At 45.5% G+C, this 288,358-nt stretch overlaps 1 protein-coding gene across 3 annotated transcripts; it reads left to right on the top strand.

The window, feature by feature from the left end:
• Positions 1-97,909: 97,909 nt before the first annotated feature.
• Positions 97,910-269,626, top strand: LOC144755269 (uncharacterized). 3 transcript variants are annotated; one of them, XM_078644035.1, is made up of 10 exons: positions 97,910-98,092; positions 105,437-105,503; positions 125,386-125,512; positions 133,918-134,028; positions 160,710-160,823; positions 161,281-161,394; positions 161,851-161,964; positions 170,196-170,324; positions 193,605-193,709; positions 261,285-269,626. In XM_078644035.1, exons 3-10 carry the CDS (start codon positions 125,479-125,481, stop codon positions 262,040-262,042), a joined length of 1,479 nt encoding a protein of 492 aa, XP_078500161.1. In that variant the 5' UTR covers positions 97,910-98,092; positions 105,437-105,503; positions 125,386-125,478; the 3' UTR covers positions 262,043-269,626. The 3 variants fall into 3 exon arrangements, with proteins under 3 accessions (XP_078500161.1, XP_078500160.1, XP_078500159.1); XM_078644034.1 differs by lacking the exon at positions 105,437-105,503 and having other exon boundaries at positions 170,199-170,324; XM_078644033.1 differs by lacking the exon at positions 105,437-105,503.
• The last annotated feature ends 18,732 nt before the right edge of the window (positions 269,627-288,358 follow it).

Genomic DNA, 288,358 nt, shown 5'->3' with positions numbered 1-288,358 from the left:
AGTGTCTTTAATATATGATGGCACAGCAACTACCAATTCCTGCAGATGAAAGTCCACGTATTCTGAGATTATTTCTAAGACTCCTCCTCTTGCGTTGATTATAGGTCTCCCCGGTACATGCATAGTTTTCTTGTGTATTTTTGGTATAAAATACATTATGGGAGTTGTTGGAAATTCAGTTCGCAAGTAGTTGAATTCGTCATTGGTAATCAAGTTGTCTCGTTTCCATTTGTATAGTTGTTTGAGACACAGAGCATTCAGTGTTGATAGTTGTTGTGTGTTGGATTTTGCATAGCAATGAATGTATGTTAGATGTTTTTCCACCTCCTTCACATAGTCTTCTCTGGGCCACAACACTATATTGCCCTCTTTATCCGATTGTTTGATAATCACCTTGTTGTGTTCTTGCAGTTTTTTGATTAAGTCCTGATATTTTTTTAAGTTAAAATGCATCCCACCTTTCCGCCTCTTCATAGCACGGTGAAGTTTCTTGATTTCTTCAATGATGATATCTTGATAGATATCTATTACATCACGCAGCATGATTGGAACGAAGGTTGATTTTGGCTTGAAGGGGGATTGAGTTCTACCAAACACACTAGCGCCCATTTCTGATATCAACTCTTGCGTGGAGCCTGTGGAATCCTCCTTATTAGTGTTTGTCAAATCGCCCATGACCAAAAGAGTGGGAATATCTGATGATAATAGATTCGAAACTGGCTCTCCATCAACTAGATCTGGGCATTCTGCACTTTTTTTCGAGTTTTTTATAGCAAAGTACTTTTTTAATTTCATTTTTCGGATGAACTTATAAATGTCTACTCGTGTTTGAACATAGTTTACACTGCTTTCCGGTCAGAATGATAACCCTAATGCCAGTAATTGGGTTTCCGCCTGGTTTAATTGAATCAAAGATAAGTTCACACTGTGTTGGAATTGGACTCAATTTTTTTCCATTTCTTTTTTTGTTGCTGCCCGTTTCTTGCATTGCCGGACTTTCCTTCTGGCTTTCCTTCTTTTGTTGTGTCTTGTTGCCAACTCCAAGCGTGTTTCCTTAGTCTTAGCGTTTGACAACGCGCCCGCTGCACAAAATCCAGTTCCTCTCCTGAGGTGAGGGCACCAATCCTCCCTTCCTTGGAATCTAACAATACCACTGCCATCCGAGTCAACGTCGCTGATGGTTGAGTTTGATTCGGACCTGGATTCAACTTCTGGCTCTTGACTGATGATGCCTTGTGCCCCACTTGTCACACCAGAAGGAGTTAATTTCTTTTTTAAGCCCTCATATTTTTTTGAGAATGTAAAAATATATCCGGTTTCATAGTCCTGTTTATCCTGTGCGTACTTTCTCATTTTTAGAATATCTTCCTGTTGCTTTAAACGTACATCAATCCCAGATATGGTTTTGTCAATCAATTCTTTAAATTAAATTACATTTTAGCCAAACTATCATTGATTGCTTGGATATCATTTAATATTGAATCCCGCTCAAATTTGCCATATTTAATGAATATATGGACTATTCTCATGGATGCCTCCAGGTTCCTACTAGCCCATTCATTCAGCATTTCGGGATTTGGGTTCTCAAAACTTGGGGCAAGCAGAATCCGCAATCCACGTGGCACCCTGTTCACCTCTGCATACTTCTCCAGTGATTTCTGTTCCCACCACTTTGTCATTTCTGACCTCATCAATTTCTCCAATTTCTTTAGTAGTGTTCGTACTTCACCCTCAGGTTGAATATTCATTGTCGTTTTGTTCCGTCCATTACTTTGGACTATCGGTAGATTTTCAAACAGATCAGCAGCAGTAGCTTTGTGCTCTCTTGTTGTCTCGTCAGCCATGCCGCAAGCTTGTTATCGCTTATTTATATAAATGAAACCAGGATCCCAAAGCACAACCAGAGTGGGCCAAGCAAGGGCACAGACTCCAGTTTAAGATATAATGTATTGATTTATTGCCTTAGCATGTCAGGATGACGTGTTTCGACTACCAGCCTGTAGACTTGATCAAATTATTTTTTAGTGAAAAAAACCCATAGGTTTCAGGGACCTCAGGAGTGATGTAATATGTGACATCATCAGCAGTGCATTGCGGGCATGAGAGTTATAGTTAGCTCAACTAACTATATCAGGCAAATTTCTCTGGTTTTATATGAGTCAAATGTTCAACTAACTATAACGTCCCTGAAACCTTTGTTTTTTTTTGTGAATGTCTAAGGTTTTTTAAATGCTAATTCCTAACTATAACGACTGTAAAACCTATGGTTTTTTCAGTGAATTTCAAAGGTTTTTTAAATATTAATTTCATATTTTAATGTACATAAAACCTAGATTTTTTTCTTTTTTTTAAAAAAAATATTTTGGAACTGTATTATACTTTATTTTAACTTTAAAAATTATGTAATGTTATATATCTTCCCCCAAAAATATTTTTTTTTGTTGTTGAACAAACTGCACTCCCATACCGGTAGTGTACCAAGCTGCATCACCACGCGAATCCGATCCACCATATTGCTAAACTCTTAAATGATGCGCATTTGGTATCTGACGAGTTCGTGGCACAGCGTCCCGCGTACCATCATATACGCATGAAGTCGCCCCAGCTGCTACTTTGGTGTCCGACGGGTAGGCAGTACCAAGCCATGCGCTACATCATGAACGTATGGGGTGCGCCCACTGCGCGTTGCGTACGCGGCGAGTACACGCTGCCAGGCCCTGTGTTATAGTGTTGCGCCGAGTATGCCAGTCCCTCGTTTTTTTTTTCTCAAAAGTATATCTAAATACCTTTAAACAGTATATGATATGAGAGTAAGCGATAATCTAAAATATTTTAAACATTTATATATTTCTAATTGTAATAAACTTATATTATGATAAATATATTTTGTCAAAATCACGTTGGGTGCGGCCTCCTTGCGCACTCGGTGCACGATTGCCATGTGACCTTAAAAAAAACATTTGATTGCTTCATAACATTTCCCATTGTAACAGGTGGCGGACCCCACCCATTTTAGTCATTCTCTCTACAGCGTTTGATGAGAGACACCTCTTCTGCTTAGAGAGCTTTTTTGAAACGTTTTTTCCTGTATACACATATCTTATACTACACACAACATGCAACGATCATCTTGATCAATATTCATAGTCTGTAAATTAGTCTTCCATGTGTGATGGCCATGCATCTCAAACGTTACATCAAACAAAAAATGTGTGTTACACGATGCCCCTGGAAGTATCAGAAGCCATGGGCAGAGTGCATATCCTAGATCACATGTGACAAACAGTAAACAGCAATGTGTAGATTTCTTTTGCTGTACGCTATGTTGTCAGGCTTTACCAGTATAGTAGTGTGTCATATTTGAGACTTTCAGATTCACGTTCGCCATGCATTGTTTGACTGTAATGAGCGTTATCACGGTGTATGACGTAGCCTCACTGCTGATCCTCCCTCCTTCCGAGCACATTCACATGTGTACGCTTCACGATACCAACGCTTTCAATAATACCGCACACCATTGACATGCGTGTCTGCACACATCCACAACCTTGACGACATGTGATGTTCGCCATTCAATCTTTTCGAACAGCATATCATTAGCGATAGTTGCCGCGCTCCCGACACATCTTACATTAATGTAAATTGCGCATTCTGCGAAGTCAGAACTACATAAGAAACACAAATCAGTACACTTCCAGGCCAGGCAGGAACTGAACAACGCCCAGGTCCCCGGAATAATTATTCACACCCCTACGCTGGTCCTGCGTACGCAGGCCCAGCCCACTTTGCGTACGTATAAATAGGATAACGATGCCACCACATGTCTCACTTCTTCCACACTGCCTCAGTGATATGGGTGCATCCACCTCGCATATCACAATGCGCAATAAAAAAAGGGATCCATAAGGTGTACACCATCCTGCAATCAACACTGCATCTCAATTTTGAAACCTCCAGCCTGTTGTGTTTCCAAAGGGATCCATGAGGTGTACACCATCCTGCAATGAACACTCCATCTGAATTGTGAGCACTGCTGCCAGTAGTGTTTGCACACGCAACAATGACAGCAGGTGAGCAGTGGGGCCTGGGTGCACAGGGGCTCCAATTGAAGGCGGTGCGGCGGGAGGGATGGAGTGCATCAGCCTGAGTACGCACATGCGATTAAGCGATGTTGCCGTGCGTAATGATGTGATCTCTGACCTCATTCATTCTGTCTCATTTTAAGGACCTGCTGCCCTACAGACATGTGGCGTTGGCTTTTAGGGCACTATAGTGAGCTCGTTACTAAGTGTACATGCACACAGCCTTCCGCCACTGCATTACCCGCACACATTATGCTTCTACCATGCACTCTGTTCCTTTGTATGTGAACCTTCGTATAACATATTATTATTTAACCTTGTGTATTCTCGTGCACTCCAACTCTTCTTTGAACCACGATTACCACCAGTTGGTAGATCGTACTTCAAAAACGAAGGATGCACTCAACTGCTGTTTTCTATTAAGCTTGAAATAATCCTTCATTTACCTCCAGACGTTTCTACCATTAAATTATTTTTCCCTTTCCAGACACTGAATTGATGGACCCAAAATGGCAGGAGCGGGAGCTCACCCCGCATTGATGCCCTGGGCATTCTAACGCCTTCCATCGTGGTATCAAGACACTGTCCCTGACCGGAGACCTGCTCTCCTACCCTACAAACATACCCCGGACTCGGAGCTTGCACCAACACGTCGTTGGACACACTGATGGTGACAGGTGAGCAGTGAAGCCTCGGTGCACAGGACCTACAATTGAGCACAGTGTGGGGGAAGGGGCTGGGGTGCAGCACACTGGGTGCCCAGGTGCAGGCAAGTCATTTTCCCATAGCTAATAATGTAATCTCTGGCCTCATTCATATGTTTCATTTCAAGGACTTGCTGGACCACACTCTTTCTCACGGACCCCAGCGTCCTAAACAAACGGGTGATGGGAGGGTAAACACTGAGGGCTGGGTACAGTAGGCCGACGCTATGTCTCCTCCTCCCTCTGTTCTTTTGACTCTCCCTCCCCTTGTCCCTTCCACCCACTCCCTCTCCCTCCAATTCTCACTATCGTCCTTTCATTCGGACTACCTTTCTTTACCTCTTCCACATGGCACACATACTTATGTTTCATTTTTGTCTTGCAGGTTCTGAACGCTGCTTCCAAAGGAGGCCAACCCACGTATATTATTTGATACTGTTGTTTGTTCTAATAAACTTACGTTTCCATTTTTTTGTGTTTTACTAAAGGTTATTTTTTTCCAATAAATAACTGAGTGCATATGTCTTCTTTTTCTGACAACACTTATCTATAGTTTACTGTGAATATCGTATGTTTATAGGAGATTATGAGGGAAAACATTTGAAATTTAGCGGTGCACCTACCAAACATTATCCAACTGACTATTACACAAATTAAGCCTGGGTAATTCTACACCTGCAAGGGTTCTATGAGTGTATCACTTTATAACACCATGAGTACTACCCGTGTGATTACAGAACCAATAAGGCACTGCCTAGGACCACTGAGGCTTCAGAGACTGCCGAGGCCCACCCTGCATATTTAAGTAAAGCCCCGGAGGGTGGCGATCCCCGGACTTCAGTTGGCCTGGAACCCCCCCGAACAACTAGTAAACAATGCCCGGGAAGGTGACGGTCCCATAGGTTGCGAAATGTCTCTGTGCCCTCCTGTGCCTAATTGAAATGTAACATTAAGATCCCCAGTCCTACAGAGACCCCGAAATAGAATAACAGGATTGGCCACGGAACATTACCCACCAGGAGCCTCATTTAAATGAACGGGTGATACTCCGCTTTTTTTTTCACCTCTCTCCCATTTTTACCATCCGGATCCGTTCTATTAAAGCGATACAAGGTTTTCCTCCTCTCGCTTCAACTAGTCAAACAAGGATTTGCTATCACAGGGTGGAAGCCATGGACCGGCCCTCTAATAGCAAACACACATGTCCCAAGGAAGCACACCCCGGGCATTGTATGAGCTGTGCCTGGGAAGTCGCGATCCCTAGGACAATGATGCATTGGGTAGTATAAACGCATACTAACACTACTTACACACGTGTAGTACAGCAGCCAGGGTGTAGTGAAAAGGCAGAGGAAGCGCAAAATCTAAAAAATGTAATCCTACCTGAGATCGGATGACATAGTTCAATGAGCCGACGACCCTGGGATGAGTAGAAACAGCTACATGGAGAAAACGGGTCTTCAGCACAAGGCAAGCAATTTTGAAATATTGGTGAGTGCTGCCTTCTTTTTCCCTTCTCCTGCTTGTCACCAAATTTATGTAGTGAAGAGGCAGACAGCAGTGGATCCGATAAGTAGATTTATTAAAGGAAAGCAAGACACCTTAAACAGCCACCAACAGGAGCAAACAGCAAGGCAACCATCTTCTCCAGCACCGTGTACAAACTCCCCAAGGTTCCCCTCATGACAGCCTTACATTCTAACATTACATACTTACATTCTAGTAGAATTACATACTAACATTCTACTATGACTTACATTGGAATACTACACATAGCACATGACTTTACAGCAATGAGTCACGATTTAGGCTCACAGTTTAATCCCCGAGTCTTCAGACCAGTAGGGGTGACTACTTCGCTTCCCACACCCTATATCCTATAAACGCATACTAACACTACTTACACAGTTATACTACAGTGGCTAGTATCCTACAGCACCCAGAGCCCATCACTTTACAACAATCAGCTCAGTTTCATCCCCGACTCTTCACACCGGTAGGCGTGAGTACTTCGCTTCCCGCTTCCGCTATACTATAAACGCATGGTAGCGGTCAGTAGTTCGCTTCCACTCCCTGTATGGTATAAATGCCTACTAACACTACTTGCACATGTATACTACAGTGCCCAGAGTCCATCCCTTTACACCAATCACCTCAGTCTCATCCCCAAGTCTTCACACTGGTAGGCGTGAGTACTTCACTTCCCGCTTACGGTATAGTATAAACGCATGATAGCGGTCAGTAGTTCGCTTCCCACTCCCTGTATAGTATAAACTCCTACTAACACTACTTGCACACGTATGCTACAAAGATCAGACCACATCACTTTACAGCAATAAGCTCACGGTTTAGGCTCTCGGTTTCGTACCCAAGTGTAGCACCATATCATATCAGCATCATGTCACTCTGAGCAACACCGCACTTTCAGCCCGGTAAGAGTGACTACTTCGCTTCGCACTCCCCCACAGAGATTACAGTGCTCCTACCCTCCTTTCCAACTTTTTTTGCCCTTTTTTCCCCTTACTTCAACGGAGTCACAAAATGGCGGCCAACACTGTAGGAGAGTAGGGTCTGCAATCCTATGATCACCCAGATTTTTGCTTTTTGCTTCACTGGTTTACGACTTTCCCTGGCTGTGGGCCTGCTAATCAGACCCACAGCCTAGCTTTTCTCTCTATTCCAAATTGTACCCAGGTACTGAATTGGCACTGGGCCCTCTCTGAGTCCCTGTACCCAGGGCTGAGGTGCACCCAGGAGTCTCCCAGGGGCTGCAGCATGTATTATGCCACCCCTGGGCTGACTAACTAAACAGACACAACTGGCTGCTTGACAGCTGGGAGCAAGGTGGTGTAATCACCCTTTGCTTTAGATATAGTATACCTATATCTAAACCTAAATGGGCACACAGATCTCCTATCAGTCACTCCTATGGCAGGCCTTAACAATCCTGAAGGCAGAGTGCTTGGAATCGTGTGAGATAGTGCTCTGGCATGAGCTGAGCCTGTCTGCGGCTTTCGGGATCTATCCCTTAGCCGTTTCCATGATAGCGTCAGACCATATACTCTTAAGTGCCTTATAATCCTTGCGGTTATGGTAACTTTGGACTGACATTATCTAAACATGTCGTGTAAGGTGTCATACGCTTTGGAATACTACCCCCTCGCCAGTTCTGGCGACGGGGGTAGCATTCCACCCCTCTAGAGGGAGAAGACATGTTGGTAACCTGTAACCCCGGTTAAAGTCAGACATAGCCTCAGCTCCACAAGATGGATGCTGCCACCGAGACACAAGTCTGCCCTCCTGCTGCTGGGAGTCCTCCCAGCGCGGGAGGCAAGGACAAAGGGTTTCCTGCCAGGGGCGGTGCCAGCACCGTCCCAGACAGGATTTTGTGTATCCCAGGTAGGCAGGGCTTTAGAGGAAGGTGACTGCAAGTGGCACCCCGGTGCTCACTGTGCATATGCCGGCTAGAACCAGTTCCAGGGGCACACCAGCCCCTGAGCTTGGGAAAGCCCGGCATGGGAGAGGGGTGTAACCACCCCCTCCTAGTCCCACCCATAGGGCAGGACTTAGTCGCGTGCCAGCCCCCTTTTTCAGGATAAAGGTAGGAGCAGGCCCCCTTCCAAATTAGATCATCTTTGAATCCTGAACTGACTTTCTACGAAAGGAACTCAAGACTCTTCCTAAGATTTCTCCCTTGTGACTAAGGAGTAGTCACCCTGCAGCAGCAGGCTCCATCCAAGCATCGCGGTCTGCTGTAAGTCTCTCCTCCGGATCAAGACTGCCCAGCTCGACGAGAACCGGCTTCCCTGGCACCTCTGACCTCTACCTGCATCTTCAGCCCAGCTGAGACCCGTGGGTGTGACGAGACCTCGAGGGACCGGCCATCTTCAAGACTGCACGACGCTTGCCCAGCACGACCACCGAGTGACCCTCGACTGAGTGCTTTGGAGTAAGAGAAGCCCCGACCCTGAGCAGCTCCAGCACCGAAGTTCAGCCCCCTTGCATCCACGAGATCTGCGTGGGGCCCTTCTGCTCTTTGCTGCTCACCGCGTTGTCCAGGTCACTTGCCCGTTGGCTAGTGGCCCTCTGACGAGGAACTTTGACGACAAACACCGCTGGTCTGGTTGCTCCAGACTGGCCCTTGCTCCCCTCCAACAGAGGAGCACCCCGGACCCTCCTGGTCCACTCCAGACGCCATTTTAAGTCCACCGCGTGGGCTTGCATTTGCCAAGACTTGTTGCCCCAATCCTGGGTCCAGCGACGTCGACAGCAGATACCTTCGTGGGACAGCTCGCACCTCCATCCTGGTCGCCGACAACGCCTCCTGGTCCGAGAGACTGCAGAGCCCAGCAGCGCCCACTCACCTGGTCGAGGTGACTTCGTCCGGTGCCACTCTGGTGCCCACCTAAATCACTGGCTAGTGATTCAGAACTTGGTCCCCTCTGCTTACAGGTCTTCCTCTTCCCCGATCCAGGCTTGGATCCCCACGAACTTCTTCACTGGTCGCCTGCCAGCAACTTCTTCCTTCAGGCTCCTGGTTCATCAACGAAGAAACCCGACGACATTTGAACCCTATGCAGCCGCAGTCCCTGGGCTAGGTAAACCGAGTACTCCGGTGCTCCAGCGTAGACCAACTCTCTAAGTGTCTAGATCCACTTTCGTTTTTGACCTACCTAGTCGGGTTCGCCCGAAAACACTAACTTTTGCATTTACTAGGATCCATAGACTTTGTCCCGCCTTACGCGTGAGAGTTCCCACTCTGCACACGACGTCCCTGGGCCTCCTGCTTCTAATCTAAGGGTTCAGCATTGTAGGCCTAGCGTTTCCACAGTCTATGAGAGTAGTACTTACCTGCTAGTAATTTCGCATTCCACTTGTATAGTATATGGTTTTTCGTGCCCCTCGGGCATTTGTGTAAATTGTGCGACTAAGTATTTCTTTAAGAGTTTTGTTGTGTGCTTAGCTCCCTGTCTCATAAAGAGCCAGGGTACTCTTGTTATAAATAAATATACGTTTATTTTCATAACAACTTGTGTGGTGTCCTTTCACTTGGTGTTCAAGGGGTATATGTGATGGTAAAACAGCTGGCTTAACACGCCCTCTAGAGTTTAGCCTAAAGACTGCACATGTCCATGCTACTAGGATAGCTGGTCTATCAGGTTGACTTACAACCAAACATCAATAAGGGTTGTTGGAATGATACATAGTGATCACTAGAATAGTGAGCACTGCATATCATGCCAACTTCTCACATTGGTGAGCAGCGGTTGGGATTTGAGCTTGCTGTTGTTTTACCACACGTATCCTAAGAATATCATTTGAAAGATCACATAAGTACTACGGTACATATAACATAGCTTAGAATACTCTGAGTTCTACTGAACCAGCTGTTGTAGCTCCTAGGACCTAGCACACCCTAAACTGCAACTCTAGCAAGGGATCAGTAGGTAAACAAATAGTGTAGGTAAGTGCACCACTTACACCTCACTAGAAAAGCATGTCTACCCATGGAGAGTCTACTGAGACTCCCCTTGTGGCTATTGACCCTCCACAGGTCAAATCAAGATATGCAGCTCTCAGTTTCCAGGAGATGAGACAAGTGTGTACCTCCAGGAAACTGAAACAGGGGTCTAACCCCACCATTCCCTTTCTGATAGGTCTCTTAGAGACATATGATGCTAGGAAAGCCTCTCATGTAGATGGGAATATGCCAGCCTTAGAGGGTACCAGTGGTGATCCAGACCTCCTTGACACTGAAAATGCAGTTGAGGAGGAGGATCAAGAGGAACTCTCTGGGGATGAGGCAGACAAGGGTCCTGAGTTAGTCAGCAGACTCACTAGGGCCAACTTAGAACTACTTAGGGAAGGATCTGGGGGACCCCCAGTACTGACCCTAATTAGGCCTAACCTTGGAGTTAGAAGAGATAGATCTCCTTCTAGGGACTCCAATAGATCTCTGCACTCTAATGCCTCTCCCCAGAGGAGATTTACTTCCCCTCAGAGAATAGAGCATGAAGCAAGGATGAGACAGGCTAATCTGAGGATTGAAAGGGAAGAACTTGCCCTGGCCAAAGAGAAGCTTGCCTTTGCTAGAGAGCAGCAGATGAGTGGGATAGTTCCCACTGGTGGCAGCAATCTCCCAAGAGATAAGGAAAGGGGTTTAGATACTAAACACCTGACTAAGATAGTGCCCCCCTTTAAACAAGGGGATGACATCCAGAAATGGATGGCTGCTTTGGAGAGGGCCTGCACTGTCCAGTGCATCCCCCAAAGTCAGTGGGCAGCTATACTGTGGCTCTCCTTTGAAGGCAAAGGTAGAGATAAGCTCCTTGCTACTAGAGTTGAGGATGCTAACAATTACCAGGTCCTGAAAAATACACTGGTTGATGGGTTTGGCTTAACCACTGAACAGTACAGGTTGCTGTTCAGAGACACCCAGAAAACTCAGTCTCAGGACTGGTCTGACTTTGTGGATTGTGCCACTAAGGCTTTGGAAGGCTGGTTGCTGGGTAGCAAGGTTACTGATTACACAGGGATGTATAATCTTATGATGAGAGAACAGATTTTAAATAACCGTCAGAACCAGTTGTTGCACCAGCACCTTGTTGATTCAGATCTGACCTCTCCCCAAGAATTGGGAAAGAAGGCAGACAAATGGGTCAGAACAAGAATCAAGCAAAACCAGACTCAGAACCAGGGTGGTCAGAAGAAAGCAGACCAAAAGGGTAGTAACAAGAGTGAACAAAATGACCAGAAGTCTTCAACAGGTCCCCAACAAACCAAAGAGGGTGGGGGTCAGGCTTCACAGCAGAAAAAGAAGACTCAAGAAGGCCAGTCAAAAAGGTGGTGCCAGTATTGTAAAAGTAAGTCTCACTGGTTTAGTGAGTGCACCAAAAGAGGAGGGCAAACTCCTACCACTACAGCCCCTAAGGCAACTGCACCCCCTAGTACAGTCAGTAGTGGTAGTGCCCCTCCCAAGGGATTAGTTGGGTTAACCTTGGGAACTGAGGGGTCTGACAACTTAGTTGGCACACTCACTCAGGCTGTCCTTGTCTGTACAGGGGATATAGATATATCCCCTGATGCAAGTCCCAATACTTTGGGCAAATACAGGCAGACACCTTTAATTAATGGAAAGATGGCTCAGGCCTACAGGGACACTTGTGCCAGTGTCACCATGGTGACACCTAACTTTGTGGACCCTGGACAGATCATGCTAGGTCCAGAGTACCTAGTGACCAATGCCAGCAATGTCACTACCCACCATAGTATGGCAATTGTTGATTTCTCCTGGGGAGGGGTAAGTGGCCCAAAGAAGGTTGTGGTTAGTTCAGACCTCCCAGTAGAATGTCTGTTGGGCAATGTTTTGGAAACATCCCTATGGTCAGAAGTGGAGCAGAGGACTCACATGGAAATGTTAGGCTTGCCAGCACATGTGCTTGCTGTGACTAGGTCACAGGCCAAAAGATGCCCCACTGAACAGGTGCTGGATCCTGGAACAATGGACCAGACACCTCCCAAGAAAAGGAGCAGTAGGGTTAAGGCATTGCCTTCCCCCTTGCCCCAGGTTGTGGATCAAGTCTCTGAGGAGGCTGATCTCAAGGAACTGAGGGAAACTGAGCCTAAAGAGCTTGAACCTGATCAGGTTGAGTTTCTGGGCTCAGGGGGACCCTCCAGGGAAGACCTGGGAAAGGCACAGTTGGACTGCCCCTCACTTGAACCCCTCAGACAGCAGGCTGCTGCTGAGGCTGCTGGGAATGCCACAGGTACCCACAAGGTATACTGGGATGATGGACTCCTCTACTCTGAGTCAAGAGACCCCAAGCCTGGCACGACCAGGAGGCTGGTCATCCCCTTGTCTCAGAGAGGTTTCCTTCTTACCTTGGCCCATGAAATTCCCCTTGCAGGTCACTTAGGCCAGAACAAGACGTGGGACAGGCTTGTCACACACTTTCACTGGCCTCACATGAGTGAAGATACCAAGGAGTTTTGTCGCTCCTGTGTAACCTGCCAAGCCAGTGGCAAATCAGGTGGCACAACAAAGGCCCCCCTCATACCACTACCTGTGGTGGGGGTACCCTTTGAGAGAGTGGGGATTGACATTGTTGGTCCAATGGAACCCCAGACAGCATCAGGGCACAAGTTTATACTGGTGGTGGTGGATCATGCCACCCGATATCCTGAAGCTATACCACTTAGGACCACTACAGCACCTGTTGTGGCAAGAGCCCTAATTGGAGTGTTCTCCAGAGTGGGCTTCCCTAAGGAGGTTGTCTCTGACAGAGGTGCAAACTTCATGTCAGGATATCTGACTGCCATGTGGAAGGAATGTGGTGTCAACTATAAGTTCACCACATCCTATCATCCACAGTGCAATGGGCTTGTTGAGAGATTCAACAGGACCCTCAAAGGGATGATTCATGGGCTACCTGAACCTCTTAGGAGAAGATGGGATGTCCTGATACCCTGCCTCTTGTTTGCTTACAGAGAGGTCCCACAGAAGGGGGTTGGCTACAGCCCTTTTGAGCTTCTGTTTGGGCATCCTGTAAGAGGACCCCTTTGTTTGGTAAAGGAAGGATGGGAGAGACCTCTCAAAAAGCCTGGAACAAACATTGTGGACTATGTACTTGGTCTCCGCTCCAGGATGGCTGAATATATGGAAAAGGCATCTAAAAACCTTGAGGCAAGCCAAGAACTCCAAAAAGCTTGGCATGACCAAAAGGCTGTCCTGACTCTGTACAAGCCTGGACAGAAGGTGTGGGTGCTGGAGCCAGTGGCCCCAGCAGCACTCAAAGACAAATGGTCTGGGCCCCACACAATCATTGAGCAAAAGGGAGAGGTCACCTACCTGGTGGACCTTGGAACTCCCAGGAGCCCCCTCAGGGTGCTCCATGTAAACAGGCTCAAGGCATATGTCGACAGGAAGGACATGGGCTTGCTCATGGCCACAGATGAGGGACAGGAGGAAGAGAGTGACCCTCTCCCAGACCTGCTCACTCAGAATCCTGATGATGGATCAGTAGATGATGTTGTCTTTTGTGGCAGCCTCTCTGAACATCAGCAACAGGATTGTAGACAAGTTCTGCAATCCTTTAGACATATGTTCTCTCTGACCCCCAGTCAAACTGATTGGTGTACCCATGAAGTTGACACTGGAGACAGTCTGCCTGTCAAGAGTAAAATCTACAGACAGCCTGATCATGTCAGAGACTGCATCAAGACAGAAGTGCAGAAAATGTTGGAGCTGGGAGTCATTGAGCCCTCAGATAGCCCTTGGGCTAGCCCAGTAGTTCTAGTGCCAAAGCCTCACACCCAGGGTGGTAAGAAAGAGATGAGGTTCTGCGTAGACTACAGAGGACTCAATGCAGTCACTAAGACTGATGCCCACCCAATACCAAGAGCAGATGAACTTATAGATAGATTGGCTTCTGCCAACTACTTAAGTACATTTGACCTGACAGCTGGGTATTGGCAAATCAGGTTAGCTGAGGAGGCCAAGCCCAAGACAGCATTTTCTACCCCTGGTGGGCATTATCAATTTGTGGTAATGCCCTTTGGTTTGAAAAATGCACCTGCCACCTTCCAAAGGCTGGTGAATCAAGTCCTCACTGGGTTGGATGACTTCTGTGCAGCATATCTTGATGATATAGCTGTCTTTAGTTCCACCTGGGAGGATCACCTGGTCCACCTGAGGAAAGTGTTAGAGGCACTGCAAAAGGCAGGCCTCACTATCAAGGCCACCAAGTGCCACATAGGGCAGACACAGGTTGTATACCTGGGCCACCTTGTAGGTGGAGGCCAGGTTCAACCCTTGGAGAGCAAGATACAGGCCATCAAGGACTGGGCTCCTCCAACCACCCAGACTCAGGTTCGAGCTTTCTTGGGCCAGACTGGTTACTATAGAAAATGTGTCAAGAATTATGGGTCCATTGTGACACCACTTAATGACCTGACAAGTAAGAAGATGCCAAAGAAAGTTCAGTGGACAGCAAGCTGTCAGAAAGCATTTGATGACCTAAAGCAGGCCATGTGCACAGCACCTATCCTAAAGAGTCCAGACTACTCCAAGACCTTCATTGTCCAACAGATGCTTCTGAGTTGGGTGTGGGAGCTGTTCTATCTCAGCTGAATTTTGATGGTAACGACCAGCCCATTGCTTTTATTAGCAGAAGGCTGACCCCCAGAGAGAAAAATTGGTCAGCTATTGAGAGGGAGGCCTTTGCTGTGGTGTGGGCCCTGAAAAAGTTGAGGTCATACTTGTTTGGCACTCACTTTAAGATTCAGACCGACCATAAGCCCCTCTTATGGCTAAATCAGATGAAGGGTGAAAACCCCAAACTACTTAGGTGGTCCATTTCCCTACAGGGGATGGATTTTACAGTGGAGCATAGACCTGGTACTGATCATGGCAATGCTGATGGGCTCTCCAGGTATTTCCACTTAGAGCAAGAAGACTCACCTGGTCAAGGTTAGCTTATTGTCCCAAAGTTTGGGGGGGGGGGGTCATGTAGGAGAGTAGGGTATGCAATCCTATGATCACCCAGATTTTTGCTTTTTGCTTCACTGGTTTACGACTTTCCCTGGCTGTGGGCCTGCTAATCAGACCCACAGCCTAGCTGTTCTCTCTATTCCAAATTGTACCCAGGTACTGAATTGGCACTGGGCCCTCTCTGAGTCCCTGTACCCAGGGCTGAGGTGCACCCAGGAGTCTCCCAGGGGCTGCAGCATGTATTATGCCACCCCTGGGCTGACTAACTAAACAGACACAACTGGCTGCTTGACAGCTGGGAGCAAGGTGGTGTAATCACCCTTTGCTTTAGATATAGTATACCTATATCTAAACCTAAATGGGCACACAGATCTCCTATCAGTCACTCCTATGGCAGGCCTTAACAATCCTGAAGGCAGAGTGCTTGGAATCGTGTGAGATAGTGCTCTGGCATGAGCTGAGCCTGTCTGCGGCTTTCGGGATCTATCCCTTAGCCGTTTCCATGATAGCGTCAGACCATATACTCTTAAGTGCCTTATAATCCTCGCGGTTATGGTAACTTTGGACTGACATTATCTAAACATGTCGTGTAAGGTGTCATACGCTTTGGAATACTACCCCCTCGCCAGTTCTGGCGATGGGGGTAGCATTCCACCCCTCTAGAGGGAGAAGACATGTTGGTAACCTGTAACCCCGGTTAAAGTCAGACATAGCCTCAGCTCCACAAGATGGATGCTGCCACCGAGACACAAGTCTGCCCTCCTGCTGCTGGGAGTCCTCCCAGCGCGGGAGGCAAGGACAAAGGGTTTCCTGCCAGGGGCGGTGCCAGCACCGTCCCAGACAGGATTTTGTGTATCCCAGGTAGGCAGGGCTTTAGAGGAAGGTGACTGCAAGTGGCACCCCGGTGCTCACTGTGCATATGCCGGCTAGAACCAGTTCCAGGGGCACACCAGCCCCTGAGCTTGGGAAAGCCCGGCATGGGAGAGGGGTGTAACCACCCCCCTCCTAGTCCCACCCATAGGGCAGGACTTAGTCGCGTGCCAGCCCCCTTTTTCAGGATAAAGGTAGGAGCAGGCCCCCTTCCAAATTAGATCATCTTTGAATCCTGAACCGACTTTCTACGCAAGGAACTCAAGACTCTTCCTAAGATTTCTCCCTTGTGACTAAGGAGTAGTCACCCTGCAGCAGCAGGCACCATCCAAGCATCGCGGTCTGCTGTAAGTCTCTCCTCCGGATCAAGACTGCCCAGCTCGACGAGAACCGGCTTCCCTGGCACCTCTGACCTCTACCTGCATCTTCAGCCCAGCTGAGACCCGTGGGTGTGACGAGACCTCGAGGGACCGGCCATCTTCAAGACTGCACAACGCTTGCCCAGCACGACCACCGAGTGACCCTCGACTGAGTGCTTTGGGGTAAGAGAAGCCCCGACCCTGAGCAGCTCCAGCACCGAAGTTCAGCCCCCTTGCATCCACGAGATCTGCGTGGGGCCCTTCTGCTCTTTGCTGCTCACCGCGTTGTCCAGGTCACTTGCCCGTTGGCTAGTGGCCCTCTGACGACGAACTTCGACTACACACACCGCTGGTCTGGTTGCTCCAGACTGGCCCTTGCTCCCCTCCAACAGAGGAGCACCCCGGACCCTCCTGGTCCACTCCAGACGCCATTTTAAGTCCACCGCGTGGGCTTGCATTTGCCAAGACTTATTGCCCCAATCCTGGGTCCAGAGACGTCGACAGCAGATACCTTCGTGGGACAGCTCGCACCCCCATCCTGGTCGCCGACAACGCCTCCTGGTCCGAGAGACTGCAGAGCCCAGCAGCGCCCACTCACCTGGTCGAGGTGACTTCGTCCGGTGCCACTCTGGTGCCCACCTAAATCACTGGCTAGTGATTCAGAACTTGGTCCCCTCTGCTTACAGGTCTTCCTCTTCCCCGATCCAGGCTTGGATCCCCACGAACTTCTTCACTGGTCGCCTGCCAGCAACTTCTTCCTTCAGGCTCCTGGTTCATCAACGAAGAAACCCGACGACATTTGAACCCTATGCAGCCGCAGCCCCTGGGCTAGGTAAACCGAGTACTCCGGTGCTCCAGCGTAGACCAACTCTCTAAGTGTCTAGATCCACTTTCGTTTTTGACCTACCTAGTCGGGTTCGCCCGAAAACACTAACTTTTGCATTTACTAGGATCCATAGACTTTGTCCCGCCTTACGAGTGAGAGTTCCCACTCTGCACATGACGTCCCTGGGCCTCCTGCTTCTAATCTAAGGGTTCAGCATTGTAGGCCTAGCGTTTCCACAGTCTATGAGAGTAGTACTTACCTGCTAGTAATTTCGCATTCCACTTATATAGTATATGGTTTTTCGTGCCCCTCGGGCATTTGTGTAAATTGTGCGACTTTAAGTATTTCTTTAAGAGTTTTGTTGTGTGCTTAGCTCCCTGTCTCATAAAGAGCCAGGGTAGTCTTGTTATAAATAAATATACGTTTATTTTCATAACAACTTGTGTGGTGTCCTTTCACTTGGTGTTCAAGGGATATATGTGATGGTAAAACAGCTGGCTTAACACGCTCTCTAGAGTTTAGCCTAAAGACTGCACGTGTCCATGCTACTAGGATAGCTGGTCTATCAGGTTGACTTACAACCAAACATCAATAAGGGTTATTGGAATGATACATAGTGATCACTAGAATAGTGAGCACTGCATATCAGGCCAACTTCTCACAAACACTTCCTAGTTGCAACCGCTCGCAGCCAATAAGCAGCAAGCTTGGGCTTATAACGCCTCAGCCAATCAGATGGCAGAATTCCCAAATATCGATATCTGTAAATTTAAATATTCTCAAAAACTACTGAACAGATTTCCACCAAATAAACAAAAGTGTGCTTTCTAGACCAAGACCCTTCTCCCTGCCAAATTAGGGGTAATTTCGTTCACCCGTTCGTCCTGTAGCCTTGTCTAAAGTTTCCTATAGAAATTAATATAAAGAAAACATGTTTTGGGACTCCCTTTTTTCTTGGCCCCCCCTTGACGAATCACCCCCAAACTTTCAACATAGGAGCTGATATGAACAGATAATTTGTTTTAAAAATTTCATAAAGTTTCATCAAACAACGCCAAAGTTATAAGCAAAACAAAAAAAGTTATTTCTATGGAAAATATGTCCTTACTATAACTACCTACATATGCAAAGCGCCAACAATTGAGGTGCCACTCACAGCGTGTTGAATGCCTTCTTTATTGGTGAGTAGCAATGAAAACAGCTTCGCCCCCACAGCAGTTAACTCCAAACATGTTTCGGGCATCCTCACTGGTTTCTCCAGAATGCACAGCTACAATGTTTCGCGCCGCACACGCGGCTTCTAAAGTATGTCCCGCTCGAAACGCGTTTGGCTCGAGACATTTGCAAAAGAAGCAGCTGGTCTGTTTGTCCTGCATTTCATGAATAAAAGGATTAACTTGCCGTAGTTGTGGCTTCATCTTGGAGGCAACTTTGCTCTGTGTTAAGAGGCATGCCCTGCCGCGATGGAGCCCCACTGCTATCATGGCTGGCCTACAGCGACAAGAATCAAAGACGCTGTGGGGGCGGTGAGTCCGCTTATTGGATGGTGTATGGGCAGGATGAAATTCCAGACGACTTCAATGCAGCCCACTTGGGTATTTATTTTTGAACATTTCGGGGCAAGGCATGAAACCCACTTGGGACAATATTCTGTTATGCACCACAACTACCAGCATTCCTAGTGCAGACGCCCACTGAGGCGGGACATTTAAGTTGCGCTGTTGGTGCGTAAGCTGCCTTTCCCTTCTGCCAGTGAACAATAGCAGTGTTACGCTCGAAACGCGTTTGGCTCGAGACATTTGCAAAAGAAGCAGCTGGTCTGTTTCTCCTGCATTTCACGAATAAAAGGATTAACTTTCCGTGGTTGTGGCTTCATCTTGGAGGCAACTTCTTTGTTTTATATGGTATTGTGGGACTTTGGTATTGCAGCAAAAGCAGTGTCTTCATGTTTCCAAGCAACCCACATGGGTAAGAGAATTTGCAAGCATGGCAGCACCCACTGGGGGTATAATGGGGGACTTCAAGTACCAAGAGGCAATGCGGTATACGCCCACTGGGGCGGGACTGTGTGTAAACCTATATCAGTGTTCCCAAAATGGCAGCCAGTGAACAAGGAAACAGTGCTTTCCGAAACGCGTTTGGCGGTGTCCTGCAATTGGGATAATGAGAGCTAATGTTGCTGCAGCCCACTACTAAATGCAGTAAACCTCTCCTGTGTGTGGCGTTTTCTACAGGGCAACTTGTTATTGATGGATATAAATATATATATACTAGCAGCCTGTCCCGACCTTGTCCGGGAGCTTTCAGGCTTCCCCGCCTTCTCCTGGCCTGAGTTAATGGAGGTGTTAGTCCCCGTCCCCCGCCTTCCCCGACCCCCGCCTGCCCCGACATTGCCTTTTGTAACTCCCCATCCCCCGCCTGGCCCGACACCCACCTGCTTACCTCAGCCGCCGCTCCTGAGTTGACAGCTCCTCGCCGCTCTGCTCCTCACCGCCTGTCCGCCGCCACTCCTCCCCCGCGCCATACCACCTCTCCGCTGGTCGCACCGCCGCTGGCCTGTCCGCTGCTCCTCACGTGACCACTCCTCCCCCGGGCCATTTCTGCCGCTCCTCTGACGCCGCTCCTCGACGTGAGCATGCACGTCGCGGCCGGCGCTACTTTGGGGGACTACTTTTTTTTTTAAATACATTTTTTAAATAAGGTTTATTTTTAAACTTTATATAGCCTATAACCATCTACACACCTTGACGATTTCTACGGTGTATCGGGTGTGTAGAGTGGCGCAGTGGTTCGGGAGTTTACCCGCCTCAAAGCCTGAAAGTTTCTCCTTTATTATAGTAGTATAGATATATATATATATGTATATATATATATATATGTGTATATATATATATATCTATATATATATATATTCACTGAAAAAACCATAGGTTATAGACCATATATAGTTAGGAATTAGCATTTACAAAACCTTGAAAATTCACTGAAAAAACCATAGGTTATAGACCATATATAGTTAGGAATTAGCATTTACAAAACCTTGAAAATTCACTGCAAAAACCATAGGTTAGAGACCATATATAGTTAGCTGGACATTTTATTGACATAAAACCAATGAAATTCCATATATAGTTAGTTGCACTAACTATATATCGCGCACCCGCAATCCACTGCTGATGATGTCACATATTACATCATTCATGACATGGTCAGTGACATCACTGATGACATCACTGATGACATCTCAAATGACATCACTGATGACATCACTGATGACATCATCCAGTGACTGTGTGTTTCTGTAAAGTTTAAATATGTTTTATATATTGAAGAATGAGTAGATGTAGAAGTGTCTGGATGAAGGATTTAGTAGGTGCGTGACTGACTGTATGAGTGAGTGATTAAATGTGTCTCACTGAGTGCATGGGTTAGTGACTAAACTGTCTTAATTTGTGCATCATTATGTCTGTTGTTCTGTAAACTGCTGCATGTGTTGATCAGTAGCTATATGAGTAACTATATGGGTTATTGATTGATTGCCCAAGTATTTGTATGGGAGACTGAGTGTGTGTGTGGCTGGCTGGGAGGTGTGTGACTCTGTGCAGATCAATGTGTACTTGTATCAATGATTGTATAAGAGAGTAATTATGTGTTAGTATATGTTTCAAAATGTAAGGTGCTCTATGTTTAACTGTATAGATTAGAAAATGGAAGTGTGATTGATTCTTTACAGGACTGACTAGGTGTGTGAGTAACTCCATGGATGAGTGACAGAGTGTGAGAGTCTGTATAGGTGTATGAGTGCATATGATAGTGTTGTAAAGATGAGTGATTGTATGTATGAATGATTGTATGGGTAAATGAGTGAATGTGTGTGTAAACATAGGAATCACTGAGTGCGTATGTAGTAACTAGTATTGGTGTGTCAATGGTTTCAAAAATTATACTCTGTATTTAACACTGGGTGTAACAGAGGTTATATTAAAGTGTGAGGAGATGCATTGTATTGTCACATGAATGATATCATCAGTGATGTGGTCATTGATGTCAAATGAGATGTCATCAGTGATGTCATCAGTGATGTCATTTGAGATGTCATCAGTGATGTCATCAGTGATGTCACTGACCATGTCATGAATGATGTAATATGTGACATCATCAGCAGTGGATTGCGGGTGCGCGATATATAGTTAGTGCAACTAACTATATATGGAATTTCATTGGTTTTATGTCAATAAAATGTCCAGCTAACTATATATGGTCTCTAACCTATGGTTTTTGCAGTGAATTTTCAAGGTTTTGTAAATGCTAATTCCTAACTATATATGGTCTATAACCTATGGTTTTTTCAGTGAATTTTCAAGGTTTTGTAAATGCTAATTCCTAACTATATATGGTCTATAACCTATGGTTTTTTCAGTGAATTTTCAAGGTTTTGTAAATGCTAATTCCTAACTATATATGGTCTATAACCTATGGTTTTTTCAGTGAATTTCAATGGTTTTTTAATAGCAAATATCATAAGCTGTCGAATGTCAAGTACGTGGTAAGTAAAAACATTTTTGTGTTTATGCACACTGATCTGCTTTGATTGCTGCCCCCCACCCCTCATTTCTATTAGGAGTACTCCCTCTTTGCAGATAGTGAAGGGTAGTTAACGCAGCCCTTTGCCCCCTTTGTAATCCGTCGTGCCTGCTTCTCTCTCCATTTGATTGATTGTTCTCTTTGGTTCATTCTCTATTTACAAACAAGCACAGAGTCGCAATACTCTGTTTAGTCTTTGCAGATAGCGAAAAATCGTGTAAAAAAACAAAAGGAATCGAGCAAAATCAGTAGGCCACTAATGGGATCTCTTTTGACCTCGCTAAAATAGAAACATTAGGAACAACCTGTTGAAAATAGCAATGCGTATGTATATAAGCGGCGTTCATTTGTGTTCACAGTACCCCTTGTTGATTGTTTCAATCGAGCATTGAATTGTTCGAAGTTAATTCTCTTAAGGATCTTCTCTACCTGCAAACGAGGAAGAATAGGAATATTCTATCTCCCTTTGCAGATAGTGAAGGGTAGGTAACGCAAGCCTTTAACACGTCGTACCTATTTCATTCCTCATTGATTGATTGATTGTCCGAACCACCGATCCTTTCCTTTGCCCTTTTAACGGAACTTTGGACTGCCTCCCCCTCTTTTACATTTTCTAGAGAAAACAAAACATTAACCACTACATTAGCATAGCAGTTGACACCAGAACTGTTTTCAAATTGAAAACCAACAACATCTTCAACAGAATCCTTTTTGTTTCTGCTGTGACCCTGCTACAGCACAGGCATTGTCCCCAGCAGTAATTCTGCAATGCCGGTAAGAATAGCTGTGGTGCCTACTGGACTCACTCACCCCCGCGGCGCCCCACGCCGTTTTTTGCTGGGCGGCAACTTACTAGACATCACTTTCGTGCCATCTAGATTTCAGCGCGTTCTGCTGCCTTGGAACTATTCGCACAACAGACCGCTACTGACAAGAATATTTCATTATTGGTGCTGTCAATTTCAATAAATCTATTGGATAATTAAAAAGAAATTGCCACGGTCTCTTCGTTGTTTAAATGTTTTTACTGTTTTTGTTTTGTTGTATATATTTATATGTTATTAAAGTTTTATATTCCTACTACTTTGTTGGAGTGCTATATATTTTTAATGTGACACATAATTGTAAAAACTTTGATGTACAAAGAGTCATTCCTGGAATCTTCCGCTTCAGGCTCGGTCCCCTCCCCAATCACAATACAGGATGGTTTTCAGATAGTAGGAACACGTGTGGTGTGACGGATCTCATCGGGTGTGGGCCTTGATCTACTATAACTCCTTTGAAGAGGGGTGATTCTTTACAGCTGGGGCCATAAACTACATCTGCAGGGCTAGCTGATAGCCTGGACAATCGGACACAGAGAAAGAGGAGTGTCAGAGGGTGCGGTAGTGAATAGGGCGAAAGGGAGGTGTCGGGCGGGCACAGAGTGTGATTCTCAGGGAAGAGCAGCGCAGATGGGGGGAGGTTTATTGCCCATGCATAAGACAGAGAGCGGTGGTGACCAGTGGCTAGGGAAGATGCTTGCGTGGGTGAGGAGCCATGCTACGAATCGACAGCGTGCAGAGAGTGGGTCTGGTCAAGACATCTAAAATGGCTGCCGTGCACGACAAAAGTGTGGCATTTCAAAAAAGGCAAGATGGCGCAGACAATGTTTTTCAACACTTCCTCATTTCCTTCGAATCGAACGTTAACAGACGTTGGGGCATATTACCAAAGTTAAGCGATATTTATCGCTAACGATGCTTACCAACCAATTTTTTACCACTAAGCATCGTCAGAAATTATCGAAGATAAACCTTACTATTATCAAGGTTTATCGCAAATGCGATAATAAACGGCCGCAATGCATGAATATCGCTAAAAACTCAGCGATATTCATGCATTACCGAGCTAATGCTCTTAGCCATGTTATCCACCTCCCATTGGATAACATGGCTAAGAACTGCTCAGGGCAGGTGTTACTTTTTGGAGATATTCGCGCTTAGCGCGAATATCTCCAAAAGTTGGTAATAGGAGATAGATATCTTGCATGTTGTAATGCAAGTTATTGTGGTATATGGAACTCATACCATAATCTCTCAGGAAAGCAGAAACTGATCCTTTTGGGACCGCCTAAAAAGGCCTAGGGGGTGAGGAGTACTCTACTTTGCCCCCTTTTCACGTTCCGAACTATTTTATTTTACTCTCTTCTGTAATTACACAAAATAGCAGCGATAAGATGCATCGGAGACACACAGTGAGAGAAAGGAGGCCGGAGATGAAGAAGAGATGTCAAATACACATTGGAGATAATATAGTGGCAGAAGGGAAGTAAATATGAGTAAACTTACCATGTAACATAAAAATGTTGCACTCTATACTATAAGTCTCATTTTATACTACAATCACTTCGCTACAACCTCATAAATTAAAAATAAAAATGAATAATGTCTCAAACAATTTTTGAATTCTAAATATAAATTTATTCTTCAGAATTTTCTAAATTTGAAAGAACTAGTAACATGTCCTCATCAGCAATGTCCTCATTAAAAGTCTCCAATGATGATTCTTGTAACTCTATGGTCTCCAAACACTCGATAAATTCGCCATCAAGAGATTGATCAAAAAAATCATTCAAGTCATCTCCTCCTTGTGACAATATTTCATTATTGGTGCTGTCAATTTCAATCAATGTAGTGGAATCATTCAAGTCATCTCCTCGTGACAATATTTCATTATTGGTGCTCTCAATTTCAATCAATGTAGTGGAATCATTCAAGTCATCTCCTCCTTGTGACAATATTTCATTATTGGTGCTGTCCATTTCAATCAATCTAATGGAATCATACAAGCCATCTCCTCCTTGTGACAATATTTCATTATTGGTGCTCTCAATTTCAATCAATGTAGTGGAATCATTCAAGTCATCTCCTTGTGACAATATTTCATTCTTGGTGCTCTCAATTTCAATCAATGTGTTGGACAATTCAAAAGAAATTGCCACGGTCTCTTCATTGTGAGCCATTTTATTTTGAAATTGCTTGCTGTAAATTGCAGAAAAAAATAATCACTTTCATTTATCGTTTTTAGTAATACATAATATAAAACTAACTTTATCAAGTATTTAGTATAACAGAAGGACTGCAAATAAATAACAGAAAACATTTTTCAAATTATCTTCAAGTGTACAACATAGTTCCCCTTACAAATTAACAACTCACCTTTTTAAAAGTAGCAGAAGTGTTAGTACTGTGTAAATCAAACACCAGAAATTCACCACCAAAAATTCCTCACAAATGTACCTCAGACAGTAGTATCACAAAATGGCTGTGGTTTCCTCTCATTTGACATATATACATAACCAATTAACTTTCATCACACACAAATACAAAACCAAAGTAACATTTTAATTGGTTCTAAATTTCAACACTTTCAAATGTGTTTTCCCCATGCAATTTTCCATAGGACATTTACATACGTCTACAGCCTGAATGGCTGAACGGAATTACACCAAACTTGGCAAAATGGTACATCAAACCTAAGAGGTCAGGAAGGATCTACTATGCCCCCTTATGGTCATTTCCCCCTTCGCTTTGGCCTCCTCTTGTCTCTCAATCCTACCGAGGGACAAGATGGCGGCCGCTACGGACTGTTTGGAATGTTGACAGACGCCGGAGAACCAATCAGCTTCGCAAAGCTCCGTAACGCGAAAAGTAGGCGAAGCGGAGCGCTGTTACAGATATATATCTTTTTTTGAACGTTAATTTCTCAAAATCCACTGGAGCACATATATTGAGACCTAGCAAAGGCACATCGGGCTACCAGTCCCTAATATTTTGCCAAGTTTCGTGCAAATCCATTCAGCCGTTCGATTATTATTATTTTGGTTTTTTTTTGCCCCGCGGGGCCCTTTTAAAACCTCCACATCAAACCTAGGGGGTCAGCGAGGATCTACTATGCCCCCTTATAGTTATTTCCCCCTTTGTTTTGACCTCCTCTTGTCTCTCGATCCTACCGAGAGACAAGATGGCGGCCGCTACGGACTGTTTGGAATGTTGACAGACGCCGGAGAACCAATCAGCTTCGCTTCACAAAGCTCCGTTGCGCGAAAAGTCCGCGAACCAGAGCGCTGCCCGGTCCGCTGTTACAGATATATATCTTTTTTTAAACGTTAATTTCTCAAAATCCACTGGAGCACATATATTGAGACCTACAAAAGGCACATCGGGCTACCAGTCCCTACAATTTTGCCAAGTTTCGTGCAAATCCATTCAGCCGTTCGGGCTAAAAGTGAGGCCAACCGCCCTATGGAAAACTCAATGTTAAAAACACGTTTTGGGACCCCCCTTTTTTCTCGGCCCCCCCTTGACGAACCCCCCCCAAATTTTCAAGGGCTGCTCAGAAACAAAATGTGCCATTTTCCTGAAAATTTCAGCCAATTCCGTCCACAAACGCCAAAGTTATTAGACATAGAATTTTCAAAAAACCCATAGAGAAAAAATCCTAACTATATATACCTACTGGCGACCGCCAGTAGGTAATATATATATATATATAGATATATATATATATCTATATATAAACCAATAACATAAAATCTAATAAAAGAAACATCCCATTAAAGTGAGTGCAACAGTAGTGTTGGATAGCGGAGGAGTAAAAATTACTATTCCCACTCCAATAAGTGCAAGAGTAGGGAAAGTGTTGGATATCGAAGGGGTAAAAATTACCATTACCACTCCAGTGAGTGCAACAATAGGGAAAGTGTTGGATAGCGGAGGGAAAACATTTACTAATCCCACTCCAGTCAGTGCAACAGTAGGGAAATTGTTGGATAGCAGAGGGGTAAAAATTACTATTCTCACTTTAGTGAGTGCAACAATAGGAAAAGTGTTGGATAGCGGAGGGGTAAAAATGTAATATTCCCACTCGAGTCAATTCAAAAATTAAAAACAAACAAAATATAAAAATTAAAAAAAGGGAAATATAAATATGTTAAAATGTCAATACAAATATATTTAATATGAATAAAAAAACATATATTAATGTTAAATACATATGGCAAATACCTACCAATATTTAGAAACAAAAACATTAATTATTACATACATTTAGTTTTTTTATTTCCTACCTTATAACACCACATAATTCACAACTCACTTCTAAATTATTTTTTAAATGTAGTTCCATAATTAACATAATTAATTACCAATGAATATTATTAATTAAAAAATAATTAACTTCCCACACTTTATCCCTATAATCTCCACAACCCACAGCTAAAATTAAACTGTAAACATATTAATTATACAATTAAAACGTATTTTCAATTAAAAACCTAATAGTATTTAACAACTAATTATAAATTAAGTAAAATTAATTTACTTCCTACCCACAAACCCACATACACAAACATAAACAATTACCCAAATTAATTATCAATTAAGATTATTGATCAACTAATTATTCATTATTTAAACATACATTTCTTCCCACCCTTCACCCCTATGAACCCCACAACCTGCACCTAAAATTAATTACACAATTACCATAATTAATTGTCAAGTAATAAATGTTAATTAACAACTAATTATTAATTAAATAAAAATAAATTACTTGCCACCTTTACCCCTATAAGCCCCACAACATGCACCTAAAATGTACCCCAAAAATGTAAAAACACAATTAACATTATACAATCTCAATTAAATAGATAATAATACATTGAAAATATTCATTATTGTATTATAATTAAATTACTCCCTACCGTATTCCTGTATACACCTGCAACGGAACTAAAAAACACAAAAGTTAATAAAAATAAAATTAATAAATGCAATAAATTTGACTTATTCAAAAACATACACAATACTTATAGCAAAAATACATCACATACATTTAAAATATATACTAAAATACACAACACTAATAAAAATATCCATATTTTAAACAACTATATTTTTGCAAATTATATTATTAACTTATATTTTTAAGATCGATATTACTTACCTTTAAATCAATATTCTTGACAAAGATATTCTTGCACTCAATATTTCCATTCCACAATATTTTAACTCGATATTATGGTAGGTCGGATTTTTTACCCTCAATATTCTGTCTCATTACTGTCACTGACCTTCTAGCAAACTCTCAGGCTTCCTCTGGTTCTCAAAAATGGACCTGAGGTCCAGCTACCATCAGATCCTCCTGGCACCCAATTCCCATCATGTAACAACAGTCTCCTCCCACGTCCGACTGAGACGATACAAGTGTCTCAACTTCGGCCTCTCTAGCGCTGCCGGAGTGATCCAGGATTGGCCTGACTCCAGGGAGTCCTAAATGCCAGTGATAACATCTTGGTTCATGCGCCCACCCTTGGGGAACCTCCACAGACTGAGAGCTGTATTCATCCACCTCCAGGACTGCAGGCTCACCCTGAATCAAAGGGAATATGAGTTTGTCAAAGCAGAGAGGTGCTTCTTCGGCTACCACTTCTTCACCAAAGGGGTAATTGCTGACCCAGCCAATATACACAACATCTAGTCTGCACCATTGTTGACTACCGTCACTAGTGTCAGGCATTTTGTAGGCATGGTCACCTACAAAATGTTTCATGCCGAACCTCACCCTGCCCAAGGGTCGCTCTGTGAGCTCAAAAAAATGTCGACCCCCTGGCAATGGCGTGATGTGCAAGAACAATCCTTTCAGGCCGCTGTCAGAGAATGCCACCCTTGCATATTTTGATCCGAGCTGAGACACTGAGTTATCAGTAGATGCCAGTCCCACTGGCCTAGGGGCTGTTCTGTCCCAGAAGCAGCAATGTGGGGAGTGGGCCCCCATTGCCTACGCTAGCCGCGCACTAACCCCTAGCGAGCAAAGATACTTCCAAATCAAAAAAGAGTCCTTTGCAATGCATTGGGTTTGTTGCACTTTCCACAACTACCTGTACGGATAGCCGTTCACATTAAAACACCAACCACAAACCACTGATCCCACTGTTCAAGGGGTCTGCATCAAAGCTTCCATCCCGAATTAAAAAGTGGATCCTCTAGCTACAAGAATACCACTGCAACATCCCCCCATGCAGTCCCCAAGTCCATGGGGAAGTCGAGAGGTTCATGAGGACCATCACTAATGCAATGCAGAAAGGCAAAAACTCCAAACATCTTTGTAGGGTAGTGGGTGCTGGTAAAGGACCAGCACCCCGAGAGCCATCCGGGACACGGTAACCCGAGTCCCGCGGATGAGCACTAGCATCAGAACTTCAATAGCCCAGATGAAGATACCAAGGTACCATTCTTTCATCTAGGGAGCTCGGAAGCCTCCTAGTGCTCCAGTTCTGGTCCCGGGCTTCCAACACAGACGTTCACTGCAGAAGCCGAAAGGGGAAAAGAAGGGACACCAGGCAAAAGGAGCCACCAGGGACCCCTCACACCCGCAGTAGGGTTGCGGACGTGGCCTACCCAGGTATAATCTACAGAGGAACCCCACTCTGTACCTGAAATTCCAGGACCATCTGATGGACCCGTTATATAAGAAAACAGATTGAAGCTCCCAACAATGTTACAGCCAGTATCCTTTGTCCTAGATGGGCATGTATATCATTTGCATCTTAATGTTTGTATTACAGTTTTTATTTTGCTCTGGGTAAAAAGAGTAATGTAATGTTGCAGGCTGAGGAGTGTTCCTATTTGTAACCTCAGCCTCAGAGCAAGTTGAGCCTAGGTCATGCTACCAGAGGGTTTAAATAAATGGGATGCACAGTTTATCAGCAGTAAATGACGAGAATGTATGCATGGCCCTTCTTCCTGTGCTCCACTCCTGCGCACATTGTCCAAGCATGGGCTACAGGCACTGCCGCACCCTTGGACAAACAAGTGCCACCTGACTTGTATTTTAATGGAACTGTCAGTAACTACACATTGCTAGCTGGTACTAAGTATTATTCACTGTTCTCTCCTAGGCAGAGTCAGTTTCACCCAGTACTCACCTTTAAACCCAACCCTGGTGTCAAGGCTGTCTGGCACTGTATGCTGTACAATTGAGGTCATGTCTAGAGGCAGGACCCGGGAGGAGCTGCACCATATGATTGACAGGGAAGGACTCTATGACAACAGTGCATCAAGGTGAGTGCAGATGGAGGGCTTGAAGTTCATGGAGCACAGCCAGGCAAGCAAATTGCTCATGCTGCCCATGCATAGTACACACATACTGTTACGAGGTTGTGCCAACTTAGGGGAGAGGGGATGGTTCTACGGAAGGTGGTGTACAAAAGGCCAGCATTTCACCCCAATTGAGGCACCTGAATACCTTGCAGTTATATACATGCCAACGTTTAAAAAATGCAAAGAGAGAGACTTTGACAAAATAGGGGGAATGTATTATCTCCATAACGCTGTACTGAAGCAGAAACAATTTTAGGCGGGAGACAGCTAAAACAAAGCCATTTTCAGCTTCAAAAATCCAAATGGGACTCTCTTGCCTGCATCTGTTTTGTTGGCATGTATGCAGTTATCCTCAGCATTTACCTTTATTTCCTGCTGCTCTTAATTAAGTCAGAAATTTGCATTTTCCACTTTGTAGTGTATCACACATCTGACACAGTCAACAAACCTCACCTTTTTTGCCCAGTATGTTTCTCAATTCATAACTGTAAACATTGGCTCTATTTTATTGTTTACAATTTGTCACGATGACATGGCGCTGAATTTGTAGTTGATTTTCATAACTCTTTGATTGCTTTCAATCTGAACAATGAACTGCAGGAGATTCAGGGAGAGGTGAGCCTGCTGGAGGGAAAGGGGATAAACAATACAAATAAGGAGAGCAGTGCTTAGTTTGAAAAATAATAATGTTAATAATAATAGGTGCAGAAACGTATAGGATCTCACCGCCAGTGCTGCCGAATGCTGGGGTTGCCACTTTACTAAGACTGGCTAGTCTGAACTTCCCACTTTCTTCCACCATCCTACACCACTTGTCTCTTTAACTCATTTATGCAGGTTCTTTTCAAAGCCGACTTTCTCCTTTTATTGCTGTTTTTCTATCTTTCTGTTCCTCCCTCTTTTTCGCTGCTCTGCATTTTTCACTCTACATCAAAATGTGATGATGAAAAATAAATCCTGGTGTCAAATAAATAATAAGCTGTACAGAGGAGAATTCCTGGAAAGTCAGAAAGTACGGATGGAGAGGGGAAAAGAAAGAGGGAACAAAATAACAAACACGGAAAGGTAGTAAGAGAAAAGATATTAGAAAGAAGAAGGACAGGAGAAGATTGAGAGAAGATAGAAAGGAGGAGGTGCGTAAACAAGAAAGAAACAAGTATTGGCACAACCAATAGGTCTCACCTTTTGAATGCCAATGCAGACATACTAGTTTTGCCATTGTTTTTTTGCCGCACCGGGTTACTATGGTAGGGGCCAACATGTAAGAAGTACACCTGGTTGTATATATGGAGTCTGCAGACTATGAGAGTTTTTAACAATTGTTAATTACACAACTTTCTGGGTAAATCATTTAATCTCCCTGTGCGCTCATGGAAAGAGCTTGAATACCTTCGGGTCTAGATCGTGCTATATAATGATGTGGGCTCGACTCTTGGCATCGGCTCAACATTCTGAGCAAATCATTTAATCTCTCAGTGCGCTTGTGTAAAGCACTTGAATATCCTCAGGTCGAGGTTATGCTAAATAATGATGTGTTTGAGTCTTGACCACAGTTCAACAGTCTGGACGAATCATTGAATCTCCCTATGTGCTCATGTAAAGCGATCAATTGAATATCTTTGGGTCGAGATTGTGCTATATTATGATGTGGCCACAATGGTGACTCATGAAAGCGGGCACCATGGATAAAGCACTGAAAAGATTGAATGCTCATTTGAATGCTCATTTGCAGTGCTCTTGGACAATGGAAAAATGTGTCCCTTTAGCAATTGCTAAAATGGGACAAGTGGACGAGTACAAGTACTAGGGTGCTGCTCTGTGGGAGTAATCAATTGAGGAAAAGGTGGGAGAAAGAGGAAAGATTAACCACTCAGAACCATGGATCTTTAAAGTATACTGACATGAATAAATGAAAAGCAGTGGGCGGGCTGTAAGGTCACAAAGTATATACAGCATGTCTTGGAGCAACAGTGCAAGCGATGTCTAGGCTTGACCTAACAACTAGGTGGGGAGAAAAAGAAAACAGGAGATGGGATAGAATAGAGGAAAGTAAAGCCAAAACACAGGAGAAAACACAGATAGGATGTGACGTGTTAGGTGAGTGAACATTTGGAAATAGACAACACAACTGGGAGAAAGGAAACATTAGATGAGCTGGAGAATGCGAGAGTGTAAAATACTAATTCATACTTTAAATGTGTTTATACCAAATATAACACTTTGCTAGCATTTTTGAAAAACAATGATAGAATGCACTACGATGCAAACAATGGTAGCGACCCTACATCGAGAACAGAAAAAGAGAGCCCTGCTGGAACCTGCCACACCACGCATTTACTTTCATATCTCCATAATCAACAACACTTTCATGGAGACAGGACTATAGAGGACAGAGCAATGCAATCCTGGCATGTTGCCTGTAAATTAGGGATGAATGCTAACACTTTAACTGAATCAGTGTTATGATGCACTTATTTGCTATGCACCCAGTGTTTATATCTGATACACAATTTTCTAAAGGGCACATACTTGATTTGGTGTGAAGAAAGAGTGCAGGAACAATAACTCTGCCAGACACAGTGCATTTCTTCCACAGATAAATGCTCCTAAGCTGCCCATTTAACATTTTGGTCTTCTCATCTATGTTTTACTAAACTTCACTTTTTCATGAGCCAACTAACATTTAAAGGCAGAGACTCAAAATTAATCTAGAAAGAACATGATCGCAACACTCACTTTTAAGCAATTACAAAAAGGTTTAAAAGGATCAATGGTTTAGCTACAATGCTAATAGATCAATACAAAGAATATAACAATATAGACGGCCTTTGGAAGTGCAGATATAATACAAGTAAATACGATTATTGACAACTGTGATTTTACTGCATTTCCATATTTACAAGGTAAGAAAGACAAATGCAGAAACGTACCCATATAAGTAGAGACCTCAAAGTATCTCTTATTGCGTGTTAGTAGAACATCAAGTTAAGATTCATACTTTGCTTTCTGGGATTTGAAGTTCTGTATGTCTTATTGAAAAATTGAAAAAGAAAAACTGAACTGGATTTGCAACTCAAATTGTTCTGAATCACGGTCCAAAAAATCAACATTTGCATTTGCTGGAAAAACAATTTTTTCAGTGTTCTAAACAAAAGATGCCTAAGTTACAAAGAAGTAGGTTAATGATTTCAAATTGAGTTCAATTTGAGTTGTCCAGATGTTCAAGTTAGGAGTGAGTAGTTTATCCAGTCATTTATATTCCTACACATTCTTATATATTTTGAAGTTATTATTATAAACATAAACATTCATGTCCATGAATAAAAAATAAAGAAAATCACATGTGATTTCAGCATTCTTCACTTTTAAGCTTGACAATTAAGTGTCATTCAAAGTAACACAGATGGTCCATACAAAGAAACTCTGTAACTTGCACACACAGAAGTGGCATACATATGCATATTGAAAACCTGGAAAGTATGTGCTTTTCTTAGTCAATGACACATGGGTCTGTCATTATGGACAAACTCTTTCAAACTTCACCAGCTACCACACGTCTGTGTTTAGGAGTCTGGGAGGACATAATAGTGAGCAACTTCCCTTTCAATGAACACCACCACAAGGTAAGAGCTCAAACACACAACCTTCCTCCTTCCTGCTGAGAGCGAAGACGGTCTATCTGGTAATGAACTGTGCACGCTTAAGGAAGGCTGAAAAGACAATGCCAGCCATGGAAAGGCTGGCTGAGAATAGATTGACTTTGGGTGCCGGTTGAGGGCCCCCCTGTGCAGGAGCACTTTTGTTTTGCACATTTTCCTGCACCATGTGGCAGGCACTCCGTGGTGCCTGACACGTAGTACAGGGAAAAGCAAAACCTGCCTTTTTAACATTGCGGCGGGTGCTGCAGCCAGCAGCACCCACCGCAATGTTAAATGTGCACTATGCGGCCGCCGTGGTGGCGGCCGCATTGTAATCTCAATAGCAGGAACGCCGCCTTATAGGCAGCCGGTCTTAATCCCCGGGACGATGGCCGAGGGACTTCATCGTAATGACTCCTTAATTCATGAATTTGTTATGGTTGTACAGTGTTAGGTGTGTTTGGCAGAAATATGTTGCAAATAAGTGTACAAAAATTAAATTAAGAGATAACTATAACTGTAGAATTTCTAATGTTCATGGAGCTTAATTTGGGTTTTTATACTGAACCTAAAGAAAGTTTTCCTAACTATAACTGACATCAAACCTTTGAGCTTTTTGTGGATTTCACTGGTTTTTACAATGTTAGAAACAATTGTGTAACATTTTTCCACTTTATTTTAGTGGAGTAGCGTGTTATTAAGTTGCGTGTTGTACAAAAAAAGTGGTGGAGAGTGTTGTAAAATGTACTCTGGTACATTAGATTGTGGTACAGTGAAGTGGAGTAAAGTGGAATAAGATACTGGAGTAATGTGTAGTGGAATGCCATACAGCAGAGTGGCGGAGAGAAAAAGTTGCATACAGTGGAGTGGCATAGAAGGAAGTTGGATACAATAGAGTGGCGTATTGGAGTGGCATAGACTTTAGTGGTGTACAGTGCACTGGTATGCAGTGAGATAGCATAAAGTGGAGTGTGATAAATTGGACTGATGTCCTGTAATAAATGTACAGTGTATTTGCCTATACTGTGATGGCGTAGAGTGTAGTGCTATGCCTTGGAGTGTTGTATAGTTTAGAGGCCTATTGTTAGGATATTGTGTACTGAAATAGCAAACAGTGAAGTGGCGTACAGTAGAGTGTGGTACAGTGGAATGGTGTAAACTGAAATAGCGTACACTGGAGTGGGGTATACTGGAGTACTATAGAGTGGAGTAAAGTTTAGTGGTGTTCAGAGGGCTTAAGTAAAGTGGAGTGTGGTACAGTTAGTGTTGTAAAGTCTAATTGCGTACAATGGGGTGGCATATTAGAGTGCTGTACAGTGCAGTTGTGCAGAGCAGTATACTGTAGACTACTATGTGGTAGAGTTGAATACAGCACAGTGCAATTTTGTATATAGGAGTAGCACAAACTAGGGTGAGATTTAATGAAGTACCATTGAATGTATTAAGTGTTTACTGTAATAAAGTTGAATTTAGTAGTGTTAACTGTTTAGATGTAGAGTGGATCGCTATATAGTGGCATGGCGAACAGTACAGTGCCGTCCACCTCAATTGGGTTATTTATACAAGTGTACAGTGAAATGTGTTTCAGTGGAGTTCTGCAGAATGTAATCTTGTAAAGTGAAATAGCACACAGTTGATTGTGTTACAGTGCAGTGGCGAATAGTATGGTTCAGTACAATGCAGTGGCGTAAAGTATATTCCAGTAGTTTACCATCAAGTGGGCCATTCTGTTAGAATTCAAGTTCAAATAATCTTTATTCGGTCAGCAGCATAACCATAAAAGCACATGTTAAAAAGAAGTACAACAGATCACAGAAATCTGTATCAGGCCCCCGAGGCTCAATGAGCATTAGGAGGAGGGACCTTGTGCCCCCTACTTTTTTTTTTAATGACCCCAGAATCTGGCCCACCGGGGGGCCCTTTTGAAAACAAGCGCGGGAGCCTGCACTTGTTTGTTTGTTGTTTTTTTACCGCAAATTCAAGAATTTGGTGCAAATTTGGTTTCTTTAAAAATGCTTTTATGCCGTGGCGAAGTTCCAGGGGAACCCAAATACCAGGGCTTAGGTGTCAAGACATTAAGGGCCAGATGTAGGTAAAACTTATTTACCGATTCTTAATTACCGAATTTTACCGATTCGGTAATTAAGAATCGGTAAATAAGAAGTGGGGGTATGTAGGAACATCCAGATGTTCCATTTACCGAATCGTTAAGAATCGGTATTTACCGATTCGGTAAATACCGACCGGTAATGCTCCATTCATTCCTATGGGCTTTGAAGCCCATAGGAATGAATGGGGCATTACCGGTCGGTATTTACCGATTCGGTAAATACCGATTTTGACAAGGGTGCAGGGGGTGTCACTTTGACACCCTCTAGCACCCCCACAAAAGGTTCAGGGGCCATATGGCAGGCATACCTGCCCTAAGGGCAGGTCTGCCTGTCATATGGCACAGGTGTGCATGCACACATGTGCATGCACACCTGAATCGGTATTTTAACATCAAATACAATTTGATGGTAAAATACCGATTTAGTAGGCCTTGTGGGACTCAGAAGAGTCCCACCTACATATCAATTTTACCGATTCTGTAAATATACCGGTCGGTAAATTTACCGACCGGTATATTTACCGAATCGGTAAAATTACCGATTTTCCCTGTTTACCTGCCCCTACATATCAAATGCCAAATACCGGTCGGTAACGGCCGAATTCGGCCGTTACCGACCGGTAAAACCCTACCTACATCTGGCCCCAATTCCTTGCTCCCTTATCTTTAGTGTTTTTGTGGAACTCGGCTTCCTGGTTGAAGAGTTTAGGAGTATGGGAGGACATTAAGATCTCCATTTTCCTGCATGAGCTTGTTATTGGCCACAGATATCACTATCCTGAGTTTCTTAAATTTCTCAGCAACTACTGAACAGATTTTCACCAAATAACTGAGTGTGATCTACGTAGCCCAATCGACCTTTCTGACAAATTTGGTGTAATTCCATCTAGTGCTGCGGGCTGCAGGTTCGACTAAGGTTCATATGGGAATTAACATGAGTTTTTTGACCCTCCCCCTGTTTCTTGGCCTCCCACTTCACAGATCAGTATGAAACTTTCCATGCAGAACGAGATTCACCAGGGCACTTTTGTGGGTAATTTTCATGAAGATTCGGCAAACGGTATCAAAGATATAGGCAAGTCAAAAAACGCATTTCCTATGAAAACATGGTCTTAACTATAACTACCTCCTGGAGTCGCCAGTAGGTAATATAAAACAAAGGTTAAAGTAACTTTATATTTAGGTGAACATTTCATAACATCATCCTTTAGTAACCATTTATAGGTTACTGAGCTGACTATAACCAGTACCACCGCCAGCACTGCTTAGGACCTCACATATCATATCCTCATCACAGCTGGTTTTGAAAAGGTTTTCAACTACAACATTTTTAACATGGTCAGCAGAGGCAGGATTTCTTCATTGAGCAAGCCTCCTTTGATCCCCAATTCAGGGGTTTGCCAAGGAAAAGAGGCCAGTGGGGTGACTAAAAGCAATAACCGAGAAAAAGATCTTATAGCAATGTTGACTAACTACATGGTCCACTTATTAAAAATATTAATTGTATATAATGACCGTATTACACATGACCAGAGGCAATTTGAATGTTGGGAGTGGTAAACTCCAACTCCCAGTTAGAGAGAGGGGTATGTCTTTACTTGCCCCTATTGGTTAGCCAGGGTTGGTATAACTCAGGCCAGGTAGGCAAGAAGTTAAGATATGATAAGATAACATAGTATTTGTAAAGCGCACTATACCCGAAGGTGTCCAGGTGCTAAGCAGACACAGTAAAGGAGAGAAGAGCAACAGCAGATTAAGAGGAGAATAACCATGTTTTCAGGAGTTTCTTGAAAGCAGGAAGAGAGTCTGCATTGGTAATGGTTGGGGGGCGTGAGTTCCAGAGCTTGGCAGCGGCCACCAAAAAGGAGCAGCCGCCCTATCTAGATCTGCGAAATCTGAGCAAAACCAGTTTATACTGTGTGGATGATCTCAAAGTACTCCCTGGAGTATACCGCTGAAACAACGATTTGAGTTGGGACGGGCCATTGCTATGCACAGCCTTATATACTGTACTTGTGGCCTTGAATGAAATACGCTCCCTGATAGGGAGCCAGTGTAAAGAACGGATCCCTTCTCTGACAGACTGATGTTTGAGAATGTTTAAAATCAGTCTTGCTGCTGCATTCTGTACCATCTGGAGCTTGTTCAGAGATGCAGCTGTGATATAAGGTATAGGGTGTTACAGTAGTCAAGATGAGAGGTAATCAAAGCGATTATAGTGGAATGATGTGGTTCAGAGGGAATGAGTGGAAGCGCCTTCCTGAGGGTTCTTAGAATATAAAAACATGTGCTAACTGTATGATTGACTTGGGCATCAAAAGTCAGACCCTCATCAAAGATTACCCCTAGATTTTTATCTGTTTTTACTGGGGCTGGAAGAGGCCCGCATTCTGAGTCAAAAAACGAATACCTCGGTCTTGTCTGTATCAATCTTAAGAGGATTGCCCTTCATCCAGCAAATGATGTTTGACTTACATGTATTCAAATTTTCTGCAACAAGATGCAGGTCGTTGGTAATAGAAACAATGATTTGTGTGTTGTCCACGTAGGAGAGCACCTTAAATCCATAGTATCTCACCAGTTAAGCCAGAGGGGTCACATATAAGTTAAAAAGAGTAGGGCTGAGCGAAGAGCCCTGAGGTACCCCACATGGGAGAGCAAAAGCTTTTGATCTGAAGCCTTCACAACTAACTGTGTGCCTTCTGTCAGTAAGGAAGGACTGGAGAAGCTGCCAGGCTTTTCCCCTGACCCCCACTTCCTGCAAGCATTGGACCATGTGCACTGGGGAGTTGAATGCTGCCGATAAATCGAGCAGTATCAACACTGCCGAGCCCCCTTGGTCTACCTGCATCCAAATGCAGTCGGTAGCTGTAATGAGAGCAGATTCTGTACTGTGACCGGCGCAGAATCCATTCTAGGAGCAATTGAAGATTTCCTGTGAGTGAATATATATCATCAGCTCAGTGTTAATGGATTTCTCCCGGATTTTTGCCGGGGCAGGAAGGAGGGGAATAGGACAGAAGTTCTTTAGCTCCAAGGGATCAGCATTTGGTTTCTTAAGGAGCAGGAGAACAATTGCTTCCTTCCAGATAGCTGGATAGCAACCGGACGCGAGTATTCCATTGTATACCTCACACTTGAAATAAGCTGCTAGATCCGGTGCCAGTTTAAGACTGGAGGGCATGCGAGGATCAGAGGGCACTCTGGATTTAAGGTTAAGGAGGAGATCTTTAATTTGTTGATAAAAAGGACCTGAAGGGGAGACTCGCAAAGTAGCGGGTTTGCAGAGAGTTTTATTTCTGACATGAGCCGAGTTGTTTGAAGTGGGGCCTACGTGTGCACCTGGTTTTGCGCTGAAACAAATCAAACCAGGGTAAAGCAACTGGTGATGAAGGTGGTCGTAGCCACACCACCCACAACAGTTGTTGCTGCTTCTCAGCAGTAGTGCTTCGCTGCTTCGGTCTGGCAATACTGGTCAGTGCTGAGTGGGTGAGCCTAAGTGGTGATGTCCCGCTCTTGAGGGCCGGTCCTTGCCACCTGCTGTCTGCTGTGAGGAGAGCCTGCTCTGGCTCTCCTCCCCTGAGTTGCCTGTATTCAGCCCACGGTGACTCAGAGGTGTTCCATGCTAAGGCTCCTACAACCTACCTTGTCTCCTTCATTGAGGCTCCACCCGCCAGTGCACTCCAAAAGTAGCTGTGTCAGCCCTCTACCATTGTGAAGACTGCCACATGTGGGAATCACATACTGTGACCTTGACGCTGCTTAAATTTGTAGGGCCTACCGTACACAAGGGCGGAGCGAAGTTGGCCTTGAAGACTGTATCCAGGTTGTTAGCAGCTGCTCTGCTAGAAGAGCGCAAGGACTGTGATTTATTTGTCTGCATCACCACGGGGGACTGTTTGGTGTAGCATATACAAGTAGGCCTTTCAGCCATGGTGACAGTCCCAGCCCTGCAACCATTTGTGCGTGACGGCTTTCCTTGGCTTAGGCAGTAAATCGGAAGGCATGAGTGGGATGGTTGGAAAAATATTTTGCAGCAGTGGGAATGGAGAATGACAGAAAATTTCCCATGCTTCTCCACCAGGCAGGTGCCGAAACCATAAGATATCTATGAATGTTGTTGAAGGCAGTCTGCCAATCACTTGCAACATGTTGAAGGGAGTACTTCGAGCTTTTGGCAAACCCAGATTGTGAGCGGTTCCTACTTGCGTCCAGAGGAGTCTGTTGACGTATTCTACACACATTTGAAGAACCTTGCCAGCATGTGTACCCAACATGATGTTGATGATGAGATATGGCACAGTTTGTTCAAGTTTATTCAAGGATGTTTATTGGCTAAAGTGCGGGAGCAGAAACTGCAAATTTCAGGTATCACCATGGCCAACTTTCTGTCCCCTTGGTGCTCTAAATAACCGTCCAAAATATGAGCCACTCACATGGAAGCTGTGCTCCAAAGCTCAGTTAAGGCGGAGGCTGTCAATCAGATATCAAGCCAGAGAACCACCACCCCAGATCCCAAGAAGGCCTCCAGAGAGCATCTTCCATTCCCAAAACGTGCTGCTGGTGTGGAGGACTGTAGTGTAGTTTCTATATTCCCAATAGGCTCTGCGCATTGGAATAATATATCCTATAGATTTGACGTAGGACTTATGTCTACTAGGTCTCGATCGAATATATTAAACTTAATTGTGAGTGCCAGCTAGCTCAGAGGTCACTAGAAACTTTCTCGAATTCACGAAAAGGATTAGTTTCTGACAACCGCATGAACATGACAACTTTGTTTCCCCAAGAATACACGTATCTTCAGAGTTGTGGAAACAATAGATAGATATTTTACTCAGTCAATCGTGCATGCTTCGTTTCATCAGAGGTGCAGAGAAAATAGAGAGACGGTCGTTTTCAATAAAAAAGGTTTTATTGAACAGTCTTCTTTCTTCTCATTCAAGAGAGGTGAACTGCTACAATCGTAATGCAGACTGCAAAGTATAATGCGTACAGTGAGGATAGTATTAGAAAATAATACTGTAAAAGCATTGTATGGTTTCTAAGCCATAAAAATACATACATAAATAACAATGACTAAAAGTAATCAACTGGTGCTTCTAAAATACGCCTACCCCAATGTACCTAACCTGAGTCTAGTACGTGGGAAGAAGTAAGTGTAGTGTAGCATAGGTTTAGTTTCTTTGCCAAGAATCTATCCAAGATTTCTCTTAGGGTCTAATCAGTTCCATACCTTAGTTTAGAATGAAGGAGGTCTGGTATCTCTGTCTCGGGACTCTATTTCCCAACACCCCACAAGGGGAGCTTGGAAACACTGGAGCTGGATTCTCAGCAAGAGAAAGGACAGCTTCTCGGTCAGTGCTTCAGCTGGAGGGTCGATTTCCGTCAGCACTTGCTGTAGCAAGCTGTGTCGGGCAAGTAGATAGTCGAACTGCTCCGAACCACCGTGTCCTTGCTAGAGCAAGTGAAGGCATATTTATACCTTGAAGGTGCCTAGTTTGACGTAAAGTCAGGCATAATAACGTCAGTAAAGAACCCCAAGGGAATGGTAGTTCTTTGTAAACTCCATGAGTTCTTGGACAAATCAATATTCAAGCAAGGGGATGTCCCTGACTACTTAAGCCGATTTTCCAAGAAATCGTTGTGACTTTTTGGTACGGGTGGAAGTAGCCATGCCTGTATTTGGACTGCATGGGCTATGTCTAAATATGGATATGATTTCTATGCCTATATTAGGGCAATGTGAATTGTACCTATATAAGGGCATGAATCAGGAACATTCACTCAGTGCCTAAAATGCCACACAACACCCACTCCACTTTATTATGTACGACATTACTAAGTTCTAAACACATAAAACATATCTAAACATGATGTGTTGAAAACCCACCCCAAAATACATTAAAATGCATTGATTTTGGTTGTACACGAAAAAAAGGTCATTTGTGCTGTACGCATTTAAAAGCAATGTTTCATTCAAAGCATATAGATGACATTTGAAAAATGCTATCTGAATGAATCACGAAAATACATTTATGAAATGGCTCAAAAATACAGAAGAAAAAGTCGAGACCATTCCATGGCAAAATATATAAAATGTTTAGGTTGTGGACAAGGTCAAACATTATCTCTTGTAAGTTTTCACGGAATTCTTGTTCTCTATGAATAGTTCTACTTTAAGCACTTTCTCTGTGCCAAAAAAAGTTCAATTTTGGAAAAAGGTCAAATCGTAGAAAAATAGAGTTCTAAAGTTAGAAGTTTTGTTTTGAAAAGTGAAGGTCGAATACAGAGTCCCATAGAAGGCTGTGTGCTAATTTCAAAAGTCAGTCTCATTGTTTGGAGAAAACATCAAATCTTCTAAGCTGGTAAAGAATTTGTCTACCACAGTAGGTGAAAGTTGGACCACTTCATTAAGTAGACCGATTGCACAAAAATGTGCAGCATCGCCGTCAGCGTTAGCCGCATTAGCAATGTTCGAAGGAGATGGAGATGGTACCTGTGTGCCTGTCGATCCACGTATCTCACCGTCAGCAGTTTGCGTCTCTGAGACCTCATTGAATGCCGTCATCAGGATTGGTAGCCGATGGGGACAACACAATGCATAGGCCATTACCAAACCAAGCAAAGTATCAACATCCGTTGGCAGGACTGATGGGAGTGTCAGACAGATGTCCAACACACATTCTTCTCCACATAGCAGGCATCGTAGAACAGGTAAGATGCAATCTTGCCAGACTGGTCAGAATGATAGAAACCACGTGGTATTCAGATCTCTTAAACGAGCCAAGCCCAGAATCTGTATCATGCGCTCACGACACTATATTGCCAGGAGAGTGTTCTCTAAGGTAATCTGAGTGTCGCTGGTGACTGGACTTGCCATATCGGAGCAGAAGGTACAAGAATAATATTCCTGCTACGAGCCCCAAAATGAGAGGCAGGCGGCTCAACACAGAGTGCACGAAGTTTGGAAATATGCTGAGGACTGCTTCAAAGGGTGCTAACAGTCCCAAAAAAACTGTCTTAAATACATGTACAATACCACTGGTATCAGACATGTTTAAGATACGAACTAACATTTCTGCAAAATATATAGGGCAGTTTGTGGATAAAAGGGCATGTATCTCTGCAGAAGACCTTGCAACTTGTAGTTCATACGTCTCTTTGGACGAGGTCAGTGGCACAGTTTTTTGTAAAAGAATGGCTTTCATTATGCTTAAAGTATCAATTTGTATAGAAGAGATGTTCAGTGAAGGCCATAACGGCGACTCCCCGTCTGTCTTAGTTTTAGGAAACAATACTTGCAAGTGAACCTGGCTGACACAGTTACGAGATAGGCTATTCCTGGCAACATGCCACAGCAGCTGTGATCATTCAACATAATATAGCTTCCGTTAGAAAGCTGCCTAAAAATTGGATCTATCACTGCAGCTGGAGAACTTTGCAGGTGGCAGGAAAAGTTGGTCGAAGAACCGTCACAGGCTCCGTGTAAGTTAATACCCTTACATAAAAGTATACCGCTTAGTGCGCTTTCGCAGTTTGTACCACTAAGAAATACTTCTTTTCCCCCACTCCAACATCTATGTGTATATGGTAAATCCCAGGTTGACTTGATGTATTCTTTACCCAACCTTTCATATACGCCAGTTGGTATATGTTTCACACAATATTGAAAATGAAAAATTGTGACAGGCAGAGTGATTGTCCTGTGTATTAGCCATTCTGTTGCAGGTTTTTCCAAAACAATTAATGGTAATTTTTCCAGTTTTTCAATGCTCAGCACTGTATAGTCTGCTCCTCTTTGTACCAAAGTGATTTGTTTATCTGTAAGGTTAAATACAGAAAACAATGACGTGGTGTTGATTAGACGCCATGGCACATATCCTAAACGAAGATTTTGTAATGTCCAGCCTAAAAGCATTATAGAACGTAATTGTGACTGTCCATGCTGTAGCATGAGCAAGTCCTGTTCCATTATGTCCATGGCAGAGGATACTATGCTGTCCAAAGAATAAATTCTGGATGACATAGTCGTTAACCCATTGTCAACTACAGAGAGAGATTTCTCTAAATTAATACGATCAATTTCTCGTTTTCGTTCTGCAGTCTCTGCTTGTGTCGCTTTCCAAGCTTAATTATAAATGGCATATATACCAGGGTATATAAAACGTTTATGACGCGGTTTAGGAGGCCCTTGTAAGAAGTTCCTCAAATCAACGCCATCTTTAAGTAAAGATGAGTGTTGTTTTACCTCTGTTAATGTCCTCTGTTAATGTGAACTTATGTAGCCACTCAAGGCACAGATTTCCTACACTGTATATTGTTACTATCCCTGGATGTTATCTCTGGACATATCTTGGATCTGGCCTATTGAATGTAATCCCTTGTGTTTTATTCAGGAATCTATTTTGACAGTTGTTTGTGTCTGTGGGCCAGATTAACCATTTCTTCCAATCAGGATCAGTTCTGTTTTTAAGTAAAATTGTTTTTACGTCGACCCCTCCTTCGGTAGTATTTTTACTAATAGTAGTAGGTGTACGTATGGGCGGTTTGTTTAAATTTTTTATCTTGGCTAGGCCAAGACAGCATGTCTGTTGGACAGTGTCGTTCAAAAACATTATTTGTTCAGGGATAATTCAGGCTCAAAATAAAGCTTCTATTCCCTGCAACTGCCAGTCTTTTGTGCCCCAGACAGTTTTTGTCTCAATGTTGTCTTTCCAAAAGTCTAGACCTAATGTAGACAGCTGAGCATAAAAGGCCGCAGAATAAAATTGCTTAGTATTAGTCAACATACTCTTCATTCCTATCTTATTAACATTTTTAAAGTAAAATGTTTCTGGATTTGAGAAATTAAAACCTGAGAAGTATGGACATTTTTCATAGAATGTTTTTGAGCTACCCTTTGGTGGCGTTGGACAATGTTCCCATTGATTGAAAGTATAAACATTTCTAGGGTTTGCAGATCTTTGCAAAAAATGATGACCATAGTGATTATAACAGTACATTTGTTCATAATCTGATGAACCTTCTAAGTATTCATGTTTTGTAAATTCTGAAGACATCCCTAAGTCTGACATCATATTATTAACAGTCTCAAAGACCTCAATAATCAGAAAATGTGCTGGGTGAAACAAAGTCACTCAAGGAAACCTTGAATTGGTGTGGAATCTTCAACAGCTCTGCAGGACCAAGGATGTCATAATCAGTTCTGTCCCAAACTATACCACCAGGTATAGGAACGGCTGTGATGTTCACTGATGTCAAGTCTCTTTGTTCACGATGAGATGATTTGTGTGGCTTGAGGAGTAAGTTGATGTTCTTACTTGCTGTGTCCATTTTACTATATCTTCTATTTATCAGCATTCCCAAAGTTAATACAAGAATTAGCTAAAGTAGAAGAAAAAGAACGCCCAGAACAACCCATGGTGAAACCAGATAAGTTTCTTCAAGTTGATGAAAAAGTTCTGTTACTTGTTCTTTAAAAGTTTTATTTGTTGGTGTCGTTTCAGGCTCACTGGGATCCTCGGAAAATGTATCAAAGTTAATGAAATAGCCAGAGGCAGTTCTGTCAATGGTAGGTATTGCATCAGGATTACTTGAAATCGCTGGAGGTACTTGAACACTTGTCATATCAGTAGAGTCAGATGCTTTTTCATTGTAGACAGGCGTTTCTTGACGAACTGTTATTTGGGTCTCAAGAGGTACAAGTTTCATGGCTTTGTTGCATAGTCCTTCTTTTCGCACTGCAGATTCAGCAAAGGTGATGAGTCTCTCAGTTTGAACTAGGCCTGGGCATAGTGCACATAGTCGCGCTACGCGAAGTTGCGCAAAGCTACGCGAAGATGTTCTTGCACTACGCGAGCTTCGCGTAGCTTTGGAAGTGTGCGTAGTTGCTTGTCACGCCTGCTCGCGATGTGTTTTTCTTTCTCGTGAGCGCTTTGTGCGTGTTCGGTGCACTGTTTGTGTGCTCGGGGGATACCAGCTCGCGAACTTACCGAATGCGGTCGCCTATGGGCGCGGCCATCTTGTTTTTTCAATTGTCCCACCCGCTCGCAATGTGCATGTCATGTTCAGGAATGCTATCTACTTGTTCGCGACGACTAGTGCGTGCTCGGGAGAAATATCGCGCCAACTTACCCACGCGGTCGCGATGGGTACAGCCATCTTGTTTATTCACTCTATGCTATGGTTCTGTGCCTAGTTTTCTATCCACCTTTAATCTTTGCGATCCATAGTTTTTTTCACAGTGTTTCTTGCATTTATTTCTACTTTTACTGTGTTTATTTTACTTCTTTCTTTAAGCTCCTACTTCTTCCCCCTAACTTTATTTTTTCCTTCTTTTCTTTTCCGCCTCCACCCCAGAACCATGGCGAAGGGCAGCAGTACCGGCTCCAAGGGCAAGGCGCCTGCGCCCAAGAGCTGGCTGCCTTGCAGCAGAATGCGCCCTGCAGGGGTGCAGGCCCGTCTGCTTTTCGGGAAGGCGGAGGTGGCCGCCCTTGTTTTTTTCATCCAGCGAAACCTCCCCTTGACCTTGGCAGCAGGCGGCAGGCCAGGCTCCGGGTACCTTAGCTAGCAGCGTCACTGCCGGTGGGTGAAGGTGCGCCGGGCAGTGTTTCGCTGCTCCAGGATCCAGCGCACCCACAACCAGCTGGCCCACCGGTGGTCAGACATTCTGGACCGGGAGCAGGACCTGTTGGACCTGCTAGGTGTCGAGGTCGTGGGGCTTGGTGAGTAGCTAATGTATAGTAGTATAAGTATTGTGTATAATTTTTGGACGAATAATAACACGATTACTGGAGCGCTTAGTTACATTGCAGGTCAATAACGTTTCAAAATCTTCTGTTATTGTAGGACACAGGTGATGCTGGACACTACTGTTACTTGTTTGCAACTTTGCGGTAGCTTGGGCTGATTAATGATGTAAGAATTTACTTTAGAGAACTGAAGTTACTTTAATGCTATTGCTAGAGAGTCCAGTCCGTCCATTGTCCTTCTGTGAAATAGGTGTTCGATGGATAATAGGTTTACTTAGTATTAGTTCATATTTTTTTCACGGTCTGCGTGACGCCTCCTCTGTCACTGAATGCTGCTTACCCCAGTCCTCCCTAGAACCTTTTGTAGTTTGTTTACTGAGTGGTAGGCTTAGATTTGTCAGTCAGTAGCAAAACAACAGATGACACAACCAACCAACAATTTGGTGTATGCACAAATTTATGCATGTGTCCTCCATTTCATCTATGCATTTTTGAAGGCAAAAATAAAATGGAAATGCAGACTTACTGAACAATTGGCCCGTCTGGAATAGGTGGTGTAGGTCAGGTGGTACTTAGGCTTCGTTAGTATTCTGGAATCAGAATGATTATGTTACATTGGATTAGTGTTCATAATAAGTATACGGTCCGTGAATCCTGCAAGCCAGTACTCGTTTTGATTAGATAGGTCAATTTTATTGCAATTGCTGTTTCCTAAAAAGTTTTTTGAGCGTTTTTTTTTTAATGATTTATTTGTTTCACAGCACTCATTAATGTTTGTCTCTTTATTATTTCTTACATGATCAGCACCCAGGGGCAAGAAGACGGGGTCCGAGCCGGCAGGACAACCACCAGAGGACCGCTCCTCTACCGAGGATCCTGCTGCTGGCCCCAGTAAGTCCTCCAGTGGTTATATGAACAATTATATTTCCCTAACTTTTAACGCACCTTCTTTTTTCCGAACTATTAATTACCGTTCCACTTCCTAATTCAATTTTTTACAAAAGCTTCTTTGACCTTGACTATCTGTTTCCAAATTATGGTTATCCCTGCCTTTAAGTTCCTTATAACTTCCTCTGCTATGACTCTCTGTACTACTACTATTAGTCTGTTGGTAGCTAAGCCTGCCCAGTTGGCCATTCTTTATTTAAGGTTTTCTTTTGAATAAAGCTCAGATAGACCAATAGCTCTAGCCACTCGTTCCACTCCTGTCCTTTGGGTTGTCCTCTTTAATCTCGAGGCTTTGACAATGCACACCAACAAAATGCCCAACAAGATGTTTGACTAGTATTTTTGTTAGGATAGTAGTACATACTACTGCTATTGTGGGGATTCCACACAGTCACATGCAAAACTATGCACAAGAAAATAGAATGTTGGTGATGGGAGGTTGGACCTTACTCACACCTCAGTCAGAACTCAGAACCCACAATCCCCTCACCGACTACATATAGTGTCTCATTAGGTCCCAAACCCCCACACGAAGATACACAATGATTACACAACCCAGAACATAACACCCTTTAGCTCACTCACTTGTGTAAGTCCACAACGCCACACCAAATTAATGTGTAAGTTCAAAAGGTTTATTTATTTTCAAACAACAAGCTTTGTACGTTGTTCTATGCAATTACTACAGCCAGCTCCAACATGCAAAAATGCATAAGATTTAAAACAGTAAACATTTGTTACAACAAGTGCATGATAGGAGAAGACAAAGAAAAGATCTGTGTGAATTCTGGGAGACCCCTCACTGTTGAACGTAGAAATACTGGTTACATGCATCGTCGCGTAAGATCTGCAAATGTATGGTTTACTTTGTAGAAGGGAATCTTCTGGCTATTATGAGAAAAATGGTGGACGTTAGACAGTATAATGCAATTATGCAAGCATTGCGCAGTCATGCCAAAAAGATTAACATTTTGGCTAAGCAATAGGGACTAACCAAACCCCATAAAAAAGTGGATTGTTTTTCGACCTTTTCACTTGTACGCAATATTCATGTGGCCTCAAAGGCGTCTTACTGCACAACAAGCTGCAAGGTAACATGCGCAAAAGAGTTGACATGAATCGAAAATGGTTACATGGCTCAGGCTAACTTTCCAAAGAGTAGAGAAGGAGTAGAGATGACCCTAGGGACCATAATACTACTAATGTCTGTGTACTGACTATACTCTGGTACACAATTTGGACTACTGATGATGTATGTTGTACTTTAACTGTTGTTTCAATCTTCCTAGAAAACGAATAAAATAGGGGGAGGTGTACAGGCATCTAAAAATGTGTATTTTTTTTCTAGGCATACTACCAACCACCAGTGCCGGCGGGGCCAGCAGCGATGGTGATGCTGCAATTCCGGAGGGGGCAGGAGATGCAGCACCTGCAGGAGCTCCAGGGGGGGAGCCAGCAGCAGTGGTCGGCGTTGGTAAGTTATATTCATTACTTATTGGCATTACTACTAGCTGGAAGGGGAACACTCCACTCACTGTACTGTGAGACTTATTAATAAAGTATGAACTTGAAGTTGTAGTGAACAATATACAACGGTTGAAGAAGACACCCTTTACTTAGCATTACCAATGCATTAGCAATAGCATAACCAGCGTGAGTTGAGTAACCAATGGCCTCTTCTATCTGACTCAAACGCAGCTGTGAAAGGTTTTGGAGAAGACTAAAAGTCAGATCAGATGACCTTGATGGATGTGTTGAACAAAAAGGGAAAGAAGGGTTGAAGGAGGAAGGACGGGTGTGATGTGGTACCACTAGCAGAGAAGGATACTTTAGAAGCAGCATGCAGGTGGCTGATAGGAATCAGATGCATGGGTTGTTGAAGGATGGGTGGGAGGTGAAATAAGATGGCTGCCTGCGTGGGCGACACAGTATGGGTGGATAGTGGATAGCAAGAATCATCAGCGGTGTTTGTGTCAAACTCAAAGCCAAGGCAAGGAAGGAAGGAGTGGACGCATAGGTGGTTGTTGGTGAAACCAGCTAAGGTTTGTTAAGAGATATATAACAAAAGAATGATAGACATTTACTTAATGGATGGATGCCTGGATGTATTCATCATAGATAGCATGGGTGGAGACTGTCACTTGATGCAGACTAGAGTCTTACTTTGAAGAGAATGTAAAAGAAACTGCGCCAGAGTAGCAAAGCAGACGGTAATATTTTTATAAAAGTAGGATTTTATTTCAGAATACAGTTGATGACTCAGTAGTTTGCAAGCACATCATATATATATTATCAAGCACCTTCCTCTGACTCCAAGGACCACTTCCTACCTATGTTATTTTTTTTTGCTTGTGTCAGCCAGCCTACAAAGGGTGGCCTATCTGTTGGTTACACAAACAATGAACAAAGTATCTTATGCAGTAGTGGTCGGAGGTGGGAGTGCTGGCAGGCGGTGATGTAGGGAGGGGGAGGGGCAGAGTGGGGTGTAGTAAACTATGGATTATGAATGCAGTGCGCGCAACTAAATTTGTTTTATTTATTTAAATGTTTACTTACCAGTAATTGTCCGCAATTCATAGTTTGCTCCCGCCACCCCACCCCTCCCCTTCCCCCCGTTACCGCCCACCAGCACTCCTCCCACCGACCGCTACTGGACTGATATGTCGTTGTTCCATATAAGCAACGATCATTGGATCAGAAATACATGATAATAATCTGCCTTTTTGTAGTAGCCAGGGTACAGTTAAGGTGAAATTGAGCAATTGCCCTTCATGTAACAGAGAGCGTATGGCCAGTGCCACCCGTAATCGAAAAATACGAGCTTCCCCACCTGCAGAGTAGTAAATAAAAGTAACACGAGTCTGCGTATTGACTCGTATGTTGGTCTTTGACGCAAGCTTAGCTGACTGAGCTTGCATGCCGGCTTCAACAAGGTTATGTAATTTAGCTAAACTAGAGATAAGAAAAAGACTGTTTTTCTGTGTACTGGAGTCCATCCATAGTACTAGGGCAAGTATAAAGCCGGAAAAAAACTCCAACAAATGTTACAAGCTGAGGAAGCGGGACGATAGATACCAAAAATGTTATGTACTGCGCTTGTTAGTGCTACTGCGCCACTGTGTTGAATTAATTTTGTGTTACTGTTTTGCTAAGAATATTGGTTACAATCCTGTTTCTTTCTTTATAGATACTCCTTCCCAAAAACCAATGCGGAAGGAGCTGGCAGCCAGGGCCCGGCCCTGGAAATTGGAGGCCATCCGCGAAGAATACAGCCGGCTGGTGGCTCAGGCAGAGGAGGAGGAGGAGGAGGAGGAGGAGGTGGCAGCAGCTGCAGCCTCTTCCAATGCCCCGGGCCCCGCCCACCGCCGGCCTTTTTCAACAACTGCTGCCCCCCCCCCCTCACATGGATGCAAATGTAAGTGCCGGGCATTTCCCCAGAAACTTCTCCTCTGGATGGCACAGCTCGAGGACCACTTAGAAGAGCGAGTCAAAATCCTGGTGGACAAACACCTGAAAGCCCGCCGACTATAGATGGACCCTGTTAATCTGTCCCTTTTTTAGTACTTTTGTTGGTGGGTGGGAATTAGGTGTTGGGGTTTCTTATTTTTTGGACATTGGTTGGACTTGGACATTGGTTGGGGTTAGTGAGAGGGATGGGTGAGGTGTGGGATAGTTTATTTATGTTAGGGAAATAAATGTTATTTATTTATACCTACACATACAATGTTAATGTTTTATGGGGTGTTACTGTTTCACGAATTTATGTACATCACAAGGTTTCTTTCTGATGCAGGGCAGCAGCCAGTGTTGGATTTAAATAATCTGCCAATTTTGTAACATGCAAACAGATAGATGCGGTACCCCGCACTGAGTTATTTTTGTCCTACTAGTACTGCCAGTCGCTCCTCCTAGTCCATTATACCTCCCAGCAAACTTATCTTACCTGTGATTGATGAGGATTAAGTTCAGCACAGCAATGGCTGCATGGTTTCCCAAGAGAATGGAGAAGATGCCATGGTTGTGGTGGTAGTAGTAGACACTGGCACTAGCATTTGTAAACAAAAAAAAAAGAGACAGTCCCTTGCCTGAGAGAGACGGTGGGAGTAGTAGAAAATGACAGTACATAAGAAGACTGCCAAACAATATTGCAACTGCTAAAGTAAGAGAAAACATAATGGTGGCTGGGGCAGCCTAGTACAAGAAGCTAAGAAGTTAAACTGTAGTTGTGTCGAAGGAGTGAATTAACACAATCGTAATTCGTAAACTTTAATGCTGTGAATCCAATCAATGCCGGCAATTAATTATGAGGTATTAGGTGGGTCCCTTTGGAGAAAAAGATTGGCTTGTACATAGACTGAGCATGGGTGGGCAAGCAGAAGAAGATCCTTGCCCTGAAATTGAATTACTGTTGCTTTCGCCACATCTGCCCCAGCAAGCGTGTGATCAACTGTTGGTGTACATTAAATGTAGTCACATCACACCTCAATATAAATCACACATCCCGGGGGAAGAGGGTTAGGGTTTGATGAATGGATGGGAAGGGGGGTTTGGGGAAAGGTTTGACAAAGAAAAACAGTACGCGTGGAGACAACAAAAGCAAAACAATATTTGAAGACGACGATGATCCACTATCCAATAAATCTATAAAGGGAGAAAAAGGAAATGCATGCATGATGAAGATAACTTGATGGTTAATGAGTAGTACTTAACTACTACTACACAATTAGAGAGTACAGGGAAGTAGTATTATATGAAATTTGCCTTGCCTGTATGCCCTCAGAGAAACCCTAATTACCTGCTGTACCGGGCTAAAAACTAGCAAATAAAATAAAAAAAATAGTTGTATGGATCAATTAGCAAACAAACAACAATACAACAACACACAGTTGTAAAATAATTGAATAGAAAAAAGGAATCAAATTATTTAAAAGACGAATGATGAATATGATACTAAAGTTACTGTATTATCCAGGTCCAATTGTGGAGTTGTATCTCGTCATTCATCTTGGTCCTCCCTTCTATGGACAGTGACTCTGCACATCATTCTTCGGTGCCACTGGCTGGCTGATGTGGATTGGTAAGGTAAGTGTGAGTTGTTGCTCCAAGTATAATAGTACTGGGTAAAGGCCGCCCTGTAAGTGTAGATGGAAAAACAAAAGGGGTATTGAAAAATAAATGAATTTTTAAAAAGCATCTATTACGGTGCAGTGCAAGAAGACAAGACTCTTGAGCTAGAACACTTTCAGACTGAGGTGACTTGGATACTTTGTGTCAACTCTAGTACTATTTACACAGCATTAATCTACAAGAACAACAGGACAGGAGGCAGCACAGGAGAACAGGCCCACGCGGAAAACCTATCTCCTGAGGCGGAAGCCGGGAGAATGCTAGTATTTTACTTTTAAAATTGATTGTATATTGTGTTTTTATCCACTTACTCTCTTCGCCCTGGGCACTTGTATTTCTGATCATCACTTACTGGGCATCCCCGCGCAGCGGATTGTATCGCTGCCGCGGGTCACAACATTCTTGCCGCCATTCCCCAGAGGCCACTGGCCACGCCCACTGCCAACAGGCCACGCCCCTCCCCCGCCGAAGGCATTTAAACGCGCTGACTGCTAGCGCGAGCCAGAGGAAAACCTATCTCCTGAGGCGGAAGCCGGGAGAATGCTAGTATTTTACTTTTAAAATTGATTGTATATTGTGTTTTTATCCACTTACTCTCTCCGCCCTGGTGACTTGTACTTCTGATCATCACTTACTAGGCATCCCCGCGCAGCGGATTGTATCGCTGCCGCGGGTCACAACATTCTTGCCGCCATTCCCCAGAGGCCACTGGCCACGCCCACTGCCAACAGGCCACGCCCCTCCCCCGCTGAAGGCATTTAAACGCGCTGACTGCTAGCGCGAGCCAGAGGAAAACCTATCTCCTGAGGCGGAAGCTGGGAGAATGCTAGTATTTTACTTTTAAAATTGATTGTATATTGTGTTTTTATCCACTTACTCTCTCCGCCCTGGGCACTTGTACTTCTGATCATCACTTGCTGGGCATCCCCGCGCAGTGGATTGTATCGCTGCCGCGGGTCACAACATTCTTGCCGCCATTCCCCAGAGGCCACTGGCCACGCCCACTGCCAACAGGCCACGCCCCTCCCCCGCCGAAGGCATTTAAACGCGCTGACTGCTAGCGCGAGCCAGAGGAAAACCTATCTCCTGAGGCGGAAGCCGGGAGAATGCTAGTATTTTACTTTTAAAATTGATTGTATATTATGTTTTTATCCACTTACTCTCTCCGCCCTGGGCACTTGTACTTCTGATCATCACTTACTGGGCATCCCGCGCAGAGGATTGTATCGCTGCCGCGGGTCACAACATTCTTGCCGCCATTCCCCAGAGGCCACTGGCCATGCCCACTGCCAACAGGCCACGCCCCTTCCCCCGCCTCCTTACCCTATAAACAATGTGCATCCCCCGGACGCGCAGAGCCCGAGCGCAGGGGGCACGCCGCCAGCGCGCCGAAGGCGCGCCAAAGGCAAGCCCGTCTGCGCCCGTCCGCGCCAGGACGGGTCTTGAGACTAGGCAGTATGGCGAAAATCTCAGTTACTCTTCTATGGAACTTCGCTCCTTACAACACTCTTGCCTCCCTAGCCTGGATCAGGCCACTCGATCCTACCTTACGGCCAATAACATCTGCCTCCCCCAGCCAGGCCAGGCCCCTCCTGACAAATCATCCCTCTCTATTAGTAAAACCCTAACATCTAAGGACTTCACGTTTCGCTGCCTATATTTGAACACGCGGTCCTTGGTAAAACACCAACTTGATATTTTTCTACTTCTTAACTCAGACCGACCGGACATGCTACTCATTACTGAAACTTGGCTTACTCAAGTCTCCCTACCGGATGTCCTAGCCGCTCTCCCGGCAGATTATTATATACTATCAGTGAATAGAGATTCAGGAAAGCAAGGGGGTGGCGTCGCCGCCATCATCCACAAAGATCATATGTTTACTACGTTACCCTCCCTTGACCTACCGGATACTGAAAACCTCTTAATTAAAACCGATACAGACATGGGAACCATGGTGCTGGCATTGATCTATCGCCCCCCCAAGGTCATGCCCACCTTCCCGATCTCCTTGAGCGAACAAATGGCTGGCCTAGCTGTCAATTATGACAAAGTAATGCTGATTGGGGATTTGAACTATTGGTTTAATGACCCTGCGGCAGGGCCCCAGGCCATTGAGCTCTCTGAGCTCCTCCTCCATTTGGACTTTTCTCAATCAGTCCTGACCCCCACCCACCAAAAAGGACACATCCTGGACCAAATTTGGTCCCATATTGTCCCTCTGTCTATCCGACGGCAACCCCCTGCATTTGGTCTGATCATTATCTAATCCAATTTTCCTGCACTCTACACGGCCATCTGAAGGCCTTTATTCCAGCGGGAGGGGTAGTAAGGAAATGGAGATCACTAAATAATCAAGATTTCCTGTCTGCCCTCTCCACTTCCATTCCAGCGCCTTCTCACGACATCAATCGTATGGAAAAAGATATCTCTAACTGGCTCTCGGAAGCCTGTAAATGGCATGTACCTCTCTCTAAATTCTCCCTTGCCCGTCGCATGGATGCTCATAGGTGGTTCACGGCAGACTTGAAGAAACAAAAATTAGAACTGCGCCAATATGAGAGGAAATGGAGACATGGGTATTCAGAGGTGGACAGTGCGTCATACACGGTTGCCCGCAGGAACTACAAGAATTCCATTTTAACGACTAAGGCAGCATTTTTCTCTGAGAAAATCTTGAACGCTAGCAACAAATCTAGAGAAATTTTTAGGGTTGTGAACGATCTATGCAACGATGTTAGAACTTCTCCCCCCCCAAGCCCCTACGCAAGAGCTCTGCAATCAGCTTAATAATTTTTTCATGGATAAAATAGCTACCATAAAAGAAAGCATCCCGGAAAGGCCTAGCACGGCAGCTATCGAGGACAGCTGTAGAAACCCATCTGAACTCGAGGCTTTCTCTCTGATTGATCAGCCTCGGTTAGTGGAACTGATGAATCGAGTGAAGTCCGGCTCACCTAATGACTGCTGCCCCCCCTACGTCCTAAGGGATGTTTTCTCAGCACTCCCGCAAGGCATTCTCCCCCTTTTGAATGAGTCACTTGCACAGGGATTGGTCCCTACCGCGTTTAAAAATGCAACGTTGGTTCCGTTAATTAAAAAACCGGGCGCCGAACCGGCTAATCTCTCTAATTATCGGCCCATATCGCTTCTACCTTTTGGAGCAAAGATCTTGGAAGCCCACGTGGCCAGCTGCATCTCCAATTTCATCGAAACATCGGAATATTTGGAGCCCAACCAAGCCGGCTTCCGTCAGGCGCACTCAACCGAAGCCGTGATCCTCGCAGTCATGGACACTATGAGGGCCAATGCCGACAGGGGTATACATCAGGCCTTGGTGCTCCTGGACCTGTCGGCAGCGTTCGACACGGTGGATCATACCATCTTATTACACCGTGTCGAACAAGCCGGGCTGCGTGGCCCGGCTCTCGGCTGGGTTAATTAATTCCTGAGTAACCGGACCCAGGCAGTCAAACTCGGAAACTTTACCGCGTCTAAATTACCTACCACCTGCGGTGTCCCGCAAGGCTCGTCACTGTCCCCCCTCCTGTTCAATTTATATCTTAAACCCCTTTTACATTCCCTGAAGAACAGGAGGGTAACGACCTATAACTATGCTGATGACCTGCAGCTAATTTTCCCACTGGATTCAACTGACTCCGCCATGGAATTCCAGGCGACCATGTTGCACATCCAACGGTGGATGGAGCTGAACCACCTAAAACTCAATCCAGGGAAGACTGAGCTGGTACTCCCCGGCAAAAGCTCGGTCAGCTGGGGCCCCCATTACTGGCCGTCGACAATGGGATCTCCTGCCTCCCCCTCTCTCTCTCGGTGAAAAGCCTCGGGATCACCTTAAACTCTGACCTCTCCCTAAAAAGCCAAGTGGGAGCTGTGATCTCTGCCAGCTTCCATCAACTCTGCAAAATCAGAAAAATCGCTCATCTTCTCACCCACTCCGCGCTCATTCAAGTGGTACTCGCCTTAGTCCTGTCACGACTGGACTTCTCTAACTCTATTTATCTAGGCCTCCCCCTGTTCTTGTCGAAACGTTTGATCTTCAAGAACCGCGGGGGTAGCTCGGCGAAACCACTGCTGGCCTCTCTCCACTGGTTACCCATAGCCCAACGGGTAATCTTTAAAGTGGGATGCTTGGCCTTCAAGGCTCTCCACGGGAAAAGCCCCATGTTTATTAACAACTTAATCATCAAGCATGAGCCTACTCTCAATCTTCGCTCTGCCCATCTGTCTCTTCTTACCCTACCCTCCTTTAAACAGAAGCCTCAAGGTGGATGTCGCTTCGCTTTCCTTGCCCCTAAGGTGTGGAACTCTTTTCCCCTTTCGCTCAGAAAATGCACCAACCTCATGGAGTTCCGGGGCGCCTTGAAGACCTGGCTATTCAAGCAAGCCTCGGGATAGGTTAACTGCTACCATTCTTTCCTTACCGCCAGCGCCATGAAATCCTTGGGTGCTCATGCGCTTAAAAGTTCCGAATAACATAACATAACACGGCACCGGGCCGTGACCCAAAAGCCATTTACCTTAAATTTTGACAGAGCCAGACAAAAGGCATATACAGCAACCTAGCATTTTCCAAATCAAGTGACCAAATCAATTCGCCACTGTCAGTCATCAACATACCACTATTCGACTCCACCACTGCACGGACAAGTAGCCTAGGTCTGCTGTGGTTCTTGTTGAATTGTTGTGTTTACCTTTTTATGCCAGTTCATGAAATGTAGTTATTCCATCAATCATCTCAGATCCAACTGACTGACTGCGTGCAAAGATAGTATGGTCATCATCATGGTGTGGTACGTGTACGTGTTGTCCAACACCAACTCAGACTGTAGTGAGTGACTCCAATTAAGTAAGTCCAGACTGCGCCTGCAGTAGTAGGAGTACAATGTGGTTATTAAACAAAAAGGAAACACTGACTGTCACTTGAGTCACTTTTACTTTGTATATTAACTACATCCAATGCAATGCATGGCATCATTCATTAATCATATACCTGTCTTGCTCTTCTCTTTGGCTGTCAGATCAGAGCTGCCGAGCCTTCTGAAATTGATGACAAGTTTACTTTACTTTTGGATGCCTGCTCAATTTCTGACAGTGAAGAGTTGTGAGTGCCTGCAGACAGAGGCGGTAGCCTTAGGACAGTGATAAGTTTTGTCTTGGAAACAAAACAGAAGATGGCTATAGTCACATACGTTTAACTTGCTATGGAGTGACTGTTAGAGGCTACATTATTGTACTATTCTCCATCTCCATGGCTTGATGGAAATGTATTTAGGGCGAGTCAGGTAGAAGGAGCAGGACTCTGAGGAGTGGAGTGGACAGTTAAATGCACAGACGTGCAACTTCAATAGGTACATAAAAATAGGAGACTGTGGTGATGGATTTGTTGTGGTTTGATTTGAACCAGCAAGGCAGATATACATACACATACAAATAAAGGAAGGAAGAAAGTAACAATTTGAAAACCTAGTTGTCAGGGAAGAGGAGCTCGTTCTCAAACTCTGGTGGTTCGGACAGAAGTAGGTCATGTAACCCACTACTTATGTTTTCACAGTTGCTCTCCTCTTCCTGCTGTGATTCACGTATTTTATAGTCCGGTGGTATGAAGTGCTGATTCATTTTGATCATGGTTAACCTCTCCACGCTTTTGGGCGAGAGACTGGTCCTTTTCACAGTTACAATGGCACCAGCAGCACTGAAAACACGCTCAGAAGAGACACTTGCGACAGGGCAAGCCAGATACTTTTTTGCCAGCCTGCTGAGCATTGGCTTCTTTTCCCATACGAATACACCAATGGGCTATGCTCCATGAAGACCTCTGTTGTGTCATCCAGATAGGCCTGGACCATCCGCTCAATGTTCAGGGGTGCTCCGATTTGCTTGGCCTCTTTTGACTTTGCATCAGCAACAGACTTAGCCATCCCTTTCCGTAGAAACCAATTAGTTATCATTTGGTTTTTTGTGTCTGATGGATCTGATCCTGTTGGTGCTGTTGTTGTTGTTATTGGTAGTGTTGGTGACTGCTGGGAAGCAAACGCACTGTTCTCATGCTCTGAAGTAGAACTTGACTCTGGATGCTCTGTAATACTTGCTCTGGCCTGGGGTGGCACTGGCAGGCCTCTAATTGAGAGCCATTCATTTTCTAAATCAGTGCCTTCCTCAGCTATTAAAGTTTTGTACTTGGCACCATCCACTTCTGAAAAAGGAATTACTGCATTACTGTTCAGAAATAATTTGTACCGTGGATCCAAAATTGTGGCAGTAATGTAATGTCGATGTGACACAATCTTATTTTGAATCCTTGTATTTTCAGATAAGCGAGCGGCTAAGGCGTTTGCCAAAAAACATGCGTCTACTTTGTCTTCCACACCTTCGTACGTTTCAGACACCTCCTTCAGCTGTTGCTCTAGCATGTACAACAATGGGTTAGCTTGGCCCATAGTACAGTCCTTCCTGCTGACTGCACGTGTGAAGACCTCAAAAGGAAGTAGCATCTCTGTCAGGCATTTAACGAAGTCCCATTGCCCCATCTCAACGGTCATGGCTTTCACAGTAGGATCCCCTAATCTTCTTGTTATGACATAAGCATTAAGTGGTATTTACTGCTCAAACAGACGATCAAGCATGTAATAAGTTGAGTTCCAATGTGTTAGCACCTCCTGGATGAGTGCTTTGACTGGCATTTTATGCTCACGTTGAATGACCCTCAGCTGCTTCCGGGCTTTAAAAGAATGGTTGAAATGTGTGCATATTCTTCTGCAGGTAGTCAATAAGTTGCTAACTTTGTTTTCATTTTTCAGGAAGTCTTGAACAACAATGTTAATGTAGTGTGCCAAACACGGGACCCTGAAATAGCCACCATCTTTCATGGCCTTAACTACATTACTGCCATTGTCCGTGGCAACAAAACCAATGTTAAGCCCTCTTGGTCGCAGCCACTCAAAGACCTTGCTGTTAAACTCATCCAAAATGTTTCCAGCTGTATTAGATTTCTCCATAGCAAACATGGCTATAGTTGCATGTTTGTGAGTGTCATAAAAAATCTCAGCAGTGTCAATGCCTGCAGATATCTTTTCTCTAACACCCGAAAAAGAGATCCAGTGTGCAGTGATGCACATGTAATCAGTGGCTTGGTAACTGGTCCACATGTCTGTTGTCGGGTGGATACTCTGAACAACACTCTGTTTTAAGGGTTTTCCAAGCAACTCCAGCACGTCGTGATGTAGTGCTGGAACAGCAACTCTGGCGAAATAGTAGCGGCTGGGAACCTTCCATTTTGGGCAGATGGTTGTCACAAATTCCAGAAAACCCACCCTTTCAACAAAAGAAAAAGGGAGTAGGTCCAGCGCTAACATTTTAGCCAGCTCCGCATTATACAAACGTGCTATTGGGTGGTTGCGTTCGTACTGTCCCTCCTGTCTAGTAAACATGCTAAGAAGGGTACGCTGCGTGGTATTCCTGTCTGTTCGGCTCGACGCGGCACTTTTTTGCATCGCAGTACTCCTTGGTGTCTCAGGCTGACTATTACTCATGTGCCACTGAGATGTTGCTGATGCTGAGGATGTGGGCGGTACCACTGCAGTGCTGGGGACAGGGCTACTTTGTGTACCACTACCAGAGAGAATGTATCCCTCTTCTTCTTCCTGTTCCACCGTGAGCGGACCTTCTACTCCTTTATCCCCACCAACAGCAATGGTTCCAGTTTTATGCGACAAAGGTGGCCCTCCCAGATGATTGTGTGGTGTTTTTTCAGATGGGTCATTTGGCTTCTGGTACCATAGTATGTACCAAGCTTACCACGACTAACAGAGGTGTGACAAATGGAGCATATAGCACTGTTCTCCTCCTTTACGCTAACCGTAAAGAAGTCCCACACTGGGGAGCTTAACTTTTGTCTCCTGCTAGAGGTTCTACTTCCAATGCCGGATGAGCTGGAGGGTGTCTGTTGAATTTGACTCTGTGGTTGTGCGGTACCACTACCTAATACTGCTGAGGTGGTGCTTGTGCTGGCTATTGGACGCTGCCGGCCCTTTGCTAATGTAAATATGGAAGCTGGAGGTCGTGTTGGTGTTGCCTGTGTTGGAGGTATGCGTGCTACAGCTCTAGTCGCACTCGCAGTCGCAGCCATTCTGGATAGGTTAATGTGTTGGTCTCCATGTCCTCGGGCCGGGAGTGATCTTCGTGGCAAGGCAGGTGCTGGTGCATGTCACCCTTACCATCCAGGAACCTTCAGAGTTAACTAACGGCTGGAATAATCTGCGTCTTTGCTAAGGCACCCTCCATTCATGTACCACTCAGATGACAGCACGTCTCGGACCGTGATGACGTCAGTGTGCTCGTCAATTGCCCGACAGGAGTGACGGAAAACGTAGTCTTTCCCCGGAATCCCGTTTAATACACACAATCCGCTCTACAAAGACCGATGAGCCCTGACAGTACATCCTCCCTTCGGAGAGCACTGACAGGAACACGGACTATCCGGGTACGTTCTGTGATACGCAGCCACCAGCCGGGGCGCATGAACAGATGAGGCCGGTTCCCATGAGTCTTCCTCAGACCCATAACCCTTCCAAGAAACCAAATACCATAAACGGTTTCTTGAGATCTTAGAGTTGACAATCCCTTTTACTTCATATTCCACATTGTGATCAGTCCACAAAGGAGCAGAATGAATACAGAATAAATACGGAAATGCGTAGGCAAACGCAATTACACAGCCACTTGCCCCACCGTTTGCAAAACCCTGTAGAGACCAATGAATTTGGGATTTAGGAAAATATGTTTCTTAAAGCGAAGGTTCCTAGTAGAGAGCCATACCAGATCCCCTTTTTGTACACAGGAGCAGGTCTACGATGTTTGTCAGCCTGCTTCTTGTACATACCTTTGGCGAGTGTAAGGTGGTGGGCTGTGTCTAGTAAGTTCCCTTAATGTGTGCTACCCTCTGCTGCATTTCTGGGAGTTTCAAGGAATGACTGGGGTGAAACCCATAGGAACTGCAAAAGGGTGAATGGTGAGTGGAGCTGTGAAGAGAGTTATTATAAGCAATCTCTGCTATCCATAACCAGTCTACCCAAGCCTCTGTGTTAGTGTCTACATAACATCGTAGGTATTGTTTGATTCAACCGTTCGGTCTCCCATCCGTTTGCGGATGAAAACTGGTGGACAGGGTGGAAGAGATGTTCAACCTAGCACACCAAACCCTCCAGAACTGGGCAGTGAATTGAGCCCCCCTGTCAGACACTATGGTACGGGGATGCCCATGTAGTCTGACCACATGGACCAACAACAGACTTGCTAACTGCCCTGCTGTAGGAAGTTGCTTGCAGGCAATAAAGTGTCCCATTTTTGTCAAATAGTCCACTACCACTAGTATGACCGTATGCCCCTGATCTTTAGGTAGTCCAACAATAAAATCGACTGACCATTGTTCCCATGGATTTTCTGGAGTGGGCTTGGGTTGCAACAGACCCTGAGCCTTCCTGTGATCAGTCTTCATTTGTACGCAGATATCACAACTCTGTATCCAAAGAAGAATACCTCCCCAAAGAGATGACCACCAGAACTGCCTGAGTGTGTTTTCTATGGTTTTTTGGCTAACACCATGTCCGGCACAAGGAAGGGTATGACACCATAGAAACGCTTGTCTTCGTACTTCTTTGGTAGGCAGTAGTACTTGCTTGCCGTTCATGGGATATCGTGATACATCTTCCATTCGGGATGGTGTTTAAGCCAGTCTTGCCAAACAAAGGTTTGGATTCCCCTTCTTATTTTGAGAAGGAAATCGTTAATTTAAGTCACACAAACAACTTGATCCGGGGAAATAATGGCTTATGCTGGATTTGTGAATTCGTCTGTCTGAGTATCTTGTCGGGTCAAAGCATTAGCTTTTTTGTTATCTCTTCCAGGTCTAAAGGTGATAACAAAATGATACTCAGAAAAAAACATCATCCATCGAAGTTGACGAGGAGTAAGTTGCCTAGCTGACTTCATAAACTGCAGGTTGCGGTGATCTGTGTACACCGTTACCATGTTCTTTGCTCCTTGAACCCAATGTCTCCATTCCGAAAAGGCGTTCTTAATAGCCAATAGTTCTTTCCGGCACTGTTCAATTTACGAGACATGAAGGCCACAGGATGCAACTGACCGGTAGTTGGATGTCTTTGGGACAAAACAGCTCCCACTGCTCCATCAGAGGCATCTGCCTCCACGATAAAGGGCAACTCTGGATCTACGTGAGCCAACACAGAAGCGGAGGGAAATGCTGCTTTCAAGGCATCAAAGGTGGTTTGTGCTTCTGTATCCCTTTCGCAACAACTTCTTGACGGGTGCCACCAATGCTGAAAAGTGATGTATAAAACGCCTATAAAAATTGTCGAATTCCAAGAAGCATTGTATGTCCCGCACTGTCTTGGGGCTGGGCCAATCTGTAATGGCTGTGACCTTTCTTTCCACCATGATCTGGCCGACTGGAGTGAGCAATACTCCCAAGAACTCCAAGGTGGTAACGTGGAATTCACATTTGCTAATCTTGCAAAAAAGATGGTTCTTTTGTAGAGCTTGAAGCACAATTCGAACATGATCCGAATGTTCTTCGGTTTTTGCAGAAAAGACAAGTATGTCGTCTATGTAAACGACCACAAATCGATCTAGGTATTCACGAAAAATATTTTTTAAGAAAAATTGGAAGGCGGCAGGGGCGTTGCAAAAGCCAAAAGGCATCACAAGTACAACCCGTATCTGGTCTTGAAGGCTATTTTCCATTCATCTCCAGCACTCATTCTGACCAAATGATAGGCCCCACGAAGATCGAGTTTAGTATATATCGCAGCCCCTTTTACTTGTTCCAGCAGAACAGAGACAAGAGGAAGAGGGTATTGATTTTTCACTGTGATTGTATTCAGTGCTCTAAAGTCGATACAAGTTCGAAGCTCCCCATTGGCCTTCGGTATAAAAAAAAGGGGGGAAGCTGCAGGTGATCGTGAGGGGCGAATGAACCCTAATGAGAGATATTTGTCAAGATACGGCCTCAAGTGTTGGTTCTCAGGTTCTGTCAAAGCATAGATTCTGCTGCATGGGACTACAGCTCCGGGTATCAAATCGATCTGGCAGTCGTACATACGATGCAGTGGGAACACCTCGGCCATGCTGTCACTGAATACTGTGGCAAACTCCTGATAACAGTCTGGTAAGTCCACTTCTTTTTCTGCAGCTGTAGCGATATGATGACACCAAGATAACGCTTTGGATGGCATAGGAGGAGGGTAAATACAGTGGGCAGAACAGAACTCCAAATCCATCTTTATCGTCAAGGTAGACCATTCCACTGAGGGATCATGCTTCCGCAGCCAAGGTAACCCCAATATCGTTCCGCATTGGGGATCATGGATGACATTAAACGTAATGAACTCGCAATGATACTCCTGGTACCATACTTCATGTTCACTAGTTTGAAACCGAATGGGACTGGTCTCCAATAATTTGCCATCCACAGCATATACCCTTTCTGGAATGTTCTTCTCAATCAGTAGTACTCCCAAACGACGTACTTCTTCTTCGTCCATAAAACAACCAGTAGCCCCTGAGTCCACCATCACACGGATGGGGACTTTATCATTCCCTACCACAATCTTCATGTCAATGAAGAAATTACCAGACTGGATATTGACATCAATCATTATGGAAGGGATGTCGCTTCTGCTCAAGGAGTCCCCATCTTCGCTCCCCAAGCTCATCAGTTTTCCGACGTCTGGTTGGTAGCTGTGGCGACCACTTGGCCGAACCTCGGGCAACTGTTTTTAGGTTTCACAGGGCATTCACGCAAAAAAATCCCTTTTTTTCCCACAGTAGAGACAGAGCCCTTGTTTTCGTCGATGATCTCGCTCTTGGGGTGTGAGAGCGGCTCTGACGGTCGCAATGTCCATGGGTTCGACGGTAGACGCCTGGCGTTCCGTTGTTCTAGAGCAGAGGTCTTCAAACTTTTGTAGGCTGAGCCCCCCCAGCTGAATTTTCTTTAGATGTTGGGCCCTCCACCACCTGTCAGAAATTTCTGGAATCTGGTACACTACATGATCGACTGCCACGTGCATATCACGGGCCATAGTCGGCAAATAATGTTTAACATAATATGAGTGTTTAATAAACTACAGGTTTGTGAATGGGTGTGGTGAAATGACAGAGGCTTATTACAGAGCTCAAAACACAATTTTCCAAAATAAAATGTGCGCAAATTCTTTGTACTAGGATGCTTTGATTTACACATGACCTAGATTAATAATAACACCACCAACATAAATGTGTTTACCCGTTTTGATCTAAAATTGCATGAAACAAAAACATTTCTTTGCATGAAACAAAAACATTTCTCTGCAAATAGTAATAGACTCTCTCACATCAATCACATTAAAAAAATGAAACAAAACAGTATTTACAAGAATCTGTTTAGGAATTATTCCAGGCCATCAGGGCAAAAACCGAGCTGCCTCTATCAAGGGGACCCCTGAAAAGCTGGATTGCAGTGCATGTAAATATGTCCTGTTGTAATTTAGGACGAAAACCTTGATGGGGCACGACATGCCCATACTTGTGTACAGGGGTGCAACTAGACCCGAACTTCAGGGGGGCTAACACGCTCATCCAGGGCTGGCACCAGCACTGGTCGCACATAGTGCAACGGTCTGTTTTTGGTGCCCCTCCCCCATTTCCTCCTGCTCTAGGAAGTTCCTCACTACCACTCACCAACAATGCACCGCATCTCTCTATAGCACCTTTCTGGCAAACATTTAATTTTTTTATAGCGCTACTCATAGTTTAACCACACTCAGTTCTTAGATCTGCACGGTACACGCTCTTTGTAGCAGGCTCATTAAACCTCTGCGCTGTGTGGGTGTCAGGAGTGCCCATGTGAGTGCACGTTGAGCGATGCGACAGTGTGAGAGTAGGGTAAGAGGAGTGACTGCAGGGTGAGTGAGGTGACCATATGAATTTGGGTGCGGATGTAAGTGCAGAGTGGGACAAATGAATGTATGGTTAGTGATGGTCTTATTTGAGTGAGTATGCACATTGAGCAGTAAGGGGGACATGTGAGTGAAGTGTTTCATGAGTGCAGGGTGAGTAGTGCGCTCGTGTGACTGCAGGGTGAGGTACAGGGTGAACAGCACAAGTGCATTGTGAGTGCAGAGTGATCACTGTGAGTTCAGGGTGAGCGTGTGATCAGTGTGAGTGCCTGGTAATCAGTGTGAGTGCATTGTGATCAGTGTGAGTGCATTGTGATCGCTGTGAGTGCAGGGTGAATGGTGTGAGTGCAGGGTGAATAGTGTGAGTGCATGGTGATCAGTGTGAGTGCATGGTGATCAGTGTGAGTGCATGGTGATCAGTGTGAGTGCATTGTGATCGCTGTGAGTGCAGGGTGAATGGTGGGAGTGCATGGTGATCAGTGTGAGTGCATGGTGATCAGTGTGAGTGCATGGTGATCACTGTGAATGCAGGTGAGCTTGAAAGTGAAGGGTGAAAATGAGGAGTGAGTTGTCTGAATGCAGGGTGCATTCCCAGACACTTGAACTAACTCAGCAGGTTATTGACGGCAGCGTAGGGTTTCCCGATATGTTAAACTATTGCTATTATGGCATTAACCAGGGATCAGGGTGGAGGAAATAAATGTGCTGATCTTGCAACAAACTTCCAGTTTTATAGTTAGGGTGCCAGCTCATTATTTTGATGGCCCAGTTGGTACAGAAATAAACAGTCACCTAAAATTGTATTGTCAGCACTTGTCTGTGCATACTTTGAACAGCAAGTATAAATAGTAGCACTTTTAATTGTGTTCTAGGGCTGCCTGAATGGTCCATTACTGATAATAAAATGGGACAGAAAAGCCACATTACAAATGTATACATATTTATTTATAAACATATTTGGTGTCAGGATAAGCAATTTGCAGGCTGTTTAAAAAACACATGGCTGGCTGGCATTTTTTTGGGGGGGTAACTTGAAGCCCTGTAGGTGTTGCAGCGCGTGCCTGTATAAATTTAAAAGAAACTTTGTCTCCTTTCAGCTAAGAGCTTCCTCCCAGGACGGGGTTAAACTGGTAGAGCTGAAATGCTTCAGCTGCTTTGGGAGGCAGGATGTCTCCTTTGCTAAAACTGAAAGAAAGGAACAGACAGTCATTTCAGCTTCTGTGGGAGGCAAGGAGTCTCCTTTGCTATGAAATCGAACACAAATGAACAGGACTGTCTGTTCGTTTGGTTTCGTTTTTAGCAGAGGAGACCCTGCCTCCCACTGCAGCTGAAGCATTCCAGCTCTACCTATTAACCCCCTCCTGGGGAAGTTAACTGTTAGCTCTTTAAATGACAAAAGCGTAAGACTATTCCCCTCTCCCCCCCCACAGCCCTCAGTTACCGGAGCTCGACAATAAACAGATTCCGATTTAAAAGGGGTGAAAACTTGCATGCCTCGGGCAGTAGAAGACTCTGAAAGGGAAGATCTTAGGTCTAAGATGGTGTCGGGCCCCCCTGGGGGGGCACGCCCCACAGATTGAAGAACTATGTTCTAGAGGGTTCCACATGTATCAATCCTCTTTCTCTTCTTCGATGATCACCTTTGCGTTCTTTTAACCGGTGATCCAACCGCAGTGTTAATTCTATCAATGCGGAACACTCCTTTGGTTGAGGATCCACTTGAGCTATAACGTCTTTTAAGTCATCACGGAGCCCTTGGTAGAAAATGGCCGCTTGCTTAGATTCAGGCCACTCTGTCTCTGCCACCAGACGACGGAATGTATTCAGATATATCAAGAGGTCTTTTCCACCTTGCTTTAACTCAAGCAACTTTTTCATCGGCTGAAAAGGTTTCTGCACGACGATCAAATGTTTTTTCGAATTCTACTTTAAAAGAATCCCAATCGTGAAGAAGGGGGTAGTCTCTTCGCACGATAGGAACTGCCCACTGAGCAGCTTCTCCAGCTAAGTAAGAGATCAAGAAGGCTACCCGAGCCTGATTCGTAGAGAAAAGTTTGGGTTTGCAATGGAAATGGAGCATAACCTGGGTCAGAAATCCCTGGACTTTATGCATGTCCCCATGATATCTTTCAGGGGGAAGTTTTCGGAATTTGCAATGGAACTTCCACCACTACTGTACCAGACTGAGGAAGAGAAGAGCTACTCGCATCAAAGGGATTCCTTTGCAAGCGATCTACTCTAGCCTGCAACATAGCCGTCTCAATACGTGGGGTCGCCAGTTCAGACTGAACTACAACTAGCGTGGCTAGGACGTCATCGAGGGTTACCATGTTTGCGTCAACCTGATCGGGAGGATAGAAAACGTGGGCGATTATTCTGTCACAGCACCAGGTTCTCCTCGGGGTCAGATCGATGCTTAGTATGGTCCACCTCTCGACAGCCCCAAGTCTGGATAGAATAAATCCTCTTGGACTAGTGGGATGGTCAAGTAAGGGAAGGAAAGGGTAGGAACAGCAGGGAGGGACACTTAAGGGTAAATGAGAGAGAAAAACAGTTTTACCATAAGGTTCAGTTCCTCCCTATTCTAAACAATCATAGACCCCTGACCCTGCTTGCAGGCCAGGTCGCTCCCCCGCTGCCGCACAGCTCCACCAGTGTGCCAGTGTCTCCTGTGCTGCCGCTGCCCCCTAGACCGTGAGTTCGGTCCTGCTGTCTGCTGTGCCCCGGTATTAGTTTGGTATTGCGCTCTGCTTGCTGCATTGTGTTCTTCTTGTTGGTACTGTGTGCTGCCTTGTTTTGAATTGTGCTCTGCTTGCTGTACTGTGTTCTGCTTGTTGGCCGTTTCTGTACTTTGTTCCTGTTTCGCCACCATTGCCCGTTCCCCCTCCCCCTTTTTTCCTTCTGTATCCCCGCCACTGCTCCCCTGCGGCCCGCCCCGCTCCCGCCTCCCAGCTGCTCCTCCCTCCCTTCCGGCCTTAAATGGCGGCCGGAGGTGGGAGGCGCCCAGAGGCAAGCCCGTCTGCGCCTGTCCGCGGCTGGACCGCGCCCAGCGCCAGAACCCCTGGACCCCGAAGCCGCCACAACACCAGACTGCACTACGACTCCAGCACCCTCCACGCGCTCAACCCCGGACAAGACCACTCCTGCTACCGGGCCACCCCGAAGCCCACCCAAGGGCCCGTCACCTGCCGGAACTGCAGCTTCACCAGCATCCGGCCCGCTAAACCAGCAACCAGAGAACCCAACCACCTCCATTGCATCCTGCTCAACACCCGCTCTGCTCTCAAGCACGCCATCAAACTCTGGGACCTTCTCGACTCAACCACCCCAACGTCGCCTTCCTGACGGAGACCTGGCTGAACGCCACCTCGGCACCCGACATCGCCATAGCCATCCCAGAGGGTTACAAGATCTCCCGCAGAGACCGCACCAACGGAGTGGGAGGGGGAATCGCCATCATCCACAAGGACACCCACAGAGTCTCGACCAACACCGACGACACCCTCACCACCGCCGAGCACATGCACTTCCAGATCCACACCGACCCCAACACCACCCTCAGAGGAACACTCGTCTACAGACCACCCAGACCCCGACCACAGTTCAGCAACACCATCGCCGACCTCATCAGCACCCACGACCTCGCCTCCACGGACTACACCCTCCTCGGAGACCTGAACTTCCACCTCAAGAACAACAACGACGTTAACTCCACCGCTCGGATCGACAGCCTCGCTAACCTCGGACTCAAACAGCTCGTGACGACACCCACCCACGCCGCTGGCCACACACTGGACCCCATCTTCTCCGCTAGTCCTCACGTCTCCTTCAACCACACCACCGAACCCCACTGGACTGACCACAGATGCGACCTAGGCAATCATGATTGGAATTCAACAATGGACAGGAGAATTTCAAAGGAAAGAGAGCTACCAAATACTTCAAATTATGATATTTATTAACAAATACTCTTTTTTAAAACAAAGAAAATGGCTTAATAATTCTCGACGCGCGTTTTGGTCGAGAATTATTAAGCCATTTTCTTTGTTTTAATGAAGAAAAAGAATTTTCTTAATGAATTCATAAATATACATTGTATTGATTTGAAACGTCTTGATGGTTAATGTTTAATTGATTTGTTATTAACTTTGTATATATGAGTATTATGTTTTTTCGTTTGCCTTTTTTCTTTTTTTTTAAAAGAGTATTTGTTAATAAATATCATAATTTGAAGTCTTTGGTAGCTCTCTTTCCTTTGAAATTCTCCTGTCCATTGTTGAATTCCAATCATGATTGCCTAGGTTGTTGTTTTACGATTAATTGCTTTTCCCTGACCTAGGAATTTTTTATCCATTGTATTCAGGGGGTCCTTGATAAATATACATTGCAGACCACAGATGCGTCCACTTCACCTTCAGGAAACCCACCACACCCAACAGTTGCCACGCTGCCGCTGGAGCAAGATCACCAAGGTCCAACTGACCACCACCCTCGCCCTGGAACCACCCGCAGACCCCATGACCCCGACACCACCGCCATCAACCTCAAACAGTGGATCAACGACTGCGCCGACATACTAGCCCCACTCAAGACCTCCACAACCAATCACACTAACAAGAAAGCCGCATGGTTCACTGAAAACCTCCGGACCTCCAAGCGCACCTGTCGGAAGCTGGAGAAGAACTGGCTCTGCGACCGAACACCAGACAGCTACACCGCCTACAAGGACGCCACCCGCAGACACCATCAACTCATCAAGACCGCCAAGAGGACCGCCTAGACAACAATGCACACAACAGCAAAGAGCTCTTCAACATCGTGAAAGAACTCTCCAACCCCAGCTCCAACACCAACGACATTCCACCATCACAAGACCTGTGCGACTCACTGTGCCACCTTCTTTCACCGCAAGATCATCGACATCCACGACAGCTTCAACACCGACACCCCCACCTCCGCTGCCGAGACCACCACCCCTGCGACCCCCACCCGCATCAGTCGTCTGACCGCCTGGTCCCACGTCAGCGACGAAGCCACCATCAAGACCATGAACTCCATCCACTCCGGATCCCCATCTGACCCATGCCCTCACCATGTCTTCAATAAAGCCAGCACAGCCATCGCACCCCATCTCCGGAAAATAATCAACATCTCCTTAGAGACAGCAACCTTTCTGAAGAGCTGGAAGCACGCCGAGATTAACGCCCTACTGAAGAAACCCAAGGCAGACCCCAAAGACCTCAAGAACCTCCGGCCCATCTCCTTGCTCCCCTTCCCGGCAAAAGTCACAGAGAAGATCGTCAACAGACAGCTGACCCGATACCTCGAAGACAACAACATCCTGGACCCATCCCAATCCGGCTTCCGCAGCAACCACAACACCGAGACCGCCCTCATCGCCGCCACCGACGACATCAGGATCCTCATGGACAAAGGAGAAACAGCCGCCCTCATCCTCCTGGACCTATCAGCAGCCTTCGACACGGTCTGCCACCGAACCCCAACAGCACGCCTCCTCAACACCGGAATCCAAGAAAAGGCCCTGGCTTGGACCACATCCTTCCTCTCCGGCAGAACCCAGAGCGTCTGCCTCCCACCCTTCCGCTCCGAGACCACCGAGATCATCTGCGGCGTTCCACAGGGATCCTCCCTCAGCCCAACGCTGTTCAATATCTACATGGCTCCACTCGCCCACGTCGCACGACAACACAGCCTCAACATCATCTCCTACGCCGACGACACCCAGCTGATCATATCCCTCACCAAAGACCCCCACACCGCCAAAACCAACCTCCACAGAGGAATGAAGGCTGTCGCTGAATGGATGAAGGACAGCAGGCTGAAACTGAATTAAAAAACGACAGTTGATGGACAGAATGCAGAACAATGTCGTACATTCACCCCAGCACAGAAACTGAATTCAGACAAGACAGAGGTCCTCATCCTCTGCCCCACCCCATCGGCCTGGGACGACTCCTGGTGGCCTACATCGCTAGGAACAGCCCCTGAACCAACCGACCACGCGCGCAACCAGGGGGTCATCCTCGACTCCACCCTCTCCATGACCAAGCAAGTCAACGCCGTCTCCGCGTCCTGCTTCAACACCCTCCGAATGCTCCACAGGATCTTCACATGGATCCCCTCCGACACAAGGAAAACCGTCACCCAGGCCCTTGTCACCAGCAGACTGGACTACGGGGACGCCCTCTATGCAGGAACAACAACCAAGCTCCTGAGATGGCTGCAATGCATCCAGAACGCCGTGGCACGACTGATCCTCGACACCCCCTGACACAGCCACATCGCACCCCACCTAAGAGGCCTACACTGGCTCCCCGTCGACAAGAGGATCACCTTCAAACTCCTCATTCACGCACACAAAGCTGCCATAGTTACTGCTTTCCTATATACCGTGTTAAGTTAGCATGAGCTTATTAAATGTTTAAACGCCATTTTACCTTTGGCTGCTTCTGCACACGACACATAATTGTTGTTTTAGCTTTCAGCCTAGAAGAGCGTTGTGATTTACACGAGAATAATATGTTATTGCTCTGATATCAGCTTTGCTTAGTAAACTGTGTCTGTACAGTGAGTGCTGAAGCCTTCAAGGATAACTCGACACAGTGTTGTTGTGAGGTCTGGTCTTCGCACCTTCCTAGACATAACATAAATACAGCTGCTGCCAAAATCTGGCTTTAGGCGCGTTTTATATTGCTTTGCATAGAGCACACAATACACACTTGATGCTGTTTCGCATGCAGAGAGCTGGTGGAAGATGATGTGATCCCTTCACACTAGGATCTTGAGGTATGGGGCCGCCCTGCTAAAACCCACTGAGACCTTCTTAGATATAATATAATATGCTAGATAGGGAGGGTGAGAAATAGGTGTTGTTGAACCCTATTCCTTTCAGCATATTTAGTATGTTGTCACCTTTTGCATTCTATGGACTAGTAATTATGCTGATAACTTTGCTTCTTATAATATGTTTGCTTGTATTATCTACGATACTGCGTTTGAGAACACTGCATTAGTAAATAAATATTTCAAATATGCACGCGTCCTCATTTACTCCACGTTCTGGTTTGAAATGATTGTATAACGAAAGAGTGCTCATGTATTCCACGTGACCTGAGGTATTCTAAGTTCATGTTCTGGTTTGTCTAAACATTGGGAGTGTGTAATGACCAATGAGACACTGTAGCTAGCTCGGTAAGGGGATTTTGGGTACTAAGGTGAGTTTTGGCACACCCTAATTCACTGAGGTTCTAAATCTCTATGCACAGTTCTGTAGGAGAACAGAATCCCTGCTACAAAGCCATACACAACGCTAGACCGGCATACCTCAACGACCGACTCAGTTTCTACACCCCCACCCGCAGCCTCTGATCTGCCAACCTCGCCGTCGCCACAGTTCCACGCATCCGGAAAACCACCACCGGCGGCAGATCCTTCTCCTACCTCGCCGCCAAAACCTGTAACACGCTCCCCGCCGACCTACGGCAGACCTAGGACCTGCTGGCCTTCAGAAGACTCCTCAAGACCTGGATCTTTGATCAGTAGCAGCCCCCCCCCAGCGCCTTGAAACCCTCGCGCACCACATACCCCTGGGTATGTGGTGTGCTTTACAAATGTAATGATTGATTGATTGAGACTATTAAATTAATAGGTAGGTGTCTATAGATGTTTTATAACTACCAGTAAAATAAGATAAGGATAGCTGAATATGGGATGAGACCAGAGGTTAAACACCGGGTATCAGCATGAACCTATATCATGGAGATATATACAAAGACTATAATAAATGCAAAGATTCAACAGTGATTCATAGGTTAGGTAGTGTGACATGTAAGGAGTATACCTTACTTAGACTCATGCTGGTCCTTCTCTAAACTTTGACAGCTTAGCCCAGGATACCCTCCAAGATCTCCCCTAGAAATAAGAGTTAACACAAGGTCCCGTGTTACTAGGAAATCCGAAAAGTCCGACTTTTGTATTCAGAAGAAATGACAATACTGGACATATAAAGCTCGTAACCTTGAGCTCTCTTCTGTAGTCACTTGAATGATGAAGCAATATTACCCCTGGATTCATGAAGCTAGGAGCGGCGAAATAAATCCTGAATAGACAATTCCCACTATTACTTCATAGCAGGATGAGCTCTTAACATAACTCAAGAGTCTCAGTGCATTGATTCAGACCGGCTATGTTAACCTTTGGGAATCCCAACAAAACCAGGTCACAACAATCCCCTTCTGTATCATGGCTTATAACCATTCCTCCCGCATGAGAACACACGATGCGTGAGTCTCGCCAACAGGAGGAAGGGAAAACAGAACCCTCTTGCGTTTCCTCCCGCAAGAGACCGCCAGAGAAAAGCGCATCTCGCCAACGGGGGAAAGCAGAGTTAGTAATATTCCAGCAACTTCCGAGATACTGGCAATGAACAAAGTACAAGGCAGGAGCTGGTGCATGTGCACCCTTACCATTCAGGAACCTTCAGAGTTAACTAACGGCTGGAATAATCTGCGTCTTCGCTAAGGCACCCTCCATTAATGTACCGCTCCGATGACAGCATGTCTCGGACCGTGATGACGTCAGGGCGCTCGTCAATTGCCCGATGGGAGTGACGGGAAACGTAGTCTTTCCCCGGAATCCCGTTTAATACACACGATCCGCTCTACACAGATCGATGAGCCCTGACACCCTAAATGATGTTTAACTTCAACAGACAACATAGAAACAGTGACATCAAGCACCCCGATAAGTACCTCTGGGAGTCTGGGCCTACTGGCAGAATAGGCCACAAGTTTGGACGCCTATGGCAAAAGCACAGTGGAAGGTCTCACAAAATGGCCGCCACCACATGGCCTGGCCACCCACAACAACATGAAAAGAAAGGAAAGACAGACAATGACAGCCTATGGGAAAAGCACAATGCCTGGCTTCAGCAAATGGCTGCCACCCACATGGTCAGCCTACCTACAATAACAAGAAAGTACATACAATGAACTCAAGCAGGCCTATATCCCTATATAGCCAAAGGAGGATGCCTGTTACATATCACAGCTTTAATGCAAGAAAGAAAATCTGCATAGCTAAAAAGGTTGGAAAGGTACACAACAACAACACATACACATGCAACAAAGGCATTTATTAACACACATCCAAAAAGTTAACTATACCCCAAAAACCACATTTTGGAATTCAATCCAAAGCTATCCATGCCCTAAATGATGTTTAACTTCAACAGATAACATAGAAACAGTGACATCAAGCACCCCCGATGAGTATCTCTGGGAGTCTGGGCCTACTGGCAGAATAGGCCACGCAGATTGAGAGCGCGATGAAGACAAAAACTGAAAGTTCGCGTCGTCGCGCTGTGCAAAGTTACCAAAAGTACGCGAGCTGAGCTCCTAGGGTTACCTACTGGCAGACAAGCCCTATTTATTTAACACACATCCAAAAACTGAAATTCCACCCCAAAAAACACATTTTGTAAATCAATCCAAAGCCATCCATGCCATACATGATATTAAAATTCAACAGACAACACAAAAATAGTTGTTTAACTTTCATGCAACCATGATGACTGATGATGAGTACCTCTGGGCCTACTGGCAGAGTAGGCCACAAGCTTCAAGGCCTATGGCAAAAGCACAGTGGCTGGTCCCACAAAATGGCCGCCACCACATGGCAATGAACTCAAGCAGGCCTACACTAAGTATATAAACTCCTAGGGTTGCCTATTGGCTGAAAAGCCCCTATTTAATTATCACACACCCAAAAAGTGAAATTCCACTCCAAAAAACACAGTTTGCAATTCAATCCAATACCATCCATGATGTTTAAAAACTTGAAATTCAACAGACACCACAGAAACATGCTTGGACCCATGGGTACCTCTGGTCCTTCTGGCTGAAATTTCAAAGAAATACAACTTGGCCCCTCATGAAAGTACAGGCTTCTCACAACAATACTTTTTAAAAAGGATGAAAAGCCCAGAAAACTGTAGATTAAAAAAACCCAGTCAAACAAACATGTACACCAATTCTCCAACTTACTTGTAAAATAAAATTTCTAATCCAAAGTCCTCAATAAATCCAATCCAATGATATGATGCAGCAGACATGCACAAAAAGTGATCCTTCCAGCTCCAAATCCAAATGAAAGTGAACAGCACATGGACAAAGCACTGGGAAAAGCCTGCTGGACAGGAACAGGAAGTTGGAAACTCAGGGGCACTTCCTTCCTCTTGAAAAAAAGAGTAGAAAAAAAAGAGTACTCCTTGCACAAAAGACTACAGCCAAATCACAATCTGAGGGTTTTTTCTGAGCAAAATGATCATTTTCGAGAAGGTTTTATCGTGCTCAAGAGATATTCTGCACCAGATTGTAGTTTCTGCGTGTTCGGGAACGCGATCTTACCAACACTGTGCAGGAAGGAAGATAGCGCGTCTGAATGACGTGTTTACGCGTCCGAATGACGTGGTCGCGTTCGCACAGCCTCGCGGGAATGTGCGGCCGGATTCCAAACCTCGTGGCGCACGCGACCGGGAGAAAAAAATCGTGTCGGCGAACGCAGAATCACGGTAAGTCGTTACCGCGCACGCGAGAATGCATATTGAGCGCGCGAGGAAGAAAAACAACTACGCTACTCTGTAGCTTGCGAAGTATTCGACAACTTTGCGCTCTATGCGAAGCGCGAAGTTGCTGAAACTTCGCAAACTCCGCGAACGGAGCGTAGTTCACCGCCCAGGCCTGGTTTGAACCTCTTGGATAGTAGCCAGATTTGGTTGTCTGCTACATCTTTGGAGTCCACTTTGCCTACTACATATGATTGGCCACATGATGTGGTTTTACCAGGTCGATGGACACAAACCTGTTCTCTTTTCTTCCAGCAAGGGGCGGCAGTAACACTGTTCTTGATCCGTGGATTGCTAAGACAGGTACTGGTTGTCTGTATGAAGACCCAGATTCCTTCTTATCCGCAATCTTTTCTCTGACTAGATCCCCAACCTTTGGTGGTCGTTGGCTTCTGTAATGTGTTGCTTTGACTTCTCCTTGTTTCATTTAAGTCCTGCAAAGCAGCCAAACGGTCTTTGATATCAAAACGTTTTTGTTCTACCACTGAAGTGTGACAATCAAGGTCCTGGACAATCATTCTAGTACCAAAAAAGTATTTCATATGGAGTGATTCCACCCAGAGAACTTCTTGGCAGATTATTTAGACTACGTTGGACACTTATTAGATGTTTGACCCACCCGTCACCCGAGCCTAATACCCTGGCTGTTATCCATTGCTTTATGTCCCGGTTTCTTCTCTCCACTACAGAATTTCCCTCAGGATAGAATGGACTAGAATACCGCAATGCAACGCCCAGATTGGCCATGGCCTCCTTGTAAGCTTTGGAGCTTATTGCAAGACCCTGGTCAGAATGTAGCGTGCCGACTGCGTATGTGCAGATAAAGACTCGCAAATCTTTTAGAACAGTTCGGGAGTCAGCCGAGCGCTGAGGTCACATCCAAATAAATCTTGAACATGAATCCACCGCGACCATGATATATTTATAGTTGCCGTTCTTCTGTAAGGGACCACAGTGGTCCAGGTAAACACAGGCTAATGGTTTATCTGATATTAACAGGGATGTCCGTGCAGGACGTTTCACAGTAGAAAATGTCATCTTTTGGCAGATTTCACATTCCAAAACATAGTTTCTGGTCTGTTTCCTCATGCGCAGCCACTGTCAGGCTCACCTTAAAACTTGCACAGGAACAGAGATGCTAATTTCCCAACTCCCTCCAGGAAATACCCCAGGGATCCGGACAAGCTTACAATTATACCCGGACCCTAGAATACCTCCCGAGGGGAAGGGGGAAGTGGATAAAATAATAAACAAGAAGAGACTGGTCCTGGAGCTGGTTCTCTCGTTTTCCTCTGTTAGCTTCTGTCCGACCTGCAGACTACCCTTTCTGTGAGAACCTATAATAGAAACACAAGATATTTACCTCTTGTCCTACTCTAATCTATCTCTACTCTTATTCTTATCCTACCTTACCTACCCCTAGTGTCCAACATCTGAGCTCCTCTTCTATTTGCTTGTACTATTTTTCTTCGCTTTTCTTTTGTGATTCAGTTAGATACTAAACCTACAAAACAATATATATATATTACTCATTTACTCCTTAAGCTCTCCTCTGACTTCTGATGTTACTACATTAATAGTTTTACTCACTTCTCTTACTGTTTCACAATCTTGTAAATATTCTTCTAGGCTTCACTATTTCCCTTGTTATCTTTGAACCTTCTATGTACAGTTTTTTTTTCTTTCTAATCGCTATTTATAAATACTGTTATCTCTTTTCCTTCTCAGAGACCTTCAGTGCTCAAGTAATTCCTATGTCAAGGTAAGTACTTATATCTAATCTTTCGACTATGTAACATTAACTAAATTGCCATTTTTTATCTATGTCACTTAGCTCTGTATTCGTCTTATTTCAGGAACTGCAGCAATTCGGATTCCTTCTCTGGAGAATATTCCTTAACTCCTTCAGACTTGAAGAGCCACGAGGCAACAAGACGTCTTCTTTCTTCAGACGTGGCAAATAATTTACAGAGGGTGTCCTACTCCCGACGGGAGTTGCGGACGAAAAACCGGGCGAATACCCGATGCGAAAACTAAGTTTTTTAATTCTTTGGAATCAGAGCTATAATAACAGGTACGCACTGCGGGGAAAACTTTTGTGAAGTGCGCAGCGTTTACACCGCGCCCGCTTCAAATTACCTCAGAACACCGGTGTGGCAGAAAGGGGATAAACAACTAGACCGCGATCTCGTTTTCGAGATCAGCGGCCTTCTTGAAATTTCGGGACCGCTGAAGGTCCGACCAGCTGCTGACTCTTGACCGTCTGTTATTTTTCAGGCTAGAGTTTTTACCTGACCTGGTGCCCATTATTGTTAGCACGCAATTCGAGGTTCTGACAGTACCCCCCAACAAAGGAGGTCCTCTCGGTCTCGGCCTTGTAGGAAATTGTTGATGAAAAGACTTAATCAATCTTGGAGCATGGACATCTGACTCTAACTCCCAAGACCGTTCTTCAGGGCCATACCCTTTCCAGTCTATCAGGTAATACAGTTTTCCTTTAACTCTTTTTGAATCCAAAATTTCCTTAACTTCAAATTCAATTACAGACTCTAAGTGAACTGGCTTCGGGGGTGAGTTTTTTCGCAACTCTGGTGATGCTTTCTTTAACAATGAGACATGAAAGACTGGGTGAATTTTCAATGTAGAGGATAATTTCAATCGATAAGTAACTGGAGTACTTTTTTCTTCAATTAAATATGGCCCTATAAACCTAGGTTGGAATTTTCTGTTACCTTTTAGCCTAAGGTTCTTTGTACTTAGCCAAACTATATCTCCAATCTCCAAAAGAGGACCCTCTCGTCTCTTTTTATCTGCATAAATCTTGTATTTCTTTTTAGCTAATTCCAAATTCTTGACAGCTATTTGGTGGACCTGTTTTAAATGAGAGACTACATCTTTGACTGCTGGGACTGAAAAATCCACCAGATTCAAAGTAGAGTTTGGATGTCGGCCATAGTTTAGGTAAAATGGTGAATAGCCTGTGGAGACATTTTTTGCATTGTTATGTGCAAATTCTGCTGCACACAAGTAGTCTGACCAATCCCCATCCTGCTTAAGGAGGAACAATCTCAAGTACTGCTCTAGTTCCTGGTTTACCCTTTCTGTCTGCCCATCTGTGTCTGGATGATAGCTGGTTGAACACTTGGCTTCAATTCCCAAACCTCCCATAAAAGCCATCCAAAAGTGAGACACAAATTGTGACCCCCGGTCTGAGATCACAGTCTTCGGAATTCCATGTAACTTCACTATTTGCGTACTAAAGTGAGCAGCTAGTTGCTTAGCAGTGGGAACCCCTTTTAGAGCTAGAAAATGTGCCATCTTAGAAAATTCATCCACTACCACTAAGATTGTGTTGAAACCCTGACTAAGAGGCAAATCTACAATGAGATCTAGTGTGACTGTGTGCCATGGGTAAGGTGGTGTGGGTAACGGCTGCAACAACCCCTTGGGAGCCTGCCGTTCCGATTTTCCCTGAGCGCAGATTTCACAAGTTTTGACATACTTCTCAATATCCCCAGTCATGTGGGGCCACCAATATTGCCTTTTAACTAGTTATTCTGTTTTAGCTTCTCCTTTGTGTCCAGCTAGCATGTTATCGTGGCACTCGGACATAGCCTGAACTTGTAGTTCTTGGGTTGGCAAGTACAAGGCTCCCTTGTGGTAAGGCAATTGATGTCGAATCTCTCTCTCTGTTTCTTCCTGGACCCACTCTTGCATCACTTCTGGACTCATACTTTCAATTATTTGTTCCTTCAGGCTAATCAAAGTTGTGGCACTAATGATTTTTGCACTTGGAATTATAGTCTGACTGCCCATTTGATTCTTCTGACCTTCAGTTCCGATTCTGGATAAAGCGTCAGCTTTTCCATTCTGCGCTCCTGGTCGATAAGTGATTACAAAGTCGTAATCAGCGAAGTACAAGGACCATCGAAGTTATCTCGGTGTTAAGGTTCTAGCAGATTTCAAGAATTTTAAATTTTGATGATCGGTCAAGACTGTTACTTGGTGTTGAGCCCCCATGAAATGATGCCGCCATTCCTTAAAGGCATCTTTTATAGCCAACAATTCTTTTTCTGTTATTGTGTAGTTTACTTCAGCAGGCGTTAGTTTTCTGGACATGTAGGCTACTGGATGCAGTTGACCTGTTAACGTATGTCGTTGGGACAACACTCCCCCAACTGCTTGATCAGAAGCATCTGTCTCTACGTAGAAAGGTTCTGTAGGATCTGCATGTAAAAGTATTGGTGCGGTGGTGAAATCTCTCTTCAGTGATTCGAAGGCTTCTTCAGATTCTTTAGTCCATTCAAAATGAATTTCCTTTTTTAGCAACCTAGTAAGGGGAAGAATTTTCCGCGAGAATTCACTTATGAATCTTCTATAGAAGTTTGCGAATCCGATGAAGCTTTGGACCTCTTTAACACTGGTAGGGGATTTCCAATCTACTACAGCCTTGATTTTTCGTTCATCCATGTTGATTCCAGTTGGGGAAAGTACAAATCCCAAAAACTCCACCTGAGAAACACTGAATGCACATTTGTCCAATTTCACAAATAATTTGTTCTCCCTTAATTTATGCAAAACTCCTACTTGCCCTTGGTGTTTACTTGTGTCAGATGAGTAAATCAAAATATCATCAATGTACACAATCACGCATTGGTCTATGTATTCGCTGAGGATGTCGTTAATAAAATGTTGGAAGGCAGCCGGGGCATTGCACAGACCATGCGGCATAACTTGGTACTCGAATATTCCAAACTTGGTCCTAAAGGCAGTCTTCCATTCGTCGCCCTCTCGCATCCGAACCAGGTGGTAACCTCCCCTCAGGTCTAGTTTTGTATAAATCTGCGCTCTTTCACCTGGTCCAACAGGACTGAAATGAGAGGTAATGGGTAACGATTTTTCTTTGTGATCCTGTTGATTGCGTGATAGTCGATGCAGGTTCTCAATTCTCCTTCTTTCTTTGACACGAAAAATAAGGGCGAAGATACCGGAGATTGCAAGGGCCGAATGAATCCATTTGCCAAATACTTGTCTAGGTATTCCCTCAGGTGATGATGTTCTTTCTTAGTTAAGACGTATACTCGACTGCAGGGTAAATTAGAGCCAGGTTCTAGGTCTATTTTACAATCATATACTCGATGTGGAGGGAGTTGTTCTGCCTCGGTTTCATTAAAACCATCTTCAAAATCTTGATAGTCTTCTGGTATTTCTTGAGAATTGATCACACACACCAGTCGTGCATAAGGAATGAGCTGGAATGTACACCGGGTTCTTTTCTCTTGGTCCAAAACAGGTTTGTTTGCAGTAGTCAGAATTCATTACGATCGTTCTGGAACTCCAGTCAATGGTTGGGTTGTGCTCTGTAAGCCATGGTAGACCTAATAATAATTGAAACTGGGGCGCATCAATTAAGTTGAATTGGAGTACTTCTTCATGCCCATCATTAGAAATTAGTTGCAGTAGTTCTGTATGGCTCACGATGGGTCCGGAGGAAAGATTTGTTCCATCTACAGCCCTAACCGGTTCTTTTTTGGATTTTTTGATTGCTTGTAAACCTACTTTAGCTGCAAACCATAAATCACAAAAGTTCCCAGTAGCCCCTGAGTCTATCATTACTGAAACTTCAGTCAGTGTTATATCCCTAAAATTCACAACCATTGATAAAATCAAATGTGGGGCTGATGACTGTAGGGTATTGGCTACTTGATGCTCGGTCGGAGTTGATTTTTGATTTGCATCCACCCGTTCAACTCCCTCTACAGGTGGTGCTGCAAGTTTTCCTTTGGTTTAAATGGAGTCTTTGTTTTTTTTCGGACAACCTCTAACGAAGTGTCCACTCGAACCACAATACATGCATAAATTACCGGTTCTCCTTTTTTCTTTTTCTTCTTTTGTTAAAGGACCTCTTATCGTTCCTATGTGCATGGGTTCTGGGTTCGGTGGTCCTTCTGTGCCTTTATTGCCTTCGGATCGAACTCTATCAAATCTTGGGACGATTGGTTTAAATTCCTTCCTTTTCTCGCCTTCCCTTTCACCTTGGTGGAAGTTAATCTCTAACACCAAATCCACCAATGCTGAAATTTCTGTAGGCCGATTTGGTATCTGAGCTAGTACGTCCTTAAGTTCTTCTCTTAAGCCACGATAAAAAAACGCTGCTCTTTTATCTCAGGCCAATCTGTCTCCACCACTAATTTGTTGAACTGGGCTAGAAATGCCACGAGGTCTCGGTTTCCCTGTCGTAAATCCAACAGTTCGTTCTCAACTGCTTGCGAAATTCTTCTTCGGTCAAATATCCTCAGAAATTCTTGTTTAAACTCTTCATAATTATGTAATAAAGGGTCATCCCTGGTGACCAAAGGCATGGACCATGATGCTGCGTCACCGCTCAAGTATGACAAACTTTTGACTGCGCATCTGGGAAAATGGAAGGGCGACACATAAAGTGTAGGGAGCACTGGGTGATAAAGATTTGTAACTTTTGTGGGTCTCCGCCAAATCGCTCTGGGGGGGCTAACGGAATAACTGGTGAGAAGGAATGAATTACTTGTGTCGTCATCCTATTAGTACTTTCCATAGAGGGGTCTAAGGCTTCTCTACCTGAACTAAATGGTTGTCGCAATCTCTGAGCTAACTCTGCAGTTTCTTTTCGGGAATTTACTACTTCCAGTCTAAGACTTTGATTTTCTTCCCTAACCGCTACTAACTTCTTTTGAATTGTGTCTAAGACTGTTCCTAAAGTCTGCAGGTTTATTCATTCAGCCATTTCTGTTTGGGTGCAAGCGTACACCATGGGCACTTCACTCTGTCAGGCTCACCTTAAAACTTGCACAGGAACAGAGATGCTAATTTCCCAACTCCCTCCTGGAAATACCCCAGGGATCCGGACAAGCTTACAATTATACCCGGACCCTAGAACACTTCCCAGAGGGAAGTGGATAAAATAATAAACAAGAAGAGACTGGTCCTGGAGCTGGTTCTCTCGTTTTCCTCTGTTAGCTTCTGTCCGACCTGCAGACTACCCTTTCTGTGAGAACCTATATTAGAAACACAAGATATTTACCTCCTGTCCTACTCTTATCTATCTCTACTCTTATTCTTATCCTACCTTACCTACCTCTAGTGTTCAAGATCTGAGCTCCTCTTCTATTTGCTTGTACTATTTTTCTTCTCTTTTCTTTTGTGATTCAGTTAGCTACTAAACCTACAAAACAATATATATATATCACTCATTTACTCCTTAAGCTCTCCTCTGACTTCTGATGTCACTACAGTAATAGTTTTACTCACTTATCTTACTGTTTCACAATCTTGTAAATATTCTTCTAGGCTTCACTATTTTCCTTGTTATCTTCGAACCTTCTATGTACAGTTTTTTTTCTTTCTAATCGCTATTTATAACTACTGTTATCTCTTTTCCTTCTCAGAGACCCTCAGTGCTCAAGTAATTCCTATGTCAAGGTAAGTGCTTTTTTTTAATCTTTCAACTATGTAACATTAACTAAATTGCCATTTGTTATCTATGTCACTTAACTCTGTATTCTTCTTATTTCAGGAACTGCAGCAATTCGGATTCCTTCTCTGGAGAATACTCCTTAACTCCTTCAGACTTGAAGAGCCACGAGACACGAGGCAACAAGACGTCTTCTTTCTTCAGACGTGGCAAATAATTTACAGAGGGTGTCCAACTCCCGACGGGAGTTGCGGACGAAAAACCGGGCGAATACCCGACGCAAAAAGTATGTTTTTTAATTCCTTGGAATCAGAGCTATAATAACAGGTATGCACTGCGGGGAAAACTTCAGTGAAGTGCGCAGCGTTTACACCGCGCGCGCTTCAAATTACCTCAGAACACCGGTGTGGCAGAAAGGGGATAAACAACTAGATCGCGATCATGTTTTCGAGATCAGCGGCCGTCTAGGAATTTCGGGACCGCTGAAGGTCCGACCAGCTGCTGACTCTTGACCGTCTGTTATTTTTCAGGCTAGAGTTTTTACCTGACCTGGTGCCCATTATTGTTAGCACGCAATTCGAGGTTCTGACAGCCACCAGTATCTTTGTTTTGATAACGACACTGTGGCGGAAACACCTGCGTGTGCAGAGGCGAGCCCTTCATGTGCTGCTAAAATTAGTCCTAATCTATGTTCCATGTTTGGAATTACTCTATCCCACACTCCAGGGATTCGAGCAAAAGGAACATTATTTGCATCAGTTATATACGAGCATTTGAGTGGAAAGCCTTTTGGTAATGTTTTACCGCTGTCTTTGTTGGAAGCGGTGGCAGCCTGCATTATTTCGCTGTCTATTTTTGTTTTTGAACGAGTGATTGCAGCTACGGAAGTCATTTGCACAGGTGCCTTCGTGGCTGATGACTCAGTGTATGGATCACGTGAGTCTTTTGTAGTTCTTTTTGTAGCTGAATTACTTGTTCCCAAAGCAATTTATGCTTGATTGTGCCACCTTTTTCATCTTTGAAACCTTTTTGAATCCAGTTCTGCAAGTATTCATTGTAAGATTGAACGCAGTAATAAGAATCGCACACTATGAATGTGGGGAATTCGCGATCGGTATTTTCAAGCGCCATCTTGAATGCTTGTAGTTCAGTACGCTGAGCTGTACAGTCTCTGAGAGATTGTGTTTTTGTGACCATAGGTCGGAATTTACCATCGCGCCTGCGACCTTTAACGATCGCACACGCAGCACTATAAGATTGTTTACCCCCAATTGCGGGCTGTGCTGATCCGTCTGTGTAAATTATACATTCGTATTGTTCTAGAGGCAGAATCTCAGTGGGCAGAGGACATTCTTGTTCGTATTGTACAAATTCTTGAGTTTTCAAGTAGTGGTCAAAAACGTATTCAACGTCTGTTGCAGCAAGAGAATTAACCCATTGTATCCATCTCGGATGTAAAGCTTTTGCATTCGGGATGCTCGCTTTTGTCACTGCCTCTAAGGCAGGTACAGGAGTAATGACCATTATGCGTTTTCCCTGTGCGAGGGCTCTCTCTTTTGCTACTACAGTTTGAACCGCTGTCAGAATTTTTTTATGTAGAAGTGAATTTCATTTCAGCTTGTGTGTACAAGTGTGATTTATAAGCTATTGGTACTTTTTCCTCCCTCATTAAAGGTTAAATACGTGAATCCGCATCTTCCTGGAATGATTCGGATTACAAGGTTGCATACATTTACGCGTGTTTGGAAATGTGTTGTTGCTAACATGTCTGTTTGCACTGAACGCAACATATCTGTGTGTTTTTGAGTCCAATTAGTTGTTTTGAAATCAGGTTTGATTAATTCGTAGAGAGGTTTAACCCTTTCTGCGTAATTTAGAATGTATGTTCTTCCGAATTTTAGGAAACCTAGAATTGACTGTAAGTTTTTCAGCATTTTTGGAGGTTGGAGCAGTGCACACTTTTCTAAAAAGTTGGCTGCCAGGCTTTTGCCTTTACTTGATAATTCGTACCCTAGAAAAAGGACATTGAGGTGGGCAATTCTTGATTTCTTAAAGTTGAATTTATACCCTTCAGAGGTGAATCCAAGTATAATGGTATTCCCTCTGTTCAAGTGCCTGTCCAAGTCATCGTCTGTTAGATAGATGTCATCAACATTAGATAATGCCTCATCATCATACGTTTGTAGTAACTTTGTTACTCTAGCTGAAAATAACCCCGGACTATTCTTGAATCCCTGGGGAAGACAACAGAAGTGATGCCGTGTCCCCATAATTGAGAAAGCTGATCCTTCAAGATCTTGCGAGCTATGGCAACCTCTGTTGCGCTGTCCAGCATTGTCTGCACCCACTCCCCGTTCTTGAGTTGTGTCCTCAAGATCCTCTGCATGTCTGATTTTTAGACCTGCTACCTTCTTTTTCGTGAATTGAGTTTTCTTATTTTTTGGAACGTGTTAATCGTCTTTGGACTTCATGCGTTCTTCCTTGTGTTCTGACCGTCCTCTTCTTTCCGATTTCTGTGAGGAAGTCTGAAAGGTACGAGAGGAATGTGTATCAGTATCTTGATATCTAGCAGGTTTTTTCAAATTATCCCTACTCCTGAGGTTATACCTCTTTTCAGAGGGCTCCTTTTGAGGAGACCTTCCTCTGGACTGAGAACGCTTCTCTTTAGAAGTTTGTTTAGTATTCTGCCACTTCTTTTTGGGAACATTGAGAGTGTTTTTAATAAAGACCTTTACAGGACACTCTGTTAGTTGGGGCTTAACTGGTTTCCCACCCAAACTATCTCTACCTAGTTATTCATAGGATTTTTCAATTATTCTGGCCAGTTCATATGGTTGCACAGTTACATCAAATTCTCTTAATTTTTGGCGGATTGCCACGGATGCTGCCTCACCTCTAATATTAGCTAATAATATAGCTGAGACCTGTTTAAAATCTCTCAGTAGTTTCATACCCAGATTTGAAGCAGGGTCTGCCCGTATTCATTTTGAATCTGTTTCAGGACATCTGGTATTACTGCCATAGACGGAACACCATGTGTTTTTGTGTAGATTGCAGCAAAGACTGTACCCCAAGTGTCACAGTCCTCCCGGTGTGGTGTGATCCCCATTGGTAAACATTGTTAAAACCCTGCGTTTCTCATGAGGGGTAGTATCGGGAAATACTGCCTCGATTTGAGTAATGTTTTTAGCCATCCAGAATGGAATTTGTTCCCTTTTTGCGGGCAATTTACCAATGACTGATTGTATAGTCTGTGGTGTGATTTTATTTGTGTTCCCCTGGTAAGGGGTTTGTTGTGGAATCCTTATAGGAGGTTGGACTGTTAGAGTCCGCATGACATGGATTTTGATTAGTTGTTTTAGTTGAACTAATAGTTCTGCGTCTAACATTTCTTCAATGTCAGGATGTGATGTGTAGCTGGCTAGTACCGGCCATGTTGCTCCTGGTCGACCTAGTGGAACGAGCCTTGTAATGTGATTTTGATGTTGTAGGGCACCTTTAAACCAGAGCGCATACTCTTGGTAAGTTAGTGGAATTTCAACATCCTCGAAAGGAGTGTATTCCATTGAATGTTCCTCTACTTTGTAGAAGTGAAACACATATGATACTGGATTTGCTTCAGGGAAGAAAATCCATGAATAGAATGCCTCTGTATGCCTCTATGACAAAAATTACCCTACCACCACTTGGTGATAGGCCATTTGTTATAAGCTATAATAGTGATGGTTTTCCTTAAGTTTTCCGGGATGATTATAGCATCCGGGTCGTCTTGTTGAAAACCTGTAACTTCTAAGTCCGGTTGGGTTGCAGTTGCTGCAGCTCCACCGGTTGCGTTAGTGCCGTCGTTCTTCGACATTGTTTAATGAAAGTTTGCAGAGCAAGTTTCAAGGAAACAAAGATAAGGTGCACAATATTTTGGAACACTGTATCCTTCAACGTTGAACAAAACAAAAAATAATACATAGGATTTTCGTCCTACTCAGTTATCACGGATATTATCCCTTTACCCGCTCCAGACTTCCATTGGAGTATTTTAAGGGAAAAAGGGGTCTCTGTGAAAAGCACGACTGAGTTACTCTAGTATCTAGCGTTAGATTAGTGCCTTACCAAACGTTGGGCACCATGTAGTGTAGTTCCTATATTCCCAATAGGCTTGGCGCAGTGGAATAATATATCCTATAGATTTGACGTTGGACTTATGTCTACTAGGTCTCTATCGAATATATTAAACTTAATTGTGAGTGCCAGCTAGCTCAGAGGTCACTAGAAACTTTCTCGAATTCACAAGAAGGGATTAGTTTATGACAACCGCATAAACATGACAACTTTGTTTCCCCAAGAATAAACGTATCTTCAGAGTTGTGGAAACAATAGATAGATATTTTACTCATGCATGCTTTGTTTCATCAGAGGTGCAGAGAAAATAGAGAGAAGTGTGGTGTAGCATAGGTTTAGCTTCTTTGCCATGAATCTATCCAAGATTTCTCTTAGGGTCTAATCAGCTCCATACCTGATTAGACCCTAAGAATGAAGGAGGTCTGGAATCTCTGTCTCGTGACGCGATTTCCTAACACCCCGCAAGGGGAGCTTGGAAACACTGGAGCTGGATTTTCGGCGAGAGAAAGGACAGCTTCTCGGTCAGTGCGTCAGCTGGAGGGTCGGTTTCCTTCGGCACTTGCTGTAGCAAGCTGTGTCGGGCAAGTAGATAGTCGAACTGCTCCGAACCACTGTGTCCTTGCTAGAGCAAATTAAGGCATATTTATACCTTGAAGATGCCTAGTTTGACGTAAATTCAGACATAATAACGTCAGTAAAGAACCCCAAGGGAATGGTAGTTCTTTGTAAACTCCATGAGTTCTTGAACAAATCAATATTCAAGCAAGGGGATGTCCCTGACTGCTTAAGCCGATTCTCCAAGAAATCGTTGTGACTTTCTGGTATGGGTGGAAGTAGCCATGCCTGTATTTGGACTGCATGGGCTAAGTCTAAATATGGGTATGATTTCTATGCCTCTATAAGGGCAATGTGAATTGTACATATATAAGGGCATGAATCGGAAAAATTCACTCGGTGCCTAAAACGCCACACAACAGGACCCTACCCTCATCTGCGTGAGTGCCCGGTGCAAGGGAAGTAATGCTCGTTGTCTGGAAAATTCAACTACTACTCAAAGGTGTGCCCATCCACACCCCCATGTCGGGGGCAAAAATTAAATGCAGTCAATGTGGTGAGAGACATTTAAGGTCCACTTCTGATAATATTGTAGATGAGGTCTCTGGCTCACGGTGGCTCTTCAAGAGGGACTTAAAAGCTGGATACCATCAAATCATGCCTGCCTGGGTCCAGGCAAATCACCACTTTATCCAACCATATAGGCCTCAGACAATACAAGCATACATGTTTTGGCATATGCAGCGTAATGGAGATATTCCAAGATGTCATTAGGGGTGAATTAGCAGGGCTTCCAGGAGTGCTCAATGTAAGTGATGACATATTGGTTCATGCACACTCCATCGAGGAACATCTAACCCATCTGGGAGCAATAGTTTGCTCCCTGCAGGACAATGGGTTCACTCTAAACTGCGACAGATATGAGTTCCTGCAGACTGAAATCAGTTTCTTTGGGTACCGTTTTTCTGAACACTGCGTCGGATAGTAGGATCTGCTTACTATGGTTACCCCCACTTTTTGCTGGTGTTTCACTGTTTTTCAACTTTAGTATGGCTGGCGCCCTGCTAACCAGGACCCCAGCCTAGCTACTTCCTCTCTAAATTGATTGCATGTACATTAGGTACACTCCAGATTGGTTACTGGGTTACCCTTGTGAGTCCCTAGTATATGGTACCTTAGCTACTAAGGGCATAGGTACCCCAGAGGCCTACCAGGGGCTGAAGCATGTATTATGCCACCCCTGTGAAGCCTTCCAAAATGACACCACAGGTCTGCTACTGCAGGCTGGGTAAGGTGGTGCATGCACCCATTACTGAGATATAGGCTACCTATATCTACCTTAAATAACAGACACATATAAATCTATAAGTCACTCCTATGGCAGGCCTTAACAATCCTGAAGGCAGAGTGCTTGGTTTTGTGTGAGAGGGTGCCCAAGCATGAGCTGAGCCCCTCTGCAGCTTTCGGAATCACTTCTCTGTAGCTATTCTGTGATACAGCCATACCATATACTCTTAAATGCATTATAACCTCGCTGTAAATGCTAAAAGCTGCATCAAAACATGTTGTGTTTGGTGTCAAACACTTTGGAATCCTACCCCCACTGCCAGTCCTGGCGGCGGGAGTAGAATTCCACCCTTCTAGAGGGAGAAGACATGTGCACACTTACTTAAAAGGTAATAGTTTAAAAGAGCCCTGGCATCACAAAATGGATGCCACAGACACGGGTCTGACCTCCTGCTGCTGGATGAAACTCCGGCAGGGTAGGCTTGGACAATAGGTTTCCTGTCACTGGGAGGTGTAACCACCTCCCAGACAGGCTTTAGTTTATTGTGACTAGGTGGGTGCATTCATAGAATGCTTTTTCAGACAGTGCTAGGGGCACACTTGGTGTCTGTGTGCATACCCTAGTTCAAACCGGTTGCTGTGGCACTCAGCTCCTGCTCTGGCGCTAAACTGGACAAAGGAAAAGGGGTGAAACCACCCCCACCCAGGGTCCTCCCATAGGTGGGACCCTAGAGTAAGTCCAACCCGTAAACTTAGTATAAGTATAGGAACCGTGTCCTTAGGACTTCAGATTACCCTGGACGAAACTCTGCAACATATATCCTGGAACTTCGACATTCTATTTCGACTAGAAGACTGAAGAATCTCCCTTTGGGTCAAGGAGTGACTCCCCTGTTCAAACAGGCACCAATGAAGCATCTTGCTGATCTGTATTTCCAAGGCTCCCGCTGGAACCCAAAGGTTTTGCCACACAGGAAATGGACTTCCAGACATCTCTGAGGCTGACACGAGATCCCAGCAAAGCTGAGACCTTTGCTGGACTTTCCGAGCTTTCCCGAGGTTGTGCATTGGGCTACTCGTAGTCCAAGCCCTGAGCACCTTCTCCACCGAAGATTCTGGGCCTACACTCCACGAGTGTATCCGTAGGCCCACTTCTAGCATTTCTGCTCGAGGCCCCTTCGCGATCCCTGGTCCGTCAACTGGTGCGTCCCCACGAAGGTAATTCTTCTGTTTATTGGGCTTTCCTTGTTGCTCAAGACGTGCCCTGACTCCCCTCCAAAGGGTGAGTCACTCAGACCTTGCTGGTCTGCACCGAAGCCAATCTTTGCTTTCTTCATGGGTTGCTGTTGCCAAGGCTTATTGGGTCCAATCCGGTTACCGATGCAGCAGCACTCGACATCCTTCATGGGACAGCTTGAATCCAGCTCCTGGTTGTCGTCGACGCCTCCTGGTCCTCGGGGCTGAAGAGTCAAGCTTCACCTTCTTCACCTGAAATCAACCGACATTGGTTGGCATTGTCTCCTTGCCTTCCTGGTCACTGGCCAGTGACCCAGACTCTGTCCCCTCTGCTTTCAGATTCTTCAGATCTTCGATCCACCCTTGGATCGATCCGGACACTTTCCACTTGGTCGCCTGCAGCACTTCTTGGTAGCTCGCCATAGGAAACGACGACGAAACCCGACACAAAAAGACACCTATGCACCCGGCTTCCCTGGGTGAGGTAACATTAGTACTCCGATGCTCCCGTGAGTATTGACTCTCGAACTGTCCAGATCTCAAGGGGTTTGTTACAAGTTCACTTCTAAGTGTCCTTAATCTGTAATTTTCCAACCGCGACTTTCCTCATAGAAGTTAATGGAGATTTGCGGCTCTGTTTAGACACTGGACGCGTCCCCCGTTGGTCCCCTGTGTCACTACCTTGGGTGGTTACTGCTGGCCCCAGCGGTTCTAAAGGCTCTAGGCCTTGTATCTATGTCAGACGTGGTTTTAATACCACTTTCTTAGTATATGGTTTGTGACGCCCCTTGGGCTAATCATATATTGTGCTAATTTACTGTGTGTTGAATAAGTTTACTTGTGTACTTTTGCCACTAGAGACTAGGCGAATGTGTTTAGAATAAATACATATATTTTATATATACCTGGTGTGCTTCTCCTTTCATTTGGTCATTTCATGAGATTATAGACTGGTAAAACAAGCTGCTTTACATTCCTTCAAGACGTAACCTGAAGGCTGTTCTCCACAGCTACCACTGGCATAGCTTTCTATAAGGTTGTCTTCAACCTACCATCAATAAAGGGTCGTTTGGACTGGTGCAAGGAATAGAATAGTGGACATCATATGCCAGGCCAACTTCTCACAATGCATGACCAAGCCAAGATTGAGATGAGTTGCTCTACTGTGTACAGCCTACCCTACTAAATTAGAAGCTTTTGTTTGGTTAAGTTAATATATGAATACCAAAACTGAAAAGCGTGCATCAGGGATGAGAATATGTGTATTTTCATAACTAATAACTTTAAAAATATATTCAAAGCTGATATTTGAATGATAAATAATGCAGCATTGGGAGACTTATTACTAATATATATATTACCTTGATTTAATAACTTGGTGCCAAGGACATTGCAGCTGCGGCTGTTATGTATTACCCTTGCAGAGCATTCTAAATTCATAAACCCTTTTTAGGTCTCGCCTTGGCAGCGCATACGCTGCATGCGCTGTCTTAGCGAGACATAAAGTAATCTATATGTTGACTTAAACTTCATGTAATCTGTTTTTCCGCTTGCTATTGGCTTACTTGTGGTATTGCTGTTATTATCTCCCTTTCTGCTGGCAGTTGGTCATTTGCTAACTTCCATGTAGTCCCGATTCAGCGGCGCCTAACTATAGTTTTAGTCCGCTCTGCTTGCACTTCTTTTAATTGCCTGCAGTGTGTCATCTGTTTTTCAGCTCTAGCCTGCCTCTGTAACTATTAACATGCGCGCGCATTCTGGCCTCCGAACGCAGTCTTGGACTCACCCCTCCCCGCCCCCACTGCTTCCTTGTTTACAGAGCGCCCTGCTTAATAAGCACCCACTGTGCTCTTTTATGTAATGACGGACGCTCACAGTTCACTGAATCTCCAAGTTGTGTTTTCGCGTTGCTCGTTGCTTGTAGCAGTGCTCAATGCACGTGTGTCATCCACCCCACCATTGTTGGCGCCCTCGCACCACCACCTGCCCTCTGTGTGCTCCTCCCACCACCCCAGTGCCACCCGCTGTCGCGCCTTGTTTGGTTTCACTGTGCAGTATTTTCGTAGATCAGCACGGCGCCCACTTCATGGACGTCGTGCTTTCACTTTTAAATCTCTGCACCACAAGCTTCATATATATTAGCCCAGTAGTGCTGCTATGGAGGAGACGTACATGTTGGAAATCTAGGGAATCTGCGCTCAGCAACAGCACTCGATTACAAGATTGTATATTTTAATGGGATACAACAGCACTGCGCTTTCTTTCGGTACTGCACATTAGAAAGAATGGCCACGGGCAATTGAATGTCTCCTGTGCAGCGTAGGCAGTCCATTGCTTGAGAGGCCTCTCTGCAGACCCCCTCACTCCTCTTATTCCATTCTCTATCCACCAAAGTCCCATAACACTCTCTTGGAATGGAGTTGGCAACCTCAGGCGAAGAGTGTGCTGAGCCAAGAGTCGGGTGGAGGTGAGCTATGAATAAGGGGTGAATTTGGTGACACTTCATTGTGGTTTGTAATAAGGGTATACTGTGTGCGTGGGGATATCTATATGTCCTGCATGTTTGTGTACTTACGGTTTACATACGGGAGGCATCACATATGTGTGTGTGCACTGTAGCTTTGTCAGCAAACATTGTGTCTTTTGGAGGGGCACTTTGTCTGTGTGTGCCCTCCAGTCAGCGCTAGGGTGTCACCATTTTCTGTAAGCCTGCCTACCCTCGGAGTGGAAAAAAAAACTTAATTCTGCAAAAGTACTATCCGTCACTGCGTTCGATGTAACTTACAAGAAACACGTGTTTAAGTTATATATAGTTGTGTCGTTATATGTAGCGTAAACGTGCAAATGCTTGTTTTCACCGTAAACATGTTCCCTGCTTTCGTGATTGCGGTTTGCACGGCTCTGTTGACAGTCATAACTTTTATCTTGTGCTGAGTTTGTACAGTGCTGGGTATGTTGAGCGGGAGGGTTGCCTTAACAATGCTCCTTCAGTGGTCTGGGTGGTGTTCACTACCCTTCTCCCAGCTTTGGAGATAAGAGGAGGGAACGGCTCTGGCTTGTTTTTCATTGAACCTCGGACGCTGAGCATACAGAAAAGCTGTTGGATTTTTATTTTTAATTTTGCCCCTCTTGCTGCATTTACGCATTTTATAATAGCTGTAAATTGCGGGTGTTAATGTTCACCAATTTAATGATATTCATTTTACCGACCTCAGGAGGATGGAAAGCTGACTAGGCCTCTTCGACAGTCTGCGTACCTGCAAAGGCATCTGACTTAATCAAATGTCTCCATTAGGGCAAAGGGAGCAGCTAGGGTCACAACAAAACATGAGCCGTTAAGAGCTCAGTAGATTAGGGCATGTCAAAGTATTAATAATTTTGTACAGCATGCTCTCCCCTCTCCATTGCCTTAGCAGTAAACGATATTCAGTTATTTATAAAATGCGGAGTCTACACATCCCTATGATCTGGGCCTTATAAAGGGTTCAGCATGAGTTTTTTTTTGTTTCTGCTGTTTGTTTAATTGTAAACATGTTCCCTGCTTTTGTGATGGTGGTTTGCACGGCTCTGTCGACAGTCATGACTACGGCTGCCCGCGGCCCCTTTAGTGCCATTTGGCACTTCCCCACCCCCACTAATAATGTGGGACTCGAGGAGGAGTCCCCTTACCAGACACGTCACTTCCAGCACGCAGACGAGGTGGGGTGGTATTTATGCCTCTATGTTGAGTAACAGGTAACAATGCGATCCCTGCCAAAGCAAACCAGGGTTCTTATGGTCAGAGGCACAACATACATCCGTTCATTCCCGCCTCATGGAAGGTAGTCTGTTAGCAGATGTATAGAACAGGACGTCTTGCGCCAGGGTGCGGACATTGCACGGGCGACACAGCAGATAGTCTGCCGTCAGACGAGGGTGCTTGCGGGCTATAAATGTAAATGTAGTATACTTGTAAAGCGCACAGCTGCCCCAGCAACGGGGCGTCCCGGCGCTGTATAACTCTGGGGAACCCGTCCTGGCTTTCCCTGTGGGATGGTCCCTTGCTGGGAGTCCCCAAGGTGGAGCCAGGCATCCCCGGAATTGGTGGGGCCGTTGTGGAGATAAGGCAAGCTAATGCCCAGAGTTGCCGAGTGGAACCCCTGATTAGAGTAAGCACCGAAGCGAGAATTATCGAGTCCGCTGACCAAGGTCCACGACCCTGCCGCGTCGGGAATTGAACCCTGGTCCCAGGCTGACTTCTGCTCTCAGGCCTGCCGCCTCTAACCAGTGAGCCACACTACTCCACTATAAGGCAAGGCAATGTAGCAGAACCAATTCTAAAGACCCCTCTCCCCCACCGGACTGCCAGAGAATGTGAGTGCAGTACAATTTGCAATGTTACAGGGTAGATACAGGCCCATACAGGGGCAGAAGGGTACATTGCAGATAGCTCCATAAATTAGAGTGGGGCAAGACCTATAGACGATGTGCACAGGTAGACGCAATAGGGTGGTGTTAAGATCAAAACTCTTGCAGCAGCAAGTTAGCCAGGTGGCATGCGTCAGTTGGTTAGGCCAGAATGTGTGCAGTGGCTCCAAGAGCGGCTGGAAATGTGTTTGGAGCACCATCGTTGACAATTCCAGAGCACACACTGCACCTCGGCCCAGTAGGTAAGACCATATGCTCACATGCGGCTTATCTTGTGGGAGGCAATATTCCCTGGAATAACCAAGTACTAGGTCATTAGCTGGGTTGAGCATCAAGGGTCACAGCTGGTTAGAAGGTATGTGTGTATCTGTGATCGAGCGTTAGTTAAGCAAGCCTGGTAGGTGGCGTAAGTTGTCACTCTAAATGTTTGCTGTGACTGCAATAGCATGCGCTATGCGAACAGTCTTGTTCGCCAGAGTTTATTAATCGCAAAGGGCTGTGCACATTTCTTGTCAACTTCAACAAAGTAGGTGCACTCTGCTCCCAGGTCCAGTTACGGGTCGCTTCAGTGATGCACAAAATGCCCCGTCCGCATAGCCAGAGTATATAGGCTGGTTGTGGAAGCGGTCTTCTAAGCAGTGTGCTGCTGTTCCATAAATTAGGGAAACAGGTGTTAGGAAGCACAAAATGCTAGAAGAACTTCAACTACAGGTTGCAGGAGGTGGGAGCCACATCAGCTTGAAGGAATATAGTGATGTTTAAAAGTAGAGCTCCTTCCTAGGAGGCCATCACATCCTTGCAGGTCATACGAGGCACTGGTACATTCCCAGAGAAGGATAAACCGCTCCATGCACAAGTTCGCAGAGCAAGGGGATTTGGCTTCATCAGGCATGAGCTATGCCGGGCGAACACCAAAGGGTATTTTGACAAAATTGGGGTGCACTTGGCACAGGTGGGCTTGGATCTGTTCGTACTGGACATGAAGGAGGACCGGGAAATTGCAGGTTGAACTGAGAAAGGAACTGTTTTGGTGGGGGGCTCTTTAGGCGACGGTGACCACCTCCAGAGCTGTGGCGGAGTTACAGGGCGATCTGGAAGCATATGGGTATAAAAGGGTATCTCTGCAAGAGAAGAATAGGGGTGCCAGAGCCAAATCCCAGGATCCTCAGGGGAGAGTCCTGGAGTAATTACGTCAGCACCCCGTTAGTCTTTCGGGCGGTTGTGGGCCTGAACAACCAGGGGCTTGCCTTGCTAACGCTATGCCCTGAAAGGGGCGTGAGTAATAAGGGACCAATGTGTCACTTGATCCAGTAAGGGGATCACCACCATAAAGGTAGCGCTGATTGGTTTCTCCACAGCGCTTGGCTCATCAGGCGGGCAGGGCAGCATAGGTTGCTACAGCTGCCTCCCCTTGGATCGCCCATAAGATAACCCACTATATTGCATACTTTTGTATGGAATAAACCTGCAGTAATATTTTTCCCAAACAAAAGTTGTGTTGTGTATTTATTTATGCATGCATACTCTGTTGCGGTGTGGGTGGGGTGTGTTGCCGTAATGGGACTATTTAAAGATACGAGTATTTTTAACTTCAAAATTAAAAGACCTGATCGTTTGCATCGTCGCACCTCCAAATAAGAGCTAAAAATATAAAACATTTATGCAGTTTTGTAAAAGTCTCGTTTTTCAGACTGAATACAACTTGCCTGGATGGAAAGTTTGGCGATCGGGTGAGTTGTAATGGAACACTGAACTTGGTATGTCGCAACAATGGCAAAATAAGCAGAACAAGCATTTGCAATGCAATAGGTCTCGCATTTGCGACAGTTTAAGCTATTGGTATTGTAAATGACAATGCCTTTTATTTATGTTTTAAAAAGCAACACGTAAATAAAAGGCATTGCCATTTACAATGCCAATAGCTCAAACTCTCACAACTGCGAGACCTATTGCATTGCCAATGCTTGTTTACATTGCTGCTGGCAATCCTGCACTGAAGGCATCATGGCTGATAATCTTGCCTAGGGTCACTACTAATGCAATTTTGCCTTACGTGTACTATAAAAATTACAATGGTAATGGTAAGTAGCTTTTAACGAAAGGGTTGGAGACTCCCGATGTATTGCATACATAATTGTATGAATGTTCGGGTTAAGTGTTACCCCATTGGACCTAATACCACCCCAGTGGGGTTATTACGAAGGTGAAATTTGGATATCCCACAAACCCTTAAGAGCCTAAAAGAAAGGTGTACTTATTTTAAAACTGTAAATACTTTAAATCGCAAGAAGAAGAAAAATATCAACGTCTCATCAAAATACAACTTGGCAAGGCCATAATTTCAGATGGGGCATTAAAAATATAGCCATGCTTTACTAGAATGTACTATTTTTCAGTGCATGCTAAGAATAGATTAAATTGTTCACCAACAGCAGGAAAACTTGCATCGTACAAACATGGGTCCATAATGAAGACATATAAAAAAACATATTATTTATTGATTGTAGCCTGATTTTGCTCTTAAACGCTCGGAAAATTCAGGAGTCCCTTTCCGCGCATGCGCAGGGGACATCTATTCCTGTAGCGGTCATGCGTAATAGGAAATATCTGGAGTTCTCTTTTGTTCTTGTGGGGCCTGGTCGCAGGAAGGGAGCTGTGATATAGGGACTGAGGCATACTCCTCCTCACCGACTTCATAGTTACACCCCAGACACTGCTATTACACTTGGTCAAGATAAATATAGCGAGGCGACTAGACGAGAGATGTTCCAGCAAACCCTAGTGAAGGTAAGTTGCGCCTTGTACATAGTAATATCACGCGGCTCGTGCTCGGGTCCCAAAAATTGGTGTTGTTAGTAGTTGTTGAAAGGAAACAGGTGGAAGAAGAATTTGTTTCAGTTTTACAAATTCTTCCTCTGTAATTTAATACAGCAAGCGTTACAGCAAACTTTTCTTTAGCCCACTGGCATTCGGTGGCATAGCACAGAACAGCTCCAAAGCTTGGCAGATACAAAACGGGAACCGGCTACGGAGTTTGAGAAATAGAACCAGGAGTATTTAATTTCAAGAGGGCAGCTGATAATCCTTACCAATAAACTCAAAATAAAACACCCGCTCCCTCCAAAACCACAAAGTAAACCACCCCTCCCCCCAAAAGTCAAAAATAAAATACCCCTCCCTCCAAACGTCCAAATAAAAACAACACTAACCACAAAATAAAACACACCCCTACACTTACATGCATTACACATATCAAATTAAATAAAATAAACCAGCACTTGCCCACGAGCTGCACATCCTCCTTGATGTTCTCCTTCTCCGATGCATGAAGAGCTCACCTACTCAATCCAGACGCTTCTCTCATGCTGCTAACTAGCATGAGAGAAGCGCCTAGATTGGATGGAGCGGGCTGGCATGAAGAGCTCCCCTACTCCAGTCCAGAAGCTGCTCTCATGCTGCTAACCAGCATGAGAGAAGCGCCTGGATTGGATGGAGCGGGCTGGCCGGACACTCCCTCAGGCCTTGATGGCATGTGCCTTGGTCTCCACATAGCTGTCTTTAGACAGCTGGGTGGAGAGCTTTACAGTGTGCATGTCACTTTGGCTGGTGCAAAAGAGCCGGCAAAAGTTAAATGCGTCGTTTGGAGCGTCCAGTCAGCCCTGCTGCAGTCCTCCATTCCCAGCATGTCTCTGAGCTGACACTTACGCAGTGCCTACTGCGCCTGTAAAAATAAAATGGCAATTAAATCTTTTTATTGCCATTTTATTTATTCCTGCTTGGCTTGCAGCTGAGGTGGGGGGTGATGCTCCCCAGCCCTCAAGAAGAACCCGCCTCTAGTTAACTATCATTGAAGTGGAGGGAGGTTTAAAGAGGAGAGAACTGTCAAAGCCATCTTTTGCTTTACAAACCGAGCATCTTCTACCTAAATAACATGTTTAATTTAAATGTTAGATATTAGTTTATTTATAGTTTCCAAACTATATATATAATTATAACAAGCATTGGCAAAACCAGTAGCAATGGCTTGCATTTTCATTTGTAAGCCGGACCTGTCGGCCTGGTCGGTGCTTGTTAGAAATACATTTGAATTGACAAATTAACAAAAGGTGCGTGTGCTGTAACAGTAGTGCATTTTGATTGGCAATTTATAGCACAATAAGCAACAAAGTTGTTATTGGTATTGTGAGGCTACGGTATCAATAAGTTTGGCTTCAACGGTGTGGTGCTTCTGTATGCAAATGAAGGCATTCTCAAATGCGCACAATCACTGAGATTATATCATTCCTTTTGATTGATTTATTAAAGGTAACGTAGATTATCACTCAGTTGTTTAGGATTACACCAAGAGTCAGCATAAATTTGTGAATGCCTCACTTCAAGCCAAGTTCCAGCGTTTATGTCTGCTCTCCACACCTCTCATTCTCTAGTAAATGTTTCATTATGAATTTCCATCATTCTGAGGTTATTTATTTGAATATGTCTTAGTGGTGGTTGTGTAGAAAAATGGTTTCTTACATAATGCATAACTATGCTTATATAAGTAGTATCAATTGCAAATGTTCTCCATTTTCCTAAATGCATGACGCAAAACATACAGATCTACTGCAAAACTAAAACTCATTTAGGTAGCCAAAGTTGCCCTGGTCCACTCACAAGAATACCAGGCAGTGCTGGTGTGTGCATTGTATTGCACCAAATGCCACCCCCACCAAAATACTTCAAGAAAATATGCTGAATCAAAAATAGAATTACCAATTAGAGTTTGTGAATCCAGATGCTCAGTTTGCGATTATCTGTATGTGCCTATTTGTAATATCCACATCTTGTCATTATTTTTACAAAGTGAAGATATCAGCACAGCTGTATTTATTGATTGACTTTTGAATAGCTCTTGACATTACCTGCTTAAATTAGCACTGGTAGGTACACAGTGCTGAATGGTATATCCTGGTACGACAAGATGAGTGATATCCTATGCTACTGCATAGAAAAAGGTGGTGAATCAGTGGTGCTCAGTTGATTATTGGTACTACCAGAGATCACGTATGGGATGGAACCAGTGTTCCCTCTAGTTTCTTGCCTCTGTGTTCAGCAATAAAGGTGCTTCGTGCACGCAACTTAATATGCAAGCACTTGCGGTGTGCAGGCTACTAAAATCACTGGCATAGTAAGTGTACCGTAGGGCCTAATGCAAACAAGAATAAAATGACTACCGCGCCGCCCACAGCTCTGGATGTGGGCCCCTTGCTCACTGTGCCACTGGAACCAAAATGTACCTGAATAAAGAGCTCCATTCAGGGCGAAAATGGTCATGGATTGCTCATGTTCTGGTTCATGGAGGGCCTGGAGTGGGAGTTCAGAGTGGGCTGTTCCTCTTGGAAAATGTTTAAGATTGAATTGCATATGGCTGGTTCCAAACTGATGTGCCATGGTGGGCAAAAGAAGAATAGGTTAGAATGCTGCCCGGAGTGACTGCCAGTAGTTAAACTTAATGCAGGCATTTTCCTATCACCTTCTGTGTTTCTGATGTTATAGAATCTGCAGCCAGTGCAGAGAAAACTTGGCCTCTCTAATGTCTGGGCCGTGGAGCCTTTGCACTGGATGCAGTAAAAATAGCTACGCCCCTGACTAAAATCACATGCTAACATTACAGGTGGCACTCACTGTCTCCTCTGCCCCGTTTGTCTAACCTCCTCTAGAATCCTCAAAAGGTAATGGGGCAAGCAGCCTTGGCCAGACCAGGTGCCACCACCATTGCTACCAATTACGTGGCCCGCATCCACACCTCACCACTTGTGATGGTTGTAGGACAGGAACTCTGGTGTGTTTATTTGTTCCTCTTGTATATATATATATATGGTGCTTAATACTCTTGCCTTGTGATTCTGGGCACCCCTTTGGACTGCATGTTTGATAAGGTTGTTGGATGGAGTGTATCCTATGTGGGGGATGTTGGGTGAGGGGCATGAAGTTCAAATAAATGATTCAAACATGCTTCTGTGAACATCGCTGCAGATAAATATGAGGTGCCTAAGAAAGAGTAAAAATGTACCTACCATTTTGATAAAACACTAATGTGTAAAGTAAATTGGCACAGCAAAATTTGTAATCACACCTGAAATTTTAGATGTTTGCAAACTTTATGGTTTAGCATCCTTAAAGAACCATAACTAAATGATAGCTGTTGGAGCAAGTTTAGACCTTATTTACAGTCTGGAACATGTCCACAGAAATCTGGTATGCTCAATGAGAGGTTCAAACCATTTTTCTCTCATGCTTCAGGGGCCCCTTCCTTCTCATTGGCATCTTCATTGCCTTCTGATTTTATACACATTATAGCAACATTTGCTCTGCATTGGTCATATGCTTACATTACTGGCAGTAAGAACACAAATCAACCTCATGATATTGACAAGTACCCGTTTAGAGATTCTGATCCAGATTTCTTAACACTTTGTGGTGAGTTTGCGTCACAAAAGGGACCCAAACCCAGCACACAGTGTTGTGGTGGGATTTACTTTCCAACACAAATCATGATTTGTGTAGGAAAGTTGCCCACGGTAACGCAAAGTAGGACCATGCCCTAAATTGTGCTACTTAGCATCAAGGGGTGGCATACCATATGTGGCAGATGGGCAATCCCATGCAACCATCCATGGGTTTTGAGGCAAATCCCTATCTAATATTATTTGTAGACTGGGATTTGAGCCCAAAAATGATTTCTCCTGAAGGCAACAGTGGAGCAACTTTTAAAAGTCTCCATATTTGTCAAACATTGCAAGTGTGATAAATTATACAGCACACATACCGTGTGGGAAAAGGTTTAAAGGATATTTTTGCACTGGAAGGATTCCATTCCAGTACAAAAACTATACTTGACAGAACGCTTACATCCTTATACTAAGGTAAAGATCACAGGAATTATAACATTTGCAGCTGTGGCCTTTTCTGCATGAGTATTGTATGGGGTTGCCCCATGTGCCACATAATCCATCGTCTGCTGTATAATTTGCAGATTTTAACCCCAAAACATGGTTTCTAGCTTGAATGGATAAAAAGTTACTGAAACTGGGACTACCTGTATTGCAGTCATGGAAGACCCTTCGCAAAGGTTGAAAGGTCACCTTTCTGTTGCTTATTGTTGTATTCGGGTGGTAAATTAGTGCTACTGAGGTGAAACATTTGTTCAGTTAGTGTGAAATGTCAAAATAATAAAGTAATACAATAACAAAATGTGCAGCATTACCCCTCATAACTTGGCTTTTCTTGAGGCATAATTCAACCCTGATGCATACTTTGGTCCTCTCCTACAGCATAATTCCATTGTCCCTGACTATGGTGGGAGGCAGAGGTGGGTGAACCAATAAATTAACTGGGTCAGCTGAGCCATGGGTAATCTCTGGCTTTTAAGAGCCCGTACACCAGAATGAAAATATGCGGCAGCATGTCAATCATGCAGCACAGATTATGTTAGAATATGGTAAAATGTCTTCAAGATTCGAAAAAGTAAAATGTGGAAGCACCTCACCTTGGTACATCATATTATGTGTGAAGTATTTATTAAAAGTAGGAGTTTTTAAACATGAACTGAAAAACGTTTCCCCCTAATGACAATACTATTAGTGAGCTAAAAGGCACGTCAGGGATCATGTGTACCCTATATGTGTCCTAGGTTATAATTATGAGGGAGCAAGTTCATAGGCCATTAAATCAAGCAGAAGGGTTGTTTTGTACAGTGCAAAGGAGAATTGGTTAAAAGTATTTGCCTATTCTTTAGGTTGAAAGTTTCATTTTTTCCCAGGTTTTTTAGCAACGTCCACCGTAAAGTATTGGAGTGCTTTACTTGAGCATAAAGACTGGAATCTGTTTCCCCTGTTCCGGTCAGCAGCTCTGGCCATTATCCCACATCAACAACTTCGCATTTCAGTGTGAAACACAATCACACATGTTTTTTTTCACAATGCCTGCTATGGGCCTTTTGAAACACTGCTCTTAAAAGAAGAAGACCTTTTTTCATTTAATTAATTTACTGGGCCTCTTGATGAGCCGCCTGACACAGAAAGGAAAGGTTTCAAGCTTTCCTTTTGTTATGTATTTTGGTCCTCGCGGGGAGCGCTCGCTCCCAGAGAGTTTCTGGACACTAGAATAAGCAAGGCTGCACGTGTCAGCTTAGAGGGAACATAAGATGGAACGTGTTGTGACTAGCCTTGGTTACTATACATCCTCCCTAGAGTTCCAAGTCCCTGCTGCTCAGCCAGTGAGTGAGGTCCTTGGATGGTTGCAATGTTAAGAGTGTTTGTGCTTGGATGAGTGGACAGTTGGATTGTGAAGGGCTGAGCAGGAGGACGCTGCTCCTGGTGGGGCTTTACCTGATTTACTTGTAACCTGATCTGAACCTAATAAACCCACATCTTTTGTAACCTACAAGACTACATATTTGATTGTAACAGAACGTGTAGTTAAGTAGAAGAGATGTTGAGATTTTATTATGTTAGTTATGTTATATTTGCTAGATCATCGGCTGTTAATAGATATTGACCTGCATGTAAGGCTGGCCTGCTGGGTGTATGAAATAAAGAAACAACACATTTTTAGAGGAAATAACCAAATACACTTTGATTCCTATATGCCCTTGCTTTAATACTGAAGTTAACAAAAAAACACACTAAATCATGAAAATGCATTTTGGAAAAGTAATGTAATCTGAGTACTCTTCATTGAGACAACATAGGTCATATTTTTTATAAAGTGGATTCAAAATAGGAGTGGGTGAAGTTTTAATTTTCACCGTTGATATATGGTAAATTTGACAAACTTTGCACTTCAAATAGCTTGCGTCGTTTGATAAGTTCCTGTGGTCTACGCAGCTTAATTTTGTGGTTGAAGTCTCCTCCTAAAATATATTTTTAGAGCATTCTCCCATGATAAGTGAGGACTTTCCTCACACAATTCGTATTTATTTTAAAAACTGTTTGATGTGCCCATTGATTGACTTCATCATGTTGCAGAGTAAACACCCTCACAACTTCCCACTTCCTTAATTTAAACAAAAATAACATCTTGATCAGACTGCGAGTTAGGAATCTTGTAGGTCTAAGCAAAGTGAACATGTGCTGTCCCCCACATCCTCCTTTTGGATTATATTTGATCTTATGGTACATTAACTAGTGATTGTCTGTCAGAATATCATCTTCAGAAATATCAACTAACAGGTCTATCTTGTCTCAGATATTGTTCACCAAATTTGGCTCCCTTGGGTGTAGATTTTGTATTAATAATTTGATTACGGAGAAATGTTTGTAAACTATACTTATCACACAATCTAGGGTCAAAAAGGATATCTGTAAATCAAGTGATTTACTGCTACCCTGCACATATCCACTAATATCTAACTCACACTGTGTGTAGGACAACTATAAACCCCATATAAAGGTGGGCATATCTTTTATATGGACGAAAACCCTCACTCATCCAAAGGTGACATGCTTCACCATCGGGACCGCAAGGTACCCAATGTGGGCTACAACTTCCCAGCCGGGAAGGAGCGGGAGTGTTTTTGATAAGCACGTTAGTTATTTTAACCTCAGTGAGTGTCAGTGAGGGGCAGAGTGCAAAAAAATTATATAATGAAAAAACGTGCAGGGATCTAAAATTCCCTTAATAGGAATAACCAACTTTAATGACCATTTCCTATTGGGGAAATTAAAATAGCAAGGTGAAACAGGGTTATGGATGTTACCCTGTGGGTTAACAATAACATATAATCAGTAAACCATATATATTGATTATATGTTATTGTTGTGTTTTATTTTAGGATTTCTGACCTACCGAATTGAAGTACAATTGAAATGTATGGTTGGTCCAGAATATTCTCCTAAATTGTGATATTTTGCATTTATACACATATGTTTGAGCAGAGTGACTAGAACCTGGTCCTGATGAATGCCTCTGAACATTAGATTGTCAACAAAGGCAGAAACATGTTGACCCACAGGGTAACATTCATAACCCTATTTCACGTTTGGAGTAAGTATAGTTCTATATATACGTAATCTTGTAATTTTAGATTCAATAGGATAGAGCTAACAGAATTCTAAGAAGAGGTCTCTTTATTTATTATTATCTTTGCAGCTGTCCTAAATTTCTTCAAATATCTTAAACAGTCCTAATCAAGCTGAGGGATGCTCTGCACGTGACTGTAAGTTAGATTACATAGACATGTATATAATGACTAATCCAATCCATAAAAAGATGAAGGATTGTTATTGACATTTAATTTAAGATATAGAAGGAGGATTTGTACACATATGGTTATATGCAGTACTGGGCCGTTATGATCACTATTATTATTGTTTTAATTTTACAGTCTATTGATCTCTTGCATCTTTTCTGCTAACAAATTTTTCCTATACTTTTTCTTTACTTCTGTATAGTTTATAGGCTTTGTGACACTGATAACTAAGATGGTATTATCTATGGTTTAAAGACTTTTCTTGTATATATTATATATGGATTGAATATGTAAAGGTTGTTCTTTGCTCTTTTCTGTATTTGATGCACTATACATAATTGTTTATGAATTGTCACCATATTACCTTTTTTCTTTAGTATGTAGATATTCTATGAAATGTATTCTATAGTTGCTATAATCATGCTTTCTTTCTGACATTGGAATTAGCCGTTACTATTTATATTTATGTGAAATTACTGAAAATTAAATTGTTGACCAAAATTCCAGGTGTATATATATATGTATATAGGGCCCGATTCACAGAACTAACTGAAGACAAAATCCTAAACTTACTACCATTTCGGTATTCACAGAAGGCACTTACTCATTTTGGTATTTACAAAAGGCACTTACTCATTTTGGTATTCACAGAAGACACTTACTCATTTCGGTATTCACAGAAGATAGGACTCCTAACTTTAGGACTCCTAAATGCCTTCTGTGAATACCAAAAGTCTTAAAATTAGGATTTTTCTCAGTTTAGCAGTAGTAAAGTTAGGACTCCTGATTTTAGGACTCCTAAATGCCTTCTGTGACTACCGAAAGTCTTAAAATTAGGATTTTTCTCCATTTAGTAGTAGTAAAGTTAGGACTCCTAACTTTAGGACTCCTAAACTGAGAGAAATCCTAACTTTATGACTTTAGGATTGCATTAGACGGGCCCCTGATGAAGGCACTTATGCCTAAAAGCGCATAGTCTCCATCTACTGCATTGCTCTCATCGACTACATTTCAACTGCATTTTCAACTCTATTAGATTTAATTGATTCATCAGTTTATGAATTTGTTGACTGTATAAAGTGTTTTTCCCTCCCTGTTAATGTATTTTTTTGATATATGTGTTTCAATTTTGTAAATATTTATTGGTATTGCAAATTTTTTCTTATATATTCTCTTATCTTTTACAAAAAAGAGAAAATAATGAAATGATCTGAACAGACGAAACAAAAAAAGATATATTTCCAAAGAAAAATTAATGATGAAAACAAATAAAAATTGTATATATATCTTTCTTATCAAAGTTGCTTCTTTGAGTTATATGTGCAATATAGTTTGTGGTCACTGCCATTTAGATACCTGGAATTAGTTGCCATATTTTCATTGTAGCTTGCTATAATTTCTTTACCTATTATGAGTGATAACTTAACCATGGTATATAATGATTGATTGTGGGAGTGTGGTTCGGCCTTCCGGGCTCGAGATAATGGGGGAGGAGGGCTCAGGAATATCATTCGATACAACCTAGCAACACACAGCATGACATAATAGAGATCAGGCATGTCTGAAAAAAACTGCCCAACTCCCACACTCAGGGTAGCAAAGTAGGGTCTGGCCGCCAAAACCGTATTCCTGCTAAGTTTATGCCTCCTTAATTACCTATACTTTGTGTTTGAAGTTCTCTGCCCTGACTGCCGAGTCCCTGTGCAGTTAAGTATACACTTCGGTGTGGGGGGGGACACAGGGGAGTGGCTTTTAAAAGCATCAGGCTTACTCCAAAAAGGATAGGATTAGGGAGGAGTAATGGGGTTTAGGAAGAGTAGGCGAGAGGTTTAGGGATGGACGTCACCTACCCACTTAAGAGTAAACCAATTGCTATATTTCAGTGGTGGAGACATGTACACTCAGAGTTTATGAGTCCCAAAAAGTAGTAAACTTATTTCAAAGTGTAAATTACTCAAAACTGTAAGATACCTTTGTGAACAGGCCCAGGTTTAAGATTATCTCGGACACTTTTTCATTGCCTACATTTACATATTTTTATCTGTTGTATTCTTCATTTCCCATTGCCCAAGAGTTCTTATGTGACAGAATCTGATTCTTATGAAGAGATTCTTGTAGACTGGTTTAATATCCATCACAGATAATACGTTTTCCATGTAGCAATGCAATGCGCAATGTTGTGCGTAAATACACTTTTCCTTCCTTTAGCAAAAATAAGTCTGCCACCTTTGAGCAGTTTGATTGTGTGTCTCTTTGCAGCTCGATTAGAAAATCTGATGTATTGTGCTATAATTAAAAAATGAGTCCCTCCATTTTAAAATACCAAGCCACACCATTAATAAAGTTGATGCACAGCTATGTGCTTGTGCAGTAGGTCTGTCTTTGGCAAGCTGCTGTCATAGTTATTTTTTAGGTCTCGCTGAATCAATGCGTAAGCATCGTTCGGCGAGATTATAGTAGGCTTCCGAAAAGTCTCCCCAAACTGCGGATTCGGTACAGTTCATGTGAGCCAGGCGCGTGCACATCAAACACCATCGGCATCATACTTCAAAGGAATGTGCTCCCCGCCCCCCGCTTCAGACTTCAAAGGAATTTGCTCCCCCGCCCCCGCTTCAGACTTCAAAGGAATGCGCTCCCCTGCCACAGCAATGCAGCGAGCTTGTTGCTTTATTGCTCTCACTTGAGGCCTTGTTGTGGCAAGTTTAAAACATCATTAAGAAAATACAATACATATACTCCATTTGTGTCCCGTCCATGTTAAACACACAATTTTATTTTTCTAATTAAACGTTCTCCGCAGCCGTATGCAAATCTGTATTGGTCCTCCTTTAGTATGAACAGCATAACATGAATTGTCAGGCCATGCCCACCCTGAGCTAGAAAACACCCATGGAAGGCTGATTTCACCCTCACTGGGCCACCTTAGTGAGGTAATGTAACATCTTAGTCACTCCTTCCTCTCTTCATGCTCTCTCATTTGTTCTCACATCCTTTCTCTCTCTCCCTCCCCTCCCCTTCCTCCCTCTCACCTTCACTTAATTGCTTCCTCACCTGATAGATGCTTAACTGCTGATCATGCATTTCCACTCTAGAATTTCCAATTACTGAGGTTTGAGGTCATTTGGGCAAGCATAATATGCCTCAAATCAACATCAAATACCTGCCTCTGTGCAAGTACCAACCCTCTCATCACTTAACTACTTATTAATCGGGGATGGATGGAAACATTGTGCTTAACACATTATATTTGCACTGCACAATTGATTATGATTATATTGAGAAAGTTAGTCCTCTGGCCCGAGCCTTTTGGTATTCTCAAAAGTTGACCACTTAAAAAGTATAAGGCTTGAGCTCACGGGTATTCAATGAATTATAGCCTGTCACCATAAACCTTATTGGGAGGCACACTGCCCGGATGTTAGAACTTTCCTTCGGAGATTAATATAAAAAAAGTGAATACTGTTAACTTTCATCACGTTGGTTTATTGGTACAGACCTTTTCCAAAGAATGAGATCCCCCTACATGAAACATTTCGCAGAGTACAATATAAAGGGAGTTTCCACATGTCCTCCTCAAAACCCGATATCTGGCACAGAAGTGAATCCCTTCCCTTAAAGTACATTTAAAATGATAAAAGCAAGAAAAGTGCAAGGAGTTGAACCGAAAATACATGGAAAGATTCAACCTAACGTTGCTATGGTTACCGTATGCAGGATTGTGCCATCGGGTTTCAATGCCCTTTGTTTTTACTTATTCCTACTGTATAATTTGCCTTTCATGGCGAGGTATTCCGAAGTCATGGTAATTATAAAAATTTAAAGGATTCCTAACAGTCCTGCTGCTTTATACAGTAAATATTTATTGTCGCTATCCTGCTCAGTGGTACCAGTTTTAGCGAGCCTGGCAGGATGGAAGTCTTCACTACGCCCTCCAGGATTGAGACCTGTGACCCCTCGTGCACACACATAACTGTCACAGATGCCGTAGTCTGCTGCCATTCTGCACGTGTTTTATCTAGCGCCGGAAACTGCCAAAGGCTTCCAGGCTGCACAGCTATAAACTTGAAACACTGATAAAACGAGTTACTTTTCCAGGAACCTTGGCTCTGTTTTCCTTTTCCAAACATTGCAGCCACTAAATCTTCATTAGAATATTAAGCAAGCTCGGAGATGGGTAGGTGCACGTTGAAGCCGTTTATGCCGTCACTCATCTGCAGTCTTTTCCATTTAGGATTGTGCCTTGGTCTGTTATGTTATGCTAAGTGGGTAGCACATTGTCACAATTTGTACGGTCCCAAAGCACTTTAGAACCTAGGCGTCTTTTACGTTTCCGGGGTTCTTGACGAGCAACGTTAGTAGTCTGTTGATTGATGTTTGGTTGGCAGTCGTATTTAGCAATGCTGTAAGATTGTGTTCGATTAACATATTCTTTAGGTAAGCAATATACTCGGTGTCTAACTTTAACAAACTGGTTCCTTCTTTACTGGACCATTGAAACATATACCTAGTTAATTTGAAATTGCACTAAAGGTTTAGAAATTTGCATAAAGTGATGCATTCTATACTGTATGTTAGTTCTATTGATGGGGAAGATATGGGACTTTTAAAAAATCTTAATTTTTTGAGGGTGCAAAAGTGTTTATTTTCTCTCCCTCAAAAATTACGCAAAATATGGTTTGCCAGTATCTTGAATGAAAACTGCTTATGAGGGCGTACCTTAAATACAAAAGACACAGAATCTATAGGCATGCGACTGATTTAAGCAAAAAATGTCTTTGGCATGGTTTACCGGTGGTGGTCACGTTTCTGAGGGAACCAATCTGCTGCAGGGTGAAAATCATGCAACATTGCATAATGCGAATCGTTTACATTTTGTTTATTTAACCACAGCTGTAAACAATTGTGCACAGGCCACATCTTTGCCTACTTTATAGTGAGTTGATGGCATAATAAGACTTTGGTTTAGTGCTTTAAATATATTTCATAATGGAGTATTCTGTTCCATTTGTTTTGAATATAAGATAATGGTCCATTATTTAATAAGAAATCAGATTTTTTTTAATCTACTTCAGTTTACAGTAACATGCTAATAAAGGCACAAACACGAGGAGATCTCAGTCATGCTTCAAGCCTGCAGATATTGAAACATCTGCCAGGTCTTCCAGCCTTGGTGTAACTCACACCCAAGACTCATCTCTTTCAGAAGATCACTTAGAACACGCACATTTACACTGTATAAGGCTTCAGAAAAGTCTCCCCAAACTGCGGATTCAGTACAGTTCATGTGAGCCAGGCGCGTGCACATCAAACACCATCGGCCTCGGCATCAGACTTCAAAGGAATGCGCTCCCCCGCCCCCCGCTTCAGACTTAAAAGGAATGCGCTCCCCTGCCCCCCGCTTCAGACTTCAAAGGAATGCGCTCCCCTGCCCCCGGCCACAGCAATGCCGAGAGCTTGTTGCTTTATTGCTCTCATACTACGATCACACTTTTTACTCCCTATACTGTTTATACCGCTCTGCCAATGGACGGTTCACTAGACAGTGCTAGCTCAAGCACTCTTACTCGCGGACTCTTCATCATAGACAGTAACTGGTCTGTGGATCAGACAAAATCCCAACGGGGTTACCTTTCATGTCCTCACAGACAAAAGACCAGGCTGTCTCCGCAGTAATACAAGTGACAAGCACTTACGGCCCCTCAAAGCCAACTGTATTAGGGAGCCCAGACCTTTTTTAAAAAAAAAAAACATGTTATCGTGTTGCAAGTGCCTCCCTGCGTATAGAGCGCAGATGACGCAATGAAAATGTACAGATATACGATGGGCTCTTATATTGGGGAAATGGCTTAGATCCACAAAACTAATCTTCATCTGCATAGAGCATCGTTACCCCTTCCCCCCTACCACCACCCAATCCGAGTCGGCTATTAAGTATTAACCAGGTCACTGTTCATCCGGAAAAGACGGACACTGATCTATGTACCACGCTAATCAATGTAAAGATGGGAAGTCAGATTTGACATGTTTAACAGTGCACAGATCCAGGTGATCAAATACACTAGATTGCTCGGTCACTGAAATGTTTATTTCACACCACTCATTACCTAATACATCCCTTGCTCATGTCTTCTCAATCTTCCTATCGTTTCCTCCTCCTTCCTTTCACTGCTTCCCCCCCCTCTCATTTCCTGTCGGTCTCCCTCCCTCTCCGCCTCCTGTAACAAACAGTCCTATTTTGGTCCAGGAAGTGAGCTATGCCTGCAGTGTGTGCGCACCTTGGCTTCCCGCACACTGCCGGATCATCTTTAATTGCTCTCTCCAGAGCTGAGGCTGTATCTCCAGCTGCGTCTCTTCCAATTTGGAAACCGCGCTTCCTGCAGGTGTCACTTGCTTGTATGTGATCCCTCGGGTCTTGCAGTGCGTGTACCTGACCGCTGGGTGGGGGCAGGGGGGAGGCAGCCAGCGTCCATCCCTTTCAATGCTTAATCGAACCTGCTTCTAGGTCAAATTCGTGGCATTGATTGCAGAGGCATCTGTCGGATTTGGTTAACCTCTGCTTTCCATCTGTGTGCGTTCTGCAGGGGCCCCTGGGCTACTGGCACCTTACAGAGAGGTGGGCGGCACCCGTGCATTTTGCTGCGGACTGTCGCTCGCTGGCAGCTTTTTCAGGTGGCTAGCTCCCACCGAGACATGGCACGCGTGTCTCTGAACTGCCACTGCTTCGATGTGCGTGTTTGCGTTTCAGTGCCAGCGAGCTCTGCTAAATGGAGATGTCGAGGAAGGTGTTCCAAATACATAAACCCACCACACACACAACCCCCCCCACACACACAACCCCCCACACCCACACAACCGTCTATCTATCTATCTATGGCCTTCACTCTATCTATCTATCGCCCTCACTCTATCTATCGCCCTCACTCTATCTATCGCCCTCACTCTATCTATCGCCCTCACTCTATCTATCGCCCTCACTCTATCTATCTATCGCCCTCACTCTATCTATCTATCGCCCTCACTCTATCTGTCTATCGCCCTCACTCTATCTATCTATCTATCTATCTATCTATCTACTTATCTATCGCCCTCACTCTATCTATCGCCCTCACTCTATCTATCTATTGCCCTCACTCTATCTATCTATTGCCCTCACTCTATCTATCGCCCTCTATCTATCTATCTATCTATCTATCTCACTCTATCTATCGCCCTCACTCTATCTATCGCCCTCACTCTATCTATCGCCCTCACTCTATCTATCTATCGCCCTCACTCTATCTATATATCGCCCTCACTCTATCTATATATCGCCCTCTATCTATCTATCTATTGCTCTCACTCTATCTATCGCCCTCAATCTACCTATCTTTTGCCCTCACTCTATCTATCTATCGCTCTCACTCTATCTATCTGTCTATCTATCACCCTCACTCTATCTATCTGTGTATCTATCACCCTCACTCTATCTGTCTATCTATTGCACTCACTCTATCTATCGCCATCACTCTATCAAGGGGGGCGTGGCTAGCAGCCAGAGAAGATGGTCGCAGCCTAGCGAGGCTCCCGACCCCTCCGCCCGGTAATCCTGAAAATACATCCTGTACCTGGCCTGGGATCCCCGTGAAACTCCGGGCGATCCCAGGCAACACGTCAGCGCCTGCTCCGGTTTGCTCGGAGCATCGGTAGCTGCATTGCGGGACGCTCGCTCGGAGGAGAGAGAGCGAGTGTCCGGAGCGCAAGATGGCGGCACCCGCACAGCCGGCGGAGAACTGAAGGCTGCACCTCTGGCCCTGACGCCCGACTGTGGCGGACCGACCGAAGCACGGAGGCCCTAAGGAGAGCGGGACCGGCTGCTGAGAGCCCCGTCTCCTCCTGCCGACGAAATTGGGGCTGCACTCCGCGATCTAGTATTTCCGGCGAAGATCCTCCCTGCCTGGGAGACAACAAATCGACCCCCCCGGCTTCCCGGGGCCTATTATTACTGGGAGTGCTGAGGGGCGCTCCGGGACCTTTACGGCGATCCGGCCGGGCTGAGGAGGCAGTGCCGAGCTTCCGGCGACGGGGTCTGTGCTGCCGGACGACCCCGGCGCCTCCTGGGACCAACCCCACTACGAGACGGCGGCCTTGGTGGGGGCGGCCATCTTACTCCCGCCGCCCATAGGGGAGGACATCCACGAGCTGAGGCCTGGAGTGCTGTGAGGACCGGCCGGGCCCGCCTACCCCCTATGGTGTCTACTGCCGCCCGCTCCGTCTGGGGAGGGGGCGCTCCTCGGCCACATCGGTGCCAGTAATTGGGGAAGCCCTGAGAGTCCTGGCTGCCAGCACTGGCACGACGCACGCGGCGCAGGAGGGCCGCCGCGGATGCTGGACGGAGCTCTTCCCGCCCAGGCGCTGCTGGGCGAGCCCGACCTGAGGAGGCGACTGGGGCTTACGGAACGGCCGAGGAGGACGGAAGCTTCGGCCTGCCCCTGCCCTGGCTGCTGATCGATCACCGCAACTGCGAGAGATCGGGGCTGGGACATGTTCTCCTGAGTTCTGGACCGCCATCGCTGTTGCCGGGCCAGGGCCGCCCTGCGGACGTGCTGGTGGCGGGACTGTGGGGTGGCCTCCTCCACCGGACGCCAGGTGCATACCAGGAGAAGGTGCGGGGACACAACCCCCCCCGCGAATGCTGAACGGCACTAGCTCAGACGAGTGAGATCCCTTGAGACCCGAACCTTCCAGAGTGCGGCTGCACCTGATCCTGGAGGGGCCGACCAACCTGACTTACCTGACCGCCAGACTGAGAGGCGCTGGTGCATGTGTGGGGGCGCGAGCTTGTACTCACTGGCACCTGGAGGGGCCTGGTTCGCACGCAACAACGCAAGATGGGGAAGCCCAAAGGTCCAAAGGGCGAGGGAGGCCCTAGCTCGGAAGTGCCTGACGAGACTTCGCCACCCTCGACGGACCTGCAACAGATGCAGAATCGTATCCTGGAGGCCATTGCTGCCACAAAAGACGCTCTTCACCAGGATATAGCGCAAGTGGCGACGGGTCTGGGCCTGCTGCGCGCAGACCACGGGAAACTGTCGGATAGGGTTAAGACAACGGAGGTCGCTCTGAAGGACCTGGTGCCTGCACACAAATCCATGGAGGGTCGGCTGGCTGAGGGGCTTGACCGCATACAGACCCTGGAACGGCGGGCGGAGGATGCTGAAAACCGCAGCAGGCGCAACAACGTGCGCCTGGTGGACCTTCCGGAACAAAAAGGGGCCCCGATATCGTGGAATAGCTAACCGACTGGCTGAGGACAGTGGTGGCGCCGGAGGGGCTTTCACCATTCTTCACGATTGAAAGGGCGCATCGAGTTCCAGCCAGACCACCTGCTCCAGGACTACCTCCTCGCCCAGTGGTAGTGAAACTACTACACTACACGGACAGGGACTGGCTGCTGCAGAGAGCGAGAGAGGTGGGTCCCTTTCAGGTGGACAATAGCAGAGTGACGCTGTTTCCGGATTATACATTCGAGACTCAGAAACAACGCGCCTCTTTCTTATCCATTAAAAGAGAACTGAGAACGGAGGGCCTAGAGTACTCGCTCCTCTTCCCAGCCAGGCAACGTGTGGTGGTGGATGAGAAGTCACTGTTCTTCCCTACTTCAGCAGAGGCGTGGGCTTGGTGGGACACCTATAAAGCTGGCACGGACGGAGCGCGGTTGAGAACGGAGGAAGCACGACACCAACTGCCGGTGAGGCGATCGCGGAGGGTCCGGAGACGTCAGCAGAAAGCCGGTAAACCGACGCTCTCCCAGACGGAAGATGAGCGGAGAGCCGCTCTACAGGCAGTACTAGACTTATCGTCCACAGCATTGACTCACCCGGGACGTGCCTTGGGTTCAGAGGATCAGGCAACGGGCTCCGAAACTGAACTATCGGAACTTGGCAGCACGAAGGGCCCGGAGGTTACGCCACAAACTTCGGGAGAGATTATTGAAGGCTGAACAGCGGAACATTGCCCCTATGCTGACTTTCGGCTCCTGGAGCTTGCCGGAGCTGCCACTGGAGCAGGCAACATCTTTACTGTGATATTGTGAGTTACGAAACGCATTGCGGGGCGGGGGGATGGGGGCTATGTTTCAGGCTTTTAAAGCCAGTTCACGCTCCTTAGGGCCCTTAAGGCCTCCGTAGTGCAAACTGCGGATTAGGTGGGTAGTAGAGCACGGTTGCTCACACACGGTTTGGATGGGAGCGGCTTTTGAGAAGTTAGGTCCTGTTCTGGGGGGGGGGCCTGAGGAAGTTGGGGGAATCCGAAGCACAGTTGAGGGTGGGGGGGAGGGGATAGTTCTTCAGGGGAAGGGGAAATGTTCCACCACGAGCGCCTGGAGCCGTTGCGAAGCTGCGATGTATCGAACACTATGGGACAATGGCTAATGTAGGAACGTTAAAATGTGTGACTTGGAATGTGAGCGGGCTCCACACCATGGCACGGCGACACAAGGTTCATGCATACCTGGTTGGTAGAGGGGTCCATATCGCACTGCTACAGGAAACACACTTGACGAAAAAGGAGGGAATAGCGCTGCAGCCTAGGTGGAGGGGACACCTGTTTAATACCACGTACTCGGCCTTTGCCAGGGGGGTACTAATTTGGATAAGGGCGGGTATACCTTTTCAGGCGATCAGACGGATAGTGGATCCAGAGGGGAGATTTGTAGCGGTGGAGGGGAAGCTCAGGGGCCGACACATAGTCCTTTGCAGCGTATACGCACCTAATGTGGATCAGGCAGCATACTTTGCAAAACTGTCGGGGGAATTGGCTAGTTACCTTGCAGGTCCTATCTTGATGGGAGGGGGACTTTAATTCAGTGGCAGATATAGCTCTGGACAGGTCACACCCACCACTACATGCTTCCCCGATGCGCATATTAGCGAAGTGTAGATCGGACTGGCAGGAGCAGTGGGGGCTTGCCGATGCTTGGCGCGCACAACACTTGATGGAGCGGGATTACTCGTTCCACTCCAGCCTTCATGACCTCCACGTCCGGTTTGACACCTTTCTGTGCTCTCCGCTGGTGCTCCCTGCGGTGGCCCGCACCGAATACCTAGCGCGCACGCTATCAGAGCATAACCCCCTGCTGTTGTCACTTGACTGGATGACCGAAATATCCCGTGTCCCGACGTGGCAACTGAGGCCGGACACGTTGGACGACCCGCCGTTCCGAGAGGCGCTGGGGGAAAGGATTGGCCAATACTTCGTGGAAAACGAAGGCTCCACTGACTCCAGGGCGACGGAGTGGGATGCCTTCAAGTTAGTAGTGAGGGGTCATTGCATAGGAAAGTATGCTGGGGCCCGTAAAACCTTACTGGATGACCTGGATAGGGCGGAACGTGCATTACGCGAGGCTGAGCTGGCACGCCCTAATCGGCCCGAGCTACAGGAGAGCCTCTGCGAGGCGCGGGAGGCGCTGGCGGTTGAAATTGTGCGACTCCGCAGTTATGATTATAAGGCTTACCTAACAAAAACGCATGCTGAAGGGGATAAAGCCGGAACATTGCAGGCTTGGCTGGCCGACCCCGCCAGGTGTAGTCATCCGATCCTGGCCATTTCAGAGGGAGAGGGCCGCATGAGTACCACGTAACCGGAGATCCTTGATAGCTTCAGGTCCTACTATGAAACACTGTACAAAAGTGCGCTGGGCGACAGCGGAGAGGACATAGAAGCGTTCTTGGATGGCCTGACTATACCGCACCTGGACCAGGCGCAAGCGGACGCCTTGGGTGGCCCGATAGCTCTGGCTGAAATCAGGGGGGCAGTGAAACACATGGCCCGCAATAAGACCCCGGGACTAGACGGACTGCCAATAGAGTTCTATGGGCGATACATAGAACAACTGGCCCCGCGGCTCCAAACGGTCTACAACGAAGCCAAGGACAAGGGACGGCTGCCACACTCTATGCGCGAAGCCCTGATGATTCCCCTATTGAAACTGAGAAGGGAGAGCACCAGCACGGCGTCGTACCGACCGCTGTCGATGCTGACAACTGACTATAAAATTCTAAGCACTGTACTGGCGACCAGGCTGCTACAACACATGCAGGACCTGGTCCACAGGGACCAATCTGGGTTCATACCCACGCGTAATACCACTCATAACATCCGCGGGCTAACCCGTCTGGTGAACGACCCGTCACCGGAGGCTAGGGCGCCCCTGGTGCTGGCAGTTGATCTAGAAAAGGCCTTTGATAGTTTGGAGTGGGGTACTTGTACAGGGTGCTGCGGCGCTTTGGTCTCGGAGAGGGCTACATAGAGTGGACGAAAGTGCTATATGCTGCAGCGAAAGCGAGAGTGAGGGTGGGCACCCTAATATCGAACCAATATGACGTGTGCCGCGGTACTAGATAGGGGTGCGCACTATCCCCGCTGCTGTTTGCCCTAGCAGTGGAGCCTCTCGCGGCGATGGCTAGGATGGGCGGATACTACGGAGGACTGGAACACAGTGGAATTCGCCACTTTATCTCGCTGTACGCGGACGATCTCCTCTTCTTGGAAGATGCCGACGAGGCTGTGGAGGGGGCGGAGAGACTTCTTGCGCGCTTCGGCGAGCTCTCCGGCCTGAGGGTCAACTGGGCCAAGACCTGCCTGTTTCCCCTTCGGAAGGGCGAATTACAGCCCTCTACCCGCCCACTGCTTAGATGGGAGCCTACCTGTTTAGAGTATCTGGGAGTCTACGTGTACCATGATGCCGTGGACATGCTGGAGGGCAATGTGGGCCGTTGCCTCCATGCCCTGAAAGGTAATATGTCCTTCTGGACTACTCTCCCGCTCTTGGTGGCTGGCCGCATTTCTCTTTTAAAGATGATAGCCTTACCCAGATTGCTGTATTATTTCCGAACACTACCTGTATGGGTGCCAAGTGCGATATTTAGACAGTTGAAGTCGATGGTGATTTCCTTTCTGTGGGGCACGGGTAGGCGCAGAATAGCGCTGGCCACGCTGACCCGCCCAAAAGACGAGGGAGGCCTGGCGGTCCCCGACTTTGAAATCTACTACCTGGCGGCCCAGCTGCAGACCTTTACGCAGGAGATTGCGAGGGTGTACCGTGGCCCGGAGCAGGAGAGAGACGGTGGCACCCCTCGGCATGTGCTTGCCTATATCGTCCTGCAGCAACGACTGGCAGTCAGAGACTTATCCGTGGAGGAAGGAACTCTCCGTCTTTGTTGGAACCGGTTGCACAGACGAGCGGGTGTTAAACATCCATACGCGCCCGAGATCCCACTCGGCATGGTGACAGCACTCCCACATGGTGGGGATTGGTCGCACCTGCAGCACTGGGAGGAAGCGGGACTGCAGATGGTGGGGGACTTATACGATGATGGGGCACTGGCCCCATACCAAACGCTGCAGGAGCGCTACGACCTGCCGAGGGGGGACTACCTACTGCACGCGGCAGTAGTACGCGCCATCCAAGCACAATGGGGCGAGGGGCTAGTGGAACCGACAACATCGCTGGCATGCCAGTATACTATGATGTCCGCGGGTACCTACAAAGCGGTCACATGCCTCTACTCTAGAATACTAAACGAAACCTTACAACCTCTGACTGGGCTGAAAGCCAAGTGGGAACTAGACCTGCAAAAGGAGATCCCAGATACCACGTGGGCACAGCTAGTGAGGCGTGCTAGAAAGAGTACGAGGAACGCACGATTCCAACTGATCCATTTCTATATCCTCCACAGGGCCTACCTTACCCCACGCAAAATAAGGGAGTACTTCGGAGCGGAGGAGGCGGCCTGCCCGCGCTGCAACAGAATAGGAGCGGATCTGACCCACATGCTCAGGGACTGCCCTCATCTACAGACTTACTGGGAGGAGATAGGCGACACCCTGAATGAGGTAGCAGGTAGAGACTTCCGCTAAGATATTGCAGTCAGTATATTGCACTGGTTCCCACATACGCCCAAGAATAAGACATCGAGCAAATTTATTGACATGGGCCTCCTCTTAGCCAAAAGGGAAGTGACCAAGGGATGGAAGTCGAAAACGGGCCCCACGTATCGGAAGTGGCTGAATGAGTTTTTGAAATGGGCGGCGAGTGAGAGCACAGTCAGGTACCAACTGGCACGCCGAAAAGGAGACGAGAGGGCTCAGGAGGCGGCAATGGAGTGGGAAATCTTAGTGCAAGCCCTGCGAGATAGCTCAGTTGAGGAAGAGGTAGAAGAGGAGGAGGCGAGGGATGACGCGACCAGCACACCCACAGCGATAGCGCCCTCACCAGGCACACACACCTAAATAAACAATTGTATCTCCTGCTGGTCACTGAGTAAACACATATAGGCTGGATAGGTGCAAGTGGGGACATTTGGGGGGGAGGGAGTTGGGGAAGTTGGGGGGGGGGAACCTGGTTAAGGCGGTGCATAAGAAGCGACCCTATCGTGAGACACCGGGGGGGGGGATGAAAACTCAAATGCAGACAGCGGACCTCCTCTTACGACTCACACAGCGACTACCGGATGTAAATATTTTCTTGCTCATGCGTATTGCCGCCCGGCCTCCGGGATGTGGGCTGAATGGCTGTGTTTGAAGGATGGATGTACAGACAAGGGGACGGGGATCCTACGCTGATGACATGATACCTGTTTATGATGCTATGCCTTTGGTTCTGCAATAAAAAAGGTTTGACAAAAATCACTCTATCTATCAATCGCCCTCCCTCTATCTATCTATCTAGCGCCCTCACTCTATTTATCTATCTATCTATCGCCCTCCCTCTATCTATCACCCTCCCTCTATCTATCGCACCACCACAGCATCACACAGGGGCACCACAGCATCACTCAGGGGCACCACAACATCACTATGCGCTACCACAGCATCACTGAACGCCACAGTATCACTTGTCGCCACCACAACATCACTCAGCGCCACCACAGCATCAATCTGTGCAACCATTCAACAACTGGTTCAAATATGTTCTCTCAATGTTTCAAGCTTTATTACAAATGTCACAAAAAGATGTTAATATTTCACTTCTCTTCTTGGATTTTCGTCACAATAAAATACACTGAACATAATCTTCACAAAAGTTATTTACAAAAGTTTAAGCTATTGCCATTATAAATTACAATAACTTTTATTTAAGTATTAATTATTTAAAAAAATTAAAAGCCATTGTTATTTGTAATATCAATACATCTAAGTCACGTAAATACAAAACATGTTGCATTACAAATGCTGTAGGTGTCACATTTGCAAAAGTTAAAAATATTGGCATTGTAAATGACAAAGCTATTAATTTCGCTATTTTGAAAACCAACACATAAATACAAAATTTGTCATTTACAATACCAATAGCTCAAACTTTCCTAATACAAGACTTATTACATTGCAAATGCTTGTTTTATTGGTTATTGCTAGCATAAAAAAACAAAGACAACCTGCCTTCATCCAAATCAACAGCAGTATGCTTGCAATAAAATGTTAAATTAGGAAAATAATCATTGCATTACATTTTAATAGAATAGATTTACTAGAAAAGATACAGAACATATTTTAGTTTTAATGCACATCAGAGGAAAATAGGATTCTTATTGGTGAAAGAAAAGATACGTTTTGTGTCAAATCAATAAAACCTGAATGCATAGTTTAAACATCCCCCAAAAAATTAATAAAAATGGATGCAGCATGGAAGCAAAACCGCAAAGCAGTGGCTCACCAGCCGTGGCACTGAAGTGCACTTTTTGTTTGATAATCTGCACATATGATCAAGCAAGATGTCACTCGCAGTGCAAGAGACAATTCCTTAATATAGGTGACCCGTGGCCTCACGCTGTATGTTGAGGTGGGTGGAATCAAAATGACCAATGGATGAAGAGGACTGACTCAAAGCCCCGCTCTGCAAGTCGATAGTTACGTATTTTTAGTTTAGGATTTTTTTTATTGCTATAATCAAGGCCAGTGAGAGAGCTTTAGCTGTCTCTAGGGACAACCTAAACGGAGGTGCAGTGCAGTTTTTTAGGACCACATCAAACCAAGCTCAAGGCGCACCACCTCAGCAGTAGTGTACTTTCTTACTTTTCTGCAGATGTTAATATGCAAATGATCAATCGTGCATTATCTGCAGTAACCATACCAGGGCACCATTTGTGGAGATTTGGAGATGCCTAAATCCGGAGCATTTACAGGTCTGTGCAGTTTGAACTAGCAGGCTTAATCCCCCTGACATAATGAGGCATAGCCAACAAATATTGGGATTAAACAGGAACATTGGATAACTGAAAATTCCTATGACTCGATCACCTAGTGTCACCACCATTTCTGATTTGGAAGGAACAGTATTCATTTACTGCTTTCTGTTCTGTCTAAAGGAGAGAAGAGCCACAGTTACACTTTATCCATGTGTTTCGTCTCTCCTAGATTCTTTCCCATTTCTAGCTCCCATATCTTATCAACTAGATTCTGTCATTTTCATTTTTCTAGTGCTAGTTATTTAAAAATTGGAACATTGTATTTTATTTTGACTTCTTTATCTGCCAGCATTAAAGAAATGGCTGTAGAATTAAGCTACAAGCATTATTTATTTATTCATTTATTTATTTGTTAAGCTTATTGAGCGCGACAGCTACCCAAAAAGGGTTGCCCGGCGCTGGACAGGCAGAGTGCTAAGTAGCCTAACATTTCAACAGTACAAACGATTATTGATTGAAAAGCCAGGTCTTGATGGCTCTGCGAAAACGGACGTAGCTGGTTTCACTGCGGATGCTCAAGGGGAGAGAGTTCCAAAGTGTGGGGCCTAGGTAAGCAAAAGACCTGCCTCCCATTCTAGCGAGTCTGATTCTAGGCACATTGAAGTAGCCTTGGGATAAGGACCGAAGGTGGCGGGAGGGAGTGTGGGTATGGACAAGGGATTGTAAGTACAAAGGAGCAGTGCCCAATTTGATTTTGAACATATAGCTCAGGGTTTTGAATTTGATACGACTCTCTACCCTGAGCCAATGTAAATCACGGAGGTGTCCGGAAATGTGGGCTGTTTTGGGAATTTTACACAGCAGTCTTGCAGCGGCGTTTTGAACCAGCTGCAGTCGTTTTGTCACAGCCTTGTTAGCCCCAAGGTAAAGGACGTTGCCGTATCCAGCCGAGAAGTTATAAGGCCATGGACCACAGATTTATGGGTGTCGCTAGGCAGCATCCAGATAATTTTCTTTAGCCACCGCAAGATTGTAAAACAGGTGGCCGAGACCTTGTTTACCTGATGGTGCATAGTCAAAGCATTGTTAATGGTAAAACCCAAATTGCGTACTAAAATGTTACTCAAGCTAGCATTTCATTCATTTGAAAAAAATAAGTTAGATAATTATATTGGTATGACAAATAGTACAACATATTGCACATACATATCTTCGTTCCCAGAGATGCTTGGGGAGACCAGGGCATATGTTCCTTCCAAATACTGACTCAAAAATATTGTGTGACTAAAATCCTGTGGTCATAATATCTTGACTGCAAAATTTCATAGCCAAAAATATTAAAGTTTAAGAAATGGTTTACTGTTTCGGTTATTATTATATTGTTTAATTGCATTATATTATGTTATGTTTCATTTTTCTTTATTATAACAGCACTTTATTACTTTTATGAAAGGCTCGTAAAACACCCGACACAAGTCCCAGCAGGAAATCCATTATACATTGCTAGTATTTACCCCAGTTCAACCTATTTTGCCCCTTGGATCACCCACAGATGCAGTCTATAGTCCCTTAATTGCATTAGTGTACATGGGGAGTAATTTACCTGGGTTCTGAAGATCTGGGAGATGCCTCCCTAGCTAATGGGCCTATAAGTAGCCGAGCCTCCAGAAGGATATATTCTGGAGGTTCAGCTAGCGCCTCCATGTATCCTGAGAGCACATGACAGAGTTGGAGGTATTGATGAAATTGTTCTTTGTGGAGGGAGAAGTCTGTTTGAAGGTCTTGAAAGGATTTCATGTGGTCACCCACCTAAATGTCACCCAATTGGAAAATGCCGTTGTTGTCCCAACCCCTGAACCCTTGAGACGTGCCACACAATCCAGCTAACTGCCAATCCATAGGGGGTTTTCCGCGTCACTCGCTGGTCCCATCCTGTCCATCCTGTCACTCGTGAGCCAGCTCTCCATGTCATGTGCCTTAAAGCATGCCCACAAGATTATCGAAGCTGATCAATGAAAAAATGTCGGGATCTGCTCACCCCAGCAAAGACAAAGTTGTTTACCTCTAAGGTGTGCGGTGCCCAGTAATAGAGAAGTCTAGCCATCGCTAGATCCCTTGATAAGTGAATCAGACATACTTATCAAAGGAGATCCTAGGTGGTTAATTGGCCCAAAAGCAATTTCCGACTCAGAGAAGTTATTTTTACTTCAGAAATATTCGTTTGTATGCTGTTTAAACTATCACTTTATGTACTGTTTTGGATTATGTGGTTTGTTCGGATTTTGGTATGTTTTGTGATTTTTATTTGTACAGTGTATATAGGTGTTGCTTATATTAAATCTTTAATGCTTGATATTATTTTTATTTTTTATTTGTTTTATTATTATGCTCGGTTTATTGTGAAATGTGTTTTGTTTAGTTTTGTTTTAAAAATAGTTTAATTATAATGTAGTAAATATTGCTTAGCGTAACAGAACGTATTATTTTACTTTTATATTTGAGTGGTATGCCAGTGGTTGAAGGTTATTGGCTGTTTTTTCAAATATATAAATCGTTTGTTTTTAGTATAATACTCCAGCTGATTTTTTTTACTATTTATTCCTACAAGTAGTCCCAGACTCTTCTTGTGTCACTAGATGGGCCTATACTGTTCTTCCGTTACAGCCCCTTGGCAGATTACCATTTGCAAACACATCTAAGTGATGTCATGAATATGTGTAGTATTCTTTCGTGAATAAAATGTATTTGTTTTGTAAAACATTAGGATCTGCTTGGTGAAAGTCTAAGTGTGATAAGATATGGGACCCTATTATACAAGTGCCACAAGGGCACAACGGTTGTTTGCACCTGCTTTGCACACCCCCCCGGGGTGCTTTGGTATCACAGAAGGGGTCGCAGATGCTTGTGCTGCCCCTTCTGAAATACCGAGAGTACTGGTGCACATAAAGCTCAAGCGCTATCTTCAGTGGGCATTCCCTCAATTGAATGGGGGCGTGCCCTAGGCAAATGAAGGAACCTCTTTGCCTCTGCTCCCGCACCGTATTACAGACAGGCGCAGAGGTAAATAAGCTCTCACTGACAGTGCACCATCTCAAAGGTGGCGCACTGTCAATGCGCCCTCTGCAGCGGGTAAAGAGGGTCCTACGGACCCCCAGACATCCCCTTACAGGCAGGCAGTAACTCTCTGCACCTGCCTGCAAGGGGATCTCTAATCCCCGTTCAAAGTGCAGGCGGGTAGCCACCTGCACTGTGAAAACACGGAGCGGCTTTAAAGCAGCTGCTCTGTTTTTCACTTAAATACGCCGTCTCGGGGGCATCGCGAGTTCGCAGCTGCCCTGGTGGCACCATTTTCCTCATAGTACGGCACATTTTCATTGTTTGCTCCGGGCGCACCTTTTTAAAGGTGCACCCGGCACATGTAATGAAAATGCACTTTTTGTGTAATATGGCCCATGATGTATGATAGTATACCACAGAATGTGTTGCACAATCTTCCCACACCCTCCTCACTTCTGTAGCTATAAGAGCTGTGTTTATATGTTCTTATCCACTAAAGACTGTTCTTGGAAAAAGGAAGAGCAGAAGAAAAAGCAGGAAAGAAAATGTAAAAATATTGAATTTTAAATGAATATCTGATGTGTCACTAAATGATATTGATGACTACATTGTACACCTTTGTGTTTCAGGCACCGGTGAGGTTCAGTGATGTTGTTGCCTGTTTCTCTGAAGAGGAGTGGAAGCTTTTACATGAATGGCAGAATGAACTTTATAATAATGTGATGAAGGAGATTCATCAAGTCCTGAATTCTCTTGGTAAAAGGATCTCTTTTATGATTGTAAACTGTGATTTCTCCAGTTTGCTTCCAGATTTGCTTTGTTAGACAGTATCAGATAGTATAGTTTGTTTAATTAACTTTTCATTTAACCAGTAAATGTTAAGTAGTAAAAATGTTTTACAGTTATCTCTGCTTTTTCCGGTGTCTGCCAGGGGTGTGGGATTTTATAAAATATCTACTTGTCCAAGGGACGGGAGGCTTAATTTAATTATCCTGTCAAAAATATGCTTCCCCAATTTGGTGCCATGCAGAGAGGTGACAAAAAAATATGGTTGCATTCTCATTATATGAAAACTTTGTTAATATCTTCTTTGAGTATGCTGGTGCTCATGTTATAGCAGGGTTTGAATTCCAGAAAAGTTTTGACTTTGCCAACTTTCTGTAGAATATATTGGCCACTAGTGAGAGAAGCAGAATTCCTATATGGAATTACAGTCACTCATGTGTGGGCTGTTGTTCCTGAACCTGGATTTAGCTGGTGTAAGAAAAATGGACCTAAGTGTAGCAACCAGTAAAAGCACTTTGGGTACTGGCTGCAGGCAACCTGGATCCATGTTCCTGGCCCGTCAAACATAGAGCGCATGTAATGCGCCTCCATGGCAGTTACATTTTTCCCTGCCCTCCACACAAACTCCACCATCCGCCCAACCCTCTCCACTATCCTCCCCATGCCTTGCAGCAGCCCCCACTCATGTTTACGGCCTGCCCACAGAAAGTGGTAAACGAGCGATAATACCCACAGAAAAGGAAATACGGTGCGGAATTCTACCCAGTAAAGCAAGGGCTACATGGTTATTCCCCATTACATGGAGATAAACTCGTAATTGTGTGGTACTGATACAATGTAACTGCACCGTGCAAATTGTTATGGCTGTGGATTTACTTCTAAACCAGTACCTTGCAACTCGTATTCGGTTCTATAAACTCTTGTGAATTCACGAAAGTTTTAAATCTGCACAAAATGACCATACTTGAGTGCTTTTAAGGTAGCTTTCTTTTTAAAAAATGAAAAGTAAAATTGGAATGCATCAAGGTTTTTACAAAATTATGTCTCCGAGAAATAATATTTACAAGATTCACAATCATTGTGCAGGTTTTTTTTCAAATTGCCTTTTGTGAGTATATTTTATTTGGAAACTAATCACCAATGTTGCTTTCATGTTTCAGCATGTATTTGTAAACAAGAGGGAGCAATCTGGGAGCATTATAAGTAGCTTCAAATAGTAAAAATGTGCAAACCTGTGTACTCAAACCACTGTCGGTGATGCAAGCTGAGCTCATAGTTCGCTGCATCTCCTTAGAGCACGCACCTCAATGGTAAAGGCATTTGAAATAATAAATCGTATATAAAAGTTTGAACAAATTAAGTTCAAGGATAGACATCTTGCCTTGGTGACAGGCAGTCGTCTTTCACAGGCCACAAATTCGTACTGAGGAACTGTAAATTGGCAACCAAAGGATTTGTGCTACAGTATTTGGGCCTACTTATCCGGTGGACAAAACAAAAATAAACAATTGTCCTTGACCCCAAACAGTATGTCCTGGGTGTTGGGTGATACTAATTCCATGCCCTTGGTCTGCTCTCGCTGGAGGGTCCTGCCTAAAGCAGAATCATGTGCCCGTCAAAATATTTTGGTGTGTTCCATAAAATGTAAACTGACAGATTTTATCTAATTTAAATATAGTACTTTCTATGGCTGAGATACCAATCCAAATGTTTTAAAGTGTTTAAAAGCTGAACTCAATAACAACAAATGAAGAGTCATCCCAAGGCCATTGTTCAGTAACAGGAAAACCTATAAAAATTGTATTTAAAGTATTGGCTCTGGTTTGAAGGATTTTGCTATAATATATGTTTAAAATGTCTTAGCCATTGGAAGAAGTCGCACTGCATCTGGCTGGCGAAGATATCTGCATCCATGTCCTTTGTCTGTGTATGGAAAACTGGACACCCCAGTGGATCCTGCATTTTAGTTTCCACCGAAAATAATCCAAAAACCCACCAACCTAACAGGACCAGGGTACTATGGTAGATCAAAAAATGAAGGCGGGAGACCAAGACCAGTCCTTTTGAGTTACTAGGCCTACTGGAACTTTGGTAGTCAATACCTAATTGAAAACTGTTCACAGTGAGAATCCAGCTGTGTCACTTTAATTTCAATGTTTTTGATGGGAGCAGAAGCTGTAGTGGGCACAACTTCAACAACAAATGAATTGCGACTCGCAAAAAAATGTGTTTAGAGACTCGCTATTTGGAAGGGGCGTTCCCTTCCAAATAGCGACTCTCTAACCAAACTGCGGTCGTAAAACACTCGCAATTACCACCTACTTCAAGTAGGTGGTAATGCATTCGCAAAAGGGAATGTGAAAACACTTTTTAAGAGCAGGCAGTGGTCCCATGGACCACTGCATCTAACTGATCTGTTATTAAACCTTGGAGGATGGCCGTGGCATTGGTAGCTTCTTTCAGTATTCCAGCATTTGGTCTATTCTCTTGGATGGCCTGCTCTATACCTTAGTTTGGAAGCGGTGAACAGCAGAATTTTTGATAGATGGGATGACATAGCCTGGGTAGCAGATACCAGCCGACTCTTGTGACAGCCAGGGATATGCCTTTCTTCCTCAAATGAAATGAGCATATCTTTCTTGAAGGCTACTTTTGTGAAACACCTGTCCAGTGGCAAGACTATATTCATAGGGAGTGATTTGAAAAGAATAGTGTCTACAACAACATCAAACTTAGTCTGTCCCACAAACACACTCCAGTTGCCTGCTTTATGGTGCTCACAAATCATCCCTCTTTCTGACATAGCAAGATAAGTGATATCAGGTCTGTAACGTCCAAGGGGATTGTTAGTTATACTTTTCGAGTCCTTGGAAAGACCTGGGGTAGGGGAACGTAGGGGGGGGGAGGAGTGCGTCCGCACATTCAGGAAGTCTTTGCCCATGTAAGCAGAAATCAAGGCAATTTTAGTTTTTTCCAAGAGGCACTCTAATCAAAGGCGAGTTTCCCTCCAAGGTGAAGGGCAAGTCAGTGCAGATCCAGCAGGAAGAGATTCATTTTTGGCTGTAATTCTCAAGCAACAGTACATAAGAATTATTCACATGCATAGAATGGCGGGTCTGCTCCAAGGACAGGTTCTGTACAGGTAATTTTACTGATAATTCCCCATTCCGTAGGAATGCGGTATCCCACCAAGGATGAGGCTGACAGCAGTGCCAAAGATAGCAGGTCAGACCCACTGGCCGTATTGTCTAGCAAATATTTCTCCCTTTCCTTTTCTCTCTCCTCTTTCTTTTGTGTTCGAAGATCTAGGAGAATAGATAGGACGAGGTGACTTTATTTGGTGTTCCCGTTTGTCCTTGGTGTTTTTCATACCACAGACTTAGGTCGAGTGCTTGTGTTTAAGTTTTCTCATGCCTTTGCAAAAAGAGTGTCCACTGTTCATCGTCCATCTCGCTCTTAGGATCCTTTAACTTATTTTGCAGATTCCATCCATCCTCATTAAAGAATACCTCCCACTGTTGCATATACTTGCACGTAGCTTTACTGTACTGCTGCTCCCTTTGAGTGGGGTCTCAATGTTCATCCACACACTGAAAATAGGAACAAGCATTTGCAATGCAATAGGTCTCGCATTAGGAAAGTTTGAGCTATTGGTATTGTAAATGCCACATTTTTTATTTTTGTGTTGGTTTTGAAAATAGCGATATTAATAGCTTTGTCATTTACAATGCCAATAGTTATAACTTTCGCAAATGTGACACCTATAGCATTAATACTTAAATAAAAGTTATTGTAATTTATAATGGCAAAAGCTTAAACTTTTGTAAATAGCTTTTATGAAGATTATGTTCAGTGTATTTTATTGTGACGAAAATCCAAGAACAGAAGTGAAATATTAACATCTTTTTGTGACATTTGTAATAAAGCTTGAAACATTGATAGACCATATTTGAACCAGTTGTTGTTGAATGGTTGCACAGATTGATGCTGTCGTGGCGCTGAATGATGTTGTGGTGGCGACGAGTGATGCTGTGGCGTTCAGTGATGCTGTGGTAGCGCATAGTGATGTTGTGGTGCCCCTGAGTGATGCTGTGGTGGTGCTCAGTGATGCTGTGGTGATGCGATAGATAGATAGATAGAGGGCGATAGATAGATAGAGGGCGGGCGATAGATAGAGGGAGGGCGATAGATAGATAGATAGATAGATAGATAGATAGATAGATAGATGGCGATAGATAGCTAGATAGAGTGAGTGCGATAGATAGACAGATAGAGTGAGGGCGATAGACAGAGGGCGTTAGATAGATAGAGTGAGGGCGATAGATAGAGTGAGGGCGATAGATAGAGTGAGGGCGATGGAGTTAGGGCGATAGATAGAGTGAGGGCAATAGGTAGAGTGAGGGCGATAGAGTGAGGGCGATAGATTGATCGAGTTAGGGGCGATAGATAGATTGATAGAGTGAGGGTATAGACAGAGTGAGGGTATATATAGAGTGAGGGCGATAGATAAATAGATAGAGTAAGGGCGATAGATAGATAGAGTAATTATGTGGCGTGTAATTATGTGGCACTGAGTGGTATTTGGAGTGTATGTTGCTTTGAGCGCTGTGTAAATATGTAGCATATAATTATGTGGCACTGAGTGGTATTGTTTGGAGTGTATGTTGCATTGTAATTATGTAGCATATAATTATGTGGCACTGAGTGGTATTGTGTGGAGTGTGTGTTGCATTCAATAGAGTGTAATTATGTGGTGTGTAATTATGTGGCACTGAGTGGTATTTGGAGTGTATGTTGCATTGAGTGCAGTGTAATTATGTGCGTGTTTGATGGCCCCAGCATTAGCAGGCGCGGCGGCTCGCCGGCAATAAAACGGTTAAAACGAGATGGTAAATCTGACCCGGTTAAACCACGGCGATGTCAATCGAGTCATCTGCTTTCAATCTGAATGTCATCTGATAGAGGAGAAATGGGTGATAAAAACAAGCATTTTCGGAAATTATGTAGAATATTCCATTTGTGGAGTGCTGCATTCGGGCTGAATTTTAATCAGGGGGGACTGCAGTGATGGACTGCAGTGTGTCTGCTGTTAGACCGACTTTATAAATCACGGCGAGCCGGACTCTGCGCCCGCAGGCACCGGCTCCCGACTGTCAGGGCGGTCGGGAGGCAGCGGGAAAGGTCGGAGGTGCCAGGGAGAGGGGGCTGGACACAGACAGGAACGGAGGAACCGAGGAAGCAAGAAAGAGAGGGCAAGACGAGGGAGGAAAGGAGAGGAGTAAGAAAATAAGATGAGAAGAAAGGAGGAGGGGCGACGAGAGAAGAGAGGAATAAAAGGAGGAGGGGGTTATGAGGGAGGAGAACACAAGTGGATTGACAGAATAAAGACTAAGGAAATAAAGCGCGAAAGCGAGAGAAAGAAGCAGTAGAGGCAGGCATGCAGGGTGGAAGGAATAGAGGGGAAAGATCGACAGGGCAGAAAGAAGAGAATGGAAGGAATAAAGACAGGAAGCTGCACGTGGGGGACACAAGAAATAATGAGCAGAAGGAGAGACGGAGAAAGGCAGAAGCACAGAGAGAAAGAACGACTGAAGAGGATGGGGCAATGTTGCAAGCACAAACCAAGAAAGAAGTAGAGAGACAAGTAAATAAATATACCCAGAACGATCTATAGATAAAGTGAAAACAAAAACAATAAAAACAACTGACTGAGAGAAGGAGATAGAATTGGAAGGAAAGTGAACAAGTCAGTGGAAAGTGGTAGGTGGAATGAAGCATTGGCCGCGCGGCCGGGCCGCAAAGAACAACAAAAAACCCGAGAAAAATAAGCTCTGGCATTGTGCGTAGGGGGCTGGGGAGCGGCTTCCTTTGAAGTCTGATTGGGGGGCGGGGGAGCAGCTTCCTTTGAAGTCTGATGCCGAGGCATGGTGTGGGATGTGGCTGGCGATGTGCATGCGCCTGGCTCACATGAACTGTATCAAATCCGCAGTTTGGGGAGACTTTTCGGAAGCCTTACTATAATCTCGCCCACCATCCCTACTGGATGGCTTAGACGAGACCTAAAAAGTGTCTGTTGGTCTTGTTCCTGCACCTCATCCCATAGAGGGGAGTGAGTAGGGAATGGAAGACAAACTAGGTGTTCCCTCAATTATTTTCTAACTGGTTTCATGTGGGGGGAAAGGAAAGGTACTGTACACTCTCACCCAAAGGTACACTTGCATTCATGAAAATCTCAGTTGTGTGCCTGTAGTAGCTAGCAGAGCGGTTGGTGCTGCTTGATCAAATGTCCTCTTACTCTCACACATCCATCCTTCGAGGGTCTGAGCTTCAGGTACTGGCACACCTGCCTATCTTTCCTGTTTCCGCATACTCTCTAGAGCCCACTGCTCTAAACCAGGGATTTGCACACATGTAATTTTGTCCCTGAGCTGCTCCCATTCCTACCTACCCAACCACTCTATTTTCCCGTTTTCCCCTACCCAGGCGACACCTTTTGTGATTGAAGTCCTAACTGATTAATAATGTCGGACTGCTCATGTTAAGTCCTTAACATTTTCGTGGTAAGCGGATAAACATTAAGATAAGTATGCAGGTAAGTTCACTTTCTAACTGATAAGGAAAAGATAATGGAAAGAAGATAGGTAAAGAGAGACAAATAGGCAAATGGATATGAGCATGAAGATCTCTTGCGTACATAGTTTTATAATATAATTTGCACAAAGAAGATACTGGTGTGGTGTAGTGGTTAATTTGTATCCCTGGGGTGTAATGTTGGTTTTCAATTTGTCCACATTGAGGTTCAAGAGACAAAATAATCATCCCAGGATCACACAGTTCTTTCGAATTCATCAAAAATTAGAAGAGTGCCAGTATGAAGTGTAATAGGCATTTTCATTTTTATTTCTTATTAGCAGTCTCAGGAACTACTTGCAAGTGCCCCCGTTAATTCCAACGCCTGCGCAAACCTCTGTTTGTGCAAGGATCCCAGTTGTAAGTGGTGGAAGGATCCCAGTTGTAAATGATGCAATGTTTATCACACACCCTGTTAAATTTCTGCAGATCAGACTTCTCCGAATTTTATGTACGTCAGAAGAACCAGTAATTACTAGGATATGCAGATTGTGGTGCCCAGAGCACCAAAATCTGCATGTTAGCCTCCAAAAAGTCAGATTTGGTGATGATCATCACACCCAATAAATTCCGAACACCTCTGTGTCTGAGTTTTCGTATCCAACGAAAGGCACTAGTAAACGGTCTCTCAGTAGGGAGGTAGTAAATTAATGATCTTAGAGTCGCATCTCCCCTAAACCCCAGGAACCATTCTCAGTGAAAGTCCTCTTTGTTGAGTTGCTGTACTTCTGTAAACCACGATGCAGCCACTTCTCATAGCCATATGCTAGCATTAGTATGTCCGAGGGGGGATGCCTGCACCTAGCATGTTTTTAATGGGACTATACCAGCTCATTCAAAGAGAAATGTACTATAATGAAAATGTACCTGCATCTTTTTGCCTGTCGCAGCTGGGAGTGCAAAGACTGAATGGGAATAATCTAAATCCTTATCCCCATGAGTTTTGATGTATATTGGTGTCTAGTGTGTTGGAAACATACACTGCTCTGTAAAACTTCCTAGAAAAGTGCTCCCCAACTGTTTATGACCCTTGCCATGCCTTGCACTAATGCGGCAGACAATGACCAAGAGCTAATACTGGGTTAGAGACATCTGTCTGTGGGGAATTTCAGGACATATTAATGTGTATGATTGTCCTCATTCCGGGTCACCTAGAGCGGCATTTCAAGGGGACTGTACTTCCCTTTGCAATTCTGGCCAAATATTCCTGCGCTCGAAATTACTTGGTGCTGGGGTACTTTTCCCAATTTTACCAGGTGCAAAGAACAAACCAGGTAAAACCACAGACATTCAGAGGCAGGCTCCAAATTATTGCAAGAAAAGTGAGTACCGAGTTGCTTATGGTGTTTTGTGGTTTGCAAATTATTTTTTGGTGATGTGCAGTTTTCTTTTTTTTATTTCCACCCATTTTAAATCGTTGATTCAGAGTGTGACGTACTGTTTGCAAATTATGCGTGCAGAATGTTTGCCACCTTTGGTAAAACCTTGGTCTGCGTCCCAGCTCTGTCAAGAATTTCTGGCTAGATCACTTGTACCACTGCTGTTAGACTTTGCAATTGAAAGTTTTTGTATGTATAGGCATTTTGGTGAGATTTGTATCTGACCTCTCAGGACTCTAATTCGTGCATATTTACATGTTCTTGTCATATCATTAATTTAGTTACACGTCATGTGGGAATTGTATAATTATAATTACAGTTGGAGATGTACATAAATTAACAATTTCTATTTCTTTTCAAAAACAGGACCTCTTATTGCCAACTCCGTCTTTTCATTAAAAGTGAAAGAAGAGGAAGATGTCTGTCCACTAAAGAATCGGAGTACAAGGAGAAAGTCCACTGTCACTGTTCCCACAAGTGAGTGAGAAGTACTGACATGCTTAAGAAGAGAACTGAAAAAAAGGTCGAGGCCTTCTCCCCTTGTTACATAGGCACAAATTCGTAGAACTGCATCAATACTTATATCAACACTCATATTCACAGTTCACCTATAAACTCACATGCAAAAACAGACACAATTAGCATTGACATGTACCATGACACTTTAGTTTGATAACCTAGGTGAATCTGATGTCACCGCACAGTCTCAGCATAGCATCTGCATAGATTCAGTATGACTTTGTCAGTGCATTTGCCTAGACTGCTTTGCCATAACATGACATCAGGAGCCACTCAACATGTCTCCACATACTCAAAGCATGACTGAAGATTGTCCATGGCTTGGTCTTAGCATGACTTCAGCATGACCTTATCATGGTGTTAGCTTGGTCTCAGCATGATGTTGGCATGGTCTTACATCGGCTCTTACATGAACTCTGCAGGGCCTCAGAGGGCCCAGGCAAAAAGTTCAGCTACTGTGTGTCACTTTGGCTAGTATCCTCCAACTGGAGGTGAGGTAATGGGACAGTTATTCTCAAACACCGAATTATCTAATGATTAGATTTGAGTAGGGTCATGACTATGCCTTTCTTCCATTAAGTGGGACGGAAACAGTAGAAAGAGGGAGATTGAAGAGGTCCGTAAGATAAGAAATATACGCCAGGGCTTAGGAGTGAAACAACTATGACTAGTCAGATGTCTAGTGAGCTGGACTTCACCTTCTGCATGATATCTGCTATCTCCAGAATAGAGACAGTAGAGAAAGAATACCATTTGTGACCAATAGTTATTTGCAGTGCAGAATCAACTGCTGCAGGAAAGTCTGATTGATTGGTAAATATTTTCAGCTTTAGATATAAGAAGCTTTGCTCACTGATCCTAAAATTCCTTTGAGGGAGTAGGTTTTTTAAACCTAGGCTGAATTTTGTTTTCGAATACAAACTCTTGTTTCAATTACCTTTGTTTGTTGCTGATTGAAAGGCATGTATCACACTTGGGGGAGTGAGAAGCTATGACAATAGAGTACCCTCAGGCTCCCAAATATAGCACAGTTTAAACAATCTCGGAGGGTTAACCTTATCCGAAGACTATACTCTACCTGCTACTGGAGTGTGGTTAGTGAATCTTGGCATCTCTTAGATTTTTTCTATAGGATCCTCCCCCAGTGGTGCTACCCATGGCATGCTTCATCATTGTATTCTTATCCACTGCACCTAGTATGAGTGGGTGGGCTCAACCCACTTTGTTAGCGGAGTACTGTTATCAGACAGATTGCATTGGTTAAAATTGCCTGCTGGATCCTCTTGCCTATGTTTTTAATCTCAGAGCCTTTGGCAAGTTTAAAAACAGAATGGTGTAACAGGGTATCATAGCCCAAAACATCAAATTGGGGTTGATATTTTTCAGCCTCCATGTGCCTCTAAGGGTCAACCGGCTATCTTCAGGACCAAGACAAATCCAATCCCTACTTTTCTCTAGTTGATATTTCCAACTTTCTAGTCTCCTAGTGGTGTGACACCATAACACATAGAAAAGGAAGCATGCATGCCAATACAGAAAAATAAAGTAGTATAATGCGCACACACGTGCTCAAAACAGCCTTCACTGTGACTTACACTTAATGTAGATTGTGTTTAGCTCCATAAGACCTAGGAGGAGGGCGATCGCTGTAGTCACACTACGGAAACAAATACAGTAATGGTTATGTAGATGGTTCTCTGGTTAACCGCACTTGTCGGGCTCTGCAGTTAACGCTGCCTGCACCAGCGCTCCTAACCCCACCCGAGATTGCCGACTGGAGCCCCGCCTGCTTGAGCAGACATAAGGGAGGGGTCCGCAAGGAAAAAGCGATTTTCGTTCCAACAGGGACCCCGCCAGGCCTCCTGTATTTCCTTGACCACTGACCTGCCATAACTTGATTCCATTCCGAATGGGAAACGTTCCTGTGTTCTTCTCCGGGCGTCTTTGAGGCGTTCTCCACTTCCGGGTTCTTAAGTCCTCTTCCGGGTCTTCAAGTATCTAGGAGCCCCCTTGCCGGCTGGCAACATTGTTTCTTTTGGGTTTTTGCTGCTCTTAGGAACCCTTCGTTTCCTGGCTGTCTGCCTCTGAAAAATAGAACAAGTATTTACAATGCAATGGTCTCGCCTTTGCAAAAGTTAGAGCTATTGGCATTGTAAATCACAACATTTGTATTTATGTGTTGGTTTTGAAAACAGATAAATAAATGGCATTGTCATTTACATTGCCAATAGCTTAATCTCTCGCAAATGTGAGACCTATTGCATTTGCGCACACACAGCTACACACCACATAGCCACACACATGGGGGGAGGGGGCCATAAAAGACTGTTGCACCGTGTGAGAACAGTCCTAGGGCCAGCCGTGGCAGGGAGTGCAAGCCCCCCTCACCTAAGTTCGGGTCTAGTTGCGCCGCTGGCCAGGCCCAACTTATTGCTGGCTACCAAGTACTAGGGTTATCAAGTTAATGCTGCTATCTGGCGCTGGGGGTTCCTTCAACGACAGATCAACACAGGCTTCAACTTCGCTTGGTCATTGGAAGTTGATTATTGCCAAGTTTGCTATTATTTTTATCACAATTAAATATTAAAAATGCTTTCCCCTGCCTACGAGCTGGCCGTGAATTGAGACAATGTAAATAAACTGTGGCCAGATGACCTCCAGCACGTTTATGTCTCTTCCTCCTTAAAGGATATAAATGGGGTTCTGGGCTGAGAGTCCCTAGTGCTTGGGTTAACCAAATGCTCATTAAAGCGCTTTGTTTCTGCTGCTTCTGCACCTCGTCCGGGCCGAACACGTCAACCCAGGCACCGTCAAGGTGTCCCGATTCAATGTGCATCTTTAGCTCGTTATCTCCCATCTAAGCCTTGGTAAAGCCCAGCAAAGATTTGCATTTATCGGAGCCTTCCCACTGTATGCAAGGAATGCAGCTGCATTGTCAATTTAACAAATCCATGAATAAAGACAACCATCTCGCCGTTAGGCCGTGTTCACCACTGTGGTGAGCACAGCAGGCCAAAGGAAACATCCACACGCCCCCTAGGGCGCGCTCACTGCGCCGCTGCAGAGAACGCAAGGATTCGGGCGGATGCAAACTGGGATGAAGTGTAAACAAACCGAAGCCTCGGGCTGATCTCCTCACACCTTTTTTAATTCCCTTTAGTGTTTATGGGCCTTCTGTGTTGTGTTTCTGCGATACCTGAAACGCCCTCGCCCACAGCAGCACGTGACCTACTGGCATCGCGCGTTGTTATGCAAAATACAAGCCCTGAAAAGGGGTCACGTCACTGGGCGCCCTTACAAGCAACAGGGGCGCTACTAAGAACTCGGATGATGCTCCGGTCTCTAAGGGGCATTTGCACGCACTCATTTTCCCATGACACAGAATGGGCAAAACCCATGAATACATCTGGCCATAAGGAAATAAATGCCGCTAGTACACCAGATGCTAATGGAAAATGAGCTGTGATGCACTGTGGGCACAGAGGACGACTGAATCCCATTTAAATGCGTTCTTTTTCATTTCACAAAGTTTTCATTGGAAAGTTTTTGATACAGAACAATATATAACAATATCGAAAAATATTGTACACGAGTCGTTCCACATATAATGCAAAGGACCTGTGTAATATCAAAGGTGTTGGTATGTTTCTTTAGTAAGTGGTGATGACTAAGTGCTAAAGGAAGTATTTTAATAACGTTTGGACACTATAGTCAAGAATCTCCAAAGCAAAACGAGGGAAAAAGGCGCAAAGTGTCGATAAGAGAGCAGAAGGGGGTGTTGGAGGGGGGCGGGGGGGGGGGGGGGGGTGTAGACGGGGATTGAGTGATGGGCACGGATTTCAATGCGTTGCAATTACAATCTTTGAGATTTAAATCGTTGATGCAAAAGACACATTTAAAGGACTACATTAGGTGGCCACCAAGGGAATTTCGCGAGGCAAACTTGACTATTTAAAAGAAACTGCAGAATGAGACACTTCAGAGAAAGCAAGTCACACCGGGGAGGGTAAAAACTGACTGTAATTTTCGGCTTGCACAAAGACTCGGAACGAAAACCGGTTCATTGCGGAGTAGTATCACATGCAAGGGACAGGTGGGTAGCTTCCCGCAGGAAACACTAGAGGGCCATAACATGCCATGCTTGGCATCTCACACCTGAACACACAGAGCCTCATAATTTACACCAGTTTCAAAATAATAGCATTTTGCACAATTTAATAAGGTTTGGGTCGGGAAGGAGTGTGGCGGGTTAGTGAACCACACGTTATTGTGCGGTCTGACCACAGCTTTTGGATAAGTTACACATTTCAAGCACACAGCGTCAGAACACTGACCATGAGCCGACTACAGAAGGGCAAACAAGCGGATTTGATTGGACGCAGAAAGATGGAATCTGAAACCAGATGAGAACAGGCACACCAAGCACAACCAACAAAAAACTGTTGATGTTTACATTTCCAGATTTACAAAAAAGCATTCAACACCGATTTTTATAATTTTACACTATGCAACGTGAGAGCTGCATAAGTAGCAAGGCCAGAGGTAGAACTCCAGGCGGCGATGGGCTCCCAGGACAACTTAACCAGGAGTCTGCACAACTGTTGCCACTGACTGCTGCAGGTCTAGGTAGAATCCAGGAAAAGGACACCCTGAGTCTTTGCTAAAGGGATCTGTTGTTTTGCTGCTAATGGACCTCCGCCGTTCGGTGTCATACACAGCACATCAGCACAAAATGCCGAGAAGATGCTAAGTAAAATTATTTATGTGAATATGGGAACATTTGACCAAACTGGTGCAGAGGACAAATAACGTTTCACGCCTGAGAAGAAAACTGTGATGATTTGGAGGTTTGAGCACATCCATCAGGAGGCATCAGCACTCCCTGAGGAATGCATGAAGACTTGTATCGCGCAGACTAACTACAAAGCAATGGAGAACTGTACAGTAGCGGGGATAATACAAAGCAAACAAGGTTATACGAGGGAAAGGTGAACACCAAAACATTTAATGCTCGAAAGTTTCGAACCGGCATCCCGGAGCGGCCACGTCCGCTGGTTCAAGACAGCACTGCGGAGCTTCGCAAGTAAGCTACTGCCCGGGCGCCATCTTCGGAGGAATGGCAAAAACAAACCTTGGAAAATAAAAAAAATAAACAAACGCCCACTGCTGCATGACGTAAAAAAGGGGCGGAGCTTAAAAAACACAGGAACGCCCACGAATCTGCTCCCAGAATGATTGCCACATCTCTCTTCCAATGGCTAGCCTCCGTTTATGGAGCTAGCCAATGGAAGAGAGAGGCGGGTTAAAGCCCCATACTGGAAATCAAAATTTCTCGCCTGCGCGACACTGCTTGCGCAGTGAACGCCAGGCTTCGACCTAAAAAGGGAGGTATTTAAAGCATCATCGTTTAGTTTGTCTGGTGAGTACTCTTTCCTTTTGTTGCAGCACTCTCACACTTATCTGTTTGCTGTGTTCCTTTGTTTGATTGAGGGGAGTGGTTCTTGTTCTCCTCTTGTTGTGTCAAGTCTCTTCCCGCTACAAAATAAAGATACTGTATTAGAACCACATATAGTTCATGTACTTAGTTATACCCTGCACTTTTTGCTATATTTTTTATCCTGGTTTTCTCCTGACTAGGGAAACTAGTTTTTTGTTTTTTCCCTACTGGATGATTTTTCCTAAGGGTCTCTTGATCTCTGAAGATGATTCTTATTTAGATTGGCATGTTTTATATTCCATCCTTGTTGGTGGTTAAACTCCTGCAGTCCTTATAGATAATATGTTTGTATTTATGTACTAGATATCTTATGTGTATTCTACATTCTAGTTGAGAATGTTCTCTGCATATGAATAACACATCATTTAACAGGTATACTATCAGAGTAGTTGATTGATATATATACAGCCAGTAACTTGTATAACAGAAACGTCCTTACCTTGTGTCTTTTCCATTAGGAGCATTGGTGACACCACAGTGGACGATCCAGTGGATTCTGCCTCTTCTTCCTTTCCTAGTTTTGTCTCCCCTTCTTCCCCACCTTCCCTCTTTTGCTTTGACCTGGTTGGGCGAAGGAGGTGGGTAAGGGAAGCTGGGATCTAGCATCGATTCCATCCATTTCGTCCCTGCAGTAAATTCAGGTGAGCCTCACAGTACCATCCTTAATGGCCCCTCTTCACATATGTGCCAGAGACTTACTTCGTCAAAGGAAATTGACATGCCATTCACATACTTGGGGTCCTTGAGCCTTGAATCTGTCCTGCTCTGTGCCAAAGCAGCTTTAAGTACCTTGCATGTTGCCGAGGAGGTTTTGATGTGTTTTTCTGCTTCAGGACCCAGCGTGTACATCGCATTACGTCACGCTCTTTCTGCGTCCGCTGAGGGGCGTGGTTCTGTCTTTCGGTGTGTAGCAGGTTGGGAGATGTAGTCCTTACCTGGCTACTTTTTTTTATTTATTATATTATTTTAGTGATGTCTGGAGTGCGCTTTTTTCTCAGGGGATTGATCAGAAACAATGAATATTACAAACTGAATTATTTTATTTGAAGTACCTCTCGGGGAGTCATACACATAAGTGGTGTTTTGGTAATAAATGCAGTGCGCTGTGTTTCATCAAAGGGTTCACCTCTCCAGGTTGTAGACAGAGCCCTGCCACACAGTGGAGAAGTGTGGCTCAATGGTTAGAGCAGGCAGACCTTGATGCAGAGCTCTGGCCAGGGACCAGGGTTCGATTCCCGCCTCGGCGGGTCTCCGGCTAATTAATTCCCCTGACTGGATATTCTCGCCTCAGTGCCTGTTCTGATCATGGGTCCAACGATGCAACTCTGGGCAATAGCTTGCTTAGTCTCCACAACGGCCCCAAAAGCGCTGGGATGCCTGGCTGCACCTGGGGGGTGCCCAGGAGTGGACATTTCCTAGGAAAGCCAGGAAGGGTTCCTATGCGGTATACGGACAGCGCCGGGACACCTCCGGTGGAGGTAGCTGTGCGCTTTACAAATTCTGACATTTAAATTTTTTATTTATTTACACTTGGGGCCAAAGTACTCCCCATAGACGTGCAATGTGTTTGTAGGACGAGGCCTCTCTCAAATTCAAATGCATTTTCCATAAAGGCCATTCTGGCACACTTAACTACATTCTCCCAGGGGCTGGAGTATGTCCATTCTGTGCTTTCCCAAGGAGCCTTCTTTTATGCGTATTAGCGGGTCCTTGTTGTCTCTAATGTATGTCTCTATTTTCTGCAACAGGGGTTTTAGTAAAAAAGTCACAAAATGTGGACAGATGTTCAGGTTAAAATACAGTTCCTATGCCTGTCTGCATTGGACTGCCTGGAGGAGTATCGTGTTTTTTGTGAATTTTGGGAGGGTTTAAAAATAGTGTTACCTGACTAGTTTTCCTTAAGAAACACGCTTCCTGATCCACCCCTCACATTCTTCGTTCTCTACCATGAAATTGATCTCTCTCATAAGTGCAGGGGCCGGGTCTGCGTCCAGGATCTTGTAGTTCTGTTCTTCTAAAAGCAACCTCAGACAGTCTGTCCTATATGCAGTAGTGGTCTTGAGAATGATACCTCTGCCCTTGTAGGTGGGTTTAACGATTATACTGGCGCCTTGTTTTAGTTTATCCAGGACCTCCACTTCTAGCCTACTTAGATTTTGGGATTTCCTCAGTGTTGGTGTTCAGTTCTTCCACTTCTTTGTACACTGCCTATTCGAAAGTCAGTAGCTGTACTGGTGTAGTATGTGTGGAAGGGTAGAACGTTGACTTTTTTCATAAGCCTGTGTCTGTTAGGTCCTGATCTCCAAAATGTGTCTTCAAATGAAGGTTACCAAAAAAAGCAGCGAACTCACAGTGCAGATAGAACCTATCAAAGGTCGGTATAGGAACAAAGCCAGGACCTTTGTTCAGTACCTTCATTTGGGTGTCTATGATTATTTTATCATTTAGATTTGTCACTAGGTTGGCCCTGTGCTGGGTCTCGGGGGTGCATTGGTCATGCTTTGTGTGTTTACTTTGGTATCCTCTAGGTCCCACTGCACCCTGTTTTCTCTTTTCTTCCTCCCTTTATGACCTTGGCCCCTGGCTAAAAAAGAAAGGCAAAAGTTTTGGGGGAATCTGGATGTTACTATTTGATTAAATGGGGGTCTCCTTGGCATCATTGGTTGTCCTCTTGGTAGGAACAGTGGTTGATAGAAAGGTGGGGCAGGCAAGAACTTGTTAAATCCCTGCCATTGCTAAGCCCATGCATGGTCTTCCCCTATTTCTTGATCTTGTTTTTAACCTCTGGTTATTATCACTTGACCATCCCTCCGAGTCAGTAGACCTGTCATCGGAGGAGTTAGTGTCTGTTAGATCATAGTCATTTTCAGCTGGTACCTTATAGTCCGGTACTGAGTATGGATATACCTTATTGAATGCAAACTTTTAAACATCCTTCTGGAGTTTTGGATATTAGACTGTGTTAAGAACCCTTTGTACTCATTCATCTCCTTGTTGAATTCTCATCGAGTCGCTTTTTAAAGGCGGTCACTGTGGTCCTAAGGTGGCCCTCACTGGTCTATATCTCTATTAGGACAGTCTCTGCTAATCTCTTACCTGTTTTTATTATCAGAAACTGCAAGTCGCTAGTAGAGGGCAGGTTATTTGGGCCTATTCCTTTTGCAAGGTGGCATCATCAAGTAATATCTTTGTGGCGTTGTTTACCCGCAGGCCCTCGGGCAGCATTTTCCCTGAGGTATTCCGTCAAAGTTTTGCTATGCAAGATCGTTCTATTGAGGTTCCTTTTGAGCTCAGTCAATATGTCCTGGTCAGGAGAGAAGGTTCCACAAAATCTGGTTTACATCCTCATCAGTAAAGATCAAGCCTATGTGTGTATTATGATGTGTTTTTGAGGTGTGCCTAAGTACAGGTGTGCTGGGGCATTTAATTAGGGGATCTCTTTCGTAACGTTAGCAACAAAGCCAACTACTGTAGAATTTCTGCTGATATTGGCGGATTCTGATTAAAGGGCAACAGTTGTGGGACCAAGCTTGTAATTTTCTTTGTAATCTCTCAGGCCTAGTTTGTAGCAAGCCTCAACCGCCGATGGCTAGGAATTATGCTGCTTATGTTTCTGCTGGCACACTGCAAATTTCAGTTTTTTCAGTGAGACAGTGTATCAGACATTGTAGTTCTTTGAATCCTTTTTTGTTAGGATTTCTGGGGGGGTTTCCTGATCTAGCATGCCTTTTGAGTATGCTTGAAAAACTGTGAAAGAATCCTCTACATTAACTAGCATAATATTTTGTTCTAAGAGAGGAAAAGTTTCTCCAGCCAGGTTAATTTAGGACCATAGGTGCACTAAGAAAGTGACATATTTAGTAGGTGAGTGTTTGTGTACCAGAACACATATTGCGAAAAACACATCCTAATGAACGACTACATGAAATGGAGCAGAGAAAATTCCCAACTCATGAAGTGCAAATACCAGAGTCACCTTTCTGATGTGTGTATGCCTGTACCTATGGTAGAAGCTAAATGCCTGGAGAGTACTGCCGAAATTGGCGGCCGCCAAGTTGCTCACAACATCTAGCATGTAAAATCACTTGCCTGGCTGCAATGATTTTTCCCCCCGTGCTGAGTGGGCAGTATGCTGGCAAAAAAGGAAAGTAAAATCTAGAGGAATGCAGCAGTGAATACAATTAGTTCAGACTTTAATCATCCCATTAACGATAGTGCACACGTTTCGGGTGGACTATATGGATATTACAGTCACTTCCCCTCCTCTGCGGGACTGCTGATATCTGGGATTTTTGTAGCCTCCAAGGAAAGCCCTCTTGATATCCTTACTGGAGAGTTCGTGCAACAATGTCTCAATAGTTAAAAGAGTATCCCAGTGGTGGGTTGTTTTAAATAAGATGATGGTTATTTTTTATCAAATAATTTCTAATGGCGATCTGGGAAAGCTTGCACACTTAATTGACCATATGATAAAATGTTGTTCAGTACCCATGGGCTGACTGGTGGCCCGGGGCTCAAGAGGAGCCCTCAGATTGTCAGCCAAACATAGTGCTTGTTGATTTTCACCATGCACACTGAGTAAGCCATTTTGTTTATAGGTGTTAGCAAAGGGGCCTGAGGCACCTTCTGTTTACAGTTAGGCAATCTGCAAACTTGCTGTATATGACTGCATGTTCCGCCTGCTGCAAAGAGAGCAGCATTATCCCACAGCATAGAAGTAGCATGCATGGGTACAGAGTGGCTTGCCTTTGGCACACATACAACATGCGTCTGGCTTCTGCTATTTAACCGAGAGAGATGGTAACGCACAAACGAGTGACAGTAAAAAAACAAGGAGCCTACAGCAGCTTTAACTGAGCTGCAGTGTGCCGTGAGCAACAAAGCCCCTTTGCCCCTCAAACTTTCTTCCATCAAACAAACTGCTTCTGGGCCACCACTGCCTCTGGCCACGGTTGGCACAGAGACACTGCTTCTAATGCCCCACCCTTGGGCTTTAGAAGAATAATAAGAACAGGTCCAGTTTGTCACTGAAAATTTCGGCACCGAAAACAAAGGATGCTCATCAATAGCCTCTAGAACCAATTCTGGAGATTATGCAGGAAAACTGGATCCTAAGCAGAAGAAAATCTACATTAATCCAGACACTGGATACATAATAGCTAAACATTTCACACCTTCCAAAAGGAACATTCCCTCAGAGGATATCATTTACAAAACTCCTCTAAAGAAGAAAAAAAGACTTTGCTACAAACCCTATCCACCCTGTTCCTCAAACCACTTCACTACCTTCACCACCACCAGGCCCAAACCCTTTAGAAATTACACCACAGGGTTCTCCACACACACAGCCTGATATTGATTATAAGGGTGACGATAGTCCACCATCAATGGATCCATGGAATGATAATGACATTGTTCCTCCAATAGATAATGATCCTGACCTATACCCTACAAAGCCTTCACCTCCTGATGACACCACAACATATCAAGAGTTAATTGCCATGGCAGCATCATACCATGGGGTCACACTACATAAGGAATCCTTAGAGGAGGATTTTTTTATTTGAAACTTTAGAAACCACACATAGGACAGCACAATCTTTACCTATGTTAAAAGGCATGATGCAACATGCTGCTGATATTTTTAAAGACCCTGTACGGGCTTGTATTTTAACATCTAGCATTGACAAGAAATACAAACCTCCTCCAACTGATCCAATTTTTATTAGAGGAGAGTTGCCTTTAAATTCATTAGTTGTGTCCAGTGCTCAGAAAAGGACAAATTTCCAAACTTCAGCAGATGCACCGCCTCCAGACAAAAAGTCTAAGTTGATAGATGCATCCAGGAAACGGGTGGCTGCACAATCCGCCAACCATTGGCGTATAGCCAATACACAATGCCTATTAGCAAGATATGACAGGGCCCTCTGGGACGAAATGGAGCATTACTCCAATATCTCCCAGAAGAACACAAGAAAAAAGGACACAAATTAGTGCAGGAGGGGAAATTAATATCTAATTCCTCTATCAGATGTGAACTAGATGCTGCTAATACTGCAGCAAGGGTATTAACACCAGCATTCTTCTTAGAAGGCATACATGGCTGAGAATCTCCTTGTTTAAACCGGAGGTTCAACAAACTATTCTTTATGCCCCCTTTGACAAACAGAATCGTTTTGGTCCTCAAGTGGATGAGTCACTTGAGAAAATTAAAAAGGACACAGAAGTGGCAAAATCAATGGGAGTCCTAAGTCACCGTCCAATAGAGGCTCCTTTCGCCGCTCATTTTATAGAGGTGGATCCAAAGGTAATTCCTCAGATCCCAATGTGTTCTCATACAGATCAAATATGCAACCCTCACCATCAAGAGGTTTCTATAAAGGTGAGTTCAGAGGAAACAATTTCAAAGGCAGAGCTAAAGGCACACCAACACCTCCCTCTCAATCTCCCAACAAACAGTGACTTACCTACAATTCGCCCCAACCATTTTACACCTGTCAGGTGAAGACTGCAACAATTCATTCCCATTTGGCAATAAGTAACATCAGGCAAATGGGTATTATATATTATCCATCATGGTTATTGCCCGGAGCTTACCAGAAATTCTCCCAATATTCCACCTCACACTCACAAACTCTCGCTACAACACCAACAGCTCCTCAAACAAATAGTACAACTCTTCTAACAAAAAAAGCTATAGAACCAGTTCCATTACAACATCAAGGATCAGGAGTTTACTCACTTTAATTCCTAATCCCCAAAAAGGACTGGACCTATACATACTGTCAAAACACTTCTATATGGTTACCCTTCAACAAGTACTTCCACTTCCACAACAAGGTGACTTTTTGCCCACACTAGACTTAAAGAATGCATACTTCCATATTCCTGTCCACCCAGCACACCGCAAATATCTCAGATTTGTGATAGCAGGAAATCGCTATCAATCCAAAGTACTCCCATTCGGAGTGACTGCTGCACCCAGAGTATTCACAACATGTCCAGCAGTTGTAGCAGCTCATCTAAGAAGACAACAACGTCTTCCTATATCTGACGATTGGCTCATCAAAGCTAACACACAGCAAAAGTGTTTACAACACACTCAAGCTACCATAAACCTTCTCCATCAATTGGGATTTACAGTTAATGCACAAAGTCCCATCTTCAACCCTCGCAACTGCAAACATACCTAAGAGCAACACTAAACACTCATACAGCTTTAGCCTTTCCCAATGCAGCCAAAACTCACAACTTTCAAACTTGAGTACTACAGTTTCAAAATAACCAATGCATAACAGTCAAAATTTTCATGCAATAATTAGGGATGATGGCATCAAGCATTGGAATAGTGCCTAATGCAAGTTTACAATGCTTAGCACCTCAGTGGAATCAATCACAGGGTCAATTAACAAATCTAGTTTTGGTAGACAGCCACATTCATCGCTCTCTGCAGTGGTGGAACACACAAAACCAAAAAGGCAGCTCTTTATCAACCCGGTTCTACAAATCTTACTAACAGCAAATGTATCTCTCACAGGTTTAGGTGCCCATCTCCAGCATCTAACAATTTAGGATTTATGGGACACCAAACACAAGAGTCCCCACATCAGTTACTTGGAGCCTCTAACTGTTTATCAAGCACTAAAAGCTTTTCAGCCTCACCTCATAGGGAAAGTTGTCCTAGTCCGGACGGACTATATGACAGCTATGTACTGTGTACAGAACCAGGGGAAGACACACACTCTACAGTTGTCATCACAAAATTCATCTTCTGGCAGAACACCTTCCAGGAATGCACAACCAATTTTCCTCAGCAGGATGCAACAACAAGTACACACATGGGAACTTCATCCCCAGATTCTCCGTCCATTCTTTCAAAAATAGGGGTTTCCACAGATAGACCTATTAGCCACAGCAGAGAACTCAAAAAGCCCAAACTTTGCCTCCAGATTTCCACAGCATCTATCCAAGGGCAATGCCCTATGGATGAACTGGTCAGGGATATTTGCTTACGCTTTTCCGCCTCTTCCTCTCCTTCCATTTCTGGTTAAGAAACTCAGGCAGACATCACTCACACTGATTCTAATGGCTCCCACATGGGTCGTCAACCATGGTTCACCACACTACTAGAACTGTCAGTGATTCCACACCAAAAGCTTCACCTCACTTTCAACCTTCTCACATAGAACCATGGACAATTCAGACATCCAAAACCCAAGAAGCTCAACCTAGCGATATAGCTCCTGAAGTCATAGAGTTCGCATACCTAAATCTACCACCAGATTGTATGACAATTCTTAAAGAAGCAAGAACACCTATCACTAGAGCAGATTATGCAGCTAAGTGGCAAAGGTATGTTTTATATTGTATTAATAACACAATTGATCCTCTAGATGCTTCTATACAAAATATTATTTGTTATCTTTTGCATCTACAGCGATTTGGCTCAGCCTACACATCTATTCGACTACACCTTAAAGCAGTGGCTGCATATCTGCAAAACAGACGACAATTATCCTTATTCAAAGTTCCAGTAATTAAAGCTTTTATGTAAGGCCTTAAAAGAATAATACCGCCCAGGGTACAGCCTGCATCTGTCTGGAACTTTAACATTGTTCTCACAAGGCTTTGGGGTTTTTCTCACAAGACTTATGGGTCCACCTTTTGAACCTATACGTAATTGTTCATTACAATTTCTTTCATGGAAGGTTGCCTTTCTAATTGGCTATCACTTCATTAAAACATGTTTGTGAGCTTCAGGCATTAATCATAGAAGAACCTTTCTTTCAACTTCTGAAAGATAATGTGGTTTGTCTTACAAACCCAAAATTCCTTCTAAAAGTAGTTCTGCTTTTCATATTAGCCAATCAGTAGAGTTACCTGTGCTCTTCCCTCAACCTGATTCAGGAGCAGAAAGGGTTCTACACACACTTGATGTCAAAAGAGCACTATTGTACTATATTAATAGAACAAAAGATGTCCGCAAAACAAAACCACTTTTTGTCGCATTTGCTCCACCTCATAAAGTAAATCCTGTCTCTAAATCCGGTATTTCTAGGTCGATTGTTAAATGTTGCTATGTTAAATCTAAAAGAACTTTAACTATACGTCCTAAAGCACATTCTACTCGCAAGAGCATCCTATTTATGGCCTTTTTAGGCAACATTCCCTAAGCTGACATATGTAAGGCAGTTACATGGTCTACACCACACACATTTACCAAACATTATTGTGTGGATGTATTGGCATGTTTTCAAGCTAATGTAGGGCAAGCAGTGCTAAAAACACTTTTTCAAACACTCACTGGTTAGCCACCGCTTTGGGAGACTACTGCTATATAATCTATGCAAAGCATGTGTATCTACAGCACACATGCCTCGAACATATTATGTTACTTACCCTTTAAGCATCTGTTCTTGCCATGTAGAGCTGTAGATTCACATGCACCCTCCCTCCTGCCCGGACACTTGTGGTTGTTGCAGTTCTTATTATTCACATAACATATACATGGATGTCTCTTTACTACACTTACTTACTCCATTCTCACCCTCTTGAGGTAAAACAATCTAAAAATGGAGTCGATGGCCCTGCGCACTATCACCGAAAGGAGGAGTCTCTTTACCTCGTGACTGGAAAAAACGTCTTTGAAGAAAAACAACTTGCAATCATCTGGACCCAGCACTAGATGGCAGGAGTATGCAAAGCATGTGAATCTACAGCTCTACATTCCAGGAACAGATGCTTACAGGGTAAGTAACAGAATCCTTACCAAACATTATTGCCTCGACACCACAAACAACAAAGATGCAGAGTGGGTCTGGCGGTACTTCGAAACCCTTTTCCAATATGGTGAGGTCCTTGATATTTATTTTTAATATTTGTTTTCCTTTGAAAGTATGCATCAATTTATGTGTATATTACCCACCTCTGCAAACAATATTATGGATTTCTTGATGTTCTCTCTCTTTTTTTTAAACTGTTTTTATTAACATATTTGTATGCAGCATATAAACAGTCAAGAATCAGCAATGCATAGATACCAGTTAGACATCTATACGACAATAGTAGCAGAACATTACATAACATTAGCTTACTGTCAATTACAATGAGCTGATGCTTCTCTGGTATATCTGTATCGACAGCCAGCTTTAATGATTCAACCCTGGTTAGGATACGAAGGGCACAGGGCCACCCCCTAGCTAGAGGAAAGAGGGAAAGAGAGGGGAAAGGGGCGAGGTATTTCATCTCTCTTCGACCCCTGGACCTTGCCTCATACCGCAGTTTTCGTTATCTTCCCCCTCTACAGTGAGCCCATAAACTTGTATCCAAGGAGTCCAGATCTTACAAAACTTTCGGGGGCATTGGTGGGGCGCTAGGTGGTGCACAACCAAGATGGCCGTGCACCCATGAGGCTCTGGTAGCTTGGTGGCATAATCCTACAATTATCCTTCTCATTTCTGCACTAGTCCTGCCTCTGACACCTGACGAGTGCTGCCGAACACACTCGCTGTCACCGTGTAAAAAATATGAGCTCCCCGACCTCTACAAGAGGATCCTGGACCGAGGTCTGATTGCAGCTGTGGTGGGCGAGTGGTGACATGCCTGGTTCCCTGTGCAGTCTTCGCTGCTACGCAAGTCCCTTGGCTCCCGTGTGGCACTGGGCCACGCGTGCACTTGTGGGGGGGGGTGCCTCGCTTCTCCTGCCGGCTTTGTAATCTGCTCAGCAAGGATTTCCTGGATTGAAGTGCCTCACCAGCCTGACCGCGGAGGGTGTGGAGCTGCAGGTGAGGGGTGGCGCTCTCTGCTTGGGGCGCGCTCTGGTCTACTGTGGCGCGATATGTACTGCCGCTGAGACCCGATCAGCCTCATGGAGCCCCGGGGCTTTGATCAGTCCCAGCACACCTGCATTCAAAGACTTGTCCCCCCTTGGCTCCCGCTCCCTCCCTCGCCCCCGGCACCTGGCTGATATCTCCCTTTACTTCTGCTTTCGGTGGCGGGCCTCCCTACCAGTCCAGCGCTGCATTGCATACGGTGTCCACGCCATTTCTGAGGCATATATCTCTCCGGATACGATATGTGGCTCCAGAGCAAACCACAGCAGCCTATTGCATCGCGCCCGCACCGCTGACAGGCCTCAGGCCCCGTCCCCAGATAAGCAGAGGACTGTGGGGGCGCACTAGACCTCAATTCATTGTCAGACTCTGGAGAAGTTTTTTTTTTACCTCGCGGGGGCATTCAACGGAATGGCTTACACCCCCCATTGAGGGACAATTCACTGCACAGCCTCCTGGGGGGTGTCAATACGTTTGACGGCGCTACTGGCCCACCATTTCCTTAGGACGCTTGCAAATTGAAGGCCTGTGAGCTGGTGCTCTGTGCACACTGTGACACATCCACTTGTCTTTCATGCCGCTAGGGGATCATTGCGGCGCAGACCATTGCCAACCTTTCGCCCACCGCTGTTTACAGTATTGGCAGATACACGACTCCTCGCTTTGTGTACTGTGGGTATATCCATAGGTTGACTCATGCGCCGACTTAAAATTAGCGCCAGCAGCACTGTACGGCACATCCCTATGATGCAATAGCTGTCACAACATCTTTGAGGTGACTAGCATGGATTGCTTACTGGGCGGGTCACGGCAAAACCCCCAGGCCACCCACCGACTACGTGTCTGGAGCTGGGGACTTCTCCTCGTCACTCAAGGCTGCCTTATCATTTCCAGTCACTCTGTCTCTTCTCCTCAAACTTGTGCCCGGAAGATTTCTACTAGCGCTTCTGTGCCTACCCGGAAAACAGAGGAACGCCAGGCCAAACTTGTTTTCAACGCTAAAAAGACAGTTACACGGTCCTGCTCAGAGGAACCCGGTCAGCCCAATGGGGACAAGGCACAAGCACAATCGTCGGCTCCTGATGATGAGGTGAAGACTTTGCTGCTGGCTATGCAGAGTAGTCTTACAACCTTGTCTAGTAAAATGGACTCCATGAACAGTCGCTTAGACTTCTTGGTTCTGAAAACGGATAAACACGATGAGCAGATTAAGGCGGCTGAACGGTGCATCTCAGACAACGAGGATACCGCATCCTAGATGCAGCAGCAAATGACACAGATGGATAAGCTTCTTAAATCGCTGCTAAGAATGAGGATTTAGAGACCCGAGGCCGCTGTAATAATATCTGTGTCATAGGGATTCCAGAAAGCACCAATTCAGGCCGTATGGAAGATTTAATTGAATGCCTGTTGAGGAAATACATTTGGTGAAGATGCCTTTTCTGCGCAGTTCATAGTAAAACATGCACACCGCTCCATATGTCCCAGGCCTCCTCCGGGCAGTGCTTCTCACCCTAATGTGGCTCATCTTCTTAATTATCTAGACCGTGACACTGCAATTAAGATGGCCCGCAAAAACAAATTGCAATCTTTGAGCGCACTGAATTCACCATTTACCCCGACTTCACTGTGGCTGTTCAGGAGGCGCAACACAAGTTCCTTACTGTAAAACAGAAGCTCTGAAAGGTACAAATTGAGTATGCTGTCATGTACCCGACACACCTGCCTCAAGAGTGTCAAGTGACCCTCGCCACAAAGAGACTCCAATGGCCGTGCCTCCAAATTTCCGTCTACTACTGCAGACTGACCTGCACTGCAGGGGAAGACGCCATATGGATGCAGGTCTGTCTACCCCAAACTCTACGATCGTTCACAAATCCATGCTCTCCGCAGTGACAGGAAAATCCTCACCCTTTCCACCATGACGGCCACTACACAATTTCTCGATGGATGGGACAGAATGCTGCTCAATGATGTCAGATAAGTGTTCTTATTGTCCTGGGTGCAGTACATGGCAGAGAGTTGGGTTTCTTTTAAGCTACACTTTTCTTATTGATCTATACCGAGCACCCTCCCCTTCTCTCCACCCCACCACTCTATCACTGGGGAGGCTGATATGCAGCTATCTGAGAGAAAGGTGGTTCTCGTGGCCCTCAAGCGATCCCCCTCATATGGTCGATCCCCCATGCATCTTGACTTTTTATTGGACATGTTCTACCTGGACTGTAACGTCTACGTTTTTTAGGGGATGTTGGGTGGGCTATGTACTGCCAGCACAATTGGGGTGCTGTTGTGGGTCTGGGTGGGTAGGGGTTTGTTGCTGTTTGTTCTTGTAACCACTGTGATTCATCAGCAGATAGACATGCGGCTACACATTGAGATAACCAGGTGTAATTCCTTTCACATGGCACATCATGTAGATAGTCCACTTCCTAGCAATGCTCACGCAAACTGAGGCATTACGCATTAACATGCTCACATAGAATATTAGAGGCCTTGGCAACCCACGTAAATGCAAGCGAATCCTCACGTATGTTGACCGACACCAAATACATATCGCCATGCTTCAGGAGACCCACATGGATCCCTGCAGTCCAACATACTTTGGCAGCAAATGGGACTCCGATCGAGTATTCTCCTCCTACTCTACGTACTCACGGGGGACGCTGATTCTTGTTAAAAAAAGCACGCCCTTCCGATTAGGCGGTACTTATAATGATCCCTCTGGCAGGAGCTGTATGCTCTGGGGCACTCTTAACACGCAGTCGTTAACATTCGCCTGCTGCTACGGGCCAAACACTGACGAGTCTGACTGCTTCAATACCCTCTGGGGACAAATACTCAAAGTGGGGTCTACACATGTTATTTGGAGGGGAGACTACAACACTGCCCTCTGTCCTATGTCCGACAGATCTAACCCCCTTCACCATCATTACACCAAGACTCAGGATACGCTTGCAAGTCTCTGCTTCCAGACCATGGACTTATTGATGCATGGCGTCATGTACACCCAGATAGGAGAGAAGGCACCTATTACACCACAGCACACTCTTACTGGTCCTGACTAGATTATTGGATTGTCTCTCGAGGGGTTGCCCCCTGGATACTCTCTGCTGAGCATCTGGCCCGGACTTACTCAGCCCATGCCCTGGTGCGTCTGACGATCTCCCTCACAAGCTCTATTGCCACTCAACGGTGTTGGTGACTCACGCATGAGGCGCTGCTGGACACCGCATTCAAAGCGGAACTAGGGGAAGAAATTACAGATTTTTTAGAAGAAACAAGACCTTGGTCACACATATGAGCACAATTTGGGAGGCTTTTAAAGTAACCATGTGCAGCTTATGCATTTCAAAAAGCTTCGGAGTCCTTCGGGACATCCAACATAGTCTGCACCAACTGGAAGAGGAATTGAAACATTTGGAAAATCCTGCATGCCACGACATTTCGGGAGCCAAGAGCGTCACACTAAGGGATAAACTTACTGAGTATGAGACCATGGCGGAGCGTGAAGCTTGTTTTCGAGGTAAATATTTCCTCGCTCGCAGATATGGGGAGGGAGAGTGGCCCAGTAGGGCTCTTGCGATGGAGATTCGGCTGCCCGTTTCTGTAACTATATCCTAGACCTAGTGGACGGGGCTGGGGTGCGTCAGAGATAGCCGTGATATCCTGCATACCTTCACTATATTTTATACTGACCTCTACAGAACTCGCAGGACTGTATTCCCCGATTTCACTCCTTACCTGGAAGATGTCACATTGGGTTGGCTGGGAGACAATCAAAGGGAGTTCTTAGCAGCCCTGTTCGAAGACGACGAACTGCGAGCCGCAATCATGCAGCTGTCTTCAGGAAAAGCCCCGGGCTCCTAAGGACTCCTCATCGATTTTTACAAAACTTACCTCGATCAATTACTCCCTGTATCGAAGGAAGTCTACCTGGAGGCCCAAGAGGCTCAAATCCTTCCAGGCTTGATGAGAGAGGCCCTCATCAACTCTCTTCTGAAACATGGCCAACGTCCAGACCTTTGCGAATCTTATCAGCACCTCTCTCTGATCAGTACGGACACAAACATCTTAGACAAGTTGTTGGTGAACCGCCTTAGTCTTTTGATGGACAAATTAGTATTTCCTGATCAAGATGGTTTTATCCCTGGTAGGGCAACCTCTCATAATCTTCGCACTCTGTATTCCATACTGCAGAACGTTAATCCCCAATCACCGTTGGTGGCAGCTTTTTTAGACGCCACAAAGGCCTTTGATTTTGTTGAGTGGGACTACCTGTTTACCATCCTCCAATGTATGGGACTCCCCAAAGGTTTTTTAGCATGGACACGTCTCTTATATACCTCTCCAGAAGCAAGAGTTCTCATCAATGGACATATCTCTTCCCCCTTCCCTATCACCCGGGGCACCCGGCAAGGTTGCCCACTTTCTCCTCTTATTTTCGCCCATCCCATGGAGCCCCTGGCGGCCAAGATAAGGCAACACCGTCAGGATAGGGCCTTTCACTGCTTCCTCTGCCCAATCCTCATCTGATTCTACATGGATTATGTCACTCTTTATGTCAGAGAGCTGATATAAAATCTTAACCCGCTACTTCGAGAATTTGTCATATTTGGTGGCCTCTCGGACATCCATATAAACTGGGCCAAATCTCAACTTTTTCCACTCACTGCTTCTGCATTACCCTTCACCACTGACTTTCCCATAGAATGGTGCAGCTCTGACTTAAAGTACATGGGAATACATATCACTGCTGACAGCAAGGAGTTGTTGAAGCTCAACTATGGACGTGCGTTGGAGCAGCCCAAGAGTTGTATAACTAGATTAAATGCTCTCCCTCTCACCATGTCGGGTCGCCTCTCCCTTATTAAAATGGTTATCCTCCCCAAGTTCTTGTACCTGTTTTTAAATATTCCTTATGACCCGGGTTGTCAGTTCTTTTCTTCACTCGATCGGAGTTAATCCGTTTAATATGGGGCAGTACGCATTCGCGATTTCAATGGGACATACTCGCCCATACTCTCAGGGGGATTTCGATGTCCCCAATTTTGAACTATATTATTTATGTGTTCAGGCGCATTACACCCATTACTGGTTCCACCCTCCCAGATACTCCCCTCATGTAGCAAATGAACATTGGCGAGCAGACCCCATACAGCTCGATGTGGTTATACTGGATGCACCCGCGCCCAATGATTATAGCCTGACCTGTGGACTGCACGGTAAAAGCCTGGCAATGATGTGGATATACTGGATGCACCCGCGCCCAATGATAGTAGCCCGACCTGTGGACTGCACGGTAAAAGCCTGGCAACGCATTTCTACTCGATAACAGCTGCCCACCCTATATTCACCATTACTTCGCCTCACCTCACATACGATCCGAGAATGCCAGTTCTGCATGAAGGCGCTTTTAAAAAGACCAAAGCTAAGCATAACATTACTTGCTGGTGGTACCTCTCCCTTTATGGCAAATTTTGTACGTCACAACAACTCTTTTCCAAGCTCCCGCCCTCCCCTATGGACATCTTTCTAATGTGCGTCTTCGACAGGGCCTTAAAGAATACACCCCCTCCTACCCCGCCCGATTTGTGCACTCCGCTACGACACGTACTACGCACTGACAACGTCTCACGTTTAGTATCCATCCTATATCATTGCCTCTATACCAGCGTCACAGTGGAGAAGTGTGGCTCAGTGGTTAGAGGCGGCAGACCCGGAATCTGAGATCGACCGTGGACCAGGGTTCGATTCCCCGCCTCGTCGGGTCTAGGGCTCATAAATTCCACGGTCTCGACAATTCTCGCTCCGGTGCCTATTCGACTCACGGGGTCACACTCTGCGACTCTGGGCAATACCTTGCTTAATCTCCACATCGGCCCCTCACGGCGGGATGCCTGGCTTTCACCTTGTGGATACCCTGCCGGGGTTTCTCACAGGGGAATACCAGGACGGGTTCCCTAAGCAAGCGCGGAGATGCCCCAGGGTAAGTCCTGCGCTATATAAGTTTCATACATTTACATTTACATACACCCCCTGCTCTGCTCGAGATAAGTGGTCCGCAGAACTGGAGCAAGAAATCACTGATCAACAGTGGGTGTATTGCTGTAAACAGACTGAACAAATTTCCCCTAGTAGTCGTCTACGCATCACCCATTATAAATTCCTACACCGTTGGTATTATACCCCGGTTAAGATACACAAATACCAGCTATGCGACACTAATAAATGTGATAGGTGCGGGCGGATAATGGCGATTTAATTTTTACATCTCGCCTGGGAATGTAGCCCTGTACAGAATTACTAGCAGCAGGTGATCACTGCGATAGAACTAATGACATCCTTTTTTTTTTTTATGTTTTTATTGTGGTGTTGACAGTAGACAATGATACAATTGCATCTGTATACCTGCAGGCAACAGGAGAAGAGCAGTAATCAGGGTGAGTTGTTGAACACAACCATTCAGTCCACAACCCTGAGGTCGGACGGCATTCCAGTATAATAAACCACAGTAAGAGCAAGTTAATACCCGCAGTGGACACAGCTAGACTAGACGCACCACCTTTTTTCTTTGAACAGTAACAATAACCAAAAACATAAGTCCAGCAGAGAGAAGTCAAAATAGTATACGTCCCAGCCTGAGTGTCCAGCTTCGACTAGTGGTGTTGCGGCGCCCAAATCCCCCGTTCGGTGTAAAACATATGGACAGGAATAACACAGGATTCATAATAAACATTGGCAGATCACAATGGAAACAAATCCCACACCCTCCAGCCTATACACCCCCACCCGGATCCCTACGGGGCATCGCCAATTCCGCCGTTGGAGAGACACAGAGCTCGCCACGGTATGAATTCCAGAGTCCCCATTTCTTGTCCCACATCTTGGGGCAGCCCCTTATTTTATACACAGTTTTTTCTGCTATCATGCATTAGTCCATAGCAGCCACCCACCTTATCACCAAAGGCCTGTCAGGAGAGCCCCAACCCATCGCCACCGAGCGTTTGAGCAACAAAAACCCCAGCGCCGCCCATTGCAACTCTGGAGCGGTTAGGTCGTTTGGCCCCCACATGTTGAGGATACATTCTCTAGGCGATGTGGGGAGCAGTTTGCCCAGGGAGCTGCTCATTTTGCGTATCGCAGCCGCCCAGAACCGCTGTATCACAGGGCAGTCCCACAGGATGTGGTAAAAGGTCCCAGGGAGCCCACAACCACGCAGGCACAGTGCGTCAGGTCGTCGACCGATCCTGGCCAGGGTAAGGGCGGACATGTATGCTCTGTGCAACACTTTTAATTGGATCAAACGAAACCTATGACAGATAGCCGATTCCCTTGGAGACATTAATGCCGCCCACCAGTCCTTGTCGTCTATGGGACCCAAGTCTGTCTCCCACTTGGCCCGCAGCGACAGGAAGGGGTCGGGGAGGTTATTGCAGAGCTTACGGTAGGTAAGGGAAATTGCCTTTTCAGGCAGAGGCTCTGACAACAGCCTGTCTTCCAGAGGGGAGGTGTCAGGAATAGAGGCAAAGTCAGGAAAGGCGATCTGAAGAGCATGTGTGATTTGTAGGTATCTAAAGAATTCAGTGGATGCCAGGGCGTACTTAACTTGTAGGTCAAAAGGACAGCAATTTACCCTTGTGTATAAGGTCTCCAACCTCAGAAATCCTGATCGCGTCCCACCTATCAAAGCCCCGGGAAAAGCAAAGGGAACCCAGGCGTTGTGCGGACCACAGAGGCGATGCCTTGGTAAGTCTGTTGGCCCATCCCAACCGTCTATTGGCTCTGTGCCAGATGTCTACCGTATGTGACATAGGCCCAATGTATCTAGATTTAGTGGATTTGCTATAAAGGGCCCCCAGATAACCTTCACGACCCGTTTGGTCTTTATCCAAAAGGAAAGCCGGATTTAGAGGTGAACCGTGTATCCAGTGGTTGATCACCACAAACTGGGAGGCCCAGTAGTAAAGACGGAGGTTAGGGAGGGCTATTTCCCCATCGTACCAGCCCTGAAACAGCTTACAGAGAGCTATCCGAGCCGTGCCGCCGTCCCAGAGCAGGGTTCTGAGTTCGCCTTCTACCGCCCTGAAATAGGAGTCCGGAACGGGGAAGGGGCAATTTTGTAGGACATATAGGAAGCGTGGAAGCGCTAACATTTTAAACAACGCTGTGCGGCCCGGGAGAGAAAGCGGAAGTGATCGCCAATGGGCAACGTCACTACGGAGTCTACGGAGCGGGCCTAGCAAGTTGCGATCATAGAACACCGTGTGATCGGGAGTGATGAAAACGCCAAGGTAAGTAAAATCATCCGTAGCCAACGTGATCGTGAACCCCCTGGGCAGGCGTGGTGGCGGGCCGTGTAACATGTACAGCACCGATTTGGTCCAGTTTATGGCGTAGCCCGAGTATTTCCCGAAGTTAGTGAGAACGTGGAACAGGCGGTTGATGGAGGACTGTGGGGACGACATATATATCAGGATGTCGTCGGCGTAGAGAGAGATCTTTTCTGTAGATTCATCACTCCACTTCAGTCCTCTGATGGAGACGTCGGTGCGAACCCAATGAGCCAGAGGATCCAGGGTGAGGGCAAACAGCAAGGGGGAAAGGGGACATCCTTGCCTGGTGCCCCGATGGAGCGGAAATCTCCGGGACGTGAAATTATTGACCCTGACTTGGCCAAGGAAGTCCGTATACAAAAGACGCACCCAACCAATAAATTTGGGTCCGAAGCCAAAGCGGCGAAGGACCTCGAACAGGTACGGCCATTCGATCGAGTCGAATGCCATTGCTGCGTCGAGGGATAATATAGCGGCATCGTGAGTCATGGTGGGTTGGCGACTCAACACGTTTTGCACCCTGCGAGATTCAGCGCCGTGTTTCGGCCCGGGAGAAAGCCGGACTGATCGGCGTGTATCAGGGAGGGGAGCACCAGGAGAAGACGAGTCGCTAGTAGTTTAGCCAGGACTTTGGCCCCAGCGCTGATCAGGGAGATCGGACGATAGGAGCTGCAAGCAGTGGGAGGCTTGGTCAGTTTCAAAATGACCGCAATTGAGGCCAGTCTTTGATCAAGGGGGAGCACTCCGAGTTCTAGGCTCTCCGTAAACATGTTGAGGAGGTGGGGCATAACGTCAGGAACTATTCCTTTCTGGAACTCAACAGGGACACCGTCGGGGCCCATGGCCTTGCCGGAGTTCACCGCAAAGAGCGCCGTGGTGAGCTTGTCCGAGGTAAGGCCAGCATCGAGGGCAAACCGGTCGGAGTCCGAGATGGTCGGAAGACGCATCTCCTCCAACAGTTGTCTGGATTCGGCTGCCGAATAGACATTGCAAGCAGTATAAACCTGTTCAAGGTGGTCGGCAAACATGTCCGCAATGTCTTGTGGATCCGTCGCCACAGACCCGTCAGGTTTAGCTATGGACGATATCCATCGGGATCCTTGGTCCCGACGCTCCAACCAAGCGAGCATCTTGCCTGCACTGTCCCCAAGTTCATAGACCCGATGCCGCGTGTGGAGCAGCCTCGCCTGTGCGGTCTCTTGGGCCAATGCCTTGTAGATCAGTTGTTGGGCACGGAGGCGAGAAGCAGTGGACTCCGAGAGTGCAGCATTATGGGACGCCTCGAGGCTAATGAGATCAGATTCCGCCTGTGTGATTTGCTCGGCGTGTTTACGCAGATGACGCGTCTTGAGGGCGAGAACTTCACCCTTTATAACCGCTATGTAGGGTGACAGCCGAGTCTACCGTGCCGACGTTTTCCGCAAAATATAGTTCCGTGCGCTCCTGCAGCGCCTCCCTAATATCAGGGATCCGCAAGAGCCAACGATTAATAACGATAGGCCCTCGCGCTACCTGGCGATTGTAAGTGAGGTCTACCACAAGTGGAGAATGGGAACTAATTACATCCTTAACATATATGTCATATACTGATGTTTATGTCATTGGTGATGGGTATGCTGTATGCTCCCCCACATACTGAGGTTTAAGTCCGAATGGTGATGGGTATTCTATGTGCCCTCCTCTTCACTCACCAATTAAATTAGATTGTTCCTTAAAAGCAATTGAAGGAAAAGTTCTGCATTGGCCAGTACAGTCAGTCAGCTGCAAAAATAGGCCACCCTGCTAAGAATAGATTGCAGAATTAAACATACACTATATTTACTCTCAATGACTTTAACAAATCTTCGTATGGTTAATGTGAAATCACTGCTAAGCAGAGTCCATAATTGTAGCATGTTTACTATGGAAATAAAAAGATAATGTTAATTATATCCTATAATATTCTAAATTGTGGTTATGTTTCTTTATTTGCAGGTGATATACATTCAAATTCAGATGTGTCATTAGGACTAAACCACGATAAAACCCAATACCAGCTGGGACCTGTGGATTCGGGCAGAAGAGAAAGCAACAATTGTCTCAACACAGGTCAGAAAGCATAGAAGGGAGGCCTTTTAACTTTTAAAAAAATGTCTAACTTTGAGACTTATCATGTGCTTTACTCGGAAATCTTTCATGACATGTAAAGAAAAGGATGGCGTTCTGGAGAGTATTGGGCCAAGAATAGTTTGTAAAATAAAAAGAAACATGTTATGAATATGTTTAATTCTGCAAGATGGAAGAAATTATGTATGTCATACCTGAATCAAAAGCTTTTGAGATCGAGACGCTAGATTAGTCCAAAATAATTAATCCTCTAATGTATGTGGAGGTGAGCTAATGTACCCAAAAGGGCAACTACATCTTTTGATATTGCTGTCTGATAGAATTCTGAAAGATTTTAATTCTTGTCCATAAGTGTAGCATGTTTACTATGGAAATAAAAAGATAGTATTAATTATATCCTATACTATTCTAAATTGTGGTTATGTGTCTTTATTTGCAGATGATATACATTCGAATTCAGATGTGTCAATCGGACTAAACCACGATAAAACCCAATACCTGCTGGAACCTGTGGGCTCGGGCAGAAGGGAAAACAACAATTGTCTCATCACAGGTCAGAAAGCATAGAAGGGAGACCTGTTTACTTTTAAAACAATGTCTAACTTTGAGACTTATCATGTGCTTTACTCAGAAATCTTTCATGACATGTAAAGAAAAAGGATGGCGTTCTGGAGAGTATGGGGCCAAGAATAGTTTGTAAAATAAAAAAACATGTTATGAATATGTTTAATTCTGCAAGATGGAAGAATTTTTGTATGTCATACCTGAATCAAAAGCTTTTGAGATCGAGACGCTAGATTAGTCCAAAATAATGAATCCTCTAATGTATGTGGAGGTGAACTAATGTACCCAAAAGGACAACTACATCTTTTGATATTGCTGACTGATAGAATTGTGAAAGTGTTTAATTCTTGTCCATAAGTGTAGCATGTTTACTATGGAAATAAAAAGATAGTATTAATTATATCCTATAATATTCTAAATTGTGGTTATGTGTCTTTATTTGCAGATGATATACATTCAAATTCAGATGTGTCAATCGGACTAAACCACGATAAAACCCAATACCTGCTGGGACCGGTGGGCTCGGGCAGAAGGGAAAGCAACAATTGTCTCATCACAGGTCAGAAAGCATAGAAGGGAGACCTGTTTACTTTTAAAACAATGTCTAACTTTGAGACTTATCATGTGTTTTACTCGGAAATCTTTCATGACATGTAAAGACAAGCATTTGCACTGCAATAGGTCTCTCAGCATTAAACTTTGAGTTACTGGCATTGTAAATGACAATGCTTTGCATTAATTTTTTTTTCTTTAATTTGCAATTGGTATATAAACATTGTTTGTGAATGGTTAGCTATTGGTTATGCTAAGCAAAGTTGGCAGTAATATAGAGTGCTAGTCTTGCTTGTTATAAGCATGCTGATTTAAAGCACTCTGATACTGCGGGTAAAGTTTGCGCCATATAAAAGTGAAAACTAATAAATAAATAAAAATAAAGCCTACCTGTACCACGTCCACCAGACCATAAATAACGTGCAAAAAGAAAAGACCATTCACCATCTCCTTCTAGAAATGGGGCTGCCAGGCCATAGACAATAAAATCCATTAACACCCAGGCACAAACGCAATTAACTGTAATTGTTTTATTCAAAACGGACATGGCCTCCAGAGATATAGCAAACCAACTATCTACATATCAATCAGTACCCAAACACAAAACCATATACTGAATGTTTCACCTCCAACCATTGTCACAACCACCAATCAAGCCAGAATGTCAGCCATCTCCAACTAAGGGCGCAGCAGATAGCAAAGACACATTATTATTTAAGACAAAGTCTAGACAGATTGCGGTTTTATGAAAACGTGGTTTTATCAACGAGTATAGTCACATGAATAACAACGGACATCAGTTTCAAAACTCCCTGTAACCTCTCTAAGCAAGACAGCGTCACTATCGTCTCCTTTGGCACAGATTATTCTGCATCCCTGTACACTTTTACCCGTCGGTACAAATGTGGAGGCGTTGCAGGGTCAGAAGGCAGCTATAATATTATATCATTGTAATATGTCCAGCAGATTCACAAAATGAGCAGCACCCAACCTCGTCCCCATCTCCAGTTTTTTAGTTGAAAGGATAACGCAGTTTTGGTTTCGATTGGTGTCCATGATGCTGGGCCCTGCCTTCCGTTCAGTCAAGGCTCTCCCATACAGAGGTCTCTGTAGCTTACAGGCTTTTCCAGGCGGTGTCATGGGTGTAATGGGGATTGTGTGAGCCCCACCCCCACCTGCTAATAACCGTGGTGCACAACTGCCCTGCACAGAATGTGTGGTGTAGCTACAGTGGGCCTGAGGCAAGGATGCAGCCCACGCCCCTTTCAACCATCTTTGGTGGGAAAGGGCAGAACTTTAGTATTTAATCGCGATCTGCCTCTACTGCACTACGATTTGCCCTACGGTACGGTGTCTTAGAAGCACTATAGACCAGGTCCTGCGTGTTGCTATGAAATACCAGGTGCAAGTAGGTTACCAAGTCAGCCTTTTCCAGTCCATCGCAGTACACTTGTTTCTTCACAAAGCACTACAGGGGCTTGGATACACGGAGACCAGTTTCAGCACGGGGTCACAATCAAGAGTACCAGTGACATCTTTCAGCAGTGCCAGGACACTCATTGAAGGGCAGGTACAGAGATTCTTTGCTGCTGCCATCCCTCCTCTCCCAGTTTGAGGGAGATAAAAGGTGCGCGGGTATCATTAATAGGGGGAATGCAGTAGACCGGAACTCTGCTGGAGTCCGAGTAGGAGAAGAGGGGCATGGACGACCGATGACACAGCACCACTGTAATTTAGATCATTTTACAGCAGACTTTTGTGAATAAATTGACTACAAAACTATTTCAGATAGTCTGGGCCTACAATGTTACGCTACCTATTATAATTATGTAAGAAGTAGAAGCATGTGCCTTCACTTTTACCTTCACTTTCCATTCATTTTCCATCCCCACTTCTTGTAAATACGTTAACTGTCACACAATATTATCGATAATGTGTGTATAAGGACGTGGAACTTAAATTGTACTTTGGCTAAATTGTCTGCTCTTTTGTGCCAATCAATCTCACAATAATATTAGTCGATGTAGATCGCACTATCGAGGCATTTGTATAACAAACGTGTTGGCGAGTTCCTCTTATGAACATTAGAAGAATGAACGGCAGTATCAGCCCTGCCAGGACTTCATGCTGTGTGACCTCGCATGTCTTTGAGTGGGCATAGACTCGACTGAAGCTACTTTGCCAACATTTTAATTTAATCTATATTTTGTAAACTTCAACTAAGAGCTATGTTCTTAGTTGGTTAACACGCTCGCATGTGGCTCGCAGAGCTGTTCTGAGCCAGAGGGTCTGTGATCTCCCCCTCTGCCGCCGAGTCTTGTAAAAATAAAACGCACCATTTTGCCAGCACTTGATCCGACCATCTGGATTCATATATAACTCTATAATAGCACAGCAGCGACTCTGTTGAAATTGCATTTCCTTTTTAAAGGCTGCGTGAGGCTGGCCGTGGGGGGTGAGGGCCACAGATTTCCGTACAGTGTGTTAGCCGATGTTTTGCAGGGGTAGGGCGCATACAGCTGTTTGCAGTTAGTGGTTCAATAGACAGGCCACTTCCTCTGTTTATTATAAACCAGACCGTGGCAGAGCGGAGGAGTGTGCAGGGTGGTAAAGAGGGTACAAGTAACCGTGGCAAAGCCGGGTGTCCGCAGGCGGGAAGGGTGTCACTGAAGGGCGGTTAGGTATGCAATGCACGAGGGGCTTTGTTGCCGAGAAGCCCTTACCTGCTTTCTGCAGCTCTGTCCGCAGCCCCTCCAGTCTGCCCCAGCCGGGCTGCCTGGTCCGTCCCACAGAAGATCACCGGGAGCTCTCTTGCATACTTCCCATGGCTACAGCAGTGCTGTGACTGCAGAGGGATCTTCCCGGTCCAGAGAGCATCGGTTTTTGGCACTCCAGCAACTCATCCCTTGACTCTGAAGCGGTGAATTCGTCCTGCACCGGGTCGCCCGCCATCTCAAACTAGCAGCCTAGTCAGCAGGGTCAGCCGAAGAGCACCATCGCCCTATGACATCACACCGGACCGAGTTGTTTTTTAGTAAACAACATTTTAAAGAAGACGCGGGGCATTGGTGAAGCGTGCGCGGTGCTGTTTTTAAACAAGCCCGTCAGAGGTCCGTGAACTCTGCTGCTTCCGTCTTTTGGCTTTGCAATACCGGCGTGGTCTGCGGCTCGCGCACTCGCTCGCGAAAGTGAAAGCGTGCTCGTCATCGCAGAGGAAACGTAAAAGTCATGTGAACTGTTCACGAGGCGCGTGTCGTGATCTGATTCTGCCACTACGGTAGAAGCTCACGCGCGCGACCAAATACCATTCACAATACTGCGCGCGTGTCTCTCCCATTGACAATGATGCGCCCATGGCCATCTCGTCTCCACTCGTAGTCGGCTGAGACGACGACTATAGTTCTCGCAGCGAGACCTAAAAAAGGATGGCGTTCTGGAGAGTATGGGGCCAAGAATAGTTTGTAAAATAAAAAAAAATGTTATGAACATTTTTGATTCTGCAAGATGGAAGAAATTATGTATGTCCTACCTGAATCAAAAGCTTTTGAGATCGAGACGCTAGATTAGTCCAAAATAATGAATCCTCTAATGTATGTGGAGGTGAACTAATGTACCCAAAAGGACAACTACATCTTTTGATATTGCTGTCTGATAGAATTTTTTTTTATATTTCTTTTTTATTAAAACAAGGCATCAAAAAAGAAAGAGCCCAGTACAGAAGAATCACATCATAACATCACATTACATCTCCCGGGGGGGGGGGGGGTTTGGGGGTTCAAGGTACATACATCACAAGAATTCCAGGGGATGGGGCCATATCAAACACGGAGTCTCTAGGTAGCACACAGATCTCTCCCCTGTATTGGTTCCAAGGCCCCCAAACTGATGCCCATTTTCGAGGTCGGCTCTCTCGCTATGGAAACAGTCTTTTCACGAAACATACACCAATCCAGGTCGTTTTTCCAGCCTTCAAGGGTAGGAGGCTGCTCGGATCCCCACTTCTGAGCAATATTCCTTTTAGTTATCATATAACTTAGTGTAGTCCATTGTGTTTGTGCCAAATTAAGATCAGTAGGCTCCCATATATTAAGGAGGCATCTCCTCGCCTCCGGCAGAACTGCGACCCCCGAAACCTCCTGTATCGTGTTATGAATCTTGCCCCAGTACTCGACGATATACCGACACTCCCAAAGGATATGGAGGAATGTACCTGTAAGACCACACTTCTGTCTACACAAACCTACGTCTGATAACCCCATCCGGACAAGACGGGGGCCTGTGACATAAACCCTGTGTAGTATTTTTAACTGAACAAGCCGCAATTGTGCTGGGATCGCAACCACTTTTGGAGAGGACACAGCCAATTGCCAGTCCTCATTATCCAATTCTATACCGTCTCGCGTCCATTTATCCCTCAACTGCCTAAGGAGATCCGCCCTATGATTAATTAATTTCTTGTAGATCAGGGAGATTGTTTTCTCGGGTAAATTACCATCTAAAATTCTATCCTCGAGAGGTAAGGCCTCAGGTAGGTCCTCCTCCTCAGACAGGGCTGCCTTCAATGCATGCCGGATTTGCGCATAGCGAAAGTACTCAGTTACCATCAATTCAAATTCAACCTGTAGTTCCTCGAATGTTTTAATCTTCCCCTTGCCCCAAATGTCACCGAAATTCTGAAAGTTTTTAATTCTTGTCCAGGACTTTTGTATAAAACATCTACTTGCCAAAGGGACTACATGTTTGAGAAATCGTTTTCTTGATTCCGTTGCCACATTTGGCACCATGCAATGAGTATACAAGTTCTGGCAAACATCTCATTGTATCAGGGCTATGATAACAGCCTCTCCGAATATGACAGCTCTCATATTAGCTCAGGGTTTAGGTTCTAGTAAGGTTGTGATTATACACCTTTCTGATTGTACTGGGCTCTGGACCTTTGTCCATTGTTTTTTAAATTGCAAATATTTTTGGGGTATGTTGTTTGCTTTCAAATTAAAATCACCAATATGCTTACATCCTTCTGCGTGTATTTCAATATAATAATGGAGCATTCTTTTAGTGTCATAAATTACCAGAATTTGAAAATGTAGTGCCATGCTGCATGCATGTAACGATTAACTAGCCAACTTGACTACACAAGAAGTCTACTGTTGAATTTCAGAAGCCACTGTGTAACTGGCATCAGCGTTATTGGTATCTCTTCTCTTGTAAAAGTTGAGAAGACACAGGGTCTAAAGACTCTCTGTTGGGTAATTATTATGCTCAAACTTTGACTATTCAAGGCTCTGCATATGCAACGGCTGTGTTTTTGAAGGGGCTCAGTTTTGACCAACATTTCATGCTCTGAGTATAGTATGCTGGAACTTTTATTGTTTCGGAGTTCTTATAGCATAATTCAGGATATATAATTGCTCCATCTTAGTTTAGTTAGTGAGGAAATACTTGTTTATTGCGTTGGCCAATTTCTTTTTAGATAATACCTTGGTTTCACAAAATGTTACTGTAAAGAAACTCAGATTCTACTTGTGTTCCAGTTCGGTTGTCAACTAAGGCTCAAGGTGATCACCCCCAGTCTGACATTCCTAATTTGACATTGTATAATTCTTTGACAGAGCACTTAATTTTACAGTGCCACAATCACTTTGTGTCATAGCTGTGAGCACAAATAGCCGTCCCATGTGAGATCTTCCCCTTTATGAATCATATTTGATGGTCTCTGGAGGGAGGAGTCAGTTGTCCAGCTCACCTACATACTTCACTTCAGAAAGTTCCCAAACAGGAAGCATTTCTTTTTAAAGAAGAACCTGCTTATTTGATGGACACTGGCTGCTTAAAAAAAAATCCATATGGGAAAGCAAAAGAGAGGATAGCCGTCTGCTTGCCAGCCGTCATCCCTGCAGTCAGAGCAGTTCACAGGGGTTCCTAAAATGCAGCTGGTGTGAAAACATGCAAATGGACAATTTGCGATGTAACATATGATATAGATTGCACTGCCAATTAAACACCATTCGAAAACCTTTGTGGTGTGCCATATACACATCCCTGATTTATACACAGGGAGAGTATGTCAGACCACATTCTCCAGTATGTCACAAGTATGTGAGGTGTGGTGCAGCTGCCAGGGCAGCTGACTTCGGAGAACAGGGTTCACGGTTTGATCCCCGGCTCCGGCAGCAGCTCAGCTCAGCACCATGTGACTCTGGGCAATAGCTCACTTAATTTCCATGACGGCCCCCAGCGCCTTGAGACCCGTAAGGGTGAGTAGTTTGCGCTTTACAAATACGGATTGACATTTATATTGACATTTAACACACAGCATAGTACTATGTAAGCATAGCAGACGGAGCGCTGAAACTTTTTAGACACTCACCTTCAGTCACTAATAGATCTGGGTTAGACCCATCATCATTCCTTAACTCACTTCACCATCCCAGTTCAGACCCAGCCATACGCAAATCAGTAATACGGAAGTGGATATGCTAAGCAGAAAAGCCAGTACAATGCACGAGTGGGAGCTAAAACAAGAAGTGCGGATGCATATCTTTAAAATATGGGGGGGACAGCAAATAGGCCGATTCCCGACACACAATAACGTGAAAACCCAAAGCTCTGCATCCAGGTTCTACAAGCCACAGCCACTGGGGAATGTCCTGTCGATAAGATGTTCAGGGAGATTTGTACCCCTCTCCATCAATTCCAATGATACCAAAGGTAATCCAGAAGTGCAGGCAGGAGCATTTCATCCTAATCCTGATAGCCCCATAGTGGGCTCTACAAGCCTGTTTTTTAGGCCTGATGGAGAAGCCCAAGGACAGTACATCACACTCCCAGCACACCGAGACCTGCTGATGATGCAGGTTGGGCAGGTATGGCACCGGAACCAAATTCACTCAGTTTGGCAGCATAGCTCCTGAGGATGTAGAGTTTAGTCACCTCAGTTTTTTAAGGAGAGGAATGGTGATTTTGCAAGAAGCAAGGTGACCAACAACAAGGATATCGTGAAGACATCTGATGCTGTGCCTTTGGAAACCCTGCCTTTCTGCTAATTTTGTATAAGGAGGGAGAACTGAAAGGTGGGCGGAACAGGATATCTGACATTATTCGGTGAATGTACTGTTGCCCCACTTTTAAATGACACTATAGCTGCTGAAACCGTCACAATTTGTATCAAGAGCTGAATTTTATTTGACACCTTCAAAAGCTATCTTATTGACAAAAATAACTCTATAAAAGGATCAATGTCTAATTGAGATCTATTGTTGTGACGTTCCTAGAACGTTGCATTCTTCTCTGCCTCTGACATCACCTGCTCCTACATAGAGTATGTTCTTCACCACAATCAACTGCATAACCAACTAGAGGTTGTAAAATTGTCTTTAGATGTACCTGGAGCCAGAAGCGAGGGAGGGAGAAAACAGAGACCAAACGGAGAACCCCTAGATCTATTAGCTGCACACCCAAATGCACCTGTCGGAGGCATCAAGCTAATCCAACTTTGAAAAAACCAGCTGCCGCTTTGGTATAAGTTGTTTCAGTCCTTTTAACTATCAAAGCAGCCTTTTTACAAACCAGTCTGATACTTAGCTCCATGTTGCGTAGTCCACTACCAGCAGAGCTTGCCTCTGGGTGCCGGTTCCTCTCAGAAGTACCTAAGACACTATTGTGTTTTCTTAAATTTGTCTTGTTATTATTAGGACAAGATTGCTATGGACTTTCACTGAAGCATCTTGGAATAAACATTCCATAGACCTTCATTGGAAGCACAATTTGAATCTTCTTTTGGCTCTTATTTAATGAAATTGAGTATACTAATTGCTGCACCTCGGCGACTTCTAAAGAGAAAGTTTTGAGCTTGAGCTGCACTGTCTAAAGATGAGATAAATTGATCATCCATGATACAACAAGGAGGTCTTTGCTTTGCCGTTGTCCATAAACTTCAGTATTTTTCTTGGATCAATGCTAAAGAATTTGAAACTTCTAACCACTCTCACTACTCCATTTAAAGTTTTTCTAAAAAGCATATTTGAATGCAGTACATATCACCCGGCATTTTGACTGCTGCTTCTGATTGTCGGAAAAATGAAAAGTATCAGGCTATTTGGTTGGCTGATGTAGGGCAGCTACCTTCTTATTCTTTGTTAATGCCTCATCTGAACATGTAGCACATATTAGAATATGTATTTCAAAAGCTAGCTGTTGCAATTGTCCATTGCTTGATAATTATTTTCTTTTATTCAGTAGGTCCGATCGATTCTAATCCTGATGTGTTATTTGGAATAAATCAAGAGAATAAACAAGAGAGTAAACAATACTTGCATGAGCCTCCGCACTCAGACCCAAGAGAAAGCAGTAATTGTCTCACCACAGGTCAGTAAGCATTGACTGAAAATTACAAATATTTAATTTATAACAATATGTAGGCTTCACGTCTGCTCCTGTTCATGTATGACTGTATATGTTTTAAAGGCAGCGAAAGACAGATTGTGCTCGGGTGTCTGAGAGTAGGAAGTGAAGCACTGATCTTTTTTTCTTTTTTTGAAATTACATTTTATTGTAAACAACAAAGATCTGCATGTACAATTTATCTTCTGCAAAAAACTTCATTACAGTCATTTCATTACATTTAGAAACGTACGACTTCACAACTACCCTCTCCATTATTACACTTCATCATCCGAGGCACTTTCCTCCTCCGGGGGGGGGGGGGAGGGGGGTGCATATAGCTCCTCTATACATATTCCATTTTCCCCATATTCTACTCCATTTTTTGGGACATGTCGTGTTAATAAATGTGGCCTTCTCCACCACCATGACAACATCCATATCATTACTCCATTGCACCGCACTTTTGCGCAGTGTTCCTCTTGGCTATCATCATGCCTGTGTAAAGCACTGTTCTTAATTAAAACACGCACCAACGTGTCAGGCATGGCATACATCAGTCACTCTTTTGCTGTCGTAGTGAAAGGATCATTAATTGAGGAGTATTTATATATATATATATATATCCGCTCAAATTTTCCTCCCCACCAAGGAAGGAATGGCCGCACTCGCGTGGTCGTTTTGATTCAAATTAATTTTTATTCAGCAAACAGTTCGCACAGGACGCGTTTCGGCCTGCGCGCCTTCTTCCTGCTGTGTTTTTGTGCAAAGTAAATAAGCGCCATTTTATGTACAAACATCGCATTATTTCCGGCGCCACCATTAACATGGAAAGTGGACTACAACTTCACCTTCATTTTAGGCGCCATGTTGTGCATATATATATATATATACAATATTCCTTGTATTTAGCATAATTATTTCAAGGACGAATTCATCTTGGTATGACAGTTAATACCACATTTTTGCACTGTTTTTAGAAAAAACAAACAAAATTGATATATCTATTTTTTAATGTGTAAGTTTGTTGTGTACTGAGAAACTTCTCACATAACATTCAATCAATCAATCAATCATAACATTTGTATAGCGCGCTACTCACCCGGAAGGGTCTCAAGGCGCTTGGGGGAGGGGGTCCGCTACTGCTCGAACAGCCAGGTCTTGAGTTGTCTCCTGAAGGCGAGGTGGTCCTGGGTCAGCCGAAGGTGGATGGGGAGGGAGTTCCATGTCTTGGCCGCCAGGTAGGAGAAGGATCTGCCTCCGGCGGTGGCTCTTCGGATGCGTGGTACGGCGGCGAGGGCGAGGCTGTTAGACCGTAGCTGGCGGGTGGGCGTGTAGAAGGTCAGGCGGTCGTTGAGGTACTTGGGGCCCAGGTCGTGGAGAGACTTGTGTGCGTGGGTGAGGAGCCTGAACGTGATCCTCTTGTTGAAGGGGAGCCAGTGCAGGTCCCTCAGGTGACCGGAGATGTGACTGCGTCGGGGGATGTCCAGGATGAGTCGGGCGGATGCGTTCTGGATTTTTCTGTAGCTTGGCTGTGGTTCCGGCGTAGAGGGTGTTTCCGTAGTCCAGTCGGCTGGTGACGAGGGCCTGGGTGACCGTCTTCCTGGTTTCGGTTGGGATCCATAGGAAGATCTTGCGAAGCATGCGTAGGGTGTGAAAGCATGATGAGGAGACGGCGTTGACTTGTCTGGTCATCGAGAGGGAGGAGTCCAGGATGAAGCCCAGGTTGCGTGCGTGGTCTGTTGGCTTGGGAGCGGTGCCCAGGGCTGGGGGCCACCAGGAGTCGTCCCAGGCGGAGGGTGATGGTCCCAGGATGAGGACTTACGTCTTGTCTGAGTTCAGTTTCAGGCGGCTGTTCTTCATCCACTCGGCGACGTCTTTCATCCCTTCGTGTAGGCTGGTTCTGGCGGTGTCGGGGTCTTTGGTGAGGGAGAGGATCAGCTGGGTGTCGTCGGCGTAGGAGATGATGTTGAGGTTGTGTTGGCGTGCGATGGCGGCAAGAGGTCTCATGTAGACGTTGAAGAGGGTGGGGCTGAGTGATGATCCTTGCAGAACGCCGCAGATGACTACGGTGGCTTCTGATCGAAACGGGGGGAGGCGGACTCGCTGTGTTCTTCCGGCGAGGAACGAGACGATCCACTCCAGTGCCTTCTCTTGGATGCCAATGTTGCTGAGGCGTGGTATTAGGGTGCGGTGGCAGACAGTGTCGAACTCATCGGAGAGGTCCAGGAGGATGAGTGCCGCTGTTTCCCCGTTGTCGAGCAGGGCTCGGATGTCGTCGGTTGCTGCGATGAGGGCGGTCTCGGTGCTGTGGTTGGCTCTGAAACCGGACTGCGAGGGGTCGAGGGATCCGTTCGTCTCGAGGAAGGCGGCAAGCTGTCTGTTGACGATCTTCTCGATGACTTTGGCAGGAAAAGGAAGGAGCGAGATGGGGCGGAAGTTTTTGAGGTTGGTGGGGTCCGCTGTTGGTTTCTTCAGTAGGGCGCTGAGCTCGGCATGCTTCCAGCTCTCCGGGAAGGTGGCGGTGTCGAAGGAGGTGTTGATGACGTCTCGGAGTTGGGGTGCGATGGTTGAGTTGGACTTGTTGAAGATGTGGTGGGGGCAGGGGTCGGTCGGAGATCTGGAGTGGATGGTGTTCATCGTGCGGGCTGTGTCTTCGGTGGTTACCGTGGTCCAGGTGCGGAGGGTGGCGGTGGGGGGCGTTGGTTCGATGGTTGAGTGCGTTGGTGGTGCGCCGAAACTGTTGTGGATGTCGGCAATCTTGCGGTGGAAGAACGAGGCGAGGGAGTTGCAGAGATCTTGTGAGGGAGTGATGTCGTTGTTGCCGGTGCTGGGGTTGGAGAACTCCTTGACGATGGTGAAGAGTTCCTTGCTGTCGTGGGCGTTGTTGTCTAGTCGTTCCTTCAGTGATTTCTTCTTGGTGGTGCGGATTAGCTGGTGGTGCTTGCGGGTGACGTGTTTGAGGGCGGTCATGTTGTCAGTGGTCTGGTCGAGGAGCAAGGCTTTCTCCAGGGAGCGGCAGGTCTTCTTGGAGTCCTTGAGTTCGTCGGTGAACCAGGAGGCCTTCTTGCTTCTGGGTCTGCTAGGAGGGTTCTTCAGTGGTGCGAGTTCGTCGGCGCAGGCGGTCAGCCATTGGGTGAAGTTGAGGGCTGCTTCGTTGGGGTCCGTTGTGCTGGTGGGTGGGTTCTGGCTGAGGGAGGTGGTGAGCTGGTCGGCGGTGATCTTGCTTCAGCTTCTGTGAGGAACCTGTTGCGGGTGGTGGTGGGTTGTGGTTCTTCTGAAGCTGAAGTGGACGCAGCTGTGGTCGGTCCAGTGGAGTCCGGAGGAGTGGCTGAAGGAGATGTGCTTGCTGGATGAGAAGACGGGATCAAGCGTGTCGCCGGCGTAGTGGGTGGGGGTGTTGACCAGTTGCTTGAGTCCGAGGTTGGTGAGGTTGTCCAGCAGGGCGGCGGTGTTGCGGTCCTTGTTGTTCTCCAGGTGGAAGTTGAGGTCCCCTAGGAGGATGTAGTCGGCGGAGGGGAGGGCGTGTGGGCTGATGAAGTCCGTGATGTCTTCGCTGAATTGTGTGCGTGGTCCCGGGGGTCTGTAGATGAGGGTGCCTCTGAGGGTCGTCTTTGGGTCGTTGTGGATCTGGAAGTGGAGGTGCTCGGCGATGGCGAAGGTGTTGTTGGAGTCGGTCGTGATGCGGATGGTGTTCTTGTGGACGATGGCGATGCCTCCTCCGGTCTGGTTGACGCGGTCCCTCCTGATGATCTTGTACCCGTCCGGGATGGCGATGGCGATGTCGGGGGCCGAGGAGGCGTTCATCCATGTTTCCGTGAGGAAGGCGACATCTGGTGATGTTGTGTCGAGCAGGTTCCAGAGTTCCACGGCGTGTCTGTGGACGGAGCGGGTGTTGAGCAGGATGCACTTGAGGTTGCTGCTGTTGTTTGGCTTGGCGGGTGCGGTGCAGGTTCGGAGGCAGGTGAACTTGCAGGTTCTGCAGGTGAAGGGTCCGTGAATGCGTCTCGGGCGGCCTGGCAGCAGGCGGGGTTCCGGCCGGCATTGAGTGCGTTGAGGGCGGCGGCGTCGTAGATCTGTCGGGTCGTCTTGCATCGGTGGGGGCCAGGGTTCCTGGCACTGGGCGCGGTCCAGGCGCGGACGGGCGCAGACAGGCTTGCCTTTGGCGCGCCTTCGGCGCACAATCGGCGCGCCCGCTGCGCGTACGCGTGCACTCTGCCATAAATGGAGAGTGGGGAGGGGCGAGGGAGGAGCAGCTGGGAGGCGGGAGCGGGGTGGCGAGTGGGGGGGAGCGTGCGGGGATGCCGGAGGGAGTGGGGGTGGGGCCGCGGGGGGGCAGGGAGCGGGGTGGGGCAGGCAGCAATGAGGGGAAGCTAAAGGGCACACACGATAACGGCGGCAAGAAGAACAGTAACGCAACGAAAAACAACAGGCAGCAAGAAATACAGTTACAGAATCACGAAAATCACAAGCACAGAAACTAACTGAGCAAGAAGAACAGTAACGCAACGAAAAACAACGGGCAGCAAGAAATACAGTTACAGAATCACGAAAATCACAAGCACAGAAACTAACTGAGCAGGGGCCAGCCAAGACAGGGGCAGTCTTGAGCTTGGCAGCGGCGGCAGCAGCGGGAGGAGAGCGGGCACACTTGGGGTGGCCACGCGGCAGGAGGAGCGACCGGGCCGACCAGGTCAGGTCAGGTCACCATTACATCTGATATGCATTTACACATAATCAATTGGAAGACATCAACGAATAACAACAAGTATCAATCGCTAGGGTCTTCAATCCAATGCAGGTCAGTTGTGCTGCAAGATAATATTTTAAAGTTGAGCCACCTATCCCGCCTTCTCGCAATAGAGGCATCATCTTTTTTATAGTCTGTCTTTTCCTTTCCCCCACTCAGCTCAGATCAGAAAGCAGACTGTTTATTTCTCTGAAGAAGGTTTTAAAATCATGGGTATTTCTTTGAAAAAAGTACAGTAGCCATGGTAGTATTTTTATGATAGTTCTAGCGACTCTGCATAGAGGGGATAATGGCAATTTTTGCCAGACTAGCTGAGTCGCTCACACTTATGCCACCACTCTGCTCGAGTTACCCTTAACCAACTGTGCATCGTCACAATACAACCAACGCCCTAAATACTTGATGGTGGCATGTTCAACAACTGTTCATGGTTCTTAGCCCAAGCCTGACTCACAGAGCCCTTCACGCCCAGGGGATATAAGAACGACTTATCCCAGTTGATTCGTCCAGTCTTGAACCTAGCGTATGGGTCTGAATTACTAGACCCTGCTTCTGGAGGACTTCAACTAAATAAGGCCATAAGAGAGTGTCAGATGCCTTCTCTATGTCTAAGTTTGCCAATATAGCACTTTGTGGTAGACAGTGTGATCAATTCAAGATGTGAAAAAGGCAGCTAAAATTCCTATCAGTGTTCCTATCGGGAATAAACCTGTTTTGATCCCGGTTCCCTAGCAATTACATCAGTGGGGCCAATCGGTTTGCCAGCACCTTGCCCAATGTTTAATTTTCCGAGTTCAAAAATGAATGGGGATGGTAAAGTGAGAATTTTAAATGTTTTAAAAAGTTTAAGTAGCCAGCATCAGAACTACAAACGAAAGATGCATCAACTCGTCCAGCAGTAGGAGAGTCCAGGGATCTTGTATCATAATTTTAATGATATTAAAACGCTTGATTAATCATTCCTAGCAGCCTGGATCACAACCATTGTCTATGGAATAATAGAGTAATTCATGCTTAGCAAATATCGCCAGTAATATCATGAGGGGATGTTGACGTTTGATCAGGGTATGTTAAGTGCCACCTTGTCTGGAAGCCCCCCAGTGAATGCCTGAGCTTGTTCTTTGGCAAGGTAGGAGCTTAGTTGCTCCCATATATCTTGAGGTGTGGCTGTAGCAGGTAACATAGTGGCGTAAAGCTCCGCATTGGTATTACAAGTTAATATATAGCGGGCCATCCCCCATTGTGGGGAGCAGTCCCCTCATCCAGTGAGGGCCGCTTCTGTTTCAGCTGTCAATAGGAGCAGCGCCACCAACTGCTGAGTAGGCTTTGGTAGTTTGGATACCCCATTTACACAAGATCAGGGTGTCAGGTACCCGATACAAAATAATTCAGGAGATCTCAGCCTGGACCACTGCACAGTAAGCATCAGTATGACCACACTACCACCCCACTTGGAGAAAGGTAGAATGTGGTTGGTGGCAACGATGACAGGTGTGTTATTTGGTGGCATCTACGCCATGTCATTTTGCTGGGGTACAGTGTGTGCAAGAACTTTAAGCGTAAGACTTTATGTTTATAGTTCTTGGAGATCCTTCCAGTTGGGCACAACAGTACATCCATTTACGGATGTCCCACAGGTATCCCAGGTCTCTCTCTCATTATAGCACGGCAGGAACTCGGGCCAGTGGGCTTGCACCCACAGTGAGTTTATAGATGTGTGAAGCCCAGAGTGCATGGTGAAGTCTGTGATATGAAAATATCTAAAGTGTTTGTGGATGGTCTGTTACAATATTGATTGGACGTTACACAGTGAAACAGGTTCCCTGGTTCCCTATTGTTATGTTTAGAAAGTGCTGATTTAACAAACATTTCATTAGTTCTAGGTATAACAGTTTTATCGATGGCTGGTCCCTGGGGGAGTAGGGAAAAGACAGCCCACCATACTACTTAACTTATGGCATGCCACCACTTTATCCACAGTTTCCCTTAGACATGACGTCTTTGAGAAGAGATATCTTTGCTAGGTGCCTGCGCAATGTTCTCACATTCCACCAAGATATAGGGTATGGGTGGCTGAGGTAGGTACCATTTATGAGAAGTTGGCCTGGCATATGCTGCCCACTAGTTATAGTGGGCACCTTGCACCAGTCCAAACAATCCTTATTGATGATAGGTTTAAGTCAACCTTTATTTAAAGCTATCCTAGTGGTAGCTATGGAGAGCAGCTTTCAGGCTAAGTCTTGAAGGAGTGTAAAGCAGCTTGGTTTACCAGATTATAACCTCTTGAATGACAAACTGAAATGGGAACCACACAAGGTATATATAAAATATATGTATTTATTACTAAACACTCTCTACTAACCTCTTTATGAGATTAGAGAACAAGATACACAATATCAACACATTAGAACGCAAGTAAATAGCACAATATACAATGGGCAGGGGGAGACCAAACCCTATATTAGGATAGTGGTATAAGAACCATGACTTGACTAGACAGAGGGCCTAGAGCACCTAGAATCACTGGGACCCCAAGGAACAACCCACAGTATGACACAGGGGACCCACGGGGGACGCATGCAGTGTGAGAACACAGCTGCAAGCTCTGTACAATCCTATGGGAAAGTCGCAGTTAGTATTTTAAAGATTAAGGACACTTCGGAGAGGATTTGGAGCCAACCCTTTTAGACTTAGAAGGTTCTAAGGCCAGCACCCATGTGAGCACCGGAGCACTTGTGTTATCTCACCCAGGGAAGGCGGGTGCATAGGTGCCAAATGGTGTCGGGAATCATTGCTGTTTTCACTGGCGAGTTGCTGCAAAGTGCTGATGCTGTGGAAAGGAAAAGTGTCCGATGCGATCCAAGCCTGGATCGGAGGTGTGAAGAACCTGAAAGCAGAGGGGACAGAGTCTGGGTCACTTCAGGGTGACCAGGGGCACGGTGGACCAATGCCCACCAATGTCGGATGTTTCAGGTGCGATGAGGTGAAGCTTGACTCCGGTGCCACGGGGAGCAGGAGACGACGACGACCAGAGTCCGCAGGCGAGTTGTCCCACAAAGGATGTCAAGTGCTGGGGGGTCGGTGTCCGTATCGGATACCAACAAGCCTTGGCAACAGCAACCCCCCCCCCCCCCAGTGAGAGTAAAAAGGCTTCAGGATGGACCAGCAAGGTCCAGATAACTCCCCAAGCCAAGGAGAGTCAGGGCACGTCTGGAGCAACCAATTAGCCTGTTCAAAGTTACAGTACCCTTCTCAGGGACCCACAAGTCGACGGACAAGGGATCGCGAAGGGACCTCGAGAGGAACCGGTAAATACCAGCCCACTGGTCACTCGTGGAGTGTAGGCCTGTAATCTTCGGTGGAATCACTGCACAGGGTCTGGACTACAAGTAGCCCAATGCACAGCCCCAGGGATCGCTAAGAAGCATATGCTGCTGCAAATGGTCACGGTGTCCAGGGGTTCGGGTTGCACGGTCCCCACGAGGGCTTTGGATCTCAGGTTTGCTGAGAGCACGGATCGGCCTCGGGAAGCTTGAAAACCCACCTCCTGTGTTGCAAAGTCTTCGGAGTCCTTCAGGAGCTGCGTAGTTGCAAACCGGACAGATGCGTCTTTGGTGCCTGCCTTGCAGGGGAGTAACTCCTTTACTCCAAGGGAGATTCTTTGGTCATCCAACGAAATGTACATAGTTGAAGTTCTGGGATTCTGTAGCAGAGTTTCGTCCAGATAAATCTAAAGTCCTGTAGTCAGGGGTTCCACCTTTATACCCAAGGAAGGGGTGGGTCAAACTCTGGGGACCCGCCTATGGGAGGGTCAGGACAGAGGGGTGGCTACACCCATATCCTTTGTCCAGTTTCGCCCCTGCAACCGGTTTGAGCTGGACTATGCACAGGGACACCAAATGTGCCCCCAGTGCAGAGATCAAAGCACTCTTGGAGTGCACCCACCCAGCCCCAAAACACTAAAGTCTGTCTGGGAGGTGGTTATACCTTCCTCTGACAGGAAACCTATTGTCCAGCCTCCCCTGCCGGAGTTTAGTCCAGTAGCAGGAGGGCAGACGTGTGTCTGTGGCTGGCAGCATCCATCTTGTGATGCCAGGGTTCTGTTAAGCTGGTACCGGGTGTACCGGTGTAGTCGTATTTCTCCCACTAGGAGGGTGGAATCATACCTCCTAGTGGGAGAGGTATGATTCCAAGGTGTTTGACACCAAACACAACATATTTTCTTGCAGCCATTTCAAAGTTAGCATTTACCGCAAGGTTATAATGCGGTTAAGAGTATATGGTTGGCTGCATCACAGAACAACCCCGGATAATAGATTCTGAAGGCTGACGAGGGGCCCTGCTCATGCATGGGCACCCTCACGCAAAACCAAGCACCTTGCCTTCAGGATTGATAAGGACTGCCATAGGGGTGACTGATAGGTTTATATGTGCAGAGATATAAGGTAGATATAGGGAACCTACATCTAAGGAAGGGGTGCAAACACCACCCTACACAGGCTGCTGTAGAAGACCTGTTGTGTCATTTTGAGTGGTCTCTCAGGGGTGGCATAATACATGCTGCAGCCCCTGAGAGGCCTCTGGGGTACCTATGCCCTGGGTATATAGGATACCATATACTAGGGACTTATAAGGGTACACCGAAATCAAATCTGTGGTGTACTAAAAGTACATGCAGTCATTTTAGAGAGCAAGCAGCTAGGCTGAGGTCCTGGATAGCAGGGCCCCAGCCAGACTAAAGTCGAAAAACAGTGAACATCAGCAAAAGGTGGGGGTAACTATGAGAAGCCAGTGTTAGTATCAGTAGTTCCCATGGTATTGTGGGATGTCCCTCTGGTCAGATGAGTCGACGGAGTTCATTTTTTACAGTGGTGAAAACAGGCATGGTGAAGGTATTGGTATGTTCAGGAATAAAGAAAGAAAGAGGGTCATCGCAACCATTTTTGAAAAAATATCTTTATTGACATTTTGTTTTAATGAACAAGCATTAACAACCGACTGTTCAAGTGGGTGCCAAATATACCTGAAGATCCATTAAAATTAAATTTCATTTCACATCTTACTGGGCATAAAGTACAACATATTTAGTTCTCTCAGAGTCTCCACCCTTCCCAATCAACACTTCACCCACCCCCTTCCCCCCACTGGTTTCACAGTGGTCTGTCGGAAGGCTTTGCCATTCTATTAAACATCTCTCCCCAAGTTACTAAGCCTTCCACCTCCACTGTCTATGGTTTAAGCTCTGTTCAGTCCTCAGCAAAGGAAGGCGTTACGCGTCTGTAACTTGGACTTCCCCACTCTGGAATGTTCATGGCAGGCTACCAAGGGTTCTAAAAATGAAGTTTTAATTTCCTGATGTATTTTAACATGTGGACCTGAAACACAAGGCAATTGTCTAAATGACACCGCCCATCTGGTAAACTAGCACTACAATCTTTGTTCTACAACAGTGCAATAACCTCCGCCCTGCTGCCAGTGACAAGTCACGTATAATGAATCCATTTATATCGACTATGTACCAAACTTTGGAACAAAGCACTTGGCCATGCATATTTGGGTTTGTAAGTGTGTGGTGTATCATATCATGAAATATGGCTTGTACATTCTACGCAGGCCTGGCACAGCTGAAGAGGTTTCCTATGCTCGTGAGTTTGCATTGAGGTTGTTTGGTTGCCAAAGGAGCCGTCAATTTGGCTCTTAGAATGTAGTAAGTCAGGTGTGTTTGCTGTGTTCGTACAGAAAATTGCCCTTTTGGTATACGTTTTTATAAACGTTATATATTACATTCGGTATGCAACGCTATGATTTTCAAAAACAAAACATGAATCTAGTCTGATACGCATGACTTTTTAGTGACCAACGCCTTTAAGCAATTCCAGATTAGTCAAGAATGCTTTCAGTTAAAGGTGTATATCAAACATACACATCCATTAGTATGTAACGCGCCATCCATTTACATGCAAAGCTTGAAAGTGCACAGCTTTCTGTGTACATAAAACGTGCTCTGCTGAGCTACTAAAGATGGGAGCGGATTTGTTTACACTATATAAACATCCTGCAAGAAGCACAAAGTCTTGAAGTCTGCGGCAAGGGAGATGTCACTTTGCCTTTAATATATGGCTACTTGTTGAAAAGTACCTTTTCAACTAGAGTGAAGTGAATGGGTTTGCTGCCCTGGGATTACAGTGACATTCTTTGAGTGTTTGAAACGAGAGTGTGTGACAGAAGGAGCGGCAGGTGCAGGCTGTGGGCGCAGCAGAATCAGTCTCAAAAGGCGGCGTACATATGTGCATAGCAAGCACACGTGAATAGGAGCCTCGCCTGAGGCGTTCGGGAAGCGTGGGCATGGCGCGCCGCTATGAGAGTTAATGTGGCATATATTACGCGGCTGATTTACTTTAAGCTTGATAATAAAATCACGGCACCGACAGAGTATTTTCTTGTTGCAGAAGACAGTGGTGGTTTCTGTTAAGTGTTAACATAAGAGTGCAGTAATGAAATGAAATGAAATAAAATGAAAAATTGCATTTGTATAGCGCGTAACTGCCCTAGGGCCTCGCAGCGCTTAAAGTCGAGCATTCTGAATCATCGGTCTGGTCACTAGTACTCGGGTGTCACGGGGCGCACTGACCTGCAGAGGAGCTCAGCTTAGCCGCGTTGCAGCCAATAAACGCGAGTGATCGCAAAAACAAACAAAAAAACAAGCATTGGCCGTGAAAGAGACACGGCCATGAAAGTGCAGCCTTGAGACGTGGTAAAAGCTTGCGGGAATGAGAACAAAAAAACAAGGAGGATTAAAAAAACAAGCTCTCGGCATTGCTGTGGCAGGGGCGGGGCGGGAGCGCATTCCTTTGAAGTCTGATGCGAGGCACTGACAAATGGTGGTTTGTGACGTGCCTGGTTTGTGCACGCGCATAGGTCACATGAATTGTGGCTAATCCGCCGTTTTGGCAGACTTTTCGGACCGCTTACTAGAAATCTCGACAAACCAGCATTGCTAAAGCAATGCTTTAGGTCGAGACCTGAAAACATTGGTGAGGGGGATAGGAATATTGTTGAAGAAATAAAAAAATTTGGGCAGTACTATCATTTTAAGAATTGTCCCCCAACCAGCCATGGACAAGGGCAAGTGTAACCATCTCTCAATCTGAGATTCGAGTGTTGTGTTAACTTGACCGTAATTGAGTTGAAGGATCTGGGCGGTGTATATGGATGCCCAGGTATTTGACGGAATCAGTGCACCATTCCAAAGGAAATTCGCATTCCCAGGGGGTCGTGCTGGAGGTAAGTGGGAAGATCAATGACTTATGCTAGTTTATACCAAGGCCGGAGAAAAGGCCAAACCGGAGTATTTCCCTGATGAGGGGCTCCAAGTTTACCCGGGGGTCTCTAACGTAAAGAATGGTGCCATCCGCGTATAGGGAAACTAGGAGGGGGCCAGTGTTAAAGTGTAAGCTCCTTTGCAGATGTCTTTCCTGAAAGTGCCTTATCAGAGGATCCATGGGCAATATAAATAATAAGGGAGAGAGGGGCCAGCCCTGTTGTGTGCCGCGTGAAAGAGAGAAAGGACGAGATAAAGTTAAGTTTATGCGTAGCCGAGCTGTGGGGCCACTGTACAGCAGGGCAGTGGTAGCCATGAATCCAATCGACATGCCCATGCAGCACATAACTGAGAGGAAGAAGGGCCATTCTAAATAATCGAAGGCCTTCGCGGTATCTAATAAAACCGCTGCTGCCGGGACTGCGGGATCGATTCTATGAAGGACAGAGAAAAAAGTTCTAAGATTTAAAGAAGTGGATCGGTGGGGAACAAACCCTGATTGCGCTGGGGAATTGATGAATTCCGTCAGCGTGAAAGGCGATTGGCCACTATTTTGGCTAATATTTTATAGTCCAGGTTTAAGAGGGACCGGGGCCATACACGAACCACACGACATTGGGTCTTTTCCAGGTTTGGGGAGAAGGATCACGACCGCCTCTCTGAGCGTAGTGGGAAGCATCTGTTTTTCGAAGGTCTCTGCATATACCTCAATCAATTGTGGGGCCAGTAAATCTGTATAAGTTTTATAAAAGTCCCCGGTGAAGCCGTCAAGGCTGGGGGCTGAGGAGCAGCGAAGGGTAGCAGTCGCACCACGGACCTTGGATTCAGTTATTGGTTTTGGGAGGAAGTCTTGCATATCTTTTTCCAGATAAACTAAAGCTATTTCCAGCAAATACGCCTCCTGAGCCGAAAGGTCGCTTCCCGTTTAGTGGAGTACAAAGCAGTGAAGTAATCTAAGAATTCCTCACTGATTTCTGGAGTGGAGGTGAGGGTCTGGTCGGAAGTGGAGTGTATCTCAGTGATGCATGCTTTGCTGTAGGGAGGCTTTAACATCTGCGCCAGTACCCTGCCCAGCTCTTGCCCTCCCCGCACTGTATTGCTGCTCAGTATTTACCCAAGAAAGGGATCTCACAGTCCGTCGCATTGCGGTATTCGATCAATAGAGCCAACCGCCGGCCTGATGCGTCTGGGGTCAAGGAGTGCAGTGTGGCATCGTCTAGGGCAGCAAGTTCCCATTCAATACAGGAAATGGTGGTGCGTAGGCTTTTTATGTTTGGCTATGCACACTCCCCATATGTATGCCTTAAGGCCCTCCCACAGGACCGCATGGGAGTCAACTGACCCAGTGTTTATGGCGAAATAATCTTCAATTGCTTCGCGCACCTCTTCTATAAACAATTGATCAAGGAGCGCTCGGCTAAAGAAGCGCCATTGGCATTCATACCCCTCTGGGCTAGGAATTTTCAGATAGAGCTGAACCGGCGAGTGATCCGAGTAAGTTCTAGGGAGCGGCTCAAGAATCTGGAACCAATTGGAGATAGCCGGGGACACTAGCCAATAATCTATTCTTGTCCTGGTGTTGTGTTGCCCAGTGTAATGTGTGTAGTCAGTGTGGGTGAGGTGGCGCTGGTGCCAGATGTCAATTAGGGAAAGTTGGTCACATAGGACTGTGAGAGCGCAGTTTAGTGTCTGGGGTGGAGGCCGTGCTATCTAGTGTGGAGTTGAGGAGTAGATTAAAATCCCCCAGATCAGGAATTGGCAGGGGTCGAGTTTTAGCAGCTGCGCCTGTAATGCATGGTAAATTCAGGTGAATCAGTGTTCGGAGCGTAGACACATTCCACCGCCACTTTACGTCCCATGAGTGATCCCGTCACAAGAACGTATCTGCCTTCCTTGTCGCTGATAACGGGACCTAGGCTGAAGGGGACTCGTTTGTGAATGAAAATGGCCACACCTCTACCATAATTACTGTAGTTGGTGAAATTGTGTGCCCCGCCTGTCTGCGAAGCGAAGTGGGTCTGCCTGGGATAAGTGTGTTTCCTGTATATGAGCCACATCTACGTTGCGTCTAATGAGATAGTGGAGCACATGCCTCCTTTTACTGTTGTCATTAAGGCCCCTAATGTTCCAGGTCATAAGGGATAAGCCTGAAGGACCATCTACATTACCCAGCTGCGCCATTGTAGGTGTATCTCGCACATTTCATGGAAAAAACAACGATGAAAACAATCAGATTGCTACAACAAGCATTCCTGTATCCAAATGAGAACCTCTAAGCCTTCATGCTACAGTTACTAAAACCCCAAAAAGATATATACAACTACCAAGAAAGAAACCAAAGGTGTACACCATGGGGGGCGGCAACGCCACACCAGTTAAGCAGACATTGAAACCATACTGATGAACTGGACTTAGATAGTCCAATTTTAGAATGCCATTGAACAGTATCTAACAAGGTGCATCTGTCAGCCTGTGCCCGCGCTGGAGAACAATTCCATGCTGGCGTTGGAGCCGCTACCCATGGGCGAAGTCCTGGCTCCGTCTCCTCCGTGGCGACTGTTGTTCTGCTTGAGGGTGCGACAAAACTCCTGTGCTTCATTCAAGGCGTCGAAGATGCGTGTTCTGCCGTTGACGTCGACTTTCAGTCTCACAGGATAGAGCATGCCGGATCGCATGCCCTGGTTTCTGAGGGTGGCCTTAACCCCTTTGAACTTGCGGCGGGCCTTTTGTATCATAAGAATAAAATCTGGGTATAGCGCAATTTTAGAGCCCTGCCAGTCAGTGTCTCCCTTTTCTCTGGCAAGGTGCAGAGCAGTGTACTGGTCTCGGAAGTTCATTATGCGGGCAATGATGGGCCGCGGGGGAAGGCCTGGGTTCGGCCGTGGGCTCAGTGAACGAGGAACCTGCTGCACCACAAACCAGGTGTGAAGGACTCCCTTCCGTACATGTCCACCAGCAGAGTCTCGGCGAAGAGATCCAATCGGCCTGTCGACGTTGTCTCTGGTACCCCAAGGATGCGAATGTTATTGCGCCGACTGCGCACCTCGAGGTCCTCGTTCTTCATAACAACGTCTTTGAGGATGCGCTCCATTCGTTCAAGCCGCTTCAGAGATTGCGCTGTTCCGTCTTCGATGTCAGAAATCCTTGCTTCTGCCACATCCAAACACCGATCATGTGATTGGATTTTGGCCCCTGTTGAACTTGGCCCTTTTGGCAGGTTCACCACTAAACGTGTTTTGCCTTTTTAATGTGACCTGATATTAGTTGTTTTTGGCCTCTGCGCACTTTAGCAGTGTGTCCCAGTGTAAAGTGCGTGCGCACTCTGAGTGTGTGTGGTGAGATTGGCCTGCCCTCCCATAGGAATGCCTGGGGGATATGTGTGGCCATGGTACTTCCTGGTATGGGAGGAGTGCAGGGGCAAGTTTCTTATGTGCGAACTTGTGAGAATAAATGCTGCGCAATGGTGTGCACAGATTTATTGTGACTGGTGGAGAAGTGGCACTTTTAGAAGTTGGCATGTCTGTGTGCTGTGTGTCTGCCTGCCTGATGTGGAGTGCATGTCTGGCTTGTGATTGACAGGGGCTGGATGGTGTGCTTGCCTCCAGGAAACAGAATGAGTCTGCCCAGTGGTGAATAGGGAGATCTACATGTAGATGGGAGGGAGGAGTTGCACCTGGGACCTGAATAGAGCTGTATCTTCCCTCCACAATGCTGGCTCCGCCCCCTGTGGTGCGTCTGAGCACCTAGCCCCCACCTGACAATGCAGAGAGGAGCTGAGCACAACAAAGTGCTCCAAAGCTCCCCCAAACCAGTTGCATCTGGTTTTTCCCTAAGCCCTGTGCTGTGTCACCAAGGAAAAATATATATAAAAGAAGGGGCTGTGACCCCATGAAGGTGTTCCTCTGTTTTGCCTGATGTGAGGGGGGCCTGCTGCTTCTGGGCGCCAGGAGGAGCCGCTACTTGGGATAGCCGTCAGCCTCCCTGCTGGAGGGCCCTGTGTGTCTCCAGCTCATCAGATGTAACTTCTCTTTCTCTTGGCATAGTCCACGCCTCTTTGACAGTAATCCTGGGAGTCAAACTTTACTCCATTGTTTAGACTGTCGACTGGCAGTAGGGTCTGCACCGTCTCTCCCCATCTATCCAGGGTAGCCCCCGAATGCTGTTCATGTTATCAAATAAGTGACTCTTGCCATGTTCGAGTTCTTCATGGCGTGCCGGGAACACCAAGATATATTGGAGTCCTATCTTCCTTTGCTTTGTTTTCACCTCCATGTAGGTTTTCCAGCGTGCTTGCACCATTATGGTGTAGTCTGTGTAGGTAGACATAACATGGTATCTAGATAAGCAGAATGCACCTTTGAGAACCATCAGAATACACTTGCGATCTTTGCGGTTCAGGATTCAAGCAATCAAAGCTCTTAGAGGGCTCCAGGCCGAGGCATTGGCACTAGAGCCCTTTCGGCAAAACCAAACAAAAGGTTCTTCAGGTGCATGTGTACTCCATGGCATATGCTCACCAGGTCATTGTACCGAGTCTTACCTCCTGGCCTTTGTAACACTGCCCTCCATCATCCAGACTCAGGAGACAACGTGCCACCTTCAAATGCAAAGTTCATAAAGCATATCCCCTATCTGTAGGGATAGTTTCCTTGCTGTCCTGCGAACTGGGCCCCCCTACCCGCCCAGTGTCTCCGGTTCATAAGATGTAACTTTGCTTTCTCTGCAGAGACTCCCCAGTGTTGGACACCCATTTTCCTCATCCTAAGAGCCCTCTTATAGGATGCCAGCCACTTGTCAATAGCAACACTCTCCCCTACTTAGGAAGGATACCCTTGGGCAATCTGTGATCAAAGTCATCTCCCGCAAATACATGCATGTCTTTGTTGCTGCCACTGTTCTTTTGGGACTTCAAGCCCAGCTTAACCCTTCTCTCCTCAAGGGCCAGTCTTCATTCCCCCAATTCCAGGAGGCTAACTTGGCCCTCAAGGTTCTTTGCCCCCTTTCAGAGGTAGTGTTCCTTTCATTATCCGATGAGGATGGGTTCCTTCAGATGGTGGGTGGCCAGACTGTCATTTTCCCCTTCATCCTTCTCCTTGATGACTCCTCTGTCATCATCATCTTCCCCACTGTCAGGAAAGTTTTTAGGTCTTGCCTATGCAGCGCGCAAGCGCTGATTTGGAGTGACCTTTTGGAATCACTCCGGACTTTTATCGGAAACTCGTGCATGTACTGTACTGTTTCCAATGAGCACTCGTGCATGTACGGCGTTTACCTTGCGGGAGCGAGCAGCGGCGCAATCTGTAGGCAATTATCGTGCCCGCGCTTTGAAAACAGATGGCGCCGCTGCTCGCTCCCGCAAGGTAAACGCCGCATGTGCTTGTGAGAACTCGCTCTCAACGTCAATCACTCCCAAGACTCAAGTAAAGGAGGAAGCGTGGTGTCTCGTTGCGCTGTTGGTTGTGTGTTTCTCGTCTCGGCATCCTGTGATTGGCCCTGACGCTCACACAGTCCTCCCTAGCCCGGCCTTGGTCTGAGGAGGTTTAGTTGGTTGTGACCTCTGACCCTCCCTCTCCCACCCCCTGTGCCCTACTCTCCGGCTGCTAGCAGCGCTGGTGACAGCTGTCCCCCACTGCGCACAGCTTCATTAAGATGGCATTTCTTTGTGCTCCCGCCCCTCCCCCGCTCTAATTAAACCTGCTGGCTCTGCCTGGCAGAGGATGGCTACAACCCGATCCAGGCCTGCCTTCTAGGTGGGCCTCTGTGCCTTCCTGGCCTGGAAGCCCTGCCCAGTGCGGCTGATAGAAGCCCGACCCTCACAGCGCAGCGATGCCCGCACTGCCCTCCCATCTCCCCTCTCACCCCCAGCGATGCCCGCAGTGCCCTCCCACCTCCCTCCCTCCCATACCCAAACGGGCCCCTTGGCACTCCTGACGTCTGCATCGCACTGCCACCTCCCTCTCCCCTCCAACGATCACCGCAGTGCCCTCCCACCTCACTCCCGCATGGGCCCTTTAGCACTCCGGACGCCCTCAGCTACCTGTCACCTCCCTCTCACCTCCAGCGATACATGCAGTGCCCTCCCATCTCCCTTCCACCCCCAGCGATGCCTGCAGTGCCCTCACAACTCACTGCCGCATGGGCCCTTTGGCACTCCTGAGGCCTGCAGCTCCCTGTCACCTCCTTCTCACCTCCAGCGATGCACGCAGTGCCCTTCCATCTCCCTCCTGCAAGCAAACTGGCCCTTTTGCACCCCTGACGCCCGTAGCTCCCTGTCACCCCCCTCCGACCTCCAGCAATGACCGCAGTGCCCTCCCACCTCCCTCCCACACGCAAACGGGCCCTTTGGCACTCCTGACACCCGCATCGCACTGCCACCTCCCGTTCCCCTCCAGCGATCACCACAGTGCCCTCCCACCTCACTCCCACATGGGCTCTTTGGCACTCCTGACGCCCGCAGCTTCCTGTCACCTCCCTCTCACCTCCAGCGATGCACGCAGTACCCTCCCATCTCCCTCCCACCCCAGCGATGCCTGCCGTGCCCTCCCACCTCACTCCTGCACGGGCCCTTTGGCACTCCTGACGCCTGCAGCTCCCTGTTACCTTCCTCTCACCTCCATCGATGCACGGAGTGTCCTCCCATCTCCCTCCTGCAAGCAAACTGGCCCTTTTGCACTCCTGACGTCCGCAGCTCCCTGTCACCTCCCTCCCGCCTGCAGCAATGACCGCATTGCCCTCCCACCACTCTCCCGCACGGGCCCTTTGGCACTCCTGATGCCCACAGCTCCCCATCACCTCCCTCACACCTCCAGCGACACCCCTAGTGCCCACACATCACCCGGCAGCATCACAGCAAGGTAGGCCGAGGGTGAGGAGGTTTGTGGAGGGCTGGGGCACAGGCTGTGGAAAAGGGCAGACTTCCTATGACGTCACTCCCACTGAGTTAGAAGCTAGGCTCCTGCCTTTTACCAATACTAGTATAACATGCTTTAAGTGAGTTGAAAAACTGGGGGGTCTCTCAAAGGGAGTGGCCGATATAATTAGGCCGTGGCATAAAACACCTACGCTACAACTCTGTGCTTAGCATAGTGAGCCGCTAGACTACTATTTGGTTGCTTCTGCCATTGCACCCAGATCTATAATACAACAAATAACATCTATAACACTTATAAGGTCCCAAAGGCGAGACCTATTGGCTTTGCCAATGCTTGTTTCTTTATGTAACAGTGTACGGGCTTGGCGAACGTCTTCCCAAGCCCGGAGGGCTTTCTCTAGGTCCTCTTTCTTAGTTGAAGATTTCACCCTGTTCTTCCTGTCTTTGCACAGTAACTTCATTTCATTGAATTTCCGGGTGGGCATAGTGACCAAGTCCATATTTCCTAGCCCTTTTTGCGCCTTGTAAGGACTTTTCAACTTAAACAAACTTTTCAGAAGTTCTCAAAACGTTCTTTAAAGCTTGCAAACTCTTGGAGTCAGTATTAAGGAGACTCCTGAACTTGGCATCTTGGTTGAAAATTACAAGATCTTCCTTGTAGGTGCCGACTTGGTGGATTTTTTAGCGATCTCAAATTTATTAACTGCATTGCACTGCTAGCCACAAGTTCTGGATCCCACCGCTGCCACCAGTGTGAGGTAATGCAGTTTATTATAGGATGTGGTTGTGCAACCTCAGAGTATAATAAACTCACTAATCAGCCAGGCTTGTTTGTAAAACGCAACCCTGTGTAGCTGGCTTTGAACAGTCCGGCTTTAACAGAAGAACAAGTGCCAAACATTTAGAAGTACCAGCAAAATTGAACGAAAACCCAGACAAGGGAAATCAACATCAATGTATAAATATCATCTTATTTTTCTGAATTTTTAGACACTAAAGAAAACAAAATCCACCTGAGGGTTCTGGAGATATGAATTTTTAAGTAAATCGTAGCTCACTGCTTTTCACTCAAAAAACAATACTGTCAGGTGGTTAGCAGTTACTTAAAAAACTGTTTATAAAATTGTGCTTGACCACTCCGTCCTGATTTGGGCGACCAACTCCAGCAGGGAGCAAAGTCTCAGGTTGGACAGTAAAACAAGCACCTTGACTCTACTGTTATTAATTTCAAATCTGCTACCAAACTCTCAGAATCACAAAATCATATCAGCACCAAACATGTTCTCTGCCCTTGCCAATCCTGCTCTATACAAAAAAGCAGCATAACAACTATAACCGTTCAGGTGATCGTAAAAGTTCTTACCATTCTTGTTCGATGCATGGTCTGTTAGTGACATTTACCAATAAGCCCTCCAGCATGAGTTGTCAGAGGAAGTGACCATCGTTGGTCTATTGATACTTACCAGTTTGCCCTTCGGGATGAGTTATCAGGCGAAGTGACAAAAGTGCTCTTATTTCTTTCTAGTGGTGAGACCATCATTTGTACACATTGGATTCTCCAGATTTCCTCTCCTACCCGTTGCTGCAGACCTGTTTACTTAGAGATGCTGAGTGTGTGGGTATCTGTGCTGAAAATCATGATTCAACATTTGCTGAAGTGAAATAGCTATCTTAATTGATCTCCTCAAGTGATGACAGCAGTGTTCATTCTTTGGCAACAAACTTAATTTTATCTATTTCACATTCAAGAAAATAGGAGATGCTTCTTGGATCTGTACATTTTCCCCTTGTATCAGATGGTTAGGTTTTCCATCCAAACTTTCTTACAGCTTTCTTGAGTCTTGTAGTTTCCCTTGTAGGGGGAGGGTCCACTGTACTCCATGGAATGCGTAACTTTGCTCCATGCCCCTCTAAAAAGCCTTTACAAGCAGCAGAATGTCTTATGGTGGGAGCAACAACATATGGGGCTGTATCATGATGGACTGCGCTAGCACATCGCAGAGCCGAGCTCCTGTGTTTATGTGCTTGCAGTACTTTGGCTGCATTACATTTAACCTGATATTTATCAGAGATACATTTTGGTTTTCAAATAGTACAGCTCGGAAACAGTGTTTATGTGCCACTTAAACAGGAAAATATTGGGTTAAAATAATCCAGTGTTCACAATTTAGGTTCATAAAAACAAGCGCTCAGCTCTGTGATCAACCAGTACTGCCATTCATGATATGGTCCCTGATTGCATCTGCCACCTCTTTTGCCTCTACACTGGCTACTGTTTGAGGAACACACCAAGTTCAAGATTTGCTGTCTCAATAAATCTCAAATATCAATCTTATGTTTTTTTTTGTTTTTTTTCAGGGATTACAAGTTCACCACTGTATCGCCTAGTCGTCCTTAAAGATAATATGTAAACTCTTAAACTAATAGTGCACCTGTGCTGTCACCAGAGCCTTGAACATTCCACCTGACCTCACTTGGCTTGCTTGCAGCCTTCTTGCATTCAAAAAGAGAAAAAAATGAGTAATCCACCCTAGCCAAATATTGAAGGATAGGAGACTGCTCAGGGTGCTATTCCTGCTTCTCCCTTTCCCTAACACTTTGGAAGTTAATCATATGTATAATACAAAGGAACTACTGATTCTTATATAAAGGCAAAGTGAGCTATCAGTCTGGTTTTGGACCGGGTTGTGGGACAGAATCAGCTTTGGTCATTGTGTGTAATGACCTGCTTACTTTTGTAGACTCAGATTCCCAGTCTATTGTATTGTATTGTAGAATGTATGTAGTACTTCTGAATTTAAATGAGTGTCTGAAGTATTCGAGCTGCATTGGGTTCCCGATATCTTTTCTCTAGTGAATGTTTACAGGGTGTTGATCATAATTTAGCCTTTATGAAAGGTGTTGGGTATGGTTTGTGTTGATCAGAGATGCTTTCAATCTCGGTATAGTGAATTGGTAGCTGTGCATAAGCATTAGGCGCTGTATAGCGTCAGAAAAGAAACAGTGTTGCAGACCAGTAAAACCTAGTATGTTCTCCATTTAGTCCACCCGGAGCCAAGGAGCAGTGACTCTTAGGAGATGCAGCTTCAAATTACTGAAGTATAAAATATATGGATTCCTCGGAGGAGCGATTAGAGTCCAATCCACACAACAATTCTCTGCAGATCTGGCCAGGTGTCGATTTGAGGGGAATGCATAGCACAACAGACTCACTCTCCGCTGATTGCCTCCAACTATAGGCAATGTCCCCTGCATTGGATGACCAATTACAATAACTTTTCTACTTGGTAGGAGAGGAGACCGCTACTGATGGTGATAGTGGTTTGCTCAAGCTGTCCAAAAACTTCAGCACTTTTCAATGTATTATTCGGCCGAATCAGCTAAAGATGAAAGGTGTGTTAGGGGATGAATGAATGAGAACAAAACCGGGAAGCTCTGCATCGCTAAAAGGGTCGGTTCTTCATGGCATTTCTCAGGGATTCCCTTTGTCGCCTCCCTTGTTTTACATTTGTCATGATTCTGCCCCAGAGCCATGATATCAGCATCTGCAGCATACCCTGGCTGGTTTGGAACAAACCAATGTGGAGGTGTTGTAATTTACTTTGGATGAATGTTAACTGCAAGAGGTCAGGTGAGCAAATTCCCAGATGAGATTGCACTGCACGCGAGTTTTAACACACAAAACGCAATAAAAGCTTGAAATCCTCAGTACAATACTGCTGTTGAATCATAGAGAAAAGTATGTGCTGCTAGTTGGTATTTCTGACAAATTTTTAATGTTATACCAAAATATTTTATGCTGTGCAGCTTGGAAGCTAATGCATGTCCATAAGGAAAGCAATTGTCTTGTTGCTAGGCTAAGAAAATCTTCACTTCAAGGTGTAAACAGACTACATTTTAATGTTTAATGCAAGAGTGACATGTTAGAGTTTGTGTCTTAGATTTCAGTTCCTTTATGGTTTCAGTTGTCAGTATTTGGAGGAAGATTTCATATGTTCCATGCTATTAAGCTGTCCATGCACAGATATGTACAGAAAGGTGTTGATACTCGTTCTTACTACCACACTAAGACATAAGCTGTCTCTTCAACTATGCTATTAAACAACATTGTTGTAGTTTTAGAAAAGAATAACGTTTTTTTAACCTGCTGTGTCTGTTTTTTTATGCTTGTTGCCTCTTTATTTTAATCCATTTAGCTGATATTCAATTACAAATGCAGATAAGCAATATATTGTATTATTGCATTTTGTAAGGAAAATAAATCTACAGATGGTCCTGCCGTTTACAACTTTTGTGATCAGTTAAATCTTTAATTAATTGCAGAGCATGAGTCTTCTGAACCCATTGTCTCGATCGTCATCAAAGAAGAGAGAGACACTGAGTATATTGGCCAGGATGAGACCATGGAACACATTAGTGATCCTAGAGGTGAGTAGTCAAATGATGTAAGTTGTAGTTTTCCAAGTGTATTCTTACTCCCCTACACATACTTCTTGGGATTGCTCACCATGCCAAAAATCCACAAGATATATTAAAAAGGTGCAAGTGAATATTTTACCTTGTTTCCCTACACACCTGAAATATTGGGGTGATTTGAACAACATTCCCAGCGTGTTTGCACACTTACTGCAACTTTTTTCAGGACCAGAGTTAGTTATGCAAGTATGGTGAGAAAAGTTGTAACTGGATTTTCCCGACAATCCCACTGGTTACCCCACTGAAATACATAGTTTCTATTGCTCTACTGGTCTGTAAGTTCCACTTTGGCAGTAGTAAATTATAGCTATTAGTGCTAAGTGATTTAGTTGTTTGGAACCTTATTATCTATCTCTGTCCTATATGTTTTAGCAAATATCTTGCAGCACTCATGTATAGGAAGCAATGCTGAGCCTACTGCTGAGACGTAGAAAACAAAATACTGCTGCTGTTTCCTAGTAATGACCACAGTGGAGATAACACTGGTGTTGAGATGAGATGAGAAGACATGATTGGGTTTGATACAGCTTCCAGTGTCATAGCTATCAAGGTTTCAAATTGCTTATGTGTGACACTCATAATGTCAGTATAATTATGAGTGCCATTCATCGACTATGAGAGACACTTTTTTTTGGAGCAAAATCAAGCAATGAAGACGAGGGAAAAGAATTACATCCATTTTAGCAGCAGGAAACTCTTATGAAGATATTAAAACTGCTGCAAAGCACCAGAAATGGAAGGGGACCTCAGTGCCTGCTCTTTCGGGCCATGCGATACTACAGGACACAGTGTTTTGCCAGAAAATAACAACAGCAATGTGCTGCCATCAGGATATACATAAGGGCACTGCCTCTGCCGGTGCCACGGGTCCAGATAAATATTTATTTTATTCATAACTACTAAGTGTTAATTGTGCTTATGTGTGACATTTGTGTGTCTTCAGTGTGATCGTGTATGACATTTCAGTGCCATAGGTGTGACACTATGACTGACATTTGATTGTGAGTGGAGCAAAGAAGTCATGTCCATATAACTAGTTAAATTTCAGAAATGTAACACTCCCGAGGTTTTTATCATCCGAACATTTTTTGGGGATCACATAACTAGTGGAAAAGCAATTACTTTATGATGGAAAACATTGAGGTGTGGGGTGACAGTTTGAAAAGAAATCGACAGCGCTTAGAAATGGAAGGCATGTGCTAGAAATCACTAAACAAAGAATGAGTTCTAAAGTGTGAGTCATTTTCCACATTGCAGAGTACGTCAGTTTATGGCCTTGAGATTAAATACACAGCCTAATGCGCCATCGATTGAAAGTTTATATGGCATAGCCAAGTATGACACTCCTACTTGCGACAGCTGCAGCTATAAAAGAGGGACGGGCCATAACATTATTATTTCTTCTCAGATACTTTGTTTACACAACTGTGAGAGAACTTCATGGCCTGTATTTAAATCTTAGCCAATCGTGTCAAATTCAACAAAGACTAAGCAGTGTGATTGAAAAAATAAGTGTAATAACGTAAGGTGAACATTTCATGTCGTGGGAACATATTCACTGCTGGACACATCTTGGACATTGAAAAGAGTTAATAACAGGAAATGCAAATTCGGATCACCGGATGCTTAGCAGGTCACAGGCTTCTGTAGCAGCATGGAAAATAAGTTAATTACTGTTCCAGCCTGTCTTTAAATATTTGGTGTACTTTACTTATTTAGGTCGAGCATTCGAGACCTCTTGTATATACTTTAATGTATACTTATATGTGTATGTACTTTGTGGGCTCTGGAGATCAGTCCTAGGACTCGTCTGCTTCCTCTTAGGGACTTTTTTTCTGTTTAACTGCCTCTATTTAACTGTCTTGTTCAAAAGAGGTCAGTAAAATACCAGAATTGTTTTCTGCTGAGGGACTTTCTTTTTAGGTTTCGCCTGGGGCACGGAGCGTTAGCTCCGCCCCCAGAGAAATCTTATGTCTCTACAGTGTACTCTTAGTCCCGCCCTCTGTTCCATTGGCTAGCTCCATAAATGGAGGCTAGCCATTGGAACAGAGATCTGTCCGTCAAGGCTGGACCAGATTCGGGGGCGTTCCCGAGATTTTTTCCCTCTCCACCCACTTCTGTTCGTCATCACGGTGGTGGGTGTGTGTTATTTTTTTTTTTTCGAGTGGGCCTGTTTTGTTCCTTTTCAAAGTGTCTGTTGTTGGAGTTGGCTGCAAGATTCGAGTTCCCACGAGGCGATCAGGTAAGGAGCATTTTGTTTATAAATGTGCGTGCGCTGTGATCCTCCCCCCACCCCTCCCGCTGTCCGTGAGCATTTTGTTTATAAATGTGTTTTCACTTTGTAAGTTTACGTACACTTCTAGTGCTGGAGCGCTTTATGTGCCTCTATAGCGCTTGGAAGCGCGTTGCTGCTGGAGGCCGGCGGCGGATCGGCCCGGGAGCGCACTCCGCTTATTTTGCCGACTTGGATTTGCCCAGTTATTTATTTAATTAGCGAGTGCCCACCTCGCGATTTCTGCCCGCCTGCCTGCCTAGCGAGGGCCGCCGCGCTGCCCGCGGCGACCCGGAAGTACCTGGCCGGCCGGCCAATCCCTTTGCGGCCGGCCGGAAGTCCCGCCCCCGCAGCCCGGGGGAGGGAAAGGGAAGCCTTGGTGTTTGCCGCTTCCCCCTGCCTGGGGGAAGCCTTTGCCGGTGTTGCCGGTCTCCCATGCCTGGAGGGTGACCGGAGAGGAGCCTGACGAGGGAGGAGCGGAGGGGGCGCGGGGCACATTGTCGGTGCCCGCCCCCACCGCAAATCCGTACCGGCAGCAAGGAGAAGCCTGGCGGTGCGAGGAGGAGGGCAGCTTCAGGCGCAGGCGGGGCTCCGGTGTCGTGGAGAGCCCCGCGCTGCCTTAAGAAGAGCCTGGGGTGTTGCTGGCTGGGACGGAGCTGTGCGCAGGTGACCCCGCGGGAGTAGCAGGTGGCGCTGTGGCCGCGCAGTCAGACTGCACTCTCAGAGCGGGGAGTGGGTCACGCTCCTCTTTCCCTCTATAAGCGTCGGAATTATGAGACCCATTTGTGGCTAAAGATAGCCAGGGGTGGCTGTAGTCCGTCCTCTAGGGGCCCAAGGAGCGGCTCTGCTGAGGAATGAACACGTAGGCCCCGATGGAGGCTGGAATCCTTTGTCTTGCTGAAGGAGCTCAGCGCTGCGAGGCACCGGGACCTCTTCGAGGCCCGTTACTTCACCCCACGGCTCGCCTGACCCACTCCATACCGCCGTTTTCTGAGGGGGTGATATGCGCACAGGCAGGAGCGCGGGATCCGCCACTGTCGTCAGGCTTCCTCACCGCCTTCCCTGCAGGAGCTCAATGCACCTCACCGCCCTCCTTGCAGGAGCTCAATGCACCTCACCGCCCTCCCTGCAACTCACAGCCCTCCTTCCACCTCACAGCCCTCCTTCCACCTCACAGCCCTCCTTCCACCTCACAGCCCTCCTTCCAACTCACAGCCCTCCTTCCAACTCACAGCCCTCCTTCCACCTCACAGCCCTCCTTCCAACTCACAGCCCTCCTTCCACCTCACAGCCCTCCTTCCACCTCACAGCCCTCCCTGCAGGAGCTCACTGCACCTCACAATCCTTCCTGCAGGAGCTCACTGCACCTCACAATCCTTCCTGCAGGAACTCACTGCACCCCACAGCCCTCCCTGCACGAGTTCACTGCACCTCACAGCCCTCCCTGCAGGAGCTCACTGCACCCCCCAGGTGGTTAAGCTAATCTCGCGAGGATAGCTCTGGTTGGTTCCGGAAGTGGGGGTCTACGACTTTGAGACCGCCTTCTCCGTGTTTATTCCACCTGGCTTTGCTGTGGCAGAGACTTGTTTGATATTGGACAAGGTGAGAGCAACTCGACGTGACAGCTTCTTGCATTTCCACCAGAATTTCCAGCCTGTCCTCTCCCTGCCTGTTGTCGTGTCCCGGCGGCAGCAGGCAGGAGCGTGCACTGCGTCCCCGAAGTAACAGCCCTAAAGCAAGCAAGAAGTACGCCCCCCTCCCACCAATCCCTGTTAGGTAGTGGAAACTGTCCAAACTGGGGTGCAGACAGCCCCTCTCACCTTTGGGCTTGGTACCACTGCACCAGCCGCACTACTTCCCTACTGACCGTTCTCCACTTCAGCCCCGTCTAAATTACAATTCCTGCTTGTGACCCTTTTGCCTGCTTGTGCTTCTTTTCCTGACCCTGTTGCCTGCTTGTGCCTCAGTTTTCGTGCCCCTGTTGCCTGCTTGTGCCTCCGTGTGCCCCTGTTGCCTGCTTGTGCCTCCGTGTGCCCCTGTTGCCTGCTTGTGCCCCTGTTGCCTGCTTGTGCCTCTGTGTGCCCCTGTTGCCTGCTTGTGCCTCCGTGTGCCCCTGTTGCCTGCTTGTGGCTCCGTGTGCCCCTGTTGCCTGCTTGTGCGTCCGTGTGCCCCTGTTGCCTGCTTGTGCCTCCATGTGCCCCTGTTGCCTGCTTGTGCCATGTGTGTGTGTGTGAAGGGCTGTGTGTGGGGAGCTTTGTGTGGCTGTGTGTGGGGAGCTTTGTGTGGCTGTGTGTGGGGAGCTTTGTGTGGCTGTGTGTGTGGGGAGCTTTGTGTGACTGTGTGTGTGGGGAGCTTTGTGTGGCTTTGTGTGTGGGGAGCTTTGTGTGGCTGTGTGTGGGGAGCTTTGTGTGGCTGTGTGTGTGGAGGGCTTTGTGTGGCTGTGTGTGTGGGGGGCTCTGTGTGGGTGTGTGTGTGGGGGGCTCTGTGTGTGTCATTTGCGAGAGATAAAGCTAGTGGCATTGTAAATGACAATGCCATTTATTTATGTTAAAAAAACCATAAATAAAAATGTCAAGAGCAATGCCAATAGCTCTAACTTTAACAAAGGCGAAACCATTGCATTGTAAATGCTTGTTTTAATTTTCTGGCAACTGCCTCTATTTAGCTTTCTTGATAGAAAACGACCAGCAGAGGTCAGTAAAATAGGAGAATCACTTCAGCATTCTCTAGATTCCAGTCGATAGAAATTTTCTTCCACCAGCATCCGTAGACAATAATATTTTTTTAAATCTTGTTTATTCAGTAATATGACCCGCGAAGGCCCCGATTTTATATTAGAAACAGAGCTTTGGACTATACCATTTCCTACTGAAAGGCAATATTTCTCTCCATGTGTTCCCATACCTGGCGTGTCACACAGTTTGGTGCTTACTTTCCCTCCATGTTAAAGAACAGTAGATGTTTCAGCACCCAGGCTACTGTGCTGCATAGCTAAATACGTATAAGGTCCTCAAGGCAGGACCGATTGCATTGCAAATGTTTGTTTCTAGTAGCATTCTCTGAGTTCACCCAAGGGGATTGTCCCACGCACCTTCACTTCGACCCTGTGAAGCCTGGGGAGGAGCAAGCAGCATGCACAGCACACCTGGCCACATACCATCCAATGACACACTGCCTGCGGATGTCAGAGCTTGGCCTGCTCACCCTCCATCATGAACAACTGCAGGCACCAAGAGTAGAGAGCATTCACGAGCGTTATCAGCTCAGCCTGTGACATTAATGATGACTTATCATACAAATTATCAATTCATTATCCATTGCCACGGCCCAGGAGTAAGAAGCATTCTGGCAATTTAACAGGAGGATATTTGTACTGCCCCGTATTTTCTGTACCTACATGCTGCTTTCTGTGCGTGAAATACAACATGTGACATCCCAGATTGGCCCTTAAATATCAAATTTTCTCCATAATCGGCATTGGGAGAGCGACGCTGAGATGAGAGGTAGCATTGCAGCTTATGCTCCGTTAGGGGTTTAAATTCTGCTGTTTCTCTTGGCACGTCACCTGCACTGACCGAGTTAATACACAGGTCAGGCAGTGCCTTCGGCTCCGGAGGCCAACTCCAGGGCTGCTCACAATCATGCTTCTGTCAGAGCCACCTGCCACAGGAGCCGGATGTGCAGCCCCACGGCAGCTCTTAGCCTGGGACCCTCATTAAGCACTTGGACGCAGCATTGCTGAAAATGCAGCCAGCTCTGGTCCGATGGTCGCTGTCACTTTACCTGATTGCAGCTTGACCCTCACTGTTCGTAAGTGGTCACGGTGCTTAAAAATGCATGATAAATGCATTGTAATACAGACCACCATATTAAAATGCTTTAGTCTAACGCCTGATGTGTGGTACTTGGCAGGGCTGCACTGTAGCACATGAAGTTATTTTGATCTTATCCAACAGGAAATGCATTTAGTCAATACAAAGTTGGAGACAAGTTTGGTTGACCATATTCTTTCAAAAGAAAGACAAAGCAGCAACACTATCTTGGCAGGTAACGGTTTTACCCTTGTTCTGCAGTTACAATTCATTAGTGATTGTCATCTCATTTAAATGATATCCTATACTGGTTACTGAAGATGTATGGTCTGTAGGTGTCCACTTCTCCTTTCTGGTTTTTACTAATGTGTAAAGTTATTTTCCTTCTGATTGAAGTTTGTGTAATTGACAGTTTTCACTATGACATTAAATTGCAGAGATTTAGAAAGGATTTAAATAGCTACTAAATGTATATGGGTGCTTAGAAAATGTGGGGTTTTAAAAAAAGTTAATTTGTGAAGATTTATTGAAAGGCTTTGGTCTCATGACGTTTATAAATACTCAAACTAAATGATGGAAAAAGATGCAGAGCATATGAATTCATTTCAGAGCATTGTGTTTGAATTCAGAAGTGGAAATATTGGCTCCGGTCTCAGATACTTTGTAAATAGTTTGCAGAAAGAGAGTTAGTGCATCAAGAATGAATCTTTATTTCTCCTAATCCAGAAAAGTTACTTTCACTGGCCTAGAAAGCGCCCTTTCCTCTCACTGCTAGTCCTAACATTATCGATAATTTTATATATGTGCAAGGTCTCCTCTCTCATGACCACGTAAACTTGATCTCATCAGTCACTCACTCCCTTTTCTGGCATCACTCTAGTTCCTTTTTCTCTAAACTTAACTAGAAATTCTTATTCATGGCTTTTTGTGTCATTTCCAATTGGTCCACCATTATGAAAGTGACCTTTCCCTGGTTATATCTTTCTTCAGATACTTTTCTGTGTTTATCCAAACATCTTTTCCGTTATAAAGAAGGGATATGTGCAAATATAGTGGTATATGAGTTCTTAAGGCTTTCCATTACTATCTCTGCTTTGACAGTTGTCTTTTGGGAGAACTGGATCATGAATGTGCGTTCACTGGCCCTAGATTGCGATCCAAGGTTTTGTGCTGATCTTCTCTGAGCACTCTAAAAACTGTTTAAATTCTGTGTCCCGCATTGTATAGTCGCTACTTTACAGGACTGGGCCTTTTGGTATAATTTCTGTATTATTTATTAAGTTTTCTATGAGTATGTGCTAAGGTATTTTTTTTATTTAAAATTAACTTTTAGACTGAGAAGATAAACTTACAAAAATAAAAAGGTCATAAAATCTTGATGCACTTAATAAATCCAAGAATTTAGTTAACTGCAACATCTTATGGCATTTCTCCTAGTTCCTATTCATGTGTACATGTGATTTTTGGCTATCCACATTCAGAGTAGCAATGTATGAGGAAAGCAGCTTTCTCTTTTGAAGATTGTCAAAATTGACAGTTACAATACGGTCAACCGATTAATTAATAAGAATGATATAACTTCATAATATGTAGCATCCTTTAGAAAATTCAGGTCGTTTTCTGGAATTAGGTATAACAGTAAACAACCTAAGTGGTGTCATTTCATCAAAGTGTAATTGAATTTGTTGTAATTGATCAAATAGGGAAGACCACTATTGTATACATTGTAGGATCTGAATACATTCCTGTCCGTAGTCAGTGATTGCTCAATGAGCCTGACTTGAAATATTAGCATCAAAACACTGATATAGGTAAAATTATACAGTTAGTGAAAGCTCTCAATGTACTCCCTGCAGTAAGGCACAAAAGAGACTTGCCTAAGGTACACTAAAACGTGAGTGAATGTACACGTGTAAGGTACCTCTTTAGAGTAAATGTACTAAGTTTGGCTATTCGCCATTTACAAGTATAAAGTTACTCAAAAGTGCAGTCCTTCGTGTCCTCACCCCATTAAAAGGGATCTGAGTCAGTGAAAAGTGAGATATAACCATAAGATTTCTACTAGTAGTGAGTTTATGACCGTATTTGTTGTTCTGCACACTCGACTTAGACCTCTGCTATCGGGGCAAAGTTCTCCCTTTGGTAAAATAGAGGGAAATTTGAATGCGTTTATTAAATGCTAATGTACATTAATTTTAACAGTCGGACACACTAATAAAATTGCTACATCACTAATAACTTAATTCTGAATTATCTAATTAAATTAAAATTATCATTTATTTATTTATTTATTGGGGGGGGGGGGCGCTAGGTGGCGCACTAGCGGAATGGCCGGCACTCCGTGAGGCTCCCGCAGTCCGGTCGCCTATGCTGTAATTATCCTGCAGATACGTTCCTGTTTTGAACGTTTACACAGTGAATATTGATGTCGGAAAGGCTGCTGCTGCTGGCGGTGAAGTTTGCCGGCCGGCGGCTGCTGCGGTCGCGCACTGTGAGGCTAACACTATTGCGGCGGCGACAGCCCTGAATTGTTCTGGTGCCCGCGGCGGGGGACGGCTGCTACGTGAGCACCGTGGTCCCCACGTGGAGTGCGGGCCGCGGTGGGAGACGCGCATTCCCGTAATTGATGGTGGCAGGCGGCGAAGACAACGAAGTACAGGTACCGGCACCCTGCATGCGTGGGGATATATACAGACAATTTTAGTGCTGACAAGCCCTGGGGACAGCTGTGGGACGTTTGGCGACGGCTGTGGCAGACACTCCCATGCCACTGGCCTATGGACGGAGGGCTGTAAACGAGAAGCATTGGCCGGGCTGGGTACGCTCTACATGAGAAGGTGGCGCATTCACGACACGCAACACTGGTCACTAAATAGACGCTTTAATTGGGGGCCCTGTGCTGCACCAGCGTACTGACAATACAGCCGACTTCTGAGGGTGGGCTGCAGATCCTTGGAGGGCACAGGCCAGAAGACCTTCCTGCACACGCTGCAAGGCGCTGCTTGAACCCCAGGGCGGGAAGCCGTGTAGTGGACATTGGTGGACTTTTGGCACTGGATGCCTAAAGCGCCTGGGCCTATACCCCCAAAGCTTATGCTTTGGCTATGGGGCAAAGGATATCCCACACGACTGCATACAGGGTCCTATGGGAGAACTGACAGATGCATAAGGCCACCCGGCGGTGGATTGAGTTACTGGACGCAGAAGGAGGGCCTGGCCACAACTCCTGCTGAACCCTACCTAACGGCCAGATAACGGCGAGATAGCATAAGATTGGGTGGTAAGACACACCGGCGACTTGCTAAAAACCTGCTGCGCACGTGCTGAGGAACTGGATGCACAAAGTAAAGTGGTTCTTTCTCAGGATTCCCCTCCCTGGAGCATTGCTCCTCCGCTCTAAGCTAAGGGAAAGATCTGGGAGAATTCTAGATTGATGAGCTGCAAGGATACTTGAGGTGCCCCAATTGTACGAAAATCGAGTCACGCACCAGGAGACGTTGCAGCTACGGGGGCATAATACTGTGATAACCTACAGGGCGCTTGGATTTTAGCAAAAAACTATACTGCGGAGAACTGCCGACGCTGAGGCGCCATGGGCCGCTTAGATTCCTGCCAGCCACGCCTCACGTTTGAGGCCAAGCGAACTCAGAAGAAGATGCCAGCGACAGAAGGGCCTACCGAGGAGGAGATACTGCCTGATAAAAACCCGGGCGCTGCTAGTGACCTACAGGCCATACTCACCGAAATGAGGCAAGGTTTTACAACTATAGCGTCAAAGATGGATACGCTTGCAACCCGCATAGAAGGCATCACTCATAAGCTAAACAGCCATGAGACTAGGATCAAGGAGGCAGAGCAGAGAATTTCGGACTCTGAAGACGTCACGGAGCAACTCAAGTTGGCGGTGACTCAAATGGACAAACTCATGCGTATAATAGATGCCAAGAACGAGGATATTGAAGCCAGAAGTCGTCGCAACAATATTCGCATTCTAGGAATACCCGAAAGCACAAACAGAGGGCGCCTTGAGTAGTACGTTGAAAAACTACTTATGGCAATCACAGAGGAGGGTGTGTTATCTGCTCAGTTCATCGTGGAGAGGGCGCATAGATCGCCTTGACCCCGTCCACCCCCTGGGGCGAATCCTCGTCCCATCATAGCTCGTCTGCTGAATTATCGGGATTGTGACGTTGTCCTAAAGTTAGCGAGAGATAAAAGGCAACTTAACTTCTCTGGTGTGTCATTCACCATCTTCCCGGATTTTACAGCTCGGGTGCAGGAGGAACGCAAAAAATTCAATGGGGTAAAGCAGAAACTACGCCAAGAACAAGTGGATTATGCCCTTGTATATCCAGCGCGACTACGGATCACATCAGGGCCAGCAAAGCTTCCATACAACACCGCAGTCTGCAGAAAAGTTCCTTAAGGAGATGAAAAAGCGGAAGGTAGACCCTGCAGGCCAAGAGGAAGATGTTCAGCTGCCGCTGTCTGATGTGGAATGACCTGACATTACTTTGCAGAGACAGTTGAACAGCAGCAAGGCTGATGGCGGACGGACACGCGATGGCCACGTATGGCACTGAACTGCGGGCTACTGTAATGTATACTGTCTAATATTGTGTTGAGTTTGTTCAATATCTTACTGCTAGTCTGTTTGCAAAGTTTTGAGTAAGTAGAACGTATCACAATGGACGCTTGCACCGGACGCCCTTGCTGGTCCTGGGGATTGTTGAGAATCGACGGTCCCTTGATCTATAGCAAGGTATCGGTGCGCCACTTACGGACTGCACCCCCATGGGTGTTCCCCTACTATTTCATGGGTTCGGTATGTTGTTGGGTGGGTGGGAGGGGGGGCAAAGAATCACTGGCATGATTGGGATGCTTCAGTGGGAGGGGGGCAGGGTGAGAGGGAAGAGTTGGGGAAGGAACGGGGGGCGGACAGGGGAGGGGACCAGGGGCTCGATTGGGGGGCCTCAGTGGGTGCGGGCTGGAGGGGGAATGACTCCGATTACTGTATTGATTACGCAACACGAAAGGAAATATCGGACAATATTGACCTATGGGAAAAAGCAGAGTTGATGCGAACATTGTGGTGGTACATCAGATATGTCATGATTATTCCTGATGGGAGATTCAAGTACAAATAGATGCACAGTACTATCCTGGAATGTACGAAACCTTAAAGATGCTTGAAAATGCCGTCAAATGTTAACCTATTTGGATAGACATAAGGTAAATGTGGTGTTGTTGCAGGAGACGCATATCCCCCCACACACTAATCCTTCCTTTGCTAGCAGATGGGCGGGTGTCAGGGTGTTCTCCAACTACTCGTCATATTCTAGGGGCACGGCTATTCTGATACATCGTATGTCTCCCTTCACACTCCTGGGTCAGCTGATAGATAAGGCTGGAAGATATGTGATATTGTGGGGTAGGTTGGGTAGGGACACTGTTACTATTGCCAATTGTTATGCTCCGAATGGCAACACTCCGGAATTTTTTACATTATTATGGGGATTGATTTGGGACATAGGCTCCCGACACATTATCTGGGGGGGGGGGGGGGGGGACTTTAATGTGGATGTGACACCAAGATTGGATAGGGCAGATGGACAGGCCCAATATCATCCCAGGACAAGGGAGACACTGCGAGGCATTGTAGAGGAGGGGGGACTAATAGACAGCTGGCGACATTTGCACCCTATGCTTCAGGAAAGAACACATTTCACCTCTTATACAGGGACGTGGGCGAGAATAGACTATAGTTTTTTATCCAGAGACTTGGCCCCTAATATAACAGATGCCAGACATCTGGCCAGGACTCAGTCTGATCATTGCCCGGTGCTGATTACACTGGTTATGCCGGGCTATGATTGTCCCCAGCGTCTCTGGCGGCTACAGCCGACTGCCCTGTTGGATACTGTTTTTCGCGAAGAATTGAGGGAAGACATAGAGGATTTTTTCCCCCGTAATAAAGACACTGTGGACAGCGTGGAGACAGTATGGGAGGCCTTCAAGGTCACAGTGCGGGGGTGGTGTATTGCCAAAAGCTTCGGGGTATTACAGGACATCCAACGCACGATACGGAAACTAGAAGGGGAACTGAAAGGACTGGAGAGACAGATGCTGAGGGAAGACACAGGGCAACTGCACCAACAGTTTAGAACCAAACTTTCGGAGTATGAAGAGGAGGCGCTGCGGGAAGTGAACTTCAGGGACAAGTATTGGAAGGCTCGCAGATATGGTGAGGGAGAGAGACCGGGGAGGGCACTATCAATGGTGGTGCGGGGTGCACGGGACTCTTTAACACCATCTTAGAACTCGAGGATGCAGAAGGGGCGATCTGTGGGAACAACGATAGCATTTTAGCTGCTCTACAAACACATTACGTGCATTTATATACTACCCAATCCACGGGGGAAATTGATTTAGAAGGATTCTTGGGGGAATTGGCCTTATGCTGGCTGAGTGACACACATAGGACATTCCTCAGTGTCCCATATGAAGTGGGTGAGATCCGAGATGCCATAATGTCTCTTAGTAACGGGAAGGCACCCGGCTTAGACGGATCCCAGCCGAGTTCTATAAATGTTATATAGATGTCATGGCACCCGTGTTAAAAGAAGTGTTTGAGGACTCCTTGGAGGTGGGGTTACTCCCCCGGTCTATGAGAGAGGTAGTGATCACGTCGCTCCTGAAACTGGGTAAAACTCCTACACATTGTGACTCCTACCGTCCTTTGTCGTTACTTAATTGTGACGCTAAGATTTTGGCAAAAGTTTTGGCCACAAGACTGTCCCTCCTAATGACCAGAATTATACTCCCCGACCAATCGGGCTTCATCCCGACGAGAGCAACTTCCCATAACCTGAGAACGCTCTTCACTCATACATACAGTAGCCCCGGAACTCCCGCTAGCCGCAATATTTTTAGACGCTACTAAGGCGTTTGATTCCGTGGAATGACGCTATCTGTTTACCGTCCTACGGAAAATGGTTTTCCCTGCACTCTTCGTGGAGTGGGTACAATTGTTGTACACTGAGCCCACTGCCAAAGTACTGGCGAATGGCCGTCTCTCGGAGTCCTACAAGGTCACTAAGGGCACCCGGCAGGGATGCCCGCTCTCTCCCCTTTTGTTCGCCTTCGCGATAGAACCATTGGCGTGTCGTATACGACAGCTACATAGGGACAGTTCCTTTTGCTGCTTTCAGCGGCAGCTCTCCATTTCACTGTATGCTGACAATGTCACACTTTACGTCAAGGACCCGCAAAATACCCTGAATGCCCTACTCAGGGAATTTGTAGTCTTTAGTAGACTATCTGGTGTGACAATCAATTGGGGGAAGTCGCAGTTTTTTCCGTTAACTGCTGCAGTGTCTGAATTCCCCTTGAATTTCCCCCTGGAATGGTGTCACTCTGATTTGCGTTACTTAGGTATCCAAATATCCAGGGATAAGGGTGAGACGTTATGACTCAACTTTGGTACGGCCATTACCAAACTGACGGACTCGATTACGTGATGGATTGGCCTTCCTTTGTCCATGGCAGGCAGAGTCTCTCTTATTAAAATGGTTATATTGCCCCGTTTTTTATATTACTTTCTTAATATTCCTTATCACCCAGGGTCCTTTTTTTTTAAGACTCTGAAGTCTGAATTGATTAGACTAGTATGGGGGGGGGGACAAGCGCGACTTAAATGGGCTGTTATGGCACAACCATATAACATGGGGGGCTTTGATATACCAGACTTTGAGGCATACTACCTAAGTGCGCAGGCGCACTATTTGTATCACTGGGTTAAACCTACTAGTTGTATGCCGCAGATAGCGGTTGAGGACTGTATTGCTCCTCCCCTACCTTTGAATGGCGTTGTCTATGGTCCCTCTACTGTATTGGACACCCCGCCGACCACTGTGACATGTACAATCGATGCCTGGCAGAGAATAGTGCAGCGACTGCAGGAGCCATTACTCTATGCGTCCCGGATGCCTCTCACATATCATCCCCGGTGGCGTTACTGCAAGAAGTTGGTTTTCAGAAATTGAGTCACCGGCTCAATACAGCCACATGGGGGGACCTGTTTCTAGGAGGTGAATTTCGATCTCGGGAACAGTTCTTTGGCGAATACCCCCCTACCCCACTGGAGGTTTTTTATTATATCCGATTGAGAGAAAGTATGAAGGCCCTACTCCCAGAATACCTGAAGGAACCGCCTTGCACTGCTCCTCTGAATGTGGTTCTACAGAGCACCAATGGTGCGCATTTGGTCTCTGGCATTTACAGTAGCCTTCGTAGTCATACCCCGGAAGTGGTAGGCACAACTAGGGCACACTGGAACACTGACCTCGACAGGGAGGTGACTGATGAGCAATGGGAGTATTGTTGTGGACTTACAGGGAACGTCCAGCTGTCGTTTTAAAATCATTCACTATAAGTTCCTACACAGGCTTTATTATACCCCTGCCCGTAAATATAGGTTTCATCTAGCTGATTCGGATTGCTGTGAACGGTGTGGGCAGGCCGGAGCCGGCTTCTTACACCTGGCGTGGGAATGTCTACAAGTGGGACAGAACTGGGAACAGGTCCATGAGGCACTGGAACTAATGGTTGATACTACTATGGATATGGACCCTCTTATGTTCTTATTAGGATACACAGCACAAATACCGAGGGGCAGCAGGAAATTCTTGGATGTAGCACTGCTCCTGGCCAAAAGGCGGCTCGCGTGCTGGTGGGGGAGAGGGCGCGCCCCTAAATTCAAGGAATGGGTACAAGATATGGTATACTGTCAAGAGCAGCACAGAATATATTCCGAAACTCAACCGGTGGCTTCTAAACCGACTGATATATGGGGTCCACTGCAAACATACCTTCTCAAGTTGGCGGCGCCGACAGATGAAGCCATTACTCCTGAGCCAGAAGGGGGAGAGGGACCTACCTAGATTACACTATCCTACTGACAGATGCTGCTTCTGTTTTACAGTGTGATTAAGGGGATGTGTCAGCCACTTTCGCATAGGGCTCTCTCTGTTTGCTATGGGAGGCTGAGCTGCAAATGTATTAGTTGTGATGGGGGTGGGAATGGGTGATAATACTGTCTGTCCTGCCCTGCACGATGCACTTCCATGAATATGTAGTACATGTGTAAATCTGCTGTTTATACTGCCTGAACCACAACTCTGCATGCTTTATGTATTCCATATTCGTCTCGAGATGCCTACACTGTATGTATGTATGGAATTTCGCAAAATTGAAAAAATAAAGTTAAAAAAAAAAAAAAGTAAAATTATTTTTCAAGAGTTATCTAAAAACAAACCACTTAAAGTAGAACTTTATACTTATTTATTATGTATTAAAAATTACTGAAGTGTATGCACAGGATTGATTTTAATGAATCGGATTACTTTTTTTTTTACGCACTTTTATTGCATGTATTTTTTTACATTTGAAAAAGATAATTCACTTCTTTTTTTAAATAAAATATATTTATCTCATATATATATATATATATATATATATTAACATTAATCTAAATTGATATACGTGTCTAAAAAAGCAAAATAAACAATTTTATTTTTTTAATTATTTCCTACAGGGTCTGTTCTAAGTACATACCTCCATAATTTTCAATGGGATGGTCGTGCAGTTCCACTGGTTAGCCATGGGTGGTGTTGAACTTACTTCATCTTTAAGTACGTTTACAACTGTTGTGGGATTTTTAAGACCTCTCATATGTACTACTAATGTGTGCTGAAATCTCAGGCAGGTGGAGATCTTCACACATAAAAGTTAGGAGATGCGGAGGTGTAGACCTCCATGTGTAGGTTAGTGAATAATATTTTGTAGTACGCTAATAGTACTACTAGACGTATGACGAATACAGTTTGTTTTAGGTCTCAAAAAGTTTAAACTAAGTCCTAGATAAGCAGCATATCAGTAGTGCTCTACTTAATTTAGAAAAGCCAGCATTGTTTAGCAATTAATGCAACAATCCTGCCGACTCTTTAAAACCTAGCTCTCAAAGGCACAATTTCAATTGTTGTATTTCATGTTATAGAAGGTAATCATCACCATGCCCTTGCTTTTAGTTGATGAATCAGCGAAGGAATTTTTGATACCATAATTCAGAGCTATGGGTCAGATTGATTAACTATGGCTTTATAAAATGTAACTAATGTGCACATGGATAGGCCCCGTATCTATAACTAAATTTGGCTACAGCACCACTAACATTCTTCAAAGAGGTTCATTTGCCTGTCAAATATTATTGTTATATCATCTTGGAGTCAAATTGCTCTAGCAATTTACAATTGTTAACACGCAAGAGTTTGAAGCCACCAATGTGCAGTTTCCTTCCTACTTTTGTTTGTCACATTTTATTGAGTTTACCCGTAAAATAGTGTTAGTTCAATCAATCAATCAATCAAGGCATTTGTATAGCGCGCTACTCACCCGGAAGGGTCTCAAGGCGCTGGGGGGGAGGGGTCCGCTACTGCTCGAAGAGCCAGGTCTTGAGGAGCTTCCTGAAGGAGAGATGATCCTGTGTCAGCCGGAGGTGGATCGGGAGGGAGTTCCATGTCTTGGCTGCCAGGTAGGAGAAGGATCTTCCCCCGACGGTGGCCTTGCGGATGCGTGGTACGGCGGCGAAGGCGAGGCTGGTCGATCGTAGCTGACGGGTGGGTGCGTAGAAGGTCAGGCGGTTGTTGAGGTACTTGGGGCCCAGGTCGTGGAGTGCTTTGTGTGCGTGGGTGAGGAGCCTGAACGTGATCCTCTTACTGACGGGGAGCCAGTGCAGGTCTCTCAGATGGCCGGAGATGTGGCTGTGTCGGGGGATGTCCAGGACGTGTCGTTCTGGATTTGTTGGAGTCTTTTCTGTAGCTTGGCTGTGGTTCCGGCGTAGAGGGTGCTTCCGTAGTCCAGTCGGCTGGTGATGAGTGCCTGGGTGACCGTCTTCCTGGTTTCGGTGGGGATCCATCGGAAGATTTTGCGGAGCATGCGCAGGGTGTTGAAGCATGATGACGAGACGGCGTTGACTTGTCTGGTCATCGAGAGGGAGGAGTCCAGGATGAAGCCCAGGTTGCGTGCATGGTCCGTTGGTTTGGGGGTGGTGCCCAGGGCAGGGGGCCACCAGGATTCGTCCCAGGTGGAGGGCGAGGATCCCAGGATGAGGACTTCCGTCTTGTCTGAGTTCAGTTTCAGGCCGCTGTTCTTCATCCATTCGGCGACGTCTTTCATCCCTTCGTGTAGGCTGGTTCTGGCGGTTGCGGGGTCGTTGGTAAGGGAGAGGATCAGCTGGGTGTCGTCGGCGTAGGAGATGATGTTGAGGTTGTGTTTGCGTGCGATGGTTGCGAGAGGGCTCATGTAGACGTTGAAGAGGGTTGGGCTGAGTGATGTCCCTTGTGGTACGCCGCAGATGACTTCGGTGGCCTCGGATCTGAACGGAGGGAGGCGGACTCTCTGGGTTCTTCCGGCGAGGAACGAGATGATCCACTCCAGTGCCTTCTCTCGGATTCCGATATTGCTGAGGCGCTGTACTAGGGTGCGGTGGCAGACAGTGTCGAACGCTGCGGAGAGGTCCAGGAGGATGAGGGCCGCTGTTTCCCCGTTGTCGATCAGGGATCTGATGTCGTCCGTGGCTGCGATGAGGGCGGTCTCGGTGCTGTTGTTGGCTCGGAAGCCGGACTGCGAGGGGTCGCGGGATCCGTTCGTCTTGAGGAAGGCGGCAAGCTGTCTGTTGACGGTCTTTCCGATGACTTTGGCAGGAAAAGGGAGGAGCGAGATGGGGCGGTAGTTCTTGGGGTCTGCAGTTGGTTTCTTCAGGAGGGCGCTGAGCTCGGCGTGCTTCCAGGTCTCCGGGAAGGTGGCGGTGTTGAAGGAGGTGTTGATGATGTCCCGGAGTTGGGGTGCGATGATGGAGTCGGCCTTGTTGAAGACGTGGTGGGGGCAGGGGTCGGTTGGTGATCCGGAGTGGATGGTGTTCATCGTGCGGGCGGTGTCTTCGGTGCTGATCGGGGTCCAGGCACATAGGGTGGTGGTGGGGGGCGTTGGTTCGGTGGTTGGGTGCGTGGTTGGTGCGTCGAAGCTGTTGTGTATACCGCGATCTTGCGGTGAAAGAACGAGGCGAGTGAGTCGCAGAGGTCTTGCGAGGGGGTGATGTTGTTGTTTCCGGCGCTGGGGTTGGCAAACTCTTTGACAATGCTGAAGAGTTCCTTGCTGTTGTGGGCGCTGTTGTCCAATCGTTCTTTGAATGCTGTCTTCTTGGTGGTGTGGATCAGCCGGTGGTGTTTGCGGGTGGCGTGCTTGAGGGCCTTCATGTTGTCCGTGGTCTGGTCGTGGCGCCAGGCTTTCTCGAGAATGCGGCAGTTCTTCTTGGAGGTCTTAAGTTCGTCGGTGAACCAGGGGGCTTTCTTGCTGCCGGGTCTGCTAGGAGGGTCCTTCAGTGGTGCGAGGCCATCTGCGCAGTTGGTGAGCCACTGTGTGAGGTTGCTGGCTGCTTCGTTGGGGTCCGTTGTGCTGGCGGGAGGGTTCTGGCGGAGGGAGGTGGTGAGCTGCTCGGCGTTGATCATGTTCCAGTTCCTGTGAGGACCCTGATGGGGGTGGTGGTGGGTCATGGTCTTTCTGAAGCTGAAGTGGATGCAGTTGTGGTCAGTCCAATGGAGTCTGGTGGAGTGGCTGAAGGAGATGTGCTTGCTGGAGGAGAAGACGGGGTCAAGCGTGTGGCCGGCGTAGTGGGTGGGGCTGTTCACCAGTTGCTTGAGTCCGAGGTTAGCGAGGTTATCCAGCAGGGTGGCAGTGTTGCGGTCCTTGTTGTTCTCCAGGTGGAAGTTGAGGTCCCCTAGGAGGATGTAGTCGGCGGAGGGGAGGGCGTGCGGGCTGATGAAGTCGGCGATGTCTTCGCTGAATTGGGTGCCTGGTCCCGGGGGTCTGTAGATGAGGGTGCCTCTGAGGGTGGTCTTGGGGTCGGTGTGTATCTGGAAGTGGAGGTGTTCGGCGGTGGTGAAGGTGTCGTCGGGGTTGGTCGTGATGCGGATGGTGTTCTTGTGTACGATGGCGATGCCTCCTCCAGTCTGGTTGACGCGGTCCTTTCGGGTGATGTTGTATCCGTCCGGGATGGCTATGGCGATGTCAGGCGCTGAGGAGGCGTTCATCCAGGTTTCTATGAGGAAGGCGACGTCTGGTGATGTTGTCGAGCAAGTTCCAGAGTTCGACGGCGTGTCTGTGGATGGAGCGGGTGTTGAGCAGGATGCACTTGAGGTGGTTGTTGCTGGTGCTCGGTTTGTCGGGTGCGGTGCAGGTCCGGAGGCAGGTGAATTTGCAGGCTTGGCAGGTGAAGGGTCCGTTGGAACATTTCGGGGTGGCTCGGTAGCAGGCGGGGTTTCGGCCGGCGTTGAGTGCGTGGAGGGTGGCGGTGTCGTAGGTCTGTCGTGTGGTCTGGCGTCGTCGGTGGCCAGGGGTCCTAGCGCTGGGCGCGGTCCAGGCGCGGACGGGCGCAGACGGGCTTGCCTTTGGCTCACAATCGGCGCGCCCGCTGCGCGTAACCGCTGCGCGTACGCGCGGACTCCATATAAGGCGAAGTGGGAGGGCGGAGCAGCTGGGAGGTGGGAGCGGGGGGGGCAATCGGGTACAGAAAGAAGAAAGGGGGCGGGCCGCGATGTGGCAGCGGCGGGAAGCGGGGAGCGGGTGGGGGCACCCGAGGGAATAGCTAGGCACGCTGAGTTAAGCCCAACTAATTAAAAGGCAGAAGTTTAAAAACACAGGAACAGGAGAAAATACACAGGCAGAGGTTCAGCACACAATAACAGTAAGAAAATACAGTGAGCACGAAATAAAGCGGAGCAGGGAGAACGAGCAGCAGCTAGGGGCACCGCTGGCGAACCGTGCGGCGTGGGGGGTGTCCTGAGGACAGGTCACACTCACCTGCGCCGCGCGGGCTCAATATGAGACCAAGTGGGAGGGCGGAGCAGCTGGGAGGCGGGAGCGGGGGCCGATCGGGTACAGAAAAAAGAAAGGGGGCGGGGCGCGATGTGGCAGCGGCGGGGAGCGGGTGGGGGCACCCGAGGGAATAGCGAGGCACGTTGAGTTAAGCACAACTAATTAAAAGGCAGAAGTTTAAAAACACAGGAACAGGAGAAAATACACAGGCAGAGGTTCAGCACACAATAACAGTAAGAAAATACAGTGAGCCCGAAATAAAGCGGAGCAGGGAGAACGAGCAGCAGCTAGGGGCACCGCTGGCGAGCCGTGCGGCATGGGGGGTGTCCTGAGGACAGGTTCCTGGTCTCTAACACTTATAACTTGACATAGCTTTTCCAACAAGGTAACCATAAACCAACTAAACCCTTGCACAGTCTACCCATCCCCCATGCTTCCTCTCTGACCCGGACTCCCCTCAAATCTCGCTCATATCTCTTCATTATAGTTTCTGGATTTTGGACCATCGTTCTCATCAGTGTGCGCCCTCCCTTGGTTTCCTTCAGTCCTTGGCGCAACTAAGCATTTTTCCATCCCAATGTTATCTACCACCCACCGCCCTGTCGCCTTGACAAGCATTCCTTCGTAACCCTGCCTTCCCAGGCATCCCCTGCCTTTGTACGCCAGTTTTTACAGAGCTTGGAACCTCTACCTTTCACCCAGTCTTGCACCTGTGGCCTGTCCGTTCTCTTCTATTTCTTCACAGTTTCTCTTTTGGCCAGTAGGTATCCAGGTGCTTCTTGTATGATGTCATGTCTGAGTCTCTCCACACTACAATAGCACCAGGGTCGCCTGTCTCTCCATCGGTGTGTCCACTGTGGCTTCAAGCCTAGTCCGCACACCCGTCCAGAACATTTCTAGTGAAGGGCAATCCCATAGTGTATGGAGGCAGGACCCCTGTAGAACCTCAGTCTTGTAAGATCCTGTTGTCTGTTGCCCTTCTTATTTTTTACAACAGTGTTCTAGTGTAGAATAGTCTGTGAAATATTTTTATTTGATTCAGGCAAAATCACATCTGCATCGTCATGTCTCGGGGAAACTGTAGTGCTTCCCTCCAGTAGTTGAAATCTATATCTCCTATACATCTGCTTGCCAGCGTGCTTGGAGTTTACTCAGTTCTCACTGTGTATTTGTCATGAGTGTGCCATGTGTTTAGGAGATGGCCTTAGTGGTCATGTGTCCGCTCAGCAGTTGATTTTCTACAGGAGAGTCCTCCATTGTTTCCTCCCCCCGGGAAATGTGGGCCTGTAATGCGTGGTGTATTCATAGGTAATTGAACATCTGTTTGGGTTCCTTGTCCTATGCCTTCCTCAGGTGTTCGAAGAGTACTATGCTGTTTGCATCAAACACATACCCCAAGATAGATGGACCAATAAAGCCCCATTTCCTGAACCCCAACACTGTGTTGACTGGGCCCAGTTTAACTCCCAGCCACAAAGTAGGCTTTTGGACAAGTCTCTTTCCCCATCCCATTTCTTGCAATAATCTATGCCAGATGGTGACCACTGTGACGATCGCCAGTGGCGCATTGCTCGACAATCTGCCGCCATAGAGTTAGCCTCTCTCACCCAACATCACGTGGTCCAGTAGGAATGCTGGCCTGGTTGGTGGGCATATGCCCACTCATTTATGACCCTGACCTGAGCCTCCTCATAGTATTTCAGTACGGTAGGGAGCTCTGCACCCCCCTAGTAACGAAATGTTGAAGCGCAGAGAGCGATATTCGTGGCGGGTCGGCCGTCCAGAGCAGGGATCTTAGTAGGCTGTCTAGTGCTTGAAAGAAGGTGGGTGGAATAATGTATGGGCAGTTCTGTGTTGTGTAGGTGAATCTGGGTAGTGTGATCATTTTGAAAATGTGCTGCACGGCCTAAAAATGAGCGTGACAGGGCACTCCAGTGTTTTGTGTCTTCCTCTAGTCTAGTGAGTAGGAGTGCTAGGATGTCTGTGTAGTGTGTTCTCCCATTGATGAAAATCCACAGTCCCATGCATTTGAAGTGGCTATCTACACACTTTAGGGACCTGGGTAGTGATACAGGAGGATTTCATCCGCATACAGCAAAGTCCGTAACTCGCATGCAGGCTACGATCTCCATCCGCAAATTTGGGCATCTATTCTCATCCATTCCGCTAGTCTCCTCCATGGCTAGCGCGAATATCACCGGCGACAGGGGGCCCCGCCATATCGGGAGCTCTCAGGATATGACTTCAATAATTGTAAGCCATACCCTGGTGGTTTGTGTATGGCAACTACACCCACTTCAGGAAGTTTGGTCTGATTCCCATTTTATGGAAGATCTCAAAGAGAAAGGGCCATTCCAGTTAATTGAATGTTTTGTTTCCAACTACTAAGACCACAGCCAGAGGCTCTTTCAGGTCCCTCACGCTCACCATATTGTTATATAGCCTTTGTAAAATGATCTTTGTCAACCTGTCTGGTACGTAGCCATATTGGTCAGGATGAACCAGATCCAATATCACACTGCTCAATCGTTTCACTAGGGCCTTTGCTAAAATTTTAGTTTCTGTGTTGAGGAGTGAAATGGGTCGGAAGGAATCCCAGTGTTCTCTGGGTTTCCTTGCATTAAGTATAATTACTGTCATTACCATGTCCGTATCTACTAAGTGTATTCCCTCATAGTGTGCCTTAGTGAACATGTTATGTACTTGTGGCACTATCTCACTGGCCGTTCCTTTAAGGAATTCCACTGGGATTCTATTGGGGCCCAGTGTTTTCCCTGGCTGTAGGCCGACTGTACCTCCTTCTCCGTAAGGTTGTTCTCCAATTCCCCGTGTCCCACCAACTGTCTACAGGGGTTGTCTCGGATAAACTCTTGCAGGGTGCTGTCCTCTGCTGTCATTTACCAGCATAAAAGGCCTGCAGATGATCCGCTATAGTGTCCGCTTTGGCCTTGCTGCCACGTATTGGTGATCCGTCTGGGGCTATTATCATGGAGATGTAGTACATGTCTCACTGGCAGGTGCTGGGCATTGCAAAAATCTTGCCTGCATTATCACCTGCTTCATAGATGTGTTTCTGTTGTGCGAAACAGGTTTGCTTATCTATCTCATTGACCAGTGCTCGGTACCCCTCTTCCTTGTAAGTGATGTCGTCCTTTTGGCCGCTGAGGGTTGCTAGAGGTAATCTCTCCAGGTTCGGTATTTCTCCTCTATTAAGTCATGCTGCGCATCCCTGGTGCGCTTGCCACCCACTTCACCTGATATTATATTTCCACATATCCTGGCTCTATAGGCCTCCCAGAGTGTGGATGCCTCCCTTACTGTGTTAGTGTTTCCCTCAAAATACTGAGTGGTGGCCTTCTGTAGGCTGGCTACCTCTTTGAAGAGGCACCTGGCTATCATTCTCCATTCTTCTTTTCCCCTTGGTTTCTGAGTTTCCAGACGGAAGGTGAGTGGTCACAGACCCCTCGTGCCAAGTATTCCACCTCCCTGAATCCATGGTGGGTTTCCTGCGGTGTAAAGAAGTAATCGATAGGGGAGTGGGTATTGTGTGCCCCTGAGTAGTAGGAGTATTCCTGCTGAGGACCATTCAGTGTTCTCCAAATGTCCGCATTTCCTAGTGCTTTTGTGAAGGAGTACAGCTTCCACATACATGGCAAGGTTGCTTGCCTGTTGGTGGTGCGGTCCATCCCGGCATCCAGTGTCATGTTGAAATCTCCACCCAATGTGATGAGTGACTGACAGTTCTGTGCTTAGTATACCACTCCAGTGTGTCTCACTGTACCCCTGGCGCGACATAGATGTTTACTAATTTTATTGTTTCCCCCTCCAATGCTTCCAGTGTTTCCTTGTAGCGGCCCGGGTCATCTACCCATGTTCTGGTGACATGGAAAGGTGTTGCTTTCCTAATCCGGATCGCTACTCTCTTGAGCGTGTTTCCCCTCCTGTGCATTGTTTCATGTGTTGTTACTTATTAACCGGTCCCCAACTCCCCTTATGCCCTATCTTACCTTGCTGCGGTCTTCGAATTTCCCTCATACCTAAATCACAGTACATCTTTCACCCCAACATATTGAACTTATGCCACATTTGTGTCTATCACTTGCTCCGTGTGCAGTCCCTTTGCTGTGTTGGATGTAGGCCAGTGGCAGCATGGCGGCATGGTCTCCAATACTTCGGCCCTATACACAGAGTCCGTCTGGTAAGCCAATCATTGTCCTCCTTGCACTAGCTCCCCAGTCATATAATCTCTCCTGGTGTCGTTGGTGAGACCCTAAGTGTTGAACGCCCGACTTCCTAGTCCCCCAATTGTACTTCCTGCTCTTCAGCTGTTTCTTGCTCTTATGTAAGGGCCTTCCATTGGTTTGTGGTGTCTTCGGAATGGTCTTGCTGCATCTCCGCCATTACTTTTGCTCTATCCAGTTTGGCTAGCTCTTTAGTGGTTGCCGCCATGGTGCATTTCCTGAGTCTGTGCTGTCTCTAGTGCTCCTGCCAGTTTTAGTTGAATCTGATTCCCTCTCTTCTAGTATTGGGTGCCCATGACGTTCCAATTCCCCCATACCTTTGCAGGGTTTGATGAAAAAAATGGGTGCTGCCTTTCTTGATAATTCTCAGTTTTGATGGTAATAGTAGGGCATTTGGGAGATCCAGTTGGAATAAATGTCGCTTCACCCCGATACATGTTTCATTGTACCTTTGTACAGCTCTGGTATAGTGTGGATAAATGTGCACCTGGCTTTCTTCCTCCCTCCATGAGCCATGCGTCTTTGCTTTCTGTAGTATAACATCTCTGTTGCAGATATAAAGCTGTCTTGCCACAGTAACTCATGGTGGTGCCCCTAGTTGTGGCGGTCTGCCGGGCACTCTATTTACCCGCTTAACCACGAACCAACGTGATGCCTTCTTCTCTAGCACCACTGGCGCCAGGCAATCCTCCAGGAATAATTCCATACTGGGTCCCTCTGTCCCTTTTGAGAGACCAACCAGGTGGACGTTGTTGCGACGTGATCTCGGTTCTGCGTCGTCCATTCGTCCCTTCAGCGTGCTTATCTCCTTCTCCAGGGCCTGTATGTGAGATGCATGAACCCGGATGTCTGGCTTCCCTTTACCAGCGTGGTTTCCGCTTCTGTCGCCATCTTCGCTTTTTGTGATCGGCCCGTAGCAACAATACATCCAGTATCACCTTTTCTATTTATTTTACTTTGTAAGGCCACCTTAGCATCGTGTACGGCTGCCAGTATGGCCACCTTGTATGCCTGCGTGTCTTGCTATCCTGGCGCTGCCATCGGCTGGTTCGTGCCGCTCTGTGGCCGAGGTATGTCCATCCCCTGGACCAGCTTGTGGACTTTGGTCCACACCATCTTTGAATCGTTGGCCCTCTGGGATGATTATGGGGCAGATGCCCTTGAGTTTTCACCCTGTTCTAAAGGAGTGGCCGGGCTCTGGATCGGGGAATGGCACTCTTCCACCTGTCCAGTATGCTGCAGGAACTGGCGCCGCTCTCTTCCCGGACCAGTTCTACAGCAGCACCCCTTTTCCCAGCTCCCCACTCTACTACTGCCCCACTGGTGTTCTACTGGCTCCCAATGCAGGGGACAAATGTCCATAGACCTGGGGTGTCCTCTTCCAGACCCATGCAGACCTTTGGGAGCTCAGGACAACAAATTGCAGCGATCGTTATGCGGTGGTTGCCAGCTTGCCTGTCGCTGCGCTTCCCTAGTGTCAATCTCTGGCCAGTTTGCTTCCCATCCGCAGGAGCTGCGGTACTCCATCCATACCCTTTGGCTTCCTAGTGTCTGGCGACACTATCGTCTATTTGTGGGGGTGTCTCTGTCTTCAGGGGAACTCGATAATCACACGGCCGACTCCATGTGTCCCTGGCTACGCCCAATTTCTTTCTTTCTTAATTTATTGGAGCCTTAGACTCTATATGCATGTGAGGCATACATTTGTGGAAGAGGTGTGGCGCAGCGGCCAGGGCGACTGACGCCAGATGCTGGGGATCCCGGTTCGATCCCCGGTATCGGCGGCGGGGGTCTGCCCAGCAAAATGTGACTTTGGGCAATAGCTTGCTTAATCTTCCCGACGGCCCCCAGCGCCGGGAAACATACTACGGGTAGCTGTGCGCTTTAAAAATAGAGGATTATTATTATTTATTATTATTTCAAGAGTGGTTAGTGATTGTTGAGTCTTACAGACTTTATAAAAAATCACTAAGGAGTTCTTTTTCACGGTTTGATGGAGAAGGGGCTCTGATTTATCTCTGGGTGGTTTCATCCCACTTAACCCGAATTGCTCATTCCCTGCCCTTGAGACCTGTACCCACACCTGACAGTCTCAGGGACCTCGAACAGGCCATTATTCAAACCTTAAAGGACCCTGTATAAACTCTTTTTTCTTCAGAGCAAAGCTTTGAAGGGAAATACAGATTCTGGCTTTTGGGTCTAAACTGCGCCAGAAAATATTGCATAGTTTCATGGCTAGTACCCATTCCAGTCAGTCCCTTCATCATATAGGGATGCCAGGATTTGTGGGGCTGGCTCTTCATGGCGATATTGTAGCCTAGTTATGACTAATTACTTTTCTGTTGTTTAAGAGTACTGATTATACATTCTTCTTGAAATAAAACTACATAATATTGGTCCATACGCTTATGAACATTTTTTGTGTAAATGTTCGATTAACCCTGCAATAGCTGAAGCAAGAAGAACCAGTTGCCTAGATCACATTGTTAATACTGTATAAACACCCCTGTTTCACACTTCCAAAACTCTCACAAGAGCACTTCCTTGAACACGATTTCCCCCTGGAGCACATATTTACAAATATATAGATTATTTGCATGACTCTAATGCTGATATAAATATACTTGAATTCGCAAAATTGATTGAATAATGTGTGTTTTTATGGGTGATGTGATTATTGTGATTCTCCATCCACAGTGACCACCTTGTTTTGTACTGGTATTGAATAATCTCTAGGGGTAGAGGGGGTAAAGGGGTAGGTAAGGCAGCCCCCCACTCATACAGTATTCAAACAATTAGAGCCTCACCTACATGTAACTGCATCCACATAAAAGACCAACAAGAACGGGGCTACTTATCATTAATATCCCCAGGAATTTGTCCAATAACATAAATCCTTAGGTCAGGATGCGTGCTTATTATAAAATAACACAGGACCACATGCACTCCACCACAAAAAAATGTGTGAAGAATAGAGAGAGTACCTCACGGTAGAACAACCCGAGGGGGTTCCTGGTTAGTAATTACCGGTATACCCACTTCTCATCATTGGCCACTCTCTCTATAAGAAAAGACAAACGTGCACTAGAAATAAATAAGTATGCGGACGTGAGAATAGTAGTGAAAAACACAAATAGTGACAGACGTATCAACACTGACACACACCTGTAGTGTTCAGAACAAAATGAATGAAATGAATAAAAAGACCCCTAACCAAACACACAGAAAAATTATGATGTGTAGTAGGGTTTAGCTTGCTTTACCGTTTTTATTCTGACGCAGCAAACCCCACTTGTTAAAAATGGTTATTTATATACCATCGTGATTTTTGTCCTCAAGCCGACATGTTTCATCGCTCCACGTTTTAGCGATTTCATCAGGGCATAAGAGGGGTGAACTATTCTCAGTCTTTTCAGACAGATATGGACCTTGAGGGTGCTACGTCAGCACATACCAGCACCACTCATTCCGGATCGTCGGAAGCGCCGGAGGGACTCTGCAACAGTGACTGCGACCAGTTCCGGTCACATTGTGGGACACGTGTATGCCTGACACGGTGCCCTAATGAGTGGTGCTGGTATGTGCTGACGTAGCACCCTCAAGGTCCATACCTACACATCATAATTTTTCTGTGTGTTTGGTTTGATTTATGTTATTGGACAAATTCCTGGGGATATTAATGATAAGTAGCCCCGTTCTTGTTGGTCTTTTATGTGGATGCAGTTACATGTAGGTGAGGCTCTAATTGTACTGGTATTGACCCAGGTCCTGTGGATTTTTGGGTTTCTCCATTGTAGTGCAACGTCCTGTGAGAGTCTGCCTGTCTCCCCTATACAGGAACAGGGAAACATTCTTAAATTGAATTTTCTTCTGTGGTGAATAGGAGCTCTATACCATTGTTCCTTTCAATTTAAGTTAGACTTTTTTTCTACCAATTGTTATTCTACTTGGGTTTTCCCAGTAAATAACGAACATCACATAGTCGAAATACAGCTCATAATTTGGATCCTTCACAAACCAACCATACAAACTTACAGACGGATAAGGATGATAATTTTTCTCGGAGTGACTATAAATGTGGAGAATGTTAATGAATTCCAATCACCTCTGTAAGAAAGATTACCGAGTAAATGCATCATTTCCAGATTCTGGGATCCTCAAATAAAGCTCTCCCTCTTTTTTGGTAATGTGAAACCTATCGTGAGAAAATGAATGAGCTGGTCAAGACAAGATATCTCATCACATCAGTCGAATGAACATAAAACTGTTGGTTATATTTCTTCACTCCATGGCAAGGGAGTAATCTGTGAGAACAGCATGGACACCCTGAGCTTGCATCGGACCAGCCGAGAAGCTACAAGCACAGTAGAAGGTTGGATGGAGTTGACCTTTGCAGCTGGGTCAATAGTAAACTGCATAATTGATTGAATTTTGAAATTATTAGCTTCAAATTTCATGAAATTTTTTGTCACTAAAATGCAGTGATTCTTAACCTCTTGGAATTGTTTTTGTTGGCCTATTTGTCATGGTGAGCCTCAGCAAGGCCTACCAGTGCTAGGGGTTCGCCCGTCTCTGCACAAAGTCCTCAGACCAATAGGAAAGAAGTTGGCACGGAAACTGGAATATAAAACAGAGTACTTTTATTAACCTCATGAGGTGGAACCACATTAACACAACACCCTTCAGGTAGTGTATGAAGTAGCACACTGAACTGAAGGAGCATGGTCCTTTAAGACCCACACCGGGGCTCAAAAGAAGGCGGTAAAAGTCCAAGAAGAAGGTTTTAGGTACATATAGGGTCACACAGAAAATGCACAATCAACAAGTGGGAGGAGCTAACAGTTGCTAATTCTAGTAAATACATCCTGACAGTTACAGACTATAACAGCTGCAAAGACAGCTACGAGCTCAACTGAGCATGTGCAAAGCAGAAGAGGCTAACTATATCTTGTCAGTAGGCAGAATACAAGAACAGATGACAGAAAATTAGGAGAGAGCACATGGTGAGCACGTGGTAGCACATGGCATAAAAATGGCTGCCAAATCCAAGATGGCTTCAGCTAAATGCTAACTCCGTTCGCTGCCAAATTACAACAGATGACCCTTTTAGCATTAGCTGAAGACATCCCTTCATTTGTGGTAATCCATGTTCATATCCTGTATATTGATGTTCATCATCTCAGTGACCTCTTTATTTAACAATTGTTGTGTTTTCATTTCTGCAACATTTCTCTTAGCATGGGTACAAGCAGTGATGCCATAGAGCAAAGCATGGGACCAAATTGTATACATGCACAGCATGTAAATAGTATCGCCAGCAGTATACATGAAATAGTCAGTAGTTTTCAGCCCCAAGTAACAAAGAGGGTCCAGAACCAGGTCGAAAAAGTCCATGTACCAGTCTCTTGGTGAATCTCTGCAGCAATTTTAGGCAGTTTTGATATTGCATCATATACTGAAGGTGAGTGATCCGGTATGAACACACAACAGCTGCTACCGATGATGCGACATGCACCACCTCGATCAGCCAAAATCACATCAAGAACCATACGATTTTGGAGTGCTACAATCCTTGCAATCTGCAGCTCTTCTGTAATGTTCCCAAGTGCTATTGCTGTTTGATTGGTGACGGCTTCCACAACACAAGTCAATTTCCTTATCTTTCTACTGTTCAATGCAGCAACCACAAAAAAAAGACCCTGATTAAAATCGACATATTGTTGCTAAGTGATGTCAGTCTGATCAACCTCATCTGAACTTTTTGTTCTTTTATATCTGTTCTTGGAGATATCGTTAAACAGTTTAAAATCGCGGTGATACGATGGAGGGGCCAGGAAAACAGAGGGTAACAGAAATGATACATAACACACCCCAGACCATCCAACTGGCAGTTGATAATATCCCTTATTACCACATACAAAATATGTATTATGCGACGATGTAAAACTACTATTATTAGCACTTTCAATAGTTAATGTCACAGTACATTCGCTCCATCCCAATGGAATTTTCCAAATACTTTCTATACATAAATCTGATTTAGCTCTGGTCACAGAAATCACAAAAGGTCCATTGTTCTTTAGAGTTCTCATATTTGGGAAAGAATATGGCGTAGAAATATTCTCAGGTCGATACTCCTCCCATTCCCATTTAGTTTCTTTAGCTTGAGGGTAACTATCTTCATCAGGGTAACAAACTTTATTGAGATGATAATTAATCCTTTCCACTGCCGCTCTCTTTGAAGCAAGCAAGAGCGCAAACCAAGCATGACAAGAACCATTATGAGAAAAGGTAAGAGGAATAAAAGGTGTTCCTCCTTTCTTTTGTTGAGCAGGTATCATCCCACACACCCAACAATCGGTGGTATTATGTGTATGATGCAACATCTGAATAAATGTGTTGTTTAAGTAGGATTGTCGATGCTTCTGCTCATGGTAAAGAAGCGTAAAGTAATGATGCTCAACTGGTACTGGAGTAGTGGCCATCAAAAGCTGTCGAACAGGAGCCACTTTCTCAACAAACCAGGTTGTCACTGCTATAGCTACCATAGCAACAACAGATCCTACAGCACAAATGATGTTATTCTTAGCAACAGTTGATCTTTCAGCAGGCATGATCACGTCATCATTATTATAAAAAAAAAAACAATTGTTGGAGCTCTTATCCCTGGGCAGCCGTTGATTTCTTCAACGAGGGTCAAGACGGGTGTCACTTCGCAGGACTGATCCCCCCCCCACTTGCCACATCGGCACTCCGTTTCACTAACCCAGGACGGTTGCTCAACCAGTCTCTTGCAGCACTGCAGATTCTTTCCTCGGTCTCAGTTGGTATTGCGATACTCCAGGAATCGTGTGGTCCGGGAAGATTCCCTCAGATTTGTCAGGTGAGATAGCGTGGCCCTTTTCCGTTTCCTAGATCTCTCGATGATCAGTTAGCACAGCAGGTTCCACCAAGGCAGGCGACACTCGCTTACAGTGAGTGCTATGGACCCAATTCTTTCTGTTCGTCACCTGAACTCCTGTCGCTAGGAGCACCTGCTCCGGTCCTCGCCACCTCGACTCCAAACTGTTCGACCTCTCGAAGACCTTTATCATCACATGATCTCCAGGTTGGAGTTCGTGGGCCTCGCCTGCATATCTATCTGGAAGAGCTTCTCGAACCTGTTGATGAATAGAGATCAAACTGTCGGTTAACTGTGCCAAATAATCATTCATCAGAACACAAGGTACATCATCTACGGGGCGTGGTTTAGCAACTTCCCAAATTTTCATCGGTCTTCCAAATACCACTTCATATGGAGTAAGCCCAGATCGTGAATGTGGCACCGATCTTATGGACAACAATGCTAAGGCTAGTTCATCTGGCCATTTCAAGAACGTGGAAGCCAGTATTTTCGCTAGTTTCAATTTCAAAGTAGCGTTATATCTCTCCACGAATCCTGCTGAATGTGGGTGGAAAACTGCATGGAATTTCTGTTTGATCCCTAATCCTTGCAGGACATGCTCAACAACTTGCCCAATAAAATGAGGTCCATTGTCACTCCACAAAAGTTTACAAACACCATATCTAGGGAAAAACTCTTTTAAACACACCTTCGCTGTAGTAAGAGCTGTATTATCCTTTGTAGGGTACGCCTCTATCCATTTACTGAAGGCACATACAACCATTAGAACATACTTTAAGTTGTTACAGCGTTCAAGTTGGATGTAATCCATTTGCAAAACTTCTAAAGGTGCAATTGGTGTAGCAAATCCTCCTGTAGGAGTCTGTGTCCCTTTTCCAGGATTATACTGCCAACAGATAAAACAAGATAGTATTATTCTTTTTGCTGTACCGGCAATCTCTGGATCCTCCCAGTCTGCGTGAGCAATTTTGTTATTGCTAGAGCTCCCAACATGTGCCGGTCCATGTGCCATTTGAACCGTAGGCTGTAAATAAGCAGCAGGCAATTTCCACGTATTCATTTCTTTGTTGCCCCAACAGCCCTCATCGTCTAACATTCCTTCTTTAGACCATTGCTCAAGTTCTTCCACAGTGGCAGATCTCTGTATATCTAATATTTCCTCTCTAGCATCATGCCAACGGTCAGCTTGTGATTTCACTATGTACATGGATGTAATGCTTCGTTGCATCGCAGTCTCACAAACTACGTGATCTGCAAAGGCGTTGCCTTGTCCTATCTTATCAATGACTTTCTTGTGCGTGCTACACTTAACAATCGCTATTTTCTTTGGATATGTCAGTGCAGTCAAAATATTATGCACTAATTCTCCATGCATTATCTGCATCCTGTGGGATGTAAGAAAGCCTCTTTCCTTCCAGAGTAGGCCAAAATCATGAGCCTCCAAAAGCATAGCGACTATCCGTATAGATGTTCACACACAAGTCAGTGCTAAGCTCACACGCGCGTGTCAAAGCTATTAGCTCAGCTGCTTGAGCCGACTTCTGTGGTATGCGAGCTGTCTCCACTACTGTCTCAAGTGTCGTGATTGCATATGCATCTGAAGTCGTGACATCTGGTAACTTCAAACAGGACCCATCAACCCACAGTTCCCCATCTACATCTGAAAGGGGCGTATCTTGCAAATCAACGCGACCCTTTGACTGTTCTTCAGTAAGGAAGATACAATCATGAGACTCCTGTGACTGAGTCTGAGTCGCTGGATATGGCAACAAAATAGCTGGGTTCAGTGTTGCACATCTTTTCAATGTAATCTGAGGGGCTAACAGTGTAAACTCATATCCTGTTAAACGGGCACTAGTCAAATGTTGCATTCTCGTCTGATTCAAAAGGGCATCAACTGCATGGGGTACTAGCACCAACAGTTTATGTGACAAAACTATACCCTTCACTCTGACGTATGGACACAGCTGTTGCTGCAACTGAACGTAAGCACCCAGGCAATGCACGAGCAACGGGATCAAGAACAGCTGAAAAATATGCACAGGGGCGCTGCTTGTTACCGTGTGTCTGCACCAAAACTGACAATGCACACCCATCTTTCTCGTGTACATAGAGTGTAAAAGCCTTCGTGTTATCTGGAGTGCTAACACTGGTGCAGAACAAAGAGCTTGACGTAACTGACGAAAAGCATCCTGGCATTCATCTGTCCATGGAAGGGGCATCGGAGTGTCTTTAGTCAAAAGCGCTAGCAGGGGTTTATCTATGTGTGAAAAACCTAATATCCATTGCCTGCAGAACGAAGTCAAACCAATGAATGCACGGACATCTTTCTGAGTAAAAGGTACTGGTGTGTCTAAAATTGCTTGTATGCGATCTGATGTAAGTGCACTACCCTCCTTAGACAGAAGGTGACCTAAATAGGTAACCTTCGGTCTACAATATTGCAATTTCTTCTGTGACACTTTATGGTTGTGTGTAGCAAGAAAAGAAAGTAGAGACAAATTACATTTTTCACACAGCTCGGGCGTATCGGCTGCCAACAAGATGTCCTTGACATATTGTACGAAAGCCACTCCTTCAGACTAAGTAAAGGAGTCAAGTTGTCGTTTCAAGGCTTGACTATAAATGCTCGGACAGTGTACCCTTGAGGAATTCTACAAAATCTGCACGATCGATTATTCAAAGTGAAACCGAACAAATATCAGCTATCAGAATCAATAGGAATCGAGAAGAAAGCATTCTTCAGATCAATCACAGAAAATGTAGTTGCTGTTGGAGGAACTAGGGTAAGCAGTGTTGTTATGTCAGAAACCACAGGGTATTGCGAACTACAATCTTGTTAACTTCTCTCAAATCAATGATGAATCTGTAAATCCTAGTGTCAGTGTCTTTTTTCAAAATGGGAAGAATAGGACTGTTGCAAACATTATAAGGAACTTCTTCCACAACTCCCACTTTAATCAAATCCTGGACAGTCCATATAAGTGCTTCTTCACCTTCTTGAGAAATGTTATATTGAGGCAACCGTGGCAATGAAGCACCCTCCTTGACACTAATATGCACTGGCGGAATAACCATTTGCCCTACATCGGTGTCTGAAGTAGCCCAAAAAGTACTAGGGAGTGAAGCTAATGCTATGTCCTCTTTAACAATACAGGATCTCTCCATCACTGGGTAGTTGTCATTCAAAATGACACGTACTCCTTCCGGAGAACATCGTATCGTAGCCCTGAAATATTTGAGCATATCAAGACCCACAATATTGTCTGGTATGTTTGGAGAAAGCAAAAATGGACATGGAGCAGTAAATTTGTCAACATGAAATGCAAGTGGTTGTGATAGTGGGCTAAGGGAAGGTGTTCCATCGAAGCCTATCGATGTGATAGTTAAGCCAGACAGGGGAGCCCTTGGAACCAATTGTTTAGACAAGGCGCTATGAGTAGCTCCTGTATCAACTAGAAACTGATCAGTAGAACCCAAAACATGCGCTGTGACATATGGCCCCTTCTGATCTACTGGAACTTCAACTGATTCCTAACCTCATCCTAGGCAATCCTATGCATTAACAGAATCTTTCAAATCAGACGGCACATAATCGGACATTTGATATTGATTTCGTCTGTCAAAAGTGTTAAACCCATCCTGTCCGCGCATATTAGAATCAAACCTAGCACGATCATCCGTGCTCCCTCTAGGTCCTGAATATCCTGAACGATTTCGCGTTTGTCCCTGGCCACGTGGATTCTGCTGAGCACGTAGTGCTGGACAATCAGAAGCCCAATGTCCAAATTTCCTGCAGTACACTCACTGGTCAACAGACAAATCCGAACGAGTTTAAGAGGAAAAAGACGAACCATAAGATCCACGTCCACCTCTATCATTGCTTCTAGAAGGCACACCTTAAGCCGGAGCCAACATAACCTTCGTTTTTAATTCTTTAGTCTTTTTATCCTCACTACCTTTCGCTTCCAAATTCCTGTTGTTCGTAATACTGAGCCGTAGTTAGAAGAGAAACCGTAGAAGAGGTAGTCCATGAACTCTCACAGGCCTTTAGGCGACTAGCTATTCCTGGCAACAGGTTTGCGACATATTTATCGACGAACAGATGCCTGCCTGTGTCATCTGTCAATGACTGGCCACTAAAATCGTGGAATGCCTCTTCAAAGCGTGTGAAGAAGTCAGAAACCGATTCATCTGCCTTTTGCTTACAAGACGCTAACACTGTCCAATCTATCTTTTTAGGGGGAATAATCGTCTTTAACTTTACTATTATGGCTGCAGGATGATCTAAAATTAGCTGACACGGTTTCTGTGCGAGTTCCCTTTTTTCATCTAGTTGTTCTAAATCTTTCCATAATGCTCCAAATGTTGCACGATCATCAACTTTACGAACAGTTCTCCACATATCAGGTGGTAGTATCAATCCGAAAAACAAATCAATATCAGGCAGTCATAGTGCAAGAGCTAATAGCACCCTCAACTTCTTCATAAAAAGCTGCTGGATTCTTTCGTGGATCAGGTAATGCTGTTTTAAGGGCCATAACACCTGCTCTATTCCAAGGAGTAAAAACCCAATTATAAACAAAATAACCCTTTGCATCAGTAGAATTTTTATCGTCCCTAGTTCCTGTACCTCTTGGAGGAACATACAAAGGTGCGGCTTCCCGCTTAGGTCTCACTTGAACAACAACATTCTTATCTGTTTCAGAAGTAGAAGCTCGTGCCATTTTAATCCGAGATGTTTGTGCAGCTGCTTCTGCTGCCTTTTTCTCCTCTCGCAAACGGTCTGCATCAGCACGCAGTTTAACCAAACGTCTGATTGTCTCAGCCACCTGGGAGAAGACAAAAAGACCGTCACACATTTACTTACAGTCATTTGCTACATCATTGGGCTCAATTCCTCAGAATATTTCTGAAACCACTCAATGACCTCTGCGGCAAATACCTCGGTAAAATATATTTGCTCACTTTCAAGCCAATCTTTCATGCCATCTAAAAGTTCAGAAGCAGGGGCAACACTACGAACGGCTTTGCGAGCAGCAGAGCTAATATCAGACGCACGCTCAGCGGACAACATAGAACGAGTTTCCCGTTCTTTTTCCTTCTCTGTAGGAGAGTCTTCGTCGGACTCATGAGGAGCAGAAGGAAGAGTATACGGAGGTGGAGAACGATCTAACAACAAGAAGTCATCTTGGGGTTTATTAAGGATAGGATAAAGAGGTCTACGAACATCGTATTGGCCATTTACCTGTAAATGACGCTCCCTATCTTCTCTCTGTTTAATTTCTTTCAGTTCTTTATTTTTCATTTCTAATGCTTTCGCATGAATATTTATACGCTGTTCCTTTTCAGTCAAGGCTTGTTCACGCTTCATTCGCTCATGAACTTCTTTCTCCCACATTCGTACACAGTCAAACATATCTTGCCTAGCCTTTCGCTTAAACATTCGTTGTTCCACATACTGTATCTTTCGCAAATCAAATGACCCATGCATAGGCCAATACAACTCTGGATCCTTACAAGTATATTTATTCCATAACATGCTGTACAATATAGAAGAAATTCCATACTTAATATACATATCCCTATTAGGCTTCCCTTCCCGGGGAGCCGGTTGTGCTTCATCGAGTCTCAAACGGGTACCACTACAAAAGAAACACATCCTACGAAGTGTGCTAGAAACAGGCATGCCAAAAATAGCGTAAAATATGCAGTATTATATCCAAAGTAGCACTTAAGGTACTTCTGAACGGCGTGCCGTTCAAATCAATTCAAAAAAGAGAAAATTCTCCTCATTACCTGCCTATATAAATTGCAACTTTTTATATCAATCACATACAAATCCAAATTCCCCAATACAATTCCACAAAGCTACAGCAAGCATCGCAAAAACAACCTTACCAATCCCAGGCGTCAAACCAACAGCAAGTGTTGCATCACAACAACGCTTACCAATCACTTGGTGTCCTGATTCCAACTGCCAAGTCCTTAAATCGACCAAACGGTCACTGCACGGCGAATCAACAGAAGAGATGTCAGTCGAGGACCGGCATCACCTGGATGGTCAGATCTGAAAGAGAGGAAAAACGCCGTGGTTTGCCAAGATGCAAGGCTCCTCGGGCAATGATCTTCCGTAGCGAGATTCCAATTTTTCGTTTCAACTACTCCTTCGGGCATCGGAGTCGCAGATGAGCCCCACTGGTTGGGTGCCAATTTGTCGTGGTAAGCCTCAGCAAGGTCTACCAGTGCTAGGGTTTCGCCCTTCTCTGCACAAAGTCCTCAGACCAATAGGAAAGAAGTTGGAGGAGCTAACAGTTGCTAATTCTCGTAAACACATCCTGACAGTTACAGACAATAACAGCTGCAAAGACAGCTACAAGCTCAACTGAGCATGTGCGAAGCAGAAGAGGCTAAATATATCTTGTCACTAGGCAGAATACAAGAGCAGATGACAGAAAGGTAGGACAGAGCACATGGTGAGCACGTGGAAGCACATGGCATACAAAATAGCTGCCAAATCCAAGATGGCTTCAGCTAAATGCTAACTCCGTTCGCTGCCAAATTACAACATTTTGCTTCCAGCGTTTTCATTTCCTTTAGTTTTATTTACCTTAAGTGAATCTGGTTTTATCTAAGAGCCTGATTCACAGTGTAATGCAGTTAGTTTCTTTACACACTGACTGCTTTGAAACCCTAACTTGTTCTATGAGAGATGTGCTAATCAGTCATAGCACCAAACGGCCATTCAGAGGGAGTACCAAAAACTCCTGCCTCAAAAATATTTTTGAGACCGAAGTCCTTTTTGCAATTCCCTGCATGCCGTTATGAATGATTGAATAGAGGGCTGTAAGGGACAGCAGACCTCAATTACTTTGTTCACATTCATTGAATGTCTGCACATTTTTTAAGCAACCCCTTTCTTTAGTTACAAAAAGTTGTTAGTGAACGTGGAGCACCATGTGGGGGGGAGCATGTAGTTCCCTGTGTACCACTCACTGTCTGCTCCCAATGCCCACAGCTGACACTCACAAATTGGAAGCTGTCTATAAAGATACATTCCTCTTTGTGAATGATTACCATCTTCTTTGACAAGATGGTATTCTGTCAGTGATTTGTGACCATAATTGAGATCACAAACCATTGATACATCCCTTTGGGACTCGGAATGAAGAGGGGACACCCCATTCATATGCCCCCTCCTCTTTTTGATTCGTAGTGAGTTGCAAAGGGCATTTACTAGTCGTAAAGTGATTTTTACTTTTCAGTGTGTGCTTAGTACATTGCAACTTATTTGCTTGCAAAGATATGATTTTGCAGATTTCAGTAAGATGAAAAAAGACTAGATGATGCTCTAAATGTGGCCCTTGACTGGTATTGCATGTTTATTTGTTCATATTTTTATTTGGTCTTCTTTTTCTTCTCCTTTACATTGCAACCACTTTAAAATGGGTGTTAGTTTATAGCGCTGTAGAATTAAATATAAGGGAAGTGTGCATGATATTTGATTCATAATATTGTTTTGCTTGCTTTTCTCTTTGCCCAGTGGTGCAGCAGAATCTGAAAAATGAAGTGCTCTCAAGGGCCATTCTTTCCTGATGGCATTCCTCTCAGCAGTCGTCCTCATGACTGCCCTCTTCCCTTTTCTATTAATTTGACTTAGAATCACATATTCTGTAACAGATATCTTTTCACAGTGGATTACCTTAAGCAGATTATTGACCTGAGAATCTATGGTTCTTTTGAGCGCTTCAAGTGTGATTAGGCTCGTTTGCTGTTTTTCAGTCTGTTTTGTTGGAGCCCCATAGGCTTCTGTGAGAAAAGCATAAAGTACTCTGTGTGTCTAGTGTAACCGTCAGAATAGAGGCTGTACAATTATACTTGCAAAATGAATCATTTATAATGATATTGCCTTTAGGGACCCTTTGGTTGGTGGCTAGATGACTTCAAACTAAATGTTCACATCAGAAAGATCTGTCAACATTTTCTCCTGAAACATTAAAGGCCCTTGCACACTGACACACAAGTATCAGATCTGTTGATATTGCTGTTGGATTTATTGTTTTATCAGTGCAGTCAGACACTCTGGTCACTTCGTTTTACACAGTTAAGCCAGCAGCATTACCACGTGCCATTGTAGGTTCTAGAACAGAAAATGTGGCTGTGGATGTATCTAATAGCTAAGTGGAGTCTCTTAATAGCCACTGCATCTTAACGCATCAGAAGGTGGGGTCACATTCGCTGGACAGGGACAATGTACTCCTAATTTTGATGTTGCTTTGAATGCTTTGGATGACTTTCTCTCAATTAAAAAAAGTCTAGTTCTACTTTAGTTCTGCTAAAGGTATAAGTGAAGTTAGGAGGTAAAATGTACACAGGTTGATCAAAGGTAAGGAAAAGGCTGGCCGGGCAGTAATATATTTTTGTTAGTTCTAGGTTCTCAAGTATGTTTACTGGTTGGGTCGGGGCTGTGATGCAGAGAAAGATGCCTGCTTGGTTTGGCAGCTCCGTCCCAGAGGCAACTTTAAGATGATCGTGAGCAACCCAATTTTAAGTTAGCCGATATAATAAGATATGACTTCAATCAGAAGATGCCCTAAAGTCAATGGGTGTATTTTAAAATTGAACTGACCACCAATTTAGTATTGAGACATTTGGAAAACAAGCCACCCCCCTAAAATGGCAGCTCTAACTTAGTATGTAGTCACAGGTCATGCGCGTTTCCTACAGTGGTTGGAAGCCCAAGTGTTTGTTTAAATACCCCTCACACACGGAAAGGGCCCTTAGTGTCATGCTTAATCATGGGGGTCTTCCCGTCCCGCTGCGGTACGGGGCGTGCTACTACCTATGACTATGTGGGAGTACTGATGTTCAGTACTATGTGAAGTGTAGAGAGTTGTGAGTGGAAGGGTCAGGGTGAGTGAAAACTGTGTGTTAAAAGGTACCTGGCTCTTAAGGACGAAAAGAATGATTATACCTTTGAGCTGGTACTATTGAAAAGGTGGGTCGGAGGTGTCCTGCTTTAAAGAGCGATCCCTCCTGTATTTGTCAACATGTTTCGAAGCTCACAGGCTTTTCTTCAGGATGAAAAACAGATCCCTTCTATTCTCACTACGCTATCGGAACAATGTCGGTATAATGAGAACATAGCACATTAATACACCCCACATAAACCCACTTTATACCACATAACAAGCCACATAAAAACACTGCTCACATTCCACATAATTCCACTCACCATAATTTCACTCAATACCACACTGTTCCATGCCCCACTATTCAGCTCCACACAAATCTATTTTATACCATAAAATTCAACAACACATCATGTAATTATACTCCACTACATAACACACCACAACACAAAATACCATTCATCCTAACTACACTCCATTACACACAATCCCACTCAACATAATTCAAATACACTCAAAAACACACAATTACTATCCTCATAATCCAACTACATACCATGTGAAATAATTCCACTACACTCCACAACTCCACTCTACCCCACTTAATTACATGCCACAAACAATTCAAACCAACCCAGATGATTCTACTACGCGTCACATATGTCCACTCTAACATAATGTATTGGTAAAACATTTACACTTACAAAGCCAATAACTCTAACTCGTTCTTTCTTTTTTTTAACACCCAAACACACAGATCTGTAGCTTAGCTCCTACCTATTTCTTCGTTTTCGTCACCAAACAGGTAAAGCTATCCACACATTTATGCACCACACAATTCACCTCCAAACATTTGCAATTCACACCACATTATTCAACACCAAATCACATAATACAATTCAACAATACAATTATAACACACATCACATACATCTAATCCACTCCACACAAGTCCACATCGGCCCAAAATATTCACCAGCACACCATATAATTAAACTCCACTACATACCACACCACAACACAAAATACCATTCCATATAATTACACACCATAACACAAAATCCCATTCCACATACTTCCAGTACACTCAATACCACATATTTACTATCAATATAATTCCACAGCACACCATGCCACATAATTCCACTACACAAATCCAATCCATGCCACACCACACAATCGCATTTACATGCCACACAATTATTCAGCTAACTATCCAATCCAACACACATAATTCCACTACACATTACATACATATATTCCATAACACATAGGTAAAAGACATTGCCATTTACAATGTCAATAGCGCTAACTCAAACAAATGCGAGAACGGTTGCATTTTCAATGTTTGTTGTAAAAGTTTGTTTGGGCTCCTTTGAGTCCCGTTTATGGTCTGCCATTGTCCATGTTGAGAGTGGCAGGATGGTAGAGAGATAACTCGTTGTAGAGGTCAAATAATTCAGTAGCGAAATAGCTGATCTATTAATACTCCCTCATAGATGATCACATATGAATAGTGTAGAGTGTATCTGTTTAAGCTGAGATTGAGATCCTGACACTGATTATACAGCAGATAAAGTTCATCTGTATCAGATGTTAGTTTTAAAGTTACAGGCAGTGACCTTCAGAGAAGTTTAGAAATGGTCACTGTTTTGAGGTCAGTCACAGCATAGGTGGTACGTCCATCTGAATAAAATGTACTCACGAGAGGATGTCGGTAGGTGTATTATAAAGTTGATTCCATGTACTTCTCGTGACTCTTGTATCGTCTCTCCCAAATCAGAAAGTAGGACATAACGTGTGTTCAAAACACTGGATGTTAAGGCTACGTCGCCATCTTAGGATCAGGCGGGTCATGGTGTAATAGAACTGTTTTAGCGATGCAGGTCCCAGGTGTTGCACTGCAGAAATCAGAGGCCTACGGAAGCTGGAGGGTCCGGGAGTAGTCCTGCTGTTGGATTTGACCCATTTTCTCCATCAAGTCGTCTTCTGTTCACAGCACCGCGTGAGCACTGTGTGATCCAGACGCTGGATGTTAAGGTTGCTTCTCCATCCTAGGGTCAGGCAGGTCGAGGCGTCAAAGAGTTTTTTCGGCAAAGCGGGGCCCAGGTGTCGCGCTGGCAAAATTGGAGGCTGCCGGTAAGTGGAGGGTCCGGTAATAATCTCGTTATTGCATTCGCCCCAGGTACTCAGTTGAGACATCTTCCTTTTATTGCGCCGAGTGAACACTTTGGTTTCGTAGGTTGGGCGCCATGTCGGAAGCCAGTATGTATGAGTGCCGGTAGTAGACAAACAGCATTGGTTCAGACTCTTCTTTTGTATTGCCCTCGCTTCCTCGGTCTCCCAGGTTAATGCCGTGATGAGTACACTCTGTGTTTTGAATGTTCGCTAATGGCTCGAGTTAGCAGGCATTAGTTATCATGGTGCAGCGGAGCTCGCGGGCTACGCGGCCATGTTCTCAGGCTTAAGCCACACCCCACAGTTTAGGTTTTCTGACCCCTAAAATGTAGTAATAGTGCCAAACTCCTAAGTGGCATACTTGATTTTACATCAATACCATGGAACATGGTTTAGTAAAATACACCAGTTGCCTGGAAAAGTTTAGTGGCACATGTAGACTGTAGCATATGCCTTTCACTAGACTGACAAAGAACGCATGGATTCAGGCCTACCTGTATCTGACCCCTGCAGCTTTGAAACCTGGAGACAAACCTCACAATTTTATCTTTTTGACAGAAAATAACCCTACTCTTAACTCACCCCTAAGCAGGCCTTGTTGAAAGGTAGAGTGCCTAGTGTTTAAAAGTGTTATGTGCAAGAATATCATGTTGGAATGTACCTATGGTGACTAACCCCAAAGAGTTATTTTCACTGTAAAAGGGCAGAAGCTGTACAATTAGGAGAAGTAAAGTTCAGAATAAAATCAAAACTCTGCTATCTTTAGTTAGAAACTAGCTACCGGATTAATTCAAACACTATTTTTAATGTTTAGCAAAAATCCAATTTATTGAAGTTGTATTTTTAGTAAATGTTTAGAAAAGGTGACTGTTAAAAAGTTAGTCTTTGTCTGCCATATTCTCCATAAGGATAATTAGCAATAGTCGGCCAGCAACTGATATCTGTCAGTGCTTCCCTTAGTGAAGGCTGAGACCGTTCATAGGGCAGAAGCAATGGCATGGAAAGACCTGGGTGTAGGGTTTGTGACTCCTGGCCACTCAGAAAGGGCAATTAGCAAGGATTTAGTAACTTCAGTAAATTGTAAGGGACCAGGGTGAAGCCTGCCCGTTCATAATTAAGTGTAATAGGAGATCTGGTGAAGAGAAATATTTTGTTTCCAGGGTTCTCTGTTGCCAGATTGGCACCAGCCCTGTGGGAGGTAGAGTTGGTCCCAGAACCAGGTTAGTGTAGTTGAGGAGGAGGGGACTGCTCATTTACCTAAACTCTCCCTTGACTGACACAACATCAGCCTTCAATGGCAGAAGGGTGCTGCCATCTTAGTTTTGCTTCAGACTAGTACACTGCTGCTAAAGTGGGAATGGTTTCCCCAGGGAACTTGTCATCGGTTAGTAAGTGTCCAGGAGTCACCCCAGCCAGTGGCTAGTAAATCCTACAAAAGTGGCACTTCATTCATAGCTCAGCAGAACAGAACATTTGAAGGGCTGGATCTGCTCCCACTTGTAACCAGGACTGAGAAATGTACTCCAAGGGTCAGTTGGCTAACCTCCTGTGTGAGCAGAGGGGATAGTGATAAATTCTTCAAGAGGCATTGATTCCGAAGTGCCCAGCTGACCATTATTAACTGGACCTGAACTGGACTCTGCTGGCTGTTGCTGCCAATGCTGAAGTGAATCCTGGTCCCTAAGTCCGATACCTGAGAGCCTTAGAAGTGATGTAGAGGAACTGCTCCAGAAAGTCTGAAAAGTTGGGCCTGATATCATATCTAGGTTTCACACAACCACGAACAGTGACTTCTAATAGGTGCTTTACTTTTTGTGGCCCTTATTACTGTAGAACTTAAAAAAATTAAAATCTCCGTTCTTCTATTTTGCTTGTTACATTTTTCTCTATTTTTTATAATTGGTAGTGGGTTTTGTATTGTATTATGTTTTGCCTGTCTGGTCTGTGCCACCCAGGGAATGAATCCTGGTTTAAATTACTAGAACAATATCTTTTTGGCCTTATTGCTTGTGATGCACTCACATGGACCCCCGTTTATACCCCTTGTTCTTACTGTAGTGTATGCATTTTTAGGTGTGGCATAGAAATAGCTTGATATGTTTTGCTGGGCTCTTGTAGTTAAAAAATCATAATAATATTCATACATGTAAACAGAGATGGGGTATGGATTAGCCTTCATGATCCATTGGTCTATTAGCATTTTACTTACACCCACCATAGTTTAGAGAATGGGGCGGTGAGTCAGCCGTTGACTCGATTACACTGTGAGTGAAAGGGTTTTGCTTGTCCATATGGGCACATCTGTCTAAAAGGAAGAGCATTTCAGTGCCAGGGTTAGTGGGCCAATACTTTACTTTGCCAATGTTTTTTTCCGTCCATTCTTTATCTGATTTAGGTCTTGCCTGTCTGACAGTGTCAATAGTTTATTGCCATTTGTATTCAAACAGAGTGGACTCTGGGCCTTTGCCTTGCTTATGGTTATGGATAGAGTTCCTGTCTGTCTTGGTTTTCCTTCCTGTTGTCGTGTTTGTCCTGCCCAGGGTAATTTCCTTCTCAAAGTGTTTTGATTGGTTGTGTTGTATCCTTCCACAATATTATATATTGATTATTTTCTTTGTTGTGTCCCTTATTCCTTTCCCTCTAGTTTCCCCTCTTTCTTAGAATGCTTTTTATTTTAATACAAACAAAACCCAGTCCTTGTGATGCGTACTTCTAACCACAGATTCCTTCCCTTAGAATACTCCCCAAGAGCCAGACTGGATATGGAAAACTTTTCTCCACAGTAATGCTCTTTCTCTCTTGCTCACTGCTAGGTGGTGCTGTGCTCCTACACACTGACTCCAGACTGCACGGGAAGTGAGGTAGCAGAGCTGCCTATAAGCTTCACCCAAGTCAGTGTCTTTGTTTCAGCGCCTGTTGATACAAATACGGAGTTCCGCTCCCAGCTTTGATAATTTTGCAACTTTTTAACTATTTCACCAGTATACGAGGGAAAGATGTACCCACACAAAATTACACTATTGAGCCATGCTGGACCGGCCGAAAGCAGATGTCAGTCAAAGTCCCACAAGAGGCGTCTTTGATGTCTGAGCAGAGGTTGGACTCTAATTTGCGGGATAATTGCACCCGAATGGCTCTATGTACAGAGCAAATAGTAATGGGGAGAGAGGGCATCCCTTTCTGTGCCGCAAAAAAATCGAAATGGAGTTGAATATGACCCTAGATAAGACAGTTTAGCTTGAGGTTTATAATATAGGGCTTGCACCCACTGCCTAAACTGCCCTCCAAGGCCAAGTGTGGTTAGTGTGGCCCATAGAAAGTCCCACCCGATCCTGTCAAAGACCTTTTCGGCATCCAGGAGAATCATACCGGGGCCTACCATCCTCTTCTCAGCAAAGTTAAAAGCCCCAACAGCCATGTTAACATGGGCAGTGGTGTCTCTGCAAAGGGATAAACCTAAGTTTTCTGACACTAATCCCGACATCATTGGGGCAAGGCGGCTTGCCAAGATTTTTGAGAAAATCTTGGCATCCACATTTATGAGAGAGATAGGTTGGTATGATCCGCACTCTGTAGGTGGTTTACCTTTCTTGAAGAAGAATACTATTTGTGTCATATTTCATGACTCAGGAGTCCTCCTGCTTGTACCAACATAGTGTATAACCATGCTGAATGGTTTAAGCAAAACCTTTTTAAAAGCTTTATAAAATTCTATGTGTATGGAGTCCTCCCCTGCAGCCTTCCCCGAGGGCAGTGCCGATATAGCCATCTCAATCTCTTCCAATAATACCATACTACCTAATAAAACTGCATCCTCTTCACTCAAGGCTGGGAGATTACTGTCCACGAGATATTGTCCCATGTCATCCTTGTCAGGTACACAAGTGTGTGAGTAAAGTTTCTGATAAAATAATGAAAACTGTTTTAGAATGGCCGGAGAATGAGTGTACAAGATACCGTCTGCACCCCTTATAGCACTTATTTTAGTTTTAGCCTTTGCTTCTGCCGCCGGGTAAGCCAGGACCTTCCCAATTTGCTCCCCATATTCATAATGCCCGATACGGTATTTATTGTATCTAGCTGCTATTTTTTCCCTGAAAGACTTCTTTACTGCCATTCTTGCGTCTATTAGGGAAAAAAGCTAATTGTCCTGAACCCGCTGGTCTCGCACTACAGCCTCAACATGTTGTTTCTCAATGTCAGATAAAGCGCAAACCAGTATTTCCATTTCGCTTTTCCGCTGTTTGTTCTGCTGCCATATGTATTGCTGGGTAATACTTCTGACATACGCATTCATCGTGTCCCAGACAATGAGCGGGGATGCTGTCCCGATATTTTCACTAAAGTATACCTCAAGCTCTTTTGTAATATTGGCCAAAAATGTGCTGTCTGTAAACAAGGAAAAGAAAATGGTCGAGCTGTTTTACTCTTGTTTGTAGTCTGTAAAGATAATAAAATAGGGTTATGATCTGATGTAACCCGGGGGCATATTTCCATGTCTAACACTATAGCTTAGATTATCAGAAACCCAGGCCATATCACTGCTAGAGTAAGACTAATGGGGGGATGAGTAGTACGTGTATCCCGGAATAGCTGGGTATAATTGTCTCCATGCATCTTTTAGAGACTGAAGTCTCGCCATTTCTAGTATTGCCGCCTGGGTTCTTCGCATTCTAAGACTACCCCCCTTTCTTGTTGAATCAATATTATAATCCATGACGCAATTGAAGTCCCCCATGAGCAACCGCTCCCCCTCCCAATTCAACATTTCAAGATTGAGAGAACCAAAAATAGCAGGGTCATCTAAATTAGGCCTGTATACTGAACATAATACGTATTTCTTGCCACTTACTTCGAGCTGAGCCAATGCCCAGCGCCCTCTCTGGTCTGCTAATGTCATAACTATTCTACAAGCAAACCTCTTGTCCTTTAGTATGGCAGCTCCTTTTATAGATATAGTTTGTGTAGTGCAGACAATTATCTCGTAACCCAAATGTTTAAGCAAATTTCTGTCTTTATAGGCCAAGTGAGTCTCTGTTATGAATACTATGTGTGGTTGATACATTTCTAACTACTCCCGCACTAATTGCCGCTTGTTTGCACTATTAAGACAGCCACATTCAGGCCCCATGATAGGCTTTGTTCCTTTCCAACAAGACCCCTTTACCTATAAAGGAGAATAGTGTTTGAGCTCTTGCATAATAATCTAAAACAAACAATCTAATAGCCATCCCCGTGCCATAACCCTGGAATGCCCCAGTGATTACCTTTTTTGCCCCACTAAATATCTCCCTACCCCCCTCTGTCCCTAAGGACACCTGAAAACCCGCCCCTCTCCCTGTCGCAAAAAAGAAGAATCCACCACTTAACCCGCTGCTGCTGGTTGGGCAGCACGTCAGAACCACGGCCACTGCGGTGGCCATCCACACACCCCACCCAAACCCTAAATATTAAGACCAAAGTGAGAGCAAAAGAAAAAGGATCCCCCATGGAAGAAAGAGTAAACAAAAAGAGAAACCCCAGCAATTAAGAAACAATGGAAAACAATAGAAGAATTATTTTAAAAAAAGGGAGGCGAAAGTGGACTATGAGAAAAATACAAGCTCTAAATCCAAGTCCAAGTCCAGTTCTACGCTCCCTTTTTAATTTAAACTAGTAGAGCATCTCCTATCCTTTATGCTAAGGCTTCTTATCAGCTTCTGTTTGCCACTTAGCAATTGATGGCTTAGCTTCCTGTTCATCAGTAACAAAGTAAGTGTGTCCATCTTTAAAGACTTTTAAACGTGCTAGCCTCTGAAGATAGACTTGTGCCCAGAGAGCCTTTAACGGGTTAATTACCTGGCGTAGTTTCCAGCGCCTATCCATCGTTATTTTGCAAATATTAGATCCCACAAAAAAGTAACTGATTCAGCTGATACGGGGGAATTAGGTCGGGCTTTCAAACCAACCGCCTGTCTAAGCAAGAAGTTCCCAAAGAGATCAGGAATGGACGAGGATAACGACCCCCCTGGTTATGCTGGTTATCCTGACCCAGTGGAAGTCTGTGCACTCTTTGCAACTGAGAGTCCCAATCCCAATCAGACAAGTCAGTGAAGGCTTTCTTAAACAAATTCACCATGTATGTCGTTTGGTCTTCCCTGCCTTCTGGAATGCAGAATAACCGAAGGTTATGTCAGCGTTGGCGATTTTCCAAGTCTTCTAACTTAGTCTGGATAGCTGATATCTGAGTATTCTGTTTCTTTGGCAAAGTATCTGTAAGAGTAGCCGATTGCTCAGTATCCCGAACTCTCTGTTGCAGCTCCGACATATCTCTCATAACTCAATTTTAGTTGTCATTTCTTGCAGTGTCTGTTGTAACACATTGTTGTCTCATCTGACCTGCGTGTAATGCTCTTGAGCTTCTGTTCTTTGATCCTTCAAGGACTGTAGTATCAAACAAAGAGAAGGCTTGGTGCCTTCTGAAGAGCCAGCTACTAGTTGTTTGGTTAGCTGGTCCCCGACATTGGCAGACTTCAATACTGGCATCATAAGTTGTTCTGCAGCTGAAGAGAACCCCAGCCTAGAGCTGTCTCCGCTCTCCACTCTGTGCTCTCTGTTCTCTCTGGTATGTGCGTTTGCGGTGAAAATCTATTGGACTATTGCCTGTAATTCGTGAAACCATGGACTTAACCCCCCCCCCCCTTCGCTTGCACCCACTTTCGGAGGGGGCTATTTTCGGAGTTGCCTTTCATGTGTAAAAGCGTTGTGTTCTGCCGCGGGTTGTCGGTCTCTTGGGGTGGTCTCTTTATTTTAGTTTTAGCCTTCGCTTTTTTCCCCGAGGATATTTTGGGTGAGAAAGTCTCCATTATTTCCTCATTATCAATAAATAATATGTTTTTTTTGCTCACTTCCTCGCCCACTACAGTACCCATAGCCGTCAGATTATCGGCTCTTAAATCAGCGTCCAAATCCACATCCACCAGAGCCATGTCTAGCGCCTTCACCAGTCAGCCTTAAGGTACTAGGGTGAGCCTCTCCGTCACCCACACGACCAAGGATATTTCCGTCTGGCAGATTACCGGCCATGTCCATTGGTTTATCAGTTATTTTGTCAGTTACTGAAGACTGATTTGTTGAATCGACAAATGTTAAATGCACCTGATCTTGCATCTGAACTGTGAGCGCCTTCGTTTGAACACCCTTCTCGCCGCAGCCCTTCTCACCTTCACCACCCATACTGCTACTTACTATCGCTGGCAAAGAAGTTTCCTTAGCTACATTGCAGCAAACCGGGATAGCCTCAAGCAGAGCTTCAGTTAGATTGTTGCCAGTCAATTGTTCATTAGTAACACTGGTAGAGAGGAGTTCCGCTGCCTTTCCCGATTGAAGTAAACACATGAGCGGCTTAAAACTACTGACGCGTTGATTCTCTGATCATTCAAGCACACCACTGCGGTGTTTATGTCGGGTGCCGAGACGCCTGAGGCTCCAGCTGCAGGTACTCACTCAGCCCTTGTGCTTCTTGGGCGGTTTTCGGCGGCGCCATGTCTCCGTTGACGGCAAGCCTGGGAGCTACTGAGAGAAGCAGTCTTGACCAGTAAAGTGTCGACGTGCGTTCAGACCTCTAACACACAAGCTGAGACGTGAGCAGCAAGCGTCTGACCTTGGCCACGCCAATAATCCACATTCGTTAAGGATTTTGAAAGCTCACAGGTAATCGACGTGCTCCCACTATCATCCGTTAGTATTCCGAAAAATATTTAGTCATTCTTTACAGGTTTAGCACATAAAGTAGCGGGGTGTGGGGAGACTTCCCCGTGCAACTGTGTTCCGTGGCGGCGTCAGTCTGCCATCTTGCTCCTCCAGTATCCTTAGCTTCATTCGTAGAAACAGCTCAAGTTGCCCCCAAAGCCAGTCTCAAGGCCACACTACTTCACGCTTGAAGGCCTCCAGTAAGTAGCAGTCCAAGCAGACAAAAAAAGGAAAGCAGGACTAGACCCATCACACCACTCTGACTCAGAGAAAAAGCGCAACGGTGTAATGATGTTAGTCATACCCCTGGAGATCTCTGGCCTTGGAACCGATTCTTCGGCTGGTCCCAGACTTGCCCCATGCTTCCTTAGTTATTGTGAAATTAGAAGCAGATAGGTACCTTCAAGGAGTCCATGCTGCAAATATCCAGTGTGTTCTGGCTCCCTCTGATACAGTTTCATGCTCTCCGGAACAACCACAGGGTCCCACTATCGAGTTACCATCGGTGGGTCCTTCCCTAATGCCATCTTTCCCCATAGACCCCATACCATGGCTTTTACCAAATCCACTACAGACTTCTACTCTAGCCCCAAGATCCATGTCGATCCCGGCTATACCAGCGCCGATGTAAAATCCACCGGTGCTGGAAGAAACCCTGATCTTGATTCTAATGTCATGGCCAGAACTGACTTCTGCTCAAGCCTGACTGATGTCATGCTACAAAATTACAAAACCGAAACCGGTCATCATGTATCCTTTCTCTAACCCAGTGCCGCTGCCATGTCATACCTATCCGCAAATGCTCTTTTATCTTTTTGGTTCTGACTGTAATCCTATGCCAGACAAGGAGCAGCACCCCAAGGTATTGATGGTCATGATGGTAATGGTGATGGTTTGCTCCTCCCTCTTTATACTGTTGATGCCTTATACATTGATTTACAGAATGGCAGTGGGCTGACGCTTGAGTGAGAGTTCGACTCATCACTCAGCTATTAACGGAGGAGAGTCCTATGTTTTCAGAGTGGTCCGGAGGACAATTGAGGCACTAGAGTTACAACTACCTACTGTTGATGTCAAAGCAAATGTCATTTCAAAGGTCTTAAGTCTGGGTCAGCTACTTCTGATTCGTTGCTTCCCTTTAACACTGCTCTCACTGATACGTTAATGGCTACTTAGTTGAAGCCATGTTCTTGCCCATGTATGAATAGGCAGGTGGCTAAACATTACAGACCAGTGTCTTGTGAACTAGATTTTATCACCAGCATCCCAGCACCTGTAAAGTGAATTCTAACTCATTTTCAACCACTCCTCCAGACAGTGAATTCATGAGAACTGACCTTTTTGGCAAACACATGTTTTTTTTCCCAGCCTAGCATTACGATCCATGAATGTTGCTGGCATACTGTGTGTTTTACATATGCCTTGGGGGGACACGACCAGCAGTAACTTGCTACCAGTCCCATAAGCCCTTAGGGCCTCTTTGGCTCAAATGATTCATGATTGGCAGGACACAACCAAATATGATATCTACACTGGTCTGGATAACACACATTGCCTGGGAAGATTAATGGGTATTAGTGTTGTACTTCCTCAACATGTGTGGATGTGCTCCACAGGATTTTCTAGTGCTGTAAAGTCCTACCTCATGCATATGACCTTTGGTGTGTCCCACATTTTCGGTAAAAAGGCAGACTCTTCGTTAGAGTGCTTTAAGAACAGTAGAGCTACTGCATGCTCTTTGTAGCTGCTGACTGCTAACCAGGTCTCTCAGTAGTTCAGAAAGTGAGAGGCTGTTCCAGAGGGCTGAGCACAGACAGACAGCCTTTCGAGTCAGTACAGCTGGCAATGGTTTGGAGGTTATAGATATGGGTTTGGCAGGCTGCATTCTGGGTAGCAGGGGCATCAGTTCTATTATTCCTCTTCCTGTGCTACCACAGCAACTAAACTAGTTTATTTTTTACTTTGTGGCCCAACCAGTGGTACAGGGTGGGGGGTAGGATTCAACATTTCTCAGGTTAGCGATCCTTCATGGCAGATTGCTGGGTCATGCAAATTGTCCAAAATACCTATGCTATACAACTTCTTTCTACCCCATCCATGACTACTACACCACTGGAGTAAATTTCTGACCAACACCTGTCCATCCTGCGGCTGTTGCTCTCCAAAGGTGCCATCGAGAGGGCTCCCGTTTCGGAAAGAGGAGGGGTTGTTATTCTCCTTATGTCCTTGTTCCTGAAGGACGGCAACAAAAAGAGATTACAGCATAGACAATCAAACCTAAGACCCCCTAAGGGGGGCAGAGCCCATTTTTAAAGATTCAAAACACATATGCAATGAGGGCAGAGCAAATGTCCAAAACGTATGGGACAATGTTCGAAGGAAAGTTCTCGCCAAGCCCAGAGGGAAAGGCATGTGTGGGGCCAAAAGACAGAGGCAGAACTAGAGTTTCATTGTCCAGCAATGGGGGGACACAACAACTCTATATAGCAATCATAGAATTGGTCAAGGCCCTCAAGGTCTGGTAAAAGCGAGAACCCCCGCCCCTGTGAAAAATACAAATCGTATTGCGACAGCACCAATATACATTGTGGCAAATAACTTAAGAATCGTCATAGAACAGGAAAGAAAGAAAAAAGGAACAAGCATTTACAATGCAACGGTTTCGCCTTTGGAAAAGTTTGAGCTAGTTGCATTGTAAATGACAAAATTTGTATTTATGTGTTGGTTTTGAAAACAGAAATAATAGGCATTGTCATTTACATTGCCAATAGCTCTAACTTTTCCAAAGGGGAAACCGTTGCATTGTAAATGCTTGTTCCATCATTGTTGAGGTAAAACTCCAAATACTGTGTTAAAACTGCATTCTGGTATTATTGCACCCCTCTCACTGTCAGTAATTCTGGACGCAGAATCACTGGTATGACATCCATACACCGCTAATAAGAGGTGCCATAAGAAGGACCTTGGTGCACACGTTTGGTTTTCTGCTGCTAATTTCTTTGGGTGGATTTTCTGCATACAATATGCCTACACCGACTTATCCAATATTTGCATTGTGTCATTGCACATGTGTACATAACGGCAATTGTGGTCATGGCAGAAATAGCAAATATAGTCAGTTTCCCCACCACATAATTGATGCATGCCTGCTTCTGGCTGTAAGCACTTTTAGGTCTGGCTATCATGATGATTGTTGTTGTTATTATTATTGTTTTATTGTTATTACTAAGGTGAAAAGTAGCTCAGCAGGGAAGACAGGTACTGCATGTTTTTGTATCTGATTTTTTGTCTTGGTATTGTTTATTTTCCACAAATTCAGAGTGCAAAAACTGCAGTAATCCCCTCCGTTCTCTGAGCTGCTCCTCATCCCTTTAAATATCATGGGCACTTCTATTGACCGGCGCTGAGATTTTGCCCCTCAGTGACTTTGTCCGCTGGCTTCTCCCTCTCCGCGAGCCAGATTTAATAATTTTTCATGCAACACAGAGAGAGCAGCAACCAAATTTGCTGAGCTGCGTTCTGCGTTAAAATCTGATGATGAAAAATAAGCCTGAGTTCCAAAAAATGAGCACAGCCAGCCACCTACCACCGGCCACCACCAACGCAAATTAAGCACTGCCGCCCAGGTGTTCCTGGATGGTATATCCTCCTTGGTCTGTGCACACTATACCACTGATTCTATTTTTGAAGAAGAATCTTTGCTACGTTCTCATCATTGCAGCATCTAGAGATGTGGAGCCTGAAGCACTGACTAAAGCAAAAAAGCAGAAACAAATTGCTGTCACAAATCCTGCGGTCTGCACAACTACAGGGTTTGCGACCGCAAATTGCCTTTTGCGATGTTCTAGACGCCTTTTGTAGTTCCGAAAATTCTTCTCGAATTTCAAAAGGGATTTTGCGAATTATTCTGAATCGTAGTTAGGGGGAGCATAAAAGGGGTGTCCCTTACTAATTGCTGTTCGCAATGAGATGTTTCAGTGGAATGTGACCATAATTGCAGTTACAAACCATTGAAAAGTTACCTCAAACGAGGTGGTAACTAAATGGCAACTGGCAAACTAGTGTCTATGCCGGAATCATGTCGGCCCGAGTTTTCAAAAAGTGCGTGGTAGTACAAGAGAGAGACAGGGAGTCATTGTGTGAGTGAAAGATAGAGACAGTCAGAGAGAAAGGGAGCCGAGATATAGAAAGAGTCTGCGAGAGAGAGGGGGAGAGTAAAAGAGAGTGACAGAGACAGAGCCCGAGAGAGAAAAAGTAACTGTGGAGTTACTTCGCAAGAGGGAAACAGGATAGACAATGACAAAGGGACTGGCCTGCAATTAAGGTAAGCACTGATAACACTACCCTACAACTTTTTAATAGAAAAATAGCTACAGGTCTGTAGCAACAGTGTTACAAGGCAGAAACTGATGCTAGGTATTAAGGCTTCTGTAATACAAATATAGTTGGCTTCTTTAAGGTCATCAGCGGCTGTTCTAACATTAAATATGGAAAAAGCATGCGCATTTACATTACAGTGCAGGCGCAGATTGGAACTTTCATTTTTATGCACCCAGTAGAAAGCGTTTTACCTGGAACCTTCTAGGACTAGAATAACTGACACTGTCTCCCCCCACCCCCTCCCCAAAAGATATATTTTTTACGTTTTATACAGTAAACTGGTCTAAAACAGCAGTGTTGAACTTGCTTCATCAAGAGTGGATGAATCACCACAAAAGCGAGTGTGTAATATGACAAAAATTCAGAAGAGAAAGATGGCGCAAACGACAAAAAATGTAGGTGGCTCCCGTCATGCCCTGGAACACCACCAACATGTTCACGAACAGGACTTGTGGGGAACGTCAGCATACCTCTGCAATAGACGTACATTTATAATGGATACATATGACACAAAACTCACTAACTGCATTGGTTATTGGTGCAAAATCTACGAGCAATTTAGCAAAGTTAACGTAAATTTGATGTTTAAAACTGCCCCCTTTGGTATTGACCTCAATGTCAAATGTATCAATGATCTGCCCAAATGGCTGGGGTCTAAATTTAGAAAATGTTCTTGTCTTGGCAAAGATGTTAACTCCACCAAATATTTGCAGTAGCATATGTAAAGTTTTTTAAGATTTGCTGAATGCAAAATTCTAATTGGCAGCGTTACAAGGCCAGCTAAAAATGTTACTGCAGTTTATTTACTGTGTCACGTGCCATTCAGGCCTTCGGCCACACTTGTGCTATAAATGCAGTTTTAAGCAACACGAAGTAGAATTTAAAGTTGAGCTGCAGCACAAAGAGGTAAAATCTCCAATACAAATATCGACGCACAGGTGCCCACGTAATAACCGCATGAGTGTAATATTGTAGAAATTACAAGCTGAGTGGGAAATCATACGAGTTATCGTATGCCCGCTTTTGCTAGGATGCCTTTCAAAGCCTGGTCGCGCTACTGTGCAAGTATTTAGATGATCTGGCTTTGCATTGAAAACTGAGGGGGTTTCCCACAGTTCGTGTTCCGTTACATCCACTTTAAAACAATTTTCCGGAAGATGGTGTATGCAAGGAAGTGCAAAATCAAACAGCAATGCACTTTTAGAAATTAACTCCTTCCTTACGGAAACCAGTCATTTGTGACAAGCGTCCACCCGACTACGTATTCCAGAAATATGGACTTGATTTTTTACCAATCAAATAATGGAGGAGACTCGCGTTCTGTAAAGTGTTTGGGAAGGGCTGCCTTTCATCATTTGGCATTCCGAGGTTTGTGCCTTGATCTGCACGCTAAGGGCAGCACTTCCCGCAATGCAAAACCAGTACTTTTTCAAGCGCTTATTGAAATAGTTTGGGAATGCTTAACTTTTTTTCTAAATATTCTAGGACTGGAAGAGTAAATTTACTTCTTGACGTCCCCAAACCTTGTACTGCCTCCAGGGACACAGTTCAAGGCAAGAAACTCAATCAAAACTGGAATGGGGGATGCAAAGGACGAGGACGGCGCAGTGAAGTTTCCGCCTTATTTGCTACGAGGGAATTCGTTTCTCTGTACTCCGACCTCGGCTCATACTAAATTCGTAAGGCGTAAATCGCACACTTTAGCTCTGTACACTGAACGAAATTATTAATTCCTGACATCTCACGCAGGGAGAATTTCAAAACGAGTACGATTCAGGCGAAAGTAGATTAATTGAATACAAGGGCATACAGATCAGGATCAAAGGTCCTTCTATTCATCACTCGTTAAGGAGGAGCACAGACTTTCGACGCAAGGCCCCAACAAACTGCTATTCCCTCAAAAATAATCGGCTGAACTTTGAAATACAGGCTAAATCATCTGGCGGCAGAAAGGATTTTTTTTCCCGGTAGATGCCATTTATGGGTTCGAAAAGTAAAATGTAACGCGACCCGCCTGCTACTTACACAGCGCTATCGATAAATCCGGCTCTTAGACCGTCGTAGGTTATCGATCTTAGATTGACGACACACTTTGCCATAAATTCAATACTTCCGGGTCACATGGCAGCCAATCACCTAGTTGAACGTTTCATGTCGTCGCAGGAGAATGGAAGAATTCGTACAATGCAATGTGACCAGCGATTGGACAATTGATAACACCTCAGCCAATCCTGCACCGCTGCACAAAACTCCGATTTGCCCTTTTGCTGTGGCCGGAAGTTAAAACTTCAAGCCCCTGAGACGATAATATTTATTTAATGCTATTTTTTAAAGCACGACCTTTACCCGAAGGTGTCAGAGCGCTTTACTTAAGAACCAGTTGCAAAACATAAGGACTACATGCGTTACATACAAGATAACAAGCATTAACAAGAAACAAAGGCACAAAAGGGGGGCAGAGGCTTACCTAAAAGCCTCGGTAGCTGCTCAGAAAATACAGCGTCCTGTAGGGATTCGGGGGCGTGCTCTCCCCTTCCCATTGGCTGGAAGGTAAAATTCCAGCCAATGGGAAGAGGAGAGGGCGGGACTTAAAAAAAGACCCGGAAACGCCCCCGAATCGCGTCAAGGCGGGCCCTCAACTCAGTGACGCCCCTCTCCTCCAATGGCTGGCCAGCATTTACGAGGCCAGCCAATGGAGAAGAGGGGCGTGTTCAGGCCCCCTACTAACAACAAAAGATTTCGGCTTACGCAGTGGGACGGTAGCCGAAACCTAAAAAAGGCAAAGAAAGGAGAAAAGGGAGAGGAACCGCAGGAAGGTGTGGATGGAGAGAAAAACAGTGAAGAATACAGCTCCCAAAGGGGTGGAGAAGAGGAAAGAGGACAGAATCGGATGCGTCTAAGGAGTAAGGAAGAGGGGGAGAGGTCAAGGCTCAAAGTGGAGGCCGGCATTGGCAAGGCCCGAAGGAGCCGCCCAAGAGGTCAAGCAAGTTACTCCGGGGAGGCTGGCCTTGTGCCACGAGAGAAGGTTACCAGGGGTTCGTCAAACAGCTGTAGAGCTCGCAGTCTAGGAGGCATCAAGCAAGAGTGTTTCGGTTTCAGTGAGGTGGGGTATAAGTGGGCACCAGATGCGGTCAAAACACGTGTCAGTGTGAGTCAGACGGGCCGTAAGCAGTTCTAGTGAAAGGACACCCACAGCCGGAGGACTCATGCAGCTATGGGCGGGGGTGGGGCTACTTCCAGCAAGAGGCAATGGACTGTCACGCTGCCCCCAATAGGTGCAGAATGAGATGCCAGTGTGCCACGGTCATGGCCTTCAGCGTGCCAGACGAATGCCCAGGAAAGCCAGGGACGGGGTAGCAGGGACCGGGAAATCCACCACCTCCTTGATATGGCTGAGGACCTCCTTCCAGACCACTGTGAGTTACGAGCAAGACCACCAAATGTGCAGGAAGTCCCCTCTATCAGCCTGGCACCACCAACAAATTGGAGGAGTGTTCTGGAACATCTGGCGGAGATGAGCAGAAGTATAATACCATCGAGTCATTAGTTTATAGGCAGATTTGCGCTGGGGAATGCTACGGTACACCTTGGGAATGTCCTTCCACAAGCGATCCCACTCCTCCGGGGAGATGTCAGCAGCCAGATCAGATGCCCAATGCGTTTGGTAGCCATGGAGCGGGAGTTGCTCAGAATGTTGAAGGACAGAGTAGGTTTTTGGAGATGAGGCCCCTAGACCCGTCTAATCGACGAACCAGTCTCGAAAGGGGTGAGCCACTGAGTCACCTCCTGGAAGTATGCTGGAGAGGACAGCCAATGACGCAGTTGACAGTACTGCAAACGCAACTTATCAGTAAGGTGAAAGAATCGTTTACACTGATCAAAGGGTCGAAGGGCAGAACACTGAAAGAAATCCTGCAGGTCCATGCCTCAAAGGCCTGAGGCTGAAGAGCTGGAGGGAACGCAGGATTGTGTGTCAGCGGGGTGTTGGGGGAGGGGAAGGTCAGGACTTGTATTTTCAGGTGTGGTATCATAAACATTTTCAGTTCAAGGAAGGCCAGCAGCATTTCCAGTTCGCTATGCTCACTTTTGGTCTCACCAGTGCCCCTCTGGTGTTCAAGAAATTGATAGCAGTTGTCAGTTCTTCTCTTTGTAGGTGGGGGTATCAGTATTACCATACCTCAATGACTGGCTGTTAAAGGCTGGCTTGTCGCAATTCGTTGTGGACTACCTCTGAATGACAACAAGCCTATTGACATACTTGGGGCTCTCTATCAATGAGCAGAAGGCTCACCTGACTCTTTCGCAGAAGCTTCTATTTATTGGTGCAATCCCAGACAGTGTGGAGTTCAGGGCTTTTCCTCTGCTTCAGCAAATCCTGGAAGTTTGGGCCATGATCCTGATGTTTACTGCTCAATCTTGGATCTTGGAGAGAGTAACTGTGAGGAGGGACCCAAGACTGCTGACCCAAACCCAGTTACCTACCAGGGATGGAAACAGGAAGCATAAGCACCACGATTCGGGGAACATAGGGGGATAACAAGGGTTAACCTGTTGTCCCGAACTCTCCCCTGCTGGAAGAAGGAAGTGGCTACCAGGAGGAGAACCAATCAGGGATGCCGGGAGGAGGAAAAAAGGCTGGCCCAGAAGACGCCGAGAAAAGTGAGGAAGGAGCCGGACGGTGGAACGAGGAAAGACGACAGCACGCTGAAGGAGAGATGGATCGTCAATGCCGGAGACGCCCAGGACGAAAGAGAAGAGTGGTGCGAAGATTGGTGGATCCCCTCTTTTCCCAGGAGGTGAGAGAAAGCTGCCACAACTCAGGAGAGTTGCAGTCAGGAAGGTGAGTAAACCGGGCCAGGCGGGTGGACCCTAAATCAAAGAGGAGGGTGCCTCGAGGGTGCAGGGAGTGTGAAACAGTAACAGTGAAGGTGCAAGGAGGGAAGCAAGGGGTAGTGGGAGCGTTCCCCTGCATGTGTGTAAACTGCATCTTGTCCTTCTTACGCCAGGTGACCCCCCTGCCTATTTGGTTGGTGTGTTCATTTCGCATTGTGCCAAGACGGTAACGCACCTAACTCACATGTGTGTGGGTCTAATTTAAGAAGCAGGTGTTCTATTGGTCAGATCACTCCTTAGAGACATATTGGCACTGAAGTAAGTGTACTAAGCTCTCTTCTAGGAGGTTAGACATACCCACAGTTTTGTGACATGGAGTTTGGTTGATCAATTTTCTACCTGTAGCAAGGTAGAGCCCTGAAAAGAAGTCAGGAAATAGACCAAGGTATTCCAGAATGTCTTTTTTTCGTTGTTCCTGATTTTTATTTGTTGCTGTTGTTCTTCCTTTTGGGCACTTGTTCATAGTGACAGATAGGAACTTGGTCAGTGCACATGTTCACAAAGCGCTAATGCCTTACCAGCCAGGTCAGACAGGAAGACCACTCCGTCCTGTAGGAACTTTTTATCTGAGTCCACTCTGCAGACCCTCCAATTGGGGAGGTACTGCTGTAGGGATCTATTCTAAGATGTTGAGACTGCAGTTAGAAGTATCCTTCCAGAGAACAAGTTACTTATTGTCAATAATGCTCTTCCTGGTGTATACTGCATCCAACTGCAGATTCCTTGCCCCCATTCCATCGTCACATTCTGTGGAGTGGCCTTTGCTAACAACTTAATAGGTCCCAAGTTAATATTCAGCCCACTTGTACCAACAATTGTTCATTCTTCACTTCTCAAGGCACAGAAAGGGAAAAGACAAGAAAGGGATGGCGGGGGCGAGGCTATGCCGTGGAGCGCAATGGCCGCATGTAGAGCAGCTACGCAATACCTCAATCCCCTCCTCGATATCCAAGTTACTTACCCACCACCCGAAGAGTGGGTGAAGCACCGAGGTGTCTAGAGGGGCAGTGGCCGAAGATTCCGGCTCCATCAACCCCGCAGACCGGCAGAAATCGACGTGACGCCATCAGGCCTGCCTGAGACTCGTGACTGGGACTTGCCGTGGTGAGAGTGTGGGCGTGGCGAAGTCTTTGATCCGGCTCCCGTCCGGCACAAGGCCGTGCTCAAGGCCATAGCTGCCAAGGTTTCAGATTGCCATGTGTGACATTTTAAAAATTTGAGTGAAATTATGAGTGACATTTCAACGACTATGAGTGACACTTTCTCGCGAGCAAAAATCATGCAATTAAGGCGAGGAAAACTTATAAATATCAGAAATTACAGCCAATTGAGCAACAAGAAACTCCAAGAACTTCTTGAAACTGTTGCAGAGCACCAGCAATGGAAGGAGACTCTGTCTCTGTGACTGAGTGTGTTTCTGGAAGGCCTCTACACAAATCAGAAAAAAAGACACTGATCATGTGAAGAACACTGAAGAGAGTGTAAATGTCCATGCACTGACCCGACTTCGGACTTGATGATAATACCCACTATTCACTGCCCTACATGACACTCAGAGCAGCTGCTAATGTGATAACACGTGCTGCAGAGGTATTAGGTAAAACTAAACCAGGACTAAAGGCAGCAGGCTCTCTGACTCCGGAAGGATGATCAGACAGAGCAGCCCTGCAGATCGATGCTTTTTAGTATGTGAAATTATTTTGTTTCACTGCATCATGACTCATGTTAGTAAAGGTCACGGTGGTGCTACGGCCAGGCAAGTAGAATACCTGACGCAGTGCTCTTTGTAGAAGGTCCACGGGGAATGGGATGTAATAATGCTGAAGGCTTAGTTCTTACCTCTCTGCGTAGGTGCTGCTGTGTGACAGTGTCTCACCTTCTGGCTGGCCTACCGGTATCCAATTTTTTTGAAAACTACTGTTCCTACATTCGCAGCCTAGGCTTTCTGCCTTTTTTTTTAAGAAACGCATGTCACGGGAGGCAAGCGGCTACAAAGAAGTTAACAGCTTTGAGCTCTTGCTGAGTGTCACTTTTCTCTTAACATACTGGTTGCTACCTCCTACATTTTGTTTGCTTTAGACACTTGCACCAGTGCCACCATTGCCTATGTAACGTTACGTTTGTTCTTGTGGAGTGTGTGCCATTTATTGCACTATTATAGGCTCTAACTTGTTACTGTGCGCGCTTTTAATTACTTGCACGCGTTGCATGCCACTTTTTCCTGTAATGCGTTTGTGCTACCTCTTGTATTTTGTTTGTTCACGATTGTCACTTTTAACACGTTTGCTCTTTGTGTAATAATTTGTTGCCTCATAACTTTCTCCTCATGTATCAGAACTGTCTGTCTGTTCGTATAATTCTCTGACACCCGGGTTAACTGTCCGCGTCACTGACGCTGCAAAGTGCATACATAAAAATAAATAAAAAAAACAGTGACACTGGCCGGCGTCGCGTGCGCAGCGTGGACACTGACTGACACTCACACTTACTTAGTTAGTGACCTGCTCAGCTGCTGCCCACCCAGCCACGATGTTGGCCACTCTGACGCTGCGGCCAGCTGTGCCTGCTTCATCCAGGCTGCTCTGTCCACTCCAGTCACGCCGACGGACATTCCTCCTGCCAGAGCTGTGCGTCTGTCGCCGGGGCTGTGCTGAGGAGCTGCCAGAGGTGGTCATGGTGCGGCCTGCAGCTGCAGTGTAAGCGGAGGCCGCGGCGCGCGGCCATCATGGCGCTTGAGAGTCTGAGACAGCGTCTCGTGCGCAGCCTGCACTCGCTAATCCCCCGCCGTTTCTGCACTTGACCCTACTCCTCCGGACGTGACGGCACTATAGCGGCCGGCACATCCGGATTTAATCCCGGCCCCCTCATGCGGCACACACGGTGATTGACAGCTCTGAGTATCGACTCAGAGGGCAGCCCGGCCCCCCTGCAGACTGTGAGGAGTCTGAGTAGCCGCGCTGGCGCCGCACCATGATTTGCGCATCTGTTTCCAGGTCAACAGAGCCTCAGTCGGACAGCAGGCAGCAGAGACTGAGATACATTGTAGCGCGCCGCTCTCAGAGCTGAGAGCTGCAGCAGAGTCTCAGTTAACTGTTTAGGCACTCGGCTGGCAGCACCTCTCTCAGTACACAGCAGAGAGAACCCGGGCACAGGAGTGCCGCTGGCGCGCCTGGCACAGGTCGAAAATGCATGACAATGCATTTCAGTGCGGTGATGCGGATGACCGAACTGAAATGCGTGAGCGTCACACCTGTTGCGTGACGCTTGGCAGGACTGCAAGGCCTGCATTGGCGCCGGAGGGCACCGGAAGAGAAGACGTGTTTGGAGTGCCCGACGCTTTAGGTGGGGCTGCTCGACAGTCATTGATGAGGATTCCGGCGGCCGTGAGGCACTGACTGCGCTGTGCGGCGCTGTAGAAACAGACCGATGGAGGCCCAAGTGATTCTGCCTCGGCCGCCGGAGCACCCGCCTCCGCTGCCGGAGCACCGGCATCGGCACACCCAGCAGGCACGGCATTGCCGCAACGAGAGTCCTCGCTAATATCCAGACACAGTGCTTGACGATTGGGCCCCCTCCACAGGCAAACCAGGGGTGAGTGCTGTGGCTGAGTGTGGTGGGGGCATCGGAGGCCCAAGGAGCACCACTACAGGAGTGGTGCGGTGCATATGAGACCCAGCTATAACAGATAATCTGGGGATTACCGGCCCACCGCTCTGGTCATTGCAGTATAGCTCGGCCCCCAGTATCGGCCCCGCAGCAGTGAACCACAAGCAGTCCTTAACTAATGGAGCCCTGGAGCCACTTGGCCAGTCATCAATAGAGTAAATTTACACGTAAGGAGTGCTGTGGAGTGATGGCGTTGGAAGTAGCCCTCACACTGGCATGGCTCCAGTCCATCACGGCTTAAAATCCCGGGCCCGGTGAGTATATTACCGCCTATCATCGCACTGTTCAAACTCTGCTATCTGACTTTGGCCTAGGAGCCTGTGAGTAGCTGCCACCTCTTGTGTTGCGGGGTGGATTGTATGGGGCACACATCAGCCTTCTACGGTGTCTGAACTGTATCCTGAGATCCCACTCAGCATGCCCTCCAGCTATCAGCCGCAGTGAACTTAACTGGGAACACTCCAGTTTGGAACGAGTGGTCATACGTGCAGTTCAGGAGTAGACCTACCAGTTAGAGAAATGTCTGGCCCGAAAAGCGCAACAGTTGCCCAGTAAACAAAACTTGATAAATTTGCATTGCCAAAACCAGTGGACTCTGAGCTTAACCCCAAGGGTAAAATGGCAGCAGGGCCAGAGAGCGAGCAACCTGAACTAACTCTTAAGGATGTGATGGAGGCTATTTCGGGGGTCCGGTCATCCATGGAACAAAGAATGGACACTAGCACTACAGAAGTCACTTTTATCAGGGCAGACGTGACAAAGATTAGCGAGAAGGTGAAGCAAATGGAGGTCGTTACTTCTAGTCTCCTGCGTGACACGTGGCAGTTGCAATAAGACGTCAAGGAACTCCAGGACTTACGTAAATTTGCAGAAGACAAGCTCGACAATTATGAAGGTCGCACCAGGAGGAACAATGTCCGAATTATTGGGGTGCCCGAGAAGGCGGAAGGGCCAGCAGCAGACCTATTCGTTGAGGACCTCATCCTCAATCACCTGCAACCGGAGGAACTCTCCAAGTTCTTAGTGGTAGAAAGGGCGCACAGAGCTCCCGGTGGACGGCCTGGTGCGGCTCCGCACCCCATACTGGCAAGACTGCTGAACTTCAGAGACAAGGACGTGATACTACAGAATGCCAGGGTTGCCCCCCCTCTTCGTTACCAGACATGTGCTTCTTCCCGGACTTCACCCTGAAGGTACTAAAACAACAGAGATCCTTTCTCGAAGTAAAGAAAAACTGCGAGACAAAGGCGTGAAGTAGGCCATGCTATTCCCAGCTTGGCTAAGGGTGGAGGCAGAGGGCAAAGCGCGGTTCTTTGAGCGCCCTGAAGAGGCTGCTGACTGGTTGGAGGGTTGGAGAGGGGCGAAAGACCATAGTGCTAGATGAGGGGAAGTCCGCCTCAAGTCCACAGTTGAAATGTTTTCTGTGATAGTAAGGTACTTTTGAACTCTCTTGTTGGACCTACTTGTGTATGCTTCCTCAGCTGGGGAGAACTGGAGGGGTTGATCTCCTAATGACCGTCCTGAACTGCAGCGCTAATTGTCCTTCGATAGGTGATGTAAGGCCCATCTCAGGGTGAGTTCATTGTAGTGCATAGGGGATGGTTGGGGTGGCGGAGCTATTCACCCCCACAGTTTACTTCTTTTAGTTAAATGTTTCGGTGACAGGCACTGTGCATAGTTTGTTGGACGGGCAGTTCGAAACCCAGAGTGCAGGGGAGCAGGGAGGGGGGGAGTTGGGTTGGGGGGGTTTGATTTATTTAAGTTCAGAGATGAAGACACTATCTCTCCGTAGACAACAGGAGGAATTAACGATTTGCATGTACATTGATGAATACGCAATGGGATAAAAGCATTCGACTCCTGACCTGGAATGTTAACGGTTTAGGGGACAAAGTGAAATGTTGCATAGTTTTACAGCATATCAAGCGGCACTCCCCAGACATAGTGTTCCTTCAGGAGTCCCATTTTGTTGGTAAGTCCTGTCTCGCAATGAATAGATGGGGTTACAGACCGGTGGCACATTTGGGCTTCACCACGGTGTCCAGCGGGGTGGGCATTATGCTTAAGAAGTCCCCCCCGCTGTCCATACAACATACTTGGACGGACGAAATGGGTCGGTATGCAGCCATCCCTGGGCAGTGGAAAGGAAAGACACTGACATTAATGTCCATATATGTTCCACCGGGCCTACTGGGTTGTACGTTTAAGGATCTAGAGGCTATCATGCTTTAGTTTCTAGAGTGAAATCTCATAGCAGGTGGAGACTTTAATGCAGTAATATCGGGAACACTTGACCGCCATCCCCCACAAAACATTGGCCCTTCACAACAATGGCTCCCTGAATTTGTGGAATCAATGGGCCTGACAGATGTGTGGAGCATTACACCCACAGAGTCTCCAATACACTTTTCACTCAAGGTCACATATAGTCTTTCCCGCATCGACTACCTCCTTGTCTGACCTCTCTCCCATCTGGGTGGAATCAATCCTAAACGAAAAAAGAGTTGGGACAATCGCTCTGACTAATCCTTGGTACCTTCGGGAAACCCAGTGGTCAAGAAAGCTCTGCTTCACGCCATGGATCGCTATTTCGTGGAAAAAGAAAAAAAGAAAAGGATTGCGCTTTATATGCGGTTCCGCTTTCACTTCCAGGGTTTGTGTGGAGTCAGCGCTGTGCTAGCTTACGGTACACAGGAGCTTTGCGAAGGAGAAAGTCAGTCCAGATGCAGTCTGGCTCCTGGGGAGTATTCTAAGGTGAGGAATCTGCAGTTAGCTAGCGGATGCATCAGAAAAATAGTGACCAAAGTAATTTGTTTACCATGGCTGTATGGGTGTGCGCTTGCACAGCAGCCACCTTGTAACGTGTTCAAATTTTTATTTTTAGAAGACATATTACAAGGTGGCTGTCTTGTGTACCCACTCATCTATTTTGTGACTTTTTTTCCTAAAAATAAATCAAAACATGTTATAATAATAGCCACTGTTCCTGTGAGTGCATGTACGGTAACCGATGTGTTTTAGTTCATTTTAAAACAGCATATTGCAAGATGGTTACAGTGTATGCTTGTGTGTGCATCCAGGCTTCTGTGTGAAACACATTAGAAGATGTCTTCCTTATGGACGCCTGCATGGCAACCATCCTTGTGTGCCTAAATTGTTTTCCGTGACAGTAATTCAAAATTGATAGTACAGCTAGTTATTAGTTCCTCAAGAGACACATATTGTGCCTAATTATTAGCCAATTTTTGAAATATTAACTAAGCTTTATATAATTTCTAACTTTAGCTTTTTCTAATTGTTTAAATATTCCACCATTAGTATCTTGTTATGTTACTGGAATTCACTCTGGAATGATGCACCGACACATACACCCCATTTATGGTACATTTCACATGTATCTCGCCAGAGTGACCAATTGTAAGCTTATGATTCTCCCTAAGATAAGGGACTTCCCAAATATGCATAAGCTTTTAATTTGTTAGAATCAAACTTGTTCACTTGTTTAAAATATCTTATTCTTTGTCTTTGTGATACAGCCCTCTCTTAATAAAACAGTTTCTAAGAAATAGAAAAGTATAAAGTTCACCAAACACATGAATTATTTATCGGTTCATAGTCATTAAAAATGGATCATAAATGCCCTTTTGAGGAAGGCCCACAAGGACCCCGCAAAACAGGCATTTTCAGTTAAGCTACCTTCTGTCAAGAAATGTTAAACAAAAAAATACAAGGCATGGGACCTTTTCCATCTATGCAGCCAGTCAGTGGAACAACATTCCTTTATCTGCCAGGACCTCCACAATCCTGATGCAATTCAGAAAAAGGTTGAAGACACCTTTTTAAAGAACACTACATCACGCTGCAGTACCTTTTCACAAACCAGATACCTCTCACTGGAGTCACTTAACTGTATGCATACCTTTCACCCTGTACAGTGCTGCATTGCCTTTGGCTAGTTGTGTGCCAAAGAAATACCACATACATAAGTACTTACAAACATATCCATATACCACTTATGGTATTTGGGAGCTCGCCAGCATAGGGGAGTGTACCTGCACGGCCATGTGGGAAAAGATTCAGTGATTAACTTAATTAAGATGCTACATGTGAGAACGCATGAGTAACTTCATCACATCCACTGATTGACTCTGTGCACACTGTCATCATCAAACTTTGTATATGGCTTCTTATAGGGCACTTGTGGCCCAGCATAATGGCGTGTTGTTCTACTGAAAGCCCCCTTTCACCTATACACATAACCACGTTCTTTGTGATTAAACATATGTCAGTTTCAAAGAAACTAGTGGGTTACATCCCATGACCTTTCCTCTTTCCAACATCCTTCAACTGATTTTTCTTTGGTACAATACTACCATGTTCCATCCATTGCTCAGGGGTAGGGATGGAGTCTTATGTTCTTTTGTTGATCAGCCTAGAGTAAGGACCAGTGTTCTAACCCATGAGGGTGGAGCACACATAGTTCATAGCAGTGTACTTCTTCATGGCAAGGCAGAACATTAATATCTAACAGATCCTAACATGATGTCACATTATTGAAAGTTGCACATGTAAAAAGCTAACTATGTATTTAATTATGATCTAACAGATGCTGGAAGCGTGAACATAAATAAGAGCTTTGGACAATCAGTCAAATGTGATGACAAGTCAGCTCCATGCAAATCTTCGACGGGAAAGGTCAAAGCAAAGTTGATCTACAACCTTGTTGAGAAATCACATTATACAAGACAAATATGGTCAGGAAATTACCAGGATCCCAGCAGAGGTAAAAGTAAACGAAGACATGGTCAGAGTGGCTTTTATCATCCTGCACCCTCAATATCTTATCACCGAACACCAAACCTACAGAGAACAGGCCCGTTCAACGAATGTCAGAGCGTAATGGCGAATTTGAACATTATGGCACAGGACGCGAACACACTACAGTACTGGCGTATAGATGCTGGCAATGAGAAGCCCTTTCTTCCATATGAAAGTCCTATTGAACATCAGAGACCACCTACAGAAAATGTAAGAGATGCATACTTTGAGCAGGAGAAAAACATTTCTGCAGTATCAAAACCTCTTGAACTTGAAAGAACACATAACCAAGAAAGGCCATATTCTTGTACTGTGTGTGGGAAAAGCTTTAATAACAAACAAATCTATTTACGACACCAGAAAATACATACAGGAGAGAGGCCCTATAAGTGTACTGTATGTGGAAACAGCTTCAGGCTAAAGGAGTTTCTTAATCAGCACCTAAGTATACATACAGGAGAGAGACCATATGGATGTGCTGTGTGTGGAAAAAGCTTCAGTCGAAAAGGAACACTTGCTAGACACCAAACTATACATAAGAAATAGAGCATTTTTTATTCATAGTCTTGTCATAGGTAAACCCAAAGGTATTGAATGTAAGTCCATGCTCATAAGCCCAGTTAATATGAAAACATTAGGCCATATCAAGATCACAGAACGGAAAAGGTGTGCACCATTTTGAGAAATGTATTATATTACCAGGTCTACCACCTCGGATTAAAGTTCCCTCCTAGCAACATTCAAGTACCCCTATCTTTATGTGGTATTGCACAATAGAGAATCAAAAATACAAAAATACATCCATCAACAAAAATTACATGAACATTTATCCTAGAGTGCGAGTCTCAGTTTATGCCTTCTGGTTCTCATTTTGAAAATTACAAGAATGAAATATGAGTTTTTTGCTGACTCATGGTCATGACCCCCTAGACACGTTTAGGGAATAGAGAGACTAGTCAAGATTCAGAGAAAATGTGTTACAAATCGAGCACAGCCATGAGTGTAGTAACTTTACATGGTGTGACGTGCAAAACATCAGCCATAATGGTATTTTAAACATTTAGAGGCATCTTATGTTTAAATAACCTATGATAAGAGACCTCCTAAGACAATACCGCTCTCCATAACTTCAGCTTAAATTCTGTTTTACAGGATTCAGTGTTCAGGTAGGTTAACTGGTAGTTGTTAGGTAACTGGGAATGGCACAGGTTTTGCTAAGCCCTTCTAAAAAACAAGTTTGGTGCTACCGAGTTGTCAAGAGATAATCACTGAATATGCATAGATATATATGGCACAACTTAATACAAATGTGTGTACTTTCCAAAATGTGTCGATTGACATCTTTGCAGTATGAATTTAATTTGACCAAATCTTGTCCATGTACCAATTTTATATTGTATATCTTTGTCAACCTGAAAATGAACCTTCAAGGAAGAAAAATGAAATCAGAAGAACACGTCGACAGGTGGCTGATCCTGAGGTTTCCATCGACTTTCCATGTAGACTTTCTTTGAAAGAAGAAAGCTCTAGATATATATTGAAAGAATGGAACCATGATACAGCAGTTGGGCTGGCAAACTGGTTTTAGGGGGTTAAAGCATGACTGATGATGTGCAAACTGCAACAGAATGAACCTGAGCACGAGCAGGCTTGAAACCTAGCCCACTGAGGTAATTGTGATGAACATTTTCCTTTGTATAGACTTTTCTTGAAGACATAGTAAGTCTAGACTCTTCTTACACGATATTGCTTGGCTATGCCTACTGTTAGTAGACAAGGGCATGTGCAGCTGTACAGTGACAAGAAAATCAATGCTTGAACACATGCAGATAATCTTAAACAGAGAACTGTGCTTCCACATTCACAATTTCTGTTGTGAAGTTAAGATGGCACAAAGCCTGTAGGCATGCCAGTGAATAGACACCTGTGAGCTCCATATTTCCCTCTTGAGTCAACAGAATGTGGGATACTTGCATTTCCAAAGATCTTTCTCTTGCCCCATGAATATCTTCAGGCTTGTTTGCTTCTTGTGTTTCCAAGGCAATGTTATGTTGATTATTTTATAGAGCACGGCATATACCCGAAGGGTGTCCTGGTGCTAAAGCAAAAGATTCCCAACAATAGACATGGCTACAATCAGAGCCTGGAGCGACTAAAAGTTCTTGTCACTACAGAGATACTTTTATCAAAAAAGGCATAATGCATACCACTTGACACCGAAGAGGCAAGTTTTTAGAGCTTTCCTGAATTGAAGTAAAGAGGCAATTTTCCGCAGATGAGCAGGAAGTTCATTCCACAGTTTTGCTGTTGTGCAGCTGGAGAAAGCCTTGCCTCTTTTACAGCATTGAGTGACCTGCGGTACAACCGGCATATGTGTGTCAAATGAGGGAAGCAAACTACAGGATGCCTCTTGAATTTATTAGCCAGATAGACCTGGTGGCTTATTGCACGAACTGCTTTGTATAGGAGGCAGTTATTTAAGCCTCACTTGCTTTTCAACTGCAAGCCATTGCAGATGTTTTGTGGCCTCTGAAGAGGATCACTAATGAGGAAGGCCAGGTAACATCTTGGCAGCTGCATTCTGAATGCCTTGCGATTCCCATAGCAGACCCTTGCCTGCCCCCAAATTGCAGTAATCCAAGCACCTGTGAATAGTTGCCTGGATAGCCACCTGATCGACCTACTTATGTAGGAAGAGAAGGATTTTCTTCAAGACCTAAAGTAAAAAAGTACAAGTTGAAACTACATGATTGGCCTGAGCCTTCAACGTGAGGTTGGTTTCAAGAGAGATGCGTAGATTCTTTACAACCTTTACAGCATCAGTGTGTACTGTCCAGTAGTTTCCTTAATCAGCTCAAGCCCCCAATAGAATTCTGAAACAAGACTAACAGCAAAAAATAACTTATGGCAGCATAACCATATTTATGGGAATGGAGGCTTGACAGATTTGTCAAGGAAATTGGATCAACTTCTTAAAGCAAAACGGTGTGATGCTTTTGTTTCATGAAAGTTTTATCTGAATACAATGTTTCACTATAGTGAATGTGTGTCTGTGGCTGTTTTTTTCTTTGATTACTGCTTAGACTTAATTTGCACTGTGTACTTGTTGAGTCCAATCAGAATTGTTGATGTGATATCAAAAGACCTATTGATGTTTTCCTGACTGTAATAAGCCTAAAAGAAGATGTATTACATATGGTTAAAAAGGTAGGAGATTATTGTTGTTCAACACATGTAGAGAATACTTTCAACATTCCTGGAAAACAACATCTTCACATCCATGCAGTTGCCACTATTTGATGCCCTTAAGAGATTAACTTGTGAACAATGCGCATATGTTGGATTGTGAAGGGAAGTTTTCTTTTGCTTAAAAGACATTTTTAATCCTTAACAAAAATAATTTTACAATGTACAACTAAGATAGCGTATAAAAAATATCTTCATCAGGCATTGTCTATTGCCAAAGTCGAACATTAGTTTTAAGGTGAGGAATTATTTTACAGAACCCCAAGAAGGAAAACCAGAAACTGCTAGAAGCAAGAGGCAGGTCTTAAAACGACTTAAATGTTCAAGGTTTATTAACTGTGCTTAGAAACCAGAAGTTCATTGAGTATTGTTTTAAAGTCACATGGAAGGTAATATTTAATAGCACGGGTAGGATTTTCTTTATTAGCTATGTTATTCTGAATTTTTGGTTAAAATTGTGCAATACGTTTATTGAAAACCTCATATTTTAAAATAGCTAAATGCGAGCTTTAACCACTGTAGTAAGACAGTGCTCATGTTTCATAGCTTTTTAAAAGATTCATAGGGATGGTTTAACTGTACTAGATCAAGCTATAGCTCATATTTTCGTAGCTTTTTCAGACAAATCATCGGGATGGTTTAAAAATGCTAAAATATTGGAAAACATCTTGTAAATCTGTCAGAAGTAGCAAATTCTTATTATCTCTGAGTACCGCCATGTTAAGTAGTGGTGCTAGCACATTACTGCTGGGGCCACTCTCTCCTCAGTGCACTTAGCTCCTGATTGGAAAGAGACAACGTGGAGGATGACTTTAGAGTCTATGAAGTCCCCAAAGGAGTGAGGATATGCCAACATTACATTTGTTATATGGACCCTCCAAAGATTAACCAAAGCAACATTTATAATCTACAATGAATTAAAGAGGTGTCCATCAGTTCCTCTGCATAGGCCTTTATTTTACCCTGAGCCAAACATCTAAAGATACAGGCACAGTCGGTGGTAGTTTGGGGGCTAAATGCTACCCCTGAGATATGTGTGTGTTCTATGAGCATTAATAATTGGTGGATGCTGAAGGGAGATGTGTTTGCAGGCACATTGTAGGAGAGAGGCAGTGTGGGGTACGCTGAGCATGAGCTAGATCTTCTTTCATCTGTTGTGTTTCCCTACTTCACAGGGGACTATAAATATTTTATTTCCCTTGTAATAAAGGTGTTTCTTCTGGCATGTTGTTCCCAGAATGTGAACCATGCGCCTCCTTTCGGTCATAAAGGACTAACAGTACCACACCACCTTTTTCTCTCCAGATAAGAGACCTGGACGAGAAGGAAAACGGTCTACTGAAGTCCAGTAACAGGCTTTAAAGCCCCATTTGAAATAACACTTTGCTGTCAACCAGGACTCGCAGAGTTCTTGGTTTCGAGGCATATGCTCTATTCTCTAGGAATTGCATTTTTCCCCTACGTGGCATATTGTGGTCACAGCACAATTATGAAACACCTAAATGTTCTGTATCTACTTAATTTTCCACAATTCTTTCTGTAATGACTACATTCTTTGTAGTCCCCTTTGCTTCATATTCTACACCACTCATTTGGGTCTGCAGCCCCTTGTTTATTGACAAAGGAAGCCAGAAACACTGTTGCATCGATTCTTCAGAGTCACAGAACTGTGCTTGAGATCATAGAACCTTAATAGTGATCCTGCCACCTGAGTACCCATGAGCCCGGGACCGAATAGCTGTATTGTGTCACTTGCCCTCCTACTCACTCCCAGAGGAACAAGTGGTTAGACACCTTAGAGCACAACATTCCCGACCCTCTCAGAAATCGCAGTTGCAGGACACACCCTTTCGCTCTTACACTCGTACTAGTCCACAATAAGTTCTGACAAACATGAGAAAGTTTAAAATGTTTATTTTAACTATCGTGCTCTAATATGTAGTAAATGTGCCACAATAAAAAAGAAAATGCCCAATACAAATACGATCAGCATAATAAGTAGTCCTTAAATCATAAAAGGAGCTGTCATTCTATAAGACAGGGTAGCCTAACTCCCCTCCCCTTCAACAAAAGCAAAATTATTATACATCAGAAGATCTCTGGGTGTTAGCAGCAGACCTCGTACCTTAGCATACACAGATGAAAGTACTACATGTCAGGTGTAGCCACGATCTCTTCCCTGGAAAGATCCCTCTCTAAGTGTGTTATTACCTATCCATGCATACCTATATGATAAAAGTACGTGTTTCCAAACCACAGCTACACTTGCCTCTTTTGTCTAAACCAAATAACAAGGGGAATTGTTGTTTGACCTTGTCTACAGTGTTCAGACTAAATTCAATGAAAAAACAGAACGCAAAAACAACCTCAGGTTCTGTGTGAAAGTACAGTGTGGCACAAAGCAAAATGATGTTTGTATAGTAATGTGCACAAAGCAGAGGGCAGTCTGCAACGTGCTCATGCTAACATAGGGAACATGACAATGGCCTGCACTGATCATATGACACCCTCCCCTTGCGCAAGATGGTAGCACCAAAATGGCAAGAGGAATCTGGTGATAAGCAGAACCAAAGCATATAAAAAATATTGTAGTCAGTGTTTTAGACAAGGGCTATGGTCAATAGAAGGCACCAACATGCTCCTCATATCCAGTTGACGACAAGACCATCCAAGGACAACCTGTGTTGATTTTGATGAAACTGAGACCCAGAAGATGCTGCAAAGTTGCACAGGGATCATCTCTAACCACTGGCCACAACGCTGGGTTGTACACAAGTTTCATACCCAAGGAACAGTCCTGGTTATAGGCCACTAAGGGACCCATCAACAATTTGAAATTCAGCGCAGAGCGAGGTGGTGTAGCCAGGCAAATATCCAAGGTCCATTGAAAAGTGCACGGAGGCAATGAAACACAGGTTGCACACAGGTAAAGAAGGCATATCGGAAGGTTAGTCATAATTCGGCACCAAAGATTCAAAGAGAACCATTCTAAAAAGTTGCTCACGGTATAGCTGTAGCAATAAATGGAGCAGCCTTTGTGGAATATCAGGGGACAGCACAATGCTGCCGCAAATTAAGATGAGCATCAATGGGAACCCATCAAACACGCTGGAAAAAATATAATGTATAAAAGCTGGAATTACTCTAAAAATAGTCTGAAAAGATATCACAAAGCAGGAGCCCACAAGTTAAAAAAAAATTGCAAGTCCCAGGGTATCGGATGCTTTGAATATTTGATGTTTCAATTCCCCGAAATGTAGTGGGAGATTTCTGTTTAACAAAGACTGTATTTCACTAAATGTTCTTGCCACCTGCAACCCGAAGGTCTCACGTGCTGAAGTGAGAGCCTCGTCTTCTTGAATCAATAGCGCTTTCAGTCTGTTAGCTTATTGTAATCTGTTTTCAGGGTTGGAATGGAAGGCCACAACAAACTATCCACACTCCCATGTGGATGAAAAAATAGGATGTTGTTGCAAGAAGTAACTAACTGGAAAACAGACACCACATATGGGATTCCCACCCATAGACCACAACAGTCCTGATTATTAAGAACGAGATAGCTTCCATTGGATAGCAATATGAGAGTGGGACTAATTGCGGGAACAGGAGTTCCTCTTCAATATCAAGCAGATTAGGAGCAGAAACGCCATGTATTTGAACTTGTTGACACACAAGGGAATGACCGGCAGTAGAATCACACCCTTACCCTGTTCAAAAAACTTCTTTTATCAGCTGGTTGACAACCATTTGTAAAGGGCACCCAAGGGGTTCATATCTACCTACTGGGAAGTGTTTCATGCAGGCAGTGAACTGAAACATCGAGATTGGCAATGAGATAACCCCATGTATTGACCACACAGCAGAATAGTTTCCGCCACAGTGAATGGAAGTTGTTCAAGTTTCTCTATATGAAACAGTGTAACTAGCGTATTTTGTAGGCATTAATTGCTGTTTGCGTGTTAAATAAAATGGTAAGAACAAAGCTCTACTATTTAGGTAATGCCAAGGAATGTGCCAATTTTTAAGTGTTTGCAGTGTCCAACCAAATGTCATAACTGATCTAAGTTGATTCTGACTATGATACAAGGTAGACACTTCATTTTGTACAATATCAATCACAGAGGACACAATATTATCTCAAGTATAAATACGAGATGATAAGGTATTAATGCTGTTGTCAACAACAGCAACCATTTTGTCTAAATTATCCTCATCAATTTGGCGTAAACGTACTGCAGCCACAATTTGTGACAGTTTCCAAAATTCATATTTCGCAGCATAAACAATACGCTTCAAACAAGGGGCTTTTGGATCTAAAAGGAAGTCTGATAAGTTTATATAATCCGTTAGGAGAGAAAAATGTTGTTTCACGGCAGCCAATGTGGAATGATCTAACCATTGTTGACATAATTTACCTACGGATTAAGTAGTAACAATGTTGGAATGTGGTGTTTGTGGGTAACGTGGATCAGGTCTATTTAATATGAACCCAGAGGTAGAACTCACAAAACGAGAATGACAAACAATGGTGTCTGTTGGCCATAATGCCCACGCAGTTGGAATTATCATAGAAGTATTAAATGTACTGTTTTGTATCATACTATTTTATTGACCTTCAGTATAATTTGTGTAAGACTACCAATTGTCAAAAAGGGCTAAAGATGGAATAATGGGAGTATTGAATTCCTTAATCTTAGCTAACCTCAGACAAGTGTCATTAAGAAAAATTATTTGCATCAGTATCAGAAATGCACAGACTACAGATTCTGTTCCTTGTACATGCCAGGACTTAGTGCCCCACACCAATTTCAAGCCAATATTGTCCTTCCAGTAATCATATCCTTTCAGGGCTAGGTTATCAATAAAAAAGGATGCATAAATCAATTTTGTCTTGAGTCCGCATTTATTTTTTCAAAATTGTGGGAACCAATTTAAAATAGTATGATATAGGGTCCGAAAGGTCATAACCGGTGAAATAGGTGAACTTCATCTTTTGTGTATTGAAACTATCCTGTGATGGAGTTGGGCATTGTTCCCATTGTGTATGATTAAATTGGGAACGCTGGCCCTTAGCTGTTAAAAAATGGTGCCCATAATTTTTATAACAGAACAAATCAACATAGTTAGCAAAATTTGATTACAAATCTTCAGTGTCATATACAATGTAATATTGCAATTCGGAAAATATAGAATTTACAGCATCAACATCCCAATCATCAGATTGTAACTCCTATATTGTCTGAATCAATTTTTCCATTGTATTCTGTTCATGTGATTGGATGATTGTGACATTTGAAGTTTTTTTCCTTTTGATTACTCCCAGAATGAGAGCTGCAGATTACTATCGAATGGGTACTTTATCCCCATACAATTCCTATAAGATGACTGGGACCGCGAAATGTTAACAAGTGCCCATCGATCAGTTCTGCAGCAGCTCATTCTGGGAGGTAATCAAAAGGAAAAAAACTGTCACAAATCCAATCCACATGAACAGAAATACAATGGAAAACTTGATTCAGACATATGTCCAAGGTGGAACCAGATAAATGCGTTTCAATCAGGAGATGAAAATCCACACTGGTGATGGGGATAAAACAGAAGACAATGAAGAACTGTCTGAAGAAAATTATCTTGATCAATAAAGTAACCAGAAGAACTCAGTTGGAATAACGGAAGCTGGGATTCTGGGCATAGACCTTAGGCTAGCACTCCCAAAGGGGCCTCAAGGGGTGGATCAAAATAAGCCATTTCCAATGTGGATTGTGAAGAAAGTAAAACAGGCACCCAGTCAACTGAAGACTCAACGGTCCCCTATGGCACCTGGGGAGAATAAGAAGCAACAGAGCTCACAGACTATAAAGGAATATCCTGTCCTGGGACACCCTGAGGCATACTATTCAGAATTGGCCAAATAGTGTAACTTTACATGTTCAATTGAAACAAAGCGATTCTCTTTGTATCCAGGAAGTGGAGGTAACATAACAGTATGGGTATCCTGAAGACCAAGCACTAGAACAGGAGCAGTAAGATGGACCAGATTTTTTTGATCGTCACCTTTTCATAAACCAGATCTCCAACTTTAGGAAGCCAGCAAGAAATAGGATTCGAACAGCTGCATGCGATGGCGGAGTCAAGCGTAAATGGGTTTTAGAGTCACAACACTTTTGTAGATCCTGTAAGATAGCACAATGGTTATCTGCGTCAAAGGTTGCAGCAGCCACCGCAACATCTAGACCATCCAGGTCTGGAACAAATATCTTGATGCCAAAGAGCATTTCGTATGGGATACGCCCACCCAGAGATCTTCTTGGGAGATAATTAAGAGCACGTTGAACCCCATAAAGGTGAGTTAACCAGCCACGGCGCCTACTTAATACCCTTGCTGTTAAAGATTGCTTTAAGTCACGGTTCATCTGCTCCATAAAAGAATTGTCTTCTGGCCTATATGGAGACGAAAAATGCACCTGCACTCCGTGTGACGTAATGGAATCACGGTACACCTTAGAGGCGAAAGTCTGCCCCAGGTCAGAATGGAAGGTGCCACAAGCATAAGTTCCGACAAAGACATGCAAACCCTTTATAACAGTATGAGCGGAACCTAGTGCAAGAATCCACTGCAACCAAAATATATTTGAAAGCATTATCAGATATAAGAGGACTGCAATGATCAAGATAAATGCATCCAAAGGGATGATTCGAAATGAGAAGATGTGTTTGAGGTGTATGCAACACAGTAGAAAACTTAATTTGTTGACAGACTTCACAACAAAAGACATATCGGCGAGTGCTTGTATAAACCGCGCCACCAATAGTGTTGCTGCAAAAGCAAATCAGTGGCAGCCACTCTTTCATGTGCAGAAGCAATACCTTCATGAGGGGCCACTATTAGAGAATGCCTACGGTTAAGGTTGGGAATCAGACGATCACCAACCCCAGGAATGGACTCGAAAGGAACTTTGTCAGTAGATAACTGTGGTCCGGCTGATGGGTCCACCTTTTGAGCCTCTACATTCATGCGAGCTTCAGTTCTTAACATGGAAAGTGGCTTTCCTGATAGCCATTACGTCACTGCGATGTGTTAGTTAGCTCCAGGCGCTCACTGTACAAGAGCCATTCATACAAATTCACTCCAACCGGGTAGTGCTGCACACTAACCCTAAATTTCTTCCAAAGGTGGTTTCACAGTTCCATGTCAATCAGACTATTGAACTGCCTGTGTTCCTCCAAAATCCTGAGACAGTGGCTGAAAAAATGCTCCACACTCTTGACGTCAAAATGGCTTTAATGTACTACATTGATAGGACCAAAGATTTTAGGAAGACTACACAACTCTTTGTTGCCTTTTCCGCACAACACAAGGGCAACCCCATTTCCAAAGCAGGTATAGCCAGGTGGATCGTTAAGTGTATTCAAATTTGCTATCAAAAAGCTAAGCGCACTTTAACAATCCTCCCAAGAGCCCACTCCACCCGCAAGTTGGGGGCCTCCATGGCTTTCCTTGGAAATATCCCTTTAGAAGACATTTGTAGAGCAGCCACATGGTCTACCCCACACACATTTACAAAACACTACTGTGTAGATGTGCACTCCAAGCAGCAAGCAGCTGTAGGGCAGGCTGTTCTAAAAACACTTTTTCAAACGTCTGCAGCTGGCACAGGCGGCCGCGCTAATGGAGGGACTGCTATATATTCTATGCTATAGATATGAATTCAGCAGCCCACATGCCTCGAACTGAATATGCTACTTACCAGTATGCATCTGTTCTTGGCATGTAGGGCTGCTGACATTCATATCGCCCACCCTCCTCCCCGGCGCCTGTAGCGCCTGCCGAACTTACACTTACTCTTAGCATGGTCATCGCTCACGCTGTTACACTCCATCTTCGCCACAATGGCTAAAAACAATCTGGGGATGGAGTTGATGCCCATGCGCACTGTAGACCAGGGGAGGAGCCACCTATCTCGTGATACTTCGAAGACTCTTCCAGGACAACAATGTGCAATCATCCGGACCCAACACTAGGCGGCGATCTATGCTATAGATATGAATGTCAGCAGCCCTACATGCCAAGAACAGATGCATACTGGTAAGTAGCATATTCATTTGTCCTGATCAAGAAGAAGAACTGAAGAAGGTAGAGGTTGAACATGTTTATACTGAAGAAATTCTTTTGTTTGCAAGAAAGGGTAAAAAAACAAACCTGACATCAGCCGATATAAAAGACGTAGTCCATTGAATCCAATGAGGATGCAGAGCTTTAGAATTTGTAGCACTAGCTTTTGTGACCGCTTCTAATGCTGATATGGGCAAAATGAAAAAAATGTGTTTACCTTGAGCAAGAGGGCCTTCTTTTAAAATGGCTATCTGTACAGCAGTCAGAATTTTTTCAGTAGAAGAAAAACGCAATTCTGCTGTAGTATACAAATGCGATTTATTAGCAATTGGGACTGTATCACCCTTATTAAAGGTCACATAAGGGGCAGTATTCACCGTCGTCTGCAAGTACTGAGTAGCAAGCAAGTCATACTGTAAAGCCCGCAATACAGCAGTATGTTCTGGAAGCCAGGAGGAAGCAGAAAAGGATAAGTGTATCATGGCATAAAGAGATCTGATACGCTGAGCATAACTGGAATGTAGGTCCTGCCAAGATTTAAAAACCCAAGTAGAGACTTGTTTTTTAAGGGTAGCTGGAGGCTGCAATTGAGCACACTTCTCCAAGAAATGGGGTGCTAAACCCTGACCATGATTTGTCAATTCATAACCAAGAAAAAGGCTGCCAGAAACACAATATACGATTTTGCAAAATGTTATTTGTAGCACAGAGCAGTATATTGCGTAATGATGCGATCCACTCTTGCAAGATGAGGATTAAATCGATTATCCATCAGTTATATGTCATCACCATAAGAAACGGCGTCAGTATCAATACAGTGCAAAAGAGACACAATACTTGCTGCTTAGACTACGGGGTTATTCTTATATCCTATGGACAGTCTCGCGTATCGCCTCTGGAAACCGGGGGCACTGAACGTGGACAAATCCCGGCTCTCAGGAGCCTGGTGATGACTGAAAACACCAATAGAGATAATGTAGTGTAGTTTTAAATTACTTACGCACAATATTAATGATCAACTCTGTACTGTGCGTGTTTTGCACTGCAAAAGTACGGTTATGACTATTCAAATGTCTATAATCCAAAACTATGTGATAAGTACTGTTGGGCTTTAAAATAACAAATAGAGGATTACTCATTGCATAGACACAGGGCTCAGTTGCACCCTCATTTTCTAGTTGGATTAGAATCGCTTTAATGGATGCCTTAGTGCCATGTTTAATTGGCTGTTGAGGCTGTAGTTGGGGAGTAGAATGTATGGGAACAACATGAAAAGGAGAATCCTTAGCCCAGCCAGCTTGATTGCGGTATAAAGCAGGGGCCAAAACAAGAGCCCACTCAGAACCATAAGCATTCTTAGTCTCATCAGGGACGTATTGCAAAAAGGAGAGTATAATCAAATCCTCACCTCGAGGGCACGGAAGAACAATTGAGGGATGCCAATCAACCTCCACCAGTAAAGTATTATAAGAAGACGTCAAGATGTCCCCAAAAATTGCATTTATGGTGCATTTAATGTTTAATGATTCTCTCCTTCTGGGGCGTATTTCGCTGTCAAAGCGGCAACTTTCTTCTGGAACAGAGTTCTATACGAAGGTGGTTCCTCTCTTAACTTTCATGTCCAAAAAGCCCTGCGGGTCCCGCTTGGCATTGCGCGGACTCGCCCTGTCTGCGATCCGGATGTCCTCCTCGGCCATACTGTTGATCAGACGAGGAGAACAAGGATCAGGAACCTGAAACCTCTCAGTAGGAATATATACTTCTACTTCGCATGCGTTACATGCATGCCTTTAGAACCCGGTCGTTATAACGAGCACGTTGTTACAATATGAACTAATGCATTGCAAGTCATTTCAACGACTTGTTGTAGGGGGCACGCTGGACTTAGGAATAGTATCATTTACTATTCCTACTACAGTTTGTGCAACAGCAGGGAAGGTGTTGGATTCTAAATCCAACACCAATGTGCCCCCTAGAGCAAGTCATTGAAATGACTTGCGATGTAATTGTTCGCGTTGTAACAACCGCGTTGTAAAGGCATGCGATGTAATGCATATGTTGTTGTGGCTGTTTCCCCTCAGTAGTATTAATTTTAGAACGATCATTTAAATCATTTCTATGTTCAGAAGCGTCCAGTAGTGATGACCCACCACAAGACCTAGGCTTCTGTTGCTGTTTCGATTTGTTCCATGTCTTTTTAGGAGAGACAGGACGACCCTCCTTTTCAGGAGGGGGCTTACCTTGAGACTGAGTAGAAGGTCTGATCCCAGATTATTGCTACCTAAGGATGAATAAACGTCATCAATAATAATCGGCAACTCAAGTTCACGGTCAACGTCAGCCACCCACGAAAGGCGTTGATGGACCATCAAGGACACTGCCTCACCTTTAATATTAGAAAGAATCAATTTGGAGACTACGAGAAAAATACCCATCCACTTCATCCCCAAATCTAGGGCTGGACCTGCCCCATGATTGTTCTGTACTTGTGTGAGGAAGCTCCAAAGAACGCACATCGAGGGGGTGCCATAACAGAGTGTATACACTGAGGCAAACACCATCTCCCAGTTTTTGCCTTCAGCCAAAGGGGGAATCAGACTAGGCAAGCACATAGTAAGAATTCTATGTTTCTCTACAGGATGTGTCAGCGAAGGTGTTAGGACGGGTGGTCTTAAACCAGTTGATTGACTGGGCAGAGGAGCATCGGGTCATAACCGACCTCCAATTTGGTTTTAGACCTAGAAAATCTACCACCAACCAGTGCCTTAATTTATTTATTTTTTGTCCGTCATAAAGCAATAGTTGGGAATTGGAGGTATCAGGTGCCCAATTTCACTTAGAAATGCCAGCCTTGGGGGCGTGGCTAGCAGCCGAGTAAGATGGCTGCTGACTAAAGGAGCTCCGGGAAGACGTAGCCTTCTACGACAATCCGATCACTTATCCGCCATAATATAATACCTCAGAGGCTTACGCTGATGCCTAGGACTGAGCGGCGGCTGCAGACACAACTACCGGGTTAAGGTGTTAGCTGAAGACGGTCTACTGCGGCCCACTTCCCACGCGGCTGCCGGGGACTAGATTAACGGGCGCACCCGGCACAAGACGCAACGGCGGCGGCACAACACAAACAGCAGTGGAGGTGCCGAGAATACTCCTAAGCGCAATGGAAGAAGGTACGGTCCAGCGCACGCACCGGAGCAGATGCTGTTGCCTGGAGAACAATGGCTTAGGCAGTAGAGGAGGCGGCAGCGAGGTGAGGCCTACTGGCTGGAGCTAAGGCGGGGACTGGATTACTCGGGAGGCCCCAGTATCTAATGAGACCGGGGGCGCAGAGGCCCAAAGACCAGCAGACGCCGGGAGGGCAAGTGCCGACGCTAGTGGAGGGGCACGAAGCGCCGACCCCCCTACAGGTCCACATGAAGTACGACCCCCGAAACTGTAGAGGAATTTGAGGACCCACATGATACGACCCAAATATTGAAGGCACTGTGGTAAATGACTGAGTACAGACACGCATTTAAATTCGGTGGCTGAGAACTGGACCGAACAGACAACGATTCCCCCGTGCTACCACTCATCAAACTAAACCTTTTGAGGGAAACACCGTATCAAGCGGAGGGCCCTGAGTGTTCTATGGGCCACGTGGACTGATAAGCCCATAGAAAGAACGGTGCTCAATACCGGAGCACCCCGACAACCTCCGAAGGCACCATGGTGGGCAGGGGCCCACGGACTCAGAACACGCAAGCCAAACTGGATAAATTTGCGTATGGGAAAGACTTTCCAACACTTTCAGAGCAAAGAGACTCCTCAGGGAAGGCCCCAGGGGATGACGGCTCCAAAAAAGTGACTTTAGAAGACATAATGTCAGCCCTTACTAGTGTCCAGACCACGGTAGGTTCCATCTCCACGGACGTATCCCTATTGAGGGCGGACTTCCAGAAAATATCAACTAGGGTCGCAGAAGTCGAACAAACCACCAAAACTTTAGTAACGGACACGGCTGCACTGCAGAAAACAGTATCATGGCTTGAAACCGAAAATAATTTAATGGCGGAGAAGCTGGACAACCAAGAAGTACGCTCTCGCAGAAATACCGTTCGAATTCTTGGGATTCCGGAAAATGAAGGTGCTCCGGCGATGGACCTCTACGTAGAAGACCTTATAAAGACCCGGCTGCAACCAAAGGGACTTTCATCCTTATTCTCCATAGAAAGGGCTCACAGAGTTCCGGGGGGGAAGACCCAAGCCGGGGGAGCCCCCCAGACCGGTGCTCGCCCGTCTGTTTAACTGTCGCGATTGGGACGCCATATTGCAAACTGCGAGAGTGTCCCCACCGATCCGAATCCAAAACTCAACAGTGTTCTTCTTCCCAGACTTCACGACGGCGGTCCCACGACGCCGCCAAAGTTTACTTGGAGGTCTAAAAAGAGTTAAGAGCTAAGGACCTGCCTTATTCCATGTTATTCCCGGCAAAACTTAGGGTTGTGGCAGAAGGTAAAACGTGGTGTTTTGAAACGCCAGAAGAGGCGCATGATTGGCGGAAGGCTGGCGGAGAGCAGATGCGCCACGACGCGGACATAGAGGCCAACACTGTAGAGACGAGAACAGAGACTCAAGCAGCCAAGATCAACGACAGTTGGACAAGGACTGTCCACAGCAGAATGAAAAGGAAGACCTCAGCCACGGATAAAACTGAAAAGTGGGAAGATGGCCGATCAATGGACACCCGTACATGGACAAAGAAGCAGGCGCGCCGGCTTTGGACACTGGGCTGACGCGGGCTATGGAGGGTAGGGAAGGACAGCGCTTTCCCTTGGACTTCTTACCCCCTTCACGCAAGTACACTGTTCAGGGTTGGGATTGAGCACTCTGCTAAGTTGGGGAGGCGGGCAGTTCAGAGTCCGTCGGGCAGGGAGGGAGGGTGGGACATGGGGTTGGGAGATATAGGTTCTGAGTTTTTTGGTTCTAGTTTGTAACGGCAACGATAACATGGTGGAACACCCCCTGGCTGTTGGGTTTCCACACAACACGGTTGGGTTACGGTTTGCGCTCATTAACTACCACATCCATGGCAACACACACCTCAGTTGACTGTATTCAGGACACGGCCCCTGAAGCTCAGGGGACCCCCCTCACACTACTCACTTGGAATGTACACGGGCTAGGAGACAAAATTAAGAGAGGACTGGTGTTACAGGCCCTGAAACATCAAGCTCCCACATTGGCACTCATACAGGAAACGCACCTCACAGGCACGGCGTGTAAGGCACTAGATAGATGGGGGTATAAGATGGGGTGCACTCAGAGTTCTCGGCGGGCTCCAGGGGAGTGGGCATCCTAGTGCGGAAAAATTCTCCCTTCATAGTAATCCAAACCAAAAAGGATGATCAGGGGAGATTTGCAGCAATACAGGGTCAATGGGAAGGTAAACCTATCAATGTACTATCAGTATACATCCCCCCGGCGCTCCACACGGTGGCACTCCCAGCCCTTGTTGAATTTCTGATTACTCTGCCGGAAGGGGACCTCATTATCGGGGGGGATTTTAATGCCACGATGGATGCTAACTTAGACAGATATCCAGTTAAGACACAGGCACCTGGAGTCTCTCACTTGCAGGGTTTTGCGGAGGCACTGGTGCTGGTTGACGCTTGGAGGCATACCCATCACACAACGCGACAATACACGTTTCATTCAAACGCACACAACAGCCTATCAAGAATAGACTATTTCATGACTTCAGAAACCAGTCTGCAAAACGGCGACGACATTACGATCAAACCCAGAGGTATCTCAGACCACTCGCCAATAGTGTTAACCTTCTCTTATCACCACACGACCCGTAAAAGACCTTACCCTATCTACCCCGGATACATGCAAGTCCCGAAAATTCAAAAAGAAATCGGTAAAACCACAAAACACTTCTTTGCGGAAAACACTGCACCTATTAGTTCCCCGTAAGTTCTTTGGGAAGACGGTCCTTAGGGGACAAGCATTAGTTTCCATTACGGGACACAAACAAGAAAGACAGAAAGAACTAATGGATTTAGAGCTAGAATTGCACTCAGCCGAAGCACACCATTCAGTGGACCCCACACCAACCTCAACGCATACACTGCACCTCAAACAACAACAGTATAGGGAGCATCTGAGAAGAGAGACAATATCCAACCTCACAGCAACCAGACGTAAGATATATGATGTAGGGGACAAGGTAGGGAAGCTCCTGGCTTGGCTGGATAGGCGAGATCGGGGCACTAGGGGAATAGCGCAAATACGGACAGCAGAGGGGCAGTTGACAACGGACCCACGGGCCATAGTACACACGTTGGCAGGGCATTTTCGAGATGTCTATACATCGGCATCGGGTGTATCAGAGGCTGAGGCTGCGGCCTCCATAAAAGGTATAGAAATGCCCAAACTCACTCGGGAGGCTTCTTTGGAGCTGGAGGCGAATCTCACAGAGGATGAATTACAAGCCGCAATCCGCTTGCTGCAGTCGGGAGAGGCACTGGGACCGAACGGGATCCCGATAGAATTATATAAACAGATGGCGGACACTATCAGTCCACATTTACTGCGAATGTACACTGACAGCTTAGAAAGAGGCGAACTGCCGCTAGACCAGAGACTGGCCACAATAGTGGCTATCCCGAAACCCGCTAAACCTCCGTCCGAGTGTACCTCTTATCGCCCAATATCCCTGCTCAATGCGGAAGCGAAAATACTTGCTAAAGTACTGGCAAACAGACTGATGGCACACCTACCGCATTTAATTCACCCGGACCAATCAGGCTTCATGCCACATAGAAACACCGCGCTAAACCTCAGATGCTTGCATGGAGCGCTGGCTAAGGCCCCAGCCCTACTGGAACCGGCGGTTGTCATATCCCTAGATGCGAGGATGGCTTTTGATATGGTGGAGTGGAGTTACCTTTTTGTGGTCCTTCCTCATTTGGGATTTGGCCCTAAGTTTTGTGTGTGGATCCTCCTCTTATATACCGAACCACTGGCGTATGTAACGGTCAATGGGCACATATCGGACTCTATACCGCTGACGAGAGAGACGCGCCAGGGGTGCCCCCTGTCAACGCTCCTTTTCGCGTTAGTGTTAGAACCGATCGCGACGTGGATTAGAGGTGACCCATTATTGAGAGGTATTTGGTGGGCGGAGGGGTGGGAAGACCGTCTTTCCCTTTATGCTGATGACATTCTGGTGTACCTAACAAACCCTGAAAACTCCATACCGGTGCTCCTTGAGATATGTGATAATTTCGGAAAGATATCTGGCTACACTATCAACTGGAAAACAAACAAGATGATGGACGGAATGTTGCACAATGGCAAAACATTCACCCCCAGTCACAGATCTGGGTTTAATCCACCGTTATTTTGCTCACCAAGCCACCCCAGCTCAGACATGGCCATATGCAAATCAGTCTTGGCCCTGTGCCTCATGGGAACAGTCCAGCCCAAACTGCCAAGCCATGTCTTACCTGGACGGGAATCAAGCATCCTAGGACCGGTTTCTGGCTATCAGCCGTTTTCAGCCAGGATAGCTTGACTCCAGTGGCGTAGTGAGCAAGGGACCCACGTCTGGGCATACCCTTCCCACATAGGGTGAACAGCAAAACAAACAAGATGATGGACGGAATGTTGCACAATGGCAAAACATTCACCCCCAGTCACAGTCAAGCAAGCCCGGCTGAAGACGGCTGGAATGCCAGAAACCAGTCCTGGGAAGCTTGATTCCGGTCCAGGGAAGACATGGCTTGGCAGTTCGGGCTGGACTGTTCCCATAAGGCACAGGGTCAGACTGATTTGCATATGGCCATGTCTGAACTGGGGTGGCGGAGTGAGCTAAAGAACGGTGATGGATTAAACCCAGATCAGTTGACTGGGGGTGAGTGTTTGTATTGTCAACGCTCCGTCCATCACCACCTTTGGTTTATCTGTGTTCGCCCTAAGTTGGCAGGGTATGCTCAGACGTGAGTCCCTTGCTCACTTTGCCACTGGAGTCAAGCAAGCCCGGCTGAAGACGGCTGTAATGCCAGAAACCAGTCCTGGGAAGCTTGATTCCGGTCCAAGGAAGACATGGCTTGGCAGTTCGGGCTGGACTGTTCCCATGAGGCACAGGGTCAGACTGATTTGCATATGGCCATGTCTGAACTGGGGTGGCGGAGTGAGCTAAAGAACGGTGATGGATTAAACCCAGATCAGTTGACTGGGGGTGAGTGTTTGTATTGTTAACGCTCCGTCCATCACCACCTTTGGCTTTTCTTTGTTCGCCCTACGTTGGCAGGGTATGCTCAGACGTGAGTCCCTTGCTCACTTTGCCACTGGAGTCAAGCAAGCCCAGCTGAAGACGGCTGTAATGCCAGAAACCGGTCCTGGGAAGCTTGATTCCGGTCCAGGGAAGACATGGCTTGGCAGTTCGGGCTGGACTGTTCCCATGAGGCTGTTGTATAGCTCCTATATATCCTTATATCGTGTTAAGTTAGCATAGGTACATTTGAGATTTAAACGCCATTTTTCCTTTCTTGCAACTTCTGCACACGACCCTTAATTGTTGACTTAGCTTTCAACCTAGTGGTTTGCCGTGGTGTATGTGAGAATAATATGTTATTGCTCTGATATCAGTTTTGTTTAATAAACCATGTCTGCACGGAGAGTGCTGAAGTTTCAGGAGCAACACGATATGGAATTGTTATGAGGTCTGATCTCCACGCCTTCATAGTCATAACACAAGTGCAGCCTTTGCCAACTTGGGCTTGAGGCGGGATTGATATTGCTTTGCACGAGAATTGTTAACACACTTGATGCGGTGCACATGCAGAGAGAGCTGGTGTATGCTGATGTGATTCCTTCATGCTAGGACACTAAGGTATGGGCCCGCCCTAAAACAACCCAAAGAGACCTTCTTAGCTAATAATATAGTATATGTGTTAGGGAGGGTGAGATATAAGTGTTGTTAACTCTTATTCATTACAGCATGTTAACATGCTGTCACCATTCGCTTTTTATGTCTTAGTAACTATGCTGATAATTTTGCTACTGATAATAAGTATACTTGTATTATCTAAGATACTGCGCCTGAGAAGACGGCATTAGTAAATAAACATTTCAAATGCACATGTGTCTTCTTTACTCCATGTTCTGGTTTGTAATGATAATATAACGAAAGAGTGTTCATGAGTCCCACGTACCCTGAGGTACTGTAAGTTCATGTTCTGGTTTGTCTAAACATTGGGAGTTTTGATATGTCCAATGAGACACTGTAGCTAGCTAGGTAAGGGGTGAGTTGGTTGCTAAGGTAAGTTTTGGGACACCCTAATTTGCCGAGGTTCCACTCCTCTGTGCACAGTTCTGTGTGAGTACAGAAACCCTGCAACATGGCGCCCAACGGTTTCGGTGGTCTTATATCATGACACTCGAGTAGTTTATCGTTCATGCCTTAACCCCTTCGCGTCCGTTTCCGGAAAACGGGGTGTTGGTGAAACCTACCTATTTTTTGAAATAGGTCTTTATTCAAGCTTGATTCTTACTTAAACGGTTTCTTTGAATTACTACCCAGTTGTGCTACAAAGTATTCTTTGTGTTTTCTAGTTTCCAATTCTGTAATGGCGGCAGCGGTGGCTATAGCGCAGCATAGTCGCGTAGCGGTACGCAACCATCTTCAGACGTACCAGGTCCCAGTAGATGGGATGGCTGTGATTTTCGTGGTATGTGCAGATCCGGCGTTTCCTTACGAGTTGTTTTACTCTTGGGTTACGTTTCCGGCTGTGGACGCTAATTCTGGTTTGTTCCACTCCTACACCGCCTCGGATGTCCCGGCTGAATATACGCCGTACAGGGCATTGGAAATACCTATTGATCATTGGCAGCATCGAGTTTGGTTTGATGGCGCCCTCCCCCACTCTTTGTCCCCTGCGAGGTTAGGTCCACTCTCAATTCCAGGTACAAATTGGCCTGCGTTGGGTGGCTTTACCCCGCACCCGAATCACGGGGCTTGTACCCTGGCAGAAATTCGCAGGCTACATGTAGTTTCCATTTCCGTGATTCGTGCTTTAGTGCAATACATCGGTCGACATCTTCCTGGTGGTCCCCAGGGGGGTGCGGCCGCTCCCATGGAACGAGGCGGAATGCGTCTCAATCCAGTGATGGTTAATTCGGTTTTTGGTGCGCGTCCTGTTGACAACGATGACTTCCCATTCTGGCTAGCGGAGAAGTTTGATCAACTGGAGGCGGTTTTTCCGAATTCTACTCCTGCTGATAAACATAGAATGTTAACGATTACTCTACCGAAGGATATTACTCCTGAACTTGCTGACTGTGAAAGCTGGGGAAAAACTTTTGCAGCGGTTTATACGAGGTGCTTCGGCACCCCGTCTATGAATGCTCTGCCTGAAATCATTAGACGTGTTCAGAATGATCACGGTCCAGAGGCAGCGGTTGAATTGGGTATGCGCCTGTGTGGTTCTTTTGAGATTGTAAGTGATCTCATTCTCTCCAATGTTAAAGGAGATGCAGTTAACTTTCAGGTGTCGAATGCTTTGGCTGCTCTGCCCGATGCCGACAAACCCCGCCAGTTAGCAAAGATTGTGGTGGCCGCTTATAAGACAATTGGCCGCACAAGTAGAGGTCTGAAATATTTTCCAGTGAAGGATAAAAAACAACCTCAGGGACAATCTGCAGTGACAGATGTCCAGCCCAAGTCCAAAAAACAGATTTGGCCTAAAAAACAGACACAGGGGAAGCAGACTAGGCAAACTCAGGATCCTGTTCCTGCAATACAAGCTCCTGCGCCGGCAGACAGAGTTTATGATTTGCGCGATCGCGCGATGATTAAATCACCTGATCGTTTTCAGGGTTCTGATCAACGCTCTCCTCGTTCCTTTCAGGAAACATCGGCCCAGAAGACCGGTGGTGGAGGAGGGGGTGGACGTGGACGTGGTGGCCAGCAAGGACGTGGTCAGTCCCGCCAGACAGACGGCGCAGTGAAGCAGGAGGATTCTACGCCTAAGCGTCCGCAGTTTGCGAAGAAGAAAGTCGCGGCCTTAACTGCGCATAGATATGCCACAGATAGTGAGAACGCGGCTTCGGAATCTGACGTGGGCTCTGACCTTGCTGGACAGCGCGGCGGAGATTACCATAGTCAGAGAGGCGCTCCGTCCACTACTGAGGGTGACAGCGACTGAAGTTTTTGTTGTTATAGAAACAGCCGATACGAGATTGGCTCCCCCTGAAAGACTTTTTGAAATTGTCCTGTTAATTGAAGGTGACATACAGCGTACTGTCAGAGGGGTATTTTGGGAGAACCTTTCGTCTACGTACGACATTTTGCTTTCCGAGGCTGACTGGCCCCCACCTTTTGTGCTCGCGGCGCCGCGAGGGGAGGAGGTGATCCTACCCAGTTTCGCGAACACTGTCTCGAAAGAGCATGCGCAGCATTTTGCAGAAGAGTGGGCTCGGGCTCTCGCACCGGCTCTGTACCGTAACCAATGTGGTTGGGATAGATTGTCGCCTTGCCACGAAATTCCGTTGCGGTCTCAGCCGCAGCCTCAACCTCAATATCCCATTCGGCGTGAAGCAAAATCTTCCGTCGCGGAAATCCTTGAACAATTGAAATATCAGGGAGTTATTGAAACGTGTGTGTCACCGATGAATAATCCCCTTTTTACTGTGAACAAACCTGACGGATCATATCGTTTGGTTTTGGATTACCGGCATTTAAACTCGCATTGCCGTAACTGTGCTGTACAGAATACCCACGGCTCTGCCCTAGTGGATAGTCTCGTGCGTAAGCGTTTCAAGACAACGCTTGACATATCCAATGGTTTTTATGCCCACAGATTGGACAGCTTTAGCTCCCAATGGACCAGTTTTACGAGCGCTGGAGTCCAAAAGCAATTCCGGCGTCTTCCAATGGGCTACAAGAATAGTCCTGGTATATTTACCGCTCGAATTGTCTCTATTCTGGAGGCACTCGACCCTGATGCTTTTTCGTATGTGGATGACATATATCTCACAGACGACGATATTTGGGAGCATTTGTGTCGTGTAAATTCTGTTATTTGCAACTTCGCTGACATGGGTTACAAATTTAACTTTGCAAAATCGCACATTGCTGAACACACAGTGTTGTTTTTGGGCTATGAGCTCAACAATGAAGGTAGAGGTTTGGCTCCTCACTTCTTGGAGAAGTGCGCACAATTGCGCGCTCCAACAACACTGAAAAAATTACAATCTTTACTGGGCTTTTTGAATTTCGGCAGGACTTACATTCCGGAATATGCCCAGCGTATCAAGCCTTTGTATGCTTTGATACAACCAACTTTCTCAAAATCATGCTGGCTGCCTGAGCATTCAGCAATTTTGCAATCCTTGCAGGCTGATCTGCTCGCTTCTAAATATTTACTGACTCGTGATAACCACACCAACCTGGTAATAAGAATAATTCCTGGGACGGTGGGTTTCACATACCTCACTTTTAATGAAGGTGACACAGTACCTATTGCTTACAAGTCACACTTGTACACTTCGGCTGAGATGCGGTTTCCCACAGTAGAAAAGGTTTTAACTGCTGTACAGATGGCTATTCTAAAGGAACGAGCACTGTCTCAGGGGAAACGCATGCTAGTGGTAACACCCTGTCCTCACTTGGAGGCAGTCACGAAAGCCAGTGTACCGAATTCAAAGGCTTTGCACCCTCGGTGGATTCAGTGGGCAGCGTCATTGTCATCCACGGATGTCATGTTTATTTTTGACGCTTCCTTACGGTCGCAGGAGTACTTGCAGTATGAATTCGTTCATCCTGCTCCTCTGGCTATGCGACCTTTGGAGGACTTCCATTGCATCATTTACACTGATGGGTCGGCGCAGGTTGCGCATGGCTCTAAACATGCCTACGTTTCCGCATGCGCCATTGTGGTCGGTGCTATGTTGAATGATGAGTTCGTTTCCAGGGAAGTGCACACGTTGCCCCTGGGAGATTGCACCGCACAATTGGCAGAGCTTCGTGCTCTCTTACTAGCTTTGGAGTACGCAGATCCAAGTGTTACTACTCTAATTGTAAGTGATTCTTACTACTGTGTCCAGTCTTACAATGAAAACTTGTTCTTTTGGATTCAAAATGATTTTCATGATTCCAAGGGTAGCACAATAAAACATAAAATGATCTGGGTTCGAGTGGCAGAGCTTAAGGCTATGTTGCCACTCGTTTATGTGATTCATACTCTCGGTCATCAGCGTGTGGGAGTTCACGCTGTTGGCAACTCGCTTGCTGATGAAGCGGCGAAATCAGCAGTATCTACATACTTAGTTGCAGCAGTTACTAGGTCTAAAACCAAGATTGATAGCGACATCTTGGCAGCGATTGCTGCCTCTGAGAAGGGAAGTAAACATCCTGCGGGGTTCCCTTCGAAGTATAAATACCACTTAAGTCCCGAAAAGGTTCCTTTTGTGACAATTCCTGATGTTGGGGAACGGCTGATTCCCAACTCGGATCGCAGAGCAGACTTGATTACAGCGGCTCATGAAGGTGTGGCGTCTGCGCATGCGGGCGTCTCGGCCACTGTAACTCAATTACAATTACGTTTCTGGTGGCGGGGACTGTACAAACAGACGCGTGATTATGTCCTTCTTTGTGACATATGCCAGCAGATTAAACCTTCAACTGCTACGCGTCCGCCTCAGACTCAGTTGTACATTTCTAATAAACCGCTAGGCTGTGTTTATTTAGATCACTGCGGTCCATTTTCATCTGATACTGCGTATAAATACATCTTAGTAGCAGTTGACTCATGCACACGCTTTGTGTGGGTATGGCCACATCGCAGCGCTGATTCACGGACTGTCATTAGAGATTTGCGTATCTTTATAGGGATTTTTGCCTGTGGTACCTTCCATTCGGATCAGGGTCCGGCTTTCGCCTCTAAGGCGTATAAGGATGCCATGACTTCGATGGGGGTCCAAGTCAAGTTTTCGTCACCCTACAGACCTGAGGGTAATAGTGTAGTTGAACGAATGAACCGTGATTTAAAGCAATCTTTGACAGCCCGAGTTATAGGCACTGGCAGAAACTGGCTGGCTCACCTCTATGGCGTGCAGCGTGCTCTTAATAATCTCCCTAGAAGGTCTCTGGGTGGGCGGACCCCATACGAAATGCTCTTTGGCATCAAGATGTACGTCCCTGACCTTGACGGTCTAGACTCTGTGGTTCGCGCCACTTCCTTTGACGCAGATGAACATTGCAATGTTTTACAGAATATACAAAAGACCAGAGACAGTCTTGCAAAGGAACATTTGCCCTCCACATCGGATGATGCGTTGCAGATCCCGGTAGTTGGCTGGCTACCCCAAGTTGGAGAACTGGTTCGGGAGAAGATCGACAACAAGAAAGAGTTTGGTCCCTCCTATCGAGCTCCGGTCCCAGTGCTTGGAGTGAAGGGCACAAGAACAGTCATTTTACCACCACTTCCAGGTCGTAAGGAAAACAGGTTTATTTCTATTGACAATGTCAAGATACACAGAGTGGCCGATTCTTCTTAGCATGACACCAGCTGTTTCCTGTCCTTCCATTGTGAGAAATTCAATCATGCCCACTGCTTCTAATAATGAACCTGAGGTGGCCATCGAATTGCCTGCTGTTTCCAGTCCATTATTGAATAATTTACCGGGAACTAACCTTGATGAGACAGACTATACATACCCCACTGATTTGTCCATGCCTGACCTGCAAGCTCGTTTAGCCACGGAATCCAGATTTTCATTTGACTCTGCTTCCCTTGCCTCGAAAAAACCCTCTCAAATTGCAGTATATGCTAGCCTGTTTAAAAAACATTTTTTAATACCTCCTTGGATATACATTTGGCTGGTCCTTTTTTCGGTTTACCTTTTTATGTCAATTGGTTTTGTGTTTTATTTTTTTCGAATTATGAATGGACACTATGTCGAGGAGAGAACATGCATTACTCATTTAAATGGAACTTTGGCCCCACTTTCCTCTTCACATTCTACACACAGATTAAAAAGGGACTTGACTTTGGTTAACATCACAGCCTGGCCTGTTCTGGATGGAATCGCGTGGGATGCAGTTCGGTTTCAAATACATGGCCCAACGGAAGTCGTTAATGTTCCTAATGTACTTAGAGTGAATATGGGGGATGTGGTGAAACAAAACATTCGTTCTGATGATTGGGATGTTAATGCTGTGGAAAGTTTGTTTTCTGATTTGAAATACTATGCTGCTTTTGATGCTGAGGATTTATATTTAGAATCTGCTAATTATGGTGAATTGTTCTGTTACCAACATTATGGCAATCACTTCTTACACAAAACATCTTCCCGAAGGGATGCTGTTAATTTTACTCAGTGGGAACATTGCCCGGCACCTACACAAGGGAGTTCAGAAACGTTTCTTAAAAAGTATACTTATTTCACTGACTTTAATCAGTCCAATCCCGAGTCCTTTTATTTTAGGTTTCAAAGACAGCCACTGT

The sequence above is a fragment of the Lissotriton helveticus genome, chromosome 5_1, assembly GCF_964261635.1.
Source record: "Lissotriton helveticus chromosome 5_1, aLisHel1.1, whole genome shotgun sequence".
NCBI classification, from domain to species: domain Eukaryota; kingdom Metazoa; phylum Chordata; class Amphibia; order Caudata; family Salamandridae; genus Lissotriton; species Lissotriton helveticus.
This window is presented reverse-complemented; position numbering and strand designations above follow the sequence as displayed.

Bases quoted from the DNA above. Each gene is read 5' to 3' on its own strand.
- LOC144755269 (XM_078644033.1), top strand. From the start codon at position 98,069: ATGTTCCAGCAAACCCTAGTGAAG. The intron at 134,029-160,709 runs GTGAGTGAGAAG...CTTTATTTGCAG, and splicing joins CACTGTCACTGTTCCCACAA to GTGATATACATTCAAATTCA. The intron at 193,710-261,284 runs GTGAGTAGTCAA...ATGATCTAACAG, and splicing joins ACACATTAGTGATCCTAGAG to ATGCTGGAAGCGTGAACATA.